This window comes from Hetaerina americana, unplaced genomic scaffold, assembly GCF_022747635.1.
Source record: "Hetaerina americana unplaced genomic scaffold, ioHetAmer1.1.p SCAF_6, whole genome shotgun sequence".
NCBI lineage: Eukaryota > Metazoa > Arthropoda > Insecta > Odonata > Calopterygidae > Hetaerina > Hetaerina americana.
The window spans coordinates 19,641,412-19,929,769 of NW_027287205.1; the positions used below are offsets into that span (position 1 = coordinate 19,641,412).

The window sequence follows — 288,358 nt, forward strand, 5'->3', positions numbered from 1 at the left end:
GGAGGAAGAAGTCAACAGGGTATATCAATCAATTAGAGGAAATAATTTCAGATGTTCCAGGGAGGAAATACATATGTATTTGATGGCGATGAGAGATTTATGCACAATCTAAATTAGTATTTAACATGTTCTTTTTAAATAAATTAAACCAATGAATTTGTAATGCAAGTTCATTCTTGATGATTATAACTATGGGTATCAATATTTATTGTTGGCTATCCTTTGTTCCTGACAATGTTATCTCCAATTGTTATGAAAGCTAGAAAGTTGACGATGCTGAAGATGGTGTAGTTACCAAAAAAGTACTATAGTAAAAACCCAGTTTTTCTTTTCCCATTGGAAATTTTCTAAGGTTTTAATAATTTGTCCAGCTATTTGAAGCTATTCTTCCTCGTATTACAAACGCTAATCTTTATATATCTATTTTTATGTTGAAAAATGATCATCAAACTTTTAATCACCATTGTAATTTGTCATCAAATACTTCCTCCTCATAATAACAATCACTGTATACAAGAATGTGTCTCTAAAGCTAGTTTTTACCTTGTATTTTTCTTCATTCATTCTTTATAAACAAATCTTTCTACTTCTTTAAATTTCTCATTAATGCAAGGGAGCGGAATATAGTGGTTTTCCATTCCAATCCATATTCCTCTGAATCATCACATCATCTCTGCATCAGCCTTTCGTGTAATTATTGTAACAATATGGAGAGATGTGCATAGTTTTACTTTAACAAGCAATGGATATCCTCCAGGTGGTCACTTCAATATTCATTTGTATGTGGAGTCATAGTGACATAGGGAATTCTAAACAATGCTTCTATTGATGAGTAGGATATTTCTGAAAAATTCCAAAGAAACTGCGGGAGATGACGCAACAGTAACTTTTAACGGAGTCATCCGCTAATGTGCATTTCAATGCAACAATTTCAGAGTGTAAGAATCATTCACCTTGACTGGGATTTGAACCCAAATCCCTCAATATCCGGTCGAGTGCTTTAGCCACTTAAGCTATCAAGGCATCCTCTTAAACTCTGAACTTTGTTTTCTCCCATAAGGAACTGAAAAGTGGATGACCATCAATGTCAACAAACGATACCCACATTAACAGTGTGAATAATTTAGTGAATGCAAACCGTAGTTACAGTTTCAAGAAGATCACCAATGAAGTTGAAATTAGTGTTGGATTGTGTTTCACCATTTGGCATAAGAGACCACAAAAGTGGAAAAACAAGTCTTGGTACTTTCATCAGGACAATACACTGGCGCGCACATCATTGTTTGTTAGCAAAAGAGCACACTGGTGATTCTCCAGCCATCCTATTCTCTGGATCTTTCTCCAGTGGACTATTTCCTATGTTGAAATCCACCCTGAAAGAATGCTGATTGGAAACTATTGAAGGCATTCAATAAAATTGTTCCACAGACTTAAAGGCTATCCCAAAATAAGCATTCCAGATGGCATTCAAAAGCTATAAAAAAATGCTGGCAGCCAAGGGCTGTAGTTCGAAGGCTATATGCATGATTAGAGGGTAGCTAATAAAATCAAGTATTTATTCAAACAGTTTCATCTTTTTTTGAACAGACCTTGTATTTACAGTATGAAACTAACTTTCAATTTTCCACGTATTCAATGGTTTTCCATTCAGGAATGTTTTGGGAACAACCCTGAGGTTTAAATGAGATCAGTGGCTTAGACTTTGAGAGAAAAGGGAAACAGTCTCCAATCTCCAAAGTCTGTTTCCACATGTATCACCAGGAACCACAAACTTTCAACACTTTTATGGCAGTAGGGTGGGAGATGTTCTTGACCAAGTGAGAGTGCTGATGATGATTAAAATTTCTCATTAACCTAGCTGTTTTACACATTTCAACATTTTTTCAACATTTCAAATGCAGAATTACACAGAGCATTAAAAACAGCTTTGGATGAGAAAATTTAGGAACTGGAAACTATCACAACAATATTTTCTTCTCAACTTACAAGGTCTAATCTTTTCATCATCAGTTTTACACTTCACTGACCTCTCCTAAATTTCCTTCTGTGGTCATAAAACCCTGCCTAACACTGTTAGGTATTTTATACTGTCTAAGTTGACCTATTAGAAATCTTAAATATAGTATAATGAATAATGTCCCCATAATCATACTTTTCTATATATAAACTCTGTATTCACATTTTACCAGCCACCAGATGATAAAGATGAATCAATACTAGGATTTAGCATATCAAAAGTTTCTAATCCCAAAACAACATTTGCGACATTATGAACAATGGGGATTTAAATGTCCCATTTAATTAATGGAGTATATATAGTTTTAAAACAGGGGGTAAAGACAAATATACCTGAAAGTTGCTATAACATCCCTTTAATTGAACCTTATCCATCAACCTGCCATGTCACCAACTAGGGGCAATAATATTCTTGATTTGCTAACAATGAACCTACCCAATAGTCTCAAAAATAGAAAACACTAAAGGAATTAATGACCACAGAGCAGCAAATGCTAAGTTGTCCCTATATGGGGTCTGAAATGATAAGCCCAAAAGAAAAATTTCCTTGTTCACAAAAGGCGACTATGGTAGTTTATAATGAGTGTCACAGAGTTTACTTCCAAATTTCAAGAAAGATAGCAAACACCAAAAACCTGAGGAATCATTTACTTGACAAAACATGCTCAGCAGTCAACAGGTTCATTCCAAGAAATCACCCCCTGCCACACACTCTAGCAGTGACTTGCAGAGTACCATATGTATTTGTGTATGTACACATATGCATTTATACTGTAGCTCCATAAGAAGAAACATGACGAATTTTTGGTCAATAGTTCCATGGTAAAATACCCTTTAACATCCAAAAGTAACAACAAAGAGTATCATGGTAAAGTTACAGGGGGTCACCCATCCAACCTCCATCTGGGCCCAACATTGCTTAACTTCAGTGATCTAACAGGCACTAGTGTGTCAATGTGGCTAGGTCATATCCCTCAAAAAATCCTATGGTAGTTTGGAACAGAGTTTCCCTCCAAGTCATACATGTATGTATTATTATTTCACCCATTGACAAAGAACGGCATCCAGAAGTCCAAACAAATTCATGCTTCTACCAAGAGGATGGAGTATAGTCGATTTGGTAACCTTGTCAAGGATGAGAATGAATTCACTAATAAATCTGCCTCCGTCAGGATTCTAACCCACCCACGGTCAGAGAGCCCAAAAGACATCACCATAAAAATGAAATGTAACACAATATCTCTCCACAAGCATTCCTTTCAGTAAGAAAAAAACTGTATTTTCTCTTTCAGCCAGAATATCTATTTTTATGATTTGTTCAATCAAGAGTCAGCTACACAAAATGATTTTGACAAGGTGACACTTGGGCATGACCAAGGAGCAACCAGTAGACTCACCAAAACCACCTTGTATGCCAATCTCTGTGGAAATCCAACCAAACTGGGATCCTCATTGATGTCCCCTCACTGCAGTCCCTTCACTGGAGCCTCCACTGGAGCCTCCCCTGCCCACGTTTCCTGTGAGTTGGGAAAAAGCAAAATGAATTCAGGAAAGAAAGAGACTCGAATGAAACACAAGTAAAGTCATCCATGCCAAGTAGGATGAAAGGCAGAAACTATATGATGGTAGTTTACAAAGTGTCTGTTCCTTAGAGAGGTGACCACAAAGGTATCTGACCCCATTGGGGAGCCCATGTGAATCATGGTTTCACATTAAGAACATCATTAAGGAAGGCAACAGGAAACTACCTAAATTATTTGTTTCAAGAAATGATGATGGATCAGAATATGAAAACTATCCCTGGCAACTATGGCCCTTGGCCCACAGGGAAGAGTGTTTTTCTCAGTAGCAGAGGCAAGCCCTCCACAGTTATCATTACATGAAATTCTTGTACAACCGAGTGGATGAAAGAAAATTAAGTACAGAACCAAAATGTCACATGAAAAGTACTGCTGAAGTACTTGGTACAAATAGGATATATATGGACATGTTAAGCTCCTCTTTTTCCTAAGGCATCACAAGCTTATCTCTGTCAAGATATTTCTGTTTATAGGCACTTACAGACAAAAGCCTGCATATGAGGAGTGTTCAATAAATAATGGGAATTTCAGTTACATGGAAATAATTTTATCAACTCTTCTATCTCACTGTTATCCCCTTTGAAATAGCCCCCATTAGATATTATATACTTATGCTCATATGCTTTTTCCTATCCTCTAAACACTTCTGAAACTCAATCTCTGGTATAGATCTCTCAGCAATGCATATTTAATCTCATCTTTACTTGTGAAACAATGGCCCTTTAAGGTTCTCTTTATTTTTGGGAACAGAATGATGCCACATGGGGCCATGTCCGGCAAATATCGAGGCTGGGACATCATTCCAGTGCTGTGTTTGGCCAAACATTCATGAACAAGCCGTGAAGTGAAGCGAATAAATACTATTGTGGTGCAAAAGCTATCCATTGTTTCTCCACAAATACTGGTGTTTTTTTTGCATTGCTTCATTCAAATGGCACTGAACTTTTAAGTATTTAGTACTCTTTATTGATCATTTGACCTAGTGGCAACAACTCATGGTGCACTACGCTGTGCATTATTTGAAATTACAAAATTCCTGTTATCTTTTTAACACACCTTGTAAACTGTATCTCCATGTAAAGTCACAAAGGATATTCACACAAATGGATAAAAATGGATTTTCATGATGAGGTCAACATCTGCACTCTTTTCTTCCACATTAGAGTCTGATGGTGTTACTTGAGTAGTTCAACTTGGTGCAATCTAGCTGTCCAAGGTCTTGAATGGCATTGTCAGTCAGAGGAATGACTCTAGAGGGGAATAGAAGGAAATCAGTGAAGGGTAAACTTTGAAAATGCCAGTATAGTTTGCATCAGGGGCCATCTTCTAACTATGCAAGACAATTTGACTTTTACCCCTCCATCCTTCTTTGTAAGACATGCAACAACAAGCTAGTGACTGGTTCTCATTTAATTAACTAGTTTTAAATAGCAAAAAATCACAAAATATCATGTGGTCTTAGAAGTGCTGGTAAAGCTGATAGCTCTGTCAAGCTCCTAGGGTATTTTAGTGACTCTAATCTTTCCTGGAAAAGACATGTAACTGCAATCTCCATAAAACTTTCCAAGAACCACTTCCTAATCAGCAGACTTAAAAGCTGTGTTACTGAAAAACATTTGAAACTTGCCTATTTTGTCTTTTTCCAAATTAACCTTAGTTTTGGCCTAAGGCTTTGGGGACATGCAAGTGACATGCAAGTGACATAAAAGCTCTAATTATGTTACAAAAGAAAGCAGTCAGGATTATAACCAGCTCTGGCCATCATGATCACTGTCGTCCACCAATTGTCAGGCTAGGGGTGATGATGGTCTTTAACATATACATTTACCAGTTCTTAATTAATGCAAAAGATATAAATAATCTTTATGGCTCCATGCATTTTCCATGTACACCTATGTTTATTGTGATGCTTTCAAGTGTTCATTATGATTAGGCCATTCCTCCACCAGAACACTATTGTTTTCACCCAGTGTCATTTGTTGTTGTAAAACCATAGTCACTTACCTCACTGCCATCTCTTCCTTTGTCTACAATTACATCCCAACCCCCCATTCTCGACCTGACACGGAGATGTCGTTCCAATTGGTGAATATTTGATTCCTACCCGGGTGCACGTGTCATTAGTTCATAAGATAAGTTTCAAATTGTTCTCTCAAGTAGTTTGTTTACATGCATTGTTGCGGTAAACTTCTTTCGTATTTTTCGTTAAAATGGAAAAACTTAAACTTTGTGCGGTCATAAAGTTCTTTATTTTGGATCAATTAACCCCTTAAAAAATTCATCCAAAGTTGACCAAAGTGTAAAGGGACTCTGCTCCTTCAATGTCAACTGTTAAAAACCGTGGGCAGCTGAATTTAAACGTGGTCTCAATTCCATCGAAGATGATGCATGTGAAGGACAGCTGTAAACCAAAACCACATCAGAAACCATCAAAAAGGTGCTCGATATCATATTGGACAATAGGCGAGTGAAAGTGGGTGAGATACGATAAGACCATGGGGATATCGAAAGTAAGGGTGAGAAACATCTTGCACAAAAAATTAGGGATGCAAAAGCTCTGCGCAAGGTCGGTGCCGCATTTGCACCAATTTTGTGCGGCAATTTGTCACCATGGATGAAACACGGGTCCACCATGACACACCAGAAACAAAACAGCAGTTGAAGCAGTAGGTGGAAGCCGGTGGTTCAGCACCACAGAAAACGAAGTGGATCGCATCTGCCTGAAATGTCATGGACAGTGTGTTTTGGGATGCAAAAGGGATCCCATTAATTGATTACCTTGAAAATGGCAGAACAATTACAGGCAAATGTTACTCCAACCTTCTTGACCAGCTGGATTGCCAAAAATTAAAAAAAAGGCCTGGATTGAAGAAGAAAAAAATCATCTTTCACAAGGACAATGCACCTGCTCGCAAAGGTGCATTGACGATGGGAAAATTATAGGATCTGGGTACGATTTGCTCGGCCATCCCCTCTATTCTCCTGATTTAGTACCCAAAGACTTCCATCTGTCATCAAACTTGAAGAAATTTGGGAAGTGCTTCGCATCCAGAAGTAGATGAATATTTTCACAGCCTTCCAGGCTCTCACTTACAGGAAGGAATACTGATGTTGGAGAAACACTGGACCAAGTGTAGGGAGTCAAGGGAGATTATGTAGAAAAATAAAATCATTTTTTAACTGAAAATCGCAGTCTTTCATTGCCAGGCCGAGAACTTTTCACCTTGCCCTCATACTGTTTTTCTCTGCTTCCCTATTGTCATTACTCAGCATGTAGACCTAAATAATGATGAATTTCATAATAATAACAGAATATTTCATCCTATATGCTTCTTGCTATCTTTTTTTCAAGACTATTTCCACCTCTTGCTATCTCTCTCCCCTACTGCTTTGTAACTATTGCTCCAATTATTTCTGCAATACTTGTATCTCAACTCACACAGCCCTAAAAGATTTTTAATCCTCCCTCCAAATTTATATTTTCCCTAATTTATACACTCCCTCCATCTCCAAATTTATATTTTCTAATTTACCTGGTTCAAAAATCGTCCTAGCAATTCATAGTGTAGCTGGTTCAAGCATTTTGATTGTCTCCTTTTCTACTGTTACTGACAATTCCACTTTCATAAAATTTTGTTTGACAAAGACCATGAAAGCCTAGTTTCTCTGGCATCAAGCATGGCACCTGTCCCTGTGAGCCAAGCCCCATACTGTCCAGGGCTCATTCTATTAATTTTGTATAAATTGTGGATAAATAATTCAGGTAATTTATTATTTCTTGCCTCAATAGTGTTTTTAATGTAAAACCATTACATGCATCCACTCTGTTATATGCAAAGAACATCTATTTAACCATTCATCAAAAATGCTAGAGAGTGAAAATTCATGGATTGACATGTAAGATATAAAACACATTTCTCCTTCCCAAGAGTGGAATACCTTGGCTGTGTCCTAAATACGACTGGGTTGGAGAGGCAACCAGCAAATAGATGTGCAATAGAAGAAGCAACATAGGCTAACAACAAACTCAAAGTATGTCAATCCCTTGTACGATGTGGATGGTATGCTATTTTGAACCTCACTTTGAGAAGAGAACTGAACCCTTGGTTGACCCCCCATAAGATTCACCCTTTGCAACTGAATCCCTGAACACAAGAGTGTCTTGATGATTTGAATACAGGTATTTGTAATGTTTTCCAACTAGCAGTCTCAATTGCAAGAAAATAAAAGCCTTCAAACCAATGACCCTGACATACAATTTGAAATAATCTTTCAAGATCAAGAAAATGATTAAAAATCGATCATTGAGGACACCAGTAGAAAACTATCCCCAACAGAAGAGCATACAAAATGGCTGAGCAAAGAGTCATTAGCCGTAATATGGGGCAATGGAATTTTCCAGGGATAACAGGAAGGAAGACAGTTCTGACTATTAAACTGTCTCAGCAGAGGTGAAGCTGTCTCTGACATGAAGGCCAAATTGATTAGGTGGTCACTATTTTTATATTCAGTACACATATCTATTTGTACACTACAAATATCTCAGTACACGCATTCATCACAATTCAGTACACATAAAAATCTATCATTTGCTACAGTCTTGATCATTTAACTTATAACTTATTCACGTTTCATGAAAAACAACCTGGCTGACTAATAGTCTTGCCTGCAACCCAGATGAAGCCCAAGATGATAGGAGGCATCTTCCATAGAGAAATACTCCTACACTACGTCTGAATTCAACTGAACCCACTATCATGGTGGATATGACTCCTTCATAGAAAAAGAGTTTAGGACATGGTAACAAGATGATCCAAGCTTTAGTCAAACTGAGTCATAATTAGATGGCTCAGTACCTCAAATTCACCACTAAAGCATATAATACACTATTTTAGAAGATGTGCCCAACATATGAGAGTGTATCTTGGTATCTATCAATACTTCCTGCTCATTTTCCATGATCATGAAGAAGTAGGATACCCAGGACAAACCTTAAGAACCATATTACCATTACCCATACACTCATATCTCCTGGGTAAATACGCAATGCATGATTGATGATTAAGTGTAAGTATGTCAACTTTGTGCTAGCACAAAATCTATCAACTATTGAAGAAGGAGAGGGCACCCTTATTTACCATATAACAAACCATAAACACAGTAATAAACCCGAAGGTCAGTTTGGTTGGTGATGGGTAGAGTTCACCCAGCACTAAGCCAGACAGCATGTGAAATTCACACATCAGGGTAGGGGGGCTAGTTCCTTTCCCTGTACTGGTTAAGATTTCCCAGGAAGATCTGGTACCTGAAAAATCAAGCTGGGTGGAGCTGCAGGTACCCAGAGACTTACCTGGGAATCGAACCTGGAACCCTCCAGTCAAGAGTCCAACGCTCTACCCCTGGACTACCACAACCCACCCTCATATACCATGGGAGGTAATTATGTTGATAATACGAGCCCTTAGCTCAGGGCTTCAAAACAGTAACTCAAACTTATTGAATAAAATAGTTTTTGGTGTGACTTGGTGGAAATCTTCATATTGAAATTGAACATGGCTTTTCCACATAAAATCTTATAATTTCTACGTGGAGAAGCCAAGGTGTTTATTTTCAATTTAACACTTATTGGTTGTGACAACATGTTTACCTATTCTACATGAGCATTCCCCATGGATGAGTTGAGTAGTGAGAGAATGTTCACTGCACCGAAGACTGCACTATCATTGCCCGTAGATTCTATGTGAGAATGGAGAGAAATTGGTGTCCAGCTAGTGCTTTCAAGCTGCATTTCAGTAGAAGGTGAAGCAAAGACAAAGAAGGCTAGAAACACAATACAGAAAAAAGGTTTTAGATGACCTGTATAACCTAAAGACCTGTGAGTGTTATTATATGAAGCACCTCCAAAATTTGAAGGCCAAGTTGATTATGAAAAAAGCACATTTGAATTATCTGCGCAACTGATTTACAGAAACTCATGTTTTCAGAATGGATTGCTATTTAATCAGATGAAAAATAGAAAAGTTCTTTGGAATTAGCTCCACTGAAATCCAGAACGTAGACAGTACATTTTGGATGCACACAGGATTTCATAAAGAAAAAATATAAAGTATAACATAAATGCTGAAAAAGTACCTTGAATGAAGGAAAAGCATCACACAATCATTATAAAATGGAAATGAGCCATTCTATAAAAAATATCATACAGAATAGTTTAACATCAAACATGGAAAACATCAAATGAATCAATTATATTTTCCAGAGAAGATCCCCGTGAAAGCTTACAGGAGTAAACTAAAATGGGAAGTATTCTTCCCCTTAGGTAAAATAGTAAAATATACCTTGAAAATTATCAATCCAGAATAAAATTTCGATATTTTAAGTAGAATTCATCAATTTTAATTCCATAACATGTTATTTACTCAACAATGTACAGTTCAAAATGATAACCGAAATTTGTTTGTTATGAGAGGTAAGGAAATTTATAATTGTACATTTGTACGGGTTGTTCAATCGAAACCTACTTCAACCGGTAGAATCTAAAAATTACTATAATATTTGCTTTACTTTTCACACGAATCGTTCACCAAAACCATTTTTAATGGTTCTTTGAGTTACATTCTGTTGCAGTCTCGATCTTTAACTTTTTTATGGGTGGCGTAGCAAAACCAAATGTCAGATTGCATATTTAAGAATTTTAAGGGTACATTTTACGGGCAGAAATGGTTCAGAAATAATCCCAGGTGAAACGTAAATACCGTTTCTCCGTGTTTTTAATTTCCTGAGATCACGGGACGGATCTGTATGCCTTGCAAACTTGCCTCATGCAACCCTATGTACACGTATGCTAGTCGGGTGGTAATATTTTAGGATACCAGCAGACAGAACCTCCACGGATAACTTTAGACTATATATTATTATTATTAGGTAATCTACCGGTTAAGATAGGTTTTTGGATGGACAGAGCTACTAAATAAATATTTTATGACTCTTAACAAAACACAAAATCCAGTATCCTACTCCACATCAGGTTCCTCTTCATCTCTGAGTACTTTCTTCCTCCCTTCATCCCGTCCAACATCCCTATCCTGTTCCTTCCCTTTCCTCGTTCGCCTAACATTCTCCCCTCTATCACAGTCTTCAACATCCCACAGCCGGTCAATACCCCCTTCATCCACTTTCCCTGCCTCCACAGGATTTCTCCCAACAAACCCCTCTCTTCGCCCACCATACCAAGTACCTCCTCGTTTGTTTTCTTCTCTGTCCATTTCACCTTCTCCATCCTTCTGCACACCCACACTTCAAAAGCTTCCAGTCTACGTCTATCCTCCTGCTTCAATGACAACGTTTCCGCGCCGTACATAGCTACGCTTCATATCAAAGTTTTTATGATTCTTTTCTTAATTGAGGATGAATTCAAAATTATAGCACTGAGAAGCATGAGGGAGTGGTGAAAGTGGGCATGGGAGAGGTAAAAAGAATGAGAACAAGTGATCAACAGATGTATCAACCAGAGAAATCATTACCACACTACATGGCTGTTCACTTTTCACATAGGTTTTAGGAGGTTTTATTCTCAGCCATATGCTCCTGATGACAAGTTTCCCAAACCTATATAAAACCAAATAAAAATTTTCCAGTAGCCCCAGGGGAGAATTTGTGTACACCTGTGCCTTTTCACCCATTTACCCAGTTACTTGGGATCTTCCTTCCAAAACAGGTCTATCGCACCTGTGCCAGGAAACCCATTCATAATCATGAGCATAGTCTGTGTACCAATATATGAATGTGTAAATTCAGGTATGCATAAACTTATTCACCTGCATTTGCATTCAATCCCTTATAAAGGTTGCACCAAATCTGTACAACCTTCTAAAAGTCACATTATGTCTCATCCTTGATTGAGGATTTTGCACAGTAATTAGTGTTTTCACTGTATCATTATTCTGGATTTCATGCAGAATATTGTGCACATTTTTGAAAGACGAAATTCCGTTTTTTCTACAAAGAATATCCTTTAATTTCAGTGGGAAGGACAAGATTTTAGTAACTTCTGAAAATATGCTGAATACTCAGAAGAAAATCCTGAAAAAATTACATAGAAAAAATGATATTTGTTTGTTATGAAAAGTGAAAAGATTGATTAAGGAAACAATGTAGATTGGATCATTAAATAATACTATGTAAAGCTCAAGAGGACTAATATTATCAAGAGATCAACCTAAGATAGACGATATGACATATATGTCAGATATATGACAACAAATAATAATTAAAAACTAGAGGAAGCAAAAGAAGAATCATGTTAGTAAAAAGGCCATGCTATTCTCTGACACGCATACTGAAACTGAGAGATGTTGGTAGATCAATAAAAACCAATCTACACTAAACTCTAATCTGCACCCTGATCACATACAGTGTGAATATATACACATACAATGAAGGTCATATGGCTCAGTGAAAGTTAGTGGACACAGAAGGGTACAACAATAAGCTGTACCAATTATTTAGTGATTGTAACCTTTCATCTTATTTGAACGGCAAATGCTCTTGTGGACTGGCCAAAAGCAAAGAATGGAGATCATGATAGTGAAGTTTTCAAAGGAAAAAATTAGGAAAAGAGAGCAGTTTGGAAACCCACAAAAAGGCAGCCAGGCAAGGTGGAGAGTAATGGAAAGAAAATTCCGGGAAAAAATAATTGGAAGGTGAATAGAATGACTGCAGGCATAATTGGAGGTTGAGGCTCAAATTGGAGCGTAGTGCCAAAGAAGAAAGGTTATTAAATTGATAGATATATGCATTTACTGTTTCTTTGAACCATTCTATTCTTCATCTCAACAACTTGAATGTAATTCCTTACTACTAATTTTTATTATAACAGGGTATTGATAATTGTACGAAAAAAAATTCCACCAATCATTCGCAAGTCATCATTATCAAAATTAACCCTAGAATGGTCACGTGGGGTGAAGAAACAAATCGCTATGCATCTACTTTCCGCAATGATGGCATAGGTATTTTTTTGTACAATGATGGTGTATGTGCTCTTTGCTTTCTAATAAATCTGTTTTTTTTCCGATTTGAACAAAATTTTTCCTAGTAATACCCATTTCTGTGACAGATATCGATTTTTTGATTTCTTACAATTTATGCACTTTGATTTCTTAAAATAAACACCTTTTTATGAGAAGTGGAAAAAACAACTGATATTGTCTTAAAGCATGGTATCTCCCCTTTATAATCCTGATGTATTCACTCAATGCAGTTGAAAATTGATTAAGATATGGTAAATTTACAAAAAAAAGTAATTATATTGATTTTTTCATGTTTCTTGCCCTTCTTACTCATTTTTCTCTCATCAGATAAGCTTTGAAGAAAAAAAAACTTTGTGTCACGTGATTCTATATTTAAAAGAGAAAAAAATGAGCCCCCATAGGATTCTCATAGTTATAATGGGTGTGAATTTTTGAAAATTGTTGAATGGGTGTTTTTTCACCCCACGTTGCCAGAATAGGGTGAAAAAAATAGCATTATCGTTATAGGGTTAACATTTGATGTCAATGTCGTATGAAATTAAAGTATAAGTTTTAATATCCTTTATCTGCAGAAGATCAAGGTGTTACATTGTATTGGACATGGCTCATAGAAATCTTGTATAAAGGCAGTGCTGTTCTAAGTACTTAGCAAGGATTTGGCCCCCAAGTGTAGCCTGAAAGGGAAGAGAGGTTAAAAGTCTCTGAAAAAGCTTCAATTATATAATTACAACTTGGATAAGATGCCCAAAGTCATGCCTTCAAAAACCTCGAAAATATTTGATAATATTCCTTGATGCTAAAACTTCACTAATTACAAGTTCATCAAAATGAACACTCCAGGTAAAAGTTAGCATTCAATCCCATTATTTTCTCCAAGTTTTGAGGTCATTAGAGATTGATTTACTAAACTATGTTTTCGTAAAAAGGGTACGGGTTTCTAATCAATGGTCTGTGCAGGACATTACAGAATTGGGACTGGGACCCAATATCACAACTTTGGTTGGAGAAATTAACTTTGGTAGTCACAGAAGAATAATAAAGAAAGTGAAATGCCAATTAGTAATGTTTTGGAGAGTGTGAGTGATGAACAGGAGTAAAGTTGTAACATTTTTTACTTGTGATCTTATGGTACCCATGGGCTTTATTGCGTGAGTTCCTCATCCCAAAGGAATTTATTGTTATCCTCATGCTGGTTTTAATCATTTCATTTGAAATTTTGTCATTCTTGATTATTTCTACCCAATTTATGGTGTAGAAATCTATCTATGGTAAACAAAAAGTGGTTTAGTTTTCAAATCCCTGCTGGTATCAGCACAAAGTTGCAGAATGAGACAATCTTTCACTGCCTTGTAGTTGGGAAATCCATTCTCCTCAGCTATTAAATAGGTCTGCATTGGCATCTTTTTCCAGTAAAGATATCCGTCTCATCACAATAAAAACCCTCAGAATCTAAAAGCTCCTTGAAGTCACCAATGCTGCCTTTGTGTCAGCCCTTGGTGCTTTACCATGCCTCACAATGCTGTGGATGCCAATACTTCTCTTAAACTTTTAAAAACCACCCATGGCTTCCCTTAAATACTTCTTTTTTGGCCATTGATGATCCTGGTATCTTGTTAATGAGGTTGGAAAAAATCACTCATACCTTCTCACAAATGATGTTCTCATTATTGGCATCATCTTACAATTGTTTCTTGTTTATTCATATGAGAAGTAACCTATGAGCATCATACATAATTTGTAACCGTAGAGTAGATGTTCTTGACAAGCCCGTTGAAGCATCTATCTCCTTAATCTTGTCCATGTGGATGGTGCAAATCATTAACATAGAGCAATTGTATCCACAAGCTAGATCAGTCATGCTCACACCTTATTCCAGTTTTCAATGATTTTACTTTATATTTCAAAGGTTATTTTTCGTCTTTTATGGCTGACTTCTTGTGGTTTTTCTTCTGGGATATTTTTGCAAGGGTTATTACTCCTTGTAATTTGGCAATCTCCCTCTACACATCACTCGTCATTTGAAAAGTCACTCATTAAGTGAGTCAATTTTTTCAAATTATTTTTGCTTGTTATGAGAATTACTCGCTACATGAGGTGCAAGCTAAGCAAGGTCCCAGTGTATCCTTAAAGAAATCACTCAAGGGTTTTGGAAATAACAGAAGTTTAACTGAACATATTCAAGGACCAAGCCGACAGGTTTTATTTCATCAGTCTTAATTCACATCACAAATGGCTATTAAGACAATACATGGACTTTGGGACATTAAGTTCATTTCTCCATTGGCAAGGAATTACAAGCATTTTTAACAAACAGTTGAGTGTGCACAGATCACATTCTATTGATTCATAAAGGTTTTTCTTGGAAAGGGAAACTTTTCTTTGTATCCTGATCAATAATTTATTCATTAAATCCTTCTGGAAACGGTTCCAATCACTGCACTCTTATACCAAGTAAGGTCTCATCAAGGTGGTATAAAACCTTTCCTTTAATTTTACATTAGAATATTTCCCCACTGCCCATTTCATGCATCCCGATTTCCTTTATGCCGCTCCGCAGATGTTCCTGCTATGTTTTCCTAAAATGTGTACATAATGTCCTCAGTCAAATGACAGGCTGATTTTTAGTCATGCATTTAACTTGGTTCACAAAATATTTTTCAACCTCTCAAAGTCTACATGCATGGGTATAAATATGGCATGAATATATTGTGTAGGTTTTCAGAAGGCTTGCATAAAAGTATCAGCAACAATTTTTTCCTGATGAGTGTGTGAAGTGCTGAATTCACTCCATTGGTTAAGTGGGTGCATGATCCCAGATCATATTGGTATTGATAAGATGACAGTGCACACCATTATCAATGAAAATTTGGCAATGCGAAAGATTTGTGCTAAACTCATTCCAAAAATCTTGATGGCTGACCAAGAGCAGTCTGGTTGAGAAGACCTTCTACAATGGCATCACAACAATTCACCAACAGGCTATGCAGTGGCATGCATAGCCAGAGGAAGGAAACAAGCCACATTGGCCAAATACATATTCAAACACGAAAACCCACCACATGGCAGACACATATGTATTCATATGGATACAAATGTAAGGAAAAGGGATAGGAACACATATGAAGGATGAACACAGGAATGGTGGGGAAGGTGGAATCGAGCAAATAACAAGGGTAAAAAAGATTCCTTGACCTGTACTCGAACCACAAATTTTTGACCTGCCAGGCTGATACTCCTGTATTCGCCCTTTGGGCCTGGGTTCAATTCCTGGGGAAGCCTGTCTGGGCACCTGCAGCTCCACCCAAGCTAAGTGTTTTTTGGGGTACCAGGTCTTCCTCTTAAACCATAACCGGCACAAGGAAAGGAACTGGCCCCCCTACCCTGATGCGTGAATTTCACATGCCGTTGGGCTTAGTATTACAGTAACCAATTACCAAACCCAACTTCATTAAAATTGTGACTATAGTCAATGCTACACAGTTCAATATAATTAATAAACGATGCATGCCACATAAATATTCCCTAAATCTATAGACAGAATAGGAAATATAACTTCCATATTTTAAGACAAAATATGGAATATGAAATATGTTTTTCACTGCGCAATTGCTTGTTACCCCTCCAAATAGATTTGGGTTTGATCAAAAACAAAATTTTTACCATATCGATAATTAAAGCCATTTAAGTTCCCATTAATATATAAATGGACTTCCCATAAACTTACAATAATATTCAGTGCATTCAACTTATAATGCAAATTTATCATTGAAAATGTGTAATTTTTAAATAAATATATCACAAAATGGAAACTCACGTTGATTGCAATAACAAAGTTAATTAAATGTAAAATCTATGGTCCACGCAAGTTAAGTTCATCACACACATAACATTATTATAATAAGAAATTGTAGTACATAGAAATTCACCATTGTTAGTAAATGAATGTCATTCTTAATACTTACATATAATTTAATTCCGTCCTCTTTTTTAATTAAAAACTTGAAAGGCTATGCAATTGATAAATACAGCATACTCCACGTCCCTGGTAATGAGGAATGCAATTAAAAATAGAATTTGAATAGCAATTATCCTCTAGCTTTTCCACTGATTTTCTATTACAGCATTCATTTTAGCAAAACATAGATATAAGCCATAACACTCATAAACTACAATTTTAAAATACTCTTAGACTAAATGTCTAAACTTGAAATTTTACCAATGAAAAAACCGATGAAATCAAAGACTCAAGGGAAAATAATAATTCGTAGTTAAAAATCAACCGCTAAATGTTTCATTCTTCTTTTGTCAAAAAACGGAAAAGAGAGTAGCGCAAAAGCGGAAGTCGCCCGTTCACTCTTCAAGGCGGAAACATGGCAGAGGTAAGTGTGTTTTACCGAGTAAATCTGTATGTTATCCTGCAATCCTGCTCTGGATCTTATAAAAAATGACCTTGTTATAAACAAAAAAATACAATGTTATCATGAAAATTATTCATAAACACCCTTGGTTGTGAGTCTAAGAATTAACGAGATCTTAGTGCCAGGTGGCATTCATGCAACTTCGTATGGATGTCACTATGTTAGCAATATAAAATTTTTGTTAAGTTAGTTGTTAAGAAAATTACGTGTAATCTTAAAAGCAGTTTATTTGCGTTCAATAATTTATGGTCTCATTTTTACTTATGCTTGCCTTTGCGAGTATTGGACCAGTGTATGTACGATTTGAGGAAATGTGGTCATCTCTGGGCCGGAAAGAATTGTGTTAAAAGTTTCAATCCCCGCCGAACATTGCGATGCTTGAAGTTAAATTTTGTTGTTTCTTTACTTAGCAAACAGAGGAGACCCAAAAGAAGGCGAAGAGGACCTTCAGGAAGTTCACCTTCCGGGGTGTTGACTTAGACCAACTGCTGGATATGCCAACGTGAGTGGTTTTTAAAAATTAAGATTATACTACTTTGGCCATTTCTGCGAGCTAAATTACGTCGGTACACACAATATCTAGCGGGATCGGTATGGTGGGGTGGCTGATCGTACCGTTGTTTGTTTTAGTAAGAAATCTCAGTGGAATCTCAAATTTGGGTATTAAGCCTGTAAATTCTTGTTGACTGCCTATTATGCATGTTCAACAATAACCAGGAGTAGCTATTTCATGTGTGGTTCTTAATATTCATTGTCACGAATAATATACGCAAACAATGCTTTGATATACTCAGTATGTGCGAAGTATATTTATTTATAAATGCATTTTTATTGATGTTACTGTTCTAATGAAACCTTTACGGAGTTTTATGACTATTACATCATTGTATTGTGTTAATGATGATGACATTCTTTGTTTAATTTTGCGAATATTCCTAGTTGTAGACAATTTATCATCGCATTTCTATTTGTTGGACCATTGAATTTGTAAAATTTGCGTACATTTTGTGTGGTGGTGTTGAAAACAAGGAAAAAGATACCTAAATCGGTGACGGGTTTAATTTTATAATTTAAATTGGTAGCTGGCTTCTTCACAATCGAAAGACCACCGAATGAACCAGGCCTACTATCATCAAAGGTGCTTTAAGTCAATGTGTATGGTGGTTGCTGATTGATATAAACTGACAATTACACTCCAGAAAACTCATTTAAATGGCCAAGAACAGTACAATTAACATATTTCTACCTTCTATTAGATCTTGGAAAATCCTCTCTATTTCAACTTCCATCGTGTGACCATTTGATAGTTTCTATTAATTTTCAGGCCCTTATGTTTTAATTATTCTACTTATTATTGATGGTCAAGAATTTGCTTATAAATTCAATATATACTGCATGCATTATATTGGAGTGGCAAAAATACTCCAGGTGGAACATACATCTGTTTTAATGTTAATTTAGGTATTGAGGAATTAAGCATTAGGGGTGATTACTGATATAGTTTTTAATTTCATTAGTCAGAAAAATTGTAAAGTTCATGAAGTTGTTAATCCTAAATGTGATTAACATGGCTGTTGTATCCATCACTTATATAAGGAGGCAATAGATTACATATTTTTGCAGACTGACAATTTATTGAACTAATATTTAAATTATAAGCGTTTGTATCTAACTTGTCACGATTTACGTCTTTGTGTAGGGAGCAGCTCATGGAGCTGATGCACTCCAGGGCTAGGAGGCGTTTTTCAAGGGGCCTGAAAAGAAAACCAATGGCTCTGGTCAAGAAACTGCGCAAGGCAAAGAAGGAAGCGCCCCCAAATGAAAAGCCTGAGGTAGTAAAAACACACCTTCGCAACATGATCATAGTCCCCGAGATGGTTGGGAGCATTGTTGGTGTGTACAATGGAAGGACTTTCACTCAGATTGAAATTAAGGTTGGTTTGGATTTCCATTCCCCAATGAATAAAGTGTCAATGCATTCAAAAAAATCTAAATCCAATTGCCTGTTGTTTACAGCCCGAGATGATTGGCCATTACCTTGGAGAGTTCAGTGTCACATACAAGCCTGTCAAGCATGGTCGCCCTGGTATTGGTGCCACTCACAGTTCCCGTTTTATTCCACTGAAGTGAATGTGCATTTTGTTTTGGCATAAAATAAAATATCTAAATCCATAATATTATTTTATTATTTTGAGTGTGATTTTTTAATAAATGACATAAGATTTGGTTACTTAAGAAGTGAGTCATGCAATCGTTACTGTTGTGCTCCTTGAAATCTGATGAGTACAGTATTGTTCACTGCCAAAAATGAGGCAATTGCTCATCCATTACGGTGATGTCAATGTTCTCAGAATAGATTGTGTGCTGGAGTGTATGAGATGTGGAACCCTGGAAACTTTGGTTTCCTTAAGTTAATGGGTTCAATAGCTATGCTCAATACCTTTCTGAACTTGGTTTGAAAGAATACAGGAAACAGCATTGACAAGGTAACCTCCCTGAAGGCTTGTAGCTATTGTAATAAATTTTTTGCCAGTGCTTTCTAGCAACCTGCACTTGGATGACACTGAGACATAACAGTGCTTATTTATGATGATGGATCTGTGCTTGTGTTTGCAATATGGGAGAAAGATAAGGGTGTCCTTATGGATAAACTTGAAGGTTTGTATTTGGTACAGTAAACTACTGGGAATTCCTATGTGCTGATATAATATGACTGCCAGGTAAGTTTTCATTGAGGTATTCATTTGTAACCGTGAAATGTTCTCCTAAATGAGAGTATGCTGTTTTTTTCAATTGTTAGAATAAATAGAAGTGGAGAGGTATATACACTGGTTGAAATTGTGTTAGGCAATTAATGAAATGAGCTTAGTTACTTCATTTTGTAGGACTGACAGTGGAGGTGGTGGTGTTGCCATTTATTGCAAGTCCTCTGTAACTACAGTATTTCGGCGGTTAAATTTAGCAATAGTATTGAAAAGATACACAAATGTGCTGCTGTGATATTCAGGTTGAAAAGAACTTGGGATTCACTAGTTGCCTATGGATTGCTCAGTGCATCTTCCAGTACTCTTAGAAATAACCATGGTGATGCTATTCAGATAAGATAATATTTAATAGTAAAATTGATTAATCGTTTTTGGTGATTTCAATGCTTATTTTTTCATACTTCTGCACAGTGTGATAAATTAGATACTCTATTTCATTCCTTTGGCTTATCAGTAGTCATAAGGACCTTGAGTCTTAAGAGAGTATCCTCATATTTTTCTACCCTTTTTGACCTAAGTGTACCTAAATTACCAATTAATGTGATACTTTCATCCACTCTCGTACCACTAAGCTCTCGACGTTGGACTAAAGTTGGATGTCCTTTTCTCTAGTGAGCCTGAGTAAGGATGTTAAGAACAGACTTGTCGAAACTTGGATATGGAGCGTAGTTAAGTACAACGTGGAAACAGGGTCAATGAAGCAGAATAATAGAAGTAGATTGAAGGCTTTTGAAATGTGGGAGTGGAGAAGGTTAAGTGGACCGAAAGGAAAACAAATGAGGAAGTACTAGGTATGGTGGGTTAGGAGAGGGGATTGTTGGGAGAAATCCTAAGGAGGCAGGAGAAATGAAGGGGGTATTGATTGGCAGTGAGATGCGGAAGACTAATATAGGGGAGAATGTTAGGTAAACAAGGAAAGGGCAGGAACAGGATAGGAATGTTGGATGGGATGAAGTGAGGAAGGACACAGAAATGAAGAGGAAATTGTTGCAGAGTAGGATGTTATGTTTTGTCAGGAGAAACAAAATATTTATTTTGTGGTTGTATCCAACCAAAACTACCTTAACCGGTAGATTACCTAATAATAATTATGCTTTATCGTAACCTAACCTGCAGATTCAACCTATTTGCCCACCATCCCGATATTGTTTCAAACAATCCTCTGGAAATTAACTATTTAATCACATTACCTTCTTTTAAATCTAGTGCATTTGATTAAATGTTATATTTTTCTTGATCCCACTGCTTCGTCACTCTATACTGTGGTATCTCCATTCTCTTCTACTGAATTTTCTCCAGTAGTTCCTTCACTTCTCAATGGAAAGATTGCTAATGTAACCCCATTACTAAAATCTGGTGCTTCAGGTTCAGTTAAGAACTACCATCCAATCTCCTCGTTGACTGTGCTCTCAATACACTCTTGAGTGCATCAACTTCTTCACTTTATCCTCCCTTACTTCTCTCCCCATCAGCACAGCTTTCTCCAAGGTGAATCTTGCCTACTAGTCTGGTCTTCCTACACCATTACATCACAAACTCTGGAGCTTGACTCGCCACTTGTTTGTTACATCGTCTTCTCCAAAGCATAGGACTGCATTCACCACTCCCTATTGTTTAAAGGTCAAGCATCAATATAAAATCCACAGCATTTTTCTATCTTTTATCCACAGCTTTCTAGGCTCTCACAATCAGCATATACTAATTGATGGTATTTCCACCTATCCAGAGTATCTCAGGGCAGTGTCCTTGGCCACCTCTTTTTACTAGATACAGGTGATCTTGTTGAAAATGTCACTACCCTTGGATGCAACATTTTGCAATATGCAGTTAATTGTAAACATTTTCAAGCAAATTGATGGCCCATCCAATTCCCTACTATCTACTCTTTATTTAATTTCTGCCCAGAACTCCAAATGGCCCTTATGTACCCTCACCCCTCAAATTCAGCTCTGACCTCTTCAAAGTGCCAACTTTTTTTGCCCTTGCACACCCTTTCAAATAACCCTGTCCGACATTTATCTATTTGTCCCCACTCTAGAGTTCACCCTGTTTCTTAGGTGTAATCTTTAACGCGAACCTTACCTTTTGCAAGTACATCAAAAATATTTCAGGAAGTTGCAGACCATAGTTGGGGTACTTCCACATTGATGTTTATTATCCTTTTGCCCTTAGAATGATGTAATTTTGGCTGTGTCCTCCCCATTCTAGAGTAATTTTCAACTATCTGGTCTACCGCTTGCCCAACTATAGGGTTACTATACCAACTGGTTCTTTGCCATTACCCATTATTCCTCCCCTTCGATCAGAAATTCAGCCCTTTCATCTCTTCTGCCATAGATTACCATCTGATATGAAGTTCTTAAACAGTATCTTCGATTGATCTCCACACCAACAACTTTCTTCCTTCTCAAATCATGTTCTGCCTTAACAAGGCACAACTCTCGATCTCCCAACGTTCCCGATTCTAACAAATCCCCACCACATTGAATTCCCTCACCATGAAGCTCTCCCAAAAAGCTCTTTCTCCATCCACATTTTCACCTGTTACCTTGAACATCACATAAACATTTAGCCCCCTGCGCTTGCCTCTATGCTCTCCTACTGTCTTCTAATATTCCTGCTGTGATTTTTTTGTTCATTTTCATTACTCCTTTTTGTATTACTATAGTCAATCAGTAAAAGCTACTGTGCCATTTTTGGCTGCTCTGTTTAATGAATACACATATGAGGCGCACAAGTCATTAATTTATCCTCTGATCATTAGCATAATTGCTTGTATTAATAACTTGTACGTGAGAATTGAGTGAAAAGTTTTTCTATTATCGTAAAATGGAGGCCACAATATTTAGAATGGCAATATTAAGTAATGAGTCAACACCCATCATAGCTACCTTTCGTATATAATCACCAAGGCAATGAGAGAAGACTAAATAATTGCAATTATTAATACTTTGAAAGGCTTAATGCAGACTTAATATACCTGACATTCCACATACCTTAGGAAATTTGTACTTACGGTAATCAGGAACAAATGATTTTAACAACTTAACATGACACATGTATAAATTTAAAAACCACACGAGATAATAGCCTAGAGCCAAGCTTAGATGCAAGTATTCGCTAGTCACTCATAGTTGGGACACTTAAGCTACATGATGAAATAGGCTTAACCTATCTCCATAATATCTTTTAAAGGTATTGCAAATTAATCATTCTATTGTAAATAAAATTTTACCACCATTATCTCCTAAGTTCAATGAAATATGAATTACATACCACCAAAGTGAATTGGATGTTTTTGGGCCCTCAACTGTACTTTTCTTTCTTCCTCAGAACATTTAATAAATAATTTAACCTGAGAAAAAATTATAGTCATCTTGCAAAATGGAAAAATACATCATTCATGTGTTCTAATATTATTTTAATTACATCCATTGACAAAATAACTCCAAATGCACACATATAATTTACCCTGTTTTTAAGTCAATGCTTGACTCAAATTTCACAATACCTAAACATGGCAAAGAGCAGTTTTCAGTGCAATATAATTATGGGATTTCTGAATTCCATAAACATAACTATTCATCGTGTCATATGAAATTAGACACTACTGAATTGGTAATCAGATATGTCTTCAGAAGCCAATTGATCCTGGAGCTGGTTGAGGGTTTTTCTCAAAATGTTGTGTCCATCAACTATTTAAGTGAAGTTGATAACTGAAAAATGCAGAAAAAAATGGGGTACCAGCAACAGTGACATGGTATTAGCTTTAGTAATTTCTGTCACCACTACATTTATTTCAGTACACACTGAAACGAAGCAAATATCCATCAATACATTTGTCACAAAGAACTCCTGTAAATTAATAAGCCAGTACTGCATTTCAAGAGTTACTTTTCAACTATAACCATTCCCTTTAGTAAAGCTGACATTTACTTACTTTCTGTTAATGAGCGCAAGTTAAATTCCAAGTTGTGAACCCCTTATCATTTTATTAGGGACATGGTTTCAGTATTATAAACTGATGTCTACATAAAATGTACTTCAAGTGCAGGAATTTCAGTACCATAATAATAATAATAATAATACATTTATTTGTCCGGAGATTTGTTGCATATTCATACATACACAAATATAGGATATAATTTTTGCAATGTTATTAAAAAATAAAATTTTATTGATTAAAATACAATCTGACATAGGTGTTATGATAATTACTAATCACATGTTTCTTTGTTACAAGATTCATACACCATTTCATAGTTTGAGAACAATAACATAAAGGGGATTATGTGGGCAGGAAGTTAGAAGTCTGCCTCCATGTTCAGCCATGCAACGGGTTAGCAACTGTAAAAAGTACACCATTTACAATTGAAGCACTGCTTATCAATAGATGGCAAGTGTACAAATAAAATATGCTAAAATAATACGCTTTAATTAAATTATATTTTTTTATTCTATGTTGATGATTTTTTCCATCAATAACAGCCTTTTGAAGAAGTCTAGTGAAACAAATGGCTCTTGCTAGGGGAACCCGACGTATTTGAAAGAATTAGCAAAATTTATCTTCCCTAGAAAACTGATACAGAAAAATAGCTTGACTATTCAAAGGATGTTATATTACATACAAACATTACTCATATTACCAAGCATAAAATTATGATAATATTAAGAATACACATGAAGTAATTTTATCATTGAAATACATAAGTTTCCATACTTACACAATTCACTAATAAAATTACTTCTTGAATTACAATCATCATTTCTTTCTAGCTATGTCACTGTTTGAAATTAAAATGGCTACTTAATTGGCAGCTGCAGATTTTTTTTCATTGTGTAGAGAAAATGCTTGCTCCAGTTTACATAATTTCTAAGTGTCATGGGCATGTATACCATTGTTTCAGATAGCTCGTCCTTCCCTCTTCTATTAGAGGGTCATGCTGTGAAAATCAACTATTGGCTATTCCAACATTTCTTATTTTTAGCTTTCTTCTTGACAGTATATTTAATCCACATTGGAGCCCTATGGCTCTAGTAAAAATCTGCTAATAACCATTTGGAAAATGAAGAGAATTGGCTAAGAATTTCTAGTTCATGTCATTACATTCAAATTTCTCTCTTATCTCCTTCCATTATCCTTGTCCAGTGTCATATACATAGGTTTCACATGAATTCATTCATGTTAAAAATTAATTTAATAAAGACATAAAACCCAAAATGGTTATCATTTCAACTTTGACAGAAATGAAGTCAGGCTGAGCGCTGGGGTAAAAATACACTGTGAATCCCCAAAATCCTTCGTTTATAGTTCCAATCCTTTCATATGTGCTCATTCATATTTGGCTGTGGAATTAACAAATGAGAGAACTACCCCAAGCCAAACTTTTTAATTTCTGATTTTATTTATTTGCCTTCATGTCAGCATGCAAGTGCTCAAGTTTTTGTTACAGCATTTTCTGCCGTTTTCTTTGAAATGATAAAAATTCAGCTTCATTTTCTTACAATGCAATGCTTCACAATTCAATGCATTTCTTGCAATGAAAACAAAACTCTGGTGATAAAACATGATGAAAAAAATCATTTCAATTTACTAAAAACCTTTCAACTTCATAAGTAGAACAAGGAAAAATCAAAAGTTCATATGGATTGATGCCGGAAAATTTTAATTCTGATGTGGAGAAACTTTATTGTTCTGTGAAACTGGATTCCAAATATATAAATGAAATACTAAGATTTTTGACATTCCCAAATCCAGGTATCATACTTTTATAAGGATGAATTAGAAATTAAATCATCTCAATCTCATCTAATCATTGGCGTTATCATTAATGTCTTGCTGATACCTTTTCCTAAAATAATGCATCTAGGTTGATTGAAAGCGGTTTTCACTTTGAATGCATGCTGATTATTTAAATTGTGTTTATACCGAAAAAAAGTATAATACCATGAATGTTTTTTAGCTTACAGGTATCAGAAAACATACAGCAGAATGAAACCAATGTTATAAAACTTATTAAACAGTTGGTAAATGATTAGGAATTTCTGGAGCAATGGTTTCGCATACAATGATCATTTGCGCTATGAGTTCTTAGGCGTTCAAGGATAATTAAAATACTTTCTTCATAAACAATGGCTGCAATAAAGAAATGATAGTCCTTGTAGAAGGTTCCACCAGAACCCCCTCCCCTGGAAAGCCCATTCCCAGAACTCTAGGCATTAGAATCATTGTAATACTACAACACTGATGTAATAACCACTTTTACCTTAACATAACTGACCTTAACATAAAAATAAGTATTTTAATCTTGGTCACCTAAAATCACAATTGGGTAGGGTAACACTTCAGAAATCTGTCACTCTACCCTTTCTCTCCCAGTCGCCATACCGAGTTGGTTCAGGTCCACGAGGACCTCCCACTTCACCTGTGTTAGGATTTACGTTGTTAGGCCATGGCGTCAGAGGTTCTTTTTCTTGATGTGGATGCTTGCCTGCCTCCAACTCATCAAGTTTCCCTGTCAAACCAAATAAGTTTTCAAGCTGAGCAATTATACATTCATTCCACATAATAAAATATTCCATACGCTTTAAGTAATCCCATGATACTGTTCCGAACAAGAAACACAATGAAATAGGAAAGCGAAATAAATAGAGGTCGTACCGATTGGTGTTTTTTCTCTAAGTTTTTTTTGAAGGTTCTTTTCCTTTTCTGTTTTTTTAATGGTACTTAAAGTACGGGTGAAAATGATCGCTATAATAAAACGAAAAATTAAAAACTAGCTGGATGCGACTGATACGTAAAAAGGAAAAAGTAACAAAGCTCACGTCATACTTGCACGGAAGGGCGAACTCCCAAGAGCTTTTAAATATGCCATTCTAAGCTGATTAAAAACTGAAATCAGAAGCGTTTATGTGTGACGTACATTAAAAACTTTACTTTCATGAACAATTAACTCAGATTGCTGCTTCTTTCGAATGTTTACCTCCCTACAGTGCCGATAACTGCTTGTTGAACGGTTGCCGATCGGATGGCGCACTTCGGGTATGAGCGCCATTTAGGATATATATATCTTGCTCTAAATGCAGTTAGAAGTTTGAATCAAGCTAAAATGTCGCCTGCATGAAAGTACGCAAAATCCTAACATGAAAGTCTCTTCAACTTCTAACGTATACGAAATGTTCACATATCTGACTTCGGATGAATTTCCTTAAATTATATTTTTGTAAATACACGACGTAATTATTCATTGCGAAAAAACTGAATATGGACCTAAGACAACAATAGTTATTAAACGAATACGTATTTAATGATTTCTTCATAGGTTTCTCGTTTGTATTAGGCGGCGACTTCCTCCAACGCTGGCTCCTTTTTTTCCGCTGTTTCCTATTTTCCGTAATGCAGATAAGCGGAAAGTTAGTGGAAGGGGGGACGAAACTAGGAAAGTGTTGACTTTGCACCACCGTAAATTTGCCCGCTCCCCATCACCATTCTCCGCCCGAGTCACGTGATCCTTGTTTTTTTTAACACTCCAAAAACTTTTCTCTCAGTAACGAGATCGTCAAAATAGTCTTATTACCGTTTGAAGACTGCAAAAAAAACTCGCTTTTAGGGATACTTAGCCATTCGTAGAGAAATCGCAGTCGTTTGTTCCTGAGGCTGCTGAATTATGAGATGCATAGGTATGTGACGAAGAGTTATAAGAAGTAAAAAATCATGGCTCAACCATATTCCTCGTTTTAATAGTCATCGTGGTAATTATTAACACGCCTGAATATATGAATTGGATAGAAATGCAATCATCGTCACTAAGGTCATTTAATTCAGTGCTACAAATTATCCTTGGCGTCTGCAAATGTTCACGGAGGCTCGAGTGGAAAGGGGAAGTGGAAAATCTATCTACTGTTGACATTTCCATCGGTGATTATCCAACAAATGCTTTGGACGTGCCAAGCGAACCCCTCGGAACTTGGCCTCAAGAAGAACTGGAGAAAACTCTCAGGGATATGTTATATGTGAATAGAATTGAGATTAAATCTGAACATTTGAATAGTTTGCTGACAGAAATATCAGAAGAATTGAATGAAAAGTGCTCTTTTAAGTTGGGAGACCAGTATGACTTTTGTATCATTTGTGCCTCTGACGACTACGGTGAAGCTCTGGCATTCCAGAAAGACATAGAAAGTAGATTCCAATTAATTGGTTACATAGTTTCCGAGGCTGTTTCACTTGGAAAAGATCAGTTTGAAGCTTACGAAGAGATTGTTGAAAGGAGTTCTAAAGTAATATTTTATATCACAGAGAATTTTACCAATGATGAAGTTTGTTGTCATTTGGCTAGAAATACATTTGTTGCACCAAGTGAAGAGACGAAAATAAAATGTATTCCCATAGTTGACGATTTGTCTACAAATCTGCCCGACACTATGAAATTAGTGGAAAAACTAGTAAAAACCAACAATTTTCATATTGACTTAAGATTGAGAAATGAGTTCAGTAGCAACGTAAGACAAGAAAAACACCTGAGAAATATAAAATTGAAGATGGATTTGGATTCCAAACGGATGGAGTTGCTGAAAAGAATTCTTGTGACTCGCAATTTAATTAGTTGAAATAAACTAATGTAAACTTCAACGGAAAAACTTTATTTTCTAACATAGCCTTTTGTAAATTGTGGCTGTAAAATGTATTTGCATATGCATCATATCACATACGTGCTCATCTGCATGTATCCAGTCTTTGCCCTGCTTGCAGGCAGGCTCATGGATAAAGAAGTGGGTATGTACTTATATTTTAGTGTGTACTTTTTACAGTCATATTTCAAGTTATTAATTACATACTTAATCCTTACGATTTGCCATATTGTTTTGTTCATAGGTGTATTCTAATTTTAGTTACTTCAATTCGCAAATTCAATTTGCAAATTTTAGTTACTTCAAAGAAAGAGATTTTTTAATGATAATTTTCTCTCAAGGTCACAATAACATTGTACTTAATCTAATACATATTTCAAAGAGTTATTAGCACTGTAGTTATATACATTAATTTATCACAAATGAACCAATAAATTCATAAAATTAGAAACACTATGCGGCTATTAACATGTCAGTTTAAATAATATATATATATATATATATATATATATATATATATATATATATAGATATATATATATATATGTATATATATGTATATATATACAAAAATAATTTAATGAACTTTTCCCTTCAGAAAGTACTTTATTTTCACTTAAGCACTCTAATGCAGAGACTGCAATGCATCTTACAGATGATAATTTTATGCTTCTACAAAAAAAGATGATAAAAATAGTATTGGGCTCAAATTATGCGTAGGAGCTTAAGATCACATTTCACAGCAATATAATCATATCTTCATACAATCTGCTAAAATCTTCCTTTTACAATGATCAAACACATACAATATAGCATGCACACAATAGTTATACTAGGTAAAGAAGAAGGTATGATGTATACCCTTCTATCTATATTCTTGTCACTTTGATCATTGTACAAATTATCATTCTTACAAGCCATGATGTCCACACCAACATGCAAGCATGATTTATCATAATTTTTACTGTGTACAATTCTACAAACTATCACCCCATAGAGGCAATATGAAACCAGCTCAATTATCATTCCAAAGATGAAAATGATGGACACTACAGAATATGAATTCGGGCAACTACGGGGCTCGGCCCAATCGGCCATGTTTCATGCCCGGCAGCAGGGAAGGCAAGGCTTCCGCTGTCGTAATCCCACGAAACCCTTGCAAGGAAAAACCGACAGCAGCAGGTCAGAAGATGCAGGAGGAGAAGAAGACCAAAGCAGTTAGAATAGGAACGTGGAATGTTAGGACAATGTTGAGGACAGGAAAATTACAGAATATTAAGCGAGAGATGGAAAGGGGAAATATAAATATTTTAGGTGTCTGCAAGGTGAGATGAAAGGATAGTAGAGATTACTGGAGTGATAATTATAGAATAATATACAGCGGCAGGGGACGAGAGCCAACAAGGGGTTGCCATAGTATTAAATGAAGAGGTAGGAAGAAGCGTAGTCGACATAGAGCAGGTAACAGATAGAATATTACTAGTAGAGATAAAAGCAGAACCGACGAACTTGGTCATTGTTCACGTATACATGCCACCAAGCAACCATAAGGAGGAAGAGGTCGATAGGACATACGAACAGTTAGAGGACATAATCGCGTGTGTTCCTGAAGGGAAACATTTGATAATGATGGTGGATTGGAATGCGGCGGTAGGCGAAGGAAGAGATGGGGTTGGGGACTACGGTTTAGGTACAAGGAGTTATCGCGGGAAGAAAGCAATTGTCTGCAGGAGACGGGTTAGCCATCACCAACACTTGGTTTGGACACCACAAAAGGTGTAGGTATACATGGACAATGCCAGGTGACTCAGAAAAATATCAGTAGATTATATTCTGGTTAGGCCAAGGTTTAGGAACAGTGTGATCAATTTGCACAGCTTCCCAGGAGCGGATGCAGACTCTGACCACAATTTAGTTGTTATGAAATGTAGCGTCCTTTTCAAAGGAAGGAGTAGTAGGCTGTCGCGAAAATCAAGGAGGACAGTAAAGAGCTGACTACTATTTAAGAAAAATGGGAATGTTTCAAGAAATGGATATCGGAATGGAAAGCCACAAAAGACACTATAGGAACTGTTAACTGGAAAAGGACATGGAAACCATGGATCACGGATGAGATGATTACAAAGACGAATGAGATAAGAAAATGGTAGAATATAAACACAGAGTTAGGCAAAATGAAGTACAAAGACTTAAATAATAAATTGAGAAGGTCAACATATAAAGCAAAATAAGCATGGTGGAAAACAGTGCAAGGAGATGGAAAGTTTGCAGTGGATGGGTGAAATCGGTGCGCTGTATATGAAAGTTTAATCATTATCGGGAAATAAGAAGGGAAGATCTATGCTAACAGTTAGAGATAAGGTGGGTAAGATATTAGTTGACATAGGAAAGATCCAAAAGAGATTAAAGGAATATATAGAAGAACTGTACGGTATAGAACTTAGACCAACAAAGTTAGACATAGAAAAGGGACATGACGTAGATGAAGAGGTCCAGATATACTCGACGAAGAGATAGGAAGGGCATTAAGGGAGATGAAACTAAATAAGGCCATGGGGGTAGATAACGTTCCTACGGAACTACTTAAATGTTTAGGAATATGTGGCAGGATGACTTTATATGGGCTGATTTGTTGTATCTACGAGGAAGGAATGTGGCCGGAAGACTTAGTGAAATCAGTGTTAGTTCCTATTCCAGAAAAGGTAAAGGCTACATCATGTGAGGACTAGAGAACAATAAGTTTGATATCCCATGCAGCTAAAGTTGTTCTCAGGATTATCAACGAAAGAATAGAGAGTAGGGCAAATGATTCCTTAGGGGATGATGAGTTTGGTTTTAGGAAGGGGAGAGGTACAGGTGATGCTATTGCAGTAATGAGATCACTAATCGAGAGGAATATAGAATACAATCAGGATGTATTTTTCTGTTTCATAGATTTCAAAAAAGCACTTGATTGAGTAAATTGGGAAAAACTAACCAGTATGTTGCAGAAAATAGGAATAGATTGGAGGGCAGGAGGCTAATCTGCAACTTGTACATGTCTCAGACTGCTCAGGTGCGAGTGGGGAACAGGGAGTCCAGATGGTCAGTGTTATAAAGAGGTATAAGGCAGAGTTGCACATTATCATCGTTGCTGTTCAACATATATGTGGAAGAAATGATTGAAAGGGCATGGGAAGAAGTGGAGGTGGGAATGAAAGTCAGCAGAGAATTCTTGAAATCAGTTAGGTTAGCTGATGACCAAGCTTTAGTTTGTCAATCAGCTAAGGGGTTGCAAGCATTGCTGAGTGAATTGGAAATTCAGTACGACAGACATGGGATGAGAATCAATATTAATAAAACAAAGGTTATGCGATTTTCCAGAAAGAAAAAGGCCAAGCTAAACATTAAAATAGGAGGGCAAAAACTAGAGCAGGTAGAACAGTTTACGTATTTAGGAAATATTTTGAACCAATGCGGCCAAAGCAGCAGGGACACTAGGAGAAAAAGTGCGCTAGGAAAAGAGGCATTCACAAGGAAGAGGGAGCTGATGACAAGGACACTGAGTAAGGATGCTATGAAAAGACTTGTTAAAACTTTGATATGTAGTGTAGTTATGTATGACCCGGAAATGTGGTCATTGAAGCAGGATGATCGAAGTAGATTGGAGGCTTTTGAAATATGGGTGTGGAGAAGAATGGAGAAAGTGAAATGGACCAAAAGGAAAACAAATGAGGAAAACAAAGTACTTGGTATGGTGGATGAAGAGAGGGGTTTGTTGGTAGAAATCCTATGGAGGCTGGAAAAATGGATGAAGGGCATATTGACTGGCAGTGGAATGCTGAAAACTGTAATAGAGGGTAGAATGTTAGGCGAATGAGGAAAGGGCAGGAACAGGATAGGCATGTTGGACAGGATGAAGGAAGTACTAAGAGATGAAGAGGGACCTGATGTAGACAAGGTTGCTGGATTGTGTTTTGTTACGAGTCACAAAATATTTATTTGGTAGTTGTGTCCATCCAAAAACCTACCTAAACCAGGTTACCTTTTATAATAATATCACCCCATACTCCCAGGAGAGCCCGCGGGTTGTTTTACGACTGCTGTTGCTTTGTTCTAGTGCCCCCAAAATTTCAGAGTTTAGGAGGACGCCTCTATTACTCATTGAGATTAATTTAATTCAGGCTTTAGGGTCCAATTACTTAACAACTCATGGCTCTCAGCCAAATAAAATTGTGCCAGGTGATACTTAGTCCCTTCGATGGAGTTCCCAAATATCCTCTTCAGGGGATGGCTAAAGTGAGGCTTTAACTCTCCATTTTTCCACAGATTGGATTACTAATCAACATTATTTTCCCCCCATATGGTTGTTCCCTGGGCAAGGGGGTGGAGGCTGCAGAGGCAATAGTTTCAAGTTCTGTATTAAAGTCTTTAACATATTTCTTGATTTTATATCATAAAAATGTTTTTTACAAGGAAGACTAGGAATCCCATGAATGGGAAAGCATGTGATACTTAGGTGCTATTTCCAGTCTATTTGGCAATGGGCATAACTTAATTCATTTAGAGAAAATATCTGCCAACATGAAGTAGGAATGGTGGCTCCATGTCCAAAATTTCTCCAGTAATATTCTCAAATAGCAGTTTGGGTACTGCCTTTGGTATTAAAGGTAGCTTAGGGTTTGATACAATCTAGTTTTGGTTGCTTGAAGCTCATTGTTTTAATCTATTACACACTACACGTTCTTTAAATTTGAATTAATTTCTTTTGCATACTAGGCCAATTAAACATCTGCCTTCCTATGAGCCTTCTCTACAACTATGTGGCCCTCATGCAGCAAGGTGGAACACATGACCAGTTTTGCAGCAAAATTTTATTGTCAAGAGAGTTACATATTCTACAACATAAAAGTTTTCTTTAAGCTCATTAAAAAGCTGATCTATTACATTTAATTTTTTTAATACAAAGAAAATGCTTTCCCGAGGTAACTGCCTTTTTCCCAGAAGATAAGTGTTAATGTATTTCGACAAATTTAATTTCTTTAAGCTTCAATAAATACTATAATTATTAGTTAGCAAAGGACAAATCTACTAGAGATACTTTCCCAATGATGGGTACCAGTGTGATTTGGCGACTCTGAATTTTGTTTTAATCACATACCTAAATAATAAGTGTGAGAGGGGAATCTAATAATGGAATGGGAATGTAATGGGAATCAATTAATTAATTCAGCTAGTGGGCTGGCAGGTATGAGATCTTCCTCGAAAACCACAGGGTGAGGACCTGGCTCCCCAACCTGATGTGTGAATTTCACATGCACTGTTGGGCTTAGCAGTTGAATTTACCCTCACCTGTCAAACCAACCTGTGGGGTGATTTCTAAGGCCGATAGTGGAAGATAATTAGTGAAGCACAATTAGAACTAGATTCATGGAATTATTAGCCGTTTGCTTATGGAATTCACAGATGTCCTGACTTTCAAAGGCATGAGGTGTGATAGGCATATGGTAAGGGTTTACTGGTAGAATTGTATTTAAATAGGCCATTCAGATAGATGATGGATAATAAGATACGGGAATAGTCCCCCAAGGCTAAGCACATTACGTGATAGTAGTGGGAATCGGCCATTGATTGAGATATTACACATTTGAGGATATTTAACGGCATTCTGCCTCTCAGACAGAAGAGGATTAGCTAGCCTACCATTTTCCATCAATACCTTTAAATTTAAGCTTTTATAAAATAATATAAGAATTTTTTAGAACATTTACAATTTGGTGATGAAAAACTTTCGAAAATAGCGTACAGTTTTCATGTGCATCGTTATTTTGGACAGGTTATCAAAGGAAATTATAGAATGATCGAAAATTCACTTTTATGGAGACATTTTGTCCAATCAATTATTAAAAGCGTCGACAAGTTACACAGGCGTTGTCACGTATTAGTACAAGAATAAAAAATTGTTGCTTTTTTCGTTGAAAAAATAAGAGGTATGGCTAATAAATAAAATAAATTTCTTGCGTGGGATTAGGCGACTGCGACTCAATATTTTATCAACCCTGTCCGCAAAACAACATTTACAAAAGGCAAGATTCAATTTTCATAAACCTCTCTATCAACACCTTTATTCGAAAACTGGTGTCTTTAGTTCAATGAATCCCATTTTTACTATTAGTAGCAAAAATAAGAGATGGTACGATTCTTTGCGAGGTGCGGCCAAATATTTTGTTTGCGTTTAGCTCTGAGCCGCTTGAAAACTTTTGTCGTTTTGTACTAGATTTCGAATGATTCATTTCAGTAATCACAAAACGGCCAATAATTTTCCCTTCAATACTTAGTTAACAACTGAAACTTACTCCTTTGATCCAACAAAGACGAGTTAGTAAAGGCAGTTCGTTAACTTCATTCAAATTTATGTACGTAGACAATACTTGGCCAATTATCGCTGCATCCTAATAGTACCTCTCTTGGCACAATTATGCACGGTATCAGAAAATCTTAGCTGATTAAACGCTCAATTATTTTAGGATATTCTTGCATAGCCCGGTCAAATAATGTGTATTACCCCTTGCGACCGATGTAAAGACAATCTACTATTTAAATGTACAACACTTCGTTCTGGTAATTCATTCGTGGTAACTCAGTTCAGATGACTCATCAGATGTGCTGCCATCAGCTGTTAGAAATTTGTACTCATCAAAACATTACGCCATGACGCGTGGGGTTAGGCGTCGCTGTGGCGTTTGGGGAGTTGTTGGATTTGAATGTTCATAGCTTTAATGTTTATCACCGAGTGTATACTGTATTTACGGAGTTCTTGTGCATTTTTTGGAAAATCCCCCGGACGCATGCACAACATTGTATTGTTCACGTGATTATAGACGTTCTGTGTCTGGTGAAGTGCTTATCTCATTGAAGGAAATTATGCTCTTTTGTGAAATAGTAGATGAATTGCATAGGGATGTGTAAATACCTAGCCAATATAATTACTTAGCTGAAGTGTTAGTAAGCCGACGATGACTTTAGTGTACACAAAAGGTGTACTGAGAGTAGTAGTGGCCCAAATATGTCAAACAATTGGTTGGCATACCATACAAAACTCAGCATTGGAGATATTGGTTGATATACTTCATCATTACATCGAAGACTTGACCAAATTGACTCATAGGTATTCGGATTTATGTAAGTACTCTCTGGAAAAGTAGCAATACCTTAACATTGTGTATCAATTTTTTCCCACTATTATTTCAAGCGCTTACTGAAGCTTTAAAAGCATACTCTCATAAAGTCTGACTTTTTAAAGATTGTTAAACGGCGTTATATGATTAAATATTTTTCTAACATCCCTGGCAATGGTGATCCTATCAGGAGCAGTTAATATTGCTCCCTCCAGCACAGCTCTTGGGATCATCAGAACGCACTAAGCACGCCAAGATTGTAGTCCTTGAGGATTGTACATTGTTTTATTTGAAATAAAAATTATTCATCTGATCTTATTTAATTGGTTCTAATTCAGTTTCTTGGACCTCATCTGTGTTTGTTCTTTGCATAGCATATGCGGAGCCTGTAGCATATCCTCCAGGTCTTCCACAATTTTATATTTAATATGTGAGTGTTTAGTTGGCATGTACGCTAGACGTAAATTCAAGATCGATGGCCCTTGTACATGACTACATATTGGGCAACGACTTTTCACATCTACATTATGCAGTGTGTTTATCGTCTCAGATTAAATCTCTTACAACCCCAACGCAAAATAATTCACCATTATGAATGGCAATGCAAATAAAGCTTGGTGGACCAGCATGAACAAAAATTTACCATTCACTTGGAACATGTAGTCAGTGTTCAGTTTTCTATTGTGGCCTGTCAAACTTGCACTGGCAGTATGAATGACTGGATGTAGCCGTTTTGAATTTCTGGAGAAATATTACCTAATATAAACTATATACACATGCATATCGTAGAGCATACATAAGGCACCCATCCCAATTTCTGAAACTGTGTAATGCTTTCATTATATTGCTTTATAAATTGGTTGTTTAAAGTAACTGTTATTGCTGGGTTTTGGTTCAGCGGTAAACATTTTTTAGGTATGGTATTCAGTAAGTTAATTCCGAGGTTTAAATCCAGGAATTATTCTGTGTCGCATATGGTGTTCTTTCATGATTGAGTTCTCCCATTTAGAACTGATTAGATTTCAAACATTGGTGGCCATCTTCAATTTTTTGAATAGGGTAGCTACCATTTCCTGGAGAGATATTCACCCCAAATGGAGATAAGGAAAAGTATTTTTCACTCATTAACAGCATTTTGAAAATCACACAAAATGATGCTATTTGCAAAATGCAGAAGGAAAAATTAGAAATTTGAAATAGCAGAAATCGTGTCGGAGAATTCAATATTTTTTATCTTGGAAGTGCACACTCTTTCGGTTTCCAGAATGAAATTAAAGTATCACCTAAGGATTCCCAATACAATTATTTTTTTAGTGGAAATTTTAACATTTTTCAATGGTCCATACTTATTTCATCTTGAATGGGAGGTTGTATCAGCTAAATAACTTAACTTCTCTTTAGCTTTTTGGCTATTCCTGCTAATGACTGTCTGTATGCATGCTGCTCCTGAAATTTATCATTAAAAGTTGAAAAAAAGCACACTGAGAGAAAATGCTAAAAAAACTCTTAAATTTCTAAAAATTCGGCAAAGTAATCTTCATAGAGTACATGACAGACTGGTTATACCAAGTAACAAAATTTTTGCCTGAAAGTATCTCTATGAAAATTTAAAATAAACCCAATATTTTAATTTCTCCTCAATTCGGGTAGTACTCAAGTGTTAAAAGAAATTAATTATTAAAGATCTGTAGGCATTAATATTGTTCTTTGAGCAAAACAACTACAGTTACAGTGAAGCCGTGAATGACTAGGTCATCATACATTAATTACATGCGATGTAATCCAATCCAATGTTTGCATACTGCTGTATCTGATCTAATTGATGGGTGCCTTCTTTCTTATTTTTGGGGTACACAACACATGCATGTACATAGAATATTTTTCCAGTGGTAATTATGTTGGAAAAAGACAAGTTCTCCACAAAGTCATGATGTAAGACCAATGCTGGATTTTCTAATGCAGAATTTTTCGTTTCAGCAGTACCAATTCTTTGTATTTATGCCGATGGTTGAGGGAAATCCTGTAAGGATCCATCTTCTAGCTTAATCTAGGAACTTTTGTGTGATATTCACTTTTACTTTTTGGTTTCATTAAACACCAAATATTTTATAGGTTTTTATTCATATAAGCAGGAGCACTTATTTATTTCCATGTAATAATTGCAGCCATGCTCATTTCAAGCATTAATGTATATCCAGTCATTTCCAGCTTTCTTATAGAAAACAGATTTAATTATTGACCTGTAACAGGCAATTCTTACTTTTAAGAAATTTAACTTTTTCATTGACCTTACATAAATGTTATTAATTTTCTGGCCAGCTCTAGTTGTATGCCCTGATTTAATCATCTTTCAGTGTTCAAAGAAACTACAGGAGATGCCGCAACATTAACTTTTAACGGAGTCATCCACTAATGTGCATTTTAATGCAACAATTTCAGAGTGTAAAAAGCATTCGCCTTGACCGGGATTCATTTAAGAGTTTAAGAGGACGCCTTGATAGCTTAACTGGCTACAGCACTTGACCGGACATAGAGGGATATGGGTTCGAATCCTGGTCAAGGTGAATGATTTTTAGGCTCTGAAATTGTTGCATATTTCAGTGTATTGAGTTGGTAGTTGCATTGATTGTCTTCAAGTTGTTCTTATTCCCAAATTGTTCTGTTGCCCCCAAATGCAAGTGCCACCAAAAGTTTCTCCTTCCCACATTTTTCAGTGCCAACAAACAATTTATGGAACCAGTTGTCTTAGAACCATGAGAATTTATGAATGATCTAAACCATCTTATTGCTGTACCTCCTTATCTTTATGGCTGTTTCAGTTGTTCAAAGTCAGTTTTGTTTATGGCCATCAGTATTTTGGTTGCAGTATTCATTGTGAGTAAATGATGCTGTGGAAGATTTTTGTTGTCTTTAGTTAGCAATGCACCTTATGTTAGTACAGTGGAACCTCCGAAATTCATTCCAGAATCTTACTTGTAATGTAAAACACTCATTAAGCTAAGCAATTTTTGCTGTATAAATTAATGTAAAATACTATGATGCGCTCTGTGGCCCAAAAAAAATATATGTATAATGTTTATTCAAAGAAAATTATGTATGCATTGCTTAAGATTGTGAATCAGAATAAGCTTTCCTTCACACACACATATAAACCAAGAATATAGAAATTCTTATTTGTACAAAATTATATCGACAGAATTTCTTGTGAGTTAAATATGTTTAACGAACGAAGTTATGGTTGATATGTTTGAGTAAGATAAGATGTAAGATATGGTTAAATATGTTAAACGAACAATTTTATCGGCTTTTAACGAAGCCCTTACAGTTATGTATTGTTCTATGGAAAATAAATCTATCTATCTATCTATGTAGTGAAACTTCACTTTGTCTAACTGTACCTGAATATTTGATGGTAAATGTATATTTTTTTGCTTGAGTACAGATTAAAATTACAAACGATCAAACTCCTTTCTCTGCGAGGATTTTAGCCCTAGAATTTAATTTCTCATGCATTATGGAAGTATCCTAGGTTTAAATTGAGTAGTTTCAGGCTTGAAGTGACAACAAAACTGATCTTTTGGAAAATTGCTACTATCTGTTCTTTATATGTGTCCTAGGTAGTTGAACTTTATGCCAGCATTTTTTTATGCATGGAATTTTATGATGCCGGAAAAATGCTGCTAAAAGAAATGGTCTCATTTTTTCCCATTCAGTAGTTCCAACACCGAACAGTTGCTCTTGTTTGCCTTGCTCTACCTATTCTTTGGAGAAAATTATTTCCTTGGTATCTCATTCTCCATATTAACCACTTTTTGCACTCCGTAAAAATTATTCTGTAGGTGTCTGCCGTGTGTTACTGGTAAAATTTCGCTTTAAAGTTTTTTCGAACACCAGTACCTTTTACTCAGCTTATCCAAATAAACATAATTTGGTTATGATAATATGGTTTGGTTTGGCTATTTTAGAATAGTTGTTGATTAACTTTAGATGCCTATCATTCCATCTTCTTGTGCTTTCAAAGATGAATTGGTGCAATAAATACTGTGATATATGCAGTGCAGCACATGATTTCATAGAGAAAAGCCTAGGGAATAAATGATTTCTGGATTTTGAGAGGGAGAATCGTGATGGGCAATTATAGGCAGGAAGATATGAATAGGTTCTGTTGCTGCTGGTGCTTTTGTACGTTAATGTGAGAAGAATGCTAAGGTAGTCATGGGAAGGGGTTGGACTGGGAATGAAATTGGAAGATGAGGAATAATTTAAATCAGGTTTTCAGATGATCAAGGAATAGCTAGCCTTAGTAAAGAAAATGCAATCTTTATTTTTTGCTTTACAGAAGCAATATTAGTAATAGGGAATGAAGAATAGCGACATTAAAACCAAAGTAATGAGATTTTAAATAAGTAGGAAGGTTGTCAAAAAACATTTAAGGAAAAACTTGAGCAGATGGAGCAGTCAACATATTTGGCCAGTATTTTGACGGAATATGAAGCAACTCTGCAGAATTAGGGGCAGTGTGAGAAGAAAAGCATTCAGTGGTTAAAGAATCATTTACTGGAAAAGGCTTTTGGGGTATGGAGAAAATGAGTCTAGAGTGGAGGCTTTGAAAAGGACTAAATAAATAAGTTTAACATTGTGGTTAGCGCCATCCAAAACTTACCTTTAATAGATAGGTTACCTTTGAAATTTACTCTTCCTACCCAGACTGCCTTCCAGCGTAATTTCCTTCCACCATGTTTCTAACTGATATTCGGAAGTTTTCTGATGCTGAAATTTGATGGAATGAAACTAGATTTGATCATTGGTATCAATAAGTCCAGGGGAATATGTGTTACCCTAAAATTTCTGCATTTCAATGCTCATCAGCAGGTAACTCTGTGAAATTTACTGTCATGGCATCTCCTGCTATTCGTTAAATTTGTCAAGGAATACACCTCTGTGTTTCAACTAGGCTCTAATGTCATGGACTGTTATGTAATGTGCACACCTTTGATTCTTATGACATTGAATGCATAGTAATTCATGGTAAAATCTTGATCCAAAAAAAGCCTCGGGAAATGTAGCTGCGGAGGCATCGTCTTATGAGAGAATGCCTTAGCAGCTTAATTGCTTAAACTCAAAGTCAGAAAGACCCAGGTTCGAGTCCAGGTCAAGGTGAATGAGTTTTACGCTGTGACATTTCTGCATTTTGAACTCAAGGAGCTCTAATTTCTTTCCTAACTGTTGTAATCATGAGAACTATTATCGCAGTGCCTTTTGTGTTCAAGTCCTTGGTTATTATAATGAATTTTTTGCCTTAATCACCCATGAGTATCTTAAACTATGGTTTGCATCTGGATTTTAATGATGGAATTACGTATATTTCTGTCTTGTTAATTAACCTCATTATAATTTCGTGGCTCACTCTTGACAGTTGCACTTCTGAAAAATTTGCAAACCCTGAATTGTCTAGGAAATGTATGAGATTATTGCAAAATTTTAATAATTAGTTGGCAGACTGCGATGTTAAGGTGAAGTATAGTCGTTACTAATTAATTAAGCACTCTTTGGTGTGGCTGTGCCATTCTTGCTTGATTACAATTTGAGTTATGATTTCTGATTCTTCAGTCAACCTCATTTTATATAGTTAACCCAGAAGAACTAGGTATAAAGAAATGTTGATAAAATCTTCAAAACTTTGTTGAGCTAGCAACCTTAGATAACCATTGATTTGGAAACTTTTGAAGTTAATAAATTGCATGTGTAAAATCTCAAGTCCTTTGTTAGGAGTGGGGATTTCGGTCCCGATGAGTGTAATTCAATGAGAGAATGATTGGAAGGTTTTATTTAATTGTTTCTTAAAATTAAAATACCAATCCTGTTCTATGCAAATCAATATTCCTTAATTCATGGTGCATTTTGGTGTTTAGGCACCATTATATCTCGAATTGTTGGGCATTTTTGCCCAACTTTGTAAGAATAAAAATGAATTTTGCGCATAGCACATCCATGGTAACGAAGATCTCATTTACTACTTGGCCATCTCATCAGGGAGAGACTTAATTTATTTCTGGAAAACTTTCAAATATTTTGTGTGGAAGAACTTTCATATGGAATTTTTTTTTCTTTGTTCTACCCTATTGATCATCCTTAATACAATTTTATTTCTTTCAACTGACTCTTTTTGTGACTCTAAATTAGTTATGAATAAGAATGTGTGATAAAGCCTCATTCACCTAACTGATATGCAGTGATAACAGAGGTTATTATATACAGTGTGTTAATCTTGGTTGGACATTTATTAAATTTTATTATTAGTAATGAAATAATCATTTTTGAACTTAACTATTATTTTTGCTGGGATGATAGGGATTTTTCAGAGTAACACTTATATGATGTATCTATTACACTGTGTCAGTGTCTTCTGGGCAAATAAAGATTATTATTATTATCATCAATATTGTAGGCTCCAAATGATACACTACATACTATGTCTGTTTTGAGCATTGACGGTTGAAACTGGTCATCCTGAAAGACAAAGAAATGTATTAGGTAATTAATTTTCATTTCAAAGAAAATGTTATTTTAAAATTCATCCAGCTTCCTTTACTACACAATCAATGTTTTGGCAACTGTAAAAACATTGATTCTCCAGCATATGCCATGATTGAGTAATGACACCAACCCAACAATAGATATTTCTTTTTATTTTGACTATTTACTCATAGTTGATTATCAGAAGCTCAAAATTTGTTGCACTTACCTTGTAGTTATGTGGATTTTAAGTCTAGGAGAGGTGATAATATAATGAAAGGATTATATGGAACTGGAAAAATATTGGTTGAAAAACTCTCGAGAAATTGGTTGAAAAACTCTCTTCCCTATCCATTTCTAGTCCCCAAAGCTGCAGACTTAAAGCTGACTTAAAACTCCTCTACAAGACCCTAAACTCGGCTATTGATTGCCCTGAACTGCTATCTTTCTTTAACTTCAGAATACCAACCCGATCCACCCGCACCCACTCCCTACTCCATCTGCCTATTCCTAGAATATCTCTCACCAAGCGCTCACTGTTATTTCGCCTCTCCTCCCTTCTAAATTCACTCCCTCACACTGTCGACCCCTTTAACCTATCATGCAAAAACTTCACCACCCAAGCTTTATCCCACCTTTCAGTAAATTAAAATTTTCCCCTGTCCATGCTTGGTTCTCGTTGTTATTGTTATACTGTTATTGTCTTTGTCCTCTTTTATGTTTGTTATATTTGTCACTGTAAATTGGCGCCACTGCTGTATGTGAACAATGTTTTAAAATAAAATAAATAAAATAAAAATAAAAAAGACAAAATTTGAGACAGTATTAGTGCCCAAAGCCTTCATTAATGTATTCAAGGTGGCATATTTTGTATTTTTAGTGTTATTTTTGAGATTAAAAGCCATAAACTAATTTGGTCCGTAAAAATCCTGTCAATAGTTGACATTTGTGTTTCTTTCTTTACAAAATACTTACCAAATGGCATTATTATGTCATCATATTATTATTGGGCGTTCTTCGTTGATGTGTAAACTGTTGTATTTGTTTATTCTATGTTCAATTTATACGAAAAGTTTCAAATTTTCCACACAATACTTGCAAATGCCAACTTTCCCATTACATTGTTAATATTCAGTGGCCATTTTATATTCTCATCAGATTTTATTGTTGATTTTATGTTCATAAGTAGGTCTTTTTACTGCTACTATTGATTACTAGAAAGTGAAAAATACATATTGTTTATTTTTAATTTCAACAGACTCAAATCATAAGAAACATTTTTCATATAAAGCATGATCCAATCCCCTGGAAGTTCATGCCGATGAGGTACTACGGTAAAAATTGCTGATATAATAAGCCATACTCTGTTATTAAAAATAATAAGTTCTTTCTAAATGCAATACGTGTTTTTGTTACTAATTGTGAGAACTCAACTAAAAAGGCAAATTGGAATTGTGTGTTATCGTCTTTGAAACACTAATTTTTAATTGCTTTTGAGTAATATACTTTTCTCATAAAAATCAAGGGAGTGGTGAAGAAAAAATGACTATTTTTGTATTCATGGCTATGGTGTTATTGTTATGTGATTTCCATTTTGTTTGATCAAACCTGAGTACATATAAAATTCTTTCAATTGCAGATGGTTACACAATACCAAATTTGGATCATTTAGCGTTAGCCTTTCATGACCTTGGGATCAATTTAGATGAACTGGAAGAATATGTACAGTTTGTGGAGCCAGTGCCATGTGCAAAAGATATCCCTAAATATCCATTACCGCATGAATCACACCTTAATTTTTTGAAACCTGGTAGCCGTGAAGTTGTGCATAGACCTGTTCATGTCCATGAACACCTCCCGCCTATGCACCCTGAAATGGAAGGTAATATATAAACAATGACTATAATAAAGGCTTCTCTTTTCTTATGTGCATATGTTCCTTGTGAGTATGGGTTTTCAAGGACTGTTAACAGATTATAAGGCATTATTGTCTTCAAAAAGTAAATATTCTGGATTTTTTTATCTCTTCATAAACTATTACTTTAGTCAGATTTCATTCCAAATTCACCAATAAAACTGTTAATTTGAAAATTTGGCTTTGGCATGGTATTTTTAATGTTTTTGGCTTTAAATGCAAATAATTTCCATGGAGAAATCACTATTGCCACTGACATTAGTTGGTTTTGTGGTGCAGTACATTAATGAAAGAATATTCAAATAAATAAATATTTTTCTTTCAATAGTTTTCTGGCTCCAAGTGGCTTGCAATAAAACATTAAGTAAAACTGAATATTTATGGTATAAAGGTGAAATGAAAGAATATTTTGTAACCAGTTGTATTCAGCCCATTTTCTTTTTTACTATCATGTTAATAATCGCTAGCCCTTTTGACAAACTAAGAGTTTGCAGTTTTGTGTGAATGTGTCATCTTATTAGGTGGATTTATCTGGAATGAGGTAGCTGCAAAGATGTAAATCAGCAAAGCCCATTGTAATGAATTTAATGCTATTATAAATGTCCAACCTTACAAATAGTAATTTTCTTAGAACAGGAGTACATATTTGCATGTATTGATTGTCCTTCTTTTAAGGATCGGTAACCTATTGTACAAGGTGTGTTTTGTTCCAACAAGGATAATACCTGTAACTCTGCTTAGAAAGCAATTATGAATTTTAAACATTTAAGAAATTAATTTGTTTCATTGAGAATTTTATTAAGAGCTGGTTAAAAATCTTGAGTTGCACTGTGATGGTAAATGGCCATTGTCGCCATGAATTCTTAATGCATTTTGATCAAAGAAATAATCTCCCGCTTGGAAATAGTCGTGCACTTACTCCTCTTAAGGAATGCAGAAGGTATTGGCACGGAGCTGCTTGAATCCTCTGTTCTAGGAAACTGCTCTAGCTGAATGTATTGGCCTTCTGGCTTGAAACAATTGAAAGCATTCAAACAAAATGAAAGCCTCCTGTCACCATTGATATGGACAACACTGTAGTATTATTTCTGTTACCTAGTTTATGATGTGACAATTCGTTCGTCTTAATGGAAATACCCAAGCTGGATTTGGTGGAAAAGATTACGAGTTGAATATGTTGAGCTACTAATAAAATCTTCCATTTCAGCACTAAATTATGGGAAACTCTTTCTTTGCTCATCATAATGCCCCACTTACATGAAATATTTCTTAAGTACATAAGTAAGTTCCCTCTATGATCAACACCAATACATTGATTATCCAGGACATAAATTATTAAAACATATTTCTAGTTCTCCACTGTCAGGCTATTGTGTGAAAAAAGTCGGGGCACATTCACTTTATTTTCCAGTAATAAGCAGTAAATTATGGTAGTAGTTAACTGATATTGGATTTTCAAATTATGCCACAGAACTTTCTAAAATTTGCATAAAATAAGAGTACTCATCTTAAATGAAGAAATCTTTTCAAAGAAGAAAATTTACTGCTTCCCCCTTAGGTGGTAAAAGCACTAAATTCTCCTTTTTTTCTGATTTATGCATGGGGAAATTTAAAAATATACTATGGTAGCCAACAATTTGCAACTATTGGGCTTGCCAGGGTAATTGATGACATATTTATGCATGGAATGGTCAATAAGCTTTCGAACAGTTCTGCAGTCATCAGAGCAGTAGTTATGAAAGGAATTAAAAAAAGAAGTTCCATATTTCCTTCACCTGTCGGACAGCAAAAAGATAAGATCAATACTTACTCCATATAATTTTCCAGAGAGCCAAAATTGAGACTAAATTTGCATAAAACACTTAGAAGATCTGTTACTCTTTTCAGAAGATTCAATTCCTCTCCACCTGTGGAAAGGGAATGAAAGATCAGGATTCAAGAGCATAACAGGGCCCTTGGGGCAAGGCATGGGAATATATGAGCCTTCAATGAGAATTTCTCATTAAAAACTAGGAAATAAAATTTCGTTCAATGAAGCTAACATTTTATCAAACTATATTGGGATTTTTTTCAAGCAATCAAGAGAGCCAAGCTTCCCATAAACATAGCTATGAAAAATATTGATCCTGTCTCAGCTCAGAGAACAGAAATATTTTAATGTTTACATAGATCACTGTGGTCAGCTTCCTGAAGCAAAATATTATTCTCAACTCTTCTCATTTGTTCATTTCTTTTAAATAAGTATCATAAGACATTACTGGGTATCCAGGTTATGTCTACAGGTACCCTGAAAAAATGGTGCAGCAGATGCCCATACATGTATGCAATTCTCATTATAATAAAATAATAAAAATACCATACTACCTCAGTGGTGGTTGGGTAAAGTCCTTACCTGCTCATGGGTTCGATTCCTGCTGAGGGGGTTTCCTCCACCTTGGGATGAGGTTTCTGTTGTTGTCAATGTTGGTATCTTTTTATAATTTTGTGATAAAAATTGTTATGGTAAAACTCTCAAAAATGAACTTTTTTGTCAATTTTTTCTTATTTTACTTCAAATCTTATGTATAATCATGCATTGTGATGATTTTCCTTTAAAAAATTGATTTTTGCCCCAATTTCCTAAAACAAAAGTTTTCCCATTTTTTAATGTTGCCTCTAATGAATTAAAATCAGTCAACGGCAGAGTTAGAACCATGACAGCAAGTAAATCATTATCATTGATCAATATGAATAGAGAGTTGTTGCTCATTTAAAGATAAGACTGTCCATGTAAGGAAATATCCATTACACTTATGATGTCAATTCTAAATAATGTCCCAGGCATGCATCTTTCCAATTTTGTATATTGCCCTAGCCACACTTAAGTTTAATGTCTCCTTATCTGAGACAAATCTACTGAACCAGCCTTTTCATTGTTGAGTCATTGGAATGATGCCTCAGTGGAGGTGGGGTAACATCCTCGCCAGCCAACCCAGAGATTGATGGTTCGGTTCCCACCTGGGTGGATTTTCCTTCACCTAGGGCTTGGATGTTTGTAATTGTCTTCATTATAACGTGTGGGGGTTAGGTTAAAGAAAGAACAATAGAGTCGCAATCATAATTTGCAAATTCCCTCTTTACTAATATGATGACATTCAGACTATATTGTCATAATCAGTAGTGAAGTGTGAAGCAATTTAGTGGGTTTTCATTTTATTTTGTTCTTTGATTTTCACAAAATCCTTGAAGATTTTGCTAGAATCAGTAAACGATAGAAAAAATGCAATTCTACGCATAAAGTTTTTTTTATTGGTGACCCAGGTTTCAATACAGCATAACGTTATCAAGTAGTTACATTCAGAAAGTTTTCTACATTTATTCCACCCATTTGAGAGGGTGGTGGAGACACAAGGAAAGGAGATTACTAATGTAGGGGACAGTCCAGTTTCCTTAGGAGGTACCTGCATGTGTGTGGATGACACAATGCTAGAGATCAGAGGGTTTTAGCTATTTGTAACCAGTGGATAATGCTATGCTGTAAGAAATTTAGGTTGCAAATAAAAAATATTTTGGCATTGTGTTGTGTCTCTCTTTTGTTAGTTCTTCGTCATTTTGAAGATGATTCTGAGTAGACTAGAGCAACAAGCTTGCTAGTTTTTATCAAAATTGGAAAGGTTAGATGTACTATTTGGAGCTAGTTATCTTTTTATAATGAATTTTCCTCTATTATTTTAGTCCTCAAACCTCATATTGCTATTTTTAGGTTTACAGCCTCCTTCATCTATATTTTACATTTTAGAATGAAGGTTGCTGCATAATACCCCTTGGTAACTGACCTTTGGTGAGTATTATAGTAATTCATGGTGAGTTAAAAGAGCTCCCATTGCTAGGTTTTGAGGTTATTAAATATATATTTCTATATAGAGAAGGAAAAATAAAGTTTTCTTGGTGGTAGGACTACAGGGGTATTCATGCTCCTGCCACCCTCAAGGAAACATTGTATTACCATCACTTCAGGTGTACCATGTTAAATGCATATTTGCCTATTTTTTGTTGCTGAATATTACATTTTGAAATGCTAATTTTCAATTAAAAGATTGTTGTGACTTAAATGAAAATGCTGCTTTTAATTATTTTCAGTGCTAATGAGCTATGGAAAAGAAATTCCAATTCCTTTATGTTGTCTGAAGCCTTTGTGGCAGACAAAACTTTATAATATTATTGTAGACCTGTAAAAATTAGGTAGTCTAGTCAACCAATTTGCTGATCAATTTTTTATGCACCCATCTCATCCCTTTGGTTTGCATAGGCAGTCTTCACCGTGACATTAGAATAGCTAAGAATTGATAGTTCAACTTTCATCCATTTGATGAAAGAGGACTTTTTGGCTAGGAAAAACCTTTCATGCGAAGAAGCCCTCCAAATTGACGGAAAGGATATTTTTCATGATTCTTCACGTGAATGTTATCCTTTACTAGTGCATGTTAAATTTGTTTCCATTTAAGAGCTAACTAGGTGAAATATGAACTCGATTAAATCCTTTTGTTCATAAGATTTTCATTTTAACAAATGGCATACTTTGATAAATTGCCATGAATCTGATCAAGGTGCATTCCTCGTGTTCATCTCCATTATCGTTATCAACTGTCATAATACCAAATAGTGAAAATCAATATTGGTCTTGTACAATTTGCGCTAGATCATAGGGAGTCACAGGGTGATTTTCATTAAATCATGTCATAAACATGTCCATATGTCCATCCTAATGTTTCCCAAGTTCCATCTCCAAAACTACAGTTTGGGTGAGTTTATTTTTTTTAAAAGATGCAAATAAGGATGTGAGAAGAGTGTTAGAAAGAAGAAATCACTGTATTAGGCAGCACCAGCATTGTCAAAAAATCACATTGTATATCTAATCTCAATCCCATTTCCAATACTCCTTTTCCTAACTTATTTATTTTTTTAGATTTTCAGTCAAGGTTTCCTCAGGATTGGGTGCTTTTGTGGTTGGTTGCTTTCTGGATCTGCTGTATCGGGAACATTGGCTTTTGCATCCATTGCAGATTGCATTGTCAGGAACATAATCAAACAGTCATCAGTAACAACCAATGAGTAATAAACTGGACATAACTCCAGGAGGATCCAAATATGTTTACACAAGGAAGTCCATATGCCATTTTACAGGGTGAATGTGAAGAACCAAGCTTTGGGTATTAGGTCCAAACCATAGAAATTCTCACCTTTGAAATGATATCTGATGTTTAAAAATATCTGGATGTTTCTGGAAGTGTTTTCAGTTTGTTTCTTTTTATGTACTTAGAATAGAGGAGTGTTTTTCATTGAGAAAACATTTTCTCAAGTTTCAAGTGCACATTCAATGAAGATTCTTTCAAATTTTCCTGCAAATTACCTTACATTTGTGTGAATGTGTGTATGTACATGTGTGAGCGATGTGATTGGAACATTGTGAGTACTCAAACTGAGGAACTATTGCTCTTACTTGAAATATTATATTTTATTTATTTTTTTCATTTTTCTAGGCCCTAAGGCAAAGGAAACATTTGTAAGGGTTATCAGATGAAACATGCATGAATATATCTACTTCTTTTTTCTTCCTCTATTGATATTGATTCTCTTTGGTAGCAGTTCATTGTAATTTTTTCATATTGACTCATTGTGTACTAAAATTTTTCAATATTTCTTGGCCTATATAATGCTGTAGAACTCTTAATTCTTATTTTTATTACACTTGGAATATTCTAATAACGTTTGGGATTAGGAACGTAATTATTAAGAATTTAAATATGATATGTATTCGAGAGCAAACTTGAGAGTTAAAATTGAATTTCTGTGGCTTTAATATTTGGCCTTTGGTAGACCATTACTGGGGTAAATGGACTGGATGAGCTTACTAACCCATGCGCATCCATAAGCATTCTAGTGCATGCACTGGGAATGGCCACAAACTCCTGGTACATACGGGCACCAAACACAAACATAACTGGTGCCACATAGTTATTCCTTTCTCTCTGATTAATACTCACCTCCATTCTTGCATGGAAGACATAATTTGTCACTTTCTACCTCCATCTCTTAATTAGCACATGGTGAACCTACTTCACTACAATCAAGATATTTCTGTATGAGGTTCCCTAATTTCAATTTGCTGCAAGTTCAGAGTTGCTTTCATAACTGGGGAAATTATTGGGCAAAAGAGGGTGGCAGAGAACAAATGTGATGATGGGGAAGCTTGCAGAAGAAGGGTGATTTTGATATGCTGTATGAGTAGGTGAAAGCATTGGCAGGAAACAAGAATGGATAATATATGTACACTCAAATATGTCCGGAAAATTATTAATAAAATCAGGAAAGATCAGAGAGAGATTTGTAGAAAGAAAATATATTGGATCTCTGTAGTAAAGGCCAGCAAGCATAAAAAGTACAAGAAAAACCAAGACTGAAAGAGAATATAGAAGAGATTAGGGCCGGGCATTGCTAATTGCAAGAGAGAAAGGATATTAAGGGAAATGAAATCGTTTAAGGCTATACAGATTGACATTCATAAAAGGTATACAGATGGATATACAAATACATTCCCATAAAGGTTTTTCTAAGGGTTGCAGAAAGCACAGAAAGAAGAGTTTCAATTGGCTAATTCATAGCATTTATTGGGGAGGAATTTGGTTGGAAGATCAGAAAATGAAAGATTGGAAGTCTGCAGTTATCCCATCTTGAAAATTAGATTCCTTCAGGCATTCAAAATACCCGTCTACTTTGACTGTTAGTTCTTCATTTGAAGAGAATCTACATTCACCTACAAAATTTTGAGCTTGGGGAAGAGATAGAAATCTGACGGAGCTTAATAAGGAGGGTGTGGTAACAATTTGTGTCTTAGTTCACGTATTTTGCCATGACAACAACACGTGTGTGAGCATACATAGTCTTGATGAAAGATGACTTTCTTTCTTGCCAAACCTGGCCTTTTTTCATGTATCTTTTGCTGTAGGTTGTCCAGGAGGTCAACGTAGTATTTTCCAGTAATTGTTTTACCCCTGGGAAAATAATCTATCAGCAGAATCCCTTTCACATCTCAGAAAACTGAAGCCATCACCTTTCCAGCCGACCTTATTGTCTTTGCTTTCTTTGGTGATGGTGAATCAACATGGTTCAACTGACTGGGTGCTATTTTGTCTCTGGGTTACAGTAGTGGACCCAAGTTTCATCTGTGGCCAATAACTGGCTCAGAAAATCATGTTGGTTGCTCTTAAAATGGGTCAAACATTGTTTGGAAATTTCCATTCTGATGTGTTTGTGATGATCCTGCGTCAAGAGTCACGGCACCCATCTAGCAGTTTATTTTCTCATCCAATTCCACTGTATAAATGCAATATGCCCATTCAAATGACATCTCTACAGCTTCAGCAAATTCTCACATTTTCAGTCTGCGGTACTCCATGACCATTACATGCACTTTTAAAATAATTTCTGTGGTAGTGGCTCAATATAGCTGACCCTTACGCAGATCATCATCTAAGCTGTGCTGACCAAACTTAAACTTGTTTGTCCAATTGGCAACAGTTGACTATGAAAGAGCAGAGTTCCCCAGTGTGTCCTGAAAGTTGGCATAAATTTCCTTTGCTTCCATACCTTTCTTTAAGAAGTATTTAATCACTGCTCAAATCTCAATTTTTTCCATCTTCACAAATTACGACACTGGAACAACAACATAGAGGCGTCTGCACCACAGATCTCTTGCTAGAGCACTGATGCGTTAAGTGTTAACTTATAAAGGATTACCTATTACCCCATTGGGAACTTGTTGGGCTAGCACTGGCATCCAGTGATTCCAAGAACCTTTTGGGCAACCCTCGTATGCTTCTCACTCAAAATATGTTGCAGCATTTCTGATCCAGCAAAATAATTACATTGATGCATATTTTTAAATGACCCAATTATTTTATTATAATAATACCTGGATGGCATTTTTTGTATCCTATGAAAAAATTAAATTAGAGTTTCAGAGAGAGATTTGGGGACAAATTAGTAAAACAAAATTCACTTTCCATTAGAGTTATTAAGCTAACCTTCTCATATTAGCAGTAGAACAGATTTAGTCCAATTGACCAATGATCTTTATATGTGAAATTTATTCCAAGAGCATTGTTGGAATTTGATGTCCATTTCTGCTTAACTCTTCCCCTTAGTTCACCATAAAGTTCACATTATCAGTGTGGGTACCATTTGTGGTATGCTGTACACCTAATGTGAATGGCCAATTGAAATATTACAGGTGGGGACTTCATATTCTGGTACATGAACTAGCTTGAAGGTTGATGTATGCAGCAGTTGGGATGTATACAAGGAGAGAAACCCCTTTGTGTTCTTCCCTTTTTACTTTCTTCAATAGTGGAAAGTACTGTATTTCTTCAAATTTAAGATGCAGCATAGTTTGTGCTCAAACAGGTGTTGGCTCGCAGTGATCCCTTGGTTAGCGTTAACTGGCAAACCTCTCTTTCAGGGGATTAGTGAGCGATCGTTTGTTGGGATTGGGGTGGGGCATTTGTGCATGTATAAAACATGTACGAAGGAAGGGAAAAGCCTGAGAATATTTGTACTATATACTTCCCAAGTGGGTGATGCCACGTTTTTTGTTGGTCAGGGAAATGTCCGACTCTAGGCCATTTGTTTAGATAGCATTGTTAGCCAGGGCGATTGAGCATTGGTTAAGAACCAAGACCTAGGATATGTCGGCAAGAATCGTGCACTGCGAAGTTTAAAAGGCAAGTTATCTCACTGCGATGGCTTTATAATTTACAATTACACATCCATCTGCATTGGGCAAAATATGATGCAAATGGCTGCACAATAATAACAGGGAAGTAAGGGAAAAAAATTCGGAGTGGATGGAGGGATTTATAAAAATGATGTACTATGTGTAAGTAATAACATGTGCATACACAATACACATATATCTAGCTACATCGCAATATTGGCTTTCAGTTTCATAAGCTTTAAATTTGACTTTTTATTTAAAAAATGTTGGGGAGGACACAAAATATTTGATTTTGTTATGACTGTCATGTTAGGGATGAATTTGTGGCTGAATTTTTAAGTGGTGATGTTCACATCACTTATTTTACTTCAGTGTTCAATACACCTTTTTATTCCGAGTCATGATAATTCCTGCAGTGTTACCGGTCAATTCTGGTGTTCTGTAGTATTCTAAAAGTCTCAATCTTGCTTGCTTAATGCATGACTCTACTTTGTGATTTGGACATCAAAATCGGTATGAATTCCATGAAGCACCATTTTATTGTTCTCAAAATATCAGATAACTGAGTTGGACATTAACCGTTATACAGATAAAGAATTGAATTGTCTTATTCAATTCATCATTTGTTGTAATCCTCGTGAAATTATTATATAATAGCATTTAAATGTGATTTTCTGTTTTTTGATTGGTATGAATGTAGTCACCATAGGAACTCCGCTGTGTGTGTCATCTCATTCGCTTTGGGGAAATGCTTCTACCCAAGAAAAAAAAACATTTACAAGAAGTTATATTTTAGAGTAAACTACTACCTGAGGAAATGATTTAGGGGGTGCTTTTTCATTTTCTCTTGAAGAATCACAAAGAAAAACTTTATTAGAACTTTACTTGATGAAATGATGATTATAAATTTTAATGCTCCTCTTGTCTTAGGTCTTAAAAAGAAATATCATGGAGGAATTGATGTTCTGGCTACATAAGACTTTTTTTACAATTGGGTAGTGTTCTAACTGAAGTTATAAATGCCAACAAAAACTTACCCTATCATCTCCATTATGAAAAGGTGTTTATAGCTGAATGACGCTCACTTTTCTGTATGGTAATTCACTGAATGGCACTTCACAATGATTACTTCAGTTTGTATTCCTCAAGTATTAATTATTATTAGATGTTACTAATGGTATTGGTGTTAGATTGACTCATCTCAAAATATGTAGAGTTTGGAAAGGAATGTGGAATCCAGGCAATATGATAAAGCCATGACATATGGTTATGGGGATAACAAAGTTTTTATACTTTTCACGAAACTAAGATAAGAGTTAAAGCATGTGTGATATGCAGACAATTTTGGTATCTTTACTTCTCTAATTGGGACGGCCTTGAAAATAAAAGAGGAAGGAGAAGGACACTGCATGGAAATTCTATGGCAAGTATTGGTGCAATAATTCATTTATAGAAATTGATGCCTCTGCGGCCATCAGCAAGAGGGGCATGGGAAGTATTGGAGGAGGATTGGATAAAATAATTGGGAGACATATCAAATCAGTGAATGGTATTTTGAGTAAATATTTTAAGAAAAGATTAATGAAAACTAATTTATGGAGTGTGAAGTTTTTTAGAGATCAGAAACGTAGACAACTTAGTAATTGAGGAAAGAGGGTAGCATGGATTTGAGGCTTTTGAGTTGTGGTAGTGGAGAAGAATAGAAAATTTAAAATAGACGAACAGGAAAACAAAAAAGTAAGTACTAAGTATGGTATGAATAGAGGTAAATGTTAGAAATTCAAAGGCAGAAAAAGTGGATGGAGGGAATACTGAGAGGCCATGAAATGTTGAAGACTATTAGAGGGGGAGAAAATGTTGCTTAGGAGAGGGTAAGGAAGGAGAAGATAAGACATATTGGATGAAATAAGGCTGGAAAAAAATGTGGAGTTAATGAATGGATCATTTTAATGTTTAATATTTTGTGTTTATGTTCAGTGGTTTGTATAAAAGCAATGGTCATTCTTCCTGGCCATCAAAAACTTACCCTAGCTACACAAATACTCCAATGTTTCAGAACTGATGTAAACAGTATTACATTCTTGTGTACTCAATTGTTTCAATGTTTTTTAAATTAAGAGCTTGATTTTTCAGCACTAATTCTCTTTAATTATAAGTAGTTAAGCCATTAGCAATATATTCTGAAATAAGTTGTTGAAAATTTACATCTTAACCTATTATTTTAACACAAATTATTTGACAGGTAATATTTAAGTAACCATAACTCTGATTGTGTTTTCAATGTAGCTCAAACTTGACACTTTGTGAAGAGGTAGGTTAACTTAATTTTAAATAGTCATATCCAATCCTTGGCACTGACACCAATTTTCTCAGGTTCATATACCCTTAGAGAGTATTATATGGTATGTCTTATGAGGTACATATTCCCAGTTAAGAGTAGTAGAGTGTAGAGATTTTTGTAAGGGCATGTAGGTAGTTGGTTTTGGTTAATTATAAATTTGGTATCACAGCTATTTGCTTGCTCAAAAATTTATTTGAAAAAATTACAGGCTTTGGTCGACTTAACTAATGGTTTGTGAGGAATAAATTATTTCCTTTCCGGAAAATATAATTTGATATTTGCTAAAAAATAGAAATTATTTCTCCCGTGTTGTTCATTACAGAAGATGAATACAATGGGAAACAAAATATAGCTTCAGCTGACAACGCAGGTAGTCCAAACGGATCCTCTCCTTTGCATAGTCCTAAAGCTGGTGTTTTTAAGCGCCCTGGTGAACCCATTTCATCTGAATCCAGTGCTTCCAAACGTTTAAGGTAAGTAACTATAACCATTCATCCATGATTCCATATTTTGTCAATAAAAAATGAAAAGTATTGAATGAAAAAGTTGTTGAAGGAATAGAGTCAACCTTGTAAGTGAGAAGCTGGTTATTTCATTTGTCAAAGACTGATGATGTGGCAATTTTTCAAGTTCCAAGTATGTAACTATTACTCTTTACAACCATATTCATGGAACTTAATGGTATGGCTACTTGTTGCGATAATTTCCATAGAAAGTTTTATACTCTTCATCTTATGATCATAACCTCTGCTAGAAGGAGAAATACTATTCTAATGAAAAGGTTATGGGGTTACCATTGTTGTAATACTATGCTGACTGTAAAAAATTCACATCACTTTGAAAAATAATTTTTAGGGTAAAAATGAATCCTGAGGAAAATGAAAAATAGTTTTATTTTTCCCGGAAAAATTGCTGTTATTCTTGTTATTTTGTTGGCTATTTTGGGTTTGGGCTAGGCTAAGGAAAAATTCCAGAGTAATTAGTCAAACTCATTGAGGAAGGAATATTACTTGTTTGCTTTTATGAGCTACATTCTTTTGCATCTTTAATTTTTTTCCTAAAATGTATTAAAAGTTTTTGAGTGCTTAATTACATTGTAACCTAGAATAACCCAATGTTTTACTACTTTGACAGATCTTCATTTAAATCAATGTAATTTAAACCTCAAAATTACATCCAAATAATCTAAATTTATATACAATGTGATTGCCCTTCAGAGATGCCCTATCTTTATCAAATTTGTTCCATGTTTCTTTTTTAAGTCTGCATTAGGTATTATTGTTTCAGTAAAATTAGTTTTTTCTGATAAATTGGTTACTTAGGCGTTTTAAACAATTTGTAAACTGATATGGGACTAGTTATCTGTTAGTTTGATAATCTGATCTGTGAACAACCTAAAAATTTTCTTTTAAACCACTTTATGCAATGGTGGATAACATAACTTTGTGAAACAGAGGTGTTTTTCTTTCCTATGATGAATACCTTTCCTATTTCGATTAATATTGCTTTGATTGTTTTGAAAGAAATTTCAGGATTTAAAACAAAAATAGGCAGCCTTATGGTACATATATTGGAAGTCTTATTAAATATATGTATACAGGTATATTATTTCAGAAGAAAATTTTTTCAATTCTTTTTTGAGGTCTCATATAATTTCCTTAATCATTGATAATCAAAGTTGACTATCATTAAGCAAAGATACGAGTATCTCTGCCATGAATAACAGCTTGGGATAACTGTTATTGGAACTTAATGAGCACACCTCAAACATGAACCAAATCTGCTTAATTTTCATAATTCATTGATTCCCTCTCTCAAAAATGTATATGTTGCCACCTTTGTATTTCCAGGTCTACTCCTGAGGAGGAGGGAAGACCGCTTAGAGAGATAACAAGTGTTATAATGACCACATCAGGCTTTCTGTCGCCAGCCAGAGAAGGAAAGCTCCCAGAATCTCGAATACCAATTCCACCTTCTGATTCCCGTTCTAATTCTCCCCTGCCACCATCCTACCCAATGGTACCTCCAGAGGTCAAAGGTGAAAAGAAATCAAAGAAGGGGACGCTAAAGAAATCACTTGATGGACTTAAGAGGTTGAACAAGGAAAACAAGAAGAAGGAGACAAAATCAAAAGAGGCCAAAAAGAGTCAGAAACACATGCTGGTTGATGATTCAAAGGTCAAAAAGTTGATCAGCATGAAGGAATTTTCTAAATTGAAAGCTTTCAAAGCAGGTGCACTGAAGTTGATGGCCCGCAGTACTTCAGGTGGGTCAGGAAGTAAATCTAAGATGAGTAGTTCTAAAATGTCATTAAGTAAGTCACATGGAAAAGCTCTTAAATTTAATAAAGTTGCTAGTCAGTCGAAAATGTCTAAAGTTGATAAGTTTCAAACTATTCCTCTGTTTCCTCAACCTAAAATTCATAGTGTAGAAAAAGTTAAAGCTCCTAAAACAGTGGAAGGAAAATTGTCTTCGGAGCCGGACAAACAAAAGCTCAATATTTTTAAAAAGATTTCTAAAGTAAAGGAGGAAAAACTTGAAAAAGATAAATTTGATCGAATTGATCCCATGGAGTTCTATCCTAAAGACTCAAGGGAAAGCTCCCCAGGTTTAGTGATAGATGAATTCGAAGTTCAAAATCAACAACGCGAGGCTAGACTTGTGCAAATAAATGATTGTATTAATGCAGTAATAATGCGTGGCATGAAGGAAATTTCTCATGATTCTAAATTAGTTAGGGAATCAAAATCGCAGGTAATGGCGGTTTCTAGTTCTGTATCTAAAAACGATAGTTCGGTAAGTAACGTTGTTATGGCCCATGGCCCTGATTCTAGTAAAGATATTTATATGTTTGATGACAATGATTTGTCACCGCCAGGAACTCCATCGACTCCAAAGACGCCAGAATTACCCACCCCGGCTCGTAAGTTAGAGAAAATAATGGAAAAGAAGAAAAAAAAAGATAAGTCAAAGTCAAAGAAAGATTCTAAGGGGAAATTGGCAAAAGATCTTCTGAGCGCTAAGAAAATCAAGGTCGAGGTAAATGATTATGAGAACTCTGGAAGACCCAAAACTCCTGAGGTTCCGGAGCCACAGGAAAATGTCCAAACTCCAGTGTTCCCCTTCTTTCCCTCCTGCCCGCCACCCCCTGGCCTCATCCCTCCTCCGCTCAGTCACCACCTCCTCTCCAGATTCCCCATCTCCTACTCAGGCCTTCCCAAGCCAGGTGGAGGAGCTCTGGGTCAACACCCCTTGAGCTCAAACCTGCCCCACCCTGCCATGCCCAACTTGCCCCTTCCCCCAGCCGTGTTCATGCAACCCAGACCTGATGAGCAAATGGAGGTCAAAGAGGAACCACCCGATAAACCAATTGCGGCACCCCAGCCGTGCATCTCTCCTCCAGGTCCTGTAGTGGTGAAAACTGAGAAGGTTGTGGAAAAATCACAGCCTCATCCCCTGGTTCCCAAGGAGAAAGTAGTTGAGAAGGTGAGTTATGTTTTGTGCACTCCACCTTATGCTTTATACTATATAAGTAGTGCCATTAACCGTAAAAATAAGGACCACGTGGTCCACAATTACTACTGAGATAACTCATATAGTTGAACGTAAAAAGGCAGTGAGATGGACAAGAGAAATTTTGTTCTGGTGTGTCATTGAATGAAACCCCTGAAATGTCATTGAATTGTCAGTGAGACAGTAGTTTTCCCAAAAGCCATTTTGGAATTGATGATTGACTTCACAAGAAAATTTGCAACCATGAAACTGGCCAACATGGGGCTAGCTAATTAAAATGAAGTGTGGAGCCATGAATTTAATATCTCCACCACATAGGCACAGTAAGGACAACTTCTCTTTCCTCATAAAAGGAAAAAGTATGAAGACTTATGTATTTAATATATACTATTAATACTGTAAGGTATTACTGAATATTCCATGTTTCAATTCTGTTAAAACTTAAAATCAGTCATTAGTATGAGGTCGGTTCAAAAAGTATCATGACTTTTGTGTTTTTTTTTTCAAAAATTATTTATTTACTCATGAATATCTATTTTGTCACCTTCAAAGTAATTCCCATTAGATATTATACACCTGCGCCAACATTTTATCCAATCCTCGAAGCACTTCAAAAAATGATTTTTTGTGATCTTGTTCAGCTACTCCTTCGATGCAGTCTTTATCTTGTCTATTGTAGCATAGCGTCGTCCTTTCATGGGCCTCTTCAGTTTTGGGAACGAGAAAAAGTCACTGGGGGCCAGATCTGGAGAATATGGTGGCTGCAGCATCATTGGTGTGTTGTTTTTGGCAAAAATTCACGCATAAGCAATGATGTGTGAGCAGGGGCGTTGTCATGGTGCAAAAGCCAATTTTTGTTCTTCCGCAAATCCAGGCATATGTGGTGGATTGCTTCATGCAAATTGTGCATATCTTGCTGGTAATATTCCTTATTTACCGTTCTACCCTGTGGCAAGAACTCATGATGCACCACGCCCCTGCAATCGAAGAAAACTGTAAGCAAAACTTTCACATTCGACCGAACTAGGCGCGCTTTTTTTGGTCTTGGCTCTTGCTGCAGTTTCCATTGGGATGATGGAGCTTTAGTTTCCACGTCGTAACAATACACCATGATTCGTCACCAGTTGTGACCCTCTGGAGCAAATTTGGGTCGTTACGGACAGAGTCAAACACCTCATTAGCAATGTTAATGCGTTGCTGTTTTTCGTCAAAATTGAGCCCGAATTGAGGTGCAAAGTTCACGGCGACCTGTGTCATGCCCAAAGCATTGGTAAAAATTGAATGGCACGAGTCAATCGATATGTTTAGGTCCTCGGCAATTTCTCTAACGATGATTCAACAATTGGCCAATACTCTTTTCTTCTTCACTTCATCAATGTTTTCGTCTGTTGTTGATGTGCTCTGGCATCCAGCACGCTCTTTGTCGTTCACATCTTCTCGGCCATCAGAGAACATTTTGTACCACCGATAAACGTTACTTCGGTCCAAGGTAGCTTCTCCATATGCCATAGTAAACATTCGGAATGCGTCCACGCACTTAATTTTGTTTTTCACACAAAATTTGATACAGATTCTTTGATCCATTTTTTGGAACAGGCAAAAATCGAAGACAAGCCAAATCACGTCCAAGGAAAACAGCTGTCAACAATTAACTGAACATTCAACATGGCCGAACTTCTGGCCCAAGTGAGAGACATAAGTACCAACATAACGCCAAAAAAATCAAATATATGTCACCCGCTGAAATTCAAAATTTGCCATACTTTTTGAACAGACCTTTTACACTTTCATTTTATAATATACACCTGTTATACCTTTTATTTCTTACACTCTAATAATTAATGTTAAAATGATGGTGCAATTAGCTAATTAAGTCTATTATCATATAATAAACAGTATGTAAATCTATAAATACTGTAAATATTAATAGTTGCTTATTCTGTTATCATATAATAATTGTAGATATCAAAAATATTCATAAGGTAACGGCTGTCTTAGTATATTGACTAATAAAAGTTAGAGTGCATTGATGACGGGACATGTGTGAGGAGTCAATCTACTCTAAATCTGAAGGGTAATTGATTTTATAGTAGTCTTTTTGCTGCGATATTACTTTAAATTTCATTCAGTTAAGCCAAATAACATGCTAACAGTAATGCCCATAATTGATGTAATTCCTCCAACAGCTGCCCATCTTGATTTGTTTTAACGGTCAAAGAAGTCCTAAGCCATTTTAGAATCAAGATGCATGTTCCACACAGTGTACCTTGTTGAATACTCTGATGATCTCACACACTTCCTTTGTTTCCACCATCTCCTCTTGCATGCAAAGAAATCCAAGGAGCACAAGAAGGAGAAAAAGGACAAGGATAAAGTGAAGAAAAAGAAAGATAAGAAAGAGAAGGGCAAGGGGAAAGAGAAGGGTGAGAAGAAGAGAGACAAAGAGGAGAAGAAAGAACGTGATAAAGACAAGGAGAAGGGGAAGGAAAAGAAGGAGAAGAAGGAAAAGAAGAAAGACAAGGAGAAAGAGGTGAGCACTGCACATTGTTCCTTTTATTTCAATAGACATCTAACTCTGGCATCCCGGCTGTTTCAGTTTGAATATAAGAACATAACTAAGCACTTCACGTAAGGAATGCAGGTTTGAACTTATTCATAAAACCAATATTAGTGGTAACGTGTTGATTACATAACTTGTGTTTTAATTGAACTCATTAAGTTACCAAGTCATTTGGGAGAAGAAAAAACAAATAGTGCGCATTTTAAAAAGATTAAAAGTAATAATTAGGGAAGCTAAATAATTGATTTCAAATGTCAATTGAAAACCTTTACTTGCGCAGGCATACGTTAGAATGAAATTGACCTTTCATTGCACACACATAGTTTAGCATGAAATTGTAATTTAAAAAATTTAGTGTTATCATCACTCAGGATTTTATTTTCATGCATAAAATGATTTATGAATGTGCTTACAGTTTTGCCTTCGGGTCAAATAATCTGAGATGTTTCGTAAATGTCACGTAAGTACCTATGAAAAGAGTTAAGGAATTTCAATACCGAAGATTTCATGTTACTTTTCCTCCGATTTCCCCTTTAAGAGAGGACATTTGACACAATTTAATTGTTATTTCAAGCACGTCATTTTAAAAATGAAGGATTCCCCTTTCTAGGATAAATATTTTTTAAACTAAAATTGGACAGTCGAACAGTTTGGTTTGTTTACCTTCAAGGTCAATTTTTCAGAAAAGAGAGGAGAGGGATGGGCACGCAATTGCTCATTGCATGGTGTTGTACTGGGATCTACCAGGTGCCTTCGAATCTCGATAAGCTCTGGAGCATCCATTTTCAAATTTTTAGGGAGAACATGTAGTATTTCTGGGACAAAATTGCTATTATTTTTAAAATCTAAGATATTTTTTGCGAAGAGGGAATCGGGGTTTTGCTTTTTGTGATACCTGGCGTGTTCTTGGGCTTATATTTCAAAATTCCTCCCAGTTTGACCGACATAACATTGTCTTTGCCATCAGCAAAGATTTTAGAGAGAGTAAGGGGTGTGTAAAAGGCTGCTTTGAGTGTAGTTCGAATGCAATTTGAGATTTTATAGGAGAAATCTAGGAAAGAGATCGAACGCCACTTGAAGGCTTCAGAATTGGGTGGCTGAGAGGGAAAAATTTGTCTTATGGCCATTTTTTTTCAGCTTTTTTTGGATTATTTTTCCCACCAGGTTTGGGTTGCGTCCATCGCTGGTGGCTATATTTTTAATCTCAGAACAATTGATCTCTAGGGTAAACAAACCCAACTGTTCAACGTACTCACTTAAACCTGGACCAGACCCAATGCTTAGTCATAACCAAGGCACCACCACCTCTTCTTCCTTTAACTGAAAAAGCTACGACCACCGACTTTGAAGTCCCAGAAAACCCACCATCCCCTTACCTTCCACGTCCCCCTCTCCTCTGTCCGATGGGTATATATTCAACAGCTGTGTGTGTCACTTGTGCCTGTTGATGCCACAAGTTGGTGAAATAAAGTCTGTGGAAAATGAACAACTCTTAAAATTGGACATAAAACAATTCCACGAACTGAAGCCTGAAAGTGGAGATTTTTCTTATATTGTTTGTAAAAAAATATGCTTTCCCAAGTTACATTGGGAGATATTAGTAAATTAAGCTACAATATTTTGAAATTTCTAGTATTTAAGGCATGGCAAAGAATGGCATCTTGGCTGCTATATGCTTTGCATTTCTTGATGAATTTCTCAACTTTAAAATTACCTGTCAATTAGGTTAGTTATGAGAACTGTTACCTGCTATAATGTTGTTAATTTTTTTGCAAATAAATATATTTAAACATGTTTAGTTGCTTTAAAATATGTAATTCTGTAATAGCTGTTGTGCTGGCTTTCTGTTACTTATTAGATTGTCAATTTTACTATCTATTCTGCTATTTTGGCCTACTCAAGTATTAATTTTTCTCTTAATTATTATTTTGAAATATCTTATTTTGTTATCTCTTGTGTAATCACGAAATATCTCTAGGTAGGTCATGAACTAGGTTTTATTCCATTTAATGTTTTACTAATTAAAAAAATTATTGTTTTCATCTTTCTAGCGTGAGGATAAATCAGAGACATCTGTCCCCAAATTAACTCTTAAACTGCCACCATCATCATCATCATCACCTAGGCCATCGACTCCCGACTCTCAAACTCGGAAACTGTAAGTAACAATTTTAATATTATTTAAATTTTAGTAAGTCTTATACTTAATGTAGTATCTGTGAATTGATAACCATATTACTGTGCTTCAGTTACATCTTCCCATTAATGCATTCAATTATCAGTAAACCTTGGCAGTGCATGATTAAGAAATTAGGATTCTACGGTACTTCCAAAGAAGAAGGTTAGGTAATTTTGTTTTTGGAATTACTCTTTGTTTTTCCACTTTGTATTAGTATAATATACTAGGGAAGATTTAGGTCTTAAACTCTTTTTCATGTGTCTTTGGAATAGTCTGGCGTTATTTGGTTTCCTGTGGAGCACGTAGTTTTCATTAACTTGCCTCTGAAACTCCCCCGTCATTCTCTTCTAATCTTTCAGTGGCTACAATTGCTTGTTCTACAAACAAAATTTTAATCCCCCAATAATAATATAATTTTGTATGTGTTTTATGAGACTAGAAAGTGTCAAGCAGTGATACTCTGTAAATAGTATAGGTTGACTTCTAAGATAGTGTAGAGCAACCTTACTTACTGTATCCAATGTACTTTTATATTGGCTCATTCATTGTACAAGAATGAAAACACATTGTTGTGCAACTTTTTGAAGATGTTAGTGTGTAGCAATCGATCACAACTAGCTTCTTCTTAAGGTTGTCAATAGCATCTTTTACCTAACACCTCCGTAACTATTCATTTCATACTACATCCAAAGTTGCATTTCCTTTATTCTTCATAAATTAGTCTGTGTGTCTTCACTGTGATAATCGTGTGAATTAAAAATGATACGTATCAGATGAGAATAGTATTCTAGAATGCATATTGTTTTGTTAATTGGCTAACATATTAATTTATTGCAGGAAAGTTCGAATTTGTAAGGCTATTAAAAATCCTCAAAAGCTTTGTGGGAAAAAACAAAAGAGGTTCTCTGTTCCTATTCGGAAGGATTCTGGCAAAAAATGAATGCTACTGTATAAAGGTTGTGGTAAGGATCATATTGATATTGTACCTTGTGTAAAGACTTTCTTTGCTTGTTTTACATTTTCTTTAAATAGGAGAAAATAGATGAGCTTAGATTTTGTTGTTCAAGACATTATAGGATATGACAGTTATGTGAAGGGACTAATTATTTTGCTTATTATCGAACATTTTTTATTATCAACTATATTATACCTCACAATGTTTGATGGAATGAGGACAGAATTTGTAAAGAATTGCATTTTTTTAATCAAACATGAATGTTGCATCACCAAAATTTAGAACATATTCAATTAGGACTAGTGCAGTACTTTTTTTTGTAATAAAAACTGCTCAAATCAGATAAAATTAAATCTTTTCATCTAATCATGGTTTAGTTGAATGTCAAACAACTGATTTAGCACAGACTGCGGCTCATAAATTTGCTTTTCGAATTAGAGCTCACACAAAGTGGTCGTTTTGCCATCTTTATAGTTTTCCACATCATTGGAGGCTTCAATAATTTCACCCATGGTCTCTTCATTATCCAATTGCTTTAGGTCTTCATTTCCCTTATTCCACTCACATTGTTGATTTCCTGATGATAGGTTTAATTTTTGGAAGTAATATTTTACTTCATGTTTGCACCAAAGTACTTCAAAGTCTCGGCTCTATTTTCTGCCATTGTAATCAGAACTGTATTCTTAGAAGTAGCTGATATTGATGTCCTTATAATATGCATATAAAAATTTCAGGTTTATAAAATATAGCCCATTAAGTTTTTATGATGTAAAGTGACATACTACGTAAATTATATACAATTTATGAGGTCTTAATAAGCAGTCTACAAAAGGCCCAAAATTTTATGTCAATTCTTTAGTCACTGGTTAATATGTTTTATATCATTTCTCTAATAACTGTCTCCCATTAGCTAAGTGCATGCGGGTGAAGTCAGCTATGGAAAGACAGATTTGGATTGAAAATACAGAATCCATTGCAGAACTGTCCTTGGGCGTATTGTTCATTCTTGTTATCTATGTTCTTTTAAGTTAGGTGTAGGAATATTCCAACTAATGTCAACTTTGCCTAAGGACACAAGTAAATTTCTTGACAGATGAGCTGTCAGGTTATTGTACAATTCAAATTTGACTCCTTTATTGTAATACACGTTATTTTGCTGACTCCACTAAGCTTCACGTACAGTACAAGCATTATAAAGACAGTCAAGCCCTGTTGGTTATTTTTCTACATCATGCAAAACAAGTGTAATTTCTTAAAAAGAGTTTTCATCTACAGTAGTACAGCAGTGCTCATTGTCTTGTTTTTAAAGGCATGATAATTCACTGAAATGCTAACTGGTAACTTCAGACAGCACTTTTATTGATGGAGTTAAGCTTCTCGATTTGTATTTTAATTACTTGTACGATAACGACCCAAATTTGCTCTCTGTTATGTCTACCTAATTGTTTCAAGAATCTATTAAGAAACATTTATTTCACTGCAACTAATCAGTGGGACTCTAAATACCGTTGCATAACTTGAGAAATGAGAATCTTTTAAAAAAGGGCATTTTCACATCAATTAATCATGGGTCAAGTATAAAACTTAACAGTTTCACTCCCAGTGTTGATTCTTATATTTCTAGTCCTGATTCTAGTATTATCCATCCCAAGAAAATATCTCTTTGTGCCATTCCGTAAATCACTAGTTCATAAAATTATAGTTCTAGAAGGATTCCATGTGTTATAATTATTCATAATTTGACAGTTGGTATGTTTTCTCAGATTTATTTACGATTTCAGGTGAGCATATGCTCAAAATGAATGATTTTAGCATATTAGTTTTTTTGGTGTCTATTAGGATACTTTTGTTTTCTGTCTTGCAAATGAAACGGCACCCATTGTGGTCAATTTTCACACCCATTGAACTTTGGCTAGAGGAGGAGATCAGTATTTATAGAGAAATGTGACAGTGATGGACAGATAAACTACCTCTCCAGGCTCTCCTTCATGATTATACAAAGTAATCATTTTTTCGAAACTATAGGCAAGATTTCACTTGAAATATATAATAATTTCTTAGTTTTTTGCGTGAAAAATTTACCATGGAGGCAAATGTTTACTGAGGATCACCAATCGAATCCACTGTCACAAATACCGTACAACATCCACCCATCTCACATATTGGATATACTACCTTGATCAAAAAGTTCCCGGAATAACCACCGTGTGGCGCTCCCATCGTTCCGATTTGAGTTCTGTTTTTTTTGTTAAATTGGTACATCTGTTGTTGATATTCCCTTTAAATCTTAGTGTCATAACTTGACATTTGCAAAAGTTACGTAGCCAAGAGTACATCTATCTCTGTGTGTGTTGGCGATTTTTTACAATTTCAGAAATGGATTTAAATTTGCAACAACGAACTTGTATTAAATTTTGCGTAAAAAACGGATTTAGTGGCGCACGGACGTTGGAAATGTTGGAAAAGTGTTTCGGCAACGATTCTCTAAAAAAAACGGTCGTTTACCAGTGGCACGAGCGGTTCAGAAGTGGTCGTGAGTCAATCGAAGATGATGAACGCAGTGGCAGACCATCGACATCGAAAGTCGGTGAAAAAATTGATAAAGTAAAAGAAATGTTGGTCAATAACCGCAAATTAACCATCAGAGAAATAGCGGAGGACTTGAACATTGCCTATGGATCCGCCCAAGACATTGTGGTCAATTTTTTGGGTTTCCGTCGTGTAGCAGTAAAGTTGGTGCCAAGAGACCTCAATTTCATGCAAAAAAGAGACCGTGTTGACGTCGCAAAAGACATGATTTGCGTGGCTGAATCCGATCCCACATTCATCAAAAGGATCATTACTGGAGACGAGACGTGGGTTTATGAGTACGACACGCAATCCAGACATCAGGCAAGTGAATGGCGTTCACCAAATGAGCCGAGACCAAAAAAACCACGTCGTTTTCAGTCAAAAAAGAAGGCAATGCTGATGGTTTTCATGGATTACAACGGTGTAGTGCATCATGAATTTTTGCCAGAAGGCCAGACAGTAAACAAAGAGTATTATTTGGGCATTATGAGACGTTTGCGTGAAGCTATAATAGAATAAAAATCATAGAATAATGATAGCTTTTGCTATCATTATTCGTAATTTTTTGACGAAAAATGCAACAAATACCATCCAACAGCCACCGAATTCACCTGATTTGGCTCCCTGTGACTTCTTTCTGTTCAATCGAGTTAAAAAACCATTACGGGGAACGCGTTTTAGCAGCCGAGAGGAAGTAATGGAAAAATCGCAGGAAGCACTGATGGACATACCGAAAACCGAATATAAAAAATGTTTCGAGGATTGGATCAAGCGCTGGCATAAGTGTGTTGCAGTCGATGGGGATTACTTTGAAGGGGACAATATAGATTTAGATGAATAAACTTGTATTTTTAATTTTCTGAATAAATTCCGGGAAATTTTTGATCAAGGTAGTAAATGTTTTTTTATTGAACCATGAATTTTGGTATCATGAGTAAGTCTTTTATTTTTGTGTCACATTTGTCTGCTAAGTTACAAAAAGTCTTCCATTGAGCACAGTATAAAATTTCTGTATGGCATGGTCATCTTGAATCATAGTGCACCCTAAAATTCTCCTGTTTAATGTGTGTTGTCTTCTGCTCTATAGCCATAGATCACATTCTCTGCATTTTTTTATTTTGCCTTAAGATTTTTACTTTTTCGTCGCCTTCTCTGAGTTAGCGGTCCTTTTTTCAGCTTTATTCCCTTCTTTATCACTGCAGCTTGCTGCCTTTTGCTCTGTTGATACACGCTCCTGAAGCATTTCCTTCATTTTCATTATTTGCATTATTTGTTTATTGACTTTATTGTTGCCCTTTGGTCTTTGGTCGGAATGAGAACTGTTAATTCTTTTTCATTATTTTCTCCACCAGTGGTATCAGGTACAAAATAGTTTCCCTCCATCCCTCTTTTCTGAAAATCAAATTAGTGCTCATTTAGTTATTCCTCTGCTTTATGTCAAATTGTCCAATAAATTCATTTCACATGGCATTCCTTGGGAGACTAGCTTATGTTTTAGTTCTAGAAAGCCAAAAATAACTATGGCATGTGTTACAGAAGAAGTTTCACAGCATAACATCCCTAGTGATTCGAGGGCATTAGTAGTGGAATGTGAGTATGCTTTCAAAATAACCTTATCCACAGGGCAGTAAATTTCACAACACATCCTCGAAGGGGTTTTTTTTTAATGATTATGTAACAATGATAAGGATAGTCAGGAAAATATTGCAAAAGAGTTGATGATGATAAATCCCTTTGATGTGTTGCATATATTTTGGAGGGAGGACGTTGCTTACGTGGCTAGATGTCTACGTATACCTCTTGCTATGTAAGCTGCTGCAAGGTTATTGTGTGATATGTTGTAAGGGATGTTGTGTCACTAGTCATAAGGGAAATAGGTGATTATTAGTATTTCGTATGAGTTTATTTCAATTTCAACTTCCCTCCAAGTTGCAACGAGGGTGTATGGCAGGGGAGTTATGAGTCTGCAGCCATTAAAAGTAATTGGGGAGATTATTAATGTTGGCAATATTAGGTAGTCCTGGCAGTAGTGGTTTTGTCACAGGTTTGATCCTCCCATGGGCTATATCTTTCTTTTTCCCTTACACATTTAATGCTCTATACTGTAATAAAATTTTCTCTTGAAACTCTTTTAAAATATAATTTGCATATTAATGATTAGCATGTTTTTAAATTTTAAGATTTAATATTATTAAATAAGGATTCAGGGAATAACTGATTATTTATTGGGAAACCATTGTATGATGCAAGGGACTGGACACTTTTTTTTCTTTCAATTGTAATCAATGTGTGTGTGTCATAACTCATAAGCTTTATGTATCTATGACTGCTTCATAGGAGAGGGAATTTTCTCTTGGTCATGGTGATCATCAGGAAGAGGGTTGGTTCATAGATAGGGATAGGGAAAAATTACTTCCCTTGAAATTAATAAGTATTATCAATGGTTTTGAGGAAGGAATAGTCCTCAAATGTGATCAGTCATTTGTCCCCTTTTGTAATCTGAAGCATCATGCAATGAAAGCGTTAGTGGGTCATTCATATTGGTAAAAAACATTCCTTTTTCAGAGCCGTCCTTTCTCAAAAATAGTGATGATTCTTTGTTGAAACTTTGAGCATTGTGTTAACCTTCTAGAAAGTCCCTCACAATTATATGAGAAGTTTATTTGAAAAGATCTCAGAATTAAATAGAAATAAACGACTTACCTCAGTGAAATTATTTTATTTTTCAATATAGTCTCCCTGTATACTAATGCACTTGGTCCAGTGATATTCCAATCTCTTGATCCTATCTAGAAAAATAGATTCCTTCAGACCTGCAGAATAGCTGTCTACTTCGGCTGTTAGTTCTTTGTTTGAAGAGAATCTCCATCCACCATGGAAAATTTTGAGCATGGGGAAGAGATGGAAATCTGATGGAGCCAAATCAGGCAAATATGGAGGGTGTGGCAGCAATTCGTATTATAGTTCACGTATTTTGCCATCCAACAACACTTCTCTGTGGTGAGCATGCATTGCTTTGATGAAAGAAGACTTTCTTCCTTACCAAACCTGGCCTTTTATCGTGTATCATTTGCTGTAGTTGGTCCAAGAAGTTAATGTAGTTTTGTCCAGCAATTGTTAGACCTGTGGGAAGATGATCTATCTGCAGAATCCCTTTCGCATTCCAGAAAACTGAAACCATCACCTCTCTGGCTGACCGTATCGACTTTTTTCTCTTTGGTGGTGGGGAATCAACAAGTTTCCACTACTTTGACAGCTTTATTTTCTCTGGGGTATAGTAGTGGACCCAAGTTTCATCTGTGGCCAAAACTGGCTCAGAGAATCTTGTTGGTTGCTCTTAGAACAGATCAAACTTTGTTCGGAAATTTCCATTCTGATGTGTTTACGATCCTGCATCAAGAGTTGCGGCACCCATCTAGCAGTTAATTTTCTCATCCAATTCCACTGTTAAAATGTGATATGTTCATTCAGGTGATATCCCTACATCTTCAGCAATTTCTCACACTTTCATTTGGAAATCCTCCTTGACCATGTCATGCACTTTTGCAATATTTCGGGGGTAGTGGCACATTTTGGCTGACCACTGCATGGATCATCATCTAAGCTTTGCTGATTAAACTTAAACTCATTTGTCCACTTGGCAACGCTTGACTTTGAAGGAGAGAGTCCTCCAGAGTGTCCTGAAAGTTGGCATGAATTTCCTTTGCTCTCATACCTTTCTTCACCAAGTATTTTATCGCTGCTCAAATCTCAATTTTTTCATCTCTGCAAATCGCTACCCAGGAACAACAACAGAGAGGCGTCCACACCACAGATCTCTTGCTAGAGCACTGATGCGCTTTGTGTTTACTCATAAAGGCTGACCTAGTACCACATGGGAAACTTGTTGCACTAGCACTGACACCTTGTGGTGATTCTAAGAACCTTTCAAACTACCCTCGTAGCATTAGAATTGAAGGTAAAAGTCTTTGGAAAGTGATCCAGAAAGGGATATTGTTTGTCAGGATTGATTAAAACTGATTTAGAGAACAAGAACTCAATTCATGTATGGTTGAATCAGCTGTATATAGATCTGATTGTATCTTATTTCTACATATGTCGTGAAATAATCATTGAGAGAGTAATTTGCCGGCCCTTTTGTCAGCAGGGTTACATCCTCGTCTGCCAACCCAGAGGTCATGGGTTCGATTCTTGCCTAGGTGGTTTTTCATCCACCTAGGGCTTGGATGTATGTAATTGTTAAATCAATGTTCAAAGTCCAATGTAAAGGTCGAAGTGCTATTTTCAGATTAATCCAAAATAATATCAATTTGCAACTGCAACATTCTAAAAATGACAGTATAATTTTCGTTTGATGTCAATTCAGCATCTGTCGAGCTGATAATTTTCAGCCTCCAATTTTTATAGGAAACCACTGGCCGCATAAAATGGAACTGCTCCTTCCCTTCTTATTTCCCTGATCTATGTATCACATGCTCTTCTATGGTTAGCCTTACTATGTGTTGTAAACGCATCCTGTTAAACAAACCTGTGGTTTGATTACACGGAGGAATATTCTTAGGAATACAGGAAATGTCAAGGGAAAAGAAAGTATGGGGGTTCTCTCAAACTGGAGACTTGAAAATCTGTAATTTTAAGGCAGGAATTTTGTGAAAATTAGGTCCCTAGTTGTTTTTATTAAGTCTCCTGGAGATAATTAGAAATTACCTCATAATCAAATATATATAAGGCATACAATTAAATGCAATTGTCGGTAAGGCAACAATCACTGCAACTGCATGTTGGAAGGGTAATATAGGATGATCAAGAATAACATTAGACACTTTGGTGTAAAAATTGGTACCATGTCAAATTATATGAAAACAGATAAGGTATCTCTTTATTTACTATTTATTTAATCTCTTTATTTCTAATTTCTTAATTAACTTGGCCTATATTTCGTATTGCATCTCTTCCAATTGATTACTGCCACCAGCTAGTTGCTCAGTATTGCAAACTTGTTTAGTAATGATTTGAGAGAGACCCACAGTTAGTAAAGGTGAACCCATTATGACAATGATTTCATGTATGAAGAGACCTGTAATAAATGTATTTTGAACTTGAAGTAATGCAATTGCAATGATTACTAGTGTGAAAATGTTTTCCTCTCTTGGATGCAGAGTGCTCTAATGAAAATGACGGGTTAATATCTCCTAATTCCCATGACTTTATGCCGTGCCTTTCAAAATATGTCTCCATGTTTCTCTCATCAATGCATGACACTACTGAATGTGGTTCACCCCCATTGCATTCTTGAAGACAAGTATGGAAAGTGACACAATTTCTATTGTTTGTTTCATGAGTGATAAACTTCCTCGTCCTATACTTTGGCTCAATAATGGTTTCTATAATGTGAAATATGATGCGAACATTTTAATTTTTATATTTCATTACATCTTGAGCATTCAACATGCACCATGATAAGATTTTCTAAGAGCATCATTTATGAGATGACAGGTTATATTCCTCATTCCAGTGTCATACCGAGTTCTTTGGAAAGGAATAATTAGGCCTCCTTTGATGGTGGAAAGCTTCTCATCATACCATCATTTAAAGAGTGATTCAGATATTTAGGTATTTACAAATCTTATGGAAAGAAGCGTGTTAACCGTAGAAGGTAATTTAATTGGGCGTCAATTTTTTAAGGCATTAATGCAGGAATTCGAAATATTTTATTAGGAAGTTAGTTATTTATACTTCCTGTAAAAAGGAAGTTATTCTGATAGCATAATGAATGATAGATCAAACCATGGTTCTTCAAATTTCAAAAGTATCCTTGCTAGGTTTATTTTCTTTTGGTCATATTTCAGATAATCTGAGACATTTTTTCAATAATCAAGATGCACAAAAATTTTGGCTCGGGCAGAAATTTGCTCACATTAAACATATGTACCTCAATCAATTAACGACCAGGATTTTGTAAAAGCCCTTGTAATTTTATCCAACTTTAAGTTCTATCTGGCCCAAAGTTTCAGCAGTTATAATAAAATATAACTTTATACTTTCTAGTTGTCAGTTTTTATTTTGAAATTTAACCCAAATAAAATCTTTATCTGTTGAGTATTCTTCTTTATCTGTCCCTCTCTCCTGTATTCAAAAAAGTGAAATGTAATGAGGAAGGCTGGGAAAGTTTCTTGCCATAATTTTTTATGATTAAAAATCAGTTCCTTGTGCGATTGAATGTGTAGTTACTTGTTTTGTAAATATGCTCAATGATTTTCTCCTAGCATTGATTCGTTAATTTATCTAACTGAAAGTAAGGTTCTTAGATTTCTCACTTCTTCAGTAATCGTCTACTAACAATCCTATTAGCTCAAGAAACAATCACTGCAACTGCATGTTGGAAGGGTAATATAGGATGATCAAGAATAATATAGATCAGTTGATGTAATGTATGTTTGATTTTTTGGAAGTGCTGAAGATTCCTTTGAATGATACCTTAGTTTAATAATGTAATTTTTTTGTTTTTTTCCTTAAACCCTGTAGTAGTCTTGCTTTGATTTATACATATTAATTGGCAGTTTCTTATTTAATGGCTACTAAGTAAAACTTCTTGTAATAATACTAAAAATGGAATTGTTTAATGCTGGTGTCATTGTAAACATGTTTTATGACAAGTATTAATTTTATTATTACTTTTATTTATTGAAGTAGCAGTGTCATGGTTGATATTATTGAAAGCATAATTTCTTTCATGTCTATTTTTGTCTAAATGTGTGCCTGATATAAAAGAATTTTGATGATGTTATTGCTGCCAGTGATGTATCCATATTTGTGATTTATTGATATAAGACAATTTCATTGGCCAGTAGAGACATCTGATGGGCTAGTTTTAATGTGCTTTGCTACATTTTCGAGTATTTCTTTGTTTTCATGGTATTATAATCATTTGTAAATATAAACCTTAATTGATAACGAGTAGGTTAATTAGTTTGAACTTTCTTTCTACAATTTTTTTGCTTTAATTGAAATTTTTCATAAGGTTTCATTTCAGTAAATTGTCAGTAAAAATAAGTAGAATTAGGAAAAATTTATTATGGTTAACAGGTTTTAACTGTTTTTTTCCAATTTTTTAGTCCTTGAAAATTTCAATTGAAAGTTTGCATACTTGGCATACATGAATAGGAATGAAAAAATTAGGATTAATTAACTTTTAATTTTCAATTTTTAATGCTACAATTACATTTTATTTATTGAGTTTATAAATCCATAGAAAAATAAATCAATTGATATTTAAAATAAAATTTGTTAAATTAATAAATGTACACAAAATAATTGACAAAATTGTGGATAATCATCTGATGTAAATACTTCTCTTTGTATTGACATTTTGTTCCCAATTGTACATATTATGTAGGTACATATATTTTCACTCTCCTCATTATGTCTCAGAAACATACACATATATCGATGTGTGCATGAGTTTTATTTTCAACCAGTCTTACTTTAAAAGAGTCATCATGTTTGATTACTTAACCCTTTAAGTGCTAAAGTTGCTGTGAGTGATGCTGATGAATTTTTCCAAAAATGCTACCCAGCATTGCTTTTGGCGACTTTTTTCTTGATGACTGTGAAGGAAAATAACAATTGAATAATTCTTAATTTAATGCTTAATTCTCTTTTTTTGTGCCTCATTATATATTTTATTTACTTTCACAAAATTATCATAAATAAAATTTTTCTATGGACATTTTCCATAAATTCTGCATATTTTTGAAATAGCTTGGAAATTTTCCCATGTGATTTACCAATTATGTATGGCACTCAAAGGGTTAATAATAATTCATAATTTACTAAATGGCTTTCCTTAATGTAATTCTTGAAAAATTTTAATTAGGCCCCAATCACAACTTTCCTAAAAGAGATTTTACCAGCATCTCCCATAAATGGCCATGTGATCAATCTTCATAATGTAAATTCCTGGAGGAACATTTTTTCAAAACCAGAAAATTCTGGAACAAAGGGCATCTTTCCTCATTGTATGGCAACTTGGCATGCACCAAATTGTTTAAAAATGAGAGAAATGCTTGGATATCACTCTTTTATGTAATTTCAAATATTAGTTTGTTTGTTATAGTTTCATGTTTCTAACTTTAATACCAACTTTTCATTTCTTGTCTAGGACTGTTTTCAAAATTCAAAGCCTTATGATATATTGTGATGCAAATTCAATTAAATTTTGGACTAATTTTTTTTCAATTATAAATGCACTTAAGGTAATACATGGTCACCAAGTTTTATGTGTCGTTACTATCATATTAAGCTAAGTAAGTCTAGATTGTGCTGCAAATTTTCACTTTGGTTTTTTTATCATTATTATTAATTAACTATCATATATATTAATATTGTTAGAAACTTGAAAGATATGCAGTTAAAATAATTTTGAGGAATCAGCTTTTCATTTACCGTATAGGAAATTAGTTCTGTAAGGTGAAAGTGTTATCTCTGGTAAATCCTTTTGATGTGATTGATTTTCCAATTTACCTGATGGTGTATTTGTTTTTTTTTCTTGCTACCTTGCCTGCCCCAGTCTTAAAAACAGGTTAGCATACCTTTATATGGGAAATAGTTCTCCATCATATTCCAACATTGCCAATTCCATCTGACTTAAGGCATAGGAAAATTTTAGGATATATATCTGCTTAAGATATCATGTTAAATTGAAAGAATTTTATCTCTTGAGCATGCTGGTTTCTTGTTAATCCTTCAGAGCACCAGTTGATGCATGGGTTAGAATGGACTGAATTTGCACAAAATGATACATATTGGAAATTCCTCTCTCTACTAACTACTCATTTTGAAATATATTTGCACTAGCATTTTTTTTCACAATTTGTGGAACAGTTGTCTGTTGTGTGCTAACCATCCCATGATACTGAAATGTACTCCCTTTCATTTTTTTGCAGTGTAATTAAAACTGTTGTAAAAAAGAGTGCTCCAGAAGAACGGCCCCTCTCTGCAGGAAGCAATGAGTCCTCATCTAAAAGAGCACCCTCTCCTGAGCTTGCCAAATTCTCTGCACTCATAACCAGGCCACCAAAACAGAAGGGCTCTGCAAAAACGCCCTCCCAGTCTCACCCCGAGACAACCCCTGCAGAGCCTCCATCATCCCTCCACCAGCCCCCAACAACGGAAATCCTTCCCCAGCCCCCCGTCGCACCCCCCGTTGCACTCCCTCCAGAGGTACCCCATCCCACTTCCCTGCCCACACCCCTCCCACCCGTCGTCATGCCGTCTGCAGTCCCTCCATTGCATCCCATACCATCTACCTCCTCCTCAACATCTTTAATTGGCACAACTAAAGCCAAGAAGGGGTTGATGAAGCCGTTCTCCAAAGTAAAGCCCAAGGACAGCAGCAAGAAAGCCTTACCTCCAGAAGCAGATGCACCCAAGGCCTTCTACTTCGTGAGTTTCACACTCCTTCAATAATCCAAATGCATATGTCCCCCCTTTTTTGCCCGGAATTGAGACAATGTTATTCTCAAGGAAGCGCATTTTCACCTGTAAATATACTGAAGCACAAATGTCATAAATACAATTATAATTATTACATATACATAGTATACCAAATTCAGAAAGCTTTGGACGTGATGATACCTTGGTTTTTGAACTTTCAGGGATCTAAGTTCTTAATTGAACCTATAGATGTAAAGACCAGTATACTCAAGAAATTCTTACGCCATTATTATTTTAATATTATCAGTAGTCTTCCAAGATTAAGTATTGCTTAATATCTAATACTTTCACAAGTTTTCAAGTACCTGCTACATTTGAATGACGTTGATTACAAACTCATCATATTTATGTGTAGAGCTGACTCAATTTTATCACAGATTTGTTGGTGTATTTTTATTCTTGGTAGTGATTTAAGATTTCACTGGACACATTTTCAAGTTCAAAGCACCAATGTAGCCCTTTGCATCATAAATCTTGTATTTATTTTTACATTTCCAGATTCTATACTGGATGTGGAATCTAGACACAATTGGTAATTATGATGGACCCAAATTAAACAATGGGTATGAAAATAAAAAACAGGTATCAAATTATGGGGGGGATGTTGGGATTACTAGGCAAAGTAGCTCTAAGGGTAGTTAGCATATGTGGATCAAAGAGTTCTCATCCAAGTTCTCCTCGGTGTACCTGAATACAAATCCCCCTAAAATTATACCTCATAATTACATAATTAAGTAGCACAGAATCCTCAATTGATCAGTATGGTGAATTTCATTGTACGATTCAATTATAATTCTGTGGAGAAGTATTGTCAACAATACTATGAGTATTAATAGCCCTAAATTAAGTCTGAAGGAGTTGGTATTATTAAGTGCTGTCTGATTCATTTTTTTAGGACACTCATGGGAACAAAATCTGGATATGTCCTGCATGTGGAGGCCAAGATGATGGAAGTCCAATGATTGGTTGTGATGACTGTGATGCTTGGTACCACTGGTATGTAGTTATTTTCAACAAATGTTATATTTTGTTATGTACATTTTGAATTTACCATTTTGATTGATTAAGTAGTTATTCAGTTTGGTATATTTGTTTAGTGATTATTCTAATAGATTTAATATATTATAGTTTCATCATAATCGCTATTAAGAAACAAGAATCTTAGGAAAAGTTCCAAGGGCAAGCAGTTGTAGACCTTACTTTAAAAGATTTAGCATTTTAACTTCCCTGTTTGTATACATTTCATTTTATAATCTTTGTGCAGCAGAACATAGCCACATTCACTCTCAAAACCAATGCTAATGTACGTAGATATAGTACAAGAGGTTGTAGTGACCTTAGAATAAATGCCCACAACTCATCCATGTTTGCTAAGAACCCTTGGATATGCTGGTGTAAAATTCTTGAAAACACTTCCTAGAGAACTAAGGGAAATAGATATTTTTTGTTATTTAAGTCTAAACTATATCAATTCCTTTGTGAGCATTAATGTTATCAGGTGATGAATTCATGTCCCATTCTCTAGGCAAATGATTTTAATCATAAATAACTCAACAAAGATACTTCTGTTATGGCTCCAGGTTCTTGTGTTGGTTTTTACTGTGTAAATTTACATTTTTATTTTGAGAATATGCTGACTCTATGTTATCCACACTTATGTCTGCAAAGAATATGATCAGACAATGTGATGTGTTCCACAAAAACATGTCTTATAGGAACCAATAAACTACAATCACTCTCAACTTTCTTGGTCTGCCTCTCAAACCATATGCTCTTCTTTAATATATATCTGCTTGATAATTTGCCTTATATCCATTCTTGCAGCGTAACTAAAGCAGTGACTTATACTTATATCATACTTTTCTATTAAGGGTACATAAAATCCTTAATTTTTCATCTCCCAGTCATTTTCTCTCCCTATTTCTCCTCTTTTTATTATAAGTATTTTATACCTTTCTCAATTCATTGACTTTTATGCCATTCTTGATATAGTCATAGACTTGATTGGCCTCCTTTTACATTCTAGAATGGGGGAAATACTCTTTTACCCAATATTGTTTTTTGAAGAGGATAAAAACTTATGGTATTTCCATGTAAATGTATTTATTTTTATTACCCAGGTTCTTTTGTCTTAACTAAGTCTTTGGCTGTTAAGCCACAGAAAATCATGTATTTTACAATAAGTCAACGTGTAGTGACAACTAAATGTAAAATTTTATCATGGATGCATTGACACCCAGCTGTTAATTTACTCCTAGTCAGAAAATGAAATTTAATATAACTTTATGTGAAATGAAATTTTGTATTCTAATCCTTAATAGGGTTTGCGTTGGGATGCAAGTGCCACCGGATGACAATGAAGACTGGTATTGTCGAGTCTGCATTGTAAAGAAGGAGGAATCTCTTGTTGATAAAAAGAAGAAGGCTAGGAAGAAGAAATAATAATTCTTAGTTTGTATATTTGTATAGTTTCAACGACTGTATTTTTGTACATTTGAAAATGAGTATTTCATTTAAAATGAAATTGTTTCCATTGAAGATAATTGTTTTATGTTTTACTGTTAATTTTTCTTTGGCGTAAGAGAGCATGATTTGTGGGAGTTAATGATATATAAGTGAACTATGCAGATCTAATCAAATTTTAATGGTGCTCATTCATGTCACCTTTAATGATGGGCAAAATTTTTATTTAATGACCTTAGAAAATTCATGACATTTAAGTCTTTCCAGCAGTAACTGTTCACATATAACCCAAATGACAAAAATCACTTTTCAAGTTTTTTGAACTCTTTCACATGTGTTTCGATGATCTATTGTCAAAATTAAACTAATATAATTTTATCAATATAGAATATGGAGACATGAAGTGATGTATGTGCTGTTCGTCTTCATATGAGACGTGCCAACATTTAAAAGCATAGTATACCTCTTGCTTGTTATTCTTACAGTTTAACATATGTTGAATATTTTGTTTAAATTAAATTATGAGATTAGTTCCAGGTCAAACTAAAATTAATTCTTTAGCAGGTAATTTCCTTGAGCATCCTGATTTGTTAACATAATAAAAACTTTCCGGTTATATCTGTTTGAGTAGTTCAGCTATTATAAGAAGTCTTGCGTTGTATGTGATCACCAGCCATTAAATAAGCATTTGATTGGCCTTTAGAAGATGGAATGTAGAAGACTCTTGAGCCAAGGTGGAAACATCTCGAATTTGTTAAGAACCATGCCATTTTAGAGAGCTTTCTTTGTAGTCTCTAAACTCAAGATTTAAACAATATTTTTTCCTGACTGTGGCAATCTTGAGAGGTCCAGAGCATTATAATTCAATGTAGATGCATGGAGGGCTGTTTTTACCAAGGGAGCTAGATTACACAGGAACATCATGTAAGCTTAATCACTGGTTATCTTATTCAACCAGTGAGAGTGCATAGCAGGCATTGATTCAAGAGGTCAGAAAAATTTTGTGTGATTTCCTCCAAAAATATTTTAATTTTGTAAATCCTTGGGGAAAGTTTTTACCACATTTTGAGAACAAATATACTTGGAATAATGTGCATATTAGTTGTGTATGACTAACTTGAAATTATTAAAATGCAAACATATAAATTGCTGCAGTGTAATAATAAATATTAAGTAGTCAATAATAACTTTGAAATAAAAATCTTAAATTCCTATTTAAATCTGCAGGCTTTTCTGCGATTAATTTCCATTCATGGTGAATGGAAATATATCAAGAAAACGTTTTCCAAGATTATTCGGGTCTCCCACCGGGTCCACGTTCGTAGGTTTGCCGACGTTTCGATGGCCGAGTCGTCCATCGTCTTCAGGGCATCGACTATGGACTTCGACTCGGCTATCGAAACGTCGGCAAACCTACGAACGTGGACCCGGTGGGAGACCCAAATAATCTTGGAAAACATTATTCGCCGGGAAAGTACCAGATCATTCTTCATATCAAGAAAACGTTAAAGGGTGCTTATATTTTTTCTCATTCTCAACTCAGAGTTAACCATACAGACCTTTTTCCTAAATAATAAATACCTAGACTGGTGTAGATTGACCTCTTGAATTTCAATGGCGGAACAACTTTTTGACAAAATTTATATTTTTTCTCATTCTCAACTCAGAGTTAACCATACAGACCTTTTTCCTAAATAATAAATACCTAGACTGGTGTAGATTGACCTCTTGAATTTCAATGGCGGAACAACTTTTTGACAAAATTAATTTCATGTGTATTTTATGAAAGTACAACATTGATTAAAATTACCATTAAAACTCACTTAATGTGACTGAAAATAAATGGTGATGGAATGAACGCTTTTTACAGTTAGCTGCAAAATACAATGAAATTATTATTCATAGTGTATTATTTTCTTATAACATAGGTAATTCATTGCTGCTAATCAGGTATGGATAGAATTAAAATTTAATTTTCTTCATTATGATTATAATTTACAACAAATGCCACGTCAGAAACTTAATCACGTCAATTTTTAATCTGAAATGTAATGGCAAAGAAACAAAAATACATGTACTATTTCCAAGTGCTGAAGGACAGGACCGAAAAAATCATTAACAGGTACTCCAGACAGTTTTGGTGAAAGTGTGTGGTTATGCCTTTTGGTATTGCCAGTGAATTTTTCAGTAAATATATCATTGTGCACGTGTTTGTCATACCCTAAGGTGTTATGCTTGTCCAGCAGTGATGAAAATAATTTTCAGATTTCAAAGTCAGCAACATAACCTCCAATTTTGAGGTACTAAAACGACCTTACATTTTTAAATTCTTAATATGTATTTAGTGATAGATTTGTGAACCAGTCTGCTGGGAGAAAATTTTTTCGTATCAATTTTTTAATGAAAAGGGGTTACCCCCATACCTTGTATCATAGTACTCTTTTCTCCATGGATAGTTTTTCAGAAAGAAGTCCATGAATTTAGAGGCATGATATGAACAAATTTCAATAAGTCATTGAAGCCAACCTGGATTTCCCAGTGAAACTTTTATAGACATTTGAAGGTATGCAGTTCTTTTACCACTGTAATTTTTTATTGTCAAATGCCTTTAATTTGTATGTGGTGGTGATGGAGTCCTCACAACTTATGATCACATTTGAAAGCTCAAATGGGTGATTGTCTGTTGTGAAAACATTATATCTCTGACCAAATCAATTTCTCTTTTTGATGTGAACTTCTATCAAGCTCCTTTGTTATAGTTTATGTACTTGTTAAATAAAATTTTTTAAATATTAATGCTAAGTATATTTTAATTACATCATTATTTCCAAATATGTCATCTTTGACGTGCATGGAAAAGTGTACTTTGACAATGGTAGAGAGTTGAAAGTAGACGAGCACATTGACAATGAAGCAACAAGTTATGTTTAGCCTTTTGAATGAATGAATGTCGAGGAATAACCTAGGAATGGATCAAGACCAGTGTTCTTGTCATAGCAAAGCTTTAAGTAAATATATTCATACATAATAATTCACTTGGATCATTCATATGTTTGAGCCAAAAATGGCATAAATTTTACTTTGAAGTACATGCATTATTATGAACATTATATTTGTAACTTTCTTACTAAAACACAGGAAAAGTAGTCTCACTATTGTTGCAATGATATTTGCTCTAGGTGGGGTCACCCATTTCAGATAGGTCGAAGGGTAAGAGCCAGATGAAAGGAAGTCTGTGCAGCATCTGTTCCTCAGTGAGGCATCCTGACACCAGTGGGGTGGAATTTGAGTGATGGTTACACGTACACTACACTATTGAAGGGGGCAACTGGAGAACAGCTCAATTATTATTCCATGGACTAATAATGAACAGGATTACTAGAACTACAGGACTCTTCCCAATAGGCCCTGTGTCATGCCCAGTAGCTGGGGAGTAAAAGCTCAAGCAGTTGTCATCTCATGAAATCTATTCCTAGTGAAAACACAAAAATAACAGCACAGAAGAGGGTCACATTAGTCATATTGGGACTGGATGATGGGGTCAGGAAATAAGAAAACATAAAATGAGAGATGTAATTGTTTTAGAGCTGTATCAGTTGTCGAGATGGTAGGATAACGGGGACTACTGGAGTGGTAATTATAGAATAACATACTGCGGAGGGGAAAAGAGCCAGTAAGGGGTAGTAATGATATTGAAAAATGAGTGGGAAGAAGTGTAATCACCTTAGGGCAAGTAGCGGAGAGAATAATACTAGTACAAGTAAATGCAGAACCAACAAACTAGGGTCATTGTTCAGGTATACATGCCACCAAGCAATCATGAGGAAGAAGTCGATAGGGTATACAATCAGCTAATCAGTACAATGAGGCATTTGATAGTGATTAGAATATTATGGTAGGTGAAGGAAGTGATGGCATAGAATTGGGAAACTAGTCTAGTAATACGGAATGACTGTGGGGAGAAAGCAATAGAGGAAGACAGGGGAAAGCGGTTAATCACAATGAATACATGATTTACACACCACCAAAGAGTTCCGCACACATGTAAAATGCCCAGGGATTCAGGAAGATATTAGACTATTAGGATATGTATGTGTATGATGAGACGTATATGATGGATAGGCATAGATTTAGGGATAGTGATGAAGACTCAGACCATAATTTAGTAATTATGAAGTGTAGCCTTCGATTCAAGAGGTAAGGCAGTGCACAAAATGGAACATAGAAGCATTAACTGGATTGATAAGGAAGGAGCATCAAAAGGCTGTAGAGAAAATTGCCTATGAGGAAAGGGAGCTCTGTAATAAAGAGGATAAATGGGAATAGATCAAAAAGGAGATTACAAAAGCTGCAAAAGAAATTACAGGCATGGTTAATAGGAGAAGGAAACCATGAATTAAAGATGAGATCATTAGAAAGAAAGTTGAGAGGAGGACATGGAATAGTGTAAATACAGAATCAGGTAAAAGGAAGGATGAAGAGTAAAATAATAAATTGAGATGGGTTACAAGTATAGTAAAAGACACATGTTCGAAGACAGTGCAAGAATAAGTAGTCTTCAGAGAAAGGGTGTAAATGGTTCACCATACAAGAAGGTTAAAACACCATCGGGAAGTAAGAAGGGAAAATCTATGTTAAAAGTTAGAGAAAAGGGATAAGTAGGGTAAAATATTGGTTGAACCAAGAAAGATCCAAAAGGGAAGGAATACACGCGAAGTATCAGTTCCAACTTATTCCCAACTTGTCCATCGGTTAAATGCGTACATGATCACATATCATACTGGTATTGATGAGATAACAGAACAGACCATTACCACTGATAATTTGGCAATGCAAACAATCTACACAGCTCGTCCTGAAGGTCTTGACTGACGACCAAAAGCAGAGTTGAGTGTCTGCTTGTGAAGACCTGCACTGTGTTGAAAAAGACCCTGACTTGAGTACAGTGCCAACTAGGCACCAGCGGACTATTTCCCATTCCCCAAGTGAAATCCTCCCTCCATGAACACCACCATAGGACTCTAAGTGCCATCAATGAAGCTTGCATGCATACCCTCAAGGACCTTGCGGAATCCGCCTACCAGGAAGCTTTCATGCCGCAGAAAATCTGCCGGCAAATTTGTGTCAACACTTAAAGGATGCACTTAGAAGAGTTTTGAGGCATTGTAGCAATATCTGAGATCTATTTTTCAGAAACTATTTATACAAACATATAGAAGAACTATATGGTTAAGACATTGGGCCAGCAAGGTAGAAAGAGAATATGAAATTGATGACAATAACTTAGATCTAGGCTTACTCAATGCACAGATCTAACAGGCATCGTGAGGAATGCATGTCAAATAAGGCCGTGAGTTTAGACAACATTCCTGCAGAACTACCTAGGTTTAGGAAAGAATGGGAGAAAAAGTTTTTATGGACTAATTTGTACAACGTAAAAGAAAGGAATTTGGCAGGAAAATTTTGTCAGATCAGTTTTAATTCCTACTCCAAAAGAGGTAGTAGTTGCAGCTTTAGGGGTGACAAATGAGGTAATTTGCACCACAAGGGCTGGATGGGAATGAAAGAAGGGTGGAGAGAAACCCAGCATCAGGATTCACATACTCTCAACAAAAGTACCAAGAGGTCCACAGTTGAACATTCCATCCGATGGACAGTGTACTCACTAGGTGCTCTCAAGTAGGGCTACCACAGAAATAATCTACCCTTTCCAGGATTCAAAACCAGGCGCCCTCTGCATGAAGCCAGTACATTTGGCCACTCCACTATCCAGATTGCCTCCAGAAAAGGTGAAGGTTACTTCATGTGAGGACTACAGAACAATAAGTTCAATTCCACAAGCAGCTAAAGTGGTTCTCAGTGTCATCAAGATGAAGGAGAAGAGGAAGGGCTAGGTCTTTTCGGGGAAGAGAGAATTGCTGGGAGAAATCGAAAGAGCCAGGAAAGATGGATGCAGGGGATTTTCATAGGCAATGGTATTTTGAAGACTGTGATGGAATATAGGACGTTGGGCGAACAAGGAAGGGATAGGAATGTTTGGACAGAATGGAGGAAGGATACGGAGACAAAGAGGAGTTTAACATAATGTTGGATGCCAGGTTGTTCTGTTCAGTAAAGGTAATTGCCCCTATACCAAAAATGACCAAAACCAGAGTAGCGAGAAACTGGAAAGATGATTTGCCAGCAAATGTCAATGTTGACGGATCTACTATTCCCAGAATCCCAACTGACCTATCTTATGGTGTACCAGACATAAGTTTGTGTGATGAATCAATCTTTTAGTACCCAATTGCATTCAGTGTCAAGGCATGGATAATTTGTTAAAAGTATCTAGTTTAAAGTCCAGCAGTTTCTTCTTCCTCTTACCTTATGATACACATTCTTCACCCCCCTTAGCATTTCTTGTGCTAGCTGCATTGCCACAAACTAACGTTCCTTTACCAGTGGTTTGCAGGCAATTATTAACCTAATTTAGTCCATTGCAGTTTACTGATTTAAGTAAAAGCAAGACTTCGTTTTCATAAATCTCTCAAATATTCTGATGTTTAATGTTATTTTTGGCAAAATAAAATGAAGTCAACGTAACTTTATGAGAAAGAATAGCAAAAGAAATGGGGTTATTCAGGAAAGCTCAAGATTTGTTATTCACCATTCAGGAGAAATTACTTGAGGATGTACTTGAGGATATTACTTTTCGTGTGGAACTACAAAGTTAGTCCTTTCATTTATCTATAATGAATCGGTTCCATAAAGTTATGCCAGAAACCATTAATTATACTTGAGGATGGTTTGCTTTGTAAGAAATCATGGATAATTGTAAAGATGACGCAAGTTATTTTTCAAGGTAGGTCAATGATTCAGGTTGTTCAACTACATCTACACAATACCACCTTGCAAGCTGCCACAAGGGCATATGACAGGAGTTATGTCACAACATGTCTTGAGCAATGATCTATGAACTAGTTTCCTGTTCAAAATTTTTATTGTCTATTCCAGGTCCTACAATCACTTCAAAGAGTCACCGGACAGTACAAACATTGCAAAAACAGCAAAGAGAAGTGAGGAAAAACATCATCTAGTCACTCTGAAGTGGTACACATCAATGCAATAGCAAATTTTATTATCCTTAGCTCTGCTTCCCTTCCACTACAAGCAAGAAAGTTGCAATTCAAATGCATGGAATGACTGTCTGCCAAAATAAATACTTTGCCTATAAAAATAAAAGAAACTCACCAAAATACATTTGGATTACAGGAAATGTGAAGGACCAGAAAATGTTTTGAATACAGGGTGTGTTCCGAAAGTAATGAAATTATTTTTTCAGTAATCAATTGTGAACAGATTTGGACAAACACTTAAAATTATTCAAAGTAATATCCTTTCTGTGTGCTGAGCTTTCATGTTTTGTTTATGGGTCGTATTAAAAAAAACCCAGTATTCATCACCTGTCATGATGATGTCCAAATAATCAGATTCATTTTCAATATGTTGCAAAAGTTCACTTGAAATTTCCGCTCAGTTGGTTTATCCTGACACGGTTGGTATGTTAAGGCTTACAACTGACATCCTGCCACTTCCACAGCTTGGAGAGCTTAAGCCCCTACCTCCCCAGCAAGTGGTCAGATCCCACTCCAAATAATAGGAGTGGCATAGGTAATTCAATTGCATTACTTTAAGAACACACACTGTAAAAGAAAAGAAGCATTATTTCAGCTTGTAGAAAATAATAATGCACTGTTCCTCTGTTGATATATTTATTACGACCTAAGTTTCAACATTACATCACCAAGAGGTACATGTTGATAGGTGCCAGCTTATATAGCTTCTTCAAATACTACAATATTAATCATCTGATGATGAGGAAGTATCATTCAAACCTCGGTTAAAATAAATCTCCAGCAACAGAGGAAATGCCTTATTCTTCGCTACGAATCAGTCATATTTACCTTCCACAATATCATGCCCAATTTGACAAATGGACGTAAGTCATCCATATGTATCTGATAAACATACTGAGTCCAGTGGCTATCCCTGGTCAATGTTCAGTTGGAATTTCCCGCCATATCGTAGTTCCACTGGAGGTCATGATCGGCATTCTTGAAAGTTTCAGGCATCTAGTAAACAGTCATAACCTCAAAATGGCCAAGATGTTACGTTCAAGTGCGGAGTACAATCGAAAAGCTGCTATTATCAAAAGTGTTCACACTGGGCCTCCGCCTAGTGAAATAGTTCCATTCTTCTGGTATTCCAGAATCGACTGTTTATGATATTGTGGCCAAGTACGAGGGTCATCCGGAAAGTAGTACCCGTTCGTGAAATAAAGACACAAAAGTAAATATTAACAAACATAAAAAATTTTATTTGAAAGAGGATACTTTAAACTACTTCTCAACATAATCTCCAAGCAAATTAAGGCATTTGTCATAACGTGTGACAAGTTTCTGTATTCCTGCTGCATAGTCCTTCGCCGCCAGCTCATTGAGATACGCGAGGGACCCATCTTGCACAAATTTTTGCATAATGCAGATGGTGTTTAACAATTTCATGAACAATTGTTCGAGAAACATTGGGAAAATGCTCACAGATGTCATCAATTGTGACGCGCCGATCGTTCCTCACGAATTCGTCAACTGAGCTCACCAGTTGGTCTGTAATGACAGACGGTCTCCCCGAACGCTCATCGTCGTGTGTGTTCCCCCTCCCCATGTTGAAGTTGCGACACCACCGCCGAACAGACGACTCGTCCATTACATTGTCTCCATACACCTCCTTTAATTGGCGATGAATATCACATGGGCGAACGTTTCTTGCATTGAGGAATTTAATCACTGCCCTCACTTCACAACTGGCGGCGTTCTCAATTTTTTTAAACATTGTAAACAATCACAGAAACAACACAGGCAATGCTAGCGTCACGCAACTTGGCTCAGAGAAGGCAGACAAGCCACTGAAGCTATCTGACCTCGTCCAGCGGCTACTCGCGTCGTCAGCACTTCATGCGGCACGAACGGGTACTACTTTCCGGATGACCCTCGTATAATGCTTCAGAGAAGCCTAGGTAAGGTTACGCTAACCCGGCGAAGAAATGCTCAGGTGCCGATTTCAGAGGAATTTTGCAATTTTTGGTAAATATGCAAAATTTGAAGGTCATGAAACTGTGTATAGTAACTGTGGCCTCGCGGAGACAATGTGTCTTACAACAGGACAGGGACCAGCACATATGAATCATTTAGTCAAAAACCCAAAATATTTAACAATTCACACATCCACATTACTGATATAAAAGTTTTAAGAAACCCTAGATTAAATTCAAAAAAGCAACACGCGAATCTCAACTTTTTAAAGCCAGAAGTTATCTAATGAAGGCAGGTAAAGGACCAGAGAAAGATTTTACTTGTAGTTATCAAAAGAATGGCCCTGAAAAATGTAATTTAAATATATCAACAATTAAAATTCAAAGACACACAGGCTTCCTCCTCTATCATTGACAAATTCCCTAAAAGCGATCAAAGATGTAGCAACAATAAGTTAAGCCATTAAAATAACTTTGTCATGGGAATTTAAAAGCTGGTTTATACAAAATGAATGGAAGAATATATAATTCAAAACAAACCTAGCAGTATTCTGTGAGTAGCCGATTCTTCGATCTTGTAAACTGACTCACACAGCTATGTAATTCATAATTGTATTATCTATTTGTAGAAGACTGAAAGCATCCTCCCACTTCAGACAAAAGTAACCGTTTATCACTGGTTTGCCACCAAATCCTAGCAATTTAACAGCCTTTAATGAGAAGTTTACAACACAATGGATATTTTGCGTTGAGTCAACAACCATGTGCAAAAACCTGAAAAATTAACAGAATTCATTAAACGTGGTATATATGAGCTACTAATGTGAAAACATATCATTACTATCAGTAGTGGGTGTGTGGTAAGATGCTTGTCAGCATATGAATCAGTTTTTAAGGTTCATCATGGATATGGCAGTCTTTTATGACGTATTCCATCAAATTACTTACATCAACATCCTGACAGGAATATTGGAAAGCAATATTGGTTCTTCCACCATCATAACCGTTCATGAAAGGAACTTGCACCAGACATATTTTCATGGAAAATTGCTGTATTCGTCACCAGAATTAGTTTTCGAACAATCCTTCCATGTACACTTCTACTTCCAAATTTCATCTTATTTAAAGACGTAACACAAGGCCTGAAAAATAAGGGAAAGTGATGAGACTAAGTAATATGGAAGAAGAAATGGAAAAGAATTAAGAAAATTACTATCAGCAGTGGGTGTGTGGTAAGAAGCTTGTCAGCATGAAAATCAGTAGAGATATTTCATCACAAATTATAAAACTTTTAATCATTTATTCAATAAAATTACCTATGCCAACCTTCATGTTGGAAGACTCCAGCAGCATTATTGGCCTTCTCTTCAACCAAACAACACAGCCCACCACCACATTAGTACCAAAAATAGTATGATTGTCATATCTGAATGGAAACACCAGCCATTGCCAATCTGAAAGTAAAAAAAATATTAATTAACACTAAATAATAAAACTGGAGAATTCAAAAAGAATATATGAATTACAATATAACCTTATTATTATTATCTTTAATTCAAAATATGTAGCACAAAAAGTTCAATCTAAGGATAGTCCTCACCCAGGGTCATTTGAGTACAAGAATTATTTCTTCAATCAATTCACACATTTCAATTTTAAGCTAGGGATTTCTTGGCAAGCACTAGTTACATTTTAACCACTGCTATGTTCAAAGGACAATGCAAGCTAAGTACCTATATTTCGGGGCCAGCAGAAGTATTGACTTCATGAACGCAGGGCAAGAGCAGGGAGAAGAAAAGTCACATTAATTGACATTAATAAAAAGTGAGCTACACACAACCGTAAAGGTTGTAAGGACAAACTTGGAAGGAAAAAAAATCACTATGACTTATTTGTTGCATAGCAAAAATATGTATTATCTCGCCTTGGAGAGGAATATGGGATTCCCTGGGCTAATAAATTCAAAGGAAACAATAATGGGAAAGTAGAAATTGTAAAAAAGTTTCAATGAAAACATTTAATACCTGACCTCTGATTTTGTTATATTAAAAACTAATTATGAAAGCCCAGATATTTCTCCTAACTTTTATTTTTAAACAAAGTGCATATAAGTGTCAAAGGATAAATTTTATCTTTGCAATCATAAAATTTTGAGATGCTGGATAGTGATTAGTATGGATAATCTATAAAATGGATACTTGAGATTATTCCTATTTCATTTCATATATAAACTGAATGATTCTGAAACCATTGCCGTAAATCAAGATAATTTTCAGCTAAATGAGCATCTAAGTTATCAAAATTTTATCACCTAACAAGGACAATAAAAATTAATAAACACCAACTTCAAACTTTGATACTTCTATACCATATTCTTTGGTTACCAATTTCAAAATAATAAATAAGGTTGCATTGCATTATCAGTAGTGGGTGTGTGGTAAGATGCTTGTCAGCACAAGAATCAGTTTAAAAAATTCATCATTAAATTGGCATACGTTTTTAATGTATTTCATCAAATTACTTACATTAGCATTCTCATGGAAACACTTCAACAGCAATCTTGGCTCTTTCATTACTGTAACTGTCTAATAAAAGCAAATTACAAAGGAACTCTTCCAATGACAGCTCAACTGCTCATTACAAGTCTCAGCTTCGGAAATATTCTCCAATTTTCACATCGACTCCCAGTATCACCCTTTAGAAAGATATAATTTGTAACCTGAAAATAAAATGAGCCTTGAGACTAAATAACACACAAGCAAAAATCGAATCATGCGAGAAAATTAATGTCAGTAGTGGGTGTGTGGTAAGATGCTTGTCAGCATATCGGTCAGTTTGAAAGGTTCATCATGCTAATGGCTATCTTTTATGATGTGTTCCACCAAAGTACTTACATCAACCTCCTGCCGGGAATACTGCAGAAGCAATATTGGTTCTTCCACCATCATAATCATTCATGAAAGGAACTTGCTACGGACTGGAATGGAGACTAAGGTGCTCATTACAAACATGAACCTTTGAACAATTGTTCAATGCTCACATCCACTTTAAATTTTTTAACTATTTAAGGAAGTTATACATGACCTGAAAATCAAGTGAAAAGTTATGAGACTAAGTAATATGAAAGAGCAAATGGAAAAGAAAATTACGGTCAGTAGTGGGTGTGTGGTAAAAAGCTTGTCAGCATAATAATCAGTGGAAATATTTCATCACGAAACAGAAAATTATATATCATTTAGTCAATGAAATTATAATCAGTGGAAATATTTCATCACGAAACAGAAAATTATATATCATTTAGTCAATGAAATTACCTATGTCAAATTCTTGATTGGGACGTGAAATCAGATTAATTGATATCCTTCTTCCAAACCAAAACTGGACATAAAGATTCCAATGTACCAAAATCAGTGTTTAAGGCAGTTCTGTGGTGTCATGAGTTCAGACTTTCATTTAGTAGAGCCACAAATAACCACCAGCATTCTACTTCCAGAAAAAAACACTGTATTCAATCTGAAAAGGAATTAGAAATCATTAAGCTACGGAACACATCCTCAAACTAGAAAAACATAAGCAAGTTATTGTCAGCAGTGGGTGTGTGGTAAAATGCTTGTCAGCATGAAAATCAGTGGTGATATTTCATCACATGACAACAGAAAATGTGCAAGTTAGTCAATTAAATTACCTTTCAACATGCTTTGCTGGGGCTCCACAGCATAATTATTTGATCTTCCTTCTATCAAAATCAAATTGTTCACAACCATAAACAAATTGTACCAAAATTGGTGTTCTAGCTACTTATTTGTGAAACACCATTGTGAAATAAATTTGACTGCAGAACCCTAACTTCGTGAAATTCCACCTTAATTAACCCATCTCATTTCTAATTACGTCAACAATGAAATTGTGGAATGTTGAGTATGTCACCATTTTTCTGAAAGGATGAACCAGCAAGGATAACCTGAAAAAGAAATACGAATGTTAAAAAAAATAACACAACAGGAAAATGAAAACTATTCACGAAAATTACTATCAGTAGTGGGTGTGTGGTAAGATGCTTGTCAGCATGTAAATCAGCAGGAATACTTCAGCACAGGACATTAAAAAGACTTACTAGACAATTAAATGAAATTACCTTTACTGCATACCAAATGTATGCATCCACAGCATTTGATTCCCATTTCGGGCAGCTTCGATACTGTTTGAAGTTGCATTACTCTGTTAAAATCTGTTCATCCCCATTCGCCCAAAAATACACATGCTGGAAGGAAAGAGTGCATCATTGTTAATTAAAAATATTTTCATATTATAGAAAATTTTATCAAAAATTTATGAGGGACAAAAGGCCAGTAAATATGTATTTAAAGAAGCATAGCAAATATTTTAAATTATCAAGACAACAGTCAATTGACATAACTTACTAAGTTACCAAGTGCACATATATTTTTAAAAATTCATTTCAATTCAAGTCAATAGCAGTAGTTTTGAGGGGAAACTATCGACAGCTGATGTCATTTGTGCCATTAGGGATGGACAGCAAAGCATGAAGGGTGGAAATTAACCCGGCGACTGTATTAGTCTACTCATAACAAAAGGCATCCAGGGGTCTAAAGCTTAACGTCCCATCCGACGGATGACATACTAACTCTAAGTGTCCTCCACAAAGCACCTAATAAGAGATCAGGACACCATTGAAAAGTATCTGTCACCACCAGGATTTGAACCCAGGCCATCAGGGTGGGAAGCTAGTACGTCAGCCACCGCACCATCCCCATTGAAATGCAGTGTTAAAAAGAATAAATTTACCGCATGGAAAATCGGCAAAACCCATGCTAATGCCATGACTTTTTAATTTAATATGTTATGAATTTAAACTTCCACCAAGAAATTCTCAGGGCAAAATTTGAAATTCATTCAGAGAAGCGTGTGCCAATTTATGTCTGATTTGGAAGACTTAAAACAATAGAATAAGCGCATAAAAATGCCATCATTTACAGTAGTAGGATAAGATCTAATTGATATAAAAATTGAATATTTCATTATTAAAAAAAATTGAAGAACAGAAACAGCAAAAACAATTACCATGATACTGCAAATCACTGGTTATTTCACTTCTGTCCCTTACTGCAAGTATCCCTCAAAATTTAGATGAAATGGCAATGACTGCAAGAGTTATGAAAACCTCCTGTGAAGGAGAAACTTGTTAATGATGTAGAGGCATATGAATCTATTCAAATCCAATAAAATTATTCAGATTCTTATTATCTTCACAAAAACTCTGAGATCTTGGTGATAAAATAGTCATCATTATAAGAAGCAGACAGGAATTCAATCATTTTTCTTTACCTTGACACTTCCATCCTTTGACCTGAAGCAGAGGAGAGACAACAGGGCTCAGATATCCTTTCCGAGAAACTCGTGTTAAACAAGACAACCAGATATTAATTAGGAAACAATATTCCCAATTTCCTGCAAAGAAATGAGAATGCAGACAATTGAAAAATTGAAATTTGGTGGTAGCATTAACAGACCCAAAAAATAAATGAAAATTCTCACCTTTCTTTATTAGATATTATCACAGATGCTGCTTCAATCCTCCAAAGTTGGCCAACAGAGGAGTACCATCTACTTACCATAAACAATACATTCTCATTACCTGAGTCATTCAATTATGTGTAGCACTATGGTCCCAAAATCATATTCTCTAATGAAATGAAATTCCTTATTTCTAAGCCATTAGAAAATTCAACTAGCATGGAATACCCTGATAAGTTAACCAATTGGCAGTTAACCATAAACATTACTGTCACAAAAAATTCTTAACATCTAAGTGATGGAATAGAAATGCACTGGTTTTTATTTTGCAATTTTAGCACACATTGCTAGTTAGCATGACGTGCAGAAAAACAACACTGGCCATTCAGAAACTAGAGAATTGAAAATTTAGTGGAGAAACAAAAGCATTAAATATACGTCGGTAGTCCCAATTTAGTTTAAGGAACTGGATTTGTGTCAGTTATTCTAGAAATAAAAAAAGAAGAGAAAACTTGTATTTCAATAAAAATCTCATCACCAGACTTCTGAATTATTACAATTTAGACAGTAACATGAACTGGAAATACTTCCTTTGGATAAGTATCTTCTTGAGGCGTTCAAATTCCAGGCAATATCACGACCAGAACAAGATGATCAACCTTGGTATTGAGTTGAGGGGAAAGTAATGATCTATGGTAACCAACAATAATGTCAATACCTGCATCAGGACTTTTATTCACCAATGCTTCCCAACAACATAAACCTGATTTTTAAAATACAGGTTTTTTGTGAGTCATTGGTTTATAAAATTGATCCAAATAAAAACAATTTTATATATTAACTTCCTTTATTGGTGTACATCTATTCTGATTTCTTTGTACGTCCTTTCTTTGCAGGCAGAGGCTTCTGTGACTTTAAAACAGCACTTGCACGGCGAAGAGCAATCTGAAAAATATCATGATAGAAACAGTGACATAAGGTATGAAAAAAGAACGAGAAAATGTTTACGGCACCATTAAATCTATTACCAAAACACAAGGGATTGAATGGAAAAGATGCAAGAATTCATAACCCCAGTGGAGAATTCTCCATAGGGAGAAACTGTAGCACTAATTCTTAAAAAAGTACTTATTTCAATTGTTCCCGGCTCAACCTTGTGGAAATTCATTTTAATAAAATTAAGAATACAAAGTAACTTTCCACAGTCCTTTATTTGTGTTGAAACCAGTTGTACGCTAATAAAGGACAGTGGAAAGTTACCTTGTATTCTTAATTTTATTAAGTACTTATTTGCTTATTTTCTCCTACAAACCAGACACCCCATACTCAGCATCTTAATAAACGGCAGCACTTGAGGTGGTTATAACTCATAACATGAACCAGTTACATTCCCAGTTGCCAAAATAACACACACCTATTAGTCTAACATTGTCATAAGTAATCGAGTGGTTAAGGTAGCTTTTGATTGGACAAAGGCCGCAATTCCTTATGGGAAGAATCAACCCCAGTCGCGCACTAAATAGTGGGCAAAGGATATGGTGAGGGAAATTAGAGAGTAAAAATAAATAAATAATTAAAATTAAATTAAAATGAAATAGGGTTAGAACCGAAAAGGCGATTAATCCAACATATGATTACAAAAATGCTCTGGCTAAGGTGTACTAGATAGCACTGACCCTCACTCTTATTAAGCACTCACCCTGACAGGACGCGAGAGATTTCTCCCAGCACCCACAGCAGCCCACCAATCACACTTAATAAAATAAATGCAAATTAATCGCGCGCACACTACCTTGGCTGCACTAAATTGCATTGATCCTTGCTAGTCTCAAGCACTCACCCACCCTGGGCTTTTTTTCAATTTTCATTAGCACTCACCCACCCAGAACTTATTTATTTTATTATTTATTAATTATTTATTTTTCCTCACATATTTCCCTCACCATATCCTTTGCCCACAATTAAAGAGTACAGCTGAGGTTGAATCTTCCCAGTGGGCCATAGTTACTGTTCCTTTTAATTTGGCATTAATTCCTTATCGCTGAACCAATTGGTTGGTGGCTTGTGCCCATCCAAAATCCTCTTCTACAATTAGCCTATCCTCCAAATCCATTCACTTCCACCCCCCCTTCTTTTCATCCATTATCTCAATCCTATTTCAATTTTGATCTGCAGAACCACAAGAGAAAATAAAAATTACATCATGTAATTTCATCAACATCTATTGTAAAGAGCCATGGAACGACCAAAAATAGGAGCCCAAGATCTTCAATGATTCAACCCTTTAGATGGCCAGCTATCCCACACATCTCTACACTCCATTCAAACTCACATCGTTTCAGAGAGAGAGAGCAAAGCAAAGAGCTTTCACCCATATGATTCTGGACTTAATTCAGGCTTGATCTTCAGGTGAATATCTCTGTTAGGTGCAGTTTTGCCAGGTGCTTCTAAGGTTAATAGCATTCCCTTAACACAATTAGCCATTTTGATGATTTTGTGCACCTTTTGCAGATTATTACAACTCGGTGAACTCATTGCCTTGTCTTCGTTTGGTGAATTTTGATGTACATAATTGTTAACAGCAGCCCATTGTAATTTCTTGAAAAGAAACTGTCACATGATAAGGCATGGAAAAGAAAAGGACACCCTTCACAGCCAAACTAAAAGATAATAGAATCTGTAGTCATACATTTTTAGGGTGACGCTGAATAAAGTAAAAGAAGAAATATTATCTACTCCATTAGCTGACTGAACCTAAATGTACACCTAAGACACTTACTCCTTCCAATCTGTTTAGAGCATCCAGTTATCAAAAAAGACAATTTATCACCCTTTTAATGCTTGATCAATGGTGGACTTGCCAAACCACTTTTGGAACTACAACTGATTTTGTTTGCCATTACAACAATCAATTTAAGAGAATAGTAAGTTTTGATCTATGGTGAGAATATTGCACATTGAACATTATTTCATTCATTTCCATAATAACTCGCTCATTGCCATGTTATAGTAGCCTGTTGCTCAGAAATAAATACAACTGGGAGCTCATGCAGTTAATTCCTACGTATACCAGAAATATTACACACAAAATCTTTGAAATGCAGTTTGGTAAAACGGACAGTACAATTACTTCTACCAACGTTTCACAAAACTCGAATTTTTTAGCCAATCAATATGTAGTCGCATACATATCCAATTACTGTAGCATAGTTTTCAGTTTATATTTAACATTTATGTACAAATAGACAAATACATGTGTCCATGCATGGCTGAGGTAGCGATGAACAATTGTTGAACCATACATACATTTGCATATTTTCCAATTGTCGTACTTAAAACAACGACAACATTCCCATTGTTTAAGACCCCTTAAATTCTTACACTAATTTCTAGAGTGCCCGTCTCGCGATTTTCATTACAAAAACATAACTATTGCGCCCACCAACCGACAAATTTCTAACTCGAGCTAGTCGTTCTAAACATTTAAGTGTCCATAAGTGACTAAACATTCAAGCATATTACTGGACGATTATCCTAGTAATTGTTTCTCTATATATTGGAAGTACTATGTTCACTGCCGAAGAATAAATTTTTCCGTAATGCTGGGCACTTCTACTTGAAAGGAAGGAATTTCTTAAATGTTTTCCCCAAGTTACTTTACAAACACGAAAGCTATTAAAACCTCTCCACTTTCAATGCTGACAGATTACCCGCCATTAAGAGCCGCCAGTACAAGTACTAAAATCAACTCACCTTGAGAAGATCAGGCCTGTACCTATTAGCCCTGATGAACCTCTTCAGTTTGTACAGGGACCGCCTGGGGCCAGCCTTCATTTGGGTGCGGACCAAGGACTTAGCGGGATGCCGCTGAAATAAACAATATACAGCTTAAGACATAGAAGCCTCCCCTGTATATAAGGGCATTACTCTAACATAATCAGTAGTGGGTATGTGGTGAAGAATTTGTCAGCAAATTATTTATGCAAAATTATGTCATCATGAGCAGCAATGTCAACCCATAACTCATAACACTTACAGAAGCTTTCGCCTTCTTGTAAACCAGGGTAAATCCTTTATTGTCAGCAGGCGCCTCTATTCCAATAAGTTTTTTGTGGATTAATCCATTATATCTAAATGAATTAAGATTGCTCAAATTGTGTGGTTCCTAAAAATTGCAAAGACTATTAATATTTAAGATTACATTCTAACAGCTTTCAACGTTCAACATGCAGTCAGTTTAAAATTGTCTACATGAACACTCAGCGATCTTGGTGATAATAAAAGTCATCACAAAAATACAAATATCATGTTATCTACATTGCTAACATACCTTGCTAAAGGGTTTCTTCACCATTCTTCTTTTCACGAGATAAGAGTGATTATTGCGAATCACCATCCAAACTAAATCGGCAGACATTGCGCTGGAAAAGAAAATATTCCCTTATTGATATGCGTGGAAGTTTGTGAATGTAACACATTTCCTTACTAAAAAAGTCTCGCGTTGAAACAGCGTAATTAACATCAAATGGGAGACTTTACATAGTTATCTTAAGAAACGCCAAATAGAAAATTCGTTTAAAATAACGCTATTATATTTATTGGAGTGGAAGTGCGATATACTAAACACGTGGACTTTAGTTTTGACAAGATGGAACCGTCATGTTGCTCCATGACAGCATTGCATTAATTACTAAAATAGAATATTAAAGAAATTCTGTTTTAACTAAAAAAACAAAGCAGTTATTTAAATAACAGGTACAACTAGGCTTACGATGAGTACGAACAACCACGTTTCGATGAAAATGGACGCCTGCTAATAGAGAGACATCTGGGCACCGGAAAATCAAACAAGTAAAGATAAAAAAGTAGAAGGTCGAAATTGATTGACCAACGACATAAAGGCGTTCACTTGAACTCGGTTAAAAGTGAAAAGAAATGTCAACAGTGAAAAGAATTAATTCCTCTACTATTCATGAAATTCTTAATGACAAGGATATAATATGAAATGGTTGAATTCTGCAGATGGTTCTTCGCTTTTGATGAGGTAAATGGTGCCTGTACGTTTGTAAACTAGAATATCATATATGTTCTTTCAATATTTGCATATGCATTAAATTTCCTTGTTTGATAAGGTGTGGCATTCATCTTACCTAGCCAATTTTGCGCTAATATATTTACAGGTATTCCCGTTTGCTTGCTAGTCATCCTTATGCTGTTCTACTGTCTGTGGCTTCAATTTTTATCACTCTGATTAGTTTGCCATTTATTACACACAATTTTCCCGACTTCAGTGATCCGCAATTGGTAAAAAAATCCATTTTTATTGAGTTTGTACGATTAGCAAAAATTTTCTGACGGGAGTTTTTCTTGTTGATTAATACATGTTTTCCCTGTAATTAATTAGGGTTTCGAGCCGAGGCAAACCGAGATATCCAAAAGATTGACCGCGTGGGACAACTTAGTAGAAGCTACACGGGCTTCAGGCCCGTTGACTTTCAATCCCAGTGAACTACACCACACACAAGATAATTTCTATAAGGTGCACTTTTCAGATGGAAGAAAGAAGACTGCTAAGCCCAAGGTATTTTTGAAGAATTATTTCATGAAATCGGGTGTTGGCATTCCTTAAAAATGTCCGTATTAAGGATTTGGCGATTTCTGCGGTTTTTATTTGCAGTTTCTCAGTCTAAACAGCAACATATTGAGGACCCAAAGTAAGAGAATGCCTCTTTGGATCTCATTTCATCATATACTTCTGAAAGTTGATGTATCATTTTGTTGCTAGAACCTTCGTCTATCTTAAAATAATAATAATACTTTAACATTTTGAAAAATGGTACAACTATATTAAATGTTGTTAATATAACTATCACTTAGCATATAAACTTAAGTTCTTAAATGTGATGAAGATTATCACAAAAGAATTCATCAAATGATTAAAGTGGGTGAGCAAGTAACCAGCCATTCTTGAAACTCTGGATGCAGTCCACTTTCGACTGAGTAGGGAGAAGTAATATTGAGATTCGCTTTACCCCTTGTGATGCAATTATGAATATGAGATCTTAATTGTTAAGTTTCTGGATTAACTTTCACATAAATCAGAGCCTTAAAGCTACATAAATTAAATACAGTCATAATTGCATACTTAATTTAAACAGTTAATCAGGAATTTGCAGGAATCAAGTTGTGGTATATTTGTAAGAGAGCGAATACCTCTCTTTTGTAGTAGCAAGATTTGGTCAACATGTGGGGAATGACCCCATGACTCAACACCAAAACTCAAATGACATTGAAAGAAGGTCTGGTAAATTGTCAAACGATGCTCATTTGAAATAAGAAAGTTGAACATTCTTAACATAAAAATAGCTTTACTCATTTTATTACAGATCTGACTGATGTGGTTCTTCCAGTTAAGTTTTGTACAAATTTAAATTCCTATTATTTTTGCAGCTTATATTTCAGTTATTTTTTATTTAAGACTGCATGCAATATGCTGGGTTTTTTAGTATTTAAGTGTGATTTATTAATATTAAACCGTCCCTTCACCTGTCTTTGGCCAGTGCTAGATCGTGCATCTTCTAGCTGTTGACATTTTTGTACAAAAGTGATGTCACCGGCATATAAAACAGATTTAGATTTCATATTACAGGGCAAATTATTAATCTTGATGATGAAAAGTACTGGGCCAAGCACAGAGCCCTGTGGGACACCACATTTTACTTTAAGAGCTGCAGATTGACAGCCATCAAGTTTCACCAATTGGTGGTGAACAACCAAATATGACTTCATTAGTTTCAGTTCAACTCCCTTAACACCATAATATTCTAGGTTTGATAGAACTATTGAATCATTTACACAGCCGAAAGCCTTAAAGCCTCACATAGTGTCACAGACATTGATTCCCTCTCTCCAAATGCATTAATGACATAATTAAATATAGACTCTACTGCCATAACTGTAGATTTCCCAGATTGAAAGCCATACTGTGATTTTGAAAACTGATAGACTCCAAAAAATCACATATTTGATCTTTCATTATAGCTTCAAAAATTTTACCTAAAACAGGGACTATGGTAGTTAGTAAAATCATCTTTGTCACCTTTCTTATAGACCAGTACTGTTTTGGAAAATTTAGAGCTGTGGGAAAATCTCCCTTCTCTAAACATAAGTTGAGTAACATAGCTATTGGTTCCGCAGTGAACACAATAACATCCTTGATTAGGGAATTAGACAGACCGTAAATATCCTTGCTGTTGATTTTTTAAATTTTTTTACAGTCGATATAATACCAATTGGAGTAACAAAATTCCATTTAAAATTTAAATTATTTGGAGTAAGATTTTACCACATATTACCAATATTTGCAGCATCAACTTCTGGAGAGAACAAATTGTCTTCAACAGCTTTTAAGAAAAATTTATTTACAGTGTCTGGGGTAAAAGTAAGATTTTATTTTGCATTATCATGACCAATTTCCTGATTTACTCTCAATGCTGCCTTTTGTTTATTTTTTGCACACCTAATTGAGTTATAATAATCTCTTTTGTACATCAAGTAAGCTTCTTTGTCGTGCAGTCTTCCACTGGTTTTGTAAGAGTGGTAGTAACTAAGTAAATCCTTTCTAATAGCTAATAACTCCCCAGTATACCAGAGATTATTTTTAGTTTTAGTGGGCGTACAGTTTAGTATTTTTTTAGGAAAGCAATGTTCAAATATGTCTAGGAAATTACCTGAAAGACTTGGAAAGCAAAGTTACTCAATAGAGTCTGTGCAAATACCATGCCCATTGATACAAATTAGAAGCAGTTTGAAACTTCTATTGTTATGGGCCTAATAATAATAATAATAATAATACATTTATTTGTCCGGAGATTTGTTGCATATTCATACATACACAAATATAGGACACGTCAAATATAATTTTCACAATTTCACAATAGAAGAGATACAATATATAATATATATATATATATATACATACCAATACACTAGTATAATTACATATCAATTGTTTAAGCCGGAATTGATGCATTGCGACAATTCAAGGTATTCATTTACAGAATAGAACATATTATTTTTTAAAAGGTTAAACAGTTTTTTCTTGAAAACAGGTACTTTTGTTTCATATTTGATTTCATGGGGAAGTTTATTGAATAACCTTAAGCCCATTGCTTTGGGCCCATGGGCAGTATTGTATGTCCTGACAAATGGTTGGTGCAGGTCATTGCAGGTCCTTGTGTAGTGACTATGGTAATTGTGGTTGGACTTGTAATGGGAAATATTACCCTTTGCATGTAAGATGACATTAAATATATATATGCAAGGTACTGGTAATAAACCAAGTCTTTTGAAGAGAGGTTTACATGGTGCATCGCAAGGAGCATTGCTCATAATGCGTATAATCCTCTTTTGGATTTTGAAGATTATGCCCGCATGGGGAGAGGAACCCCAGAAGAGGATACTGAAAGTAACACGAGAATAAAATTCACCATAGTAAATGGATAGAAGGACCTCTAAATTTACAGAATACCTAATATTTCTAATAAGGAAGCATAGGGAGCTTAACTTGCTGCGTAATTTGAAAATATGTTCCTCCCAAGACATGTTTTTCTGCAGGATTACTCCCAGGAATTGGGTACTGGAATTTTGGGGAATGCTCACACCTTCTACATCTACTGAGATTGCAGATGAAACTTTCTTTTTATTAGTAAAATAAATCAGGCTGGACTTATTTAAATTGGGTTTTAGACAGTTATGAAGACACCATGCATTGCAAATCTGAGCTACTTCGGCTGCTCTTTCTGTCAAGCTGTCTACTGAGGAGGCTGATACAATGATATTTGTATCATCAGCATACAGTATTGGGTCTATCCCCTTAATGAGCTTAAGATTGTCTGGGAGATCATTGATATAGATTAAAAATAAAATAGGACCAAGTACCGAACCCTGGGGAACACCCAGTGTTACTTCTCTACCAGGGGAAACAAATTTGGAGCCATTTCTTGAGAGCTCAACATACTGATGCCGTTCACTTAGATAAGATTCAATCCATTTGTAGGGCGTGCCTCTTATACCATAGCATTTCAGTTTATATAGGAGTAACTGATGATTGACGAAGTCAAAAGCTTTACTGAAATCGAAAAATAATCCTAAAGTTTCAGTTCTATTATCCAATCCTGAAAGTATTTGATTCACCATGTGATATGTGGCTGTTGTAGTGGACCTTGTTTTCCTAAATCCATGTTGAGATGTGGATAATAGCTTATATGTCTCAAGATATGATACAAGACGTTGATAAAAAACTATTTCAAATATTTTCCCCAGTTGGTTTAACAGGGATATTGGTCTATAAGAATTCATTGCCATTTTGCAACCTTTCCCTTTGTATATTGGCACAATTTTTGCTGATTTAAGATTAATTATGAAAAAATATGAAAATAAAAGATTAATAATGGTTTTACCTATATTTGAGAATATATTTGGAGTGTTTTGAGTCTTACAAGTGAAGCTTATACCTTGATGGTCATTAAAGATAGTCAATAACAATTATACTATACAGTTCAGGACTACAATTGGTAATGACATTATCTACACAGACAGGAAATCGAGTAGGCTGTGTGTTTGCCCAGTATAAATTATAAGAAAGCAAAAGATTTTCAAGAACCTGACAATCACTAGTTTTTAGTGTTATATCAATGTTGAGATCCCCACATTATGATATTGACTTTCAGAGTCAAGATAAGGGATAATACTAGTTCAAGTTGGTTACAGAAATGTTCAAATACACCATTAGGGGAGCAATGTGCAGAAGCAATGATCAGATTCAGGTCCTTCAACATAATCAGGGATTCCAAAGAAACTGCGGGAGATGCCGCAACAGTAACTTTTAACGGAGTCATCCGCTAATGTGCATTTCAATGCAACAGTATCAGAGTGTAAAAATCATTCGCCTTGACTGGGATTCGAACCCGAGGACGCCTCGGTAGCTTAAGTGGCTAAAGCACTCGACCGGATATTGAGGGATCTGGGTTCGAATCCCAGTCAAGGCGAATGAATTTTACACTCTGAAACTGTTGCATTGAGATGATCGCAGATATTTCAAAGTGCAATTCCATACAGAAAATGTCTGAGTCAATTACTTTGAAGAGCATGCCTTTCAAGACATAAATACAGTTACCACCATTTTTTATACTGATCGGCAATAGATGCCAAGCTAAAATCACTAATGCTATACGTGGTCTGTGCAAAAAATATGATAACTGGTGCTATCTGGTGGCCATGACGCGGACTATAGCCTCACCTACTAGCAGCGCTAGTTGCCTTAGACTCAATGAGCCGTCTGTGCTTGGCGGATCATCGAGTTGTCCATATGGTGCCGGTTATGTTCGTTTCTGCTGTCCTTGTTTTTACTGTTTGAGGAAATCAAGCAGCAATAAATCATCAAGTTTATGGTGAAGTGTGGTAAAAGTTAGAAATTACTGAAATGTTGACAGCTGTTTACGGGGATAATCCTCTGAAGAAAAAATCAGTTTTCAAGTGGATCAAGTGCTTAAAGATGGCCAACAAGACGAATTTATCATGCAAGGCCAGGACGACCTTCAACCATCTGTGTTGACGACAACAATGATCGTTTGTGGTCCCTTGTCCTTACCGATTGTCGAAAAACTGTCCGAATGATAGCCAATGGACTGAATTTAGGAAAATCAACAGTGCACACTATTTTAACTGAACATGATGGATGGATCCTTCTCCATGACAATGCACCTGCACATTCAGCATTGATTGTTCGCCAGTTTATGGCAAAAAATTCAATCGCCATCGTTGATCATCCTCCTTATTCGCCAGATCTCACCCCCGTGACTTTTTCCTCTTCCCAAAATGCAAAAATGTGATGAGAGGACATCACTGGGAAGATGGGGACACAATATAACAAGAAGGGACAAGAAAACTAAAAAGCCTTACCGTCAAGGACTTCCAAGGGTACTTTAAACAGTGGAAAAGAAGATGGAATAAGTGCCTAGCAATGAATGGAGAGTTCTTTGAAGGGGACAAAATTGATGTGGACTAAATTTTGCAAAATAAAGTTTTTATGGCCTCAGTTCATGTATTTATTGGATAGGGTAGAACACATCAACTTCATTTTTGTAATCCAATGTTCATTGAGTCATAGTAAATTATAGCAACCATGTTCGTTCACAGGTTCCGCGGCGATGAGTAGGTGATTTCCACATTTTTGGAAATTGTGGTGGAATGTGTGTGGCATTTGTGGCCAACCTCTACATGGAGAGCTTCGAAAAGAAAGCACTGGAATCCTGCGACAAGCGGCCCTCACTGTGGCTAAGATATGTTGACGACACTTTTGTCATTTGGTCACACGGAGAGGGAGAATTAAAAAAGTTCCTGAAACACCTGAACTCACAGCATCAAGCCATCCACTTCACTATGGAGGTGGAAAAGGATCATCAACTGCCCTTCTTGGACGTCATGGTGAAGAAAAATAAAGGGAATGGGAGGCATGGACACAGAGTATACAGGAAACCTACTCACACCGACCGCTTCCTTAATGCTGCATCGCACCACCATCCCAGTCAGAAGACCTCACTGGTGGACACACTTGTCAACCGAGCATATAAAATATGTGACTCCAATTCTATTGCCAATGAGAAGAAACACTTGACAACTGCCCTGCAAAGGAATGGATACAGAGCTCATATGATCCAAAAAAGGGCCGAGAAGGAAGAAAAGAAGAGACAAACCACCACTGTTCCTGACAGGGAGGAAGACTCCAGACCACAACCGAAGGCTTACGTCACCATCCCCTTCATCGCAGGGACTTCGGAAAGAATCGCGAGGGCTTTAAGGAAGCATGATGTGGTGACCAGATTCAACTGCGTCACCAAGATAGCTGACACCCTACCCGGACCCAAGGATGAAATTTCACCGTTAATATCAGAAGGCATGTACCAAGTGCCATGCTCCTGTGGTAAATGGTACATCGGTGAAACATGCAGAGCACTGAAAACACGCATGAGTGAACATCAGAGAGCAACCAAGGCCAAACAGTTTAGAGCATCGGCCATTGCTGAGCACGCCTGGAGTGAACCCAGACACTCTATTCTGTTCAACGACGCTTAAATAATAGCGAAAGAAGAAAAATACTTCCCGAGGATAATCAGAGAGGCCATTGAAATCGTTAAAAGGCCAGAAAATTTTAACAGAGAGGATGGATATCCACTCCACAGTGCGTGGAAAAGAATTATTCCGCGCAAATATGAGGACGTTCCCTGATTGGCCAAGAAATTTCCCGGTATTGGTGCCGGATTTTCCCTATATAAGACGGGACAACAAGCTTCTTTTCATTCTTGACCTGAGGACGCCAGCAGGATAGCTGGTGAAACTGTTGTGCATTTAAACGACATACGCGGACGCAGCCCGAAAAATTTGGAAATCACCTATAGCAACCATGTTCGACAACTACCTCTATCTCATATCTTATTTCGTAGACATCTCACATTTTGGCAAAATAAATTGCAGTCATTACCCAGTCAGAAGGACTTAGGTTTTAATATTCCCATTTGGAGACGGGTATCACGCTTAGCTAATGAACACTTTTCTGTAGTGTTGTCATTGTGGGTCCTTGTTGCTGAGGTGGATACCGGCGTATTACAATTTTTCAACTCAAAGTTCCCCCGATTAAGTACTGCACCTGCACCTTCCAGAATTTACTCTGTCTCTTCATGAGTAGGTGTAAGTTTCCACGGTTTGGAGTGGTAAAACTTCCCCGCTTTCACTTCACTGGCCAAGTATTATCTTTAAGAACATGCTCTACAAGCAACAATTTCAGAGTGTAAAAATCATTCACCTTGACTGGGATTCGAACCCAGATCCCTCAATATCCGGTCGAGTGCTTTAGCCACTTAAGCTACCGAGGCGTCCTAGGTAGCTTAAGTGGCTAAAGCACTCGACCGGATATTGAGGGATCTGGGTTCGAATCCCAGTCAAGGTGAATGATTTTTACACTCTGAAATTGTTGCATTGAAATGCACATTAGCGGATGACTCCGTTAAAAGTTACTGTTGCGGCATCTCCCGCAGTTTCTTTGGAATATGCTCTACAAGGCTAATTGGCGCACTGAGTTTAAAAAACTATATATTTCACCAACTCTACAACTTTGAAATTTGAAATCACTCCCTCAAAATATTCCAGAAAGATGCTTCACAATGTCATCAGGTGTTGCATTGGACTGGACACGATACTGCCCCACTAGAGATTTTTTATTCTGATTATGTAACATTTTGGATAATGATCTTGGTCCAACAAAATATTGCAGAGATCTACAGTGCATCAAATTTCAACTCACTTTCACAAAATCTGTTAACATGTTGTCAAATAGGTTTCGTATCTAGACATTGAAGTTGCTCATTGTTCTCTCAATGCGAAGTAAAGCACTAGTCACCAATATATAGTGACATATTTGCCCATTTCAACTTTATTACTTTGCTAAAGGCCTACCAGTCCCCAATGGGCATACCCCCACTCTTGTTTGACTCTAATAAGAGTGAGTCCCTGTATCTGTTATGAGTCCTTGTTACTGTAGGGTAATCGCAGATTTGGTGCCTGTAATCTCACCTATGTAACCTCATCCTCTTCTTCATACCACTTGCATTTTTTGTTGTATATGTGAATCCTAGAAAGTGCAGGTACTACCTTACTTGTCAGTGACTAGTTGCAACACTGATGTCTCATTATTTGGCTTCTGTCTCTGCACTTAAGGCTTTAAGCGAATACTGGCCTAGGTCCTTCTCCCTGGAGTTTGGTGGCTTGAGTTGATTCTTTCATGGCCCCCTAGATGACCGAGTTGCCTTTACTTCCATGCTATATCTCTGTCGTTCCTACTGTAAGCATCAGAGTTACATTTGGTTCAGGAAAAATAGGATGACAGCTTGTTCCAGCTTTTGCCTTTACATTCGGTTTTACAATTCTGAGTTTTTCTTCATGTCCAGATAGCAAAATAACCTTAGCTGTCAATGCTCCCTTAAAACTTCCCATCAGGTCCAGACAACCAGAAAAGCTTCAATTTGTTTCATCTATCCATCTCATTAAGTACCTCATGATACCCCTGTACTTGGCATGATTTGCACCATGACTTATTGAAAGCTTTTAGGTCTATTTGACTCTGTGTGCTTTTATGAATTAGCCTTTGATTTTTTTAAATCTCCTTGATGGTAAATGCAGAGGCTATTATGGCCTATACCTTGGTCTGATAAACCATCATGTAAGGGAGCAGAAATTTCCTGAATATGGACTTCCACAACACTCTTCAGCTCCCAATTATGAATATTCTACTCTGGTTTAATGGAATACATCCATTTGCCATTGATGGAAAGTAAACCTTCCTGGACTAAGTTATCCAGCATTCTATTTACTGCTTGGAAGTTCACACCAACTGATACTTGTATGTCCTTGGTCATCACCACATCAAAACAAAAGGCCCTTTAGGTCAAAACCCTCATGAACAAGGCCAGATTTGTATCATAGTTTCCTAGAGACCAGAACTGGTATACATTCAGGCAGTCCTCCAGAAGAACAGTTACCTTGTGGTCTTCATACCAAGAAATCACATTGAAACAGTGAATTATCAACAAAACAGTCATGAGAAGATTGACCCAAGCCAGTTGCCTATGCAACAATTCCTTTCATATTTGGAACTTTGGAATGAATTTCCTGTGGAAGGCCAATATCAAGTGATTCAGCATTCTTTCCAAGATATAGAACATTATGCCATCTGTGAAAGACTGTCTTCAACCATTTAATATGGAGGGAGTGTATGAGATTCCATTTTCAAAAAGAAAATTTTATATCCATCCAAGTGGATACTCCGTTGTATGCAGGTTGCAAGAGCTATGCAGGGCAATCCTTCAAGGGAACATCATAAAATCAGTGATTGCAGAATATGTAGGATTATGTGGAGGGTACAGGATTGAGCTTGTAAAGACAAGGTTAAGAGCCAAGTTGAGCTTTTACTTCCTAAGCTTGACCTCCAAGGTGAGGTGAAGTGTGAACTAACAGGTCAATGACTGACTACAGGCAGGGGGTCAGGATGGAGCCACAAGTTTGGGTTTCATTTGACAAAGCTCTTGAATTTCTTTGAATAATTGAATGAAGATATGGGATGATTGTGGTTCCCACAGTAGAGTGTTGTCGGAGATTACTGATAAATGTGTGCTCTCCATTACTTTGTTGAACAGCTTCTTGTTTAAATAACATGGAGAATGTAAATAAAGAGGCAGGAGATAGAGATAATTCATTAATCCTGATGATATGCCCCACATCGGACATGAAATCTTGTCAAAAAGCATGTACATTAAAAATTTCCGATCTATTTTCTGATATGTATCAGCGTATTTTTAAATGACTGAGCCTCATCAATGTAGAAGGCTATGTTAAGCATGATCCTACATGGTTGTTCTCCATTTTAGTTTTTAGTGCCATTCTATTTTTACCCATTTTGAATTAATTATGGTTTCTTTAGAGTGATTCAGTATTCTGTGTATCCAATATGACAGTGATTGCAGAACTGTTTTTTTTTTACAGTTTAATTATCATCAGTTTTGTATTTTTAAGTTATTTTTCCTGAATTTCATCTCTCTTTCTCTGAATTATCAAGGTTTTGGGGAGGAAAAGGGAGAAGATACCCAATGACCACCCACTTAAATCTGATTACAATTTGGAATTCACCAGTAAGAAAAAGTCTTCGCCTCCTTCAGTAGATAACGAACATTATGTGGAGGAAGAAGATGATGAGAGTGACGTAATTGCTTCCAGTTTGCCCCAAGGAAATTCAAGCTATCATGATGATTTGGAAGATTTCTTCTGTGGTGAACCAAGTATGTATTAACATTTTGCTAATAATGAATTAAAAGATTGAGAATTAAGCTATTAATTCATAAAAATGTTGTTTGTATGATATGGTATTTTATATTATTTTAGTTTATTTCATTTCCTGATACGAAATTTTCCTGGCCATGTCCATTAATATCAATAGTGTTGTATGAAAACTCAAAATTCGTATTTCCTCTATTAATGCATGTGAATATGACTTCTGTATTCACTCCATTAAAATTTTGCTGCTTGATAAATAATTCAATAATAGCTGCAGTGTAAAAAGTAATAATATTATTAATTGTGATTAAATATTATATTTATTTATTATTATTATTTTGGATACAAACTAAGAGCAAAGTACATACATTTAAACCTTGGTAATTGGATTCGTTAAAACTTTGGAATGCGTGAATCCTCAGCGACTTGTTACTGATGAAACTGAAACGTTATTGTATAAGAGGCAGATCATACAAATGGATTGAATCTTATCTAAGTGAACAGCATCAGCATATGGAGCTCGCAAGAAATGGCTCCAAATTTGTTTATCCTGGTAGAGAAGTAACACTGGATGTTCCCCAGGGTTCTCTACTTGGTCTTATGTTATTTTTTATTTATATTAATGATCTAACAGATGAGCTTAAGTCTGTTAAGGGAATAGACCCATTATTGTATGCTGATGATACAAATATTATTGTGTCAACCTCCTCAGTGTACTTTTTAACAGAAAGAGCAGCTGAATCAGCACAGATTTTCAATGTATGGTGTTCACTTAATTTCCTGAAACCCAATATAAACAAGTCCAGCCTGTTTCACTTGTAAAAACAACTTTCCACTGCAATCACAGTAGCTGCAGCAGGTGTAAATTCTCAAAATTCTTGCACCCAATTTATCTTGATGTGTCCTATATTTGTGTGTGTGAGTATGCACCAAATCTCCAGGCAAATAAATGCATCATTATTACTTCTGAGGGATCAGTGCATGTACCAAACACACAGAATTGGCATTTGTTAATGAGATAATAAACTTGCCGGGGACAATTACAGTCCTTTGGAGTCACATTCATCAAATAAACCTAGGCTAGATAAAATTTCCATCTTATTGGATTAAGAGATTGATTGAGGGTAATTTCAAGGCATTAATTGAGTTCTAACTTTTTATGATCTGCAGTGATGAACAAATAGGTTACCATTTTTCCTTATATGATAGTGATGAAATACCTCCCACTTTCAAAAAAACCAAAGGTTTATGTGACATTAAAGTCATAAGTACTACCTTGATCAAAAAGTTCCCGGAATAACCACCGTGTGGCGCTCCCATCGTTCCGATTTGAGTTCTGTTTTTTTTGTTAAATTGGTACATCTGTTGTTGATATTCCCTTTAAATCTTAGTGTCATAACTTGACATTTGCAAAAGTTACGTAGCCAAGAGTACATCTATCTCTGTGTGTGTTGACGATTTTTTACAATTTCAGAAATGGATTTAAATTTGCAACAACGAACTTGTATTAAATTTTGCGTAAAAAACGGATTTAGTGGCGCACGGACGTTGGAAATGTTGGAAAAGTGTTTCGGCAACGATTCTCTAAAAAAACGGTCGTTTACCAGTGGCACGAGCGGTTCAGAGGTGGTCGTGAGTCAATCGAAGATGATGAACGCAGTGGCAGACCATCGAAATCGAAAGTCGATGAAAAAATTGATAAAGTAAAAGAAATGTTGGTCAATAACCGCAAATTAACCGTCAGAGAAATAGCGGAGGACTTGAACATTGCCTATGGATCCGCCCAAGACATTGTGGTTAATGATTTGGGTTTCCGTCGTGTAGCAGCAAAGTTGGTGCCAAAAGACCTCAATTTCATGCAAAAAAGAGACCGTGTTGACGTCGCAAAAGACATGATTTGCGAGGCTGAATCCGATCCCACATTCATCAAAAGGATCATTACTGGAGACGAGACGTGGGTTTATGAGTACGACACGCAATCCAGACATCAGGCAAGTGAATGGCGTTCACCAAATGAGCCGAGACCAAAAAAACCACGTCGTTTTCAGTCAAAAAAGAAGGCAATGCTGACGGTTTTCATGGATTACAACGGTGTAGTGCATCATGAATTTTTGCCAGAAGGCCAGACAGTAAACAAAGAGTATTATTTGGGCGTTATGAGACGTTTGCGTGAAGCAATTCGCCGAAAGAGACCAGAAATGTGGGCAGAAAACTCGTGGATTTTGCACCATGATAACGCACCGTCGCACAGTGCTATCATTATTCGTAATTTTTTGACGAAAAATGCAACAAATACCATCCAACAGCCACCGAATTCACCTGATTTGGCTCCCTGTGACTTCTTTCTGTTCAATCGAGTTAAAAAACCATTACGGGGAACGCGTTTTAGCAGCCGAGAGGAAGTAATGGAAAAATCGCAGGAAGCACTGATGGACATACCGAAAACCGACCGTAACTTTTGCAAATGTCAAGTTATGACACTAAGATTTAAAGGGAATATCAACAACAGATGTACCAATTTAACAAAAAAAACAGAACTCAAATCGGAACGATGGGAGCGCCACACGGTGGTTATTCCGGGAACTTTTTGATCAAGGTAGTATATGACTGAGGAAGAGCTAGGAATGGTGTAGAGGAAATGGGATTGCTGTGGACAAATCCTGAGGAGGCGAGAAAGGTAGATGCTGAGCATTTTAATTGGCAATGGGGTATGGGATTCTGATTAAGGGAAAATTTAGGTGAATAAAGAAGATAGGGAAATTTGATAAGTTTGTTGAATGAAATGAAGCGAAGAAGGAAGTACATGAAATGGAATGGGGTTTTTTCTATGGTGTCAGGTTTTGTTATGTTAGGAGAGGCAAAAAATCTATTGTAGTACAATATTATGGGATGTGTCCATCTTAAACCTACACCAGCCAGTAGAATATCAACAGTAATAAGATATGTGTTTCTGGCTGATTAAGAATTAGTTTACAGTGCTGCCTTGAATGGATATAAGAAACAATGCCAAATTCTGTTTGCAAAATTCAGTATGCCCCTGTGGCTACCAAATTCAGATTGCCATAGGAAAAGGAAAAATAAGGTTATTGTAAATACCCCAAGTTTTAGTACCTTTTTAATTTGGCATATCATATAAATTTCTTTGAATAATTGAATTAGGGTATGGAATACATGTGGTCCCCCTGTAAAGTGTTTTAGAAATCGCTGGCAATTTTGTGTTCTCCATCGATTTGTTGAACAGTATCATGATAAAATAACAGTAGAATTTTTTTTAATACACATACCCACCACACCCAATTATTTCTAGTGATACTAAATTAGTTGACCAACATTATTATTTAATAATCCTGAATTTTGTAATGCATTTACATAATATTGTTATAGTATTCAAACCTACATAATATCATGTTCTTTTGGTGTAAAATTTCAGGTAAAAATTTGCTCTCCTTGTATCTTTTCCTAGATTTTGCGTATAATCCTCAGTGATGGAATCCACAACATTGTTTGTGATAGTAGACTCAATGTTCTCATTTTCAATGTGCCTCACAGCTTTTGTTGTCAAAATTCATGCTGCGCTTTGTTAGTCTTTTTATGGAGGAACTTTGTGATATTTATTTCTTAAGCATCAAATTGTAACCAATATAGTAACACCTAATGGTTATAAATTTAATTTCTCAGCTACATCATTCAGGCTATCAGATGATTTGTAGTGTGTGTGTAGTTGTCTTATCATTAGTGCCTCATAATATATTTATGCTTTTTACATTACTGAACCTATTTTCATTCCTGATTAGGTTCTGACTATGCAAGGATAGTCCTTTCAGCAGTAAATGGAGAGAGTTTGCTTACATATGACTCCATAATTGCTATGTGCCACCTTGAGCATGAAATCTTGATTGGCAGTAATGGGACAAGTGATGTCCATGAAGTATATAAATCATTGTGTCAGCCTTCAAAGTCTGGAGCTTGCTGTACACCTTGGTCTATCCCAAACTATGTTGTTCAGCTTGCTAACCATACATCTTGCTTGGATCTTTCGGTAAGATGCTGAACTCCTAATATTTTTCATTAAATTGATTTTCATTGCTTTTAATTGGTATTTTTAATTAATGTTTACTTTTATGTTTAAGAATCCTTTGTTTTTGGAAATTGTATTGTATTTTTTGTGTAAGGAAATCTGTGATTTCTAAAATTAGTAGGAATTTCATTGGAGAACAAAAATTGTTTTTTAACTGTAATTGTTAATAAATTCTTTTGATTAAAAAAGGTTTATCATACTTTTGGGGTAGCTGTAATTTTTAATTATATACACATAATATAGGAGCCATTTATATGCAAGGATATTCTCTGAAATATAATGGTTATGAATGAAGTGCTAGATGACCATTGTTTTTTTTTAAGTCTTTATATAATATCAGGACTAAATATTTTTGATTATTTCTTATGGTCGCATGTATATAGAATTTTATTACTTATCCAATTGTGGAAAAAAGTCAGAAGAGAATAAAAATCATAGGACAGTACTTTTTTTACATTGCTCATGATAAAAGTTTTGACTTAAATATGTTGTAATTTAGAAAACAATCCATGAAAATTGTACTTTTTCAGTGTCTTTACACAAATGACATAAAGGCTTTATTTTCCAATGGTATTTTGGGAAAGATATCCTAGGGTGTGAGGGGATGGGGTGAGGTAGGCAGTTAATGAACAGTCCCTAGGTAGGCAATTAAGTAATTGCAGTGTTAAGGGGTGTGGAAATGGAAAATAATTGTTTGATAAGACTTGATACTGTGGACTTTGGTTCACCATTAACAGGTTCCCTCCTAACATGCATTACTTTATAAGATTTGTGCATTCATACTCCATTTCATGACTTTATAATTCTCAGGAAAGTGATGTCAAATATGCAGTCAGAATGTTGAATCAATGTGGAGCATTTTACTTCAGCCACCAATTATCCACAGAATGCAAAAAAGATGATGTGCTTATTGACTGCCATCCTGTTCCTAAGGAGTGTTTACACAATAGTTGGGCTCACAATATTTTCCATTTTCTTGCTGATAAGGAGCTATCCATATTGGGTAACAAGGTATAATTAATATATTTTATTGATTATTATTCACCTTAAATTTTTACCCATAATATTATTTTTCCTCTCCATAAGCTCCAGAAATATGTTTTAAATAACTGTAATTGGTGGTAGGAAGAATGAGAGGAGGTAAATTCCTTAAATCCCTTTCAGTGTTAAAATCTAAATATGAACTTATTGATTTAAAAAGGTCAGCATCACAGAAGTTCATTGTACAAATTACTCTGAAAGAACTATAAAAAAATTATCCAAGATGGAGGGATTAAGTGGTAAGATCACATGTTGTCATCCAAAAGCATTGAGAAAGCTGTAGTGTAAAGAATCAATTTAAAATGAAAGAAGTAACTTTGTAATTCCACGCAAACTTGATTAAAATTCTGCCTAGGTTATGAAATTGGACGTCATGATCAGGTAATAAGATGTCTTCTGTAGAAATTACCTGATGATGGCATCCAAGGTCAAAACCTAGGCCAAAGTGTAATAAAGTTCGTGTGGAATTACTAAGTTACTTCTTTCATTTTAAATATATTGTGTAAATTTGATAAAGTTATGCCTGAGACAACAGAAGGGTAAAGTATCACTTAGTGAAACTCCTTGTGATAAAAGAAAAAGAACTTTCCTCTTCAAAAATAATGCTTACTTTGTGGAGTAACAAAATCATCCTACTTAAGTCAACAGTTTAAAACAACTTGATTTTATTAATGTGTGAAAATATAGCATATGAAACCTAAAATAATGTTTTTTATTTCATTTTATTCACCTCAATTTTGTTTCCAATAATCAACAATCACTTATTCTCTATTATTTTGGCAAACATTTCTTAACTGCTCTGATTATGAATAAAATAATCATGGAGTAACCAGTCATAAAGTGCTTGTGCTGTGTTATTCAAGGGATATACTCTTAAAAGAGTTTTGGATTCATTGATCCATGGTATGCCACCATTCTTGATATTTTGTAGATCCATTGCTGTTCCATTTAATGGTGCTCTATCACATTTATGCAATATGACCATGTTACTTTGGCTTATGACGGCTTCGAAGATAGGGGTACTGTGAGGAGCCTACCAAGTAGGGAGAAAGCTTGAGTGATGTTTACCTCTGACTTATTTCTGGCAGTACGGCTTACAACTTAGCTATGAGGAGAGGAATAAAAGTAGGGGTAGGGAAGGTGGATAGAGGAGGGACATGGGTGGAGAGTAGTCTCAGAAAGGGAAAAATATAATATACAGAGGGAAATGTATTTGACCACATACATGCAGTATCAGATGTTTCCCCAATGACTACCAATATTGGCTAATTTGGATGCAGTCAGACACAATCCTTTTTCACTGAAAAATGAGTAAATTATGCCATTAATGATGTTTGGGAAGTTCTATGCGTTAATGGTAATATATCTGATTCGAATATATTCAAATTCAATGCTGCATCAGAGTAGAATTAGTGGGAATAATGAGAAGACCCTTTGCCAAAAAAGGAGATGAGAAATTTTAATACATTACTAAACATTTATAATAATGGTGCATAAACCTCGGTTTTGGAATTTATAGTGAAAATTTCTGCACAAACTCTGATAACAAGAAGTTCATGTTTATCGCCTATGTTTATGTCTGTTCTATGTCTGAGTGGCCCTAATATTTTCCTCCCTGGTATGCCAGGATTCAATTACTCATGCATTGCATTGGTTGCCTTACTTTTTTGGTCTTGTTTAATGTACAAACTCTAATTACATCAGTTTACATATTATAGTAATGTCTCACATTGGACCCTACCATAATGAGTACTAACATTAGCTAGATGCCATGAGAGGACATATAATTCAAGAGATAAGATAATTCAAACAGCAGTCTCTAAGAAAAGAATGGCAGTGGAGGCTTCTTCAATGCTGCTGTCACAACAATTATTGCAATTCTGGCAGGTCAGCTAGCCTTGAGAATGACTTTTCTTTTGATGTGTGGTGGGAATGGGGGAGTCGGAGATAAGGAAGAAGCACAATGTCACCAGATCCAACTCTACAAAATGTGAATTGGGTCATTTGTTTGAATAGGTCGGTGAACAGTTGGCTGCTAAATGAGTGTTCTTGAATGTATTGCCATATGTTATCAGACATATTTCAGTCCTAACACCCCTTAGGGTTATACTGTAAGCGCTCTATTGCTGGTTACACTATGATCTTGCACTTTTTAAAATGTAAAAAAAGTCATATTTGATCGCTTGTATTGATTATCAATGGATTGAACTCTTATATCAGGAATCACCGGACAATATTCCATTTCTTAAGTATGCAGTGGTGTTTTTACCTTTGGCCTCCAGTACTGCCTCAATGGCATACTATTCTGCAGTGAAAGCTACTATTCCATTGTCTTATCATGGAATTCAAGTGGAAGCAATGGAATTGGGTAATATGGATGGAATATTATCTCATGAATGTAACATATATTCATTGATGAAGTTCATATCAGTAACCTATATTGCTATAATTATCTCAATCGTATTGCTCTAATAGTTGTTTCTTCACAGGTCTCAGGGATAGTTTGTTTGATCATCACCTCATTCAAGATTCATGGATGTTGATTGGTGTGGCCGTGGCTATTGGCTCATGCGTTTGGATGTACAGCGGGTCTTTATTCATTGCAGTGGCTTCAATTTTATCAATTCCACTCTCCCTTGGACTGTCATATTGTGCCTATAAATATATTTTTCGTCTCTCATTCTTCCCATTCCTCAACTTGGTGGCTGCAGTAATCTCTCTAGGTGTGTGTTTATTGTAAATTTTAGCATGAAATCAGTGTAATTTATATTATTTACAATCTTTACGGTAATTTATTTGTTACAGCAGATTTGAGACAAAATTTTAACTTGAATATCATTTACTTTTTGTAATCTAGAGGTATATGTAATCTCAACCTGTATATGAAAAAAAAATTATTATGGCTGATGTAAGAAAGGGATTAGATGTCATCCTCTAATCCAAAAATAGTTACCAATTGAGTGACTAAATTTTCATTTGTTTCTCTTGCCTTTCAACTTTTTTACCAATAGGTACTGTATTGTGATTGACCAAAAAAACCTAACTATGCCTAAATTTTTTAACATTTTGATTTGCATGTGGTGAAATTTAATAATGATCTGTGATAACTCTTTCCTTGGATTGTTATATTTGTACTCTGCACACCCTGGTGGTGGTTTGCAGGGTGTCATGTTGAAGTATTTCATTAATTCTTTCTGGATGTTCATTATTGAATTTGCTGTTTGATTTAAATCAGTAGTAGGCTAGATATTTTTTATTGTCCATAAAATAAATGCTGAGTTCTACATCTGTGAGGTGAAAGTTTATCTAAATTGAATAACATGAAAAAAAGCTCAAAGGAAACATTTTCTTAAATACTGGAGGTTTGAAACAATGCAGCTGAAATACATGTAAACCCAAGAAATACAGATTTGGCAACTATAGTTGCAACAAGTATTAGGATAAGTTAAGCATGTGAGAAACAAAATCTTAGATGCACAAGAGTCAATCATTTGGAGTCTTTGTTCTCCATATGGCTTTCAGTCTAACTGTTTGTGTATCCTTATACAGGGTGCAGCAACATAACTTCCATTTTTGCAAGTGTTTTGCATTTGAAAAAAGGAAGTTATGTTGCCACACCCTGTAGGTATGCATGCCCATCGTTGAGGTCTGGTATAGGATACCTAAATTAATGAGGTCACAAATTCAGGGAAAATGAACTTATTGAATGATCAAAAGAAAATACAGGCGTAGGTAACAAATGTAACCCTGTAAAGACATAGGTAGCTATTTCTCATAAATATATTGAAAATTGTGACTTGCAGGAGGAATATAAGTGGGATAGCATTTGTAATATTCATCAAAATTCATGTGGTGGCATATCTCCGATAGATATCTCGGGCAATTTCTAATTCATTGATGAATGTAGAAAGCCTCTCCCACTGCTAGTGTGGTATCAGTTGGAAGGTCAGATTTACTTCACCTCAGTCACTCTTCATTTATGTATATCAATAAACTCTCAAGAGTGTTCTTAATTAGGCTGGTGGACTTGGTCAGCAGCCCAAGATGAAAGGCACTCTACATAGCCTATTGTGATTCAGAGACCATTTTGTCGGGGATTTATTTCTGTGAGTCGTTCGATAAACCCTTAGGAAAAAATATTTTACAAATTATTTTGTGTAATTTTTATTTTTTGGCATAGTCTCCTTTTAGCTCAGTAGACTTTTCCTAGCGTTTCTCCAACTTTGTTATGTAGTTTTTATGGGAGGCGACTGACAGCTAAGGTCATTTGCGACATTAGGGATGGATGGGAAAGGAAAGGTGGAGAGATTCGTTGTCGGCATTAACTTACACTTGTTGAAAGGCACCAAGGTCTACAGTTTAACATCATCCGACAGACTCCATACTCACTCAAAGCAACTTTTTTTAAGCCATCCAAAAATTAAGATTTTAGAAGGTCCTCAAAATAGGCATCTGTGTTGGCAATGACCTTGTTTAACGTGAATTGTTCTCTGCCCAGGCATTTTTTCACGTTCAGAAATATAAATGTCACTGAGGACCAAATCTGATAAATGCAGTGGGTGTAGTAATAATGGAAACTTTAATTCCATAATTTTTGCCATCCAACAATTGCACAGATGTGCACACAGTTATGGTCTTGATGAAAGAGAATCTTTTTCTTTGCCAAATGAGGATTTTTCTCGATTTATTCGCTCAATCGGAGAAATAATGACTCATAACAATCTCCATTTATTTATTCATTACCATTTTTGCAAGTAATCAATGTAGATGATTCCACATGCAGCCCAAAATACCATGGGCATTATCTTGTTAGCCAATTTCACTGTATTCACTTTCTTCAGAGCTGGATCACCTTTATTCCATTGTCAACCCATTAAACCTATTGTCCACTATATCTTTGTCTCTGGAGTGTAATAGTGTGTACATGTTTCATTCAAAGTTATCTATTAATGCAGAAACTTGTTAGGATTGTGACAGAAAGGTGCCAAACCAACCTAGCAAGTCGACTACATAATTGAATTAATTATCCACTGAGAACAAACAATGCACTCATCTTGCTAAAAAAATTTTACGCCTAATTATTCATGCAAACTTGAATTGAACACAGTATGTTGTAATATGCCTGTGGCCTCAACCATTTCATGAACTTTGACTCGTCAATCCCTCAAAATCATGTTGTGGATGTTGTCAATAATTTTGGAGAAAGTTATTTCCACTGGACTTCCCAAACGATGCTCATCATATTCGGATGTGTGGCTATGTTTAAACTCATTTATCCAATTGTAAACAGTCACAAACACAGGAGCAAATTTGCCATGAATTCATCCTACTCAGCTTAGATCTCTTTCATTGCCAAGCCTTTTAAATAGAAGCGTTAGTAACTGCACGAAACTCTATTTTTTCCATTTTTTGAGTAAAAAAAGTGTTACTTTAATCGACAATGAAAATAAAATCATGAAATGGATATGGCTGAAACTTTAACATTAGTCTAGTTGGAGTTGAGGCTAACTAAAAGCAAACCTTTTCCAATACTACAATTGGCATCTCTTGGATTTTCTATGGACTCATTGAAGGACCTGCATATGCTAATCTAATGAAGAGTGTCATTTTGTTCATTGTTCATTGCTTCTCCGATCATTCCAAAGGCTTGGCAATCTTTGTGTAATGTTTGCAAACTAATTCATGAAAAATATCTACATATATGTATTCTTTCTTTTTTATAATTGTACTTCACATTTTGCACCGTTCTTATAAGTCAATAAACTTTCTCCAGGAATTGGTGTGGATGATGCCTTCATATTCTGCAAAATGTGGAAATTTCTCAAGTGGAGATCATCTCTAATGAAAGTACAGAGATTAAATGGAGCCTTGAACTCATCAAACGTGGAGCTTCAAAATTATCCCCAATGTATCAGCTCAAGTGCCAATCAATCAAAGGATTCTGAAGAAGGGGATACTGTCCAATCATCTCAGGGTAATCACTCCACACAAATTAAGTCTGTCAGACCTGAGAGGTGCAACCCTGAGAATCTTAAAGATTTTTCCTCATCACAGTATTCCGTTGATCATGGAGATGAATGTGTAATGGAAAGCATTCTTGACAATTCTGATGAAGATGGTCAGAAAATCAAAAGCCGTATTTACAAAGACACTTGCGTGGATGCTGATGGTGTTTCTGGAAGTCAGTTAAGCGGCAGTGAATCAATCGAATGGCTAGTGTGTGAGACTTTAAAACGTGCCTTCCAGTCTATGTTTGTGACATCATTAACTACTGCCGCAGCATTTTACTTCTCATATCTAAGTAAGGTTACAGCCATCCGTTGCTTCAGGTAAATTTAACATGAAATCAATGATTTAGGCCCAGTTTTATAATGTCCCATTAAATCTAATCATTTGATATTGAAGACATTTACGCCATTCAGAATTTATCTACAGGTACAATTTTATGAACAATTAAGACTACCCATTAATAAACATGAGCATGCTAATCACAGTTATTTTTTACTTTAGTTAAGTAGCACTTTAATTATTGGTGTTGCACTTGACCAGCATTTTTTATAATATGTACTGATTTTTGGCTTTAGCTGGAGGTCAAAGTTTTCCTTCAGTTTAATGAGACTTTATCAAACTCAGCCATTGTATTTTATTTCAATTGTATTCATTTTCAGTGCTTAATGTCTATCATATTATCTTCCAGGGTACAAATTCCATCTTCTAATGTGCAAACACAAAACGAAATTAATAAATTGAATTAGCTGACACTGTGAGCCTGTATATACCTCAGAAAAGTAATCAATACTTCTCAGTTTTTATTTGCCCAATCAATAGAGGTGGCTCAAATACCATTATTTTTTTATCCAATAATGAGGTATCTGTTCTCACGTGGCCTCTAATATCAGTATCAATTATGATGAAACTAGTAGCTACCTTTCTTAATATAAAAGAGTTTATGTTATGTGAGGGTAGGAAAATATGTCTGTTTTATATGAGAAGTTTTAAACTGAATATATGAGAGAAGATAATTTTAGATGCTTTTTTATAGCAGGAAGTCCCCATTAAAATCCTTTTTATGGCCAAATAATTCTTCAGCTTTTGAAAGTTTCTGATTTTTGTGCAATGATACCAAGAGATAATTGACTCATACAAATCCACTACCTATGTGCTATACCTACCTACCTATACACGTGCATATGTTTCTAAATTTACATGCAGATAACATGGAATCAAGTTGGAAAATACAGGACATCCCACTGTAAATAATATTACTGGAAGGGAACATGACCTAGTTTCTCCAACAGTCACTTATGACCTCCTTTTTTTTCATCACTGTGTTGATAAACCAGTTAATATAAATGCAATCTAGTACTCAGTTCATTGGATACAAGATATGTACCACTTTTTAAAATTAGAATCTAATCATTGTTAGCACAAAAATTATATGCTATATTCTGATTCTTAATGTCAAGAAAATATAACAGAAAATCTCAAAATATATCATTTCAATGTTTAGTATATTTCCTTCCCCATATTCATATTGCAAATTATTATTTTTTTTATATTTATAATTGTCATCATGGGAAATTAATGTAAAAAAAAGCAAAGTGCAAATTGATGTGCTGACTTATTTTCTGTGCTTGTTATTGTCATTTTTTCCTCATTCCATATAAAATTTTAGCATTACTTGGCCTTTGCCTTTACAGTTTGTGCATTCCTATTTCTTATTTTTTATGAGCCATTGTAAAATTCTGAAACTATCTTTTTCTCTCATTCTACATTATATCCAATGCTGATTGACTGTTCTTCACAATTACATTGGGTTAAGAATTGCACATAAGTCAGTTTCCGACTCTTATTGTACACTACAGTTTTTCATTAATGATGATTTAAGAATGGCATTTCTCTTAAAGGAACAGCAGGTCAAGGTTTTAGGCCTGCGAGGGGACCTTTTCTTCTTTCTCATTGTTATTTCTGGTCATATGGGATTTTGCAGTTCTCTCTCAACTTTGCAAATTATATTTTAATGTTACAATTTTTATAAATGCTCACAAAATTTCTGCTCTCGTGATTTCCTCTCATTTTAATTAAAATGGAATAATAAAAGATAATGGGTTTTTCAATGAAATTTACAAACCATGAATGTTTGTTTCTGTTTAACCTTTATTAGAGTTGAAATGAAAGAGATGAAAGAAAGGAATCTTATATTTTCACCTTACAAGGTGCATTTAAGTTCTAAGGTCACCCAATTTTTTATTTGGGATTGGTAGATAATAGAAAGATGTGGTTGAGTTTAAAATATGCCGGAACTCTTTGTAAATAAAATATATAGATGGATGCTCCATGCAGTGTACTGGGTTTGCACCACTGGTGCTTGCATGAGGAGCATTTTCAATACTTATAATTGCATTTTTTACTGTTAGTGTAGTAAGAACAGAAAGGTGATCTGTTTGATTCACTTGCTTGGTTTAAAACCCTTCAAAATTCATCATTATTTAAATGAAACGTGATAAAGGTGTTATGGAGGTGAAAAATACACATTGTTAGGTTTTACAGTTCAAAGAAAGGTCAATGTTATGTGACAGTGAACCCAAGAAGTCTTAGGAATAGACCAGCTGGTTTTTCCAGTGGCCAAAAGGGACCTGTCAACAGAACCATTTTCAGCGGCCATGGAATCATGGCATTGATGTTGGGAAAAATGTGTGAATCTAGATACTGTTGAGAAGTATCAATAGTTTCAGTTATCTGCTGTGAGTGTTTGTCAGAAAAAAATTGAAAGACCTTATAACTTTTATGTACCTCGCATTAAAGTGAATTATCTGTTAACTATGACGCCATAATTGTATGAAGAATGTAAGATTCACAAATTCAAATTTTCTTTTCCTTCTAGTATATTTGCAGGTACTGCAGTTATTACCAATTTTGTCCTCATGTTGACATGGTTCCCTGCTGCAGTGATTATTGCCGAAAGGATAAGAAAGCACAATTGTGTAGAAAGATGCAACAGACCTTGTGTTGTGTGTCCAGAAAACATAATACTTGTATATTCACGTGCATTTTCTGATAAGTTATTGGGAATAATGAAGAAATGTGATAAAAGATTTGATATACCTAAGCAATGGGCGTGGGTGTGTGTGATCACCCTAGGAATAGTCGCATTGTTGTCTGTTGTAATAGCTTCATATTACCCTGGGCTGCATCCCCCTAATGAACTGCAGTTTCAACTTCTTCACTCATCTCATTTATTCGAGAGATATCACCTCATTTTCAGGTAAGTAACAATATTTTTATAGATTTTGTGTATTTTATTAATAAATCATATTAGAAACCCATTTCCTAAACCTAAAGGGCCATTCACATGTCGTTATGTTAAAAGTTGTCGTAGATTTATTAGGTACATTTAGAATTCTCTGTTTTTCAGGCTTCAAGGTCTTTTAATTTGAGGAAAATTTCCCAGAAATAAAAAGGCACTGTTGGTCTATTTAATTACAGTAAAACCTTGCTGTTTCCATCCTAATTAATTTGGAAAAGTATTTAATTCAAAAGCAAGGGCAGTCCCAGACTAAAAATCTAGGATTTGCATGCTTTTTAGTGCACATAACTCTAAATTGTCCTAATTGAAATTTGAAGTCATATCATGCTCCTGTGACTCATAGCATTATATACTGTTAAATTTCCAATTTTTCCCAAGCTGTTGCATCCCAGTAAGTGTTCGCATGGTAGAAAGTTACTTGAATCATTATAAAGGTATTGCATTCACCTCACAAAAAAACTCCACAATTCTCAAAACACATAACTTTTTTCGGCTAGTTCACAGGCCAATATGCTAGATCTTTTATGAGGTCTTGTTTGCATTTTCATCTGATAACTTTCAGGCTTGCAATTTTTCTCTAGAACTTTCCTAGTGCTTTCTTCTGAAGAATACCTGTCGCTTGTGTCGTGCCATGTATCTCTTTCTTCTCTGGTCTTGTGGAGCTTCAGCAGAAAGGCATTTTTTTGCACCAAAACATCTTGGTTTCTTGCTTCAGATCTGTGCTCTTCCCTGTCTGTGGAATGTTTCCATTTTACTTCCACGCTCCACCAGAAGAGTATATATATGACTTAATTTGGCAGGGATTCTTTTTCCATGAGAAACTTTTTATTTTATGTAGACATTGTAAAAGTGATGCAATTCACTGCAATCATTATGCATGGAAAAACTTCTTATGAAGAAAAATGTGTTTTAAGTAGGAAGCAATAATATTGAATTAGACAATTCTGAGATGCTTTTTTTATTCTGGAAATTTCTGAAAGGAAATAGATGATAGTAATGTTTTAGTATTGACACAAACCAAAAGATTCTCTTCTGTGAGTGATAGTGAGAGAGATATCTACCGTATCTCAAGAACTGGAGCGGTCTATTCAGCCAAATTAAATGCAGTGAGAGTAGCAGAAAAAATCGATGCAGTTTTAGTATCTACTCCAAAAACTTAAATTGCAAATCTTTCTTTGACAGGCCCCTTTTCAATTTTGAGGAAAACTCCAGTGGCCAAAGTGAAGAGCCTGGTATGCCCCTCCGTTTTGTGTTCGGGGTGCTACCTGAGGACATTGGAAACCCACTGGATCCCACATCCCGAGTACCACGAGGCCTACAAGCAACTAACTTGCATTTTGATGATGAGTTTGACATGGCATCATATGAAGCACAAATATGGTTTTTGAAATTTTGTCAATCTGTTCGGTCACAGCCTTTTTATGGATCCAATTCCGGGCCTCTTCTCAACAACTGTTTCATGGAAACATTTAAGAAGTGGATGTCACGCCGTTGCATTGAGCCTATTGAAATGCTAGACAGGTATTAATTTTGGTAGTTTTTTAATAAATTATGTGGTTTATATTTAGTCTACTTGTGTGAAGTGGTGATCAGAAAGGCCTGTAGGTATTTGATAACTTGAATTTTTGTTTATATTTAGCCGTACGAGTGTCAAATATTAGAAATTTTATTTTGCTTAAAATAATATTTTGTCTCTAACTAATATTAATTGTTATTCACATGATGTGAAATGTAAAAAATCAGTTGAATAATATTTTATGGCATCCATGATATCAGATAAACCAATACCTTAGCTTCTTAAATACATATCTAAAGATATGAAAATCAATATATTTGACTCATTAAGGGTATTATGTAGAAATTGTCTGAGCAGCTTAGTCTAAATCATTTTTCATGATAATTTAGCTACTTTCTAGCAAATTCTTTTAATATTCATTCTCATGGAGTAAATGTGTCAGTAATGAAAGTATGAATAATTTTAAGCAACTTTGATTTCATACATTTGTACTATGAAAAAATGCCTTGTCATACCACCCTTGATTGGATTATTTTGTAATTTATGTGTTGTCTGAGGGATTTCCATCATTTACAGGACACCATGTTGTGAAACATCAAAATTTCCATTTGCTCGTAAGGTATTCAAGAAGTGTCTGTTACGAGCATTAGCTCAGCTCCACAAAACACCACATTTGTTGGACCTTCACAGAGGAGAATCTGCTGGACCACGGTTTTTAAAAACTAAGCCTCATAAGGTACGATCTTTACCATTTGTAATATTTAGTCATTAGGATAGTGCTGAAACCACTTTGTGCTTTTTGAAATCTCCATTTGATCAGATTTTATTTCTCAGAGCAGGAAGCAGCCTTGCAATTCATTCAGATCATGCCAATTGTAATTTAAAGCATTTCAAAGGATATTACCGTCACAATGTTGAAGTAGTTAATGTTCTTATGCTTCTGTTGTCATTATGTGACTCAGAAGCAAACAAAATACACCATAATCTTAATTTGCACTTGGGGATAATAAAAACCATTAGGCCCAGTTATTTGTTGATGAAAATAAATTTCTCTTGTTAACCCTAATGTATGTTTAATTGGTTAAAACACTCTGTATGCCTTTTAGATGGTTGCTGCTGTTGTCGAATACGAGAGTGGGATTCCATTTACAACTTCCTTCACTGCCATGAATCAGTTCTACAACACTGTAGAAACTTGGATGAATGAACAGCTGAACTCTGCACCACATGGGCTGAAGTGTGGTTGGTTTGTTAGCAACTTGCATTTCTATGACCTGCAGGTGAGTATTGGCTTTGGTTCTCAAATATGACTGTAATTTTTCTACTAAATTCTACTTTAAACTTGAAAATATTTTGTAAAGCCCTAAAATGTGTAAAATTTATTTTCTTAAACAATGCTCAACTATACTAATAATTTGCTTCAGTATTCTGTTTTGACACCAAAACTAGCAATCAAAGGATTGAGATAAAAAAATTGACTTTGCATAGACCTTTTATCTTCAAAAAGATCTTTCAAAATTCAGTACACTAAATTAATAGCTTAAGAAAATTCGGAATTCATACTGCCTGCCTACATTATTATTATCTTATTAGGTGTGCAATTAAACTAAATTTGAAATGGCACAATAACATGTGAATAGAAAATTTAATGTCTGACATAAGAACCTAATTTCTCTTTGCACATAAAACATTTTTAAATCTAATTAATTTTTTCTAGTTAACACTGTCTACTGGAGTACTGAGTGGTGTTTGCATATCACTTGGTGTAAGCACTGTCACCCTGTTGATATTCACATGCAACATTCTCAAGTCATTATTGACTTCATTGTCAATTGCCTCAGCCACTTCAGTCGCCTTAGCAAGTCTATCACTACTGGGCTGGAGCTTAGGTCCAGTAGAGTCCCTCACCCTTTCTCTTGCCGTTGGCTTATCTGCAGACTTTGCCCTCCATTATGCAATTTGTCACCAACGTGATTCAAGAAAAGACAACATATGTTTAATGATGTGTAAATCAACAAGATGCCAACTTCGTCTATGTGAACATTTTCGTGAAAATAATACCTGTAGCAGCTGTGAGCCAGTTGATGTCGTTGCAAAAAACAAGGTCGCAGGTTATGAAGTTGATCATAGCAAAGGTGATGTTGAAACCATCATGGAGCCATTTGTCGGAGTGCCAGCCACCTTGGCAGCGATTACAACAGTGATTGCTGGGCTGCTAATGTTGCCATCATCTGTTGTGGCTTATTACCAAGTAGGAATTTTTCTCATTGTCCTCATCTCTACTTCGTGGTTGTACTCTACATTTTTCCTCCTTTCTCTCCTGAGGTTATTTCAAGCTTACTAATCAATTTTAAGAGACATTATCAGGAGGTGGTGACTTATTTATGACATTGTGATAATTGTGCACTTAATTATATGTAATCTGCCTTCTAAGAAGTGGGGGGTGATATATTTTTTAAATAATTTACAGCATTTGTGAATTCTTTCCAGAGTTTATTTTTTGTGGTGTGTACTGATTTAAATACTTATAAATATTTTTGCTCAACTGAATATCCTTTTATTCATGAATTCTTATTTTATTTACATGAATGCCTCTAATATAACAGAGGTTCTTGTACATAGTTATTATGGGAGGCGACCAACTAAGCAGAGGTAATTTGTGGTATAAGAATACAGAAGTAATTTGGCAGAGATAGTATTTTCAGGGCATAGAGAAACTTGTCATTAGCCTACTCTTTAAACAAAGAAATTAAGGGGCCCATGCTAGCAATCCACACCAGTGGGTGAAATAGTCATCAGCCCCCTTAACCCTGCCCCAGTTCCTTGATCACCATACACAACTGGGCACGGACTGTCATTCTGTATTATTTTGCAATTTTTGTCAAACCTGAACTTATTCCCTCCCTTGTTATTTACTCTGCTCCTCCCCAAATACCCCAACCCAAATGCCCTCCTTGATCTCTCGGAGGAAACTATCTAAGCTTGGGCCTATAAACATTATGTACCTTAAGATGATGAAGTATAGTCGAAACCTAGGAGGAAATATATTTTATTTACAATGGAATAGTGAATTATTATTTGCTATGAATCAAATATGTAGTATGCTTTTGGAGATGACTCATTCTCCCAAAGAGGTGAGAGAAATATGGGAAGGGGAAGGAGTTGCAGGAAAAGAGGGAAGTGTTGTAAAAGACAAAATAAGAGTGAATAAATAGATAGATAGTCGTCTTTATTTTGGGGCGAGATTTAGACTATGGAGTCTCTTCTACCATGTAGCCCCTCATCACACATTTACAAGATTAAACTTACAGATGAATTTCACAAATTATTCATAGATAGCAACATTATTAATACATACAATATCTTTGGACTAACATATAGCCACACAATACATTAGTTGCCTAGTTTAATTAATAACTGTAACACTATATAAACAACATACAATACATGCTATATATATATATATATATATATATATATATATCAATGCTTGTAAAAAAATATTCCTGGTTACATTTACAAATGTCTATGCAAGGTATGATGCCCCTGCGAAAGAAAATCTCGAAGTCTGTTAACAGCTGGATTTTTCTGGTTGGTTTTCTGTGAAATTAGTGATTTATGAAGTGCACGCTTGACTGATGGGAGAGATGGTGTATTGGTTTAATAGATAATAGCTAATTCCACTAACAACATGCTGTGACTGCAAATCACTAGATGGATAGATTTATTCGCCATAGAACAATAGATAATTATATGGGCTTATTTACATAGTTGTATGTAGTTGTTCTGTGATGAGGGATGATTTCCTCTGGCATTTAGATTATGTATTCTATCAAGGCTATTGAAGTCATTGGCAAAATGCTGAGGGTTTAATTATTTAGCATAGAGTAAGGACGGCACGTGGAATTTCCTGCAAGATTCCTGAAATAGCCGGTTTAGTTTGTTAAAATATTCTGTAATGTGATCTGCAATTTTCAAATTTTAAATGAAGCGTATGCATGAGTTTAATGCCATTCGAAGTTTTGCCGACAGCTCATTTGAAAGGTCTTGATACACTATGTCACCATAATCAAAGTGAGGAATAATGAGAGAAGGAACTATCTGCTTTTTTTAATATGATGGGCATAACGTACTGATATTTCCTAAGGGAGTGGTGGAGGGATTGATTGACAGTCCTGCAAGTATGAAAAACTTGTGAAGACCTTGACAAATTTCTATCCAAAAGGAGTCCTAGATTTTTTACAAGATTCTTAAATGGAATGAGTGTGCCTTGAAGATACAATTTGAGTGGTTGAAATGCAGGGATATGTAGTATACAATGTTTAAAGGTGTGGGGAAATATTAGATCTCCAGGAAGAAGACTTGTCACCGGTTAAAAAGTTGACCTAATTTATACAAAGGATAATAGAAGGTTGGATACAGAAAATAGTATAGAATAAAGTGTGGGTAGACTTAGTAGAGAAAAATATTGGGGATGCTATGTGACGGGTAGATAAACAGTAGGGTGGAAGGAACATTATTTTTTGTTATATCATTAGTCAGAAGTAAGGCTGGTATTGTCCTATTGTACAATACCAGCCTTACTACTGACAAACCATGGTCAATTGTACAAGCCCAGGAGATGGATGGGGTTGAGTATGTCGAGTTGAATGTGCAGGGTAACAAGAACAGATGGGATAAGGAATGAATTCATCACGAGAATGCTCATTTGGAGACCTATTGATGATTAGATATAGGAAAGAAGGCTATAATAATTTTACACCTGGGCTGGAAAGGTTGTTACGAAGTCGCAGGTAAGAGGGAGACCCGAGTTTAGATGGAAGGGGATCAGAGGGAGAGGATGGATAAGAAAATGATGAGAGTTGGTAACATCGACCCTATGGATACGGGATATAACAGAGAAACAAAAAGAATATGAAAGTCTCTGTCTTAGGCACCAATGTTTCATTCTCTTATTTAGCAACAGCATTATTGAGGTTGGGCAACTGATATTGAGCCTTAAAGAAGAGAATAGTGCAGAGTAATATACTTTTGGTATAAATTTCTCTCAAATGTCATCCTATAACACCTTACGTGCTACGAGCAGTGCATAGATGTTGGAAAGGATACAGAACATTAACCAAATTATTCTGAGATGAGGTTTAATAATTTAAGCTCCAATTTGTCAAATTCCTTTTTTTTAATTTTCTTATTTAAGTCATTAGAGGGAACATGTTTGTGCGCCCAAGTTCTAAATCATTGAAATTTTTATTTTGATCAATGATAATTTCTCTTTTTCTTGCATTGAGTGCAATATACTGATGACACCTCAAAATGTATCAGCCTAACATTAACCTAGATCTGAATGTTAAGTCTGAACTACATGAATGAAAGATGATCTTCAGATTTGCCTGCTGTTGAAATGAAACTACCACAAGATGTCTCTCTTGGTCAAATTCAGGACTCATCATCTTGAATTCGGCTTTCATCCAACAATTGAGAGAACCTTAAGTGCTAGAGATCAAGAGCATACAAGTAGTAAATCAGTGGGAAGAGGTTGGTTTCCTTAAACACGATTATATTAATACATAGATTTGAATAACATTTTTCTATGAGCAGCCAATATACAGAAAGTAAAGGCACTCCAGTGAAACACTTACATGCCCTAATGGAAACCAATCTCTGAATTTCATCACACTGCTTTCAGCGATTCGGTAAAATGTAAAATGCCGCCCTGGCCACAGTTTCAACCTCTTAGCGTCATTGCACGGGGTAGAACATACAAGGACCCTCGAAATAGCCTTCAAATAGTGAATGTGGGCTAGGAGCTAAGTGGTGGTGGAATGAGGATATGAGCATGGGTGTAGAGCAGAAATTGAAACGGTGATTTTGTAGGTTAAACTATAAGAAAGCCCAATAAGAGTGAATGGACATAGAAGTATGTAGAAAAAATGATAGAGAAGTCCAATTATTCTGAGCATATGTCAGATACCAGACCAAATGGAGACTTCACTTCAACGCTTCACATTTTATGAGCAACGATTTTGCACGCTTATTTCATCGTAAATTATTCATAGCTGTAAGAAGTGGCATTAAATACAAAGATGTGCATTTTGAGGCTCGATGAGCGTTATTCGTTCTATGAGCTGAATATCTTGATATAGTGCGTCATTCGTCTAAAATCAATTTGAACTGAAATTCGGTCAGATACCAGTTTACGATAAACGTAGGCATTCATATTACTTTCTAAATATAATAAAATCCATACCATTCCGCTGGAGATTTGGCGATACTGGAACTAGTTCAAGGGCGTAAGCGTTGATTCAAACGCTTAAGAACACGAAGGCAGCTCGCGTTATTTGCATTCACGCATTGCATTCACACACGGAACACAAAACATTCCAATTTCATTAGAAAACAGTTCTTAAAAATGTCTTAGAAATTCTTAGTGAACTACCGAACGGATTCCAAAAGCTTTATATATTTAACGCAATTTCAACGCACGATTTTTGTGGCCACGGCTATTCTCTTCGCGTGAAAGGTAAAATCAGGCTCACCACTTTCTAATGCTGAAGTTCAAATAACTAGTGTCAACCGAAAACAAGCACAACATTACTCAGTGGAAATGTCCGCACGTCAGATAGTCAAAACAAAGAAGAATTGTAATTAGTGTTCGGAATTTTTATGGTAAATACAAGCATCGATTTAGTGCCTCTAACTAGGATATTGACTCATCACAAAGTCATAAACGCACAGCCAGGTCGTTTTGAAGAACATTACTTTACCCCAATGCTATAATTTCATGGTCTATTTGGTTGTCAAAGATTTTACGTTTGAACAAATGACGCATCTGAGGCGAATCTAACCAATCATTTTAATTCCAATAAATTAATTAAGTTCCTTGTGTTAAAGATAAACATTCAAAATTTTCTTATTTGGTTTGGTGTTACTGAAAAATCAATATACATTTTTTCTCAGCTATATTTTCCCTTTTAATTGCAGAGGCCTTTTTGTGCATGTATCAACTAGGCAACACTGTACAGTTGTCACTTGTACTTCGGTTGAATAACAATTTTTATAGAGTCATGAATTGTGGTCAGTGAAACTTGGAAATCGGCCTTATGTGAAAAATTAATATGTTCGAAAGATAAGAATCCAGAAAATACACTATTCCATGCACGAAAATTTAATGTGATGGTAATGATAGACCTGGAACAGTCCAGGAAGAAATGTTCGGCCGTCGTTGACGTCGTTAGGTCGATTAGGTTTCGTAGATTAGTTTACATTCGTACTTCTCAGGGCAATTTCTAATTAGTTCTTCATTATGAAATCTTGTTAATGTGCCTGTAATTTAAGTGGCCAATGTCAACCAGCAGCAGTTGGGTTTCTGTGACTTTGCCATAAACTTCCTCATAATGTCCCAGCATGGAAGAGATTTCGAAAAACAAGGTAATTAGCTTGGTATGCATTGATAATAATTAGTACTTATCTAAAGTCAGGGGAAATTATTGTCTAAAATTCAGGCTGTGATTGGTGTTTTCCAACCAATGTTATGTCAATTTTTTGCAGGGTTTTCGTACATGGATGGGGTCCCAGTTAAAATCGGAGAAAAGTATAAACCTCCTAAGAAGTATACTTTGCCTGTTGGATTTTTGCAAAAATTGCCCACTGATACAATAGCGGAAGAAGTGAGTATATTTTATGTGGCGACAGTCATATTGACAGTAATAACATGTCGTAGAAAAAATAGCTCCCTGAGGTTGTATATTTTGTTATTTCAGAATTGATTTGCAGTTTAAGTTATTCATGGAGTCATTATATTTTACAATTCGTCTTTCTTCGCTATAATTTTGTATGCAACCCAAGACCATCATATTTATGATAGGATTTGTCGTTTATTTTATGTTTAAAAGTTTGCCTAACATTTAATGCGCGAAAATAATATTAAGAATAGGGATTTTTATTGAGACTTATCGTAATCATTGGGGAAGATCATGGATTATTCCTATTTCAGTTCTTAATTCTATTAAGAAATTGTTAACATGACATTTACCATTTTTTCAGTATGACTTTCAACTGGAAAGGAGTGTACTGGAAAAGATACGTCAATGGTCCAAAATAAGAAGTGATGCAATAGAAGCTAGACGGCAAAGAATTGAAGCAGAAGACAAAATTCTACAGGAGAATGCAGAAAAACTAAAAGAACTTTCCGTCGGTTCACCTCCAAAAGCAGATAATTCCGCCGATGATGGCAATGCAACACAGAATTTAGATAATTCCTCTAGTGCCGATTCTCCTGAAAAAGTCTCTCAGGATACTGCTGATATAACGGGTGCAAATAGTGTAACGGTTCAAGGTACAGAAGAGGGTTTGAACTGCCATCATTCAGTGATCACAGTCCATGGACAAATGGTTCCTTCACAGTCTAACCAATATGCCACGCCTAATAGTATTCTGACTCCTACTCCATATGGCCCATTCATGAACCAAAAGAAAGACTATCAGCAGTCCCCTTTCAATTTGTCTGATTTTGAAGCTGATACGTCAAGTCCCTTTGATAACATGGAGTTAAAGACAATTAATGACATGGAAGAACTGGCTCATGTTTTACAGCCCATGTCACATTCATTAAAAGCTAAGGAATCGGCCAGCAGCAATCCACTGCATTATTCGTACTACACTCCTAATATGCCAGTTCACCAGGGTAATGCTCAAGTTTCAACATCACTTTCCTCGGTTCACCAACTTGGTACTCCAGATTTGAAATCGCTAACCCAAGTCAATGGTATTACTAGTTACAGCTTATATGGTACTGTTCCTCGAACTCAAATACAACCAGTTAGTCAGTTAAAAAATTCAGATTTGCATACTATATCTTACGGTGCATTTGATGGTAGAAGTTATCAATATCCTGTGAGCTCTATTCATAATTGTGCTTTCACACGAGAGAGTGGTTTTGACTATTACTTGGGCCACCCTTGGGATCCAAAGACCACCGTTGTGTCCTCGAGTAGTACGAGACTTAGCCAGGGTTTTCCAATTAATAAGGAAAGCACGTCTGTGTCTCGAAGCAGTGGTGTGACAACTGGCGGCCCTTCATACTCAGGACCTGGCGAAAATATGGACAATAATAATATGTACACTTTCCCTATATCTTCCCCGTACTTCACTCAACAAATTCTAGCTTCACCTCCCAGCAATGATAAGGCAGTGGCCATGACTAGTAGCGATAGTGGAAGTCTGAGAGCATCTAAAAGTGTTCCTGATATAATGAAAGAGTTGGAATCGGAATTGAACAAGCAGTCAGCTCCGCAGAGGAGAGTCAACAGTAATGTTACCCCTTCTGGTCAATCTATTCCCAAGGAACTTGAGGTGAGTTGAGCTGTATTATGTGATTTATCAATTACATATGTTATGGCTTTATGGTGCCTAAGAATGCCAAGAAAATTATGCAGTAGGTATTATTACTCTCTGCCTGCAACTTGAGAAAATGTGGAAATTATGCGTGTGAGAATGAATGCAACATCAGTGAAAACATATCCAAATAATGAATTTTCCATGTGTGGGGCTATAAATCTCAGTGATTTGCTTGATCTCTTTGGTCCTGAGAATTAGTTATCTGCTACCTGTTTTCATTTGATATGAAAACAAATAAATTACTGAGTACATTTTACATCATAGTATAGCAGTTAGAAAAGCACTGTAAGCTGCTCAAAATATAATTTCGAACTTAGTTTTTTTAATTTTAGCTTATAAAGAAATTGTTTTAAAATGTGTAATGATGGACTGGAGTGTTGAGAAGAAATAGTTTCACCCGTGTACCAGTAAATAACTTTGGGCTAACATTGCTCACTATCAATCACTATGTTCAGTAACTATAAATTGACCCTCAGACAGCACCCCCATTTTTTTTGCTCTCTATGGAGACAGTGACAGCAGAGTTCTCTAGAAGAGAACTATGCTGTTATTCTCAATACATCTAGGCAAATCATTGATGTATAGTAGACATAATAAAGGCCCAAGAATTTGCAAATGCCTATCTTGTTGTTCCCAGACATTTATCGTTTCTATGGGGGATAAGTGATTTATCATAATGCTGTTGGCCCCAATGCCAAAAACCTCCACCATCTGTTTCCTATCTTTTAAATATGATTTAAGCCATTTATTGGCAATTCCCCTGATCCTATAACATTCAGATTTACTTAGAAGAATTTCATGTTCCTCAGCATCAAATGCACATGAAAGATCAATTAATACAGCCACAGAGTATTCCTTCAAGTCCCAAGAAGTCATTTTTTTAGAAAACTTGTCAGAGCATCATTGGTACCTTTTCCCTCTTGGAATCTTTAAACTGTTCCATTCTTAAAATTTTATTTTTAATTATAAATTTCATAAGCCTGTCTCTTATTGAGGACTCAAAGGTTTTAGAAATATTAGTTAATAAGGACACTGGTCGGTAATTGTAATATTATCCTCATCCCCTTTTTTATGAATTAGTTTTATTTTTGCTATTTTTAGATAGTCTGGAAACTTGCCATTTGTGAAGGGGTCATTTCTTATAAATTTAGAGGGTTTGCTCATTGCTTTGAAGCATTTTTTTTATAATCATAGTATGGATATCGTCAATTTCAACTGACGGTTAACTTTAAAGGCTCATCCACTGTTGCAGGGAAGAGGACCATGGAAGACGTCACATGCTGGCAAAACCATGCATCAAAGCTATCATTGCTCATTATTCCATTTTGTAAATTCAGAGGCACATTAGTTAAGTAATTAGTTTCAAACTCTGCTACTTGTTTTGGATTGGATAGACTGACCCCCTCCCCCTTTTTCAATGTTGGAATTCCTTTCTTGTGTACCCTTCCCCTGGTTACATTATTATCTACATGCCTTGATGTTTTAGTGATATTCTCAGATTATCTGATGACTTCGTTATCATATAATTTCCTGGCATGAATTCATAAAGACTTATACCCTTTTTGTCGCTTTCGAAGTAGTTGAAGCCTAGATCATCCTGCCCTTTTTTCAATGCACATAATTCCATAAATTCATTGCTGGCTGCTCTCACCTCATCTGTCACCCAGAACTTACTTAGTTTTTTTATAGCCTTTCACCAGAACTATACTTCAAGGAATCCATTCTTCAAAGATGAGTTATACGCTGCTTATGAAATAAACGTGCATTTCTTTTACACACTTGAAATTGTACAAGGTATCCCATGACATCTTGCGAATTGCTCATGGAAAGAATTAACGATATTGATTGGGTAATACCTTCGATAGTTCTGACACACCACCTCTTTTGACTTTGGGCTAAATATCATTTGCACGTAATGGTCAGAAAGAAAGAAGAGTTACCGCTATGATAATGTAAAATTTCATTGCCTTCCTGGATCTTGGCAAAGCATTTGTTTCAATCTGTCATTAATGTTGTAAGATTAAATGTGTTGTGACCTGCATGTCATAAAGTTAAATCTTAGTATTAACCACTCACTTTACTGCTATAAAATTGCAATTTTGAGTTTTTTCTAAGTCGAAGTGGTGAAAATTGATTTACTTTTAATATGACCAATAATCTGACAAAAGAATCATTATGTAGCTCTTTTGACTATTGAAACTAGTAGTCAAAACATATAATAGTAAAAAATGTAAAAAAATTAGCTCTTGCTAATGTGTCATGTCTTGAAATAATAATTAAGATACAGAAGTTTTAAATAGATATCCCAAGTAGTACCCAGAGAGAAGGTAAGAAGTAATACCCATTTACAAACATGTATTAAAAAGTGAAGTTAAGTAAATTCCAATAGTCATTGACAAGATAACTTTAGAAAGCTCCAATAGAAATCTAGAATAGAAAGCTCCAAAGTTCTCTTATTATTGGCTATAGGAATTCACTTAATTTCACATTCCCTGCCAATAGCCCCCACATCTTCTTTCTACAAGGTGTGATCAAAAGAAGACTGGACTGATTTCATTCTGCGCAAATCGTTCAACGGATCAAAACAAGACACAGTGTGCCATCTGGCGACTAAAACAAAAGGTGTTGCGTTTGTTTATGTCAAGTCATTATGCAGCAGCAGCGGTGCATGTTCATCGCCATATGCAACGGCAACAATGAAGGAGCTAGAGGAACAGCATGTGTGCGTGAAATTTTATTTCAAACTTGGCAGAAGTGCTACAGAGATATTTTGAATGATTCAACAAGCCATTGTTAATGAAGCTATCAGTCGAAGCCTTTGTTTCGAGTCTTATAGTCGTTTTAAATCGGGCAGTACCTCAACAGATGAAGATTTGCGAACAGGGTGGCCTTCCACTTTGATAGACCCCAAGCATGTCAAATTGGTGAACGATTTGGTGCGGGCATATCACCGTTCAACTGTTAGGGAGATGGCCAAGGAAGTGAACATTAGTTTTGGATCCTGACACATTTTGGGTATGATGTGCACCGCATCCAAATTCATCCCATGGGGTTTGACTGATGAATGGAGACAAAAACGTGTGGACATTTGTCAGGAACTCCTGGATCAAGCCAATGCTGACCCAGAGTTTCTCAAAACCATCCTAATTGCTGACGAAACCTGGGTTTACGGTTATGATGTTGAGACAAAGGCCCAGTCTTCTCAGTGGAAAGGTCCTCCTGCTCCGCGACCAAAGAAAGCTCACATGTTCCTGTCCAATGTGAAGGTCATGCTGGTGTGTTTCTTCGATAGGCAAAGGCTGATTCATTACGAATACGTGCCTTAAGGTTAAACTGTCAACAAAGATTTCTACTTCAAGGTTATGAAGCCGAAAGAGGCCGGACAAATGGAGAAACAATGCATGGCGTTTTCACCACGATAACACACCGGCTCACATGGCGCTGATTGTGACAGTTTTTTGCCAGAACCAGAACTTCCGTGATCCGGCAGCCACCCTACTCTCCAGACTAGGCTCCATCAGACTTTTTTTTGTTTCCAAAGTTAAAATCAACCTAAGGGTGCCGATTTGACTCTAATGCGGAGATTAAAACTAATTGTAGGGCAGACCTGAAGAGGATCCCTAAGGTGCCTTACCAGGGAGGGTTCAAGAGCTGGAAGAAACGTTGGCAAAGGTGTGTCGTCAGCCAAGGCATGTACTTAAAGGGCAAGAACTTCGATTAAGCTGTATCCATCGAAATAAACAAGTTATGAAATCAGTCCTGTCTTTTTTTGATCACACCTTGTATGCATTAAAAAGGATTGGGTTTTCACAATGTGTGCTCATTGTCATTATAGCTATTTATACAAATGAAGAAAAAATTGCTATCACCACTCTAAGCTTATGATCCAATAGATTCCTGGGACTTTCCTGGGAACAAATCATTGCATCTTGGCCATTATGTCCATGATTGCAAAGTTATATAAATTCACATTGTGGCTAGCAGAATCATGCAGAAACACATGTGATTATACTTCTTTTCTGTAATTGGATATCATAGAAGAATACTTCTTAACCCTAGTGCAAATTTTGGAAATTTAGTGAGAATTGATTTTTGCACAAGATGTCCTACAGTTATATGATAGCAGTAAATAGTTCAGTTGAGTTTTTGGATTCCTAAAGAACTACTGGCTATATTCCCTAATAATTTATCAATAGAAACTTACTAGCATTAACAAGGATGCAACTATTATTATAAGGTAATCTGCTGGTTAAGGTATGTTTTGAATGGACACCACTACTAAATAAATATTTTGTGACCCCTAAAGAAAGCAACCCGACATCCTACTCTAAAACAAGTCCCTATTCATCTCTGTGTACTTCCTTCTTGCCTTCATCCAGTCCAACATCCCTATTCTATTCCTAGCCTTTACTCATTTGCCCAACATTCTCCGCTGTATCACAGTCTTCAATATCCCACTTCTGATCAATATGCCCTTCATCCATTTTTCCTTTTGCCTCCTTATGATTTCTCCCTACAATCCCCTCTCCTCCTCCACCATTTCCAGCACTTGGTTTTATTTCCTTTCTGTACATTTTACCTTCTCCATCCATCTCCATATCCACATTTCAAAAGCCTCCCATCTAAGTCTATCCTCCTGCTTCAGTGACCATGTTTCAGTGCCATACATAACTACGCTCCATATCAGTTTTGAAGATTCTTTTCTTAACATCCTTACTCAACGTCTCCCGTCATCAATTCCCTCCTCCTTGTGAAAGCCTCTTTGCCTAGTGCAATTCTTCTCCTTGTGTCCCTGTTGAATTTTATATTGTGCAGATAACTATGCACGTAGGTATAATTTAATTTTTTCTGGCTTGTAATCATTATGTTACTGTACTTCTTGATGTACCCTATACGAGTACATAATGTGTCATATTCTGTACTATACTCTGTATTTGTCAATTGGGGATATAAATTATTATGATTACTTTGACCATGTTGATCCAAAACACTTCCAAGATACGAAACTGTTCTACCTGCTCTAGTTTTTGCCCTCATATTTTAATGTGTAGCTTAGCCTTTATCTTTCTGGAAAGTTGCATAAACATTTTTTATTAATATTAATTCTCATCACATATCCATTGCATTGAGTTTCCAATTCCTTCAGCAATGCTTGCAACCCCATGGCTGACTGACAAACTAGAGTTTGGTCATCTGTGAATCTAACTGATTTTACGAATTCCCCGCTGACTTTCATTCCTCCTTCCAGTTCTTCCCATGCCTCTTTAATCATTTCCTCCACATATACGTTGAAAAGCATGGGTGATTATGGACAAACCTGCCTTACACCACTTCCTAACACTACCTATCCGGATTCACTGTCCCCAACACCCACCTGAGTAGTCTGAGACATGTCATGAGTAGATAGTGGATTAGCTTCCTGTCCCTCCAATCTATTCCTATTTTCTGCAATATTCTCATTAGTTTTTCCCAATTCACTCTATCAAATGCCTTTTTTTCAAATCTACAAAACAGGCAAATACGTCCTGATTGCATTCTATTTTCCTCTCAATGATGATGCCTTATCTTTTTGAAGCAGATGCTACCCTGCATAACAACTAAATTATTATGATAGTCCACATCTGCTCCCAGGAAGCTGTGCGAATTGATCACAATGTTCCTAAATTTATGCCTAACCATGATATAATTTAACTTTCTGCCTTTCTGAGTCACCTGGCATTTTCCATGAATACCTATGTCTTTCGTGGTGTCTGAACCAATTGTTGGTGATGACTAACCTGTCTCCTGCGGAATTCAATTGCTTTCTCTTCGCTGTCATATCTCGTACCTAAACCATAGTCCCCCACCTCATCACCATCTCTTCCTTCGCCTACCGTCGCATTTCAATACCCCGTAACTATCAAATGTTTCCCTGCAGGAACACACGTGATTATGTCCTCTAATTGATCGTATATCCTAGCGACGTCTTCCTCCTAAGGATTGCTTGGTGGCATGTATACCTGAACAATGACCAAGTTCGTTGGTTCTGCTTTTATCTCTACTAGTAATATTCTGTCCATTGCCTGTTCTATGTTGACTACGCTTCTTCCTACCTCTTTATTCAATGTTATTCCCCCGCAGTGGCTCTCATCCCCGCCACTGTATATTATTCTATAATTATCACTCCAGTAATCCCCGCTATCCTGCCATCTCACCTCTTGCATAGACTTAAAACATTATCTATAGTATATTTCCTCTTGCCATCTCTCGCATATTATTCTCTAATTTTCCTGTCCTCAACATTGGCTTAACATTCCAAGGTCTTATTCCAATTAATTTGGTCTTCTTATCCTGCTTCTTCTGTCCGGCTGCTGTATTTTTCCATTGCAAGGTTTTCATGTGATGAAGACCGCGGAAACCTTGCCTCTACTGCTACCGGGCAACGACACATGGCCAATTGAGCCGAGTCCCATAGTTGCCAATATTAATGCAAGGCCTTGTTGGCTCTCATACCCTCCATTGTATATTACTCTATAACTGTAACTCCAGTAATCCTAGCTATCCTTCCATCACACCTCATATAAGCCTTAAATATCTACAGGGTTGGCAGTTATCTCCAAACAAATTTCAATTTGAATTTCCCACCATATCGTAGTTCCACTGGAGGTCGCGATTGCCGTTCCTGAAAGCTATAGGCATCTAGTAAATAGTCCTAACCTCAAAATGGCTAAGATGTTACATACATGTGCAGAGTATAATCAAAGAGCCACTGTTATCGAAAGTGTTCGTGCTGGGCCTCGAAAGGGCCTTGCCCAGTGAAGTAGTTTGATTCTTCGGGTATCCCAGATCAACTGTTTACGATATTGTGGCTAAGTACTCACTCTGCTTTGAAGAAGTCTGGGGAAGGTTTGCAAATTTTGATGTATGTCGTGAAACCGTGGATGGTAACTGTTTTTTATTTCCATTTCTCAATGATAATCTCATACCACACTAAACCTGTAATGGCATTCAATTTATGAAGGAAAACTGAATTGTTTTCTCAAATTGGTCATTTCTTATTCCTATACCATTATCTCGCAACCCATTATCAAGTTTCCTTATGTAAACATTACCAGATATTTCTTCAGTTTAATCATATGCACTACCTAATTTTTCATTCTTTTCACCACTAGGTAGTATATACACTTTGGCTAATACAAATGTTGAATTTACTATTATCTCTACAGTTGTCATTCTTGCTTCAATCATTCCTTGTACCCTTCCATCTTACACAACCTAATATTCTACCATTCCTACTTCTTTTCTCCATATTTTGTATGATATTTTCTTATTTCTCTATTTTCAGTACTCTTTTAGCATTCTGTCTTTATTGTAACCCTTGTGATCACCTTTTTTCTCACCAATGCAGTTGACTTAATTGTGCAGGAATTTTATATGATGACATCTATGGTGGTTTTGTTTGCTCCACTGCTCAGTGTGAACACCCCCCCCCCCCCCCCAAGTCCAGTCGTTGTCATGGTATGTCTTAGAACTCTGTTGGTTATACTGACCATGAAGGATATAAAACACTGTAAAGACTTAAAGGTATTTACTTTTAATTTACAATTTCCTTAAAATTTTCGTTGCCCTAAATTTTTCTCCAGAACTGGTGTTCTATGTATAGACTTATTCTTCAATTATATCCACAGTCCAGGAAATTATGAAATTAATCCTTATGCAGGCATATTGCTGAAAAGTGAATAAAAAATAAAAAAGTTAGTTAGTCTTGTCATAGGAGACCACATGTGTATAATTGCTGGTAAAATTAAAATTTGTCTTGCCCCCATAAAATTAAAATAAAAACCAGTTGCTATCAAAAATTTAAGAAAAGAAATGGGCCACAGGGGTTCATGCTTCCTTTAAAATATAGTAGAATTATCACTGTGCACATTTTACATAAGTTTGACCGAATTTTTGCTGGATTTTAATGGTTTTGAAATGGATTATGTCGCATACTTTTCTGTTTTGTAGTGCAATGATCAAGTTAAAGCATGTTTATAGAGGTTATTTTGGCTCTGAATCTGCTTTCTGTTTCAGAACTGGAGTCCATGGCCTACCCTTGACAGCCCTGACAATTCTCCACATTCTCCCTCAGGGAATACTTTGTCTATGCCTGAATCTGGAAATTCAGTAAAACCTGGAAATTCCAGTGCAAAGTACATTTCTTCATTACCAAATCCATTTCATGAATTGTGTCCTAGTGCCCAAAGATTAGTTGAACACATAAGTGAAATGGGTTTCTCTATTCCAAGGGTTGCTCGAGCCTGTCAGATATTTGGAGAAGATGATAAGAAAGTGAGTATTTTTAAAATAAATGAGGTTTGGACCTATCCAAAATGCCATTGTTTTTAATTTGTCACGCGTCTTCATTTTTTGTTCTAGATTGTTGAATTCTTATTGCAAGTTCAGTCGCTAGAAGAAAAAAGCTATCCTGGTGATCTTGTTGAACAGTCCCTCATATCAAGCAATTATAATGAAGAGGAGTGTGTTAATTACCTGAAGTTAGTAACCCAGCTGAAGGATTTGGGATTCACGGAGAGTCAAGTCATTCAAGCTCTTAAAATAACTGAAAATGATGGTGATAAGGCCTTGGATTATTTAGTTTCCTAGCAAAAAAGTGTCTAGTCAAAATAGCGTCATCAATTCTGATGTCCCACTTGCAACCATATTTATTATACACGAAAATGTTTTATAACATCACTCAATAAATGCTTATATTCAATGCCTTTCACTTGTGTGTTTACAAGAAAATTTGTAACATTGTGATATTGTGAATAACTGAAAAAAATCATGTACAGCTTTTAAAATAGATTTTTGTGATAAAATTTCTATTTTTGCTTTTACTTGTCACTTTTTTGTATTTGATGTATGGATATGAGTTAAAATTCTTCACATATGTTGTGCTCATCATTGCATTTGTGTGTCTGGACATTAAGCAGCTGGGGAAAAACTGAAGTACAAGTAACATTTCAAGGCTGCATGCATTTTGCCTGGTTGATTGAAACGTGGATGATGATGATGGATTTTCCAGATTCTTTGCTGATACTTAACTGTGCAAATCTCAAGCCATCCCACAGACTAATGAAGAGTTGTAATTAATTTATTTTAATAAAGCAGACTATAGAAATTAGAGTCTGTCAATTGTATGTCCTGAAACAATCCACCATAAGGGGACAGAACTTTCAAACTCCCTGGTAGGACTTTACGTTAAAATAGCCCACCCCCACATTTGTATTAATGCATTTTACAAGCTCTTTCTGGTATTTAGCTCAATTTTCTAAGAAAATTCACAACCCTCATAAGGAAACTATTGAAGATAGATTCGTCTCCCGGTTTGAAGATGAAAGGTGCATGCATTTATGTTAACATGAAGTTTTGAGTAGAGAAACTCAGAAAGGATAAATGTGGCTATCAGGATATAAAAGCATTAAAAAGAAAAAGTGATACAGTTACTAGAGATAAACAATCACTGTGTAAAACAGTAACAGAATGAAATGCTTTAGGGTACTTGCAAATGGCAGCAGGTAAGGTTTTGAGGTAATTTGGAAGATGGTTAAAAAATTAAAGTATAAATAATAGTAAATTAAATTATTCCTAGGGTTAAATATCCTAATGCATATCCTTAAGACTTACCAAGTAATTGTGTTTTTGTAGAACTTTTTTGTGTAAATAAGTCCATTTAGTAATAAGCCAGATAAAAAGGCAAAGAAGTATTCAGAAAAATGGGTAACTGAGACATCAAAAGTTTATCTAGCCATAACAGAGCTCTTTTGTTTTATTAATTTTGAAAATACTATTATGTCGGCAATGGAAAATTTCAAAAAATAATAATGAATTTTGATTGGGAGTAGAATTTCCAATAGTGCATAATTCTAAGATCATCTATTGATACTCTGGTCCTTGATGAAACCTGTGATGTAAAAATACAATTCACTTGACAAGTATTAGATTTGAGTGCAATGATTTCAGTGTGTAAAAATCATTCACCTTGACTGGGATTTAAACCTGGATCCCTCAATGTTCGGTCGAATGCTTTAGCCAGTTAAGCCATCGAGGCGTCCTCTGAAATTTTGCCGGCTTTTACAGGAACAAGATGTTGTGACGAAATACCGTACATACAATGTCACAGACATTCGAAGTTTTGCGCAACGCGCCACAGTCCACGAGGTTAAATCCAACTTTTAAACATTTAGGCTGTTTACACCTTAGACTAATTCCAAAGAAACTGCGGGAGATGCCGCAACAGTAACTTTTTAACAAGGTCATCCGCTAATATGCACTTCAATGCAATAATTTCAGAGTGTAAAAATCATATGCCTTGACTAGGACTCTAACCCACATCCCTCAATGCCCAGTCGAGTGCTTTAGCCAGTTAAGCTATCGAGGCATCCATTTTTACACCCTGAAGTTATTGCATTGAAGTGCATATTAGCGGATTACCTCGTTAAAAGTTATTGTTACGGCATTTCCCGCAGTTGCTTTGGAATTAGATTCGATTGAGAAATTTTATGTAAAACATAGGGTTTTAGTATACCAATCATAGTTTCTTAGGGTCTTTTCCTATGTGGAAATTAAATCACTTGGGCTTTTCTAACATTTAATGATAATAGATTTAATTTGAAACAATCCCTTAAGCAGAGATGTAGTCTGCTTTGGATATTGCTTTCTATATTTAGGTTGTGAGTGAACACAGTGGCGAGAGTATCATTTGCGTATAGTACCGACATAACTCCCTTATTTTACTGAGTTTTAAAGTCTGAGGGATTTTATTGAAATAAATAATGAAAGCAGTATTACTTGGTGATCTCTGGGATGTGGTGAGAGATATTATTTTACCTATAGATAAAAATTATGCTCTATTATCAGGATGGCCATTTATTTCCTTGATTCCAATTCCTCACCTTTTGCTGATGGATTTAACAAAATCAAAGAACTGTAGTAAATACCACATTTACTTAAACATAGACATCTGCTGATGTGCACCAAAATTCAAGAATTTTACAGTGAAAAACAAATTATTTGCCTTGTCTGGGATATCTCATATTTTGGTGCACATCAGCAGAGGACTCTGTGAAGACAACTGTCATGGCACATTCCACAACTCTTTAAATTTGTCAAAGGTATGCACCAATGTATTTAAACACTGGCTTTTCCACTTGGGACTCTTGACAATGATGAATACTTTGATATTGTAAATATGGTAATTCATTACATCTTGTTCCTTTAAAGTCCTTAAATATTAAGAGTAGAAGGGTGCTTTGGTAGCTTAACTAGCTCAATCTTCTTCCGTGGTGCTACAGCCCAGAGTTAGATTTGGCCTCATTCAAGATGCTTGTTCATTCTCTTTTCTGAACCTTCTCCCTCCATATATTAACTCTCATGTTAAATTTCAATTCCCTTGACAGAAGCATTGATTTCAATTACTTAATGTTAGTGACATAAACTCTATTCCCAGCCATGGTCCTTTTTATGAATCCCTTCTGTCATGTTTTCGTGATTTAGAGCAGTACCAAGATAACTGAAACATCTTAAACTTTCAAGTGTTTTGTCCAACAGTTATATTTTGACTTCTTATACATTAACACAGAGACATTTTCATATTTCATTGTTTTTCCTGCATTGATTCTTAGTCTCATCATTTGACTCTTCTCTACTATCTTGTGCATTTCCTGGGAACTTATATTCCTTGCCACTTGTGCAACAGCATAGGCCTAGGCAGACTTGCATATTATTCTCCGTCCAAATCTCTGTTCCATTATTTTTTCATGTAGTACCAACGGCAATAATACCACCGAAAGACCACCACCCCTTGACACATGTCAGTTTTCACCCAAAGGCTCTACTAGCCTTGTTCTCCAATAAAGGCCTAGCCTGGGATCATTTCAGTCTTTCTACCTGTTTAATTAGTTTCTTTGTTACTACAAATCCCTCTATGGCATTCAATACATTTTTCCTATTAACCATCAAATGTTTTCTGGAAGTCAATTAAATATGTAGGGCAACATTTTATTCATAACACTTCTCCATTCTGTCCAATAACAAAGATTAGATCAGTTGTACTTCTTCCTGGTTTAGATTCATATTGTTACCCTCCCAGAAATTCCTCTACATAATTGCTCAGTATCTTCAGTGGTACGTGTATACTAGAGAAGACCTTATAAATGACATATAATAATATGATCCCCTTTAGTTGCCTAATGGCAGTTGCTCTCTCTTCTTATAAATAGGTCATATAAGAACCGTCCTCCAATCTCCTGACATTTCCTTTCTCTCGTATTTTACACACCAGCCTTTGCAGGTTCCTGTTTAACTTGTTTCCTCCACACTTGAGCAGTTCACCAATGATTTGATCCTCCCCATGGAGTTCTCTCATTTCTCTGTGGCTTCACTGCTAGCTCTCCCTCTTCTAAGGAAGCTTGATCGACTTCTGGGGCTATATTCATGTACCCTGTTTTCTTACTCTCCTCATATTTCACATTCAACAGCTCTGTGAAATACTAAGCCCCCAAAACTTCTTGCACCCAAGAAATTAGCTTTCCAGTCTTATCTTACGTGTGCTAGGCTTGGCTGAAACTCCTTTGTCATCCATTTTGTTGCCTGGCATGACTTCCTTCATTCTGGGTGTTCTGGGCTCCTCAATATTTTTCATGTTGCTCTATAAATATTTTTGACATCCATACATCTGTTGAGGTACTCTTATTCTATTTCTGCATGTGACAGGCAGGGTTGTCACAACAGACTGAAGTCTAAATGCCTGAGGGTCCCAGCAAAGACCTCCTGTACCAAATACACTTGTATTGGCCTCAAGACTAACAGGAATATCATCCTCATTAAGCATTCCTGAATCAAGTATCATCCTCCAGACTTCTCTGAATTATTTGCTTTTCGAAAGAACACCATGTAACAAGAGATTGATACCTACCTTTGAGATAACATCAAAGCAATTGTTTCACACCTAGATAATTAAGTCCTTGATTTGTCTTGATATTTATTTATGAATAGACCTTGGCTTAAATTATTGAAAGCTCTGACAAGGTCGGCCATTAATCTATAGTTAATAATCCCTTGTCAAGGGAAGACAGTTTGGAGGCTATTATATCATTAATAGCTAAATTAGCAAACCAGAAATGACAAAAACCATGTTGACTACTAGATAAGAACTCTGCTAAAAATACAATTAAACAACTAATAAGGATAAAATACCCTTGGAATGCTGATGAACTCCCTTTCATAACTGCATTGGTTTGAAGTCAACACACTGAGCAATACTAGACTCTTCGGCGATAGTAACTTTATGATCATTCACAAAAACCAATGTTTTTTACCTCTTACTAGTCTACGGCAGAATTCATCTTGAAGCCCTTTTACTCCTGGTGTTGGAAGATGGTTTGGTCCATAGCCATTACATTGTATCTTGGTCAGAATATTCTTCTTTTTTAACACTTCAATTTTCTGAAAACAGACTTGGGGAAGTTAACTGTAAAAGTTAACTTCAGTTTATTTAAATTATAACTTAAAAAAGTTGATTCTCACAGCAACAAAAATGTTTTACCATTGCAAGAATTAGTGTTAAAATGATAGTACATTTATCAAAGATTGAAGCTAATGAACAGATATAACCTGAGGGTAAATCATAATGTAGAAGTGCCTTGATGAAATGAATCTTGTTACCTCTTCTTTGGCCTGTTGAGCTTAAATGGATTGTTTTTTTCATATACAGTTTAGGTATAAAATTAAAGAGTTAAAAGAAAAATTAATTGATGTAATTAATTAATTTAATAGTACTTTAAAATAATTTAATTAATTAGTTAAGTTCACTAAAAAACTACTATTTAGCTTAATGTATGAACAGTTCAACAGAGATGAAAACTCTTGCAATTTTCCACTTATTAAGTGGAATATACTTGCAAGATTAACTAAAACCAGTTTTACTTAATCTTTGATCCTGACAATACAATTAAAAGAAGAAATATGCATTGTGAAAGCTTCTCATGGCAGAATGGTTTGTGCAACTAGATATGCTATCCATCAGTCATACGTGATTTCACAATGATGATAGGGGTGAGATTGGCTAGTTAAGTTTATTGATGAAAAGGTCAAGATGATGTAAGTGATTTTTAGGAGACAGCTCTTACACCAGGGTTTTGGTCAGCTTAGTGGCCATCAACAGGGAGGTGTGGTTTGCCATTGGGCAATACAGGAAGACACTTATGTTAAAGCAATGGACAAGTAAACTAAGACCTGTCACAGGAAGGCAAAGAGAAGAATTTTTCAACTTAGAAGTTACACATTAGTTCCTTACTTGGGATGATTTTGGGCACCTTTATATAGTCCTACAATATAAAAATTTTCACCCAGCCAGGAACTAAACAAAACTATAGTTTAGCCCTAAGAACTGTGCAAAAACTGGAACATAAATTGCACCCACAGAGGTATTGCATAAAAAACAGAGCTGGACCTAAAAATAAGCAAGGTGTCAGCAAATGTACAATGTATTCACTTGCCGTTAAAGGAGCAAATGCAGCAGGCTTAAGATATTTTTCTCAATTTATTGCCATTTATTAAAATGCTTACAGAAAATAATACAAAATATACTTCATTGTACATTTGCCATTTGAATATTCATTAGAGTCATTTTAACACAGTGGTAACACTTAATTGTCTGAGTCATTTAACATTGAACATTTGCCATTTAAATGGTAAACTGAGAATAAAATCACGGCCCATATATCCTAGTATCAGGAATGAAAAGATGAGGCAAATAAGATGGGGGTTGAGACAAAACAAAAATAATCGACTAGATCTTGAGAAATATAAAAATACTGATTACCTTGATATGTATTATCTTTGGCTAGAAGTTGACATTTAAAGAGTAGAAACATGTCATGAGAAAAAAAGACCAATTTGTCATCAGCCTCAGAGAAGTATTTTGATACTGATCACTAAATAATGACAAAATACACATGAACATAATTTATAAAAATACTTCCTTATCCTTGGAGCTACACACTGAAACTTATTTCGAAAGATAATTCTTGGGAATGGTCGAGACAAGGTTTTGGGGAAAATAAAGGCCCAGCAAAATTTTTTTTACAAACAAAATTAAATAGGAAACATTTCATGTTTTACTGTTTTATTATATCCTGAAGCTCCTTTAGAGTGAAGTCAGGGTACGTACCACCTTTTCCTGCTAAGATGTGATAAATTTCTTCAGCCATAGACTCATCAAAACCCAATTCTGCTAGATTACCTAAAATATCTTTTTTACTCATTGAAAAGTTCTGTTCAATAATTACCACTGAAGAGGAAGTTTTAGTTTCTCCACTGGGGAAATGTTTTTTAGTCCATGGGATATGAACTAAATTCACTTCATTTCCTTTCTCAGGTTTACAGTTGAACTGATTGCCTCCCACATCATTTACCTTCAAACTGTAATTTTCCGGGGAGACTTGAGGCCATATGTTTTCAGTATTTCTCCCTTTTTCAACAGATAAAGTTGACGAGTTGGTAGCCCCTTTGTCAAACAACTTATCCTCTTTGTAATGATTCACTGCCATGCCAAGGTCTTCCCCCAATTTTTTTATCATCACCCAAAGATGATTCTGAAAAAGCAAGCAATTAAAAATTTGAAGCTGTATTGAAATATCATGGAAAAAATTATTTAATTTACCACCATTTATTACACAAAGGATAATGATAGTATCATGTGTCCATATTGGGAAATCATAATTGAAAAGTGCCACAAATAAAGTTTTCATCGTAATGAGATTATATTTCAGGGAGGAAAAAAATAATTTCCTCCTATTTTAGACCCGCACACTTTTGGTAAAACCAATCAAATGATTTTTTTTGGTTCTCTTTGTGGTTTCTTAATACACATAGGTACTCACCTTCTATTTATTATACAGTAGGACATAAAATATATTTTTTACATGAAAAAATTAAACTCTGGACCAATGCCAGAAATTGTTGTGACAATTTGTGTCTAGGCACATTATTACAATTTTGTGTGAATGATAACTAAGAAAATATTAATTCAAACAGTAATTTGGAATTTAAGTAACACAGTTTTTGGAAGAAGTGATCACATTTTAGCCAAACGTTACACATGGGATGTAAGTACTTTCATAATAGGGTTATATTTACTTTTAAATATAGACCATTACATCTTTACAATTCAAAATATAGTAGATTTGCTGCCTTTCCGCAAATGTTTCAATGTACATTTTTTCATAAATAATAATATATATTTAAGAACATAAATAATCAGACACATTAAACTTTTCATCAACTATTTCTCATCGCATCAAATTGAGTGATGCAGGTAGAGTTTTTCATTTAATAAAAATCAATTAATTTTTAACCGTACAAGGTGAAATTTAAAATTGAATCACTGCAATGCCGAATGGAGGAGTATTTACCATTGTGTTAGGTGACAATCAGAAGGGTGGCTGTACTTAGACCATGGGTCCATAAAGTCCTACCTATATTGCTAGACCAGGCAGGAGCACTATTGCTAATCATAATGAAAATTAGGCTCATCTGAAAGTTTTCAGGTGAAACTGAATTTCAGCTTCAATTTCAACTGAGTGAATTCATGTTAAGTTGTGTAATACTCACCTCATCCAAATTGTATACATTATTACATATATGCTCTTGAAACAGCCTCTCCAGTGCATCATTGGAATATACACCCTTAACTAAGATATCATCCGTCACATCTTGTAGGAACTTCATGTATAATTCACTTTTAAAGCTGCAAAAATATTAACAAAAGCTTCAATTACTTTCATTATGGAATAAGTTGTAAGCATACAGACATATCAAGCTAATTCCACATATTTACCAGAACTGTGTCTCTTCTTTTGGCACTGAACAGCTCATGTCATCTGCTTTGGACCCACAACTATAATGTACGTCAACACAATGGCAAATACTATCATCAGCACGATCTGGAGAAATCCTCTCCTTTTCTGTTGATGACATCCCTTCTCCACCTTCATATGCTGAGTCTCGACTGGAAACTTCACTGGCTGGAAACTTCTTCACTTCTTCAATTGCAGGGATGCAGATACATGCATTGCCTAACCTCTTCTTTGTGCTTTTTTTAAGAAGAGAATTAGAGTCTGGTGTGGTGACTTTTCTACCCACCAGTTTCTGCTTTTCATTATCACTTGGATTGGAGTCATCATATGATGACGTAGGTGCCCCATCCTAAAAGACAATAAATTCATATCAAGCATGGCCCATTCATCATCTGATTTTGATGAACGGTAAAATATTGGATCACATTACATACTGTAAATACTTGATAGCTTCCAAAGAAGATGAACAGAGAGATTAAAAGAGTAAATATCAATTCTGGTAAATATACATAATATTAAAGCAATTTGATAACAGATTCAAATCTAATTTTTCACATGATCTGATATTATTAGTACCACTGGAATTATAACTACACCATGAAATTTTTAACAGTGCGATGATGCATGTATACATGTAATTAGATATTTTGCCATAAAAAGGTGAACAATTGCACTATGGTAAGAGGTCAAATATTCCAAATTATTCTACAGCTTGGGGATCCATTATCTCGTTGATGACATGAAACATGAATTTTTCTCATCCGCAGCACATAAAAATATTAAAGAAACAAAACTAGATATAATACTTGATTATACTTTCAGAGGATTCGTTTTGTCAAATGTGAAAATAACCTCAAAGTTTGTTTCAATGGGAATGATATCTCAGAAGTGTTTTCAATGGCCTCCAATATATTACCATTGGCCATCAAAAACTCTTCATAGAAATCACATTTGTTTTCCATTCAATTGAGACCTAACTTGAATTTCACTGCAGTGAGGCTATGACATCATGATGTTTTGTCGTAATGGAAACTGTCATTTTTTAGAAAATAACCACATTTCAAAGAGAAGAGTAGATTATTATTTAGTGAGATCCATGGCATGAAATGCATTTCCTTGGAAAGGAGATGTGAAGAATATTTAAAATCATACCTCATCATCACCAGCATTGCCCTCACTTCCACTGCTAACACAGGCTGTGTCACCTTGAAAGAGTGCCCTTCGAGGCTGCGAAGTGTGGTACAACCTTGGTTTACTCATTTGTCGAGGAATGTTATTTCTAACAACATCTTGAGGACTTTCTAAATGTTTTACAAGACTGGAATTCCGCTTGTTACCACTTGCCACTTTTTTAGTCCATGTTTGACTGAGAAAATCTCTGAACTGTGGCACCTGTCTCACTTTCGCAGTTGATATGTTCAAGGAAGGGACATTAATATTTTGATATTGGCATACATCTTTTGAGTTAATCCTGTCATTCTCTGCATGCCGGAGTTTGTTTATTTTGGGTTCATTCAACATATACTGCCTTTGGGTAACACATTCATCAACATAAGCACTTGGGGGTAGTTTGGTGTCAAATAAAATCCTGTCAATTAATAACTGGTTTTGTAAATCCACTTCTGCACGATGGGCTGCCTTTGTCCTGTTAGTTCTTACTGGATGCTTATTTAACTTCTTCCTTGAGCAATCGGCCATTGTAAAACGACCTTTGTAATGTCTTGGTGGAGAAGAGTCCACTTTACTTTTGGCATTATACATCATTCGATAGTGACAGGTCATGTGGCAATGCAGCATATTCTGCTGAATCACATTAGTAGATGTCGGCGCATAAACTGGAAAATATAATTTCATCGTCAGATGGGTTCACTTAAGGCCAGAATCAACAACTACGCTGGTATTATAGTTTATGATTTCATTTGAATATTATTAGAGAGAATATACCTAAAAAGTGCACTTACCATTGCTCTTGATCGCTGTGTAGCGACGCATTGTTCAAGAGATTCCCACATGGATCAATCAAAGGGCTCTAATGATAAGTAAAAATATGAAGCAGTTTTAGAAATAAATTGCATTTACTGGACTCACAATTATATATTCTCCCTCCTCTGTCTATAAAACATGTAACAACATTAGCTGAACCTCTTTTATTACACCGTAAAACTCTAAAAGGGTCACACGCTGTATTATTTGTATTTGAAAAATATGTTGGCCATATATACTAGTATTTATTCTATGAAGCAATTTTGATTCAACCCGCAGGTTGGTTTGATATGTGAAGGTAGAGCTTATATCGAATCAGGTCCTATACGGCGAGTGAAAATCAATCATTGGGGTAGGAGTAAATTCACTCGTCAACTGGGTCGTATCCTTTTGCCGCCAGTGGTTTCACGGGGAGACCCGAAAAATCAGTCCGCTTGGGGCAGATGAGTGTGCCCAGGAGCCTAATTCAGAACCCATCCCGAACCCTCCAATCACTAGATCTGCCCACTTAACACCACGTTCCTCATGTTGCCGAAAGAAAATTAGGCTCCAAGATATTCAAGAAAAAACCATAAATGATAAATAAACTTCCAATCTATCCCATTGATTCATAAGCATACAAATAAAGACACGCAAGTGCTTTAAAAAGGTTATATATTAAAACTGAACTTACTACTACCAAATGAAATTGTTGGACATAACTAACATAAGGAGAAAATGCCAAGAAGTTGATATCCGGATGTAAAATACGGCTGAAAAACTACAATGTTAAATTTAATCCGACAACACTACTAATATGTAACATTGAATACACTACTATCTGCCCATCTTATTTTGAAGATTGGACTTCTTAGTGGACGTCCCAGCATGTAACTTGTCCTCAAATATAAAAATTATGGCCAGCGGTTTTCCTTTGACAAGGTAGCATTCACATCTATATCGCTTGTAAATATGAAGATTAGGTATTGAAGCAGAATATCATTCTTCTTCAGTTTGTTTTGTGGTTGACATTAATACAGGATTATAGGGACTAATGGTCATTAAGCAGGCTGTTGCGAAAAAGTCGGTCATCTTTTCCACATTACTCGCCATTTATATATTTATGGTGCATTAGGGGATTATTATAGTATAAGTTCACAAAAAACTCTAAATGTAATCATCATACACAATCCCAAAACTTAAGGTACTTAAATTCAAATGTCTGATTTCAAAATTTTGACTTACCCTCGAAACAATGTGACTCCTAAAGAGGTAAAAAAACTTCAAATTTGAGAAAGTTACTGGGCAATGAAGGTAAGTGACACATAATACTCGGTAATACCTTGTGCATAATACTCAAATGCGACTTTTGTTGACAAACATTGCTTTATATACACAGTTTACATAATTCAACTGTTTCCAACCAGCCATCCTAGAATTCATTTATTTTTTAAAATTTTGTTCATTAAATCATACTTGAGATAAATAGACATCAATGGAGGCTTTGAGTAAATTTAAATATTCATTTTCAACGAAGTTGTGTTTTCTCACTCAATAAAAAGAAGTGACGAGTCTGTTGATGATTTTGGGGGGCGGGGGGTGGGGGAGAATCTAATAATTAACAAATGACGTTAGTAATTCGTAATTCGTTTCCTGAACTTAAATTTTGGGAATTTTATGAGTTAACGTTCCGTACCTCTATGGTTTCTTGAAATTCCTGTTAAACTGCAAAAACCACTCGTGAAAAACGTGCCCTCGGACCCTGGCAGAGACTTATGAAGAGGAAGACTTTTAATAATTCAAAGATATACCGTAATTTTAGGTAGATGTATCACTATTCGTGAACCGGTTTTAGTCTATTAAATCATTGGTCTTTTGCTCGGTAAACTTGCCATTTTCTGGAGACCATTGTTAAAACGTCCTTTCAAATAGTCTGGTTGAAATTAGTAATCATTTTTACTAATTCATGAGATTTACAATGCTTAGGCCACGAGCATATAGGTCATATAGCTGTGGATATCATTTTTAAAACATCTAATGAATCACAGCCGAAGCCTAGAGTATCATTTGTAAGTCAGAAAATTAAGTATAGTTCCTCCCACAATGAATCTATCATTGGGGCGCTTTTCTCTTGTTGCTCATTTGAGCAAGAATGCATCATTTACAATTGGAGAATGCCAAAGGTTTTGTTCTAGTAAAAGCGATGTGTCTGTTAAGTATCCCGCAATATTGGACTTGTCATATGTCGCTAAAAAATATCGTAAAAAAGTGAAATGGCACGAAAAAATTAAAGCGCTACCGACTGTAGAGGAAAAGCTCCTTGAAATTAACATGCCTTCCTATTATGGATGGAAATGTTATGGAATTAAAGAGGGAGTGATACCGTATGACTCCCTTCATTTCGCTCAGTCCATAACAAGAACACACATGACCGAATGTGAAAAATTGCCTTCATTGAGTGAGGGATTGGAAAATGACAATGGAACTTCAGTACTAGCTGATAAGTTAACCCCTTTGTTAGCCGATATGTTAATTTTCGAGTGCCGTAATAGAAGGTAAGTTTAAATTAAGTTTTGGTTATCAGTTTTGTAGCAATACCAGGGTGCTTAATATTGATATCAACTCTTTTAAACGGAAACTTTTTCTCTTGTATACAACAATAAAGGTATTCAGGCGATGAAGCGGATGGTTTAACTTCATCAATTGTAAGACAGATAAATTGGCTTCTTATGTCATTTCTTCCGTGCAATGTACCACACCTAACTGAAGCCCAGGTAAGACTCAGAAGAATTTGAAATTAACTATTCAGATGGATCCCTTTAATAATTTATTGTAAGTAGTAAGGGAACATTTTGCTAATTTCACGAAAACGGGGTTGACATGTATAAGGTACAGTACTTAATTGCCTATATGACTTTTGTGTTAAACCATATGAAATATTTAATGACTGCCATAACTTATGGTGGAACAAAAGAAATTGGACATACATCATATGATGTATTAAGCAAACAGTAACTACGGCCGTATGAATATTATGGAAAGAGTCAACCTCAGCCATACTCTTATAAATGGGCGAAGGATGGGTGAGGGAAATCAGAGAGGATAAATGTAGTTTATCAATAAATAAATAACTGAAAATAAAAATAAAATAATTAACAAAATAAATGAATAAGGCAAACGTTTAGAACCAAAATATGTTCTGGCTAAGGTCTACTACAGATCATTGACCCTCGCCCTTGTCAAACACTTATCAGTCAGGGGCTTATGAGAGAATTATCGTTGTGCCAGCTGCCTGCTGGTTACATGTAATAAAGTGAAATAAATTCAAATTAATCACATACTCTAGCTTGGATGTACTATACAGCATTGATCCTTGCTAGTCTCAAGCACTCACACTCAATCAGGGCTTGCGAGAGACTTCTCTCTGCACCAGTGGCCCACCAATCACACGTAACAAAATAAAATTGAAAAATATATAATAATAATAAAAGTAAATGAAAATTAATGATGCACTCTCTAGCTTGGATATACTATATAGCATTGATCCTTGCTAGTCTCAGGCAGTCACTCAATCAGGGCTTTCGAGAGGTTTCCCTCTGTGCCAGTGGCCCGTCAACCACACATAATAAAAGCAAATTAATCACACTGGCACAGAGGGAAACCTCTCTAAAGCTCAAAAAGAGTGAGTGTGACTGGAAAAGCTCAAATTTGACGCAAAATTCACGTTTTTAAATATCATTCTGACAGTTGGAGAGTTGTAGAACTCTTGTGACTAAGGAAACCTTGTATTGGTTGACAAGTTATCTTTTACAGAGGTGACTTATTATATACATTTTTCATGTGCCTTATCCTCACTTTCTCATAGTTATTTGCTTTAGTGGTATAAGAAAATAAGTTTTTGTTAAAGCATTGGTTTCATTAGCTTTTTGTGGTGTAATGTAATGAGAAAGTAAAGTAATCTTAATTTGCATCAAACTACAGCACTGTCAGAATTAAGTAAATTCTTTCCTTGCAGAATTTGTTATCATAACTTGAGCAAGGTGAAGTTAACAATAGTCATGATCAAAGAACTCTTAATTTGGCATTCCTGCTAAGAGCTAATTCACCAAAATTTGCATAATCCCGGTGACCTTACAACTCTTCCACATTCCACCATGTTAACTTGGAGAATATAACACTAATATTGACAAAAATATTTTTTTCTTGCTAGAAATTTAACCAAAATATCAAAAAATAACTTTATACCTGCCAGTGACATGTCCGTAAAGTTGAAGCAGAAGAGTATAGAGAGGCACAGGAGGAGAAAGATGGGGGTCAGTAGTGCCAAGTGTAATGTGAGGAAAACAGTGGTTACCACTCTCTAAGGAAATGACTTCACTGAAAAGAAAAGGCTTCCCATATCTCAGCAAGCCACTTGGCTTCTCACCTTGTTGCAACTCCAAGAAATATGCAGAACTTCCGTAGACAGTGGAAAAAATCACCCTGGAACTGGTACCTAGGGCTGAAAAAATTATGTAATATATTGCTAGGAGCACTGACCTCATTTATTTATTTAAAACATTATTCACAAACAGCAGTAGTGCCAATTTGCTGTGAAAAATATAACAATTTGACTTGTGGATGGCTCAAGTAGGCTGCCCATTTGGTCAGTCAGATTGAAGAGATGTGACCAAGAAATCCCAAGGGCATCCATGCCCTGTGCTAGCCTTACAGAAAGGAAGCAGAACATTCTCTTGTGCACGAGCCGTAGGTGAGTAAAGTGGCCCACATCTGGCTCTTTAGGTACCAGTTTAGCACCTTTGGTGTAGGCTGTACTTTCCACTATTTGAAAAATCTTCACCTTATCGATATTCAAATGATAGGAATAGAAGAAAGTAAGATGGAGGCAGTAACAGATGTCTGGAAATAAAGCAGAGTATGCAGGTGTATTTAATAGGTATCTGAGCAAATGTAATTAACATTTTAGATTGAGAGAGCTCTACCCAAAAATATTCACTTAGGCTTAAATCTGGGAGAGGCCAGCTCATTAGTATTATTAATATCGGTAATTTACTGGTTAGGGTAGTTTTTTGATGGACACAACCTACCAAACAATACAGCAGCAATTCCCTTATCTCTCTTAACAAAACACCACCTGGCATCCGACCTAACAATAGGCCTCTCTTAAATTATTCATACTTCTATTCTCCCTTCATCCCATACAACATCCTTATCCTATTCCTGCCTATTCCTTGCGTGCCTAACCTTCTCCCTATATTCACTCTCTAATACATCCCATTGCCAATCAAAATGATCTGCATCCATTTTTCTATCTCTTTTTGATTTCTCCCAACAATCTGCTCCCCGCCCCCACCATACATAGCACTTCCTCATTTGTTTTCCTTTCAGACAACTTCACCTTTTCCATACTTCTCTACACCTCATTTCAAAAGCATACAATCTATGCCTATCATCCTGTATCATCGACCATGTTCCCGTGCCATAAAAGAGTACATTCCATCTCAAGGTTTTAACGAGCCTTTTCTTAAAACCCTGAAAAAATATATATCATTACCAAAAAAGGGCTATGAAAAAGAATTACAAGTGATCATACACATAGCAACAAGGAGTGAGGACAAACCACAAGTCATTAATAATATATTACTCATAGCCCTTGGTAAACAAGCGTTATCAGAAATCTTGTCCCTTCAGGTAGAAGTAAAGCAAGGAAATGGTGCAGAATTCCATTAAAGTAGGACATAAATGTCACGTCAGCAAAAATCCCTAAAGAAAATTATAAAATGACATACTGCATGTATGCAGGAATCACCCTTGAGAAATTTATCACAAATATCAAAGAAAAAAATGTTGGATTGTCAGAAAAGTGGCATTTATTTACTCAAATGTGATGACTGCCCAGCACAGTGTATAGGCAAGACTGAAGAATGACCAGGATAAATGAGCATAGGATATACTATGAGAAGGGAAAAAATCAATCAATGTTAGTGAAACATTTGCTAAAGATTATCCACAATAGCACCAGATTGAAGAAGGAGGAAGGCAACTGAATAACCTTGAAGCTATAGATTTAGTGTCTCATGCAATAGACAACATAATCCTAGTGAATGAACAAGCATTTTATTGCATTTGCATTAATTATAGAAAAATGCATTAACTTGCCTCTCCTAACAAAAAGTACTACCTGAAACAAAACTCTACAGTAAATGCCTCTTCAACTCCATATACTTCCTTCCTCCCTTCATTGTCCAACATTCCTTTCCTATTCCTACCCCTTCCTCGTTTGCCCAACGTTCTCCCCTCTGTCGTAGTCCTCAACATCCCTTCACCAATCAAAATGCCCTGAATCCATCTGATCTTTCCTGCCTTCTTTTCATTTCTCCCAGCAATCCCCTCTCCTCCCCCACCTTGCCTAGCACTTCCTCATTTGTTTTCCTTTCAGTCCACTTCACCTTCTCCATCCTTCTCCACACCCGCATTTGAAAAGCCTCCGAACTAAGCCTACCATCCTGCTCCAATGACCATGTTACTGCTACGTACAAAACCATGCTCCAAGTCAAAGGGTTTCCTATAATACTGAACAAAAATGTGAGTAGAAGCATAGTAAACATAGAGCCAGCAACTGATAGAATACTATTTGTAGAAGTAAAAACTCAACCAATGAACTCTATCATTTAAATTATTAATCATTTTCATCACTTATTTTTATATTTGACTCACTAAAATTTCTTAATTCTATTTAATCACTGTAGGTGGATTATGAGCCTAGGATTGAAGCATTTTGGGCTGCTGGTGGAATGGAACCCTCTTACAGCACCTGGAAGTCACGAAAAAATATTGAATGGCTTAGTTCTTTGGCTGATGATCCTGTGGATAGGTGTGACTATATCTCAGTTTTTTTTGCTAAAGATATCATGAATATTATTTAATAAGTTTTCAACATGCTAATTATTCTACTCCAGATACATTCAGTATGAGGGTTTCCCCATATTACAAGTTCGGCATCCACTTCCACTACCTCCAGTTGTTGATCTGCAGACCTCAACAAATCCTGAATATGAAGTTCCTCATTTCAAGTATGACCCTCGAGTTATTGGAATTAGTCTTCAAAGGCGACATGGCACAAATATACCAGGTCAGATGAAGTACTTCTTTTTGCGGCCACAGAGTTTGTGTGGAAAACAAGTGTTAGTCAGTTCCAGTTGGATAATGTTGGCCGCATTGTATCTCTCTTGAAATTAGGTTTCTGGCCAGGGGATCCATGTGAATTTGGATTGATGTCATTCCATAAGAGAAATCACATCAACAACCGACCAAAACATTATGGTGCTTGTGAACATACTGAATCTCTGCATGTTCAGGCTATTTTAGCATCCTATGGATGGCTCTTTCCTCTTACCTGTTATCAAGGTTTGTAATTGTGTACTCTATGTGTGATGTGTAAAATTCGTGATGCTACTGAATGAACAATTTGAGAGATTGATTTTATTGCAAAATCTTGAAATTATTATTTCTTTGCTAGTACGATATGCAGGATTCACAATTTTTTTTGTATTGTATTTTTCAGGGTTCTCAACATATAATGATGTTACCTATCCGTTAGTGACACAAACGGTAATTACTGATGGCCAGTTTTGGTCTTTCTACATGTATCAGCTGAATACCACCATAATGCATTCCCATTATAGCACTGATAATCCTCGTAGAAATCTTTGCTGGGGAACACCTGAAATGCAGTTATATGAGAAAATAGAAGATGGAAAAGTTGTTGGTAAGATAACATCGTATTTTCGTTATTGGGGCTTATATAATATTGTAACTAAGGTGATAATGTACAGCTATTACCATAGTTTTAAGGTTGCATTGTTCTATCTGGCTGACGGTGGTGGCACTGGATTTAAAGCCAGCTTATGTAGGCCTGCAGTGGATTTTGCTAATATTTGGTTGGTAAATATAGGGTTCTTTGTGTATCCAAGTGTGCTTGATTGGCCATGGTGATCTTTGTGCTATGGTTGGTTGATGATTCATTTGAAAAATTCTATTCCAAGCCAAAGAGTAAATAACCATCCCCTTTGTTGAAATTCTGCATTTTAGCAATTTCTGTAGCCTCAAATATCAACCTTGGAAAATATCTATTTCCTTTAGCATTGACCTTGCCTTCTTCAAAATTGATGTTGTGCCCTGGTGATGACCACACTTATGGTCTGCTATAGCTGGAACCTGATAGAATTGTCCATTGACCGTGGGAAATATTTACTTTCCGAGGGTGTGAGGCTATAAAAATAGGTAAAGCAAAGATGGTTTCACCTTAGAGGATAGTTTTGGACTCTCTTTGACTTACAAAAATTTTTTTCAAAAGAACCTTCAGCCAGCAATTAATCAGAGCACAGTGGGCACAGCAGCCAATCATGGTGCCCCTGGATAGACAGAAAATCCTATATGTACTGACCAAATCTCAACGTAAATACTTTGAACCTACAGATACAGACTGTAACTACAATGAAACTGTCATCCAGCCAGATAGAACTGTGTGTGGGCAAGCCTAAATACTTGGTGTCACTTATATAAATTTATTTTTTACTCTGAAAAAATTAAATTTTGATAAATAATAGTTTATCTGATGTCACCTCAGTGTTTGATTTGCAGCCACAGTGCTTGGGTGTCATTTCAGTGCCCAAAATGCATGGGATAAGTTTACTCATTTTTTTTCATCGGGCCTCAAGATTTACTTTTTCCTATCTGTGTTCATATGTTTTCAAATATTGTTCATTTTGGGTACAAACAGACACATTCAGGGTATTTAAGTCATCTTTATTATCGAAGTGAGTCAAAATTTTCTTTGGGAAATTATTTCACTGGAAATTTGCCCTGAAGAAATATATCTTGGGCATCTAAGCAGTAGCATTCCGACCTGGGAATTGAAAGAAGTGGACTATTATCTTTGTCATGTTACATGATTCGATCACTTTGAGATGCCCTCTTATCTGTAATATAATTTTTTTTCTTGAGTTTTCAATACATGTTTACATAATATTTTATATCTTCTCTAGTTTACCTTATTACTAATAAATTAATCAATGCTATTTTCCAGAACTAGGCAAAATGTCTGGAATAATGTTATATTTCAATAGAAGGTTCTATTGCGTAGTATTTCTGTTGATTATTGATCACAATATTTTTTTTGGCAGAAATTCATTAATTAGCCTAAATATTGTTGCGATAGTAAAAAAATACATCTGGTCGAGTAAAAAGACAAAAATATTTTCCATAGCTTACCATGACTGGTTTTGCCTTAATAATGCTACTTGGTAGATTCCATCCCATTCCCAATTTTGGAGGATTTGGGAGGCCTTTATCAGGGCAAGCTGTCAGGGAGAGTTACTCATATTTGGTGATGTGGATATTTGAGAAAGGAGAATGAGTGAACATAGTTTTTATTTTTTATGGAGTTGAAACAGTTTAAGATGAACCTTACCATTTCAATGGGTGTTCAGAAACAGAGAGAGGAAGGAAGCCAAATGTCAAGAAAAAGGAATTGTGCATCACACTTATGAAAGAAATCTTGTGCTTCGGTCAATATCAATCATATCTATCACTCCCTCATCATTACCCTGGAAAATACTAAGTTTTTTAAACCAACACATGTTGATTTTGGGTTGATCAACTAATTGACTATTTGTTTGCTTGTTGTTATACATTATTTTGGATTTGATATCCATAGAATCTATGAAGCAACCTCTTAAAGATGTGGTATACACAACCTGTCCAATTTTTTTGCAAAAACTTTTTCTTTTATATTCACATATTGAGTTATGCTCTATAATAAGTTGTTTTTCTTGAATCCATTAGACAATTTTCAAAGACTAACCCCCTCAAAATCCCTTTACCCACTGTATATTTTATGATAATTGTAATATAATGATTAGCAGCAGACTACTGGTGAAAGCAGGTTTCGGCTTTACAGTGTTGCCGTTCTATGCATTTCAATGAAACCAATTTTGAAGCCTATATACTTTCTACCTCCATGCATCACATCCTTCATGCCTTTTCCCCATTTTAACTTGCTTAACCAACATTCTGTTCTCTATGACAGACTTCAGTATCCTACTCTCTTAATATTTCCAGTCTTCTTTGAATTTATCCCAAAAATATTTTACTCCCCTACCATATCTTCTGTTATTCGTTTATTTTTCTTTCCATTTAATTTTTTTTCCATTATGCTTCACCGCCACATCTCCAAAGCCTATCATCTTGAATCAACGACCAACTTTCTTTGCCATTCAAAACTTTTGCTATGTAAAACCTGCCTGTCTGAATGAAAGACAGCCCATCAAAATAATAATAATAAATACAAAATGCAGGGTAATTTAATTTCAGCAAAATTCAAGTGTGTACAACACAAATGTGTGCATGCATGTGAAATGTGTTTTCATTTCAGTGTGAATTTTGGAAAAAATGTGCATAAGAATAAATCCTTTTGTGTATTCATTCAGGCCCCCCTCTACTAATATTGTTGCTTTTCATTTATTTAAGGTCTCAATGAAGATGTGCTGAAGAGGTTGTTGAAGCTTTACTTGAATAAACCCCAAGAGAGGGCTACAGAAATGAAGCCTTACCTAAGTGACTATCATTATGTGGCAAATATCCCTGACGAGAAAAAGCGTCAATGGTTGGAGACTCGCATTAAGCACTTATATTCACTGCGTCCTAGACATCGCTCATTGCCGGAAATATATAATTGGGAGAAGATTTATAAAATAGATCATGAAACAAGGCAGATGGAGGCAAGAAGACGACCATTTGAGCTTGGTGTCAATCCATATAGGAGAAGGTTAGATGAGCATAAATCTTCTTACATACCTAAAAAGTTACGAGAAGATAAAAAGAAGAAATGGGAGGATACTTATTATCCTTGAACATTAAGAACTACATGAACTGTTGAACTTTTTTTTAGTTTTTTTATCAAAATAGTGAGAGGGTTTTCTATAAAAAACAATGCTCTCAAAAAAGTGTTTGTTAGAAATAAATAATGAAAGATACCCTAACTGCCGTCTTCAATGACTATCCCCTTCTCCATCCCCTTAACCTCAGTCATCCCGTTTTCTATGCAGATAATAAAAATAATAATTTTATTTCCCCAATTGACAAGTGCATAGTATGGTACAGAATATCATACAATTATGTAATCGTATAGGGTACATCAAGAAGTACAGTAACTGGATTACTAGCCAGAGAAAAAAAATAATATAAAATTACACCTACATACATAATTAAGAATTTATATCATATAAAATTCAGAATTACCCAGAATTGAAGTAGTCATTCACACTGTATAAACATTTTTCATTTAAGTACCTAAATAATTTATTTTTAAAAATAGAGAGTGATTTCTCATTTTTTAAACTAATGGGAAGCCTGTTGTATATTTTGATGCACAGAGAACAAGGTCCCTTGGACAGATATTAATTTGGGATAACCTAACCGCAAACTAACTAGCACTAACCTGCAAAGGAATTATTTGATGTATATTTCTAGGCTTTATGGTAATGATGTCTATATATTGCTCATAACCCTTATCATGGACTACAACCTTGACATGGTGGAATGACTTGTGCATTCTGATGACCCCTACAGCTGTACTGGCAGAATAAATGGTATTTGCTCCTGGTAGGGTCACCAAAAATAGGTCAAAGGATAGGAGTTACGCAAAATTTCACGTGCAGAAAGGCCACGCATCATCTGTTCCTCAGTGAGGAGGCTGCTAAGGCATCTGACCCCAGAGGTGTGGCCATTGAGTGATGGTTTCATGTTATAATCACTATTGAGGAAGGCAATGGGAAACCATCTCAATTAACCACCCCAAGAAAGGATTATGGTCACAGTTATTAGAATGAATCCTGGCAACTACTGGCCTCAGACCACAGGCCAATGTGTCTTGCCTGGCAGCCAGAAAGGCAACGCTTCCAGGGTTGTCATAACATTAAATACTTGCTTAGCAAAATCTACAGCAGCAGTACAGGAGACATAGAAGATGACTGAATGAGTTAGAATAGGTAAAGGGCAGAATTAGAAAATATAATGTGAGAGAAAAGGAGAGGAAATGTAGATATTTTATTGCTGTGCAAGGTGAGATGGAAGGATAATGAGTTAATGCAGCATTGAACTTACATGAAAGGTTCATGGAGATTCAGAAAGATATTAGTTACAGCATTATTTGGATAAGCACAGATTTAGTAACAGAATGATTAATATGGAGATACCTGGCAGGAGATGCAGATTTAGATCATAATTTAGTACTAAGTGTGACACCAGATTCAAGGGAATGAAACAGGGAAGATGGCTGAGGGAATGAAATGTAGAAGCATTAAAGATGATATTAAGAAAGTACCAGAAAGCTGTAGGGAAAATTAGTGAGGGCAGGAAGACAGATGGGAGCATGTAAAAAAGGGCTATGAAAGCCTCAAACAAAACGATAGTAATTAGGAAAAGGACAAGGAAACGATGGGTTACAGAGGGGATTATTGGGAAGATAGATGAGAGAAGGAAATGGAAGAATGTAGGAACAGAACTAGTTAGATAAAAGCACGAAGAGATAAATAATGCACTGAGGCAGGGAACATACATTAAATTAATAGGGAAAAAGAAGCATGGTGGAAAATGCATCTGAAGATGTGGAAGGTTAACGAAGGAAGGGTGATATTGGTGGTAAAGGGGGTAAATTCCAATGCATACCCTCCCCCTCCCCTAGACCACTAATAGGTTGCTGCACCTAAACTCAACTTACCCCCTCTCCTCTCCCTTACTCCCTTCTTGGAGCCAGACTGTATAAGTTGAAAAAATGTTGGTGTATGTTCCCTGATGATGGTATGCAGCATCAAAACCATGGCCATGAAATATTAAATGTTTATTGTGGAAGTGTGAAGTTTCTTTTTTTTTACCCTCATAAAGGTTATGAGGTTTTGGAGGAAGTCTTAAGTTAAATGAGAAAATAGGTGGTCATATGCTAGAACACGTGGATCAGTTTTCCTATCTGGGAAGTATTTTGGGCCTTAATAGTTAAAGTTGAAGGGATAAGAATTTAAGAAAAAGAATTGCATTAGGTTAAGAAGCCTTAACAAGGATTAAAGTGTTGACTGGAGCATTGAGTAAATAGGTTAAGAAAAGATTGGTGAAAACTTTGGTATAGAGCATGGTTTTGAATGGTGCTGAAGCAAGATGAAAGGAGTAGATTAGGGGGTTTTGATTTGTAGATGTGCTGAAAATTGAAAAGGTAAAATGGGCAGAAAGTAAAACAAAGAAGTAATAGTCATGGTATGGGGGGGGATTGTTCAAAGACATCCAAATGGGGTAGGAAAGATTAACTCAGTGTTTTTACTGGAAACAGTGACACAGATGAGAATATTAGGGTAGGGGAGTCCAGAGGATTTGGGAGTACTGAAGCATGTTGGATGGAATGGATGGAGAATGGAAGAATATGGAATTGAAGAAAGATTTATTGTAGTGCCTGGTTGTGCTTTTAAGAACAGTCAAAGAAACCTATTGCTGTTCAGTCTCTATCCATTCAAAACTTACTTTAAATGGTAGACTACCTAATAATAATAACTTCTCATAAACTGCGGTGGTGAATCCGGTTGCCCATTGCCTTGTTCCGCTATTTCATTTCCATTTATGTGGTTTCCAGTGTGGTCGGTAGGTGCAATAGCTGAATGCCAGAGAAGGTGTTCGGATCCTCTGCCATTGCAAACTGGTGGAAAATTTCATTTTATTTCAAGTGATTGGTATAGCTTTAAGGTTTTCTGTGAAAAATATAAGCTTACACTTGTATTCAGGCTGCATCTAATGCTACAAAAGGCATGGTCCATTTCATAGAAACTTTTCGTTTACTATTGTTTTTGTGTTGCTATTCCAAACTATGCATTTGTATGTAAAATGTGGGTAACCTATATGTATTTTGAATGAAACATTTAAACATAATAGAATTATAGTGATATATAACAAAGTGAGCCTTTGGATAAGTAATGAGTAACAAAGAATGTAATTGTTGTGCATGCATGATTTTTTGTATAAAAAGTTGATAATATTCATGGGGCCTCTGAAGATTTTTCAAAACTGGAAAGTTTCCCTGTTATAGATGAGTTGATTTTGAGTTTAGGTAAGGGAGATATGCACTGGCTGCCTTGACTGCATCCCAAAGCACTGAAATTACTTTCCTTGGGTTCTAGTTAACCAATTTTAAACTGCACAGAGGTGAAGGAGTATTCCCCTATCTGTAAGAAAAGATTATGCTGACAGGCTTGGAACTAGCTGATTATTCTGTTCTCAGTTATAAATGTTGGAAAGAATTGAATGACATTACTTCGAGGCCTACACTACAATAACTTGGAGTTCTATACTAATTATTTTAGTGTACCCTTAGATTACTAGCAGTGGATGATCATTCCAACTTGAGATCTTGAGTATGATGTTTGTCCAACAAATACCTCAGTTATCTCCCATGTATTTGATCATCTTCATAAGACTGGAAACAGTTTTATAGGTTAGCTTATGCAATAAATTTCAGAAGTGTTTTTGACCAAATCAAGAACTCCTTGGCCTTAACTGGTAATCTCATCTGTATGTCTTTATGTAGAATCACTAAATTTTCCCCATAATATCTGTTCTAGTTTGTTCAGCAGAATGTCTTTGTCTACCCCCATCTATTTGTTTTACCCTGTGGTAAGCAAGCACCTTTTTCCCTTTAAATTAGCTTGCTTAATTTGTGACCACCCAGGAGCTGGCTCAAGGAGAAATTATATATTTCATATATTGTAGATAAAACCATCATGTGGGCCTATCCATTGTTTCTTAGCTATATACCCATTTTTTTAAAACCTTAAAAATCTGTTAAGTTATTAACAGTTACAACTTAATATATTTTGACATGAAAGAAATCAAGAGTGATGACCTGTCTTTGTATTTATAATTGCTACTTTTAATGAAGTGAAACAGCGAACTGATCAATATCATCTCATTTATTCTCAAATTTGTGCACCCCCACTTCCCCACTGCAAAAGAAGTTGATTTTTTGGCAGATAGCTCATTTTTTTTCAGTATTAACCGATTCAGGGGGCATGATAGTCCAGTGAGTAGACTGCTGCACTATTAACTGGAGGATCCTGGTTTGAATCTAGGTGACCCATGGGGCACCCTGGTCCTTTTTTGGGTACCAAATCTTTCTTGGAAACCCCAGGTGGCATAGGCAGGGGTGTATTAACTCCATTTGCCGCCCTACACTACAGTCAATGTCTGCCGCCACCTTAAGGAATTAATTTTCTCATTAATAAAAAGAGTGTGAGTCACAAAGACACTCAATTCAAATCTTTTCACAATTCAGAGCTTTTTTTAAATAATATGAACCAAATTCAATGTGTCCACAAGGTCCTCCCACCTAACAACAGGAACTAGCAAAGAAAGGAATAGCGTGATCATTCGCAAGACAATGACTAATGTAAACACAGGATTTGCACTCCTGGCAACCTATGGAGGAACCTTTTTTCTAAAAAAGAAAATGTGCGGGATTTTGAATCAATATGTTCACATTAAAAAAAATTGTATAACTGATGAAATAAAAATTCCGGGATTTGTGCCGCCCCCTGGGAGCTGCCGCCTTACGCCATGGCATAGTTGGCATACTGGTAAATATGCCCCTGGGCATAGGGAAAGGAACCAGCCCCCTACTCTTGACACGTGAATTTCATACTGTTGGGCTTAGTATGTGCTTTGCCCTATTCTTGTTCTCATGCCTGAAAAGAGCAGGTTTCACACCCATAAAGCATTATGCCCCATATTAAAATATTAATTCATATTTTCTTTGCATATTTACATAGTGTAGCTGTCATCAAATCCTTCTTCCTGTAAATGATTCCTTCTTAAAGATATTCTTCTTCTATTGTTTTCTCTACCATGCCCATTTTCCTGTAAAATAGTATGCATAAATTGATAAACTGCTGCACCTTCTCTCCATTTGCTCCTAGTTTTGGTGGTAGTTTTAGGGGAGGTGAACGAAAGCTAAGGTCATATATGCCATTAGGGATGGATGTTAGAGGAGGTTAAGAGTAGGAGGCATTAGCCCACTGCTCTTAATAAAAGGTGCAGTTTAACGTCCCATCTGACAGACGGCATATTTACTCCCAAGTGGTCTCCACAAAGCACCTCAAGTAGAGATTAGGATACTAATGAAAAATATCTGCCATCTCCAGGATTCAAACCCGAGCCCTATTGTGGGAAGCCAGTACATTAGCCACTGCACCGTCCATCCCAATCCCCACTTTATGTTTCACTCAGCTTTCCTACTTCTTGACATCTAATTACTTTCATTTTCCTGATTATTTTTCATTCCATGCTCATGGATTCTTCCTGTGAAGCACTCCATAATATTTTATGTTTTCAGGATTAACTTTGTGGAAATCCATTATCACTGAAGTAAATATACCAATGCATCTCTCAATTAAATTTTTATTCATAGACCACTGATTAAAAATTTGGCAGAAAGATACATTGGTATTTTTACTTCAGTCACTGCAATCCGTTGGCTGTCTGACTCACTATTAATCATCTGCAATTCTCACTTAATTATTTTACTGCCCACTTTTATTCTCTAGCCCTTGAAATTTCTCAGCAAATATGTTAAAAAGTGCTGTCAATAATGGCCAACCCTGCCTCATTCCCATGACTGTATAACTGCCTTTTCCAATACTCCCTCTGCTACCCTCAGCAGTGCATTCATGTGCAAGTTTCATATGAGTTGCCAATCCTTCAGTCTACTCCTGTATTTCACATTATTTCCGTAAACTTTGTCCACTCTACTGTCAAATGCCTTCTCAAAATCTGGATGTGTTCTTTGTGAAATTAAACTCAGTATCCTACACCTGTAGTTCTCACATATGGCTGTCTTACTGTTTTTTGGGATGGAGATTGAAATTTATTGGAGGAAATCCTCTTGCCATATTCCTTCCCCATTAATGCTGTATACTACGTAAGATCTAACTCCGTTTTACCATAAACTCTTCGATAAGTCTGGGGGGATATTAGCTATTCCTACTGCCTTGTTTGCCTTCATCTTCTTTAATACTTTTCCTATCTTCCTGAACAAAAGCTATTCTCATCTGTGATATTTTTATTTATTTCCTGGCCAGCCTAGTAACTTTACCATTAACTTCTCCCATGTATTATTTCAACCTTTCTTGAACCTCTTCTGGCTTAATTGATAACTTGCCTGTCTTCTCCTAGATGGTCAGGATAGTTTTCCCTTGCCATATCTTAGCTTCTACTTTTCTGTGCATCAGAAGTTTCTTGAGATCGTTGCACTGACGTTTCTATTAAACTTCCTTGGGCCTATTAGTTTTTCACCAAAGTTTATTACTTAGCTCTTTGTACATTCTCCCCATTACCACATTAACGTTCTTCCATTTTCTTCATTCATTATTCTCTAAGCAATACCTGTGATCCATGATTTCCTTGTCCTCAAAGTTCATTTTACCTTTGCTATGGTTTTTTTATTACTCTTGCGTGTGCCATTCTTAAGATTTACTCACCTTTCCCCAGCCTTTTAGCTCTCTATCCTCATTTAGATATTTATTAACCGTTCTCGGTACCCCTTCCTTTTCACTTCTGTTATTCCTTCAGGACTCCACTTTGTCACCCTCCTAATCCTTTTCAATATTATATTACATTTCATGACAACTCAATTAATATTTGATTCTGCATCTACAGTTGGGAAGCTGTGTGAGTTGTCACTGTTCCTAAATCTTTGTCCAACCATGACATAATCAAATAGTAAACTGTTTCTCCCAGCATATTCCATACGTACCTCTACCTGTGATGATATTTGAACCAGGAATAGTTTATTACTAGATACCCTTTCTACGATAGAATTCGATTGGTTTCTCTCCCCTACCATTTCTAATTCATAAACTCGACTCTCCTACCTCTCGCTCATCCCATCCTAAGCCTATCACGTTCCAAATCCCGATTACTATTCAATCCTTACTTCTTGTCACATTCCCAATTATTTCTTCTAAATGATCGTACAATTCTCTACTTCTTACTCCCAGTGACTGTTAGTCAAGTTTGTGACCCTGGAATACAAATAGATGGGTCAACAACAAATGGATGGGAAGGAAAGGATGACAAAACAATAATCGTCATTCCATTGAATTTGTCAGTTTTATCGGTATAAATAAACTCAAAAAAATTGGTATAGGCAGTAAAGTAAGTTTTTCCTGCCATTTGGTGCATGAAATATTAGTTAACATGATGTAACATTTTGAACAATAGAAATAAGATATTTCGAGCTGTTTGCTAAGAAATACAGTTTTCATTTTTGACTCGTCCCATGTTCGAATCTCCATCATTAAGTAATTGCCTCATGACTAATTCTTTTTTCCTCAACAACTTTTCTGGAAGGCAACTTGTTAGTTGCTTATCTTCTTTACACATGGTGGTTTATTTAAGAAGTATAAAACGAGTTATTCCTTAGTCCTCTCCAACATATAGCTTCTGGAGGTGACCTCCTAAACTACAGCAGCTGGAGGAATATGGTAAATTTCTCATGGGATGGGAAATGAAAATATCAGGTGGTGGCTTGAAAGACTTATTGACTCAGTCGGGTGGCACAAACTTCAACTAAGTCCTATTCCTTTGGAAAATTCATGTTATCCATATCCCTTACTCAATGCCACTCTTTTTTTATATCCCATCTCTAGCAGTGATATAATAACTGGAAAGAGAGAGTGAATCATGCTTTTAATATGACTTTAATAAATAGAGAAAGGTGCCAAATGGAATGTAAAATAAAAGCCTCCTGAAGTACAAAATAAAGTAATAATTTACATGAAAGGCAGCCACTCAATGCTTCTGTCACCTCATAAATTCACATGGGCAAAACTCCAGACAATTTCCAGGACCCAATGGAATGCATGTCATGTCAATATTGAGGAGCATAAGCAATTGGAGGACATTTGTTGGGAATGTAAAACAATTGAAATATAACCGCCAACTACCCCAAGAATATGAAAATGGCAAATCAAGACCCTTTGAAATCATCTAATTAATCTCATCAACCGTGGCTCAGTTGCTGAACAAGCAGTTTACCATTTATTAGGGAAGTACCAGCAATGATAATTCGAGAACTAGTTAAAGTTTCAAGGAGTTGCAAGGCTGCAATTTCCGCATACGACGCCCCTCCAATAATTAACACTAACACCACTCGGGCCACAGTCTGGTGTTCAGATTGCACCTTTTCGTCCAGCACTGTAGGTCCAGGAATCACACGCAGCAGTTCCTCTATCACAGATTTCGGCTCTTTCTTCAGCAACAAGTGCACCAACTGACATATGATTGGGATATACACACCATTAAATACATACCCCATACCTGAGGAATCTTTTAAATTATGAGCATTACTTGCATCAGGGAAGAGCTTCAGCTTTTGAGCAATCGTCCTGAAGGAGTTCTGTTTTGGCATTGAAACAACTTGAGCCATTCGATTGGCCAATTTTCCAGCTGTATCGCTCACACCACTAAAACCAGAGGGTAGTAAACTATTAGGGGCAGGTATGGAAAACAAGCCAACTTTTTCCATGTTATAGAAAGTTACAATATGTTTATAGCCATAGGTGTGCAAGAATTGTGACTTGAGTGACATTGCTTCATCGTAGGTGATACCACTTTCAGTAAGGGATAATAAAGCAATTAGTCGTAGCACCATGTTGCTTGAGGTTTGCTTTGCCAAACAGTCTTCAATGTATGCTATGCTCTCCTTTTTATATCTACCTCTAACTATATTTTCTTCGACATTCTGGAGCTCTTGATATTTGCCACCTAGATTTCCTATTATACCTTCACATGCTCCAATATGATAGGACAATGACTGCCTCAAAGACATTACATTCCGTATTTCATTTTTAACGTGATGCTTCAATTTGCTAAGGTCTGCTGTTTTAAACTGAGCTAATTTATTTTCAAGTTCTTTAGCCTTGCTTTTAAGAGTAGGATAGACGTCGGAAAAGTGCTTGTTTTTAATTTCATTATATATTTCATCTTTGCTATTCAGTAAGTAAGTTATTTGGTTGGATTTTCCAGTCACTTCCTTGCTGAATTCCACTGTACCACATTTTATTCCAAATACTTCATCCAACAATCCTGTGTATGTGACAGATGTGAGAAGACTGGACGTATAATCAATGCTGCGGTCCATCACAACCATGTAACCAATTTTGCTATTATGTAATTCCGGCTCTCCTAAATCCTCAAAGTATGTGTTCACCATACCACTTACAATTTTAGAAAGCTTTCCTTGACTTAGAATTACTGGTATTTTTCCGTAAATTAATTGCAAAGACCATAATGATTTGGCAACACTCTTCAGCAAAGAATACTCCCCATTTAGAAATGATGTCTTGTAAATTTGTGGCATTTCAAGGGATAAAACATGATTATCAATTGGAATCAATTCCCAGGAAAAAATGTACACCTTAACTACTCCAATGAGTCCTTCTTCCTCAATTAGTTGATCTATTGACAACAATCCACACGGCACAAGAATCAAATGATGTGCAATTTTTGTGTCTCTCTGGCGGTTAGCATGAACTTGATCAACTACATGCTTTGCTGTGATTAAATCGGCATACACTAAATAAACTAAGTTTGGGTTTACAGTTGTTACTTCTGATTTTTCCAGTTTCAATATTTTCTCAACCCCATGGTCCCTGAAACGTTTATTTGGAAGTTAGTACCAAGAAGATTATACGTGTACATTTTGCTACAAGTACTATCATTACCTTAGGATTTTAACATCTGTTATTCGATCAAGTGGCTTCATAATTGAGGGATCAATGACCACATCTTTTTTTCCAGGAATACGATCTAAGATATCAGTTAGTTTTTTCTGAGATACTTCTTTTAAAAATTCCATGTTGAACACGTCACGAGTATATGATCAGTTTTCACATTTCACAAGACGTAAAGATCCTGTACCGATCAATAAATGGAATTCATTAAGGCCCAAATAAAAACATTGAGAATCCAGTTCATTAGATTTGAGATTATTTAAATGTGATGCATTTTGTAAATAAACTGTTGCAAGTCTTAGACATAAATACAGCTGTATTGAAATATTCGTTATACAGATGTTTTTTGCTACGTGAACCTCTATCATTGATACTGCCATCTATATTTCCTTCTCCTTAGTTTTATTATTTTAATTTTTTTCGATAGAATTATCAACGGCATGGAATATTAACTTCTTCATCTTCCGTACATAATAAATGGGGATAACAAGAGGTTCAAAGTTCTTCATCACATTTTCTATTGTAATAACAAAAAGATGCAAATTTTCCCAAGAAATATCATGATTGGATACGCAGTTTCGGTTGTCGTTTAGTCTTTTTAGTGACGTCATAACATCCGAGCACAAGTCTCGAGTTAAATCCAATCATCGCCTATTCGTGTGTCGTGCGTTCTGTCCGGAGGTGGTGTTATTATTGTAAATAGCAGTAATACTTTTCTTTGATGAGCGGTGGATTTCATTAACGGTATGTCATGATTGTGTGGGGATCGTACCTTAATGTTCCATGCTTCTATATTCGTTTGTTTACCAGTTACTATTAAGTGCCTCGACAACAAAACAAACTTGTGTTCGGCAAGGTTCCGTAATGCTTCCTCATTCAAAATCATGAAGTCAACAAGACATGTAACCAAGTACTCTATCTTGCCAACTAATTTATTTTAAGAATTGAAATGTTTGAAATTCGCAAAGAGGTGATTTAGTATTAACAATATTTTGAGCTCCCTCCAATAGTTATTTGTTACAAACCCATGTTTACTTAATTTGGTGGTGTATTTATTCTTAGTTGCATTACAGGCGGAAATTCCTATTACTAGGACCTGAAAAAAATGACCAGTGTGAGGTGTGGATTAGTTTCAGCAAGAAAGTTTGTTATCACAAGGAATTGTAAATTACAGCATGGTGAGTTATTTACAGTTATTTTCTTTCTACCGTACGACATTTGTGCAATTAACTTGTTATTTTTTGTTTTCCTTGTTTATACATTATTGAGTCACTGTCGATAATATATACATTTATTGTACCGTAGCAAAATTGCACCAAGAGAATAAAAACACTAGATGTCTTACGTGGTTAACTACTTAAATGAATTTTGTTTCACCGGCGATTTTGACTTACCAGTCCCGCTTGGACTGGCAAATAGCCTCACACTTTATTCACACAAGTATACACAATGAATAGCTGCCTAATAAAATGTAAGTTTGGTTTAACTACTTGTAGTAAACGAAATACGGGAACACAGCATTGAACGGCAGCATCTACCGTGCAACGAATCCTATAGATGGCTCAAATGTAAGTAGGTGCCTATTTTCGTCCTGTGTAGGATTTTGTATTTTTTCCTTTTTATAACCGATTTTGAATGGTTTAGTTTTTCGTCGAAGATCTTCTATTCGGTTATAAGATGTTTTTCATTATTCATTACAAAACGTGATTTGCTCAATGATACATCGGCTTCATAATCACGTGTACGTTGTGGCAAAAACGTCACTTATGTAATTGTTTCTTAATAGCTTCTAACCAATATTGTTTTGTATTAATTAAGGAATTTACTGTTAAATTGACCATTAAAGTTGCGTTAAATACGAGCTATAACTGCCAGAGTAGATCCGAACCCGTTGCCTTGAAGATCTCTACTTGTGGAAATTACTTGCCATTCGTAGTTGACCTGATCTCACCCGTTGGGAATATTTATTAATACTGGTTAAGTATGTTTCCGTCTCACGGACATTTAACAATTTTTCAAGAAGTTTGCATTTTTGTTATTTGCTCGGGGTGTGCTGTCTGTTATATTTTTAGCCTATTTAGAAGAGCACTTTCAATTTCGTAGGTAGTTCTGTTACCAGATGCAGTGTATTTTTACTCACCGAAATGACAATTTCCAATATTTAGCTGCTTACATAGCCCTAATTCAAGAATGGAAGTATTCACGTGAAATAGCGCGCACTGACCTATTCCAAGAAGGGTGAAAATAACCCTTCATCGTCCCTAGTAAATATTGAGGTGTTGCGTCTATTCTTGTTCAGTTGAACATATCTATTCCGTTTGCTTCACTAAGAAATATTGGTGGTTACTGATGCTACCGACAAACATATAGTATGACGGTCTGGCTTAGAAGAATTTTTGAAACCTCCCATTTAATTAATTGCGAAGCCCGTAAGCGTAATCTAGATTGACGCTTCATATTGTTTAAGACATTTAAGAAAGAAGCCAGTCTTGGATATTGCATTTAACAAATCTTGACGTTTTATTTCCGCGCGACAGATTTTCGACCTTCATACCACTAATTTCCCATTACGCGAGACACTATACAGCGTTAGGGCAGTGGCTGCCGCCTCTATCCTACCCAAATCCGCCTCCGAATGCGGCAACTGGATGTGCACGCCACTGGTACAGCGGCACAATTTCAGAGAAAGCAAGTTCGTCACTTCAAGGAAACACTATCCATTTGTGTAAATGGAAATTCCGTCTATTTGCTCGCTTAAGGACGGTGGTTTACGTAGACGTAACGTAAGTTGCCCTCGATATTTTGTTTGCGCTGTGGGAAGAAAATCACAATTCCCAGTAAATTTTGATAGTGGTCAATCGAACTTAGCATGAACACCCGATTTTGTTTATATTTAATTGCCGAATATAGTACTTCCTTCGTCAGTCTTGTGAATATTAACGTCCTCAGCGAAGAGGCAATTTCATCCGCTTGGCCTAGGCCAAATAGTCAAAGCATTAATCACGAATATCATCTGTATAATCTTCTCCTCATTGACCGTGAGATATGAATTAATTACTTCATTCTTCTCCGCGATTTAAGTTGTCAAGTGGCAATGCTTCTTGTATTCCTTATGTCATACCATTAACCCCAGATAAACTCCCCTTTATCTTATGTCAGTGTGAATGCCTTCCATTTCGAGTTGCTGTGCGGATTTCCATTTCATTTAGTCCATTTGTCGCTGCTATGCAATCAAATACTTGCATTGTCACCAGTTTCCAGACATGGAAACTGGTTTTGTAGGCATCGGAAAATTCGGGTGAGAGGTATGAGTTATTGGTTGTAATTAGACTACTGTTTGCTGGGCGCTGATGCTGACCTGTGACTTTACTGAAAGGCACTGTTTTCACTCATCGCCTGGGGTTGCACGCCGAAATTAAGATTTAGAGACGTTTCGAAAGGTAGCAAGGTTGGCTTATGCATGCTTGTTTTCTCCTCCCCCTTTGCCTTCCCGCGTCGTTTTTATTGGTTAACCTTATAATAGGGACATCGGGTGATCTTCTATGACGTGGATTCTATTTTTACCGCGGATGTTTTACCTCTTTGAGGTATAAGAAGCTTGTGTTGCTTAAGCCTTTATTCAGCTTTCGTAGAGAACGTCGCACGTTCCATTGTCTGAAGGAATTTACTACAGGTACTACCCAAATATCAACATTTCGTTTTCTGTTGGAATTGGAGTTATGGAATGGGATATTATTTCGATGTCTGGAGAACCCGTAACCACGTAGGTCCTGTGACGCGGAAGTTGGCACGGCTTCCTATGGAGGCTCGTCCCACCCGCCCCATAATCCGTTCGTTCTTTCGCAGGAATTTCGCGAGCTTTCAAGGTTAACGTGGCAGAACACCAGCTAGAGATGCTGTTTATCTCAGTAGAATTTGACCTTCAGAGCTCGCTCGCTGCATTTTTTTCTGCGTTGGTTGGCTTCCTGAGGGCGGATTAAAGTCTACGTTTTCGCAAAAGGGCATATTGCGCCTCTATTGGTAAACCTGTCGCCGCCAAAAACCTGCCCCAAATTGCGTCGTAGTTTGCGAAGATCCTAATTCACAAGGTTTCCAATTTTAGACAGCGAAATAGCGGGCTTTTATAATGACGTGTAGAAGGGGAAAGTGGAACATGAGATTGGTCGTATTCCGGATTTTTTTGCTTGTAAATATCGTGAAAGGACATGGTGTATCTTATAACTCGATGATAACATATCTAGCTACGTCACTGTTTTTCGAAGATAATATTTTATCGGTTATCGTACGATGTATGTACGAACTAGGAGAGCGACATAGGTAGATATGTGAAGGAGCGGTCATTTTATGCTTACATTTTAATTTTTGGGCCAAGTGAGAGAGTTCCGGATATCACAATTAGCTTGGCGGCCCCAAGAGATTTGTGAAGTCTCCTCTATGATCAGAATTACTGAAAGGCGCAGAATATACCGTATGTAGAAGAAATTTTGCAATTCGTCTCTCTCCTTGTTGGGCCAATGCTTGCTGGTTAATTAGTGTAGTTACGTAATGTTTTAATTATTGGAGTGTATTAATCGTGTTAATATTTAGTGTTGACGCAGAGAAACATCCCCAGTTCATTGATACAACTGTTTGAAATAGAACGCTTCTTACTAATGACTGTCGCCCACCCCTTTCCAAGGCCTTCTATATTTTCACCGCCGTCGCCGTACGACCTTAGGCCGGCCCTACGCATCCGTTAACGTCTGAATTGCCTGAAATGTTACGACGAAGGTTCATGTGTACGAACCAAGGTCAGCTAAATACGGCTAAGGCCGTTGGCGTTTGAAGAAATTAGATCTGGCTAGGTGGGAGTAGGTAGACATCAAGTACTGTTACTGAAATCGGTATTTTGTGCATTCCGAACGCTAACCATGCTGCAATTTGTAGTTTGTATATATTTCATCCTCGTCTACGTCTTTCATATACGTTCTATGGTTTTCGAAGCATAATATTCATTGGTAGTTAAAGTCAATAGAAATGTAAAATTTCACTCGTTGGACCTCGTTTAGACTATGCTGATGGTAAATAGGATCCTCATGAAAATGGATTACCGAATTGGATCGCGTTCAGCGTAGGAGAGTTATATTTGTGAAACGTTGTTATGACAAACTGAGTTGCGACAGTATTAGTTTAGTTAACTAGACAGAGTTATGACAAGCTGCATTATTTGAGGATCTAGGTTAGGAATCAATCACGGAGCGAAGGTTAAATTACAGGTTAAATCTCTGGCATACATTGTAAGGATGGCTCTTTAGCAATGATGTTGAAAATGGGTTATTATCCCCATCGTTTTACGGCAGGAGAGATCATGTCAATAAAATTCGAGAGATTAGGCGCAGAATTGATAGATTTTATATGTCATTTTTCCAACGAACGATAAGGAATCAGAATAAAATAACTTCCGTGTGACCGCGCCAGGAGGAAAGTTGTTTAGGGTCGAGGGTAATCTGGCGTGTAATCGCCACCTGCCACACACCCTAGTGGTGGATTGCACGATACTTAACAAAATAGATAGTCTTTTACCAACTTAATGGGGTTTACAAAAACCATTTTGGCGTAAACAGTGCCTCAAACAACTTGTGAGATTCCCTCAAAAGATGGGCAGATCAAGTCAATAGGAGCCATCGTACTGTCGCGAGTACTCATTGGGAATTCAGCATTAAAGTTGTTTCAACAACCGTTGAAATGGCGCCAATAAACCTCAGAATATTTAATTCTTCATCCATCGCTCTTTGCTCTCGTTGATGGCTATATTTAATGCACTAAGTTAAGAAATAAGGAAAGACCGCACAGAATCACGAGTTGTTATTAATGTGCTAATGGAATGTAAAATCTGCTATCTTTATTTTATCTACTCCTTCAAACTTTTATTTGTAAATACAGGACCTGTATGTTGGCACATGTCAGTGTTCTATATGAAGATACGAAAGGTTATCAACTTGTTTACAGTTAATCCATCCATATCTAAGAAAAATCGCATATAAGAATAGATAACTTTGGTGGGGTAAACGGTACTGCACCAATGCGGGGTGTATTTTTTCACTGGAGCATATTTACTTTCGTTTGGTTAATTGGTGCTACAACCTCAGTGAAAGGATTTGGATGGCTTAAGGCCAGTTGTGATACCCTCTTCATGTAATAAAATATAGTATTCCTCTTTTGCAGTGGGCATTCAAAACTTGCCGGAATTGAAGGCTGAATTTTTATTTTAATTTTGCAGGACTTCTTTGTTGAATTGAAAATTTTAGTTTAAACTAGGCAATGTATGAACAGTTCGAATTCAATATATTTAAATCAATATTTAATGGACAGTTGAAGTCATTTTCTGCATTATTTTATGTCAGTTATAATTTATTTAATGTAACAGTTGCAAAATGGCAATTGAAAATTAGTTTTAGAAGGATCATGATAGGGAATCCCATTCCCAACGGAATTCCATTAAAGGATAGGTTTTGAACTGCCTCCGACAGTTATTGTGTGTGTTGCGCCAACGTCATCATGTTTGTCCAATAGAAATGCCCTTCTTCATTTCTTTGTGATTTCTACCTGCCGTTATGCCGCCCAATAAACCTCTCTCTTTCTTCCTCTACCCCGCTTACCTAATATTCTCATATCTATTACAGTTTTATTTCCTCCACCCGATTACTCCCCTTTTCGTGATATTTTCCTCTCCTCTCCCTCGCAGAAAATAATTACTTTGAAGAAGAAACTAGACATTTCAGAGTAGAAATCAAATGACTGTTAGGAAACTTTTTGTTAGTTTTTAAAAGAGTCGTTCTGTAAGTATTTCTACCATTCCCGATTCCTTTGGATGTATCCCACCGCTGTTGCCAAGTCATGTTTTTTTCTGAATAATCTGCCCTTATTTATTTCGAGAGAGTTTTTACGTAATATAATTTAACGACTAGCGGAACTTGTTGGCGGTTATTTTGTAATGTGTCGTGAAGAGAAAGAGGAGTGAGTGGATATTTTGCGCAATTATTTTTCATCGAGGTGGGCCCCATACACTGCCGCCAGCCGATGTAGGGTTAAAATACCCTAATCTTAGATATCATAAGCAAGTCATTTTGATATGTTCTATTTGTAGTAACTCTTATAGAAACTTTGATTCCCAGGCGAACGTGTGCTACGCCTCATTGGCGGAAAGTTAGATTGTGTTGCCTTGATGTATGCGCGTCTAAATGTTTGGGTATAAAATATGGTGAGCAACCGCATTTGAGTTTGGTTGAGATTCCCGAATCATTCTGTGCCGATAAAATACGATCACCTCGCATGCGAAGCGATGGAATTTGTCTCGTTAGTATTTTTTTAAATCCATCTAGGAAATATTTCCCTGCGAAAAATTTTGACGACATTCTCATTTTCTCTTTCAAGGAAGCGTGGACCCAATGGTTTTCTTTATTCTCGCACCTGATTCCCACCTTGCGCGTCCAAACTTTTCCGTGATTTTTTAGCGAATCTTTATGTGTGGCAAACCTCCGTCGATGGGTTTTTTGGTGATGATCCAAATCGGTCAAGAGCTTGATAGAAATAGCCCCGGAAGTATTTTAAAGTCGATGGCGCAGTTGATGTATCAAAAACGTTAATGCCTTAGTGCGCATTGATAGCGGAACGTCGCAAATTCTTTTTCGGGACAAGTTCTTTGACCTTGCTCCGACCCTGACCACTTTGGCGGAAGAAGTTTTGCGTGTGTGAATGAGTAGCATTTTTTAAATTCTTTTCCCCCACCTTTTACGCGTTTGTTTACGATAAATTCGCTCTCGAAATATTTTAGGAACGAACTTAAAATTATCAGGGAGTAATCGGCCCACACATTAGATCAAGTACTTTCGTTCTTTTCACCCCCATAATTCCTCATTTCTCATTAAGTTTGCCCCCACCACCAATTTAACCCTTCTGTGTGGCTGTGTACATACATTTGAGTAATTTCTACTTCCTGGTTGTACCGTCAAGTTTAGATAACAGGAGTGATAATAAGGGACTCCACTTCGCGTTATTAGCGTTTATCTAGCAGAATGAGAATTTATGTAATGCCTCTTTGTTAAACACTGTTATTGTAATTGACTTAGTTTGGTTAGATTGGTTACTAAGTCGTGTTACCAAGAAAATTCCATGCAAGAGAGTACTGGAAATATTTAGCCTTTTCCTTGTGCTGTGTACCCATTCAGGACTAGAAACAAATTGTATTGCCCTGGGAAAAAACGTTTCTTGGAACATAAATGAAAAATTTACATGGAATTACAATGAAAACTTGTTGGAGATTGAACAGTTGACTTTATATTGGGAAGAAAGGAACATCCCAGCAATAATATTTACATGGTAGAATATCTAATCAATACCATCATACATAATATAATCTGCATAACAATATATGAAGAAGCAATCATTTATTCAGTATCAATTATACTGACTAGGAAGTAGCAAATTTAAGCAATGCTACATAAATAATGTTACATTACATTTGAATATGACAATGCGAGAGGAAATTCTTAAATTATCAAGCAAGGAATTTCAAATGGGAGCATGTTTGTGACGCTTATGATGACCGATATCATAATTCTGGACGTTAGTTATATTTACTACAATTTGCAGACCAAACAGGTTACTTGGAAAGAATTAAAATTTTTGTGTGCCCAGGCAAAATTTATTAATAACCATTGTTTACAAAAAATAGACGTATGGCATTAAATCAGAATTTAAAAATTCAGCCAATTTTATATCTCTTCTTTAAAAATCCAAACTACATGTTGTATTTTAAATGAGAATCTCATGTGCTAGGTTGTATTTTATTAACCACACGAATGGTAAAAATCTTGATTTTTCTCTTCTACCTTTGTTTCTGAACACACATGTAAAGACTGATAAGCCTTGTATTGTTTTCTGATTTTAGTGAATATCAATAGGCTCCTTATCAGTTTCTTATATTCTCCTCGGCTTTTCTCATGTGTGATGCTGTTAACATTGTTTTTCTATCTTTCTTAATTAACTCTTCCTTCTGAATCTTGGTAATCACCTTGAAAGTCATGTTATGCAGGAATGTGTAGAACTTAATGAATGTCACAACGTACGACAATAAGCCCACTGTTCTCTTCATCAATAATAGTTTAATGCTCTCCATCAGCATTTTATTAGTAAATGTTTTCCAACAATTTTAAATACTACAATTTGAAAGATTCTTCCCAGCAAAACCAAGCTTTTTTAATGTGATTATATACCTTTAAATTTGTGAGCTTTGGGATATCACAAACAGGTGTCAACAAAGATAAAGATAGTTTGCATCAGTAGTTTGCCACGAAATCATAAATGAGTCCTGGTTTTGTGGGGCTATGTTAATTCTATGTTATTGTTTGGCAAAGAAAGGGCCCAATCTATCCTTATTAGGCATTGGGACTGTCAGGAAGTAGTTGTGTTTCACAGTTACTGTAAAACGGGTGTTGTTGCTTGACTTTATTTTTCTAAATCCATGTCAGACTGCAAGTGCATATTTTTGGTAGGAGTTGGCCAAAAACAAATTTTAAGCCATCTGTTATTTTTACCTACTCATATTATGTAGAGAGGTGTTTTCTGTTGTATTCAAAACGTTGTGGATACATTTCTCAATCAACTCAGGAGCAAGCTTATTGGTTCCTGTTCTATTTAATCACATTGGTAGAGTGTCATGATCATGACTTAAATACCATTTTCTGATTATGGCTTCTGATTTTCAATCCATAGAAATCACTGGCAGCATTTGGTAAATTTGTATAGACTCATTGCAGAAGGCATTCATATGTAAATAATTCTGTAATGTTTTCCTGAATAAACAACATACTCAAAAAATCATTTAATTAATTTTATGTCATGAATTCATATCAGATTAATAATTTCCAGGTTTCATCCTGAAATATGCATCATTAGTGACTACCACCCTCTTCATTGAATTAATTCCACGTCAGTTGGTCATATTAGTCTTCATATCAGAGTATTAAATGTTTCTATACAAAACAATTTGTCCACAAATAAATATAAGGCTTATGAATTCAATGGTTATTATTCATTGTAGCATATAATTGTTGGTTCTTTCAAAAATAGTGAAAATCCAGTAGTAAACTGAATAAGCTTTTAACATTAGCCATTGAGTTTGCATTCACTAGTAACCTTCTTGAGCGAACATACATGTGGGATATTATCAAATATCATTGCTGTTGTGGGGGTATCTTTTATTCAGAAAATGGTTTGTGGTAAAGAAAAATTTTGATGTTAATGAATTTATGTTGCTAATTACCCTTTAAACATTATTAGGGACATAATTTAAGCAAAATTTATTTCATTCTCAGTTATAATGTAGTGGGTCCTTCAAATGGATCCATAGGCAAATGATCTTATTTGAGTTATCATTGACCCTTCCATTCTCTTTACATCCATCCAGGGCTGTTCTCTCCACTTGGCTGCAATGGCCCGGCAGCATCGGCCCCATTGGAGACTGCCTTGCCCACTGCTGGGAATGCACTTTCGCGCCAAATGCTCTCATCACATGCCGGGCTGCAAACCTCTCCCCCTAAGTATCGAACGACGTTAGTGTCTTCTCCTCCAGTGGAAGAATCAAGTGAATACAGTTGCAGTGGTGATTCTGGCTGTCACCATTGTGCTGCAAAAGCAACGATACTTGGGGAAGGTGGCAGCAGCGGTGCTGGTGGGGCTGGCAATGTCGGTGGTGGGATTGGCGGTGGTCTGGGTGGAGGGGGAGGTGGTGGAGGAGGAGGGGTGAGTGCAAACGGTGGGTCAAGTGCGGCATCTGGAAGTTCCGATTCGGGTTCGTCGGTGGGCAATGGAGGTGGGAAGAAGGGGCGGGGAGAGAGTGGCAGTGGGGGAGATGGGGGTACGCACCTATGCTGCCCAAAGTGTGGAGATCCTTGCACACATGTGGAAACTTTTGTCTGTGAGTAGTGTCTTCTTTTCCATCCATGATTTGTTTAGGTTAGGGAACAATCAATGCCACAGCATTGGACTAGTGATGATGGTATGCAGATCTTGAAGGGTTTGCATATGATATTGTCTGTTCTTGACAAAATTAAGTACAACTTTGTTATGTAATGAAAAGTTTCTGGTGGGATTTGGTGGTTCTGAATTTTAAAATAAAATAATCAGCATGAAGCTGAGCACAATTAACATTGATTTTGCCTGCTATTTATTTGTAAGCTTTTTTATCATTTCCAAAAACTATAAGCCTTTAACTTGAACTTTAAAACGTAATTCTAGTTTAAAAATGAATTTCACATAGATTAAGCTTGACTGTGTGCAGAGTGTAGTTGTTAACTTAAATTGTGAATTTCTCTATTTATCTAATGAATTAGTCCATTTTGTCATATCACTCGTACAAAATATTTTTTATTTCAATTTAATGTATCTAGCAAAGTTTTGGTTGTTGGAAAGTGGGAAAGAATCTGATGTTTTCGAAGAAACCCTGTTTTGTTTGGCTAATTTTAATTCTGCTTCTTATTGAGTTTAATAATCAGCCTGGTCAATTGTAAAGCACATTGATTTTCCTATTTGTCTCCCTAGTCAGCCATTTAAACACCATCATTGTAGGACATGCCAATAAGGAAACACATTAACATGGATCAGAAGGAACCAGGAAATACCTATTTCATTATAAAATATTGTTCTTAAAATTTTCCTGAGCTGAAAATTCTTTACTTAAGTGCAATATTAAGTCCAATATTACATATGTTTTTTAGGGACTGACTGTTTCAATGCCAACTATTTATTTTCTAGTTATCAAATTATGTATTTGTTGGTGTCGCCTTTTTTAATTGAACATGAATAGAAATATAACTTCATTTCCTTAAAAGGTGCATGGACTTATGAAGCTTAGTAATAGGCTGTATTTCTTCCTCATCTTCATTCACTGAATTTTCCTTTGTGCCATGCAATTAGTGGGTATTGTCAAAGCTACTCATTGGAATTCCCTAGATTGAAGGATGTTTATCTTAACTTTTTTGTTTATATTTTTCTTCGTATTCTTCAGACACTGCGTCTGGTGATATTCTTTCATCAGATTGTGGTGATATATTTTGTGACAACTTACGACTGCTGTAGTGGCTGTCGGTGGCTGCAATAACTGTTTCCTTGTTTCTTATGTTTGTCAGAGGCCATTTAAACTACATTAACATACCTCCTGTGTTCCTCTTTGCCTATTTTCTCGTAAGCCGCATAGTGACATACAGCAGTCCTGGGCTATAATAGTACAGGCCGCTATCCTAATAGAAAGTCTGTGATTATTATGGTACCGATCCCTGGTTCTCTCATGTTTTCTGGATCAGCAACATGCTAGAAAATTCCTGAAAAAAAGAAATACTCACATTATGACTAGTAATAGATCAGATCTGGATTGACCTATTAAGAGGAGAATTATGATGTCATGATGATTATGATTTTCTGGTGATTTTGATTTTCAAAATGAGCTATGGGTTGATTTGGAGTAAATTATTAAGGTAGAGTGCCAAAACAGTGACCACAAAAGTTGAGATTGGCATAGGCATGTAACCCATTCATAGTTACAGAATACAACCTACCTTGAACATGATCAATTTTATATGACATGACTTCAGTTTTTAATTCCAAGACCTAGTCCTTTTTGTAAAGTATTAAATCAATATTTCATTATACACACTTCGAGTTTTGTGAGGAGAGATATGTAGAAATGAAAAGGTAGACCTATATGAGAATCAAGAGGAAAGCTACTCCTCAAACAAATTAAAGACCGAAGTGTTAGTAATGTGGATGTTCCCTGCAGAAGTGCTATCTTACAGAGCATCTCTCAAAACATGTCTTGTTGCCATATTTTGTTCAATTTAAGCCAGTTGTTATGATATTGCAGAATTTTAATTTTTTGTATCATGCAGTAGTTTCCACAAAGCCCCACCAGAAACTGTATACATCTCTGATTGATATGTTCAGACCTTTTAAACTTTTCAATTTTTGTATCACTCTATTGGGCATTGATGCTGTGGTTTGAAATAATAGATACTTTCTCTATTTCAGGAAAATTAGTGATGTGTCAGAAAGGGAAGGTTCATTGATTAAAGCATTAGTTTAAAATTATCCCTTTTTTGCATTTAAAATGTATACTGTGGGCAATAGTAATGTAAAAAGTGGTAGTTTTTTCTCGGTTGATTGAATAAGGATGAATGTTTTTCAAGATGTTCCTCTTTCTCGGCTGCTTCATTCTTTCTCTATGAATATTTGAAAATTCTATTGTAGGTTTACATTTCAGAAATTTACTTGTTAAAGATTAAATGATATGAGAACCCCACCTTTTATAGTTTATATGAGGTTCTTTGTTAAGGTAATCTATGGCACTAATCAGATATGACATAACTGTATTTATTAGTGGTTGCATATATTTTAACAGTTGTGCTTCCTACAGCAATGTAGCATATGCATAGTTAAAATTGAACAAATTAATTATAATGCCAGTAAATTTAATTATGTTTATAATTAGTCTGTATGTCCTGCTTTCACTCATTAATTCTCCAGCTTTACTGTTTTCCATTCATTTGCAGCATCTACAAGGTTTGTTAAGTGTGAGAAGTGTCATCATTTTTTTGTGGTTTTGTCTGAAATGGACACGAAGAAAAGCTTGAAAGAAAGTAAAGAAGAACCAAAGAGTGGGTTCTTCAGAAAGCCTCCTCCTCCTCCAAAGAAGGTATCAGTAAATAAGTTGTAATGTGCCTCACATCTTGGAATTTTTAACCCATACTCTATCTCACACACACACACACAGGGAGGAATTGTAGTGCATAGCTTGAATTAACATTCTAAATCACTGAGTGTGTAATATACATTTGTTTTCTTGGGATATTGCCTGTGATAATTTCCATTATAACATTATTATTTTACCCAGGAATATGGGCTACAAGTTCATAAACTATTTAGGCATTGATCGTTTTATGTCCATATTTGACATGCTTTCAGAAACAAATTTTTACAATTGGACTAGTATTTCTCTCGCGTAACTAGTATTTAAATCTCAAGTGACTAGTATTTAACTCTCTTTAGTGTGAATAGTGTCTCTCATTTCTGCTTGACAGTCAACTGAAATGGCTCTATCCACCCTCTTTGTGATACTTATGCCAGCTGTCAGCAAAAGTAGTGCAGGTGGAAATAAGTAATTAATAATTTAAAATATGACATACCTTGTTTGAAAGCGATTAATGCTAACTCCTTATAATGACAATTCAAAATCAACCTCAGTCTTCATTCAATGGCATGTGTTGTTTTGGAATGACATCAAATCAAGCTAATCTCACAAGTCATATTAAAACATACCCAAAGCAATTAGTCATTATTTTGTATAATGTACACCTCAGCAATTTTGATAACTAATTGAAACGTGTATTAATAAATCCTCAAAGCTTATGAAACTGGTATGGACAGTGGGTGCATCGCTAAAACACATTGCTTTTAGCAGAATATATTAGTGTTTCACTTTGCATAAATGACATTATTAGCAAATGTAGTAGATATATTAAAAAGGTAATTCTATTGTTTTACATCAAAGTTAACTGCTCCAGGGCTTTTAGACTGTTTGTTCCATTGAATGCTGGTGATGATTTCTTACCATGTCCACCTGAGGATTAAAAATTATAATTCTCACTTCAATTCCCCTGATAATCACAGTGGAATCTTCCATGAAAATCAGAGGAATATCTTCCATTCTCATTATGTTGGCTAGCCAACACCTTTACCATAAATAATGGCATAAATGAGATCATATTTTAAACTTGGTTTATTCACAGTTTACTGTGATCTGCTTCTAGCTTCTGTTTGTTACATTATGTCATTTATTTCCCAGACCCCCAAATGTGTCATCTTACTTAGCAAAATACAATAATCTGCTTGGAGATGGGCCAAATAGGTTTTTACATTTAAAGTAAAGAAGTTATGACACGCCTGGACTAATTATCCTATGCTCTAAGAAATTATGAAACCCAATTATCAAAATCCATATTAGATGTAGGTATTTATTTTCAAGGAAAGCATTAGTCATTTTATTCCAAGAATAATCATAAAATGATCATTCATATAATCACAGCTCATTTAAAAAGTGTTTATAAGGAACAAAAAACAGCTATAAAGTAAGGTATGCCCATATATTTCTTTATCAATTTTATGATATTAGGGAAAGTATGTCATTTCATTTTTAAATGTTTAACATAAAAGTGAATCTTATTACATGGTTTAGTTAAATCATCTTTGCCGGTGTAAATTCAACCATGTCTGATAAGTAATACAACCTTCTAGGTCAAATGAAAAAGTTATTGTAGCCCAAATTTTCATTTATTCTACTATGCACTTCTATATAAGTTTCATTTTATGGCACATACAATTTTTTTGGGTACTTAGAAATCATCCTTAGCAATTGAATGGTGTTGTAGGGAAAATAAAGTTTGGAGTCTGTGTTTTATTTAACTAACGAAGTGGTGAATGCAGACATGACTACTCAAATTCCAATTATTAACATTTGTATGGTGCAAGACATGGAATTAACTTCCCATCTCTGATTGACTAAATAGATGATGGTGGTTTGATGAAATGACAAATTGTGTCATAGTTGTTTACTGCAGTGAATTTGTTGGTAGAAGATTACATCTCCAGAGAGTTGAAATGAATGTTGCTTATTTTTTTCAGCATTAAGTTTTTAATATAGTATGCATCTTTATGATTTCAGTATTAAGTATTTAATATAGTTTTGTAGACATAAATTTCTCTGCTTTCAAATACATGGGTTGTATAAAAAGTATCAGGAAAATTTTAGGAACAATAGATTAATTTTAGAAAATGTTACAATGCCTCAAAGTACATCCCTTAAACATTAGCACATTGATGCCAGTGGTTTTTCTGCAATTCAAAGGCTCCTTGGTGGGCAGATTCCGGAATGTCCTTAATGGGACGTGTGCAAGCTTCTTTGATGGCATTTAGGCATGGCATGGTTGTATCCTTTGAGGAAGGATTTAATTTTTGGGAATAGGAAATATCGTGGTCTGCTGGGGCCAAGTCGGCACTGTAAGGGGTTGGAAAATTATCTCAATGCTGTTGCAGAAGGTCTTCTCAAGCAGCCACACGACTTTGCTCTTGGTTGTCCATCAAGAAGTTTGGCACGAGTCAAAGGCAGATCTTTTGCATCCCTGAATTGTCTGTTATAATGGCGGGCACTGTCATCTTATCAATGCCAATACAATCTGCGATCATGCGCACAATTACCTGATGATCTGGATTCAGGACAATTTGTGGATAAATTTTGTTGACATATTGCATGAAATTTGAAATATTTTTCCATGTAGGCAGTATCCTTGAATGGTCAGAGTATTTGTAAATTTGGCATTACAAATGTTAATATTATCAATTCTGAGGTCATTAAATTGACTACCCCATGTGTTGAGAACAGTATGATTTGTGGAAAATATTGACAAAGTTTAAGGCATATGACAAAAAGGGAGAGAGGTCAAAATATTTCATTGGAGTGTCTATTGGTGGAGGAGGGTTTAGCTTAGTCAGAAAAAAACTTAACACTTAAATATTCCCATTTGATGGATATGTTTTAGAGGTAAATTTTACTGCACTGTTAAATATAATATACAACAATTGTTTTTTTTCTTGGGCTTGCCACTGTAGATTTTAACTACTACTTCACATGATCTACTGCTCCAAACAATCTATCTCGCCATTGCCATTAGCTTGGCTTTGAGTGTAATATTTATGTACATCTTTTTCAATGAAAGTGGTGACAAAATATAATGAATGATAATTTGCTTGCTTCTACTGTATGCTGCATTGTACTAAATATAGTGGAAGGGAAGAGAATGGTTGTAGAGTACCTACTTAGTCAGTGGCAAATTAACAAGTGCAATTACTTGTCTCTCATCTCTTAAAAATGTAGAAAATTATGACATGTATCAAATGTAATATTCACTGAAATCACACATTTGTTCCAAGTCATATGGAATTAAAAAAATTGTGCAAATGATTAATGATTGATACAGCTTTGCATTTAAACTAAAGTAACTGGAATTGCTGAAATATTATGGGCATAAAATATGGTGGCAAAGAGATGCTATATTTGTATTGCGCATTAGCAACCAACTCAGTTCTTGAAATGAAAGATATTGCTATAATATTTAAGTATAGCTCTCTGGAAGTATTGTGTTAGCTTATGAACTCAGTAGGCACATAGGCAAGTTATGTCTTAATCTTTTATGAATCCATATAGTTAGTTGGTGTGGATCACTTCCTCGAGATTAAAAGTTTTAAGCACTTGTTATTCTTCTAATGCCGTTTGAAAAGCTTGAAATATTAATCAATTTATTTCTTCTTTTCAGATATTCGAATATCTTAATAAGCATGTTGTTGGACAGGAGTATGCCAAGAAAGTGTTGTCAGTTGCTGTGTATAACCATTATAAGAGAATTTATAACAACATTCCCCAAACAAACTTGCGGCAAGATGTAGCAGTCATGGAACAAGCTTCACAGCAATCATTTTCTCATCGAGGTATGTTTTTTGTGATATCTGAAATTTTCCCTTATCAGTATGGTTTTAAAATGGCGACATTCATCTTGTGTGTAATGTGAAGGAGAAATTAGAAGTGCCAATAGTGAGTACTCTGTCATGGCAAATGCAACATTCATGATATTAAATTCAATGAAGCCTAATTATTTCAAAATTTAAAAGACCTATAACATTTTCCTTCATAATGTTCAAATCTGGAATGAATGATCTTTTAGAAAAATTTCTTATTAGTCCTCAATTGCCTAGTAAAATTACAGATCCATGTTCATTAAAATACCTAGGAAATTGATGTGGAAAGCTTTTATTTCGATGTTTTTCAATATGTTTGGGAAGAAAGCACTTTCTGCTGCCAGAGTTAACTTAAATCATATCAAAATGAATGCATACACATAGATGTGACTTGGTGAACTGTGGACTTTTTTGTTAATATTTTCCACAATTATTAAGTATAAAACATTTTATCTTTCAGTCTTATTTAAATATCGCAAAAGCCCTGTGATATGGTCGCTTACCACTAAGGATTAGTGTGTTAAATTATTTTTTTTCTTTCTATCTCCATTTGCATCAATTTAATGCTTGGCAGGGCATGGTGCAAATAATTTAATCAGAAATCAAAAAATAAGTGCAGTAATATGTTTCTACTAATAAATTTCATTAGCTGAATGAAAATTTTAACTGTTCTATAAAATCCAATTTAACATGGTCATGTAAGGTAAAAAAAATCTTTCTTATGAAAATTATATAATCATTCATGGGCTAATTATTTGTTTCCAGATAGTATAGTCATTGCCATGATCATTTTACATAATTATTCCAAGAGTGGTCACTGAGAAACTATTAATAATCTCTTATCACATTCTAATTTACTAAATTTTTCTGCATGCATTGTAATGTTGTAAAAATAATTATATTTTGCTAATTCTTAGTAACTGCATCAAATTGAAAATCCATGATGAAACACACTAATTAGAGGTTAATCATCACATCACTTCTTAGAATGGCTTTGGAATGTCGTACATATAATCATGCAAAATCTTTAAAATGATGAATATTTTTACCATGTAAAAATATGTTTAAAAATAGCTGATATTTTCTGGCAATGTTTTTGTTGTGGCAATATTTTTGTATCTGCATTGGACGCTTGGTGTAATGAATCATTGGGCTTTGTTAAAATTCATTGGCTACATCAAATTGTGAAAATTCGTTAGCTACGCCAAATTCTTATAATTAGCACAATTTAATAATCATGTATTGTCTATTTCGTATTACTTTTTAAAATATTTTGGCCATCGATGTAATTTGCATCATAGGTATTAGGATATCAACTGGAAAATTATTAATTATAATTTTATTGTACACGTTGGTGCTTTGCAGGATATTCATAGGCATTTATTGCCATATAATAAAATGTATGAGGTCGTTATCAATGATTACACTGGTTTGATATCACAAATATGGATTGCCAGTGGATAGAGATTATGCATCACATCTTGGAATGGTTTGGAAATATAATCTGTTAATGCAGAGACTTTGAAATTTTAAATTTGTCTTTTTTTTGTAATTCTTAACTTGTAAATAATCTTTTCAATATTTCTTTTGGATGGCAGATATCTTTGTGTTTTTTCTCAAGGAAAATAATGCGCTATCTACCCTGGCTGACATGAGTAAATTAAATAGCTAAAAATGTTAAAATCATTGATCCCAGCTATGACTTGATATTACTGCCATCCTGTGGAAAATTATGGAGCTTCTTAAATATTGTCTGCTGACAAAATGAAAGTCTTAGTCATAGAATACATAACCTTAAGTTATGCTACCCACAGTACAATTGTAACTTGCTCTAGCTATGTTTTAATGAGTACATTCAAAAATCTCGGTTCCTTAAAAAATGTGCCAACAATAGTCGGTGGTTATGCAGGAATCTCCTTGCTTCCTCTGTTTTTTCCCTTGGTGTTTAGGAATGCTTAGGAAAGGTATTTTAGTAAAGGTACCATAAAGTGAGTTATATAAACTTAAGAACTCATTAATATTTTTTAATTTTTGAATGCCTGATTGTTTACAATAAGTTAATGGTTGAGTTTTCACCTTTTCTGCTAGATCTCCTTCATATAACAGGCATCGGGCACAATGCAGCGGCGCTGGGCGTGAGCTTCCAACAGGGCCCCGGGGTGCACGAGGCATCAGAAATGCCCCGAAGGGGTGGCGGCATGGGCATTGGTGGAGCTGCATCACTTGGTGGAGCTGCACCACTTGGTGGAGCTGCACCACTTGGTGGTGCTGGTGTCCATGGGACGGGGAGTGACATTCTGGAAGCAAGCAGCCATGAGCTGCGGCTAGAAAAGAGCAATATACTCCTTCTGGGGCCTACTGGTTCAGGTTAGTTGCAATAAGACTAACGGGATATAGCAAATTGTCTTGCTGTGGTATGTACTCATTAATTGTTTTAGTGTTCCCTTCTTGCAGTCAGTGCTCTTTATTTAGTCCCTGAAATCTTTTGAGTCTCATGGCACTAATGTAATGCTTTTGTTAATTACTTCGAAACCACAAATAAGTCTGACTCTTTGGCCTTCTAACTTTAAAGTTGGCTTGAGTCAGACTTGTTATTTGGACTGACAGGATTAAAATTTGGCTCTGTCATGGCAGTACAGGTATGTAATTTTAGTAAAGTCGATAATTTTGACTATGCAAAAGTTTGTATAGTTCAAATTATCTAATGCTAGATTCAAAGTGAAATAGGATTTTGAATGTTTCTTTTATTTTTGTAGGGAAGACGCTGCTTGCTCAGACAATTGCACAGTGCCTAGATGTACCCTTTGCCATTTGTGATTGCACAACGCTTACTCAGGCTGGATATGTTGGAGAAGACATTGAGAGTGTCATAGCCAAGTTGCTGCAAGATGCCAATTACAGCACAGAGAGGGCTCAAATGGGTGAGCAAAAGATGTAAATTAGTTTCATGTTAGCGAAAACATGGGAACAGTGAAATTGTTTCAGTTCATTAATTGATTAACAGACTGCCCTGAAAACATAGTTGTAGTAACAGAGTGAAAAGCATACTTAAAGTCATGAACTGTCAAAGCAGAATAAGAGCTAATGTAGTATCTTATATTTGTTTTTTATAATATTTTGGAACTAGAAATGTGAAATATTTATGATGCATATACATGGTAGCTGTAATCAAATGCATGATTTTACCTGCTCAATGCTGGATTTTACAATGATCAAAAATGTCATAAGCATCTAAAAGCCATATTTAAGAAAGAAAACCCAGTTCTAACATCTTTAAATATTGTTAATTCTGGTTTGAATTCATCCAATTTTATTTTGAAATTCACATCTACTGTGGGGAGAGTATGAAGAAGTCATTCGATTATCATATCCTATAAAGATTCTGATATTGATCTCTAAAACCAATCAACTGATTACATATAAAAATATTTCGGTCCTGTCCTTGATAAGGTATTTGAAGCAGTAATTCTTAGAAGCTTTCTTTTCAAACATTGTGTAAAAAGTTTGTGAAAACTCTAGTTCTAGTTATTCCCACATTTCATTTTTCACCCTGCTTTCCTCCCTCTGGTGCTCTTATGTGCTTCTGTTCCATATGCTATCTCTTTCTTAGCATATAATTCAATATTACTGAAAATAGTTTATTTAATGTGTCATAACAGCTCATATCAAAAGCCCAAAATCAGGAAAATTCCCAATTCCAGAAATTGTTCACTCCACAGCATTATAAATTTGAGATCCCCTTGTGTTTGACAGAACTGGTGACCTTGTCATTTTAGGAATTGTGTTTCTTGATGAGGTTGACAAAATTGGAGCAGTTCCAGGGATTCATCAGCTGAGGGACGTAGGGGGTGAGGGTGTGCAGCAAGGAATGTTGAAAGTAAGTGTTCATGTGTCACCTTGGTTCTCCATTTGAGTTCTCTGTGAGAAAGATGCCTAAGTCTTCTTTTTATTGTACGCTAGATGCTGGAAGGGACCATAGTTAATGTGCCCGAGAGGAATTCACCAAGGAAGCTAAGAGGAGAGACCGTGCAAGTTGACACTACAAACATTCTTTTTGTTGCATCTGGGGCTTTCAATGGTTTGGATAGGCTGATAAGCAGACGGAAAAATGAAAAGGTGAGTGGGAATTTTCAGTAGTCATAACTTATTGTAGATTGTATAAAACTAGTTGGTTGCTATTTTTCCCAAAATGTTCAGCATGGTATAGTTTTGTAAATGAAAATATGTATTTGAAAACTTGATCAAATCCGCTCAGCAATATTGTGTATATTTTCAATAAGGGCATGCATAAATGTGTATGTAGCTTCTTTGTACATAGGTTCAAATGTTACTTTGTTCATGGCAAGTATATAACTTTGTGTTTAATGGGTTTTGGGCGTGAGCTTCTGCAACTGCTACAAATCAACTGCATTTTTATTTCCTCCAAATCATATATTTCACTTGGTGAATCTCCTAAGATTTTAGTGAGCTGAATGCAATATAAAATTGTTTCTGCTACTTAATTTTTTTTTTCATTTATTAGATTTGGGAGTAGTAGCATAAACGAAGTTGAAATACTTAGATATAGAGGCAGTTACTTATTTGTATTTTAAAGAATATCAATGATCAACTTCAGTTGCCTTGTTAATTATTTAATGTAATGAGTCATGACAGACCTTGAATCATAATTTAATGAGGAAGGATAGTTTGTGCGCTTTGCCACCCCAGTATGGAAGCACATTATGCTTTTGCTAGAGCAAAAAGTGCACATTTGGCTACAACAGAAGCTATTGTCTTATGAAGTTTCCCAATGATGCCCTCAGCAAAATGGACGTCTACATGAAGTAAACTTATTCCCAATTTTCTTTCCGTTTTTAAGATAAGAAATGTGGTTAATCTTATACATTTGATCTAGGATCAAATCAAGAATTTTCAATTTTCTCTTGATTGAGTAATACGTGTCCATCATACCTGATAGTGTTAATATTTTTAATCCAGTTTAAGTGACTTAAGTTATGAAACTTATGTTAATTGTTTCAGTACCTGGGCTTTGGTGTACCATCAAGTGACTCAAGAGGGAGGAGAGCTGCGACCCAAGCTGACCTGGACAATGTGACTGCCCCTACTTCAGCGGAAGAAGATAATATGGAACGAGATGCATTTCTGAGGGCTGTAGAAGCGAGAGATCTCATTGAATTTGGAATGATTCCCGTAAGAAAGTAACCTTATAACATGAATTAATGTAAAAGTGAGAATGAGACAATTGAGTGATAAAAAGGAATGAAAAATATATGTTGAATGGTACTTCCTTCCTTCAAAAGAAAGAACAAAATTATTTCAAATGACATTTCATTAACATAAGTGAATAGTTGTAAAAACAATTAAGTATGTAGTCATAAGGGAATAATCTGGACCATATGAGCGTCTCATTTTATTTTTCCTGAATTTACCTTAACACACGTTTTGTGATGTTTATTTTGAAAATTTTGGTGGCCGTGTTATAAAAAAATGAGACGAAATGGTAGTAGAGTGGGTAAGAGTGCTGGGCAAGTGCCTGGAGGGCCTGGGTTAAATGGCTTCCATGCCCTGATGTGTGAATTTCACACTTAACTCTTCCAAGCATTTAGGGGAGCCTGACCAAAAAAAACTTGGGAAACCCTGCTCTAGATGTTTCATAAGTTTCAAGTGCCAGCTGCAAAGGAGTGTTAGTCACCAGTAGTTTATTCTTAGGTAATGAATAAAGGAACTGTGGTGAAACCACATTTTTATGCCGTAAGAATATATGTTATGAGGGGGGACCCAAAAATAACAGGAATGTTGTTATAGATTCTTTAGTTTTCAATATATTTACATTAAATTTTGTTCACCTTCAAAGTATTCCCCATTTACCACAATGCACTTCTCCAAACGATGCTTCCATTGTTCGAAACATTTCTGAAATTCATTTATCGGGATGTCCTTTAGGCCTTCTAGCGATTTTTGTTTTACCTCCTCCAGTGTCAAAACGCTTTCGTTTCATGTTCCTTTTGAGTCTGGGGAACAAAAAGAAGTCACAGGGAGCTAAATCCGGTGAGCAGGGGGGTGGACAATCTATGTCATGCCGTTTTTTGTCAAAAACTGTATCAAGGAGAGGGTGCTATGAGCCTGCGAGGGACAAATTTGGCTGCAACCCTTTTCATATGCAAATCTTCTGATAGAATCCTCTGAATTGAACTCCATGACAATCCAGACATCTCACAGAGTTGATTAATAGTTCTGCGACAGTCTTCATGAATGAGGGTATTGATTTTGTCGACGTTTTTGTCAGTTCTTGATGTTGAAGGGTGGCCTGAACGGGGTTGGTCTTCAATTGACATTTCACCATTTTTAAAATGTGTAAACCTCTCTTAGACTCTGGTTTTGTTTAGGGCAGCTTCCCCATAAGCAGTCTTGAGCATTACGGTTTGAGCATCGGCTCACGGTCGATTTCCCCAACAGGAAACATAATTTCACTGAAACAGCTCTCACGGATGGACCAATTAAGTCACAGGGACGTACTGATGTACAACCAGCCGAACAAAGGCTTCCCCCACTCTTGCTCCCCACCGCAACCCAATTCCTGGTACTCTTTGCTCCCCCCTCGTATTCTCTCATTAATGACATTTTCTTCATGTCTCCAGAATTTTTGTGTCCTTTTCATGTAATCTTATTCACTATTTACTCTTATTAATTTTGAAATATGCTGCAATTTACGACAATGTTTGAGAAAGTTAGATGGCATCTTGTGCTTTTTACTCATGGCAAATGGAGATAGAGGCTTTGATTGTATGGTTAATATACGAGGGTCATCCGGAAAGTAGTACCCGTTCGTGAAATAAAGACACAAAAGTAAATATTAACAAACATAAAAAAATTTATTTGAAAGAGGATACTTTAAACTACTTCTCAACATAATCTCCAAGCAAATTAAGGCATTTGTCATAACGTGTGACAAGTTTCTGTATTCCTGCTGCATAGTCCTTCGCCGCCAGCTCATTGAGATACGCGAGGGACCCATCTTGCACAAATTTTTGCATAATGCAGATGGTGTTTAACAATTTCATGAACAATTGTTCGAGAAACATTGGGAAAATGCTCACAGATGTCATCAATTGTGACGCGCCGATCGTTCCTCACGAATTCGTCAACTGAGCTCACCAGTTGGTCTGTAATGACAGACGGTCTCCCCGAACGCTCATCGTCGTGTGTGTTCCCCCTCCCCATGTTGAAGTTGCGACACCACCGCCGAACAGACGACTCGTCCATTACATTGTCTCCATACACCTCCTTTGATTGGCGATGAATATCACATGGGCGAACGTTTCTTGCATTGAGGAATTTAATCACTGCCCTCACTTCACAACTGGCGGCGTTCTCAATTTTTTTAAACATTGTAAACAATCACAGAAACAACACAGGCAATGCTAGCGTCACGCAACTTGGCTCAGAGAAGGCAGACAAGCCACTGAAGCTATCTGACCTCGTCCAGCGGCTACTCGCGTCGTCAGCACTTCATGCGGCACGAACGGGTACTACTTTCCGGATGACCCTCGTATAAGTTTATACATGAAATAGGAATTTTGATTTATTTCATTTCCTAAAGTTCATATTTCTTTGTGTGATAGTAGTGCATTACATCACTGTGAAATATGTATATTTTTCTACATATGCATATTTTTCACAGTGAAAAATATATGTATGAAACATTGTAATGTAATGGGAAGAGTTCACCCCAGCCGTACTCTTATAAATGGGCAAAGGATGGGTGGGGGATATTGGAGAAAATAGAAACAGTAAATCGATAAAAATTATAAAATTAAATAATTAACTGAAAATAAGACTAACAATAGTAAAAAACTGAAAATAATTGAAATATTTAAATACCACAAACGGTTAGAACAATGAAATGGAGGGGGGGGGGGGAAATTAATTTTTTTAATACTAAAAAAGTGAAAATTAATCACGCATTCTCTAGCTTGGATGTACTATGCAGCATTGATCCTTGCTAGTCGCATACACTCTCACCCTATCAGGGCTTACGAGAGGTTTCCCTCTGCGTCAGGGGCCCACCAATCACACGTATTGAAATAAAATTAAGAAATATAATAAACAAAAAATGATCACGTGCTCTCTAGCTCGGATGTATTATATAGCATTGATCCTTGCTAGTCACAGGCACTCACCTTCAATCAGGGCTTAGGAGAGGTTCCCTCTGCGCCAGTGGCCCGTCAGTCACACGTATAATAATAAAGGCAAAATAATCACGCACTCTCTAGCTTGGATGTACTATGCAGCAGTGATCCTTGCTAGTCGCATACACTCTCACTCTATCAGGGCTTACGAGAGGTTTCCCTCTGCGTCAGGGACCCACCAATCACACGTATTGAAATAAAATTAAGAAATATAATAAACGAAAAATGATCACGCGCTCTCTAGCTCGGATGTACTATATAGCATTGATCCTTGCTAGTCACAGGCACTCACCTTCAATCAGGGCTTAGGAGAGTACGGCTGGGGTGAACTCATCCCATTATATTGATACGGCCGTAGTTACCGTTCGCTTTGTATAACATTGTAATGGTTGCAATTTGAAATATTTTCATGGAACAATTTGGTAGAATAGTACATGCACTTGTGAAATGTAGCAAATAGCATAAAGATATTTAATTATTTATTTATTTATTTTGCATTAGTCTGAAAACAGCACTTCAGCCTTTACATCGGACTTTAAACAATGATATTACAATATTAAATTACACACACCCAAGCCCTTGGTGGAAAAAAAAACTAGCTAGGTGGGAACCGAACCCGCGACTTCTGGGTTGGCAGGCGAGTATGTTACCTTGCCAGCACTGGGGTCTGCAATTGTTCTATTTGGCCAACTATTTCCCCTACCCTGCTGTTACATTGGCAAAAATTTCAAAAATGTTGTTAATTCCTATGCTCTTACTTTGAAATGTTACTTTTCACAAATCCAAGAAAATATTTCTGCATGTTTCTGGGTATTGTTCTTATGCATTCAATGTACCTGTGCTAAGTAAATGCCATGCTGCACCAAATCAGTAAAATTGGGCTGTTTTTTCAATTAGTTATTTGATATTTGTCCCAAATAAATGGGGCTGCTCCAATTAACCTGGATCCTAAATAACTGGAATCCATTGTACTACAAAATATAAGTACATGCTATTCATTAAAAAGATATTTAATAATTTGTCCACAGTGTAGTTTATGTTACCTCTCTTGAGCAAATTTGAAGTATGGATGCTGTTTAGTAAATCCATGCTTAGCAATGGGTGCTAGTTTCTGGTGCGCTTAATTTTTTAACACAGGGCAGCACATGCAAATTTTATTGCCAAAACTTGTCATTGCATTGTGTGTCATAAATTTTGGCAAAATTAATAAATATATGCATTTACAAATTTATATCCCTGTGGGTTTCAAGTTGTAACGGTTTTTAATTAATTTTTGCAGGAATTTGTTGGTAGATTTCCTGTTTTGGTGCCATTCCATTCCTTGAATCAAGATTTGCTTGTTAGGATCCTCACGGAACCTCACAATGCAATGGTTCCACAGTACCAAATGCTCTTCAGTATGGATAAGGTAATCAATAATTTCGAATTTTAGCTTTGTATGGTTTTTTCAGGTAATAAATGCATGTTATAGATGGATTATTGAGTGAGTTTACTCACCTGAAGTGTTTCTTATTGACAGTTCATCTCCGTTGATCAATATTTTTATAATTAAATAGGGAGTTCTGTGCCTGTACAATAATGGGGGGTTTTCTGGCAATAGTATTTTATTTAAGTAGATTTTTACAGTTCTAGGCAAATGAAATAACTTTCCTGAATGTTGAAGCGCTTTGGGAGGTTTGTCATAAATCTACTGGTGAATTCAAAATGATAGAAAGATACTCTGGTCACCTTTGTTGCATGGAAAAGTATTATGCAAATTCTAATTGCCTCATGCATACACTAAATACATGGTAGAAATTAAATGACATAAATTTTAGTAAATTGGATTTTTTAATGTAAAAAAATCACTCGGGGACTGAAAAACAAGGAGAACTGTATTCGGTCAATTTTTGGTGAACATTCAAGAAAACTGTCTTTGAGCTCAAAGAAATTTTAACCTGCAAACAAAGGAAGCTCTTAAAATACTGTCAATGCTTGAATTATGAATAAATTTTACTCTGCAATGCTTCTGAAAAAATTCAGGTTTATTCGTACCTACTCATCTGTACATAAGCACTTCACTTGTGGAAGAAATGGCATACATTTGATTCAGCAGCCTTGTGCTGCATTTGAGAAAAGCCATCTTCACTCTCCTACACTGCTTTTTGACAAATTTTCAATGAATATAAAAAATAAGCCCATTGTAAATAGGTTTACAACTGAACTAAGAAGATACTGTTAATCAAGTGCTATTACAGTGTGGATGAGGTTATGATAATTTGTGATTGTCAGCTGTGTTACATGTGAAGGTGTGTAAGTAGTGTTTGTGTATTTTTGTAATATTTTATAGGGGTTTGAGTGCTATACATCATTGAAGTGTGTATTTTAGTTTATTGTTTTAATTTTACTTTCTGTATATTTTTATGGCTATGTGAGATTCCTGACTAACAAAACAACACAAGAAATTAATGATGATTCCTTTCGGAGGTATATGTGCTCACAAAATCTGTATCACATCCCTCAGATAAATTAATTTTCTTCATGGAAATTCAAATAAATGTGTAAAAGCATTTTTTATTAATATCAAGGAAGTGATAATTTCTTAGAAGTTTTCAAAGTATTAAACGTTGGAGTTGTTTTGGACCTTACATATCTGGTCAAAAATGGCTCTCTTCCATGGTGGCTAAGAGAGAAGGAGCATTTAAATGCACTGACGTGAAATTCTTATTGTCAGATGTTGGAACATAGATTGAGACAAAGTTTTCCAGCCATTCAAAGAAAGAAAAAGGAATTAATAATGGTTGGCCCTTGAAGTACAGCAGTGTTAGTTAATTAGGGTTTTTTCTGAGAATTTGACTATCCGAGCATCACTTGCCCCTCTTACTATAGAGGATCATTATTATGAAGTTTGTTGAACAAAAAGTCAGGACTATCCACCACTGAGTTTTGTAAGTGGCATGACATTTGTGGTGCAACCTAGATTTATAATGTTTCCAATGCAAAAAAGATTGAATTCCATTGCTTAATATTTTTATAATTACAAATCCCCCCATCTTCTGACTACCAAAGATTAAAGACCCAAATATTCAATTTAAAAAATTAACCGTGTTGCAAACCTATTTTATGTGGAACAGTAAATATGTTGCCAAATGTGGGTGGCAAGATATTTTTAAGAGTTTCACAACTGTCGTTCCAATTTACCACTTATCTTTTTAGATAGTGTTTCATCCAGGATGAGGTTTTATAATTGTCATGACTCATCTTCTTCATAAAATCACTCAATGGTATTGATCTGAACTGAAATGAATATGAACCTTAAATGGCTGAAATACCTTGATTGAATAAATGCAGAAAAATCATTTTGTGAATACTTACAATCTTGTTTATTTTTATCCACTTCTTTTGTTGTCCTTTTTATTTTAGTGTGTATGTCATAAATGGAGTAACAGACTAAATTTGTGTGCACAGTCAGCCTTTGTAGTAGTTCCTCTGCCTCAGTGGGAGAAAGCCAACATTTTGTATTGCTGGGATGAAGTTAGCATCCTTTCACCCCTGTGTTAGAACAACTGAAAAGAGAATGAGCATGAAAGTACATAAAATTCACAGTAATGGTATATTTGGCTGTAATTGGTATACATTTTGAAAAACTAGAGTATTAATCGTGGTTGAGGGTGCCAAGTTCACTAAAAAATGCAATGTTTTTAGTAAGTACTTGTAAGTACTTAAAGAGTTAAAGCAAATGAATATTTTCACAAATAACATTTATCCTTAAATAAATGGACATTGTCAGGTAATTATTGTTTCTGTTTTTTAAACAAATGTGAAGACTTATTTTCACCTCATATGTCTGTGATTAAGGGAATCAAGTTACTTAAAATTATATTTTACCTTCCTAGGTTGACCTCACATTCTCACCAGGTGCACTCTTGGCCATTGCAAGGCTGGCGATGGAGAGGAAAACTGGAGCTCGGGGTTTAAGAGCAATAATGGTGAGTTAAATAAGCTCTGCAGTCTTCCTTATGGTTTTGGAAAGAATGGAAGAAGTGGATATTTTTCTTTCATAACATGCATTTTTGAAATATATCTAAAGTTTCCTACATTTTATCTGCAGATGTAACATATTATATTAATTTTATAGAATTTTATAAGGTTTCTGGATAATATTACAGTTAAAGTTGTGTAAATACTAAATAACCATTAATGTATGTCATTCTTTCTGTTTAATCAGATATATAATGTCAATCCTGGCAAATGATGTGGGTAATGTTTAAAATAAATAAAAATATTTTAATCAACTATTTTAAAATTTTAAAAAAATGCATCAGGTGTGAAATTTATATCTTGTTGATTTGTTTACTTCTCAAATGAGAGAGGAGTCATAATTTAATTGTTTGATTAAGAATAGTCGAGGCCTGTATTATTATGTCAACATAGAGACAAGATGTGCGATGTACTTTTGTGGCAGTACATGTGTATATTCATCCCGTTACTGTTTTTGTATCCTCCCTTGTCAATGCATATCGTTTTGTCTTCTCAATGAAGACAACTGTTAAGGAAAGTACTGGTGCCTAGAAAGTGATAACTTGGAAACTTATAACTTAAGCATTTAGAAAATATCTAACATCCTTTAGTGAAACATTTATAATTTCATTGCTATTTTAGCAAGTGTGGGCATAGTGTTTGAAAATTAAATATGCTTGCTAAATTGCCTGATTACTCATGATTTTGTTTCTCATCAAAATTTCAATCCTTTTATAGGAGACTCTTCTGTTGGAGCCAATGTTTGAAATCCCTGGTTCAGATGTTGTCAGTGTGCACATTAATGAAGACAGTGTGACCGGTGAGAATGCACCAGTGTATATTCGTGGTCAGAGGATAGACCAGAGCACAGATGATGAAGATCCCAATATTGAAGTGAAGGCAAGAGCCGAGGCTAAATAATTTCTTTTGTTAAACTAATTGACTTCTTTACTAGTTGGGGAAAAAAAGGAAGTGAATTATATAACCAAATAATGGCAGTGATCACTTTTTCCCAATTTCTTATCAGCCCAAGGAATTTGTTGGTTCAAGAATAATAGCATTGGAACCCTTGTCGAAATCATAGTGGAATGAGAATGGAAATGCTATATTTTGAACTGAATGAAGATCGTACTAGATAGCACTCTGAAGAATCTTTGGCATATTCTTGCTTCAGAAAGCAAAAGTGAGGCTTAAAAAATGATAAATGATACGTGTGAATGATCCGCATTTATGAGTGAAGTGATTGGTTTTAAGCTGAAACTTTGCGTACACAATTTTGATGAAGTATATTCTGTTAGGAAGGATTTTTTCCAAGGATTTTGAATGATTTTGTTGCAAGATTGTGTTATTTAAGCAAAAAAAAAACTCTTTCAGATGGACTAGTCGTGAGTACCTATGTTAGGAAACAAACATATTTGTAAAAATGTACATAGGTTTTTTTTGTCCCATATCATAATTATGAAAAATTAAACTTGGTTTCTTTTTAAGATTCTCCTGCTCCATTTGATCAATGGGTGTCTGATGGTAAATGGATTTAATCATGAAGAAGTAAAGTACTACAGTTTGTACTCCAAACATAAAAGTTTATCTGCATACACTCATCATGTGAGATACATTACGTTTGTAATGGCTTTAATGATCTCTGTGATGCTGGAGATATTTACTGTTTATGTTATAAGAGCCATTAGTTGGATGAGCATCGTGGCTTTCCTTTCCAAATTGTTGTTGTAATTTTGATTCATTTATTGTGGTCAAAATAAACAGTTTTTAATGAATGTATGTTCTTTTTAAATCCTGCTCATTTATTTCATTTTCTACAGGACCTCACAACTTAGCGTCTACCTCTGGTGAAATGAATGTTTTTATCAAATGGCTAATCAAAAAATAAATGTGAAGGATAGGAAATTCCATTTATAGGTTACTCATTGCCTGAATGTAAGGTATGTACCAGTATAGTTTGATGCACAAGGTAAATTCTCACAATTAGGACTTTCACTTTTATTTTAAGGCTCAATAGTTTAATCCAGTCTTAATTTTTCCAGAAAGCAATAAAAAGTAAGCAACAAGGCAAAAATAAATCATGCAATAATGGTTATATCTGTGTCTTATCAAATGTTTCTTCATTTGGTGTTGAACTTGTGTATAATAAGTATGTTGCAATGAATGGTATTCTCCCTTATAATATGTATGTTCAGGACAAGTGGCCTTAATACAATGGCAAATAGGTTCATTAATAACTAAGAGTTTTTATCTGATGTTAAAATTTTTATGAGAGAAGTACATGGTGTATGATATGGAAAGCACTAAAATTTTGTTCAATGCTTCTTTAAATTCTTTAATGGGTGGAAAAATGAATTATCATGGCTGGTTGACATGTTAAAGTTAGGTTTCAGATGGTCCCCAACTACCATGCATGTATATGTTTGTGTGTATATATATATTATAAGGTATTCTACTGGTTAAGGTAGGTTTTTCGATGGACCCAACTACCAAATAAATATTTTGTGACTCCTAACAAAACACAGTCCGGTAACCTACTCTACATCAGGTCCATCTTCATCTCTGCGTACTTCCTCCCTTCATCCCGTCCAACATCCTTATCCTGTTCCTTCTCTTTCCTCGTTTGCCTAACATTCTCCCCTCTATTACAGTCTTCAATACCCCCTTCATCCACTTTTCCTGCCTCCATAGGATTTCTCCCAACAAACCCCTCTCTTTGCCCACCATACCCAGTACTTATTTGTTTTCTTCTCTGTCCATTTCACCTTCTCCAATCTTCTCCACACCCACATTTCAAAAGCCTCCAGTCTACGTCTATCCTCCTGCTTCAATGACCACGTTTCCGCACCGTACATAGCTACGCTCCATGTCAAAGTTTTTAATGAGTCTTTTCTTAATACCCTTACTCAACGTCCCTCTCATCAACTCACTCCTTGTGAAAGCCTCTTTGTCTAGCACAATTCTTCTCTTTACATCCCTAATACTTTGACCGCATTGGTCCAAAACACTTCCAAGATACGTAAACTCTTCTAGCTGCTCTAGTTTTTGCCCTCCTATTTTAATGTTTAGCTTAGCCTTTTTCTTTCTAGAAAATTGCATAACCTTTATTTTATTAATATTGATTGATAACATTGATTGTCTTCACAATCATTACAGGATGTCGTTCTTCCAATCCGAGATTTGTACTAATGATTGTAAGAATGATGAGAGCATTTAGAAGTGTTCTGAAAGGTCTATGAAAAGGACCCACTGGCAAGGCAATGGAAGTGCATCTACCAATGAACCCGCAGTACTCCAGGTCACAAGTTAAAAAGGGCAAGAGAGAATAGCTGTATCGTTCCCACGTCCGTGAAGTAAAAGGTGTGGCCCAATCCATAACTTGAATCGCAGGTCTAAGAAAGTGTCATTTCCATGTGCTCTTCGTTTATCATTTTTTAACATCTTTTATCACCTGTTTTTAATGCATAACAATAATATTCCTCTTAAAAGCTGAAAGAACAGGGGGAGTAGAAAAATATTTTGATCTCTCCGGGCCATAGGAAATTTTCAGAACTGCCAGCTTAAACATAACCAAAAGACATGAATAAGAAGGAATGTTATTGTTGTATATATAAATAATTGACGCAGATAATTAACCAGAAATAAAAAAGGTTGCTAATGACAGACTTTTCAAAGTTTCCCTTTTTTGTGTTAAGTACGCAGATAATTAACCAGAAATAAAAAAGGTTGCTAATGACAGACTTTTCAAAGTTTCCCTTTTTTGTGTTAAGTACTAAAATTTGAACTCTGGTAATAATTGAATGTTGTACCCAAAATTGGGCTCAGATAAATTTCATCAGAATAAGAGGGTCTATCGTAAACTTTTAATTTTTGAAAAAAAAAATAATCGAAATGGAAATAATTTTTGTTTGTAAATCTTAATACCTCTCTGCATAGCCACCATCCAGAGTCAAGCATTTCTCCCAGCTTTTCTTGACCTTTCGAAGGTCATAATTGTAGAACTCAGCAGATTGCATCGAAAACCATTGATCCACTTCTTGAATGATGTTTTTTGGTAAAATTGCAATATACTTCGCAATGGGTTTTGTGGGTTCTGGGAATGGCAAAGAGTCGCCTTGGGTGAGATCGGGAGAATAAGACCGATTCAGCTAAATTTCAAAGCCACATCGCTTTGATTTGCTGGTCGTTGGTGTTTGTTTCTGAAAAGGAGTCAGTAGTCGTGTAACCCAGGGTGCTGACACCTTTGACATGTGTAGTTCTTTGAGAATACTATTTCACATCCTAAGGTAGCTAAGATAAGTCTCATTCATGATCATTTTGTTGGTTGCCCTGGTCTGATAGAATTAAGTCCTCCACTTTCTTCACTGTGACAGTATCGTCCGTGAGAGATGGTCCTCCACATCTTGGATCGTTAGTGAGGACCATGTGGCCAGTTTGGAAATTCATTTTCCACCTCCCGACTACGTCATGTGATGAGCTATCAACAGCCATCATTTCATCGTGGATATGCCAGGCACAGTAACATTTCAAATGGAGGAACTTAATCATACCACGAGCTTCTATCGTCTCCATATTGTGAGTAACTTCAATATACTACGAGGGTCATCCGGAAAGTAGTACCCGTTCGTGAAATAAAGACACAAAAGTAAATATTAACAAACATAAAAAATTTTATTTGAAAGAGGATACTTTAAACTACTTCTCAACATAATCTCCAAGCAAATTAAGGCATTTGTCATAACGTGTGACAAGTTTCTGTATTCCTGCTGCATAGTCCTTCGCCGCCAGCTCATTGAGATACGCGAGGGACCCATCTTGCACAAATTTTTGCATAATGCAGATGGTGTTTAACAATTTCATGAACAATTGTTCGAGAAACATTGGGAAAATGCTCACAGATGTCATCAATTGTGACGCGCCGATCGTTCCTCACGAATTCGTCAACTGAGCTCACCAGTTGGTCTGTAATGACAGACGGTCTCCCCGAACGCTCATCGTCGTGTGTGTTCCCCCTCCCCATGTTGAAGTTGCGACACCACCGCCGAACAGACGACTCGTCCATTACATTGTCTCCATACACCTCCTTTGATTGGCGATGAATATCACATGGGCGAACGTTTCTTGCATTGAGGAATTTAATCACTGCCCTCACTTCACAACTGGCGGCGTTCTCAATTTTTTTAAACATTGTAAACAATCACAGAAACAACACAGGCAATGCTAGCGTCACGCAACTTGGCTCAGAGAAGGCAGACAAGCCACTGAAGCTATCTGACCTCGTCCAGCGGCTACTTGCGTCGTCAGCACTTCATGCGGCACGAACGGGTACTACTTTCCGGATGACCCTCGTATTTCCGGTTAAATCCGATGGTTATCGGTTGCCTTCTTCAGTACTCTCTATTGGCGGCTTTTGTCGAAGATATCTGGCACCTGAGCCCATTTGGAGCCATAATAAAAGTTATCGTAATTTAGCACTCTAATATAAGGGCTCTATAGTGGCACTAAAAAGTGTGAAGCATGTTGAAATAAAAAAGGAGTAGTTAAATTGATTCCTTGCCGTCTTGCTACTCGTTGTGTTTTTGTATTTAACTTTTTGAATATTGAAGCATTTTTCTAAATAGCTAGTACTTGAAAAGATTAATTTCTCGTAATATAGTTGATAGTCCAAGGGTATCTTGTTAGTTTAATATCGTGGCTTTCATATGTGAGGATCAGTGATTATGTATTCAATTATAGTGGAAAAGATCAAATTAAAATGTTGATCTCTACTAAAAATAATTGTGTCGAATGGAACAAGGTCGGAGAGACAGAATAGGGACGAAACAAATGGTATTTTGGACTGCTTTAACAAAATGTCAGAGAAGTGGAGTTCTGCAACGACATTTAACTTTGGCTCTCATGTCTTGAATAAATGTACACTCATTGGCTAAAGGAATCCCTGTTAACTAAAAATTTACTTGAAGTTACTCACTCGTATATTGTAATGCTCAATACGTAAACCATTACGAATATCATGATCCAAATCATTCTGATACGCTGATTTATTAGATTGTTAGTTAAAAAAGAAAATTAAATTTTTCGTAAGATCCTGCCTAATAATTGCCATTTAATCATATTCTGGTAAAAGTAGTAGTATTTATGGGGGACGACCGACAGTTAAGGTAATTTGCGCCATTATGGGTGGACAGGAAAGGATAAAGGGTGGAGAGAAGCCCGGCGTCGGCATTAGCCTACTCTTTTACGAAAAGTACCATGGGGTCCGCAGCTTAACGTCCCATCCGACGGACGGCGTACTCACTCAAAGTGCCCTCCTCAAAGCTACCTCAAGGAGGGATTGGGATACCACTGAAAAATATCTGCCGCCGCCGGGATTCAAACCCCGGCCCTCTGGGTGGAAAGCCAGTGCGTTAGCCACCATCCCATTCCCCACATTCTGGTGAGAGTGCAGTACAGTAGGGCAGAGTGGTAGCAGTCATAAAAAGAATACTTGCATTAGGTTAGGAAGCGTTTACCGGAAGCTATAAAGAAGCGGGAGTTCACGACAGGTACCCACAGGCGTAAATAAAATGCTAAAGAAAACTTTAATATGTTTTGAGTGGCTTAGAGATTTGGTCGATGAGGCAAGAGGATAGGCTCATATTTGGCGGCTTTTGAGTTTTTCGTTTAGATAAGAATAGTGGAAATAAATTGTCGGAATGGAAAACGTTCGATGAAGTTCTAGGCATGCTTGGGGAAGAGAGGAGGCTATTGGGAGGATTACGAAGAAGGCAGTACAAGTGCATTCAGAAGCTACTAAAGAGGCTAGGGGATGCTGAAAGCGATGATAGAAGGGAACATGCTGGGAAAGTGAAGGAGAGGGAGGGAAATAATAAGCATTTTGGATGGAATTAACTGAGGTAGAGTGTAAGCTGAGCGAAAGGATGAGCTATTGTGATATGTACTAGACATTAAAAGAACTTTTTTGTCATGTTAAATATGGCTTACGAGTAGTGTAATGTGTTGGGACAGGGTCCATCACAAACTTACCCTAAGCCAATTCGCTAATGCTTATAATAGTGGGAAATTAGATTATGGCACATGGAATAAAACATTTGGGTAAAATTATCTTTTATCGATCGAAATATTAACAGTCAAGTATTGCTTACAAAAAAAATAGCAGTAAAAAGTCATAAAATAATAGAAACCAGCAGTCACTCCCTCTGAAATCTCTTTTACGTCCCCTTCGAAGTAAATGAAACGCGATTATCATGAAAGATGTAATTAGCATTTCTGTTGTTTGTGTATAACGCTCACGGTGCTTGTTACATCCTTTTCTCATTGGTAAACGAACAAAGTTACCTTAATGATGATGTGGTTTGCGTCTGGAGAATAAATTTCAACATATTGAATATATGATCTAGCAGTAAGCCGTGGGAAATATTCCTTCAGTTTGAGAAATTCTTCTCTTTGGTGACCTCCCGGCCGAGACAAAGTTCAGCGGTGTCACGTTGATGGACGGCAGCTCGTTTTAATCGAGAATCAAGTTAAAAACAGATAGTATTTCAATTATTTAACATTAAATTGAGATTAAATCAGTGCAACATTTTCATTAATTGTTAGCGAGTACTCTCATGTTAATGTTTGCTAACCTTTGATTTGCTTCTTTAAAATTCAAACAAAATTCATCTTTTCTATAATGCTGAAGTTAAAAAAAAAGTCGATGGGAGAGAGATAAGTATCGTATCTAATAATTGGTCAAGGCTTCCCCGGAGTGTGCCGGAAAATATTTATGTTTAGCGGGCTCACGAGCGTGTTTTATTTGCAGGTGACCGACGTACAAGTAATAAAGTAAACGCACAAGATAAGCTCTCCAAATCAAATTTCAAAGTTTCACTTTACATTAAGGGTATAACACTGATATCCCACTTTTGTGACAGCCATCCTTCGTGCGTAAAAGGGTATGAAGCACAACTTGCAATTGATCATTTCAATGAAGGACGTGACTACGACATGTATGCCGTGAAGAATTACGAAAATAAATATGGCCACCCATGCGTGAGCAGTTATGATGTATGCGAAGCGCGGACACATTCTATATCCTTTATGACCTTGAAGATTCTTCAGCAAAAGGAAACAACTGCGAAATCGAGTGATTCAGTGGGATGCGGGTGGCAAATATTAAGGAATTATTATTGCTCTTTTAATTACAAATATCTCCAGAAAGAGGATATGAGAGACTTGTTCTCGGAAAAAAATGTTTATTTATTTTCCGTTTTCGTCAGACTAGACTTATTGGGATCCGCCGATTTTTGGATGGATACTGTATATTGTAAGGGTAACGACACATCTGTTGAAATTTCTAACACATTTTGCCGGCTTCTCTTAGATCCGGATTCGAATACCGACCAAAGTAAACGATTTTTCCCTGTCGAATTTTCATCACTAATGTGTAAATAAGCTTACAATTGTGCGCATGAGTACTTAAAATATATTTGCAAAATTCATCTATCAGTTGTATCATAGACAATCTTAGAACGAAGCGTACTCTATGTGGCGGCCCCGCCACGGGATGAAGTGTCGTATAAACTCGCAAATAAAATTCAAAATTACTCGCGGAACAACGTGGTGAAACACTGAAACAATGTTCCTGCGCCATGCTAAACAAGTTCCTCGACCTCTTTCTTTAAATTTTTTACCCAACGCCAGCGATCAGATAATGTATCCCTGACATTTGACTGTTTGACCCTCCCATGAATTCGATTTTCCTTTGATTTGAATCAAAATTCCTCTCCATGAAATCCGCAGGAATCATCTAAAGACAATTCAACCGTAAGTTAGCCGAAGCCAGTCAAATCTGGCGGAGCAAAGGCCAAGTCTGAAAAAACGCAAACCGCAGTCATGAACCTGAAGTTCGATGTGATAGATGGGGGGTAGAGCTCACCTCGTACGGAGCCCTGCAACGTACGAAGCTGATAGACTTCCCAATAATCGTATATTTAAGGTCTAAATCGCCTTTGCTTGCCGTGAATCACGGTTAACAGTGGCGAAGGCGACCTTAAATAAGCAAACGGGAGCCAGTTATTTTTCCTCTGCCAACTGCCGTTTCCCAGGAAATGGTACCTGGAGAATCATACACCTTTGATTAAACCAGAGGTGCCCTATTTCACCGGGAACCGAACTTCTGGTCTTAACTGTTCAGTAGCCGAATTCTGGCCCCACTAAGCTGCCACACCGCTGGGTGAGCAAACGGGCACTTGGAAAGATAAGTCGAACAATGAAGAATTTACGTCAGTCAAACTGGAAAAGATTGTTCAAATTTAACGAAGAAGACCACTTTAGCTCTCTTATTCGCGGACAGGTTTATTCAATCTCACTTAGACAGCATTCAGTGGAGCAATGTCGCGGGAGGGATTTCCTCACAGCTCCACGTTGAACAAAAGGACTAGAGGCGTTGGAGCAATTTGAGTACGCTGCCGCGAGAATGTTAATCGATGAAAACCTCTTCCCATCTCGACTTCCGAACGCACCTAGCACAAAGCGACATGCAGTAGGGAATGGGTGACCTATGCCCTCATATCCCGCCTCAGCCCCAAACCCCCGACTCACTTCGCCCTTCCCCTCGCCGCACAGATCACAGTCATGAACGCTGTTTTGATTCTCTTGTCATTTTAATTGGATATGAACTCCGATCTCGAGGTTCTTATTCCAATTGCAAGTCCATGTATCGCGAGCATTCGAATTCTGCTGGAGAAAAACAAAGATATAAGGTACCGCACTTACTCATCTACTTACCCGTACGTACATACGTACATTACCTACCAGTCTCGGTATCTATAGCAAGCCATTTTGAAAATTTGGTATCACATTTCTGGATCATTTCAGAGGTCTTGATGATGGGTGTTTATGTGTAGAAACACTAGTAGGTAGAGCGTTTGGTTGCTGATTGGAGGGTCCGGGTTCAAATGCGGGTAATGTTTACGTATATGGACACCCCCGGCTTCACTCATGGAGTGATATTTTTCTGATACCTAATCTTCCTGGGCAACTGCATAAGGCACAGGTATAGGAGCTGATCTTGCTTATTTTTACCTGTTAATATGTAAATTTCACACGCCGCAGGACTTAGAACAAGGCGAGTCCCACCTTCATCCATCAAACCGACCTTTGGCTGATTTCTTCAAGTTGATTTTTTACGTTTTCCAGATTATAAAAGATTACACCGAGAAGCCAAGGACAATGCCAGTTAGTCAAAAATCTTTTTCATAAAATATTGGTTACAAATGATATTTGCATGGAAACTAAGCCTTAAATTGGAATATATGTTCAAGTAAAAATGCCAATATGTCAATGGCCTTTCAAAGTCATTCTTCTGGTATAAAAGGAATAAGTTTTCGGGTAACATTTTGACAAGATGACGAAACTTCAGAATCGTATGACCTCGTTGATTTCACCATTTGCGTCATCTGGCATTATTGTCATGCCCACTTCTTAGCAGCCTTTTTACAAGAATCGTTTGACATGAAAAATAATTGTCTTTATGTAGACATGCAAAAAGGGAAGGCCTTTTTGATTTTGGTAATAATTTAATATTTCCTTTCTTCGATTTTTAATCCTTCGGATTTAATAGAGTTATTGGTGTATGTAAGTAAAAACGTGTAATTTTTTCAGAATATTGAATTTTCAAACACATTTTAACTAACATTTGAGCAGTTAAAATATGCATGTGGGTGTGTACTATACAAGTAAATTGTGATTTATGTTTTCCGTAAATAAATACAATTATTATTGTTTATGAAAGTGAAATCGGTCGTGGTAGAAGAAAATCGGGAGTAAAAAGAGTGTATAGACTCACTGTGGATGTTATATTGTATTCTGAAATGGCATTATCAGTACAGGGCAATTCATTCATCGTCTTTCCTTACTAAAAATATTCTTTTGTATTTGAATTCTTCATACAATGGACTCACTCGACTTTTTACTCAGCAGGACAGTGCCTTAGAGTCAGGTGGTCAATAAAATATTCTATGACCTCCACGCTAACGAAACGTACAATCTACCTAGACAATTCGTTCTGCTGAATTCGGTGTCCCAAGTCTTTTTTCCACGAATTTTCCGCAAGGAAATTGCGGAATGGTCACATTCGGCGTCAATCACAATGCTTCTGCTCACCTACCGCTTAATTATGTCTGAGGCGTAGCAGGGCGTGGATGTTACGGGCGGAGTTGCATTTATTCACCATGCTCCAATTCGAGAAGAGGAAAATCCACCTGAATTTCAAGCGACTGAACTCATCCATACTTTCCGTGTAAGGCACATTGCCTTTTGCGGGAAGCGCATGACGCATATTTCTTCGTAATGCATTCAGCACGGTTTATGTTCAAACAGCTGTTCAGCGCAGAAGTGACGTCCGATTACAGTAATATCATAAAAGATGCAGACTTTCATTTCGGGATCGTTTCTTCGGACGAGATCACATTAGCTCATCTCAATGGAACCCACATAGTGTTTAGTCTTGAGAGTGGGAGGATGCTAGATGTGTTTCTTTATCTTTTATTAAGAAAATCAGCCGCACGCGAATATAGTAGTTTGGCCAAATACGTAATAATCGCTAATTATTTTCAGGGAAGTAAGATACGATGTGTTTGAGAATAGTGGGAACTGATCAATAGTATTGCCTTGTAAATTTAGCGGTTAGACTGAGATTGGCGGAAATCGAACTTTTCGTGAGCGACAATCGAGAATGAGGAGTAATGAATGCGTACTGGTAGGTCATGAGGAACTGAGACACTGAATTGGGAAACCGGTTCGGGACTGTGAATGATGCATGAGTTTTGTCTGTTTTAAGTATGTGACTACGGAGGTAAAAAAAATGAAGAATTCAGAAGGAATGGCATTAGCTAATATACATAAAGTGGAAATAGGGAATGAGTAGTTTAATATTTTACTAAATGAATGAATTACACTTTGAAGCGAGATTAGATAGAGCTGAGATTGACTGTGTATATGCTGAAGCTATACGTTACGAGTAGAAATGAAATTAAAAATACCAATGTGATGCTCAGAGATCAATAAGGGATTTGGAAACGGATGGAGAATACTAGACAAAGATAGATTGGCCAATAATTTTCGAAACGCCGAATTTTTCGTCTTGTGGAGCATTTGGAGAGGTTTCTCGTAACGAAACGAGTAATGGGCATGAATCGATGGGAAACGGGCTCTTGGAAAGTCTTTATGGCGAAAATCTGTTGAACATATCAGTAAAAATAGTTCGCTGGTTTCTACGAAATACTTTTTTATAAGTATAGGTTCCATCGAGAAACGTTTAAAACCGTGAACTTCTAAAGTATTTTCAAAGTGCGGAACTGAAGTACTATTTTCATGAAAATTTAGCCTCATATTCGACGTTATGTTCAAATGAAAATATGTTCGTAAGGTAATTTTCCCATTTCAAGACGTAATTTTGGGTATCTGCTCTCGGTGCTGAGCCATCCTTAAACCAACCCAAAGACAATTCCTACTGGTCAGCATTTTTAGAGTAGATGTCCTTGAAAATTTATTTCAGGATGACCTTATTTACAGTCTGTTAACAATTTCGTCATTCCCTACCATTCCTTCTTCTTTGTGTAAAGAATGACATGATCTTGCACTTACTCTGAGATGGACGAATCATAGGGACAAGGGTCTAAACCCGTTACGGAAATCTCATGACTTGTATTTCTGTTGAAATCCCTTGGTCGAATTCTTATCACGTAAAAGACGCTTGTTGCGGCGTAACCTTGGCATCCGTATTTGGGATAGACTGGCGGGAAGAGAGCGTTTGGCTCTTGTCCGGATGTTCCCGTCTTCCGATCTGGACGAAGCCTTTGGACAGTCTAACTCACGGGGTATCAAATTTCAGGGTAACCTTAGGGCAGCCAAAGAGGATTGGCACACCTTGTTAGCGAGTGAATCAAGCACGTTACAGGACTTCACCCTGGATGAGCTCTGGTCTGATCGGTTGAAGACTGGGGTTTGGTTTCAATAATAATTAGTTATGCGTTTACTGGGTCTGAAGAAATTGACGGTACGAAAGTGTATTGAGTTTTGTAAAAGAAATCAGACAGTGTTGGATTATTTCCCTCTAGTAGTGACTCTTAGGGTTTGTTAGGTTAGGGTGCATGTAAAAGGCACTAGTGACTTGAGTTGGCGCATGTTCCGGTTTAAATTTATGACAAAGGTAAAGGAAGCGTAGGGAAATAGGGGAAAAAATTCTCCAAAAAAAGGACAAAATGTTGCCCATTCGTTATATTTTAATTAATAGATATCCTGAATGACGGACGCATTAACGCCCACCCCAAACCGAAGGTCATATAAATGTAAAATTCGGGGAATATATTACTGTCACGATGCAAGTACTCAATCAGAAGGGAATTTCCATATTTGGACTCGTGTTCGATCGTAGAAATGTTTATATTGCCAACAGAAGATAATGATTTTTGTGTAGATACTAATTCTGCCAGGAGAGAGGGCTGCTGAAGAACCAATTTACGACGACAGACCTTGAGCTCTCCGTCATCCGCAAAGGAATACGCCCATTCCCCTAGCCTCAAAGGAAGGGTGCCGTTTTTGGCCGACTGCGAAAGGTCTAAATCAACTCCTAAACGTCAAAACAACAGTCATTTGAACACCTTGTTGCAATTTTCGCTCTCACTATTTAAAAAATGCTACCATAGGAGTATGTAAATTGGCACAAAGAAAACAGATGGCTTCAACACATACCTTGTAAGTGATTAGACACCTCTTTGAGAAATCTATACTTATGTACACATCACTCAAGCACTGACATTGATTATATAGTTTCCTTCGTTTACGATGAAATTTCCGTCAACCTGAGCATAACTTCTTTTCGAATCCGATGGTTTGAGGCTCCACTTTGTGAAAAATCCTTATCACTGAATAAATAAAATTGGTATTTTTTCTCACTAAAACTTTATTATGATACTACCGGGTTCGACGCATAGGCGACATCATCAGGTGTCTGATCTATGCGTCATGTACGCGTCGAAACTAGTAGTACACAATTATAATAAAGTTTTTGTTAGAAAAAATACCAAGTTTACCTATTCAGTGATAACTCCTTTTCGTTAATGAATGCCGAAAGATAACCAAAAGCGTCTTTCGTCATTTTTACGGACGGTTGCGTGATTTTCTCTTCTTGAAAGCTATTGAATTAAAATATGTATTGATGAATATGTATCATGTGTTTAGTACAAACACGAAAGTTTCGGAATGTGAACAATACTTAAAGGCAAAAGCGACCAGAGTGCATGCTTCCGAAGTTCACGGTTCTATCATGCCGTCAGTTGATAGTCAGTGGAGGCTGACGGTTATAAGAAATGACACTCCACTTCCGAATATCTTACGTATGATGCCGAATTTCGAGTTGATTAACGGCGGACTTTTTTGCACCAAAATGTTTCGTGCCCTTGCAAAAAAAATTAGCACGTAATTCGATGACTTTGGAAGTAGAGAAATCAGCTTCCGCCTCACGTGCTTTGTGTAAAAAATCAGTACAAAGGTCAATGAGTCAACACTGTGTTCTCGGAGGCCATGCAAAACAAAGCAAAAAGGAAATACTTCTATGCGTCATGTTTTACGTCAATTTCTCTCTCTCCCTCTCTCTCTCTTTCTCTATATCTCCCCCCCCTCTCTCTCTGACCTGCATTAAAACTGTCATTCACCCCTCCAGCTCTCTTATATTTATTCATGAGATCTCTTTCTGAGTACCATGGAATTCCCATCTGTATCATAAGCGGAGTTGGTCACGTTGTTTTGGTCACGTAGCATGAAACCGTCCACGTAAAAGTGCTACATCCTGCTTCTCTCAATCCATAATTCAGGTAGCATTTGCGTCAACAACGAGGATGAAAAGGGTTATTTTGGAAGGAAATATATTTTCCATACCTGTCCTAAAATGTTTTGATAGCGGAAAGGCTATGCGAGAAGAGCATAAGCATTGGTTATTACGGGAGGCGACCAACATCCGGAGTCATTTGCGCCAGTAGAGATTTGTGGATATTATGGTAGAGATATAATTTCAGGGAATGGTGAAAGGGTGAAGAGAGACGGCTCCTACGTCAGTTTACTTAAAAGAGGGTTGAATCGCAATGCCATTGAATGTCATTTTGATAAAATTTCTTCTATTTGCAGGGCTAATTGCACTCTATCAAATAACGATAACTAAAATAGGGTTTTACCGTGCTGGTTTTCATAGAACTGGACATCGAAAATCCAATATTTTATACATGCCCTTATAGCAGTGGAGGACTAACACCAGAAGAATTAGGGGTTAATTTTGCTGAAATATGAGCACATATCGTTTTCTCGAAAAACGAAAATCGTTGTCGCAATTATGTAAGGGCTGTGACAACTTTAACAGAATAGCTCTTAACCATATATGATTAAGTATATAATTGATATTAATTAATCTTTGGGAAAAACGGAAGCAATCGTATGGTTTCCAAAGTTGGCAAACATATCCAAAATAGGTTTTAGGGCATATTTAAAAAGTATTAAGAACCTCTTAGAGTTCTCAACTACTGTATATTCATACCATGTACATTTATGAACTACACCTGGATGGGTGGTACATTAATTTCATCACGTTACATGAATATATGAACTATCCAGGCTATTTAACCCAGAGTACCGTTCGGAGTTCACAATTTAACGTAACATACGATAGATGGTGTACTCCACATGAAGAGCTCACAATATGACACCTAAGTAAGGATAAAAAATTCTGTCACCCACGGGATTCGAACTCGGGCCATCGGAGAGGGAAGCTAACATACTAATCACCACATTAAACCAACAGATTGAAGCAATACATAGATGCGAAGAGTATAAGAGAATAGGCATAACGGACCGCAAGATATCATATTTCATAAATTACTATCAATCCTTTACTAAAAATTTGTGAAGACTTAAGAATGTTAATGTAAAACTTCAGGGAAAGGAAACAATTGAGATCCAATTTTAAGATATATTCTGGCATTTGATTCAAAATGAAAAAATGTCATATGACAGTAATCTTGTAAAAACATTGCAAGTTTTTAACACAACGGTATGTCGGCAAAATCTAAATTCGAACTAAGCGATAAACCGAAGGAGGAGATTATTGAGCGTATTGAACCCCTGAAAGAGGGGTTTTTGCAGTATTTCTCCGATCATCCAGAAGAAGAATCTACCCTGGTACGGCAGCAATGCCCTATTGCCTCGAGCAAATCCAGCATTCCCAGTGAAATGCATACAAGACGAGCTCTTGGGTGTGCAAGATTTTTCAGTACGTATTTGTTCTCTGAAAAATGACAAATTTATACCTAGTGTGCTAGGTTCAACTGCCGTAATTCTCGCCTTTAGAGTTTACCCTTAACTTACATGCAGTTGTTGGTACGGGAGTGTATTTTCAACACTTAAGTAGGGCATATGGGATCGTACGTTCGAAAGTCAGTTATTAAAGTGCCGAAAAACATAAAAAACTATCATGTTAGCGTTACTGACAACATTTACAATTCTGGCGAAGAACGGGACCACAGCTTCAAGTGACGAGCGTCAAGTAGTCAATCAATCTCAAGACTAGCGAATACCAGGTTGTCCGCGGGGATAATTTTAATATAACGATCAAGGTTGCGTGAACCTTTCTTAATTCTGTTGTTGTATGCGTTCAGCCTCCCTTAGAAATTTAAAGTTGTTTAGTATTCTTCTTTATGCATATATAACCACCAGGGTCACCATTCAATGAGTACGCCAACATCAAATCCTTCGTGTGTGTATATATATATATATATATATATATATATATATATATATATATATATATATATATATATATATATATATATATATATGTTTATATGTACGTCTGTGTATATATATACATTATATGTGTCGTATGATTCGCATATTAACTGAAGGTAGTATTTAAAAAACCATAAACACAGTAATCAACACGGTTTGTTCGGTAATGGTACAGTTCACCCAGTACTAAGCACGACAGCGTGTGAAATTCACACATCAGGGTAGGGTGGCTAGTTCCTTTCCCTGTTCCGGTTATGGTTTCCCAGCAATATCTGGTACCCGAAAAATCACATTGCTTGGGTGGAGCTGCAGGTTCCCTCGGAGGCTTGCCCGGGAATCGAACCCGGGCCCTCCAGTCAGTAGTCCAACGCTCAACTTCTGGACTACCGCGACCCTGAAGATAGTTTACCTAGGTCAAATTGTGCACCATACCCAAATGACTTGATGGGCAGTTTCAATAACTGATTAAATGTTCTATCAAACGTCTAAAAAAATGGTTTTTGGAACTTAAATGGGATGTTTACGATTACCAGACAAATGAAGTTTCGAATTTTACTATTTTAGGAGGCATGTACCAACCCATCTCATTCTTAATAGGTCAACCTCCATATCTCATTGCTCGCAGTCGACGTGAAAATGAAAACAGTTTGAATTTTCCTCTTGCGGAACGTCTGCCTTCTTGGACTTCTGCATTGCGTCATTCGGAACTGGTTATCTGAATAAAAAAATTGGCTATGCGAAATCATAATAATAAAAGAAATCATTCCTCTTAGAGTTGATATTTCGACACGGACCTTGGCACCAACTTCATCCAAAAGAGAAGTGAAGAGTATAGTTGTTTCGAATTAATTAAATCGAGAGCCTCTTTATATATATATAGTTATATAGTTTCTAGAATCTCATCAATGGATCTCCCAGGATCGAGTACCGGATTATCTCTTTCGATAGAGACAGAGTCTTTTCTCCTCCTTGGCCCATTTCGACTTAGCTTTCGCAGCGAAAGAGAAGCCAAAGAGTAAAGGAACACAGTTCCTTCACAGAGATGACCGCTTTTATTGTGGTTTCCTGTCCATGGCCTGCTTAATCGACCACTTCTTGTGCTCTCGTTTGTTGGACAGCTTACCTGAGAGGAGTACTGGAGGGAAAAGGGGTCACAGTGGACTCAAGGATCACTGGACTCTCAGAAATATTCACCATATTCAGACTATCTTTTGCTATATTTCATGACCCCACAATTAACATTCACAAGGTATTACGTTTAAATCGTAATATTACTTCCTGTAGTACTTCTGTAGGTTGTTCAAAGTCTAGGTATATGAGGTATTAGTGGATCTTTCACGCTAGGATTCAATTAGTTTTTCCCGCGAAGCCATTGTACACCTTTCCAACAAATATTTAAATTTTTACCTTCGTTAATTCTATGTTAAACTTAATTTACCATCTCAGTATAAAATCCAAAGGTTGGTTCAATAGTTGAGGGGTGAGCTCACATCGAATTACGCCTTATGCTGTGTGGAATGCACACTTTATCGGGAATTTAGAGGGCCTAACACGTTTCCCTGCGCCACCAATCGGTTTCCCCAGAAGCATGGAACGACCAGAAAAACGCAAAATTTAATTTTTTGTTGAAGTTGCACAATTCGAAACCGGGATATTTCTCTTATTAATTCGTAGGCACGTCTCATATTTTATGCAGCTCGGTATTCTAATATACCAAGCGTTCGGTCAATGTCCAAAATGACTGACCCCACCATGCAAAATTCATTCTGTTTTCTGAATGCAGAAAGTTTTCAACCATTACGTAGAATTTTATTTTCCTTCAAGAGCGAAAGTTATGAAAGTCTAAGGGAAATGTATGTGTTCTAACCTCGCTTATCCAAAAGCAGTGTACTTCCAGTGGTAACATTGATGATGTTGTTTATAACAGAAGGCGAACCTTACAACGATATCGGTATCACCTAAATGGAATAGTTAAACCATTCATTTCTCTTATATTTTATTGTCCACAGTCTTTTTTGTTTAACCGGATTCGTAACAAGACTGTCTGACCAGTAACTGAACGCCGTAAAGACTAGGCTAACTACCATGCTGCCCAGTATATACGACATAGGGATTGTTATATACGTAGAATGATTCATTCATGCAAGGTATCCTACCTGTTAAAGGAATACGTACGTTTTGGCCGTCCCCTAACGACTTATATTGCTTTACATCCATTGGAACTAATTCTTGCCTGCACTTAACTGTTTCCTACTTCATTACTTCGTTAATTTCTTCCTGCCCTTACTCAGTCTAAAATACCTATTCTGCTCCTTCCTCTACCCCGCTCACCCAATGCATTCTCCATCTGCCCACAACATCCAACTCACAATACGTGTAAATTATATGTATGTATACACGCGTCTTTCATCCATCTATTTCGGATTTCCCGTGGCAACTTCCTCTCTTTGCCCATCATATTTGGAACTTAAGTCTTATGCAGAATATACGTATGTACATGTTGTTGAAATAATTTAATGTGCCATGGTGGGTAAAACGAAATGAGCACGCGTGAGACATACTCCGTTGAGTAATGTGCACTCTTAAACTTTAGACACCAGTGAACGACCCTAGATATTTAGCCTTCAATGAATGGGTTTCCATGCCGATTATCCTTCCCGGGGAAGGAAGAGAGAAACTCAGCTTTGGCATTAACCTACAATTGCATTCTTAATTTCCGAGCCTTCCCCTCTTGTCTGAATCTGACTGATTTCAATCAATGTCCGAAAACACTGCTGATATCTTAGATGGAAGGTGGCCGCCAAGAGAGGAAATGGATAGATATGAAGGGGCCATCCATCAGAACATAAGAGCATAGATCTATGAAGGGAATAAAATAAAATTGACGGGAAGTAAAACATACGAAGAAGTGAGAGGATAAAAGAAAAAATTGTTCGGAGAAATTGGAACAAGTTGGAAAGCAGACGCAGAAGGTACTAAGAGGCAACGGATGAAGACAAAAATATTTGAAGTTCAGAAATAATTTTCTTTTAATGTGAAGTTGTTTATTTGTCGTTTCATCAGGCGTGGATTATAAATACGGCATTTATTGGCCAGTGAGACCACCAAAAAACTAACTTATTGTAGTTATCGGTCAACTACTGTTAAAAAAGATCATGGATTCTAAATCATGCGGTATTAATCCTACAATCTTGTTTTTCTAATATTACTTCATATGTTGAAAGTAAGCAGATGATACTAATAATGGCGCATACGTGCTATAGATTAGTTTAATGAAACATAAATGACCATACAGCGATTAGCATAATCTCCAGTCATGCCGGTTTGCCACGCCTTTCTCTTGAGGAAAAGCTGAGCAGGAATGCTGCGGCACGGATTCCTCAAATCACTTAATCGTTTTGGGACCAAAGAAAGATGAGACATAATGGAATCCCGGAAAATAATTTTCAAACCGTGGATCGGAGCACGTACCACGTATGCCCATATAGGTCATAATAACGCGAAGGTCAAATTTAGTGACGTCAACTTTGCTAAACAAACGGAACTGATCTTTCGAGTTAATCAACTATCACAGGACCGTGACCAGAAAAACGGCTCAAGAGTTCCGGGAAATATTTATCACGGACGTACGTGTATTTTGACACGAAGGGCGACATGGAGAATTTTAAACTGGTGATTTTAATTGAGATTGGGTAGTACCTATCACCTATTTATTCTTTTACATAACATGATAAATATTATGCGATAAACAAAGGATCCACAGTTTACTTCTTCATGACTCCATTTGTATCGTAAAGCAGAAATGCTGACTTCCGATTAAACAACCAAGAAGCCAGCTGGAAAACTCCGAGTACATTTTTTGAAGAAGCATTTATTTAACAATTCATTTTAGACATTTAGTAGAACAGAATGAACATTTTTATCACGACGCTGACAATCGTCACTCTCCGATTCTATTTACATCCCGCAGCTTTTCCTCTTGTTAACATTTGATTTCGCGATTTTTTCTGTGAACCATTAATGAAGTAATTTTTTTATAGGCCATGTGGTACCTGAGGTCGGTTTTTTACACCACAAAATAGTTCATTGCGTCAAAGTAAAAAAGCAATTTTTGTCGAATTACTTTTTTCCTCGGCCAGAGTTAATATTATTTGCCTTTGAATAACCGTATTTAAGTAAGACGTCGCAGGAAAAAAATCTGCATACTTTTTCGGTTGGGAGGAACCAATTTATGTACCTTCTTTAATGTTTAGTGTGATTTATACGAGAAATGTCCAGAAAGTAACTTACGTTTACGTGTAGAGGGCGAGGTAGTGGGGATGGCCAAATGTTTGCTGTATTGACACACACACTAGCGCAGTACGATTTTTACAAAAGACGAATGTTAAGTTGGCTAATTAAGAGAGTATTTGAGAGTCAAATGGATGATTTGAGAGGAAGTGGTAGACCGAGAAGTTCATGGGTGAATGTGGTCAAAGAGGCTCTCCGAACGAGGGTTATTAGGAGTCACGGGTTCAGAAAAGCATGCAAGAAGCAAGATGCCATTATCTTTTGGAAGCTTTAGTGACGGCTTAACTAATATCCATCTTCCAAGCTAGTTTCCCTTTATTCTTTCTCTCAACGGATATGTTTAACAGGGCCTCTTGTTGAAGATGCTGGAATCTTAAGTAAAAAAATCCAAAGATAGACATATGGTTCATGTATCTAAATTGCTAAAATCAACATTTTAAATTACGCACCATATTTTGTTTTGTGATCAGTTAACCCCCGATAAATATCAATGGTAGAAGTATCAATATTTTCGACTTCCTCGTCAGCAAGGGAAAAACGGTGCCAAACTTCATTTATGCTTGGTATTTTTTATGAGTTTTTCATTTAAAAGTTCAAGCGATCTTTTGGTGGTTGACGGACTAATGGCTTACGTATTTTTTTATTCAGTAAGAGAAAGAGTATGTTTTGGGACTGGCGTCGGAAATATTTAGTAAAAAAATTGTCATTTGACTAAGAAGTACTAGATATTAATTTTTTACCGAGCACTTAAAATTTATCCCGGCTGTGGTCAGTTTAGCTTCCCGGTGTGCTGTTAAGATAATCGTTTCATATGAAATATCAGCCAACGATAGAAGTAATATAATAGCAACCTTTATGCACGAACAATCAATTCTAGTTGAATGTGTGCAATGCCAGTGAAAACGGTATTAGTATTCCTAGAAACTCACGTTGACAAGCAAGAATCACTTTATCCGCGTTTACACGCCATTCGTTTGATGAAGTAGAGTTTCCCAAGTTTAAGTTCATACGCCTCTCACGAAATATCAGGACTTAATAAGGGAATGACAGTGAATATTTAAATAAAATAAGATAAAATCTTCCAAATTCGTCGATGAGCAGGAAAGGCTAGTTATTATCGAGCCTCGACTAAGAAGCTTTGACGTCAGAGCCTAATTAATTACCGATATGTGTTCCTTTTAATCGGGATTTTTCGCGTCTCTGACGTCACCGAAACGATTCTGTCAAGATTCGAAATGTCCCGAGTACATCATGAATGAGTACAGATCAAACCCATAACTACTAGCGATATTTTTTCCGATTGAGCTACCGAGAGGTCGTCTAGAGGCAAAGCCTATCGAATGACCGACATGCTGCCCTCAAAGACCACATCACGTGGCCATCATCCTCCACGCGCCAAGTTCATGGATGGCTCACACGATAACTTTTTAATGATCACGCGACGCGATCATTTTCAGGGATAGAGCAAATGATTGGGAATATCCATTTCCTGTCTCGGTCGTTTACGTTCTCTTCTTCCGTCCCTGAACGAGTACAAGGATCTTCACAATCCTTTCGATCTACAGCAGTCGCCGCGACGACAGTAAATGGCGACCATGGCTCCGTGAAGGGCTCTCGTTCAAAATAGCCGAGTGAAACGCGACAGGAAGGCTAAAATTTGTGGACTCGTGCGTGGCAAATGACTGCGTGGACTCGCATGAACCGGTGGCTGGTGGTTATCTTCCCCAAGGCTGTCGTTCACGAATCCTGCCTATTGGCAGCACTGCCCTTAACTTGGTTCTGCTCTAAATTCGAATGATACACGAATATTCTGAACGTTAAACCATAGTGTTTCTAAATTGAGTTTTATCGAATGGAAGTATCAATAACTCCCCTTTTCATTCTAGTTTTCTAGTAATTTGTCATTAAATGAAGTATTTTTTAACCTAGGCTTTTATGCATGAACGATATTCATATCTTCAGCAAAAAAACATTATTTAAATTATATTGAACAATTTTAAAAGTAAACAGCTATTTAATATGGTATTTTTTTGCCCGTAAAATTATTTATACGTTTCGCACTACTAAGAGTGTGGATTAACTGCTAGCATCTCAATATTTTCGAATTCTTAGTTTGTAGGCGAAAATTTCTCCTCGAATCAAATTCATTTAACAACACGATTTATTTATCTGTTTCAAATTAAATCGATCTACTGATTATTAGCTACAAAAGAACCATAGTGTATTTTTATAAATGAGTAAGACACGTTTTAAGAGAATTTTATGGAACAAATTAATGAAATAAATTTTCGTAATCCAGTGTTATCAGTAAGTGCTTGTGTGAGGGAACACTTGGTATGTTTCTGATTGGTTATTTTTACCTCGAGATACGTTAACAAATCAACCATTTCGTAGTTCATCCCAAAGAGTTGAAATGAAAATATCCGCGGGAATACTTTTTTGCCGCAAAGTATTTATTGTAATTACACTCAATTCCTTACACAACCTCGAACAGTTAGCCAAATCTATCGAAAATGAGACATGAACTTATTTCCTAAATATTACGCGTCACCATCTGAATTTCATTCGTAAATACGTCATTGTAGTAGTTCTAATCGGAGTGGAAACGAATGAGACCAATTACACTTCAGCAATTGCTCACATATTTAACTAGAGCTTATATTACGATAGGGAACTATCAATTAATTAATAAGCTTAGTATTTTTTCACACAAACCATCGATTTCATACGGAACTATGTTAACTGCTAATATTTGGAGAGAAAATATTGCCGTATTTGCCAATTTTTATCCATTCCCATGCAGATCTTAAATAAATAATAATGTGAGAAAATTACTTAACGATGCAAAAAGAAACCATTGACTCCATTATTTCTGAAAATGAGGAGACGGCACAAGTGTTTGGAGGAGATAGGCGTTGGAATTTCCAAGGCCACAGTAGAAGAGAGAAAGTTGTCTAAGCGATGTAGATAAATAAAAAGAATGCATATTTTAGAAGACCCTGAAGGAGGTAGACAAACTATCCCAGCGTAAAGTAAGAAGTGTTACCGAAAAAAATGCAATGAAAACGTTTCCAGTGCTTTGAAAATGCCGTCTATGGAAGACCTGGAGAATGGGAGCATTCCTTCTAATTATTTTCCGACGTAGTTACAGGGTTCGTCCGGAAAATAAGTGTACTGAGCTCAGGAAAAAAAATTTATTACACTTTTACATATCTTAAGCGAATATTCCTCAAAATAGGACCCTTGTGAGTCGATACACTTGTTCCAGCGGCGTTCCCATTCCTGGAACGCTCCCGCGAAGGCATCATCGGGAACCTCTCGAAGACGCGTCGTCACGGCCTCTTTGACGGCGTCCAAAGTCCCGTATCGCGTTCCTTTCAAACTCCTCTTTATCTTCGGGAACAGAAAGAAGTCCGGTTGTGCCAAGTCCGGGCTGTAGGGCGGGTGCGGCAGCGTTGCCACGCCGTGCTTGGCCAAGAAGTCCGACACGACAAGCGCGGTGTGAGACGGCGCACTGTCGTGATGCAGCCGCCAGATGTTTTTGATCGCTGGCCGGACGCGGGCGACTCGTGCACTATTGTTTTTGGCACATTACACTGCTCTGCTATCATCCGAACACTAAGACGACGATCAGAGTTCAGTACATCGCGAACTTTTCGCACATTTTCGTCGGTGAGTGTCGTTGATGGGCGTCCAGGCCGTGGTTCGTCGTCGACCTCTTCTCTGCCCTCCACGAACATCTTGTGCCACCGAAAGATCATGTTTCTGGACATGGCTGACTCCCCGTAAGCCTGGTTAATCATACCGACAGTTTCGGTAGACGATTTCCCAAGCTTTACCGCAAATTTGATGGAATAACGCTGCTCCAAAAACTTCGGCATCGCGTTCCATGACGTGGGTCGAGCGTGGAGGTTCGCGTTAACAGAGCTCCTCACTACACCACAGCTCAGAGCCGACTGCCTTTTTCAGCGTCGCTTGCCAACATACCCCCCTCCAATCGCAGCCCGTCAGAGCGGTGCTGGGCGCGCCTGGAGCGGCGGGAAAAAATCAGTACACTTATTTTCCGGACGAACCCTGTACTAGTACTACTGTACTGTACTCGCTATTTAATTCGCCATTGTATTTAGCTCATTAAGATGAGAATAAATATTGATCGATAAAAATCCAATTTGTCTCTCTTAATACAATGTGCTCGAAGAAACTACTCCATAGTACTAGCAAAATTAATACTCCATAGAACAGTAAGTACCTCGGCGACATTTTATTGCTAACTTGAAACTTTGAGTGAATTCCGAACGAGGAAATTAATTTACAGGAGCTATTATTTCGAATAGCTCTGCTGAAGAATGCGACGTAATGACGATGATAAAGGAGTTCCTTGTCAAGATTTCCTTCATACCCTTACAAAGATAGTGAACCTCTTTCTTTCTAAAGAATCGAGTAAATATTTTTCTGAAGGTCACTGTTTGAGGTACGAATCATAAGGATACATTTGATGGACACAAATTACCCCAATGTCCGAAAAGGCACAAACGAGAAAATGATGAAGGGGCCAGCCAGTAGACTAGTAAGGGAAGATGAAATGGCTTCAAGGCCAAGAAGACAGCAGTTCCTCAGGCAGCTCTTCGAAGACATTATGTGTATTCAGAGGATGGGAACTTGAGCTTAGTGGGAACCACACTCGGTAAGAGCATTATGACACATTTTAGGAAAAACGATCATTCTAACGCGACTGTCAACAACGCTATTTAAGGAAATCATACCGTAACGCTCTATAAATTATCAATACCACAGGTTAAGGATGACATTCCGGTTTGAATTTATGAGTAAGACGGTGCTGCTTAGTTTCGTAATCAAGTGGTTGTACCTGGACGAACGTTTTCCCCAGCATCAGATAGGGATAACCTACTGGATGACCTCGGAGGCCCCCTGATCTGGCACCAATGGATTCCTTTTTGTGGACGACGGTCATATTCTCAGAAGAACGTACGATATGACCAGGGCAGAAAGGGGAAGGTGCAGTTGAGTGTGAAAGCAGTATTTAGGATAAAACAAGTATTTATTTTAGAGACACTTGCAGTGATATACGAGTAGGATAAGTCAAGTACTGAGTACGATGAACAAATTAACTATAATGAACATATTCACTTTGTAAAGGTTGGAAATATGGGGAAAAGTTAATCAACCTTATTTACAGCTCACCTCAAGCGTGGGGATAAGAGATCTATCTTCTTGGTAGGATCATGTCTTGCATGGGGAAATGAGCTCCCCCACTGAAATAAGAGGCGCAGGGAAGAATAAGCCTTTCCCATTTTTCCTGAAGGCCTTTTTATTGTTTTCAGTTTTCATGATTCGTGGCAATTGGCTGAAACACTACTATTTTGTGCATTTGTTATAGAGCAATGTTCCACCTATATGTAAATAATGTCGGGAGTGTCTGTTATCAAAATTTTATATCGTAGACGGATATGCCCTGAGCTGCGGAGTAGCTTGGCTAAGCGACTGAAAATCAGATTACAGCTTTAGAAAGGGAAAATTCTGAGAGAATATGATTCATCCATGTAGGGCAAAGGGCTAACCAAAGAAATAGTTATCAGGAAAAAAGTATTCTTGATTAGTTTTCGGCTCATATTATTAATAAAATAAATGCCTTTCTTTGATAGCTCTTTCCCAGCGTGGTTATGTCTTTTAGTTTTCCTATTTTGAATTGCACAGGCCTAGACTTCGAGCCTATGGACACAAGTAACGATATCCATGGATCACCATCAATTCAGTGTTTCCTCATGGTGCTAAGGACGTTCGCATTGAACATAATTTCATTCCATAGGCGTTCAATAAAGAGGGATTTCCGACGATCCGTTTACAAACAGATAGCGTGACCACCGACGTCGTGACCAAAGAGACTAAGTGTGAGTGTCTTGCTCGAATCATGAGATTGAAGGTGTTTCACTTTGAGGAAATCCTTGCGAGAACATTGTTATTTTTTATCATACCTATCGTTGCGTTCGTGACTTAGCTACTTCCGATATTTCAAATTTCTTTCTTTCCATCGTAAAACTCCTGAAGCGAGGATAAACATAGATGGACAAAACTTATGAATAAAACTTCATTAGTTGAACGAGCGGTCATCCAAATTCCAAGGAGAACTATTGAAATGATTGCCCTCAAATATTATATTTGCGACTCTCATGATGGGTCGGTGTTGTGGTCCGCTGGGCAGAAAATTCGGCTACGTAATAACGGGTGGTCCACGGGAGCCACCTCGTGGATCATACCCATCTAGAATCCAAACTGAGGGAATATCTTGTTACGAAAACAACGGCAGGATTCACCTAGAAGAATTGTTTATATTTGCAATTTAGAAGTTGTTTTTGCAAGGTAAATGTGATCTCTTTAAGATTCAGTAATCGTGGGTAATTGAGAATTCATCCTCGTTAAATTTCAAATTCACCTATCTATTATAAAATATGAGTATTGTATATTATTATGAATGTTCAATCTTTCACATAGAAAAATTATAAAACTGGACTTTTACATCAACAGTGGACGCAATAATATTCCTTAATAATAAAAGTCCAATAATATTGAACTGTTATGTAAACATTTGTCTTAAAGTTTATAAAGGACATGACTTCATTTTGGTCTACGTAAACTCCATATTCCGAATTCGAGGACGGATTTGAAAATCACAAATTATTTCGTAACATACAAGTTATCTTCAGTTAACCTACCATGTATTTTATTCTAAGTGTCCATCTGCTTTAAGAGGCTTAAATTTAATCGCATTATAAAAACGGTTCCTTTCGAGCAGGAAAATCGATGACACATGGGCCGTTTTCCCCGTGACAACTTCAAAGAAAATGAAATTTCCTCTTTTCAATTTCTCTGATTTTATGACGCTTTTCGAAACTCTAGAGAGGACTGCGACATATATTCTCTTTCGAGGAAAAAGACTTGAGACCGAAGAATCTTACAGCGTCTTTGAAATTTTAAAAAGGATTCTCTCCTAGTTCCTGCACCCGTCTCTACGCTCTCGCCTCGTCTCGCCTGTATTTCAAAATTTCTTCTCGGCGTCTCTGTTCTACTATGGCCCTGCGGTTTGTGCGTTCACTCGTGCTTGGCTTTCTTGCCTCTTCCAGAAGATCAAAGTATCGCCTTCAGCAGAGCTCGGTCACCATGGAGAGAGTCTTTGTTCGCGGACGACATTGCAAACAATGGCGCCAGAACTCAAGAAGTAATAATTCATAGGGAAGAATACCGACCGGTTTTGAAATATCCTCTTTTTTTTAAAAAAAGATGTTATCGACAGGACAGATTTTTATTAACAATTCAGACTTGTCGTCAATCAACGTGTACATTGTTATTGCAGTGACTCATTCTTAAAGTTTACCGGTACTTTAACGTTCGGTTTTTTCTACAATTGGTAATTATAAAATTGATTTTTGGTTATGATTAGAGGTTCCATTTAATCTTCAGTTTGGCGAGACATTATGAAACCGGACCTTAGGAGATTACTTACAACCACTTTCCTATACCAGATCACTATCAACCACGGCGGATTTAGACAGGTGAAATCAGAATTGTAATGCTTTTCCATATTGGGATTGATTTTAGAGTCTTGCTTGGACCTCTTCGTCAGTAGTCAATGGCACTTGCCTCCTATTAACTAAAATATTGGTATCCGATTATTCCATCATATTAGCTTCGGAGTATCTTCGAATATCATTGCTTTACGACCAATAATTCGTTGTCATTAAATGGAAGGAGTAACCGCCATCGGAGTGAGTTCCATTAATTCAATCAAAACGCTCAGATAATAATAATGATGATGTCTCTATTGTTACGGCAAAATTAAGGCCATACAACCGCATAGCAAGCGACAAAGACGACCACACGCACCCAAGCCCTCGGCGGAGGAAGAAAACTCAACCAGGCGGGTATTGAACCCCATACCTCTGGGTAAGCAGGAGAGGGCGTTACCCCGCCGCCACCGAGGCCCACAAGGAGACATCGTAAACAGGCAAAGATCGCACAACAATTACGTTGTCTCAATAGATGTAAGCAATCGGTTTCTATGAGTCGCGTTCCCATTTAGTTTTGCGGTTGACGTAACTAAAGTCTAATTGTGGCTTCGAGGTGAGTTGAGGCGAGAAATTATTCAATCCAATACTTCGTGAACTCAATTTTTTGCAAAGTGATTACTAAACTGTGTATTTCTGCGTGCACGCAAATTTTATTACCGTTTACCCAACTTCAATGAAGAAAAAATGAACACGAAATACCAATTTATAATTTGGTATCGTTTACCGAACATGGGATGGGAGGGGTTTGGCGGATATCGAGAGGGGAATAACCTCAAGCTAATAATACATCATTTTCAGAGATGAAACTACTGCTTTCAAAATATGGCTACGAACTAGGAAGCATTCTTGCGAGGTGCGTGACTCAATGGATCAGAGACGTGGAATTTTTGAAAAGCAGACAAACAAAGAGTCATCTAGTGCTAGAGGTGAATGCTTAGAGTCATGTCGGACGATTGAGTGAGAAAAGAGTGGAAAAGGAAGAGAACCGATGGAAGCCGAAAAGAGTTCACCAACTTCCATACACTCCCGTCTCCGTATCTTACCTACGCCTAAAGATGGATGCGAATAAAATGAGCTCCATGTTCAAGGGGAAATGGCACGCTGTAGGTGCTACTGACGAGATGAGTGCGAATACCCACATCGTGGAAATAAGCCATTCCATAACCAACAGTGCTTTGCATTTTAAAATTCCTATTGACTACCAGCTTGATCCTTCTTCATTCGAAGATCCATCACCAGAATTAATGCAGATTTAGACCCAATTATATCTTCCCTCTTTATCTAACAGCATCAGAGATCACTCAATAAGACCATGGTCCATGCATGTATTCTTACAATTGTATAATGCCACACCCCACACATCAAATACGATATCATCCTCCCTCCTCCGCAACCTGTATGGGTACATGTCTCGGACTGTTCAGTTACGTATGGCGGATGGGGTTTCGGGATACGCATTACAAGGCAGGGGAATAAGGCAAGGATACCCACTATCATTCGTTCTTTTCAATATATAAGTTGAGATATACGGTGGTAAGGGAGGCATGGAAAAAGATAGAGGTAGGAGTGAAAGTAGGTGGAGAATTCATTAAATCAGATTTGTGAATTAATCAAACTTTATTGTGCCAATCAGCCAAGGGATTGCAAACATTGTTGAGTGCATTGGAAAGTCACTGCGATAGCTATGGGATGAGAATAAATGTAAACAAAACATACGTTATCAGGTTTTCCATAAAGAGGAAAGCTAATTTAAATGTGAAAATATCGTGGAGTTCATGAAGATGGGACAGTTAACCTATCTCAGAAGTGTTCTAGACTGAAATGTTCAAGTAGTAAGGAGAAGAATGACGTTAAAAAAAGAAGCTTCCACAAGGAGTAAATTAATGACAGGTAAGTAGGTTATGGATGTTAAGAAAAGACTCGTCAAAACTTTGATCTTTAAAGATAGACGATAAGCTTAGATTAAATGGACGGAAAGAAAACAGAGTAGAGGTAGTGGGCGTGGCGGAAGAGGAGAGAGGATTGTTGGCAGAATTTCAAGGGAGACAGGAAAAGTGGTTGCAAAGCATTTTGATAGAGGATGGAATGCCGGGGACTGTAATAGAGGGGTTAACGTTAGACAATCGAGAAAGAACGAGGGAAAGGATAAGTGTATTAGACGGGCTGAATCGAAGTAGTATGTGGATTCGAATGGAGGTGCGAGAATGTGGAGATAGTGAATTTGAAGATGGGTTTACTTTAATATTGACTTGTGTCTTGGGCGAGGGTGATAAATATAAATGTGTCTCCAAATAGGAAATGCATCCATCCAAAATATACCTTAAAGGGTAGACCATAAAAGATATAAGTTTCAGGGATTGATGAATGAGTGGAAATATTTTTGCACTAAAACGCCAATTTCTAATAAAATTCTGCTTTTAAGCGAGCTTATTTATTTTTATTTGTTGTGCATAAGTCTGAAAACAGCGCTTTTACCTATACATCGGACTTTTTGAACATTGATATTGCAATTTGACAATTTTATACCCACAAGCCTTAGAAAAGGGTTTTTACTGCAAAGCAACTCAGAGTAGATGTTCTACTTTATGCTACTTCCTGTCAAATTGAACTTACCGACACATGATCATGTTTCCGTCCTTGTATAAATTACTTCCTTAATCAAAAGTCTACCAGTCATTGTGTAGAATATTGCGCAGCAGGCAATTGACTGGATTCCTTCAATACCAAGTGCTACGTGGCATTCAAATTAATGGATACAAAACTTCCTTTTAATTAAATAAAAACAACTTTCTGTGATCACTTCCGTTTTAAAAAGAAGCAAGTTTTACATGGTATGAACAGTATTTTGACGCAGAATCTAAACATTGTGTTTCTATTCCATACCTGTTTTCATATACTTTATTTTTATGTCATGCACCTTATTCGGTTTTGAAGCCATTAAAGTCTTGACTTATAATTATTTATCCATCAATTAACAGTATTTAATTCGAAATTTAGAATAGGTAGATGAAGTTAGACCTCACGAGGAAGAATCGTAAGCTTTGTTAAGAGTGTTTAATTTACAAATTTCCCACCACTGTGTTAGCGACCAGAAATTCGCAGTGCTTGGATTATATATGGGGTGCCAGTTTCAACAAATCAGATTCAAACCCGAAACTCTCTCGTCACTCAACTCACCGGGGTCGGCACAGCGAAATTTTCTGCCTACCCCATCCAGAGCTTTACTCATTGAAAGTGTTCATAATTGCCCTTTTCACGCAAGTATTTTCCTTTATTCTCCCTTAAAAAAAGAATTTTAAACAAGGACTCTTATGGACGATGTCGATACCTTCAGTAAAAATATTTAAATTATTAAGAAATGGTAAGTTTAAAAAATAACCAATATTTATCGACTTAACTTAGCATTGCTGTTTACCTGTTACCATTTTTTTACCCCTTCACATAATAACTTGGGATGAATTAGGGCTCAAATTCCCAATATTTTCGTATTTCTCTACGTGAAGGGGAAATTTGAACCTTATCTGAAATACTTTCCTCAATGGCTGATGCCTTTCTCAGTTCAAAGTTCAACCGATCTGTTCTGAATAAACTGGCTAACAAGGAAAACTAGTCTGTATTTCTTCTAATTAAAATAGGACAGATAAATAAGTTTTAGGATCAAATATCAATATTAATCAATCTTGTTATTACTATTATAAAAATATTGGTCTATTTAATTTTGTTATAAATGTTAATAAATGCGGTTTGATGACTACATTCAAAATATAGTGCTTTCTTTTCGAGCACCTTAAAATTTACTCAATAACGATGAGTCAAGTTTCCCAACTTTAGTATTTAGTTTTCCCAGTTAGTATGACGGTATTTTATACACTTATTATCTTTCCCTATCATGAGAAATCATCAAAATTACCAACAAATTACGGTAAATTTGAGTAATCATTAGTCAGTTTTCATTTTATATATATAAAACCAATAACACTAAAATTAATATGCCGAGAATACTCTAGCGGCCTCATTCGGGCTAATTTAAAGCCAAGAGCAAAACTATGAATAGACTTCGGTAATACCCGTGAGTAGGCGAAGTAGTATTTCTGTATTCATGAAATCTACGTTATCTGTAGGACATGTCACGAGTCCCGGGGACAAAATAAACCTTTATTTTAAGGAGAGATAGTTACTCTCCATATGCATTTTTTCAAAACAGTAACTTCTAGTTATGTGCATGAGTTCTTCTCGAGCTCTAACCACAGCAGCGATTCTCTGCACGAGTTGAAGTGGTTAAGTTAGATCTAATTGCCATTGAATTGAAAGATGGAAGCAATTTGATTGGCTTAATTTGTTTTTCATGTCAACACCAAGATTTGCTTCCGATTTTGGCGGTAAAAAAGAAGTCTCATCTCTATTCATACGGACTATTATTTTCGAGTGGAGTTGTAAGCCCACGAAATGCATATGCAGTGGCTACACCGAATAATGTGGCCTGCAAATCCAAGTGATAACTGAAGGAAAAATTTTTAAAAAATAAATAATCGTAAAAGTTGACACCAAGTGCAAATTGAACAGTGTGAATAAAAATCGAATTGGTAAAAGGTGCAAGAAAAAGAATTCGCTTCAAGATAAAAGTTATAATGATAAACTTCCTCCATTATGCGGATTTATGCTCCATCCTTTGCCTGCGCAAGGGAATTTATCACTAACCGGAGCGAATACTTCCTCCTTGTCAATATCGTAGAGCCAGACGTGCGGTACTCCTGCATGTGCCAATTTACAAGAGCGTTTGGGCAGGATTAAATTTTGATAATCTGAATTTAATATTACCTTAGTAATAATATTTTTAAATATTATTAATTCTATGGATTCAAATTAATATATCAATACGGTCCAACGCCATAAGGCTTATCAGCAGTTGCCAGAGTTAGGAAATTCACATACCCACATCGGCGTCGATATGTTATATTTATTGTTATAAATTATTGCAATCCTCTATTAAGTACAAAGAACATGGATTATTTAATTGAAGAATGCAAACAATACCAAACATAATTAAAAGTTGGAAAGATAACAAGTTGACACTTTTTTTTAAATGCCTTAATTTCAATCTTTTCTTTGCCTCTGATTCATTCATTCGAGATATTTTACCCTTTTAATGGTAGGTTTCGGATGGCCCCGTAATGACTGTTTACTTGTAAGTATTGTGATGGCTTCCCTTTCATTCCCGTATATTTTATCTGTATTCATTTCGTCATAATTTCTGCCTACCCTCATGCTATCTAATAAACCTAATCACTTCATTCCCTAACCCGCTTACCCAACGCTCTCCCTGCTATCGCGGTAGTCAACATGCCACTCACATACCATTCAACATACCATTCATCAGTTCCTCATCCACTCTCTACCTTTTTCGAATCCCCCCCCCCGGTAACTTCCTTTCTTCGCTCACCCTATTGAAAATCTCGACGTTTGTCTTTCTCTCTGTCAAACTTATTTTCCTCTTTCTTCGCCTCACCCACATCTCAAAAGCCTCAAATTTACGCTAATTTTCTTCCCTCACAGACCAAGTTCGCTCAATTTTCAAGTCATAACTATTATTTCACATCTTTACAAATAATTTAAATTTACCATCTCCTTGGGTAAATTATTCATTCATTTAGGGATCAATTTTTTAGTCAGTGCAACCATACCTAATGTAGTAACTTCCTGCCTCAAAAAAGTGATATATTTCAACTAAGTTAATTGACTGAATGCTCCATTCGTGGGCGATAAGGACAAGATCATAAACAGTTACGAACTGTTTCCTGGACAACCTTCCGCTATCGCTAAAAAGAGAATGGGTACTCATACACGTCTATGTATATACGTATAACTATCTATGCACACAAGGGTACATGAGTTTGTAGGTACACACTCATGCACCTGGGAATGGGAAAGAGTGTAGAAGGGATTGGATTTTAAAAGAATGTAGAAGGAATTGGATTAGGATTTGGGAAATTAATTTTTTTCATATCGCCGACTTACGTGAAATGTGCCTTCTTGGATCCAGGTAAGAATTGCACACACTGACATTCGTCAAATGTTTCTTCATTTAGGATTTAGATCGAGTACCTGCATTTATGCCCATACAATAGTTATATTGAAAAAAATGTCCATGCCCCATTCTCGTCATATTTTCACAGGGTTACAAAACTGCTGCACTTGTATTACTCAGCAAGTCACGAAGACGTAATCGCGGGGGTGGTCGGATGGCTTTGATTCGATCACGTCGCGTGACAACAGGATGTCTACATCAGTCCTCCCATTCATTTCGTCTTACTTCCGCGTTCTCTGGGACTTATATTCACGGAATATTAATGGACCGTACTTGCAAGTGCACACGACATCGGGGAGTGGCGTAGAAACTGCGGCGATGATATGCAGCGGGAACGTGCGGAAGTAGGTATAATGCTAGGCGTTCCCCGGTTAACCTACGGAGAGCTGTGACTACTACGCGTTGACCATGCCATTTTCAAGGTTAATGCTTAGAGAAAATATTTGGTAATTTACATTGTAAAAATACATATGGTTTGATGAGTATGGGCGTCGATTGACTGCAGTGTGAATGGGGTAATTGAATATCTGTGTTAAAAATATAATAAATAGGATGAGTATTAAGTGGTTTAGAATGTAAGTGAATCGCCCATGCCAGTAATAGATAAATATGAAAGAAGTGAACGTTTGTTCAATCGACTAAGAGAGAGATTGGATCAAGAGTGGAATTACTACGGAGGTGAGAGAAGAATCATGAATGGCTTGAAAAGGGAAGGGATGGACTGAGAAAGTCATGGGGGAATATAGTCGAGGAGATATGAGAAATACTATAGGAGTGTCGGAAATAGAATTGTATGAACGAGACAATCTATGAATTTGGTGTTGGCGGAAGACGTATACGAGCACAGGACAGTATTGAGGAAATCAGTGTAATTGACTAAGTCGCTTTTAATAACTTAAAAAAAGAGGCTTTTTTTCACGAAGCCTATCCTGAAAGAGTGATATTTTAAGGTATTTTAATACCCTGCAAGCCAGTGAGTGCTAGGGTGTGTGGCAGAAATACACGTCAGATTAATTTTGACCCGAATGACCCCTACCGCGGTCGGACAATGTTATTCTGATCCCTTCGTGGAAAAAATGACATCTTAAATCTATCTGTTCTACACTTAATCTATCTAATTTTACTGACATGATCTCTCCTACCATAGTACGATGGGAGTGATACTACATTTTCAATATCACTGTTAAAGAGACCTCCCAATTAATGCAAGAGATTTAATCTGAATTCAACCCTCTCTCCGTGAGTTGTTCCCAGCCTCGCTGCTCTAACATTTTGGATACGTACCTAAGTTTATCATAAAAAGGTTTTATAAATTTAGCTCCCCTACGCTGCACGCGATCCAATTCGGCAATTAATCCAACTTCGTAAGGATCCCATATACTATCAGCATATTCCAAATTAGGCATAAACAGAGAAAGATAACATCTCTCTTTAAAATTTTCATCACATTTATCCCCTACTCTTCTAATAAATCCTAATTTTTTGTGAGCTTGCCCATATATTCCTTGTATTTGTTTCACCCCGAGAGGTCGTGAGTAAGGGCATAAGCACGAGTATTTAATCGAGTCTATACATTCCATTTGGGTGTTCCCGATACAGTTGGCTTTCGGGAGGGAATTGCTCTTTTTCCAAAAATTCATCACTACGCACTTTTTAAAGTTTCTTTTCTTATTGCCAAATGTCGCATCGACGTTGTATAGCATTAAGGCCATCTGATAAACCTGCTGTGTCCTCAGGATGACAGATATCACGGTAAACCACTGGATCATCGGCAAATAAACGTATGCTACTTGTGACTACAGAGTCAATGTCGTTAACGTAAACTAAGAATAAAAGAGGTCCGATAGCACTTCCCTGGGGAACTTCTGAAGTAACTTCCACTGCATTTGAGCTAACTCCATCTATCACTTCTCTTTGAACCCGACCATTCCACAAGTCTTTAATCCAACCCCGGATATTTTTTACTATGCCATATACTTCTAGCTTTGCAAGTATTTTACTATGAGGCACTTTGTCGAAGGCTTTCTTAAAATCTAGAAAAACTGCGTCCGCTGGAACATTGCTATCTCCCGTAATAAAAATATCATGAACAAAAATCGCGAGTTGTGTCTCACAGGATCTACCCTTTCGGACACCGTGTTTTTTTTCATCAAAAACTCCTGGCTACCGAGGTGTCTCAGGATCGAAGAAGCAACTATATTTTCCATGACTTGGCATGAAATGGATGTGAGGGAAATAAGTATGTGATTGTTCGGTTCCTCCCTGTCTCCATATTTAAATATTGGTGTTACGTTAGCCATTTCCATTATCTGGGGACCTTGTGACGCTCTAGCGACTTTAAATATGATTTCTAGATGCGGTGCAATTTCCAACGCTAGATCCTTAAATATACGAGTGGGTATTTGATTGGACCTGGAGGATTTATTAGGCTTAATAATTTTCTGCAAGCGTTCTTTTGCATTATATAGAGATTTCAATTTTGGGCATCAGTTGGTCGGCGCGATTTGGTAAGCTATCGGAGACATTCGGTGAGACATTAATAAAGACGCTTTGAAAGAATGAATTTAATAAGTTAGGCTATTCCACTCTGCTGGTCACTCTTTTGTCTTTACCATTTTTGAGTGAATTAACTGTTGAATTAATTCCCTGAACCTCTGATGTTAACGGTGTGCACGTCATTCCACGCAATATTTATTCAAAAAATCCCAAAATATCACCATGTTAGTTTTATATTTCGCTGATACCCGGAATAGATAAAATCACAGCATTTTCTCTCAAATTCATATTGTTAAATTGTCAAGCGTCGATCTCTGCATGTCTTCCGGATTCTCGCAGCGTTTGTTGGCTTTTACATGCAAGACTTTTCCATCGGAAGTACATTTGATCTGAAGATATTGGCAGCAATGTTGGCGAAACGCTTGTCTAACAACACACGTTGTGACAATCCGGAAATGGTGTTGAGGCCAACACATCAGTGTCGCGGAAATTATTTACAAAATATTACTCTACTATAGTGGATTTCCTGATGGGAAACTCGTTTTTAATTAAAACATAAATGGCTTATTTTTTATCTGGCATGAGGAAAGGATTAAAAGAAAACAATCGGAACCTACTATAGACATCTATACCTTGTTAGCAATGAAATCAAATGTATTGATTCCCGGCTGGAGGTACCAGTTGTTTAAGGATTCATTTTAGAGACTAGTTTCCCCTTGCGGAAATCACGGCGGCTTGAGTGGTAGAATGAATCTTAATTTTATGATTGAAGTACAAGCACATTCATCCATAGTTTCGGGTTTTTACCTTCCAGGATAGGTACTGTCAAATATGTGTGATGTCAGGTTATTTTAGGATACGCACTCCGTTTTACTAATCTCTTTCACACTGCCCTCTACTTGAATACTAATTTCGTCCTGTAGGCCATCTACATGCCATCAAAGATCCGCTTCAGGTGAAGAGAGTATATGAGAAGTATATTTCCCACAGTAGTGGGCGAAGCTTCGTCTACCAAAGTAAAAGAGGTCAGATCAGGAAGTAAAACGGTGGAAAAAAATACCAAAAATAGGAAATGAATACATGGCAGGGAAACTCATCAGCTGTTACCAAACATTCCGTCTGTCTCAAAATTCTTTTAAAAAAGACAAAGGGTTTTCGCCATGAATGATATACCTGTATGCTGGCGTTTAACTCGCAAATATATGAAAATCGCAAAAATACCCCTGAATTTTAATTGCTAATATGGCTCCAATCTAAGTGCGATTTGGAAGATTTTCCTCGCCCTCGTTAAAGTTAATAAAAATTGACCAACAGTTCCGAGTTTTCTTAAATCGCCCAATATGAAGCAATGGTTGTTGGCGCTGAAGTCTGTACACCTATAAACATGAACGTCTGATATTTCTTTACTTACTCTCCTGATTAAACTCCCAGTAAAGGGAGTGAAAATTAAATTATTTTTTTTACTTAAAATGGCAGATAATGCCGAAAATGTCTAGTTTTATTGATATGAAGAAGCTATGATAGACCACTCAAAATTATAATTATGAATGAGTAATTCATGATATTTGGCTCCTCGTCATTGATAAGCAAGTACTTTATATTTTAAGTTTTATTGGTGTCATATGAAACATATCAGGATAAAAGGAAATTGACTTTGCCTTCAAAATGCGCATAAGCAAATGAATCAGCTTTTATAAACTGGATACCGGATGATTATTTTTTAAATTCTCGAAAAAATCCTATAAAAAATTAAATGTTCTCCTTCCACTTAGAAACTATTTCAACGAATGTCATGGAGTGGCAAAAAGCATCAAAAGGAACCGATTCATACATTTCAAATCTCGTCGTAATTGACCATTACATAGCTAATTGTTTTATCAATAAATGTGTTTTTTTAGTTTTATTTTTCGATGCATTGTGAAATAATGGATGCAAATGAAGATTTGACTTACATTTTGGTTCCACAATGCGCACTGAGTGCCCGCGTTAATTGTTCTCCATGAGTATGAGTTTTTTCGGCTCTCATAATGTATCTTACATCTCCAAATAAATTCTACTCTTTTAATTACGTCAGGGCCAAAGTACTTTTATGGGGACATGTAAATACTAGAAATGGAATGATTGCGGAAAAATCGCACCTATCATAAGGTTTTTTTAATTAGGTTTTTCAAATCCATAAATACTAATATTTAATAGATATTACACACGCGACCATATGCAATTTGTTCTCCCATCTACATACAAATAGGCTGACTTGACTGACATATTCGCCCAATTTCGTCGAAGTCCATACCCAAAAGTGTAAGTTTTGATGTGCTGATCTTAGCATTAAATACTCAAATTTTTAACTTGAAATACGTGCTCACTTAAATCAATTCAAATAAGTTCACCACTCGCTTTTTAATATTAGCTCACCTACTTCAAATAGTTATCGAGAGGTTCAATCCTTTACCAATAGACTTACACTTACGGCCAGTAAATTTCAATGATTTGGAAATTCTTTTCCTCTCTGACGTAAATTTAGGGAAACATTTTTCGTGTAACGACTAATCAATGAAAGGAAGCGGTGCACGTGACCAATAAAATCCAACTCACGAGAGGAAATGTGACGTTGCTTTAATCACTAAGAAGCTTGGGTGTGTAGCCTTTAGCCTTGGTTTCCTTATTTTAACACCGAAACGCACTCAATTTCGGACTGGTAGAGCGACTAACGAACAAGAGGGATAAAAGGTTACATCACGAAGTGAAATTTGTCAAGGCCTCAATAGAGGACCTATGTAGAGAAAAACTAACAGGTGGCCTCATTTGAAAATCGTCTTAAAGAGTCCATCGTGTTTCCATGCCTAACTCGAGAGCCGGCGACTTAACAAGGGAAAGTGAATTAACCTTTCAGCCAATGTCGTAGTGGAAGTTTTTAGGAGAGGCGGCCGACAGCTGAGGTCATTAGCTATTACTGTGCCATTAGGGATGGACAGGAAAGGATGAAGTGTTCAGAGAAACCCGGCATCGGCATTAGCCTACTCTTAACGAAAGGTGCCAAGGTGTCCGCAGCGTAACGTCCCATCCGACGGGCGGCGTACTCCCTATTTGCCCTCCTCAAAGCACCTCAAGGAGGGATCGGGATACCGCTAAAAATAAATGCCGCCTCCGGAATTCGAACTCGGACCCTCTGGGTGGGAAGCCAATACGTTAGCCACCACACTATCCCGATCCCCACGAGGACGATAGACCACCATCATACCAAGACAGGTTTTACAGAACTGGAAAGCAAGGGACAAGTAAGCAGGGGTACATCATGCAATAATGATTGTATTTGAGAATCCTAAATTTCCGAAATCCGAAAATAATCCGAGAATTTCTAAATATTTAGAAATTATTAAATTGTGGTTGTTAAATGAAAATAGTCGGATGCTATGGTTTGTTTTTGCTATGCTTTATAAGGAAAGAATGCTTATCTTCTTGAAAATGTCTGTGGCGGTGTCTCTCTCTCTCTCATCTTTTATCCCCCTTGGTCGAATGCTACCAGTATAATTCGGGACCATAATAATTACGTCAGTGCCACAAGCGAAATTGGATGCAGGCAAATCCTATCGGTGGCTTGCAGGGTATCATGTCTATGTATATCATGTACACTTGGAAATATTTCTAAAATATTATACGCAAAGGAATGAAGGAGTAAATTTAATCCAGACGTAATTGCGACAGTAAGGAGCCTAGATGGTACAACGGAGAAGTCAGATCGGCATTAAGAAGGCAAAGAAGGCTACTATCACATTTTAAAAAGAGTTGAAAAAGTGAAGATGTAGTTAACATGAAAGCATTCAAACGGAAATAAAAAGAACTTCGTAGTGAAACGAAAAGCATCATGTGCAAAGCCCTACACTCCTTCAAATCGAAAATGCTATACGAATATCTCGAAATCCGAATTTCTTCTGGTTCTATGTTAGATAAGTACAGGGTAAACGTCCAACTGTTGTTGTTTGAAGACGGTAAACGGCGAAATAATTACAGACAGCGTGAAAAAGGCAAATATTTTTGACAAGTTTTTCCAGAGCGTCCACAATAAAGACAAACTCACCTAAACGAGCTTCCACACCTACCTGGGGAACACATGAGCGACATAATAGGGACTAAGAAAGGAATTGAAGATCAGCTCCCTAGCATCAAAGCCAACAAAGCCCCAGGCCCGTAAGAAATGCCTGCTAGAATATTGAATGAATTAGGCGAAGATATTGGCCCGTTTTTTTTAAATTGTCATTCTAAAATCGATAGAGAAAGGCTCAGTGCCTCGCGGCTGGAACTGGACTAGCCCATATAACTCCCATCTACGTATAAAGGTGGCGATAGGGACAAACCAACCAATTACCGACCCATTTCTTTAACATCGATCTCTTGCGAAATATTAGAGCACATTATAGTCAGTAACATTATGAGATTTCTTGATAGTAGGAAGATACTAAGCCACAACCAACACGGATTGAGGAAGAGCAGATCTTGCGAAACACAGTTGGGTCTTTTCATTCACGATATATTTAGATCGGGAGAAAACAAAAAAAAAACAAGTTGATGTAGTATTTCTGGATTTCAAGAAAGCCTTCGAAAAAGTCTCGCACAATAAATTGTTGCACACACTTAAATGCTATGGCATCCATGAGAAAATAATAAATTGGATTAGAGACTTTTTGTCAAACCGCAAAGAAATAGTAGCCGTCGATGGATTTTGCTCAACTTGTAACTTCGGGCGTCCCCAGAGAAGTGTACAAGAGCCGCTTCTATTCTTTATATACATTAATGACTTAAGCTCACTCGTTAGTAGCATTCTCAGATTTTTTGCGGACGGCACGGTGGCATACAAGGAAATAAGGGGCCCATCAGATTACGAGCTACTCCCTAGAGACTTAGAAAATATCGGATTGGAGCAAGGAATGGAGATTACTGCTTAATATAGGCTAATGCTAAGTTTTGAAATTTTGGAACAAAGTAAGGGGTGAACAGGATATAAACTATGAAATAGAAGGTACATTGCTAACCACGGCCGATCAAGTTAAATATTTGGGGGTAGTTCTAACACCACGCCTTTCATAGGGTGCACATGTCAGGATAATATGCTGATCCGCTTTGAAGAAAATCGGCATCATTAAATGAGTGGTCGGGGAACATTTAATGAGAAAGTAAAAGAGGGGAGTTATTTTGCTCTAATTAGACATAATTTGGAATACGCCGCAAGTATTTGGGATCCTTGGGAAAAAATTTGGAAAAAAGAGTTAGATTAAGTCCAAAGAAAATCCCCCAGATTCGTGAAAAAATTTTACGATAAGAAGACGAGTGTGGCAGGCCTCTTTAAGTGAATTAGGCTGGGAGCCACTTGAGATGCGAAGAGAACAAGCGAGACTGAGACTTTAAGAAAGGTTCAGAGCAAACGAGTTTAACAGTGACACCAAAGGAATTATTATGGCCCCACACTCCTTAGGTAGATCAGACCATAGAGATAAGATAAGGGAGCTAGATTCCAGTACAGATAGGCACAAGTACTCATTCTTTTCTCGGACAACCAGGAATCATATAGTAGAAAACCAAAGTCACTATGGAAATATAATAGACATTTTAATGACGAGTAAGGACAGTGTACTTGTATAAAATGGAACGGTAACTACAGCTGTATGAATATTATGGGAAGAATCATGGGAAGAGTACAGCTTGGGTTGATACTTCCCAAAATAAATCCAGGACAAGAGTAAACGTTGCGTAGACATATGGTTTATTCGTATGTTATGTCTGTGTTAGTTGATAGTTTATGTATCTGCATGTGAGTGAGTTGCAAAGGTTTTGCATGAATATATAAGATATTGTGTGTGCAGGTTGGCATGAATTTGTGGGTTTTAAATGCGGTTTTATTCTTACTTACGGGTGGCGATCTAACATATCCTGCCACACGCCCTTGCGGCGGCTAGTGAGGTCCAATGTAATTGTAGATATAGATGTCGATGTGGGTAGTACGCATGCCTTCCATTTCCGTGGAAAAACTTCCCAGGTTACTCAACTACCCTGAAAGAGTTTTTAATGCTGCCCCTGGACAAACGTTTTAAGTTTCCTTTACGACGGCATACTGGGAATAAACCGGTGCGTGCCTCACTACCCCCCACTCCCTCTCATGCCCCCTCTTAAAACGAGTTTGTCAAGCATAGGTTTGACCTTGACGCCCCCGCCCTCCTCCCCTGGCACCCAGGGCACCCGCCCAAACGTGCAGACGGCGGCCCACCCTTGACCAGCCGCTCTGAGTCTTGAAACTCCCTCCCCTTGCTGCGCGAATGTACACCGTCTCTTCGTTTCCAAGGAAGACGTCGTTAGCTCCGCAAGGAATGCCGCCTGTAATTACCTTTGGCCGAATCTTGAAAAAATACGTCACACTGGGGATACACTCGTTTCTTTCACCCCGGGAGTAGGGTAGCGACCTCCTGAGAAGCTGTGTGGACTAAAAGGAGAATGGTTCGTCCAAACCTGCAAATTCCTTTGCACCTCCTACGTTAACGGCTACCTTAGATTGTATGCAGACGACGTAGAGATTTACAGGGAAATAAGGACACCGGCAGATAGGGTGCTACTCTCCACACCCACTCTCTCTACTACTCCATCCTTCTCCTCACCCACACTTAAAAAGCCTCCAATCTACTCGTGCCTCTATCCTCCTCCTTCAGTGACCACGTTTCCGCGCCGTACATAACTACGCTCCATATCAAAGTTTTGACGAGTCTTTTCTTCACATCTTTACTCAACATCCCTGTCATCAACTCCCTCCTCCTTGTGAAAGACTATTTCCCAAGTGCAATTATTAACCTTACGTCCCTGGAAATACCGGGCTACTTTGACCATTTTGGTCCAAAAACTTACAAGATACGTAAATTGTTCCACCTGCTCTGGTTTTTGCCCGGCTACTTTGATGTTTAGCTTAGCCTTTATCTTTCTGGAAACTCCCATAACCTTTCTTTCATTAGTATTAATTCTCATCCCATACCTGCCGCCCTGAATTTGCAATGCACTCAGCAATGCTTGCAACCCCTTGGCTGACTGACAAACTAAAGCTTGGTCATCAGCGAATCTAACTGATTTTACGAATCCCACTCCGACTTCCATTCCTACCTTCAGTTCTTCCCATGCCTCTTTAATCATTTCGTCCACATATACGTTGAACAACAATGGTAATAATGGACAACCCTGCCTTACACCTCTTCCTAACACTGCCCATCTGGACTCCCCGTTCCCCACTCGCACCTGAGCAGTCTGAGACATATACAGGTTGCGGATTAGCCTCTTGTACCTCCAATCTATTCCTATTTCTGCAGTATACTCATTCGTTTTTCCCAATTCACTCTATCAAACGCTTTTTTGAAATCTACGAAACAGGCAAATACTTCCTGATTGTATTATATATTCCTCTCGATTAGTGATCTCATAACTACAATGGCATCACGCGTAGCTCTCCCCTTCCTAAACCTAAACTGATCATCCCCTAAGTAATCATTTGCCCTACTCTCTATCCTTTTGTTGATCGTCCTGAGAACAACTTTAGCTGCGTGGGAAACCTAACTTATTATTCTGGAGCTTCATATGATGTAGCCTTTACCTTTTTCGGAACAGGAACTAACACTGATCTCACAAAGTCTTCCGGCCAGATTCCTTCCTCATAGATACTACGAATCATTCCACATAGAGTCTTCCTACCACATTTTCCTAAGCCTTTTAGTAGTTCCGCAGGAATGTTGTCTAACCCCACAGCCTTATTTAGATTCATTTCCCTTAATGCCCTTTCTATCCCATCGTCGAGTATGCCTGGACCTAAGCTATCTCCCTCTACGCCATGTTCCTTTTCTATGTCTAACCTAATTGGCCTAGGTTCTTTACCATGCAATTCTTCCCTGTATTCCTTCCATCTCTATTGGATCTTTTCTGTGTCAACTATTATCTTACCCGGCTTATAGATCTTCCCTTCTTTCTTCCCGATAGTCATTTAACCCTGCTGTATAACGCACGAATTTCACCCTTCCTCTGCAAATTTTTTATATCCTCGCCTGCTTTTCTATTTCCTTGTGGCTTACTTTGTGTTTACATTCTTCCATTTTCTTCTCCCATCTATCTTTGTAATCATTTCATCCGTGATCCTTGTCATTTTCCTATTAATGGGTCCTACAGTTTCTGTTGCGGCTTTCGATATCTTTTTCTTGATACAATCCGATTTTTCTCCGATAGTATTTAGCTCTTTACCGTCATTCATGATTTTTTATACAGCCTACTGATGCTCCTTTCTTCTCAATCCAGTGAATGAAAAAGTAAAAGAGGGGTGTCTTCGCTTTAGTCAGATCACATTTAGAATACGAGGAAAGTATCTGGGATCCACGGGAGAATATGTTAATCAAGGATTCTGTTAAGGTCCAAGGGTAATCCTTTATGTTTGTAAAAAAATTGTTACGATAAGCGAGTAAGGGTCACGGGCATACTGGAGGATATAAGCTGGGAGCCTCTTTATTCTCCAAGAGGGCGCACAAGACGTACTTTTAGCTAGGTTTTCTTGCAATACAAAGGGAATTACATATAATTGTTCCCATTATAATGGTAGATTCAACCATCTACATCAAATAAGTGAGATAAGCACCGTCATAGACAGATTCAAGCACTTGTTCTTCACCTCACACGATTCGCATCCATGAAAAATCTAATATATTCAACAGATTCAGGCGACATGTAGTGGAAGTTCGTCATTATGTGAAACAAATTTGCTTTTTTCCACAGATTAGTTGTGACGTACAACGCGTTTAAGTTCAACTGAAACGCGTTGTACGTCACAATAAATCTGCGGAAAAGTACAAATTCGTTTCTCATAATGAAAAATCTAACCCAAGATCCCGAAAATAATGAAATTTAATCAAATGCTGGCGTTTGATGAATCGATCACTGCAACATTTATTGCATAGTGTACATAGGCATCTCAAGTTAACGAGATTAGTATATAAGATAACATTTTTTCAAGCAAATGAATGGACTAAAATATCTGCATGCTCCCTTAACCCCGCCGCCACACCACCATGCGGTGGATTTTGAATTATTGTGTCGATAAATCTGCCCCCGGCGACCATCATTCCGTTCCGTGAAGAATCGCTATGAACGTACCTTTTCTTTTTATTGATTTTCTTTCTATAGAAGCTCGTATTACACGGATGAAGAAGTATTGTTCTCCTAGATACCGCAATGCATGGAGTTGTGAAAATCGTTTCCACAATTTGAATTATTTAGCATAATATTATTGGAAATTAAAATGTGAGCGACACTTAACTTCGATGTTGCATGACTGTGGAATGTGACATGTGGAATTACCCCTGTAGCATACCCTACCGGTGGCTTGTACCATGTAGATATGTATAGGAAAAATCCCAGCGTCCGATTGCTGTGATGGGTGAGGCCACAGTGATAGGTTTATGGAGGTTGACTGCAGAACCGATTAACATAATATAATGACAAATAGTACTTCCCAAATCCCATTAATAATCAGTCAACAATTATTCTAATGGCTGTTGACCCCCCTGCCGCCTGTCCATGTGGAGGCTTGGATGGTGAGACGTAGATATGGGGAGGTAATACTCGTAAATATTTTTCATCACCTATGAATTTCCCAGTTGATGGTACCGTCTTAACAACCATCAGTAATTTTATTATGTAGAACTAGTTACAGTTATTATAGGACATCCTGTCTGAATTGCAGTTAAAAATTAAACCCGATCAAGTAGCCTCTTTGATCACGTGTTCTTTGGTATTCGTTGCAAGACTAGGAGAAGCGGTTCAAGTGCCAATATTATGCATCAGATATATCACTCCATGCACGCGCATGACCTTCTGGCCTCTCTTTGACCTCCGATCGGAGGTCTTAATTTCCATATGTTTCAAAGAGTAGAGTTTCATCACTAAAAATTCTGTCTTCTTTCACGTGCGCCGTTTTATTGGAATTTCACCATATCTACTTATCGTCTGATGAAAAATCTCGTGATTCATTATTGACATGCAGTTGGAAAACAAAAAATATTAATTTACATAGAAAATATATCATGCCATAATTACTAGGTTGGAAATAGTCCCACTGTACAGACTCCAAACCCCTGTAACGAATAGTTTGCTAGAGTTAACAAATACGAGATGTATTCTAAAAGGAAGAGCCGTTTCATTATATTCAGAAAAAAATTAGACGTATGAAGCGCCACAATTCATTGTTCCTGAAGCCGCTGAAATTATTGTTTTGATTCAGTAGTCATTTACCTGTCGTTGAATCTAGATAACAAGGTTCGCGAAAATCGTTGCTCCGGCCAAGTGCGAAGTGCGTGGTTTGATTCGATTTATGCGCGCAAAAAGATGATCATCAGTTGCTCACATTCATCGGAAGTTTTGCCTAGTTTGTGGTGTGAAGGAAAGTTTAGACGATTGTGCAGATACTTCAAAAATAACTGCCCAAATGCGCAATATGAAGAGCTTGGTGGCGGGCACAGTATCCAGACCGATAAATTCATTCAACTAGCGGATCAAGAACTTTGATCTGATCGACGATTTTCGATTAATGCTCTGGCTGATACACTTACTCTTCTTGGACGCTGCACTATTTGCATGATTGTTTCGGAAAAGCTGGGATATCACGTGTCGCATGCAAGGTTTTTGTCGAAAATGACCGACCAATGCAAAGAGCAGAGAATGTTGAGTGGACGAGCGTTTTTGGGCCGCTATCCCCAGTCTTGACCTTGCACTTAGTGACTGTTTCCTCTTCTTACACTTGATACAGTGCCTTGGTGAGCAACGGTTTGAAGATGACGAGGAACTCAAAACCGCCGTTGTCAACTGTCTCAATTCCAAGAAGCGGCGAACTTCTATACTAAGTGGTTGAATAAGCCAGTAGAGCGTTATGAAACGTGTCTAGAAGTGAACAGAGATTACAAAGAAAAGTGAAGTAGGATTTTCGGACACTAAAACTGTCAACAAAAACTTTTTCTGGTGATTTTAATGACTTAACTGCTCTTACCTTTAGAACCCACCTCGTTGTTAGAAGGATGCCTTATCTATCAAGGCCCCAGTTCCTGCATTATTCCACCATAGTTAAACACATCCATTAAGCTTCTCTCTAGTTAATAATGTCGGCTGATTTAATAAAACCAATGTTACGACAGTTGAAAAAATGCCATAATAAATTTTACACGGTTCAATGGTACACATTTGATATTCAAGGAAGGTACTGGTTCTATTTCGAATTTTTGCGTTTGAGAGGTAAGGTTATGATTTACTCTGTATTTGTTTTAATATCAAAGTGTCTTCCTAAACACAAATAAAGATGGGTAAATACTCAAACGGATATTTCCTTTCAAAACACGATTCAAACGCTGAGTCTAAAAAAAGAGGTGCATTATAGTTGAAAACGTATAAATACATTTAGTTGAAAGATTTCCACAGAAACGTTTAAAAATTTGCCATGTTCAATCCAATTCTATCAATTTTGCATTTCCTGCCTGTAGTAGAATTTTAAGAACTTTAGCGCATGACCGAGCTCGTTTAATGTAAATAACCGTTTCCATACATCGAGGAGTCTCACTGAATGGGCTGTTCCAATGTACAAAACAGCTCTCGTCTCAGATTCACTGGAGCAACCTTCCGCGTAAAGGTTGCACCTGTCCCATGCCCCATAAATAAAAGTTATCTTTGAGCAATACGAGTACAGACGAGATTCACAAACCACAGCGAAGGGGTGGTAAGCTTTTTCTTAACATTCGAATCAATCAAAAGCGAAACGCGAGTTACTTAAATGCTCAACACACTATCAATGGTTGCAGAAAACATTTCATGGAAAAACGACTAACATTGGGGACCGACACCTGCAAAATACTAGAAAGCATTGACATAGCCGTTAACGTTTGTCTAAGAATACAATAAAAGGATTTCGTGTAAATGGAGGAGGATTAAAAAGTAATTTCATCTTTTACCTGATCACACCGTAATAGAAGGACAAATACGCAGATACAATTTGTTATATTCTGCTGTATTTGCTGTATTGTTTCCACAGAGGATCAATCTGGGTGTAAGCACGATAGTAATCTGAATTGTTCTCGGCTTGATAATAAAAATTACAATTTTTGTTTTCAAAAAAAGTTTAATTTTCAACATAATTATCTTTAATATTAATACATTTCTTCAAGCGGTGTTTCGAGGTAATTATTCCGTCTCCGTAGTGTTCTTATAGCAGTGCTACAAAGTACTCGTCTACAGCCGTAATTACTTCTTGATAGGACGAAAAACGTTGACGTGCGAGAAAATTAAGAGTTTTTGGAAGGGGTTGAATCCCGAGAGAGCCAAATCCAGCGAATAGAGTGGATGTCCCCGCACTTCACAGTGCAAACCCCTCCATCGACAAGACACTTCTGTGAGCCGGCGCATTGTCCTGATGGAAAATGTTTTTCTTCTCTTTTACAAGTCGGGCTTACTTTCACGAATGTTTGCGTCCTATTTCATCAGAAGGAAATATCACTCCCCAGTCATTGTTTTACCATTTTCAAAATAGTGGATCAACAGAATTCCTTTTGCATCCCAAGAAACCGACGCAATGGTATTTCCCACCGATGGCTGCTCAGCCAATCTTCGATTCGGAATTCTGGTGATGATCATCTAATGATAAAAAGCCTACCAATCAGAGATGGATTAATTGGTTAAAACATTCGGGGCCCATTTATGTTGAAATGAAGACTCATGGGTCCTTTTCGCATCAGGATTGTACGTCCAGAATCCGCCCTTCTCCCCTGCTGGAGATCTCGCCTGGGATTTTTTCGGTCCACTGTTACCATCGTCTTGGTATGATTTTGTGGCGGAAGGGAAAGGGGTTGAGAGTTCTCGAATTTCCTCGAACGAAATAAAGTCAACCAAGGGTCACTGACCATTTGCCCTTGGTCCCAGCTGAAATTATTTGTTTTTGGAGAGTTCTCCAAATTCATCGGCCGTAGTAGAGGCAACCGAAAGTCACTGACCATCTTTCGACGATCAGAGATAGGTCCACACAAGGTAATTATCTAAATAACTGCACCAAATAAATAGCTACAGCTATATACTGAATCAATCTTTAATGACTACTACTACTAGTATTACTATATGATTCCTTTCCCGCCGCTAAGCCCAAAACACTTGCTTTTCTTCCAAGTGCAAACTTCTCCCGATCAAAGTTCGTAAAAGTGAATATGAGATAATTTACAAGTGTAGGGATGGCATGGACACTTAGAAATGCAGAATAATTCACTCTCAATTTTGTTTTTAAATATTTCGATGGCACAGTCACCTTTATCAACTGAAGGAAGAAGATTCAGAATTTTTTTTACTAATCTTCTCTTCCCTGTGTCGGTTATAATTTCCCAGGAAAATCTGGTACCCGATAAATCACACAGCTTGGGTGGATCTGAGGGTGACTAAGGAGGCTTGCCCGAGGATCGAACCCGGACCCTCTGGTCAGTTCTCCAAATCTCTACTCCTAGAATGGTGCAATTTAATGCATAAGTAAGGTAACATAATAACATAGAAGTAGTCACGAGAGTTGCAGGTACTCTTGTTGAGGCAAATGCCATCCATATAAAAATATCGACTGGTGGAAAAGATGTGGAACTCACGATAAAGGGTCGTTATTTTTCGTACTGAACATTCGTTTACCCTTAGAGAAGGGAATGTAAAATATTTTTCTAAGACTTGTTTTCAATTACTTTTTGACGGGAAAGGCCCATTTTAATATCTTCACTGTGGTTACCTATTTATTTAGAGATTTAATTGAAGCGTAATCTTTTCCCCCCTAAATATTTAGGAGGGAAAAGGATGTTTGGCAAAAAAATATTTATACGAGGAGAATATTAGGCCATCAAGGAAAGGGTAGGAACAGGATAGGGATGTTGGACGGGATGAAGGGAGGAAGGAAGTACTCAGAGATGAAGAGGGACCTGATGTAGAGTAGGTTGCTGGATTTTTTGTTTTGTTAGGAGTCACAAAATGAATGAATGTGAATAAGTCAACATATTGGCTCTTTTGAGGCAATTGAAGGGGAAATTATTCCTAACTAATCTTCATTTGTTAATTTTTTCTTTAAGAATTATTGTACTTAAGAATATTACATTATAATGGCAGAAGATTTATCTACTATACATAAAAGTACAGAGTCGCCACAAAGAAAATGAAAGACGGAGTAAGAATAAAAGCATGTATCACTGGACAAGGATACACTCTATGACAAGTGCCATTCAACATATGATGGGAGAGGCAAAAAAATCACAAGGAATGAGCGTGAAAGCAGTTACGGTAAATGGGGATAGAATTAATATTGTCCGTTTCGCATAATATGTTGTAGTAATTGAAGAGAATCCAGAATAGCCGCAGGCTTCATTGAATATCAAAAATCAAGAACATCATGATTATATCAAATGGAAATAAACGTATCTACAGTCCTAGTGTATGTGGAAGAGGAAAAGCGTCATGTGGAATTATATTCATTGGAGAGAAAGTAAAATCCACAACCTACCTTGGAGGTGGTATTTAATGGAGTGGAGGAAGCTTAAGGGATTGCTAGCGGGGACTATGTCACGTTTAGATTTATTTGTTTGTCATTTCGATTTTATGTTCATTTTTTTACTACTATGAGGTGATTATGGAGCTAGAAGGAGCTAAAATAGAAGGAAGGTTTGAACTAAAAAGTTTAAAAATAGTAGTCTTTACAGGAAAGTCTCTGTGTTACGGATAGCATACAGAGAATAATAAATTAATGAAAATCAGGTCAGAGAAAAATACTTAGAAGCCTTCGAAATCGAGTGCTGGAGGCTGAAGCCGAAGGCCCGGTGGATAAATAATACTATCGTATAAGAAACGATTAAGTTTGTATTAGAGTCATAAAGAAGAGGAAAAAATGGGGCATGATAAGGATAAGAAGAATCTGAAGAAAAGGACTTCCATGAAGACGATGGATTTTTTGGGAGCATGTGGTGCAATCGTAATGGAGGGTCCGCCGAGGAAGACCGAGGAGCAGAGAAGGATGGTGGACTGGAGATCTATCAGCGCTTATGGGAGATTAAGCATTAGAAAGAGAAGAATAGGGGTCTGAATTTAATCCTACTTTGGAATGAGAATATTAATTGATGATGATTTGTTCAGCGAAAAATTTAAATTTTCTAAAAGCCGGCATGAGGGCGCATTCCATGTGGTTTTAGACCCCCAACCATACGTGCACTTGACTGCAGCACCCATCTCGGACTTGCGGCTTAAGATTCGATGCGGCAGGTAACCAGCCTCACCGCGCTACGATCATTGGATGAAATTAGGAATGCACTGATCCATTTCTGTGAAAATTTTCTTCGTCAGAACTATTCTTAAGAAGGAGGGATGCTCCTTAAAGTTTCTGCCGATACCCTTGGCTTTACGTCAAGCGACGTGACTGGATGGAAAAAAATGTTGATCTGTTATTCAAACGGTTTTGTGTGCATAACATATCAGAGGGGTTCCAGCCGGCACATGCGTTTCGCCAGCCGTTTTTACGCATGACGCTCCAAACTTTAAACCACTCACTCTGATGTCATGATCAGGTGACGCAAACTGGAGTGCATTGACGTAGTAGCTCTTACGGGGAATTTTTTTCCTGTTCCCGAAGACCTTCGGGCCAGTTCGGGGAAGGACAATCTAGTTGAACTGGGGAGGTAAGAACGACGCCAAAGCTTTCGACATCAAATGATTATCCGATTATAATTCGGTACCTAGAGCCCACCAATGAGAGATTGGGAAGAATGCGAAGGCATTCACCGAATAAATTAAGCTTTTATAAAGGGATCGTTAACCGTCACATTCAAATGATTGAGATGATGTATAACGCAAAAGGAAATTAAAATCACTGGGTGATTTTAACGCTTGCTTTGGAAGAAAATGTAGCGCGGTTTCGACACCGAGTGCATTATTCAAGAAGTTCAATTCGGGTTAGCGAGTTCGCGCGAGTCTGCACGCATAAATACATGCCCTGTATAGTCGCGCAAAGCAAAAATAAAAACGAAAGGTGGGGCTTGGAAGGAAAAGGGGGAAAGACTTCGTGGAAATGGTGTTTTGCGCGGATGCGGCGGAGGGGGGGGAGAGGTGTTTAAGGGTTGAGATTCTGAGGGAATGCGTCGAGGCCTCGCCAGACGAGTGCCAAGTTTCTTTCGTGCCACGATTCGTCCGAGGAAACATCCAATCTGACTCGAACGGAATTTACTTTGTGGACTCACACACGATACAATTCGGAGAAAATCGCATACGGCGAATTGGAATTGCCTAATTGTAGTAATCTTATATTTGCTGTTTTAAAGTCGAGAGCATTCCTCATCCACCTTGGGGATGGAAAAAATCTGTTGCGTCTTCTTTCCAGCTTCTGTTTTTATTTACGTGGAACCGTCTCCCAATGTCATCTTCTTCGCCCTGCAGTCCTCTTTAGTAATTAAAAGCCACGCCTCCGTGTTATGCTCCCTTCTGATTGGTTGTTGTACCCCACTTGTTGGATAAATGGGAGTCTGTTCTGAACTCTTCCTCATGTGATTTTCTTTCGATTTCAAAAATATTCCACGTGCGACTCAACCTATGATGTGGTTCTACGGAAACGTTGATCAACAACCGGGTTTGTCGGTTGCTGTGTAAAAGTGATTTCGCATGCGTTACTCATTCGACACATGATGTAAAATTACCAAGATTATTAATGATTCAGATGTCCTAGGCCATCTAACTTCTGAGATACGCTTTGATATGCCGATTCACCTTTCACACCATTCTCTTATGGAGCGACCAAGTCAAAAAAAAATGTTGAGATATTTTGGGTAACTTAATCCCTTCCACCAACTTCTTCCATACCGCCGTCCTTTCATACACCTTTCGCGTCTGTCACAATTGTTTCATAATATGCTATTTTATTCTTGAGACTTAATATTTTATTCGTCTTGAAATACACTTACCAACACTTTACTTGAATTTTTCAATATTCCCTTTTTCACTAACCATATGCTCTTCTTTTGCTGAATATCTTTCGTGAATTGGCAATAATCCATTCTCCAACATAATCAAAGTAGCAGAGCACATTTCATTCAGTGTAACATTGTCTAATTTTCGAACACTCTTATGGCATCCGCTTGATCTTTTTATTAAATAAATTCAATCATATCTATCCCTGCTGGAAACCAATAATACATTGCCACCCCTATCACCAATATTATATCGTTGTTAAGTCCATTTAGAACGCTTCAACGTGAAAAGAGCCAATGGGTTGGTACCTCTACTTTAACACCGGGGTATGAGCATATGCACACACTTAAGTTTACGGGTAATAAACAGAGTTTATACTATTATATCATGGTTAATTTCAGGTTTGGTAGCAATATAATCAAATCGTAAATTAATTGCATTGACTGCTCGGGAGAACCGTGGTGGTGAGAGTAGTGCAATGAAATGGAGACACTGCAGAGTGAATTATGAATGGAGAAATTATTATTGTACTTGAAAAGGCGGAGGGATAAAAAGGAAACGAAAAGAAAAAATACCAATTTTAAGATACGAAAATTATTAACGGAACCAAAATGGATTCGGGAAATTTCAAAAGAACCAATGGAAAAATATAATGATAAAAATGTTACATTAATTCTCACAAAGAGTCAAGATATCAAACTAACACGCATTTACAAGGGAAGAAAATGCAACGTGGGTGAGGCTAGTTCGAGTTCAACAGTACTAGAAGATGATGTAGAAAAAACACATATAGTAAGGTGATAAAGGCAGTTTAAACTGAGAAAGTGCTAGAAGAATCACCAAAAAGTTGAGGAAAAATCGGAAGGAAGTGTTTTTATGGGCTCATTCTTTGCTTCCAAAAAAAGGGGCGTGGGTAGTAAACCTTATCAAGCTATTGTTAATCCCAATCTTGAGAAAAAGTAGCAGTGTGTGAGGACTCTAAGGCCATAATTAATATATATTACGCAGTATCAGTGACACTTATAGCGTAACTACAGATAGTGAAAGTGAAAGTACACGTATAAGCGATAGTCAACAGACGATTGCCAGCTGGGCAAACGACTGCTCGGGAGAAGCTTGAGTTCAGGAAAGAGAAGGGGGAACACGTGACGCATTTTTCAGCAATGAAACATTAATATAAAGGAATATAGTGAGGAAGTGAGGACGTTTGAGTTCTTCGTGGAATCTCAAGAAGGCATTTGGCAGAGAGTAGAGCGAGCAAAGTCAAGAAAAACATTGCAAAATATGGATTTACTATATATTGAAATGAAGGACACGATTATTACTCGAAACCAGCACATGATTCATTCTGCGCTAGTAAAATAAGCGTAGGTGGAATCAGAATTCGTAGAAAGCGGAGTGAGGCCGTGTCTTTATTTTATAAAGTAAGATAATTGCATTTGTTGTCTCAGGCGTAACTTAAAGGAATTTTCATAAAATATTGTAATGATATGAAATAATTTACTTCGTAATTCCACACACTTTATTTGAAAAAAACACTGTGTTTTTTTGCTTAGTATTTTTTTAAATAAAGTGTGTTTACTTACACTCAGTGTTTTTTTAAATAAAGTGTGTGGAAATGCAGAGTAAATTATTTAATTTCAATAAGATAATTGCGTCGGAAAATTTATTTGCCATTCGTGCGAAATTTCTGCCCCACTAGTTGTCCAAGAAAAGCTGCCTACCAACTCGTATGCGACTTAAAAATGCAATAATTTCAAAGAATTCTTTATACAAGACCATTCCAAGAGAAAATTTTGAAAAGAACTGAATCCTAAGAAAAGACACCGAAGGGCTTCTTCTAACACTACTCATCTTTGCCGTCGTTAATTCAAGGATGAACAATTTCTCCTGATCGATTAAAATTTTAATAGTTCCTATTCATCGTATTTGTGTGGCATTACCTCCTTTTGTCCGGAAATGGCCCTGGTCAAAGTAACAACGAAATACACCAGTCCTTAAGGGCATAAATGAAAACGTGGCCATCGGAATGGATTTCGGAAAATTTGGATTGGCCCGAGAGAGAGGGTCTGTGTGCTATCGCCTGTCCAATTTTAATTACACGGGAAGGAGGTAGCAGTGGAGTGATGGAAAGAGTTTGAAGTTGTATGGAATAAATTAAGTCAGACTTGCGGATGCCCAACCTCTAATTAAATTCTGTTCCCGAGCCATTCGAGTACTTTCCGTCCCTATTGAGCGCTTTGTAGGATCAATCTGTACCGGGGCGAAAAGAATTTATATGAAAACTAAATTATCGAGGATCTCAAGGTGTAGGAAATCTAAGTGAAAAGAAAAAATCATCTTTATTGTTTATCTATCCATAAAAAAGGCATATCTTAGATAGTCTTCAATAATTATTACTCATCATAGCATATAATGCCTGAGTTTCCTCTAAGGAAAACTTTTGTTTTCCATTAACTATTTTTTTCTTCAGCTACTCATTCTTACTTCCGGTCTTCATGCGGCCCAAAAAGCCTATTCTCTCCCTTTTCAATCGCTTATGCATTATATCACTGTCCCCAGCATCCTAATCTCAATATTTCCCCCACATACGTTTCTGCTTTCTATTTAACCTAGAAACTTCCACTCTTCCGTTAATGTTTGTAAATCGTCATTTGTCATCCTTTCTATCACACTTATTTTCTTCATTCCCGAATCTCAAAGGTCTAAATCTTTGTTCATACCCTTACCCAAGTTACTATGCTTTGAATCAATTGAGCATCACGCTCATTTACGTCTTTACTAATCTTTTCCTTAGGCCTCTGCCTAGAATACTTGCTCATCTATTTCCTACTCGATCCAAATGCTTCCTTCGTCATAAGTGTAACATGGGAGTAGGGGGACATAAAGAGAAAAAATAATAGACCATTAGTATTGGAGATCTTGCGATCGTAAATTGGTGTAGCAATAACTAAATAAAGTTAAAACAGAATTTCGTCAGGGAAAGAAGTATTTGTAAGGGGTTGATGACATGGTTAAAAAGCTGAGTCATTGAGGAAATATGTGGAATGCCGATTTGAGTGCTACGTGATGGGGATACGAGGAAGGTTGGGGAGAAATAAACAGATTAGAGGGGAGGATGAACGAGGAAGTGTTAAGTTTGGTGGAAGAAATGGGAAGTTTTCGGGGAAATTCTACGAAGGCCAGAAAAAATGATGGGATGGGATGTTTTGAGGTAGTGAGTTGTTGCAGGCAGTAAAAGAAGGGGTAATATAGTGGGGAACTAGGGAAAGAAGGAGGTATCTTGGACGAGTGATGAAATGGGGCAGTAAAAATAGCCGAAGTGAGATCTAGTGAGAATATTAAAGGATGTATTCATCGATTGCCTGAAAACTCACCTCTAATCAGGATACCATTAAATGAATTGAAAACAAAATACGCTTAAATGCTAGTACTATGGCTGCTGAACTATGTTCCAATTATTTTTTACTATAGTTTCAATTCCAACGATCGATATCCAAATAAACAACTCTTGGTTAGGAAAAATTTCAATAGCTAAACAAACAATAGATGAATTTATGACTAAAAGAGGTGCATAAATGAAAAACCGAGCACTTCATCTTGGGTTCTCACGACATACTATATTTCCATCCTCTGCATCGAAACTCAAGTGATTTACGCGGAAACCGTAAGTCGATTGTTAGAGACAAAAGGGGGTATGTTTGTGAATGGGAATATTTGGGACTGAGTGGGTAAATGCTGACAAATCCTACTAAAGTGTATTTTATTATGATGCATCATTTGTTCCAAAGCGTGTGAAAACCTTTTGCTAGTTTCAACGGTGAGAAATATTAAAATATTTTTTTGGCCTCTAATAATCAGCAGATCGATTAAATTCAAATTGAGAAACGCATCAATAGCTGCTAACATGTTTAATTCATTTAACATTATACATATTTGGCTATTGAACCTTAGTATTTTAAAAAAATAAGGTGAGAAGGTATTTTTATTTTTTGCACAAAAATGAAAATGTCGTACAAATCTGTGAAACATTATTTTATGTTCGATTGGTATATTATTCCAATTATTTTTTTACCCTGCACATGCTTGTACATTTAGTACAACTATGTGGGTAAATGCTTAAAATCCTATTCTTCAATTTTAAGGTGCTCTTTTAAGCTCTGCTCTTATTATTGCATAAAAATACTTGCTTTCCGTTTTTCCCGATAATCTTCACCTTTTACTTACTCTTTGAAGAACTTCTCCATTTGTTACTCTGTCTATCCATTTCATTTTCATCACTCTTCGATAGTACCATGTCCACGTCTCCCAGAATCATGCATATACTGTTTACTGAATCGCTTCCAAAGAATTCTCCATCCAGATAGGGGCTGGAATGGTACCCTCGTGATTAGTGTTCCCCTCCTAACCAATGAGTTCCGGGTTCAAATCCCAGTTACGACATATGAACCATCCCATCTAAAATCAAATTGGTACTATTATCTAGATAGCAGGACTTCGTGAGAAATTAGAGGACACAGGAATGAACTGGCAACCTCACTGTATAGGTAGATACTCTGAACTGATACTATGTACTGATGAAATGATACTATGTACAGGGTATTAGTGAAAATCATACACTCTAGAGTTAAGTTCGGGGAGACCATATCCAACCCTCAGAGTGTTTATCACAGTATATTATTGTATTGGTCGAAGTGAAAACCTGGCTGGAATATGAGAAGGAGCACACGTAGGGGAAACAAAGCGAATGAATATGGAAAATGTCCCGGGTGCTTAATCCGTCGTGGGCCCAGGTGGAGAGAGGATGACCGCGTGCGCTCTCTAGAGATGAGGTGGGTGGGAAGGACTGGCGGGTGCCTAAAAAAAGGAGGAGGGCATGCAAGTATTCTGGAAATTTCCCGAGCGAGATTTAAAGACGTAGACTCAGACGGAATGAGGGGGGGAGGTGGAAGTCGTAAACAAGGAGATGGAGAGGCGAGGGTGCGGGGGGATGGGCGCATAAAAGGCTCTGGGTTTTCCCAATAGAATCTTATGGAGGTCTAATGAAGGGGTTGAGAAAAACGAATATGACGGCTGTAGTGGGAGGAGATGCAGAGGTACGCAATTCGAGGGGGCGGACATTTGGAGCGATTTGATGAGGGTGAGAATGGAAGGGGGGCCTTGCGGAGGGATGAAGCGATGAAGGGTAAAAAAATAGGTTTGGAAAATCAGTACCAGGCATATACATAGACATATCTGGGATTCATGCCCAGGATAACTCTCGCTTGTAGCCAGGAGTATCAAACAAAGTATCTGTTGATTCCGAGGTAGCTGTATATATTTATACATAATCTCTATAGGTATTAAACATAGGTAGATACATAGGTGGGATACATGGATACACACAGGTACATGGCACTTGATTTTTCATGCGAGACCGAGGAAACTATGTATTTTGACACCGAATAATAGATAAGACCGCATAGATAAAATGAGAGAGATTGACATCGTCGAGTACTCGCTCTTCCCTCGCACGATACGCAATCATACGTAATAAAATCAGACCCAAGCACCCAAATGTGCGTATTAACCGAAAGATAAAAATTTAATGATTGATTCAAGTATTGCATGATTGGGCAAGCGAGTGAAATCTAATGTATTTCATTACATATGCAAAAATATATGTTTTCATCCTCCTCGCCTACAACACCAAGTAGGAGGTTCCTTCACCAAGGAGGAGGGTCTTCTTCGAACTTTTCATGAGAGATAAGGTGGTTAAGCGTATTAGTTCATCGGTTATTTTATTTCACTTTATGCTCAATAACGGATATGGCGAAGCCATGGGATTATACGAGTTTATGTAGTTACCACTCTCATCTGATGTCTGAAATACGAGGGTCATCCGGAAAGTAGTACCCGTTCGTGCCGCATGAAGTGCTGACGACGCAAGTAGCCGCTGGACGAGGTCAGATAGCTTCAGTGGCTTGTCTGCCTTCTCTGAGCCAAGTTGCGTGACGCTAGCATTGCCTGTGTTGTTTCTGTGATTGTTTACAATGTTTAAAAAAATTGAGAACGCCGCCAGTTGTGAAGTGAGGGCAGTGATTAAATTCCTCAATGCAAGAAACGTTCGCCCATGTGATATTCATCGCCAATTAAAGGAGGTGTATGGAGACAATGTAATGGACGAGTCGTCTGTTCGGCGGTGGTGTCGCAACTTCAACATGGGGAGGGGGAACACACACGACGATGAGCGTTCGGAGAGACCGTCTGTCATTACAGACCAACTGGTGAGCTCAGTTGACGAATTCGTGAGGAACGATCGGCGCGTCACAATTGATGACATCTGTGAGCATTTTCCCAATGTTTCTCGAACAATTGTTCATGAAATTGTTAAACACCATCTGCATTATGCAAAACTTGTGCAAGATGGGTCCCTCGCGTATCTCAATGAGCTGGCGGCGAAGGACTATGCAGCAGGAATACAGAAACTTGTCACACGTTATGACAAATGCCTTAATTTGCTTGGAGATTATGTTGAGAAGTAGTTTAAAGTATCCTCTTTCAAATAAAATTTTTTATGTTTGTTAATATTTACTTTTGTGTCTTTATTTCACGAACGGGTACTACTTTCCGGATGACCCTCGTACAATTTAATAATTAAGAGTAGTGGTATGTATATCCTATTATCGAAAAGTTATTAATTTATGAATACATCTTGTATCGTTATCTCTTGGCTGACTTCTGAGATTTTTATCAGGGACAATAATTCGCGCTCAAATAATTTACTAACTTAAAAATTTAAATTCAAACCAAAATTTTCAAACAATCATCTCCGATCTTATACCTACACTTTTAACGCTTCATTAAATCATCCGTGAAAGAACTACAGAGTAACCATCCCTAATTAAATCAAAGATAGTCGTACTGATTTCCCACCCAGAGGGCCCGGGTTCGAATCCTGGTGGCGTCGAATATTTTTCAGTGGTATCTCGATCCCTACTTGAGGTACTTTGTGAATGGCACTTTGAGTGAGTACGCCGTCCGTCGGATGGGACGTTAAGCTGCGAACCCCTTGGTGCCTTTCGTAAAGGAGTAGGCTAATGCCGACGCCGGGTTTCTCTACACCCTTCATCCTTTCCCATCCATCCCTAAAAGAGCCAATGACCTTAGCTGTCGGTCGCCTCACCTAAAACCACTACTACAAAGGATAACATCTTGAGAAAAGATATTTATGAGTAGAATAGTTGGCTAAGTTAAGCATTAAATTAGGAGACGATAAATTAGAACAGGTGCATCAGTTTACATATTTGGGGGAATTAAGGAAGTCGCAGCTGTAGGAGCAATTGGAAAAGTATTTTGTTAGCACAAGAGGTGTTTGTAAGAAGAAGGGACTCGCTGACAGACAGACAAGATAAGGGTGTAAAGAAAACAAAAGTGAAGACTAAAATATTCCACTCCATATTTAAGTTACTCCAGCGTAGCTCTGTATCAACCTGAAATCTGGTCTCTGAGTGATGAAGATAAGAGGCTTCTCAGATGTGCGTATGGAAAAGAATGGAGAAAATGAGGTGAATAGAGAGGGTGACGTATGAAAAAGTTTTAAATATGTAAGGAGAAGTTGCTGGGCGAATCCCTAAAAGGACAGTAAAATTATGCGAAGGAAATACCGTCAGATTAATGGGATGTTCAAGGCCGAGATAGGATGGAGAATAGTATGGAATGGAGAAGGAAAAGGTAAATTGGTTGGCATGATGGCAGGTAGAAAGTATTAAAAATTGAAGGAGGGAATAATACAGGTAAAACAAGAGGGCTTACACACAATAAGTTGTATTTAACAGTGGTTAGAGACTGTTAAAAACCTATATACTTTAAATAGGTAGATTACCTAAAATGATTATATTGATGAATGTAAGATTTGTGAGAATTTCAAAGTGTACATGGGTGAGAATTGTACCCGGAATCTCTCATAATTCTAACCTATTCAATGGATATTGCCGAGGAAGATAAATATAGATGTCAGAACGAGGAGACATTATGCAAAAAAAATGGAACGGTCATTCTATGGGAGAATGGCTTGTTGAGCTGCGGAAACGAATCTTCGGAAGGCTTGGGGGGATGATGAATGTGTCCCGAGAAAATTGACCAAAATTCGCTTAACTCTCAAATATGAGAATAGCAAGCATTTGGAATTAGCCTTGATCTTCTCCACCAAGTAATGCCATAAACCCCTCCCGGAGTTTCTGACCTTGTACTCCTTATCCTTTGAAGTCGTAGAGGCGATAGCAGTCAAGCCATGTTTTTTCTTAGTTTGATTAGGCGGAATATCTGGTAATACTGTGATAAGAACGCCTGTGGACAGAATCGACGACTTTTTACTTCCGCTCATCGTTAAAAAAGGACATTTAATGAGCTCGAAAGTTAGTTTGATGGGTGAGGGTGGATATCCAACACCTGATTCTAGGTCCTTCTAAACTGCCACCCGGAAATACACGAACTCAATGGATAAGCAATCATATCGTACACGGAAAATATGTGATAGAGCCGGGTTAGTGAACCTTGAGGTTCAAGTTGCCCAACCAGAAATCTTTTACATTCTGTCATTCGTCTTTAATCATCTTGTCACACTTGTACGACTGTTTGCGGCTGTAATGGGTAAGCTTTCCCGAGTGCATATACCATATATGTACGAGGGTGGTCTGAAAAGTTTCCGACCTCAGAAAATATCAGAAAAAATGTCATGTATCTTTCTCAGACCACCTGAAAAGTTTCCGACCTCAGAAAATTTCAGAAAATATCAGAATAAGTGTCATGTATCTTTCTTAGTTCGGAAACTTTTCAGACCACCCTTGTACACACATACATACATGCATATTTACACACACACACACACACACAGATACACATTTATATATATATGTATATATATATATATTATTATTTATTATTATTAGGTAATCTACCGGTTAAGGTAGGTTTTTGGATGAACAGCTACTAATGAAATAATTTGTTGCCCCTAGCAAAACACAACATCCTACTCAACATCAGGTCCCTCTTCATCTCTGAGTACCTCCTTCCTCCCTTCATCCCGTCCAACATCCCTATCCTGTTCCTTCCCTTTCCTCGTTTGCCTAACATTCTCCTCTCTATTACAGTCTTCAACATCCCACTGCCGATCAATACCCCCTTCATCCATTTTTCCTGCCTCCATAGGATTTCTCCCAACAAACCACTCTCCTCTCCCACGATATTTAGTACTTCCTCATTTGTTTTCTTCTCTGTCCATTTCACCTTCTTCATTCTTCTCCACACCCACATTTCAAAAGCCTCCAGTCTACGTCTATCCTCCTGCTTCAATGACCACGTTTCCGGGCCGTACATAGCTACGCTCCATATCAAAGTTTTTACGAGTCTTTTCTTAATATCCTTACCCAACGTCCCTCTCATCAACTCACTCCTCCTTGTGAAAGCCTCTTTGCCTGGCGCAATTCTCCTCCTTACGTCCTTACTACTTTGACCGTGTTGGTCCAAAACACTTCCGAGATAGGTAAACTGTTCTACCTGCTCTAATTTTTTCCCTCCTGTTTTAATGTTAAGCTTAGCTTTTTTCTTTCTAGAAAATCGCATAACCTTTGTTTTACTAATATGGATTCTCATCCCATACCTGTCGCACTGAATTTCCAATTCACTCAGCAATGCTTGCAACCCCTTGGCTGACTGACAAACTAAAGCTTGGTCATCAGCGAGCCTAACTGATTTTACAAATTCCCCGCCCACTTTCATTCCTACCTCCAGTTCTTCCCATGCCTCTTTAATCATTTTCTCTGCATACACGTTGAACAGCAACGGTGATAATGGGCAACCCTGCCTTACACCTCTTCCTAACACTGCCCATCCGGACTCCCCGTTACCCACTCGCACCTGAGCAGTCTGAGACATGTACAGGTTGCGGATTAGCCTCCTTTCCCTCTAATCTATTCCTATTTTCTTCAATATGCTCATTAGTTTTTCCCAATTCACTCTATCAAACGCTTTTTCGAAATCTACGAAACAGGCAAATACCTCCTGGTTGTGTTCTATATTCCTCTCGATTAATGATCTCATTACTGCAATGGCATCACGCGTACCTCTCCCCTCCCTAAACCCTTTGTTTGTGTTTCTGTGTTTAAAAAATTTATATCAATATTTTTATGTATTTTTGCGTCGCCGAAGAGCGTTCTAACTCAGACACCCAACTATATATTTATAAATAAATAAATAAATAAATAAATATATATATATATATATGTGTGTATACATATATATTTATATATCTCTTTCTCTCTTATATATATATATATATATATATATATATATATATATATATATATATATATATATATATATATAGAGAGAGAGAGAGAGAGAGAGCGAAAGAAGCTTCGTGGAAGACGCTGTGCGAGGAAATATGGAAAGTTTGCGGAGGAATGGTGATATTGGTGGGATATACAGGAAAGTTAAAACTCTGTCAGGTAGTAACTAGGGAAAATCGTCACAAATAATCAAAGTATGTGTCAGAGAAATAATTGTCGAACCTGAAAAATCCAAGAGGGACGGAAAAAATCTATAGAAGAACTGCATGGTAAAAACATTTGCCCTGCAAGGCTAGACATAAAAAGATAATATGACGTAGCTGCAAGCTTACTCGACGATGATATGGAAAGAGTTAGGTAATTTTAAGTAAAATAAGGCAGTGAGGGTTGACAACACTCTTGTGGAACTACTCAAAGGGTTAGGAAAATGTGTCAGGAAGAGTTTTTATGGACTATTTCGTAGCATTTATTTGAGAGGAATTCGGCCGGAAGACTTTTTGAGATCAATTTTAGTTCCTATTTTACAAATCGGGAAAGCAGACATACATGAGGGCTATAGAACATTAAGTATGATTTCGCCCGAAGCTTAAGTGGTTCTTAACATTATCAATAGGTGGATGGAGAGCAGGACAAATGATTACTCAGGAGATGGTCAATGCACTGGTAAATGGACAAGTGTGAGAGTAGTGAACTAAGCCGGTATGATCATGTTGAGAGAATGAATGCTAGCCGAATAAATAAATAGATACATATAAGAGAAGAGTAAATAATTTGAGATGAAGGACTAGATAGAGAAAGTCGCGGGTGAATGTGGTCGAGAAGATTGTCAAGTCGAAGGATTTTAGAAATCTCATAAATGGAAAATCATGTTTGAAATGACGTATGAATATGACCTAGGTGAAACAAGTGCACATGGACAGAGTAGTATGGACGAAACTAGTAAAACGGAGCGACTTTTTTTTCGTGAACTAGAACCAAGATTTTCTTCATAGTACCTCTCAACCAAATGGTACAGCATGAAGGGTAAAAATGCATGTATCGATAATTTAATTAATTGCTGATTATTTAATTCCGTATCGAAGATGACTGGTTATAGCGTTACAACAATAGCAAAAGTGTTATAGTTTCTACGACAGGAACGTCTATTCAATAATAGATACGATCTGCCCTCGAGTTCAGTCGATTTTTCATTTGACTCGATAAATACGTATTAGTCTTTGACGCGCCAACTCCTGTCTGTATCTCTGGTGTCCTTAGCGTTCTTTACGTCATCTGTGTCATCGTCTTTACGATATCGACGCTTAACGTTCGGAGAACGAAATGCATTTCTGTCAGTGCGATCGGGCATGCACATGCACAAATTGCATGGGAAAATGGAAGACTCATTGGTCACACATTAGACCGTTCGCCTTCCTCACTGGTGTCTTAGGTACATGCTCATCTCCGAGTATTCTTTTCGCGATCCTTCGTCCAGTTGAATGACAGGGCGCGTGAGTGCTGCGTAAACATCTCCACTTCGACGTAACGGACGGCAATCGCCCATTCGCGGTCTTTCCCCCCTCCCCCTCTAGTCAGCTGCTCCTGCAAGCCCGAGTGCTCCCTCCCGAGGCTGCTTTCCCCCAACTTTCTCCTTTCCGAGGTCCGGAAAACCACTTTCACTGCTCCCGAGTCCTGCTAGCGTCGTCCGTGGCCTTTCCGGATAGCGATGCAGGCGACTATTCAAAAAAAAATTCGCGATGTTTACATCAACACGGTCGTATCAATAAATGCAGTTCGCTCAAAGAAATACTAACATCGTAATCACCTTCTCAAAGTCAATTCAATCCTTGGGCTGGAGTAATGTATCTGTGCATGTGATGTGGATTATTTAAAACTAAGGGTCTAGGGTGCCAAGAAATCCATATTCTGTGCCCGGGTTTACCACCCGTCCTTTCACCCGAATCCGCACCCTTGTTGTGCCAATTTTACCTCACACCTACGTTTAATCTTTTGATCCAGATCACTTAAATATTTGAGTGAAGCGGTATAGATATCAAAATTTGCAATCGAGGACGAAATTCTTGAAGGAGAAATGTTATATGCCTCTTAATGGAGTCAATATACTGTTGTAACGACTCTTACGATTAAATGAAATAATTAATTTGGGTGATATTCTGTGTGATAGTTTATAGTTGAGAAAAATATGGAAAATTACCACGTGACGAAAGTGGAGATGCTATACCCGTATTGTATATGCCTTTAACGTCTATTATAATGTGAACAAATGTACCAATAATAATAATGGAAGACATATTCCATATAACAATTTAGATATCTTCGTAGATCTAATGAAATATTACTCGCTTGTGCAATTATTAAATTCACCGTTCAAAAGAGCTAAATCTAGGTTTGGGAAACTATGGGAAGGATGTTTCTTGCGATCTGTTTTCAAGCAAAGATCCTACATAGGCATAATTATTCAAATAGAATTTCTTTTACATTGTTTAATTCAATATGGTCGCTAGGGTCGGGATGTAATAAGGACGATATTTTCAATATCGCTAGATACATCCAATATATACATAAAATATAATACAGTTTGGAATTGGTAGTGTATATATGTGTCGATATCTTGTATGTTTCCCTGCATGTTATTCTTTTCATTCAAAAGACTCACCTTTTTAATAGGTCTACAGCATGAATTGAATGTACGTATCCTGTTATTTAATATTGCTGCATGTAAGTGCTTTCTTTCGTGTGATTAAGGTTTGTCGAGTGCATGAACAAATTAATATTTGTGTAGAGGTAACATGATTTGGTTATGCGTGTGGTTGTATCCTAGTTTACGGGTGGTGACACCCCGCCACACGCCCTTGCGGCGGCTTGCGGGGTATTGTGTAGATGTAGATACATCACCACATGGATATAATATATATATATATATATATATATATATATATATATATATATATATATATGTGTGTGTGTGTGTGTGTGTGTGTGTGTGTTAATATATACATTATGTTTGCATATTATGTATATATGTAGGTCGCGGTAGTCCAGGTGGTAGAGCGCTGGACTGTTGACCGGAGGGTCCCAGGTTCGATTCCCGGGCAAGTTACCCTGCGTATCTGCAGATCCACCCAAGCTATGTGATTTTCCGGGTACCAGATCTTCCTGAGAAACCATAACCGGCACAGGGAAAGGAACTGGCCCCCCTACCCTGATGTGTGAATTTTCACACGCCGTATAGGGCTTAGTACTGGGTGATCTCTACCATCACCTACTAAGCCGACCTTCGGGTTGATTACCGTGTTTATGGTTATGTATATATATATTTCGCACCTGCATTTCGATTTTGTTTTCAATTTGATATTTAAATTGCGATGCATTTAAATTTTAATTGTAATTTCTTCCATCATATTGCCTCGGATTTCATGATGTACTTTTATGCTGTTACTTTAATGTAGTTGAAATTATCTCGTGGATGAATATGAAACCCATTCTCGATAGCTATCTATCTAGCTATCCTGTGGCGTATAGTGAGGAATCACATACTTAAACATTCAGAGAAACTCGAGTTATCAGAATATTTCATTTTTCATCGAATTAATCCACGTGTTTAAATTTTAATTACCGAATAACACCTAATTCGCATCAACTTAGGGATATATACTTTTCCGGATATTGCCAGACAAAGTATGGATAAGTCAGCTTTAATTTAGTATGATCTGGTGCTTTCCCGGCGAATCAGCCTAATGAAGTTTTCTCGGGTCTTCCAACGGGTCAGGTGGAGTCGAGTGTCTCATCTGCCCCGGGGAAGATGCTCGAGTCGAGCATCGAAACGTCGGCCAACATGGAACCCCCGACCCGGCGGAAGATATGAGAACACTTGATTAAGCTTTCATTTACATTTACATCTAAAATTTGAACCTTGAAACTCTATTTTTTCGGCGATACATCACTCTAATTATATTTATTTTGTCTGACCTACCAATTTTTTTATGGTAATTGGGAAAATTTCATCAGTGGTTAAAGTAAATTCGCGCTTTTAGTTAATTTCTATCGTTCTTGAGACTTTGGAGACTGACCTGCATCCTACGCTCGTACACTCACTGGCCATCAAGCAAAATGAAATGGCTGACCCAAGAGTGAAGTTGATTAAAACAAATTGATCTAAGTAATTGACCCAAAACTTAATGTGTTAACTAACGAAGATTTACTACACATTTTGTAAAAAAGTGGAGGAAACATTGAGAGTCCGTAATTTTAATATGGGTAGAGAAAAGAGTAGAATTGGATGGTGGATTTTCCGAATGGATTTGAGACACCTAAAAAATATGAAGATCTAAATGAAGGAGCAATAGAGGGCCTACAAGAAGATGTCCATGCAATAATTGGTACCTAAAAATTAATAGGAACCAACCAAACTCTACCTTTAGTATGTAAATTACGTTCGTTGAAAACTTACACCATGTTTTCGAAGAGGATTTAAAAACGAGTTAGCTAGCAAGGTTGCGACCATTGCACATGTTATATACCCAATTTTCTACAGCATTTAAATATCGATCACGGCCGGTTTCGATACTTTGATGGAGTAGCTCTGACTTTCTAGTCGAGTGATAATTTCGATTATTATTTCGATCGAATCGTTCAAACAAGAATAGGGAACGCCATATTCATCAAAGTTTACTTCGATGAAGCATCAAATACTATGTTAATTTATATTCCGTCTGGAATGGTTTCATCGATACTACAATTACAGCAATGCTGATATTAGTTTCAAACAAGTTGACACTTCAGGATAAAAATAAGAATCATTCTAACTCCGGAGTAAACATGACAACCTTCCAAGGAGAGTCGATTTGACATTCGGTTTAATAGAAATCGATCAGTTACGAGTCATTTCGGTGTGCCTATGGGGACTTGATAGATGATTATTAAGTATCTACTTTTTTGTTATCTTTTCCGCGCTTTCCATTGCATAAATTCGCAGGCATTGATAATTGCTGTCCAAGGTGGGACAGTAATTATCGATGAGAGTTGGTCATTTATGTCAATCGTTTTATTGATGAAGAAATTCACTTTATGAACGCAGGTGGCTAATGCGGTTTTCTGACCCACAAAAACGAGTAGAAGGTCGCAAAAACATCAAATTAGACGGACTTCTCCTACTTGCAGTTTTCGGTGAAGTGTTTATACACTTCTTCCCACGTGGAAAGAGGCAAGGGCATGTGCAGATGGGCCCACAGCTTAGGAGACCTTCATTTTTGTGAGATATAACCACTTCTCCTTCTCTCTCTCTTCTCGTTTCTTTGGAAATTATAGGCCTTTCCCTTGTTTGTGGACCCAATTTGCGTTCCTCGACTTGCTAATTTGAATGGTACCTACATCCTGCATTGCAAAACAACGGTTCGTTTCCACTAAGAACTTTTCGCGGTTGTGGAAGCCGTCGCTCCATTGGAAAACACTCCGACGATCGTCCTCGCTGAGCAACTTAGTCAACAGAGGTCTTCTTGTATGAAGCAATGGCGGTTGGGGATAAGGCTTTACCATCGTACGTCAGGGAGTAAATCAGCTTTAAGGTTGACGCCCACAGGTTGGAGGACATCAAAAGACGAATTTATGCCGTCTACCGATCACCCTTGACCCTGCAATGCCAAATACCGCATCAGCATACAAGGAGGAGGAAACTTGTCTTTAATTAAGCGCGAATGACACACCTTAGCGACCGACTCTCCTGGAAATAATATACGTCTTAGAGTGAGGGTGGGTATAAGTATAGCATTTCTTGAATGATGAATATAGTTACAGTCGATGAGTCATGGGAGCACTAAACAACACAGGGTTATGCGCTGAGGGTGTTCGTAACTCGGCCATAATCATGGTTTTCCGACTACTTGGGGCCGTTTCCTAAAGTTTCGACTCGATACATGCGGAGTTTGGTGGTGGTAAAAGGTGGTGCAAGCACTAGTTAGTCTACATTTAAAACAATTTTTATGGTACTTCAACCATAAATCGACTTTTAACTATGAAAAACAAACCCCTGTTAATATAAGAAAGAATAACATTTCTCTGTGGCTCGAAAGATTGTCGTCGTTAGATCATCGAAATTATAAATTGGAAAAATAATTCCTCTCTATGAAAAAAAGTAATGATGTTCAAAACAGAAAGCTATGTGATAAGATCCTTAAAGAATACAATAATTGTTTTCAACAGGCCTTACCGGCAAAACAGTATGAATACTTACGATGTAACGAAAGCTGTATATATTGTTTTCGTAGCTTTAATAAAAAATGTTAAATTTCCCCCGCGTGAGATATGACTAAAGGTTTTAACATGAAGTAATGTTTAGTGAACGTATGAACAGCCACTAAATTCACGTACATGTAAAGTCAGTTTTGAATTTGTGGTTAATTTTTTTTCTTTTGTCATGCAAATCAATCTCGGAGGAAGATATGAGCCATTATGGGATTATGAAAATGAATTAGGATACAAATATTATGAAATACTTGCGAATATAATTCATGTTTCTAAGGATTTCCTCGCATTTGCACTGCACATCAATTGTAATATAAAGAAGGATTTGTTGTTAGTAAGAAGTTTTTTCAATGGTATATATTATCAGTTATTTACTTCACTAATAATTATTGTTTATACGAGAGAGCACACTCTGTCATATTATAAGTTTACGGTTAATGTTACGATTTTCAGCCAGTTCACAACGGGTCTCTGGCGACATTTAATTAATGGCGAGAAACGGTCACTCGCGCAATAACCGTCAGGCGAATGGGGGGGGCCACGGGCAGATGGGCCAAGGAGGGAGGAGCACTCTCTTCCCACCTCGAAAATACATCAGCTGTGTTGTTAGACTCGTGGCAGTTTATAGCGTGGCGCATTGCTGACAGCCAACGCGATATAATGTGCATAATGGCTGACCTTGGGTCCAAGTAAATGGGATTAATGCTATGTAATAAATTTCCACAGGAATATGAGGAAGTGGAAAATACAATTCAATTTAAAAAGAGTGAAAAATATTTTTGGCATCGGCATTAAACACCACTGTAGGTTCTCCGAGTAGATTCATAACAAATATGTTAATCCTTATGCAATTTTCATTTATTAATCCCACAAAAATGATCTAAAGTCTTTAAATATGTGTATGTCCCTTATAGAGGGAATATTGACCATAAAGGGCAAAAGTGAGCAGATAGCAAACTCTGATTGCCATTACCGATTCTGAAGAAGGAAGGAATTTTCTGAGTGATGAGGATTGAGGAAACTTTTGAACCTTTAAACACCAGCACGCACAGACTATTGGTGAGGATAGTTGGTGCTTTCATGTTGTACTCGTAGTTTAGTCACCAGCGGTGCTGTTGAGTATAGTGTCATAATCAGTTTGATAGATCGCTACCCGGCCATGTTTTCGGGTAAAAATTGCATAACAAAACTGAATTTCGTGAAAAATTGTCTGTTCAAATCGATTGGAGCAGATCTTTTTTGTAAATTATTTTATTAAGTAAATTCGTCGAAGCTGAAGCTAAAATATGCCCAAAGGTAAATGAAAAATATGCAGAAAACTCTGGAGAGACCAGTTATAATTCATAATACTCGTATCTCGGTATTAGAGGGATATTTTCATCCAAGATCATTTGTTCCAACAAATATTATGTAAGTTATTTAAGTGCTATGATTTTTTCCATTTAAAGCAGATATTATGTTCATCCAAGATCATTTGTTCCAACAAATATTATGTAAGTTTTTTAAGTGCTATGATTTTTTCCATTTAAAGCAGATATTTTCACAATGGTGAGATAGGTAGATCAGTCACATAATTAACTATGAATATATGAATAATTGACATGAATGAATACGAGACATACACGACATAAATAGACTCATATGACATAAATGACAGAATGAATGAAATATTCATTCTGTCATTTATGTCATATGAGTCTATTTATGTCGTGTATGTCTCGTATTCATTCATGTCAATTATTCATATATTCATAGTTGATTATGTGACTGATCTACCTATCTCACCATAATCTAGAAAATTTCCCTCAGCCTCTGCAGTTAGCGTTGTTCAATCAACCTGATGACACTGGGAATCATATCTTCAACGCCTAAAAATTATATCTCCTGGAATGATGTGACCACATGTTAGAGCAACACCTTGAAAACTTTCAACAGGAGGGGGGAATAGATGGAAATCTCGTAATCCCACAGACATTCCTGTAAAGAACCCAGAAAAAAAAGCAAAAATAGATGTTAACAGTAGATGAAGCCAGCTAAAAATAACCTCTCTTTCCAACCGGGGGAAATCTCATGGCTCGAACGTAAGAAATAATTCTGAAGTGCCTTTTTTCAGATAGAAATTTTAACTTGTATTCATAAATTTGAAAATTTAGATGAAGAGATAGGGTGCTCATCCTTTTCAATCGTTTGATAAGAATGACATTGAAATAGCCTATTCCATTATTTTTAAACCTTAGCATTTACCTATCTCAGCATAATGTTGAAAATTTTCCCCAATAACTGGAATGATGTAGATATTTAATACACCCTGTGTTTAATGTACCAATTCTTTTTAGGTAAGATAATGAACGCGATATGATTAAAATTTCCTTATTTTTATGCACGGATAGCCAATTCAATTTTCATTTTTGAATTTTTGTGCAAGTGCATAATACATCAATGATAAAGGAATATTATAAATCATATATGGGCATTAAAAAAGCCATAAACACAGTAATCTACCCGAAGGTCGGTTTAATAGAGTTCACGCAGTACTAAGCCCTAAACGGCGTGTGAAATTCACTCATCAGAGTAGGAGGGCCAGTTCCTTTCCTTGTGCCGGTTATGATATCCCAGGAATGGTCTGGCACCCGATAAATCGCATAACTTTGGTGGAGCTGCAGGTCCCCAGAGAGGCTTTCCTCGGAATCGAACCCTAGCCCTCTGGTCCAAAGGTTGGACTACCGCGACCCATATTATATTAAATTTAATTTTGCTTATAATTTATATTTTGTTCTTAGTGGTAAGAGGTACAACGTGCAATAAGAAATGTATCTCTGATCAAAAATATCTCATCAAATAAATTCTTTAAAAGGACATTTTAAGCAAATATAAAATATTTCATGTAAACGTATACCTTACGGCTTAAGACTGAAGTCGAGAAAAGCTCATTAGTGATAAGTGGTAAAAGGTGCAACATCCCCTTCCTGTAATAAATTCATAATACATGTTCAAACATTTTTGGAATAACCATATGGGTAAGGGGAATAGTGGTTTCAAATTAAAATTGACACACCTTTGACGAACAGTTCAAGCTTCTCCCGTTATAAAGTCTTCTGGGGCAGTATTTATTTCTTAACGAGGATTTCAGTGGTTTTCCAAAGATCCAAGATGATCCCATGAGGCTATGTCCTAGACCTCATTTCACCAACCTTTCCCACATAAACAATCATTTGACTGGTATCATTTTATTGGTCAGCGGTCACTCGTATATTTCGCATTTACTGCACCAAAAGTTCATCGGAGTTCCTCATAGCATGAAATCAACATCGGGTTAGGACAATTGTAAGTATAGTTTAACAAACATTTACTTTCATATGCATACCGATTAGAAATATTATCATACCATTATTTCATATAACCTTCTCTTTTGTTTATTATCCTTCTTGCCACAACCTCTATAATACGCAGGAAAGTATATCTCCCTTACATTCCGTGATTCATGTACGCGTAGTTATCATGATTTGTATTATTTGGATTATTTTAGATACAAGTATGTTGTAACTAAAGATTATGATATTTTTGATACTGCATGCCTGGTGTTGCTAAACACCCTAGCCGGGTACCCTGCAGGGTGCTACCACAGGGTGGTACGAACAGCATCTACCATGCGAGTAGATGACGTTAACTCCGAGACGTGCTTAGGCATAAAAACCTCATTTCGGAGTGTGTATATTGCCTAAATGCCAAGGCCCGTAGAGTAAACCACTTACCAGCATGAAACAATTTCTTCGCAGCGAATGTTTACCGAGAGATTGAAGGGTCGACATTTGAGTCAGCGAGCACATCGTGTGTCTAATTGCGAGCGGAAGGTCCGGCTACTCCAGTCAGGCTATGAGTTCACCTCCTGCGTTTTTGAATGTGTCAAGTGACACGCGAAAGAAATAGCTATGGTGTCAAGGGAGCAGCTGTGTCTTTCCAGTGAAATTATGGAGAAGTCGATTGAAAAGCTTTTGGTGAGAGGATGAACGTGAGAATGAATACCAATCTGAAGAGATGGCAGGTGCACATTAGCTTAGATTGAAGAGAAAAATCAAATACTGAAAAATTGACTCATTAAAACCAAGGGCGAGCATCTGTCCCAAATAAAATAAAAACATCCACATGGGCGGAAAGGTACAGCTTGTGATTGGTACCTATTATATCAATTAAAATATTTTATTTTTTCTCCTTTTCTCATTTTGTTAGGTTCCCAAACTGCGACCATTATTTTGATTTTATATATTTCCTCTGACGGAAGACTTCTGAAAACTGAAGACTTCCTGAAGGCTTTCAAAGGAGTGTGATGATCGCGAAACCAAAGAATACGAGGACAGAGAAATGTGAGGAATGCCGAATCTTGAATCTTGTGTCAAAATACTTACGCGAATGATTACTTAGTCGAAGGATAGAAAGGAAAATTGAAGATAACCAATCGGAAAGCCAATTTGGCTTTAAGAAGAACAGAGGAACCAGAGAAGTCATACTCTGACAATCATGATAGAGAAAACAACACATGCGAACAAGCAACTGTATATGGCATTCGTGGACTTGGAGAAAGCCTTCGACAATGTGGAATGGAACAAGATGTTTGGACTGCTGGAAAAACTCGGAATAGATTACAACGGCAGAAGAATAATTCATCAGCTATAGAAGAAGCAAGTAGCCACAATGCGAATGAGAGATGGAAACCATATAGAGGCTAAAATTAACAAAAGAGTTAGACAAGGATGCAATCTCTCACCTGCATTGTTCAACATGTACCTGGAGGAAGCATTAAGAGAAGCACAAGGTAACGGATTAAACAGAATTAGGATCAATGGAGAATAGATAAACATGCTACCTTTCGCCGACGATATTGCAATGATAGCAGAAAACCAGGTGGATCTTCAAAGGTTACTAAATGTATTGGATCAAGCTCCACAAAGATACAACATGAACATAAACAAGACGAAGACTAAAATCCTAGTATGTGGAAGAGAGAAGAGGAATAAATAGTCACACGTGTTCACCTATCTCGGAAGTACCGTCACATGGGACGGAAGAATTACTACATACATCAAGTGAAGAAAGCTCAAGCTAAGAGAAAATTCACAGCGGAAAGACAACTGCTGTGTTCAAAGAAGATAGAGGTACAGACGAGGAAAAATACGTGAAAATGTTCGTTTCGAGCGTGGCACTTAATGGACCAGAAGCATGGACCATCGGAAAAGTGGACCAGAAAAAAGACTAGAAACCTTCGAAACCTAGTGCTGGAGGAGGATGCTTAAGATCAAATGGACGGAGAAAATAAGAAATGAAGTATACAGAAGAGTAGACGAAGAGCGGACCTTATGGAACACCATAGAGAAAAGAAGACCAGATGGATTGGCCACACCCTGAGGCACAATGTACTCGTGAAGAATGTAATAGAAGGAAAAATAGAGGGAAAAGTTCCAAGGGATAAATACATGGGACAAATAAAGGAGAAAGTACATTGCAAAAAATACCAGGAAGTTAGCCAATTAGCATCAGATAGGGTAGGATGAAGGGCTACAGTAAACCAATCTTAGGATTGAACGACAAATGATGATGATATTTACTCTGCCATTTTTCTTAAGATATTTTCTCTCTTTTTAGATAATTTTATTTGCATGGCTTTCTACTTAAACCATCTCACATCCCGATCTATCTAAACAGGACGCCTAAAAAACTTCTGTCTCATTGTAAACCCATGATGATGATGCATTATCATCGAAAACGGTCAGGTCATTGCGGTTAATTGTGTGGAATGGAATAATTAATAAGTACTTGTTGTATATTGTTATGGTTAACTGGCTTTGAGGCAGGCATAAGTGTGTTAGTTTTCGCTGCTAAGAATTGTTGCGGCGCCAAGAAAGGGTCACGTGAGAGACGTGGTGCGGGTCACAGGGGAGAGGAGAGGAGGAATGGGGGGTGGACGCGCCAGTTCGTGCGATAACTTTCCCTCCGTCGGGAATCGAACAGGATAATTTCATTTCGGTCGCCTTCACCCACCGCACCTGACGTCACTCCCAACTCTCTTACTTCCTAGATCGCTTGCGGTCGGAAACACGAGAATCGTTCAGGGAGAAACCACGTCACTTTTCCAGGAATCGTCACGTTTGGGGGCATTCGACGGTCTAAGGTTGGAAGGTCCATGAACACCTCTGGCAAAACCAGCTACGCTCTCAATAAAATTAAAAAAACGAAGTTTCCCAGAAATACCGCTTCAAACTTGGGAATTCCCCAAATGGCGATAATGAAGACCGTAAATAAGATATAAAGGAAATATTGCCGAAAACATGGACATGACGAGGTCATATGCCGCCGAAATTTAGTCATTTAGGACGCAAAAAGATAATCAACTTCAGCGGTATGGGTGTTGAGGAAAATAAAATGGGCTGAGAAGAAGAAATGGAAGAAGAAGAAATAAGCAATAGAAATATGGGAAATAAGAAGATAATCAAAAGAAATTCGATAAATGTAGAAAAAATGGTTGGAGGAGACTTTGAGCAACATTGGGATTAGGAATGTTGAAGGGAGAATGTTAGGTTAACGAGGTAGAGGGAGGAAAAGAAGAGGCGGTCTGGAAGGCATGAAAGATGGTCAATAGCACATGAATATGAGGAATACATTAGTAGTACAGGCCAGCAATCTATGACACGGCCCACAAAAGGTTTCAGTCTGTTCCAATGATTGTCGAACGATAAATATTTTTGGAGTTTTGGGATACCTATATATGGGCACAATGTCGATGTTTATTCGTACCGACCAGGTCGATATATATCGTATTATTTCTAAGATCCGACTTATCGTGGGTAAATTATTTTCGTCCACATGTCTAGTCGTATATGGTTGACATTACTGGATATTTATACCCGAAAAATCACAATGTCGCTACCTCTTTAATAACATTCTAACAACGGTAGATATTGGATAATGACGAACATATTGCCCTCCCTCCTTGCAAATTGTGCAACGATACTTTTTTAACCTCGGTGAGCCAACTGCGGCTTTGGCCCACCCTGTTAAACGTCTCGACAGTCCGACGAGAGACGAAAAGAGTTCTCCAACCTCTAATGAAGTACAATGCAAATGGTTTTTACCACATACAGTGTTTAGAATAATTACAAGAAGACCACAAAATGTTGGCTTATTTTTCAGGGATTATCTAACAATTCTGATTGGTAATACTGATACTGGTATTAATAAATTCCTTCAGGTTAAACTTCTGAAATACATCCCAAATTAAAAATAAATTTAGTGTATTAAATGGTTTTCACCTGCCATTTTTTTCATTTTACCGGGATATTTGCCAGGCTGGCGTAATGGTTATAGAGCCGGGAAGGGCTCTATAACCATTACGTGTCCTTGCTATATGCATTTAAGAATATCAAATCTGAGTATTCAAAGCATGTCCTTTACGCGACATATAACTTTTAATTCTTAGAACTTTCCGCAGATATACAGTATGAGTATTTTCAGCCATGTTCACTGAATGAAAAGATTTGTGTTGCATTAGAGGAAGTTTGTACTAGTCAATAACGTCATCCTATTCAGGTATTCAAGAGTAACCATATCTAGTTTACTATCAAGAGCAACCATGTCTATGTTACTTGCGAAATTTAGGGATGGGAAACATTTTTAAAAATATTTATTGAATTTCGAATATACTCTTTGGAGTGAGTTATCTTCCTACTTATAATTGTTATGTCTGGCTGGTCGGGAGAAAAAAGCCATTAAGTTTTTATTTAAATGCTAGTTTTTAGTTGAAATGATGAATTACAAGTTCAGATGTACAATAACTTGTACATCTGAACTAATAAATTTAGATATTATCAAGTGGAAAACTGGAAGCACACTTCTTTTCATAGTGACGCGTTTCTTCTACATCAGATCTGACACCATATTTCATAATTTCAACCGTTCGTTCAAATAATGAGGAAAACCATTTTCCAATGTGCATTGGCTCATATCATTTGGCCCGAAATTTTGCATTTGCCCCGCTACAGATGAAAGCCGAGTTGCGTATTTTTGTAACCATATCTTAGCATGCCTATCGTATCTTTAATAGAATATGCTATGTTGCTCTTTCTTTTCAGTTGCTAATGACTCAAAAGTTTTTAATTTTTGAAGAATTAATGTTAAAAATTCAAAAAAAGTACCGGAAAAATGAGTTAATTGTTATCGAATATTGTAAAGTGTTTTAAACCGATACTAATTTAAATTTACATTTTTGGGAAGATAAGAAGGGAAGACTCACTGAGGAAGCCACAACCTGGTAGAACAACTTCGCATACGATATATACATGTTTCTTTTATAGGGCAATGATTTTTAAACAGTAAAATTTGGCTTACGGTTCACGACCGGTTTCGAAGAATATCGTCTTCTTGTGGCGATGACGATAGCAGCTTAAACCGGTCGTGTGCACTAGCTAAATTTTATTTTGGGATAAAAACATTGTTTCATGAAATAATCCTACATGTCTTTAAATTACCTGACCACCGGCCTCTAGTTGCTCGCGCCAATAGCCGGACGATAGAAGCGTAATGATAAGGTAGCGTCTGGCGGAAGTCGAATGCGACTATGGTATCGTTCGACTTGAAGAATGGGCAAACTGAGCTCCTATGGCCGTACAATTAATTATTCGCTACTAATTAACGCCACAATATTCGCTCAGTTCTACTTGATGATATTCGGGAATTATCCAACGCCTTGGATAGCCCCACTTAGACACACAAAAGAAACAGTCGAACTGGGACGAATACGAAACTATGTATGTATTACCTCCATGCCAATGGCAATCAGACCACCTAACAATGGCATTCTTGGCGTGGAATCAGTTCTCCTATAAACGATACTTTTTCTATAATATTTCCTTACTTGTACCATAATCTAATTTCCCACTTTTATTAGCATTAGTGAATCGGCTTAGGGTAGATCTTTAATGGACCCTGTCCCATTAGAATACACTACTCGTAAGCCATATTTAAAATGACAAAACAGTTCTTTCACTGTCTACTGCATATCACAATAACTCATTCTTCCGGTCAGCTGACACTCTACCTCAGTAAATTCCATCCAAAATGGCTATTATTTCTCCTCCTATCCTTCACTCTCCCAGCATGCTCCCCTCTATCATCGCTTTTAGCATCCCCTTGCCTCTTAAGTATGCTCTGAATTCACTTGTCCTGCCTTCTTCGTAATCCTCCCAATATCCACCTCTCTTCCGCAAGCATGCCTAGAACTTCATCGAAGGTTTTATATTCCGACAATTTATTCCAAATATGAGCTTATCCTCTTGCCTCATCGACCAAATCTCTAAGACACTCAAAACTGAATTCCATATTTAATTTAGTTTTCTCTATTATTTTCTTTGCGTCTGTGGGTGCCTGTCATCAACTCCTGCCTCTTTGTAAACGCTTCCTTACCTGACACAATTTTACTTGCAGTGCCGCTACCACTCTGCCCACCCAATTCTAAAACCTTTCCTAAATACCTGAACTGTTATACCTATTCTAGTTTACATCCCCCAATTCTAATGTTTATCCTAGCCTTCTTAAAAGTTTCCACTAAAATATAGTAAATTGAAGATCGTACAGTCTTGATTTTACTATGACATCCAAAGCCATCATGTTTTAATTCAGGATTACAACCTGCGACTCTTCGATCAGTATTCCAGCGCTATGCCAGACTCACTGGGAAACCATACCCTCCGTAGAGGTATTTCTGAATGAAAAATATCAAGCGCAAATCGTTACTCGAGTATAAAGTCAAGGGAACGATTTGAATCGCATGTATAATATACTTCCAAGAATAATAAATTCAGCTAATGAGCAATTCGAATAATAAGTTGCCTTAAGGAGGAGAAATGAATTAATATTTTAGCAGCATGACTCGAGGTTTTTGAAGTGATTTACTATGGCGTCCGTTGACATAAATTTGGACTCCGATAATAAACTAAAAAATATTAACGGAAAAGGGAAATATAAGGGATCAAAAACGCAAGTCCTTCAAAATATCGAATGGATAATATTTCATGGCTCCGAAACTTGCTCGCTGAAAAAAGAGGATAAGCAAAAGGCTTGGGAGTTATGTGTGGAGAGGGAATGGAGAGGATAAAATGGGCGGGAAGTAATGCCAATGAAGGTAAGTTATGCTCGTATATGGCAGGGGAAGGGTGTTGATAGGAATTCGAAGGCAGGAAAAGTGGATGCTGGAGATTGAGAGATGCTGAGAGGTGTTGAAGACTGTATGTCGAGGAGAGAATATTGAGTAACAGGTAACGGTAGAAAATAACAGGCATTTGTAGAAGTTTAGAAAGTAGGTAGAAAGTATGAAAAAAAAAGTTTATTGCAATGCTCTTAAGACATATTGCGTATCATATTCCCCAGTACATGCTAAACCCTCCTCTTATTGGTAAACCGTGTTCAATAAGAAGTGAATGAAACTGTCGCGTACACAAGAAGTAATGACCCATTGTAGCTATAGTAACGGCCACCATTAATACTCTGCTCGGTAAAACGCCGATCATTGATCAACATAATAGGACTTCCACTTATACTCCAAGCTCTTCGAGTACGCGAGCCTTTACCTGTCAATTTTGGTTAATCGGCAAGCCCGACTATGGCCTCGAGCTCTTGGATAATTTTCGGCTAATTGCGTGACAAAAGAGTCCCCCGCAAAGTGCCATCGAAATGGTGTTTCTTTCTCTTTCATCTATCATGGGTTCCGTTCCGATGGATGGAGAAACACATTCGCCGCAAGTCCAACGATTAATGAATGCATGCCTTCGCAATTTACCTTCGAACACGAAGGTGCCTCATGAATAATGTAACGAGCCACGGGGAGGAGTCAACCCCGACGAAACACGTGAACGAAAAAATTACTTCGGTTTGCTCAACACAAAAGGACTCTCACGGGCACATATAGCAATACAAATTTATGAGGGGGATCGACTTTTTATCTAAATCACCTAGACGAACAAAGTGGCATATCTCTGATTAGCTACGGGAACCAATGGTGCGAACAGAGCCTGAGCCTTAAACGAATTCGAACGATTTAGTCCGCCAGAAATGAAAAAAAACCCGACACCAAATAGCCTTGGCGCACGTCGACTACGACGCCCGGCTAAAAAAAATCTAATCAATTCCTTGACGAATCTAATCTTTTTTTTCCGTCAAACACCCTCTCCGTAACATTGCATGTTTATCTCTTACAGGTAAAAACAAGATATGATGTTTTGTTCCGGTGATGGGGAGGGGGGAGGGAAATACGAAGGAACTTGTATCCGGAGTGACTCAACATGCAATTATAACCCTTCTCGGCCAATCCCAGAGACTTTCGATATTACGTCTCCCTCCCTCCAAAACCATCGAAACGGACGACTCTCATTCTTAGAACTCCGCTCCCCTCCCTCCACACCTGCAACCCCCCCCCGTCCTCCCCTCAGACGCCATTACTCGCAAGCATAAGTAGGCTGCGAGCTTGTCCGAGGTGGAGAGAAGCAGGAGGTGGGGTCGCTGCGGCAAGGGGGACGGGGGAATGGGTTGGTTAGGGGAGGGGGGAAGAGATGGGGTGGGGGGGTCTCGAGAGAGAGAAAGTTTTCGTCAGGTAACGTGCTGAGAGGATGCAATGAGGTCCAGTCACCCGACGCGGGGAAGTACCCATTGGCGGAGTGGGGGGAGGCGGCCCACACCGAGAGGGGCGGCCCTGCCGGTGGTTTGATTAAAAGAAACTCCCTCCAGACCGGAGACTTCAGTCTTGATCGCACAGCCAACCATGGCACACGCACGCCTTTCTCTCGCGGCACTCCTCGTCTGCCTTGTGCTGGGCACCGTCTTGGCCGACACCAGGTACACGAACAAGTACGACAACGTGGACATTGACAGGATACTCAGCAACGCCAGGATCCTCAACAACTACATCAAATGTCTGATGGACGAAGGCCCCTGCACCGCCGAGGGACGGGAACTCAAACGTAAGTGAAACCGGGCCAATAACCCAGTCCCCGCCGCGGGGAGCGGACCCTGGGACTTCCCTACGCATAAGATCTCGTTAACCCCCACATGTGCTTCAAATGCTTTGGATACTACTTGCTTGATTTATCGCCACTCTGCCGAGTTACTTGTGGAAAGAATTGTTGAGAGTTACGAAAAATGTTTGTTGAAGATAGTCCTAAACCAGCAGCAGAGCGAATACTCGAATACTATCACTTCGGTCAGCGGGTGAATAACTTCAGGGAGGAAGCATATGAGGCAAATATGGGCTAATTTCGAATAGGGGTCTGCGCTTATACTAGACTAAAGTAAGTCATCATCGGCATGGCCAACAGTTGACGTAGTACTTGCTTCGGCCTTCTGTACAAACTCTTCTTTTCCTCATGCAGTTTCTCACTGAAAACTGTCATCTCTTGAAAAATAATAGCATATGAGTAATCCCTCTTGGCGTGGGTCTAACTTCGATTAACAAGGTGCAAAAGAAGCGGAGAAATATATGATTAGCCGTGCACAATTGAATATAATTTACGATTTCCTTAGTTTTTTGTTATTACATTCGACGTCGGTATTTTCGCCGACGGTATGCGAATGTATTTCTTGTAGTCAAAAATGACACATTTTATTTTAAACATGTGTGCATACAGATCAGAGTGGGTTTTCGCTCGATAGTTAAGACGTGTTTGTACTTCTCTCGTTTTTCCTCCAAGAAATACCTAGGAGTACGGCGTATACTCGAGTCTCAGAGTACATTACGACCCTACATGTTAAAAATCGACATGCAAACGTATTACATTTTCTTTAGTAACTACTAGTAATAGTACTTTCTCATTATTCTAAGAATTATGAGAAAATGATCGTCGAGGAAAACAACAGTGCCTTAGAAAAACAATTGACATGTAAGCTCTCAAAGTAAGCCAACATAAAACCGCCCCCTGTTTTAATGATTTCATGTTTTCTCGGGAAATACATTTCGAAAGTTTACCGCGCTGATGTGGAAATGGAGAAGGACGAAGAAAATGTGATGAACATAGAAAAAGCAAACAGAGAAGTCCTAATTGCACGGTTAATAGGGGAGAGAGGACGCTATCGGGGAAAATTACAAAAATGCAGGATCTAGAGATTTGTTAATGGAAAGATATTAAAATGTGGTGGAGGTTGGTTCAAGATCATAATTAAAGGTTTTAGTTAGGCGCGCCACGGCGCTAAAGGAACCAGAAAATGATATCCGAATAAATATTGACGAATGGCATTACAAAGGGTATTCATTGTGCGAAATGAAATATAAGTGCAATGGTATTTGGAAGAGCTCGGAACCGTCGAGTTGATTCCAGAAAACATCGAAACCCA

The 288,358-nt window shown here is 36.7% G+C and overlaps 11 protein-coding genes and 1 long non-coding RNA gene across 22 annotated transcripts in view; 7 read left to right on the forward strand and 5 right to left on the reverse strand.

Moving 5' to 3' along the window:
* Nucleotides 1–16,942: 16,942 nt before the first annotated feature.
* On the forward strand, nucleotides 16,943–19,221 carry RpS15 (ribosomal protein S15). The gene is made up of 4 exons (XM_071594172.1): nucleotides 16,943–17,007; nucleotides 17,457–17,548; nucleotides 18,746–18,980; nucleotides 19,063–19,221. The coding sequence occupies exons 1-4, from the start codon at nucleotides 16,999–17,001 to the stop codon at nucleotides 19,174–19,176; spliced, it is 450 nt and encodes a 149-aa protein (XP_071450273.1). The 5' UTR covers nucleotides 16,943–16,998; the 3' UTR covers nucleotides 19,177–19,221.
* A 4,003-nt stretch (nucleotides 19,222–23,224) lies between these two features.
* On the reverse strand, nucleotides 23,225–26,878 carry LOC139695423 (succinate dehydrogenase assembly factor 4, mitochondrial-like). 6 transcript variants are annotated; one of them, XR_011702314.1, is made up of 4 exons: nucleotides 26,644–26,837; nucleotides 26,473–26,562; nucleotides 26,093–26,326; nucleotides 23,225–23,506 (listed from the first exon to the last, which is right to left on the reverse strand). XR_011702314.1 is itself a non-coding variant. In XM_071594176.1 (4 exons), exons 1-3 carry the CDS (start codon nucleotides 26,684–26,686, stop codon nucleotides 26,157–26,159), a joined length of 303 nt encoding a protein of 100 aa, XP_071450277.1. In that variant the 5' UTR covers nucleotides 26,687–26,838; the 3' UTR covers nucleotides 23,225–23,527; nucleotides 26,128–26,156. The 6 variants fall into 6 exon arrangements, 3 of the variants coding, with proteins under 3 accessions (XP_071450277.1, XP_071450274.1, XP_071450276.1); XR_011702313.1 differs by having other exon boundaries at nucleotides 23,225–23,527; XM_071594176.1 differs by having other exon boundaries at nucleotides 23,225–23,527; nucleotides 26,128–26,326; nucleotides 26,644–26,838.
* Nucleotides 26,879–35,145: 8,267 nt separating this feature from the next.
* Nucleotides 35,146–80,120, forward strand: Taf3 (TBP-associated factor 3). 3 transcript variants are annotated; one of them, XM_071593508.1, is made up of 10 exons: nucleotides 35,146–35,603; nucleotides 43,755–43,997; nucleotides 55,446–55,596; nucleotides 56,974–57,389; nucleotides 58,002–58,609; nucleotides 60,969–61,166; nucleotides 63,248–63,354; nucleotides 75,847–76,345; nucleotides 77,292–77,392; nucleotides 78,718–80,120. In XM_071593508.1, the coding sequence occupies exons 1-10, from the start codon at nucleotides 35,438–35,440 to the stop codon at nucleotides 78,836–78,838; spliced, it is 2,610 nt and encodes an 869-aa protein (XP_071449609.1). In that variant the 5' UTR covers nucleotides 35,146–35,437; the 3' UTR covers nucleotides 78,839–80,120. The 3 variants fall into 3 exon arrangements, with proteins under 3 accessions (XP_071449609.1, XP_071449608.1, XP_071449611.1); XM_071593507.1 differs by having other exon boundaries at nucleotides 56,974–58,609; XM_071593510.1 differs by lacking the exons at nucleotides 75,847–76,345; nucleotides 77,292–77,392; nucleotides 78,718–80,120 and adding an exon at nucleotides 64,213–64,324 and having other exon boundaries at nucleotides 56,974–58,609.
* A 5,711-nt stretch (nucleotides 80,121–85,831) lies between these two features.
* LOC139695072 (uncharacterized) lies at nucleotides 85,832–92,192 on the reverse strand. The gene is made up of 9 exons (XR_011702267.1): nucleotides 92,068–92,192; nucleotides 91,618–91,893; nucleotides 91,247–91,445; nucleotides 90,827–91,016; nucleotides 90,458–90,651; nucleotides 89,249–89,386; nucleotides 88,881–89,074; nucleotides 88,473–88,706; nucleotides 85,832–86,973 (listed from the first exon to the last, which is right to left on the reverse strand). It is a non-coding gene; the product is annotated as an uncharacterized lncRNA (long non-coding RNA).
* A 1,981-nt stretch (nucleotides 92,193–94,173) lies between these two features.
* RpL28 (ribosomal protein L28) lies at nucleotides 94,174–233,960 on the reverse strand. 3 transcript variants are annotated; one of them, XM_071593612.1, is made up of 5 exons: nucleotides 233,955–233,960; nucleotides 97,798–97,888; nucleotides 97,504–97,632; nucleotides 97,221–97,334; nucleotides 94,174–94,412 (listed from the first exon to the last, which is right to left on the reverse strand). In XM_071593612.1, exons 2-5 carry the CDS (start codon nucleotides 97,882–97,884, stop codon nucleotides 94,329–94,331), a joined length of 414 nt encoding a protein of 137 aa, XP_071449713.1. In that variant the 5' UTR covers nucleotides 97,885–97,888; nucleotides 233,955–233,960; the 3' UTR covers nucleotides 94,174–94,328. The 3 variants fall into 3 exon arrangements, with proteins under 3 accessions (XP_071449713.1, XP_071449711.1, XP_071449712.1); XM_071593610.1 differs by lacking the exon at nucleotides 233,955–233,960 and adding an exon at nucleotides 98,239–98,300; XM_071593611.1 differs by lacking the exon at nucleotides 233,955–233,960 and adding an exon at nucleotides 98,252–98,274.
* On the forward strand, nucleotides 98,407–127,788 carry disp (RND transporter family member dispatched). Its single transcript, XM_071593607.1, has 14 exons — nucleotides 98,407–98,511; nucleotides 98,648–98,771; nucleotides 98,872–99,048; nucleotides 109,135–109,354; nucleotides 113,144–113,388; nucleotides 114,238–114,438; nucleotides 116,689–116,836; nucleotides 116,958–117,191; nucleotides 120,242–120,797; nucleotides 123,353–123,733; nucleotides 124,958–125,296; nucleotides 125,868–126,027; nucleotides 126,398–126,571; nucleotides 127,009–127,788. Exons 1-14 carry the CDS (start codon nucleotides 98,468–98,470, stop codon nucleotides 127,633–127,635), a joined length of 3,630 nt encoding a protein of 1,209 aa, XP_071449708.1. The 5' UTR covers nucleotides 98,407–98,467; the 3' UTR covers nucleotides 127,636–127,788.
* On the forward strand, nucleotides 132,192–143,832 carry LOC139695286 (ubiquitin-associated protein 1). The gene is made up of 5 exons (XM_071593983.1): nucleotides 132,192–132,719; nucleotides 132,840–132,958; nucleotides 133,335–134,642; nucleotides 142,743–143,000; nucleotides 143,088–143,832. Exons 1-5 carry the CDS (start codon nucleotides 132,686–132,688, stop codon nucleotides 143,313–143,315), a joined length of 1,947 nt encoding a protein of 648 aa, XP_071450084.1. The 5' UTR covers nucleotides 132,192–132,685; the 3' UTR covers nucleotides 143,316–143,832.
* Nucleotides 149,278–154,961, reverse strand: LOC139695071 (spermatogenesis-associated protein 7 homolog). Its single transcript, XM_071593693.1, has 7 exons — nucleotides 154,875–154,961; nucleotides 154,778–154,796; nucleotides 153,532–153,599; nucleotides 152,723–153,405; nucleotides 151,552–151,919; nucleotides 151,326–151,461; nucleotides 149,278–150,307 (listed from the first exon to the last, which is right to left on the reverse strand). The coding sequence occupies exons 3-7, from the start codon at nucleotides 153,560–153,562 to the stop codon at nucleotides 149,831–149,833; spliced, it is 1,695 nt and encodes a 564-aa protein (XP_071449794.1). The 5' UTR covers nucleotides 153,563–153,599; nucleotides 154,778–154,796; nucleotides 154,875–154,961; the 3' UTR covers nucleotides 149,278–149,830.
* Nucleotides 155,176–164,568, forward strand: mRpS30 (mitochondrial ribosomal protein S30). The gene is made up of 7 exons (XM_071593539.1): nucleotides 155,176–156,087; nucleotides 156,198–156,306; nucleotides 160,282–160,406; nucleotides 160,492–160,664; nucleotides 160,772–160,939; nucleotides 161,097–161,300; nucleotides 164,063–164,568. The coding sequence occupies exons 1-7, from the start codon at nucleotides 155,636–155,638 to the stop codon at nucleotides 164,443–164,445; spliced, it is 1,614 nt and encodes a 537-aa protein (XP_071449640.1). The 5' UTR covers nucleotides 155,176–155,635; the 3' UTR covers nucleotides 164,446–164,568.
* Vps33B (vacuolar protein sorting 33B) lies at nucleotides 171,738–174,742 on the reverse strand. The gene is made up of 3 exons (XM_071594054.1): nucleotides 174,695–174,742; nucleotides 174,349–174,538; nucleotides 171,738–174,276 (listed from the first exon to the last, which is right to left on the reverse strand). Exons 2-3 carry the CDS (start codon nucleotides 174,480–174,482, stop codon nucleotides 172,626–172,628), a joined length of 1,785 nt encoding a protein of 594 aa, XP_071450155.1. The 5' UTR covers nucleotides 174,483–174,538; nucleotides 174,695–174,742; the 3' UTR covers nucleotides 171,738–172,625.
* Nucleotides 174,964–205,918, forward strand: ClpX (Caseinolytic protease chaperone subunit). 2 transcript variants are annotated; one of them, XM_071593413.1, is made up of 13 exons: nucleotides 174,964–175,101; nucleotides 175,431–175,535; nucleotides 184,805–185,314; nucleotides 187,941–188,083; nucleotides 191,757–191,928; nucleotides 194,062–194,322; nucleotides 194,712–194,876; nucleotides 195,732–195,832; nucleotides 195,916–196,071; nucleotides 196,975–197,145; nucleotides 201,424–201,552; nucleotides 204,020–204,112; nucleotides 204,882–205,918. In XM_071593413.1, exons 2-13 carry the CDS (start codon nucleotides 175,463–175,465, stop codon nucleotides 205,062–205,064), a joined length of 2,157 nt encoding a protein of 718 aa, XP_071449514.1. In that variant the 5' UTR covers nucleotides 174,964–175,101; nucleotides 175,431–175,462; the 3' UTR covers nucleotides 205,065–205,918. The 2 variants fall into 2 exon arrangements, with proteins under 2 accessions (XP_071449514.1, XP_071449513.1); XM_071593412.1 differs by having other exon boundaries at nucleotides 174,965–175,101; nucleotides 194,044–194,322.
* Nucleotides 233,961–286,752: 52,792 nt separating the features above from the next.
* Nucleotides 286,753–288,358, forward strand: part of LOC139694973 (ejaculatory bulb-specific protein 3-like) — a 9,348-nt gene continuing 7,742 nt past the window's right edge. The window contains exon 1 of the mRNA XM_071593525.1: nucleotides 286,753–286,992. Within this exon, the coding sequence (XP_071449626.1) occupies nucleotides 286,794–286,992 (199 nt within the window). The 5' untranslated portion in view covers nucleotides 286,753–286,793. The remainder of the gene's footprint in view (nucleotides 286,993–288,358) is intronic.

Excerpts from the sequence above, each read along its gene's own strand:
- RpS15 (XM_071594172.1), top strand. Across the intron at positions 17,549-18,745 it reads CAACTGCTGGATATGCCAAC|GGAGCAGCTCATGGAGCTGA; the intron begins GTGAGTGGTTTT and ends GTCTTTGTGTAG. Across the intron at positions 18,981-19,062 it reads TCACTCAGATTGAAATTAAG|CCCGAGATGATTGGCCATTA; the intron begins GTTGGTTTGGAT and ends TGTTGTTTACAG.
- ClpX (XM_071593412.1), top strand. The coding sequence starts at position 175,463 with ATGACCAGTGTGAGGTGTGGATTAGTTTCAGCAAGAAAGTTTGTTATC. Across the intron at positions 185,315-187,940 it reads ACATGTGGAAACTTTTGTCT|CATCTACAAGGTTTGTTAAG; the intron begins GTGAGTAGTGTC and ends ATTCATTTGCAG. Across the intron at positions 201,553-204,019 it reads TGCTCTTCAGTATGGATAAG|GTTGACCTCACATTCTCACC; the intron begins GTAATCAATAAT and ends TTACCTTCCTAG.
- mRpS30 (XM_071593539.1), top strand. The coding sequence starts at position 155,636 with ATGAATCTATCATTGGGGCGCTTTTCTCTTGTTGCTCATTTGAGCAAG. Across the intron at positions 156,307-160,281 it reads CACACCTAACTGAAGCCCAG|GTGGATTATGAGCCTAGGAT; the intron begins GTAAGACTCAGA and ends TAATCACTGTAG. Across the intron at positions 161,301-164,062 it reads AGAAGATGGAAAAGTTGTTG|GTCTCAATGAAGATGTGCTG; the intron begins GTAAGATAACAT and ends CATTTATTTAAG.
- LOC139695286 (XM_071593983.1), top strand. The coding sequence starts at position 132,686 with ATGTCCCAGCATGGAAGAGATTTCGAAAAACAAG. Across the intron at positions 132,720-132,839 it reads AAGAGATTTCGAAAAACAAG|GGTTTTCGTACATGGATGGG; the intron begins GTAATTAGCTTG and ends AATTTTTTGCAG. Across the intron at positions 132,959-133,334 it reads CTGATACAATAGCGGAAGAA|TATGACTTTCAACTGGAAAG; the intron begins GTGAGTATATTT and ends CCATTTTTTCAG.
- Taf3 (XM_071593507.1), top strand. The coding sequence starts at position 35,438 with ATGACTTTAGTGTACACAAAAGGTGTACTGAGAGTAGTAGTGGCCCAA. Across the intron at positions 43,998-55,445 it reads TATGCACCCTGAAATGGAAG|AAGATGAATACAATGGGAAA; the intron begins GTAATATATAAA and ends TGTTCATTACAG. Across the intron at positions 76,346-77,291 it reads CACCCAAGGCCTTCTACTTC|GACACTCATGGGAACAAAAT; the intron begins GTGAGTTTCACA and ends TCATTTTTTTAG.
- disp (XM_071593607.1), top strand. The coding sequence starts at position 98,468 with ATGAAATGGTTGAATTCTGCAGATGGTTCTTCGCTTTTGATGAG. Across the intron at positions 98,772-98,871 it reads ACTTCAGTGATCCGCAATTG|GGTTTCGAGCCGAGGCAAAC; the intron begins GTAAAAAAATCC and ends GTAATTAATTAG. Across the intron at positions 116,837-116,957 it reads AGTGGAAGCAATGGAATTGG|GTCTCAGGGATAGTTTGTTT; the intron begins GTAATATGGATG and ends GTTTCTTCACAG.
- LOC139695071 (XM_071593693.1), bottom strand. The coding sequence starts at position 153,562 with ATGCGTCGCTACACAGCGATCAAGAGCAATG. Across the intron at positions 151,920-152,722 it reads GCAATGCTGGTGATGATGAG|GATGGGGCACCTACGTCATC; the intron begins GTATGATTTTAA and ends ATTGTCTTTTAG. Across the intron at positions 151,462-151,551 it reads AAAGAAGAGACACAGTTCTG|CTTTAAAAGTGAATTATACA; the intron begins GTAAATATGTGG and ends ATATTTTTGCAG.
- RpL28 (XM_071593612.1), bottom strand. The coding sequence starts at position 97,884 with ATGTCTGCCGATTTAGTTTGGATGGTGATTCGCAATAATCACTCTTAT. Across the intron at positions 97,335-97,503 it reads ACAAGAAGGCGAAAGCTTCT|CGGCATCCCGCTAAGTCCTT; the intron begins GTAAGTGTTATG and ends TGTTTATTTCAG. Across the intron at positions 94,413-97,220 it reads ACAGGCCTGATCTTCTCAAG|ATTGCTCTTCGCCGTGCAAG; the intron begins GTGAGTTGATTT and ends GATATTTTTCAG.
- LOC139695423 (XM_071594176.1), bottom strand. The coding sequence starts at position 26,686 with ATGGCATATTTAAAAGCTCTTGGGAGTTCGCCCTTCCGTGCAA. Across the intron at positions 26,563-26,643 it reads GAGTTCGCCCTTCCGTGCAA|CGATCATTTTCACCCGTACT; the intron begins GTATGACGTGAG and ends GTTTTATTATAG. Across the intron at positions 26,327-26,472 it reads TAGAGAAAAAACACCAATCG|GGAAACTTGATGAGTTGGAG; the intron begins GTACGACCTCTA and ends TTGGTTTGACAG.
- Vps33B (XM_071594054.1), bottom strand. The coding sequence starts at position 174,482 with ATGGAATTTTTAAAAGAAGTATCTCAGAAAAAACTAACTGATATCTTA. Across the intron at positions 174,277-174,348 it reads ACAGATGTTAAAATCCTAAG|GGACCATGGGGTTGAGAAAA; the intron begins GTAATGATAGTA and ends TAAACGTTTCAG.